Source organism: Phragmites australis, chromosome 15 (genome assembly GCF_958298935.1).
Source record: "Phragmites australis chromosome 15, lpPhrAust1.1, whole genome shotgun sequence".
NCBI classification, from domain to species: Eukaryota; Viridiplantae; Streptophyta; class Magnoliopsida; order Poales; family Poaceae; genus Phragmites; species Phragmites australis.
In genome coordinates this window covers 5100894-5326560 of record NC_084935.1, presented here as the reverse complement: position 1 = coordinate 5326560, position 225667 = coordinate 5100894, and the positions used below count along the sequence as shown (strand labels likewise).

The 225667-nt window shown below is 45.1% G+C and overlaps 19 protein-coding genes, 1 long non-coding RNA gene, 2 other non-coding genes and 2 pseudogenes across 29 annotated transcripts; 9 read left to right on the top strand and 15 right to left on the bottom strand.

The window, feature by feature from the left end:
• Positions 1-5733: 5733 nt before the first annotated feature.
• Positions 5734-14496, bottom strand: LOC133893068 (GDSL esterase/lipase ACHE-like; annotated as a pseudogene).
• LOC133894218 (small nucleolar RNA Z247) lies at positions 8321-8459 on the top strand. The gene has a single exon (XR_009905027.1). It is a non-coding gene; the product is annotated as a small nucleolar RNA Z247 (small nucleolar RNA).
• Positions 14497-17464: 2968 nt separating the features above from the next.
• LOC133892540 (threonine--tRNA ligase, chloroplastic/mitochondrial 2) lies at positions 17465-21610 on the top strand. Its single transcript, XM_062333388.1, has 8 exons — positions 17465-17828; positions 17979-18125; positions 18214-18361; positions 18467-18720; positions 19392-19769; positions 20201-20509; positions 20593-20793; positions 21107-21610. The coding sequence occupies exons 1-8, from the start codon at positions 17523-17525 to the stop codon at positions 21365-21367; spliced, it is 2004 nt and encodes a 667-aa protein (XP_062189372.1). The 5' UTR covers positions 17465-17522; the 3' UTR covers positions 21368-21610.
• A 670-nt stretch (positions 21611-22280) lies between these two features.
• LOC133892747 (peroxidase 70-like) lies at positions 22281-24463 on the top strand. Its single transcript, XM_062333688.1, has 4 exons — positions 22281-23159; positions 23305-23495; positions 23599-23765; positions 23982-24463. Exons 1-4 carry the CDS (start codon positions 22929-22931, stop codon positions 24365-24367), a joined length of 975 nt encoding a protein of 324 aa, XP_062189672.1. The 5' UTR covers positions 22281-22928; the 3' UTR covers positions 24368-24463.
• A 22218-nt stretch (positions 24464-46681) lies between these two features.
• Positions 46682-52969, top strand: LOC133892049 (SUMO-activating enzyme subunit 2-like). 4 transcript variants are annotated; one of them, XM_062332790.1, is made up of 11 exons: positions 46683-46976; positions 47101-47190; positions 48241-48324; positions 48418-48636; positions 49766-49867; positions 50388-50831; positions 50910-51139; positions 51375-51468; positions 51553-51735; positions 51873-51970; positions 52300-52969. In XM_062332790.1, exons 1-11 carry the CDS (start codon positions 46938-46940, stop codon positions 52631-52633), a joined length of 1917 nt encoding a protein of 638 aa, XP_062188774.1. In that variant the 5' UTR covers positions 46683-46937; the 3' UTR covers positions 52634-52969. The 4 variants fall into 4 exon arrangements, with proteins under 4 accessions (XP_062188776.1, XP_062188774.1, XP_062188777.1 ...); XM_062332793.1 differs by lacking the exons at positions 46683-46976; positions 47101-47190 and adding exons at positions 47218-47482; positions 47554-47596; XM_062332792.1 differs by lacking the exon at positions 49766-49867 and having other exon boundaries at positions 46682-46976.
• A 226-nt stretch (positions 52970-53195) lies between these two features.
• LOC133892050 (uncharacterized) lies at positions 53196-54141 on the bottom strand. The gene has a single exon (XM_062332794.1). The coding sequence runs from the start codon at positions 54005-54007 to the stop codon at positions 53471-53473; it is 537 nt and encodes a 178-aa protein (XP_062188778.1). The 5' UTR covers positions 54008-54141; the 3' UTR covers positions 53196-53470.
• Positions 54142-57081: 2940 nt separating this feature from the next.
• On the bottom strand, positions 57082-60212 carry LOC133892864 (protein EFFECTOR OF TRANSCRIPTION 2-like). 2 transcript variants are annotated; one of them, XM_062333847.1, is made up of 4 exons: positions 59993-60212; positions 59399-59761; positions 58043-58595; positions 57082-57931 (listed from the first exon to the last, which is right to left on the bottom strand). In XM_062333847.1, the coding sequence occupies exons 1-4, from the start codon at positions 60077-60079 to the stop codon at positions 57369-57371; spliced, it is 1566 nt and encodes a 521-aa protein (XP_062189831.1). In that variant the 5' UTR covers positions 60080-60212; the 3' UTR covers positions 57082-57368. The 2 variants fall into 2 exon arrangements, with proteins under 2 accessions (XP_062189831.1, XP_062189830.1); XM_062333846.1 differs by having other exon boundaries at positions 57082-58595.
• Positions 60213-63427: 3215 nt separating this feature from the next.
• Positions 63428-64610, bottom strand: LOC133893167 (GDSL esterase/lipase At4g10955-like). Its single transcript, XM_062334139.1, has 2 exons — positions 64440-64610; positions 63428-64312 (listed from the first exon to the last, which is right to left on the bottom strand). The coding sequence occupies exons 1-2, from the start codon at positions 64505-64507 to the stop codon at positions 63616-63618; spliced, it is 765 nt and encodes a 254-aa protein (XP_062190123.1). The 5' UTR covers positions 64508-64610; the 3' UTR covers positions 63428-63615.
• An 18689-nt stretch (positions 64611-83299) lies between these two features.
• LOC133894221 (small nucleolar RNA Z247) lies at positions 83300-83439 on the bottom strand. Its single transcript, XR_009905030.1, has one exon. It is a non-coding gene; the product is annotated as a small nucleolar RNA Z247 (small nucleolar RNA).
• A 5805-nt stretch (positions 83440-89244) lies between these two features.
• Positions 89245-91901, top strand: LOC133893508 (protein SHORT-ROOT 1). Its single transcript, XM_062334535.1, has one exon. It carries the CDS (start codon positions 89666-89668, stop codon positions 91424-91426), a length of 1761 nt encoding a protein of 586 aa, XP_062190519.1. The 5' UTR covers positions 89245-89665; the 3' UTR covers positions 91427-91901.
• Positions 91902-102348: 10447 nt separating this feature from the next.
• On the bottom strand, positions 102349-103549 carry LOC133892863 (large ribosomal subunit protein eL30-like). Its single transcript, XM_062333845.1, has 3 exons — positions 103427-103549; positions 102980-103048; positions 102349-102840 (listed from the first exon to the last, which is right to left on the bottom strand). The coding sequence occupies exons 1-3, from the start codon at positions 103458-103460 to the stop codon at positions 102800-102802; spliced, it is 144 nt and encodes a 47-aa protein (XP_062189829.1). The 5' UTR covers positions 103461-103549; the 3' UTR covers positions 102349-102799.
• Positions 103550-104916: 1367 nt separating this feature from the next.
• LOC133894203 (small nucleolar RNA Z103) lies at positions 104917-104976 on the bottom strand (annotated as a pseudogene).
• A 2942-nt stretch (positions 104977-107918) lies between these two features.
• On the bottom strand, positions 107919-111152 carry LOC133893373 (arabinosyltransferase RRA3-like). The gene is made up of 2 exons (XM_062334375.1): positions 110818-111152; positions 107919-109136 (listed from the first exon to the last, which is right to left on the bottom strand). Exons 1-2 carry the CDS (start codon positions 110992-110994, stop codon positions 108048-108050), a joined length of 1266 nt encoding a protein of 421 aa, XP_062190359.1. The 5' UTR covers positions 110995-111152; the 3' UTR covers positions 107919-108047.
• A 10334-nt stretch (positions 111153-121486) lies between these two features.
• On the bottom strand, positions 121487-126289 carry LOC133893261 (BTB/POZ domain-containing protein At3g49900-like). The gene is made up of 4 exons (XM_062334243.1): positions 125940-126289; positions 125716-125788; positions 123384-123902; positions 121487-122584 (listed from the first exon to the last, which is right to left on the bottom strand). Exons 1-4 carry the CDS (start codon positions 126161-126163, stop codon positions 121796-121798), a joined length of 1605 nt encoding a protein of 534 aa, XP_062190227.1. The 5' UTR covers positions 126164-126289; the 3' UTR covers positions 121487-121795.
• A 12863-nt stretch (positions 126290-139152) lies between these two features.
• LOC133891955 (uncharacterized) lies at positions 139153-139845 on the bottom strand. Its single transcript, XM_062332677.1, has one exon. The coding sequence runs from the start codon at positions 139704-139706 to the stop codon at positions 139428-139430; it is 279 nt and encodes a 92-aa protein (XP_062188661.1). The 5' UTR covers positions 139707-139845; the 3' UTR covers positions 139153-139427.
• A 749-nt stretch (positions 139846-140594) lies between these two features.
• On the bottom strand, positions 140595-144588 carry LOC133891954 (eukaryotic peptide chain release factor subunit 1-2-like). 2 transcript variants are annotated; one of them, XM_062332674.1, is made up of 3 exons: positions 144433-144588; positions 141062-142485; positions 140595-140979 (listed from the first exon to the last, which is right to left on the bottom strand). In XM_062332674.1, the coding sequence occupies exon 2, from the start codon at positions 142473-142475 to the stop codon at positions 141162-141164; it is 1314 nt and encodes a 437-aa protein (XP_062188658.1). In that variant the 5' UTR covers positions 142476-142485; positions 144433-144588; the 3' UTR covers positions 140595-140979; positions 141062-141161. The 2 variants fall into 2 exon arrangements, with proteins under 2 accessions (XP_062188658.1, XP_062188659.1); XM_062332675.1 differs by having other exon boundaries at positions 140595-140973.
• Positions 144589-146977: 2389 nt separating this feature from the next.
• LOC133892765 (U-box domain-containing protein 4-like) lies at positions 146978-150089 on the top strand. The gene is made up of 2 exons (XM_062333715.1): positions 146978-148211; positions 148320-150089. Exons 1-2 carry the CDS (start codon positions 147144-147146, stop codon positions 148401-148403), a joined length of 1152 nt encoding a protein of 383 aa, XP_062189699.1. The 5' UTR covers positions 146978-147143; the 3' UTR covers positions 148404-150089.
• Positions 150090-162274: 12185 nt separating this feature from the next.
• Positions 162275-167278, top strand: LOC133892581 (uncharacterized). 2 transcript variants are annotated; one of them, XM_062333437.1, is made up of 13 exons: positions 162275-162748; positions 162823-163015; positions 163912-163992; positions 164267-164349; positions 164444-164559; positions 164642-164752; positions 164858-164970; positions 165070-165376; positions 165466-165549; positions 165632-165682; positions 165766-165837; positions 166590-166658; positions 167016-167278. In XM_062333437.1, the coding sequence occupies exons 1-13, from the start codon at positions 162739-162741 to the stop codon at positions 167046-167048; spliced, it is 1323 nt and encodes a 440-aa protein (XP_062189421.1). In that variant the 5' UTR covers positions 162275-162738; the 3' UTR covers positions 167049-167278. The 2 variants fall into 2 exon arrangements, with proteins under 2 accessions (XP_062189421.1, XP_062189422.1); XM_062333438.1 differs by having other exon boundaries at positions 162276-162748; positions 162841-163015.
• Positions 167279-178920: 11642 nt separating this feature from the next.
• On the top strand, positions 178921-180423 carry LOC133892950 (uncharacterized). Of its 2 annotated transcripts, XR_009904420.1 has the most exons (3): positions 178921-179025; positions 179609-179819; positions 179917-180423. XR_009904420.1 is itself a non-coding variant. In XM_062333938.1 (2 exons), exons 1-2 carry the CDS (start codon positions 179651-179653, stop codon positions 180060-180062), a joined length of 315 nt encoding a protein of 104 aa, XP_062189922.1. In that variant the 5' UTR covers positions 179034-179650; the 3' UTR covers positions 180063-180423. The 2 variants fall into 2 exon arrangements, 1 of the variants encoding a protein (XP_062189922.1); XM_062333938.1 differs by lacking the exon at positions 178921-179025 and having other exon boundaries at positions 179034-179819.
• A 5965-nt stretch (positions 180424-186388) lies between these two features.
• LOC133893686 (uncharacterized) lies at positions 186389-187173 on the bottom strand. The gene is made up of 2 exons (XR_009904549.1): positions 187093-187173; positions 186389-186915 (listed from the first exon to the last, which is right to left on the bottom strand). It is a non-coding gene; the product is annotated as an uncharacterized LOC133893686 (long non-coding RNA).
• Position 187174: 1 nt separating this feature from the next.
• Positions 187175-190375, bottom strand: LOC133893685 (pentatricopeptide repeat-containing protein At1g25360-like). The gene is made up of 2 exons (XM_062334778.1): positions 187434-190375; positions 187175-187294 (listed from the first exon to the last, which is right to left on the bottom strand). Exon 1 carries the CDS (start codon positions 190137-190139, stop codon positions 187734-187736), a length of 2406 nt encoding a protein of 801 aa, XP_062190762.1. The 5' UTR covers positions 190140-190375; the 3' UTR covers positions 187175-187294; positions 187434-187733.
• A 941-nt stretch (positions 190376-191316) lies between these two features.
• On the top strand, positions 191317-200173 carry LOC133892468 (aspartic proteinase 36-like). Its single transcript, XM_062333275.1, has 12 exons — positions 191317-191618; positions 191722-191842; positions 193809-194236; positions 194324-194480; positions 195834-195916; positions 196019-196115; positions 196204-196276; positions 197421-197606; positions 198211-198332; positions 198518-198619; positions 198701-198798; positions 199650-200173. Exons 1-12 carry the CDS (start codon positions 191374-191376, stop codon positions 199819-199821), a joined length of 1884 nt encoding a protein of 627 aa, XP_062189259.1. The 5' UTR covers positions 191317-191373; the 3' UTR covers positions 199822-200173.
• A 563-nt stretch (positions 200174-200736) lies between these two features.
• Positions 200737-202038, bottom strand: LOC133892469 (short-chain dehydrogenase reductase 3b-like). Its single transcript, XM_062333276.1, has 2 exons — positions 201935-202038; positions 200737-201767 (listed from the first exon to the last, which is right to left on the bottom strand). The coding sequence occupies exons 1-2, from the start codon at positions 201961-201963 to the stop codon at positions 200906-200908; spliced, it is 891 nt and encodes a 296-aa protein (XP_062189260.1). The 5' UTR covers positions 201964-202038; the 3' UTR covers positions 200737-200905.
• An 8369-nt stretch (positions 202039-210407) lies between these two features.
• On the bottom strand, positions 210408-212432 carry LOC133893208 (peamaclein-like). The gene is made up of 2 exons (XM_062334181.1): positions 211987-212432; positions 210408-211837 (listed from the first exon to the last, which is right to left on the bottom strand). The coding sequence occupies exons 1-2, from the start codon at positions 212063-212065 to the stop codon at positions 211629-211631; spliced, it is 288 nt and encodes a 95-aa protein (XP_062190165.1). The 5' UTR covers positions 212066-212432; the 3' UTR covers positions 210408-211628.
• Positions 212433-225667: the final 13235 nt, after the last annotated feature.

Below are 225667 nucleotides of genomic sequence, written 5' to 3'. Positions count from 1 at the left end.
TGGCGCTCGCCACCGCGACACCGGTGAGCCACCTGCTCTCTCCCCCATGCCACCATCCTCTCCGATTTTTCTCTCCCTCTCTGCTCCCCCCCCCCCCGCAGCCCAAGGGTCTAGCGCCGCGCGACTTTCGTGCCCCGCCCGCGCGTGGACGGCGAAGAGCGCCCACGCTGTGGGAAAAATGGTGGGCGCCGCTCCGCCACCTCACCGTCGTGCTGCCCGCCGACGTTCGTCCGACGTCGCGCGCGCACCGCTCCTCTGTGCTCCCTTTCCCGCTATAAATAGCGCCGCCCTAGCCTCTCTTCTCCTCCTTTCCCCACATTCCACCACCGCCGTCGCCAATTCACGCCATCACATCTCGCTGTCATCGATCCTCCGACCACGTGCTGCCAAGGAGCTTCAGGACCTTGCCACTGTCCCTGGACCACCATCCATTCGCTAGAACCCCGACGGAAGCCCACTCGCGCCAGTAGCCAAATAGCGTCACCACCACCTCTTCGATGAATCACCGACCGCCGTCCTGCTTCTCGTCATCCTTGAGCCCGGTGAGCACCCCAAGCCCCTAGCGCCCCCTCCTAGATAGCGTGTAGACATCCCCATGTTCTCTCTTGGACGGTTGCTTGACTTCCGCCGCCGTGCTTTGGCTCAACGCCGTCGTGTGCTTGACTTCCGCCGTCGTGCTTTGGCTCAACACCGGTGTGTTGGTACTCCGTGTGCGTAGCCGACCGTCGTGTCATGATGCCTAGAGACCTTAGGCCCCTCTTCCTGTGCGGATTGGCACCTCCCAGTACAGGAGAGCGCTGCCCGATTTTTTGCCACACTAGTGCCCCTCTTCGGCTGCCGGCTGGTATCGATCTCATCGCCAGCCGTCGTCAACGTGCTCCTCACTGCATTCACCGTTCCGCGAAGAAGCCCGGCGTCAACTTACCGTCGTAAAACCCCGTCAGAATTCCATGCCGGCGAGCTTCCCCGTGCGCCGCCGTGGATTTCTCACTACCGACCACTCTTTCCCCTCCCCTCCACCGCTCGCGTTGCACCAGTAATCGTCGCGCGCCCACACGCTCGCGTGGGCCGACCAAAGGCCATAACTCAGCCTGGCCAAGTGGGCCATAGCTTGACCCGAGCACCATTAGCCTACCAGGCCGGCCCAGCCATTCAAAGGTCGCGCCCCAATGGGCCGGCCCAGCTCTCACAACCCGTTAAGCTATTCAGCCCGACACTGTACAGCCCGAGCCCGGCCTGGACCCGACCCAATCTGGGCCCATCTCAGCCCAACTAGTACTGTTCATGTGGGTCCCACCGATCACTGTTCATGTGGGCCCGGGTTACTGTTTAGTGGGTCCCACTCATGAATAGTATCATTTGGTATTTTTTAGATTTAATTTAGATTAAACTTTCGGTAGCCATAACTTCTCCGTTTGGCTCCGATTTCGGTGATTCTTTCACCGAAATTCATCTAAAATCAAGATCTACTCAGCTGTCATATTGTGATATCCATTAGGGCTTATTTGATTTTCCATTTGGTATTATTTTATTCTTTTCTAGTATAGCCATTATTGATCGTAGATGCAATTGCAAAGCAATCAGAGTTATGCGAGTGCTACGCAGGAAGCATTAGGAGCGAGGAGGATCCTGACTACAACCAAGACTCTAAAGAGAACTTCGGAGAAGGCAAGTCCTATCTCCTTGATCATACTAAACCTATGATTTTCAAATAATATACATGATCAACTAAAACCGAACTTATTATCGCTTGTACAATATATTGCGTTTTTTTCAAACTACTTGTAGTAGTTAATCCTATCAACACTGTCATGCCTTACATGTCATTATCCAGAATACATATCACCCTAGGAATACCTGTTGTTAAATATATTAACGATGGGTGACGTCTTGATATCTAGCATGCTTAGAATGGAATACGTCTCCTCGGAGACATCGCTTTTTAGAACACCTCTCCTCGGAGATAAGATTTACTGTTATCAATAATAACTCATATACCATGAATCATTGATGGTTGTAAATTCCGTGATGGTTGGAAAATCCTTGAAGTTGTGTGGGCTACGGTGGGAGATGTGTAAAAATAGGTGAAAACTATTTTGGCGATGGCAGGTGGAGTAGTACTTTGGACGAGGATGCTCCTGGGGGCTTGAGTCACCTTTGTGGTGTTCATTGCCAGAAGATACCTACTCTGGCCGGTTAAGGACCGAGTCATTGCGTCATCATGCTTAGCCACCCTTATGCAACCATGCGTCCTGAATGGATAGGACTTGACTTTTCTTTCACCGGACTAAGTTGGGCATCATACTAGGCGACTGGGGAGCAGCGAGAAACCAAGTGTCCATCTAGCCCTCTGTTGAATATTTCGAGAGACGGCATAGCCAATCTGGTATTCTGAACATGGTATCTGGTACTTGGGGTGTCTTGTAGAAAAGTCCGGCAGGAAAGGTGTTTGGAGGATCTCGGTATGATTCGCTCCTCCGCTTGCAACGGTTAGAGGCTGAGCATATCGCATGGGTAAAGTTGTACAACCTCTGCAGAGTGTAAATCTATTCGAATAGCCGTGTCCACGGTCATGGACATGCGAAAGCAGTAACCCTGATGACTAGACTTAGAATGCGTGTATCTTGATGAGTGAGCGTGTGGATTAGATATTCGTGTGATGAGGTTCCTGGCTCAATCCGTTGAAAGCTGTGTGGTACTAGAGGTACACCAAATGTGATAATAGGGACTGTGGAGTGAAGTGTAGCCCTCCCAGGACCAAAAACCCCCCGATAAAGCTTGTTACCCGGTTTTAAACTATTTAAAACGGCTTTAAAGTCAATAATAAATGATACAATAGAATACCTGTATAAACCGCTTTACGCATAAAACTAAATCGTAAAGTCTTATCCTTGAATTACCCATTTATGCATCTATCAACATCTTGATATAGTATAGGGCTTGCTGAGTGCCTTCCGTACTCACTCTTGCTGTCATTCAGATAAAGAGGCAGACCTTGCCAATGCCGGAGGTGAAGATGGGGTTGAAGAGTAGTCTTTAGAGTCGCGTTCGCACCCTAGTTGCCTGTAGTTTGGGTTCTGTTTTTCGCTGTGCTTTTGTTGGCCGTTCGGCCAGGTTTGTAATATACGCTATGATTTGTAACATTTTGTACTCTATAATCTTAATACTTATGTTCAAAGTTTGACTGTGATACTACAATTATTATATTATGCGTATCAGCTACTTAATCCAGGGACTGATACAGAAGGCACAGGAGATCCAGAGAATAGGGTCTTATAGAAACTCGGTCTCCAAGTTCTTGATCCCATACACCATAAAGATAGCTGACGCTGGACTGGGAGAGGTCCCTAGGTACAGTTGCACTTCGGCTGTGCTAGCCATGACATACAAGGTTCTATGCAAGGCTTGCACGAAGGTGAATTCGGGTACCATCTTCTTCAACTGCCCGCTTCTTCTCCAACTGTGGTCAGACGAGTGGTTTGCCATTGGCCAACCGATATTGGACCACACCCCATATGACACGACGTCAGACAGGCCAACTATGGGTTCTTTGTGGTGCAGACGATGAGTAAGATCTCTGTAGATCTCACATCTTCCTTATGTTGAATTTATTGATTTGTTTATCTAACGAGCCTTCTTCACGCGGTCGACACGAGGCAGCGCCCAGACGCACAGGGCATACCCAAACTTCATAGCCTAGTTCGATGACCTCATGGCCAGCGACATGAGGTGGATCCCGTACACCTACAAGGACATAGTCAGACGTGCCCCTATGGACTGTCTTCATTGTACACACGGGATAACGAATACTAGCTGACGAGGAAGGCCATCATCTTTGAAATCTTTGTCGAGGACTACGCGACACATCGAGTGGTGCTTCAATTTGGTTGGTACTAGCAGTTCCCCCTACCCCCATCCATATCGTGCCTACTCATGTGAACAGGTAATTTTATGATCCATTGTCTTCAATCTTTAGTTACACACTTATCTCGTGTATTTACTCATCTTGTAGGATGTCACAGAAGGGTACATCGTCTATTACCTTATGGGTACCACGTATTCAATCGTGGATAGTGCACCAGGACCAGGTGATGTACGCACTATCCAAGGTGCTAACTCACATGGTGCACGTGTGGGACATTTACCTGATGCACAGGGACTAGGCTCGGTCGTTGGCGCCTTAGGGGTATGTTTTTTCAACACAAATATTTTGGTGTCTCGACTGCTGTCATGCATATGGGTGTGGGACTGCAGAAGACCTGCTGGATTAAGGGGTTCAATCTTGACATTGGCATCATTAACTGCTACCGTGATGCAAAGGTGACTCATGTGTATTTCAGCATTGGTGTAGCAATGATATCATGGCGAATAAAAGTAGCATGTACTATCTTACTTTTGAACGACAAAAATCAAATTTGTTGGTATAATTTTCTACTACAGTACTGATGGGCTTCATTCCAGTAAAGAGAGAGGGTGGAGATGGGAGGGATATGTCTCCCTCTTAACCTCTTGGATGTTTATATATGTGAAGGGGAGAGGTGAAACTTTCTCTCTAATCCTTGGTAGGGTATAAATATTATAAGGAAGTTCTTGGATCTTTATATGGGCTGCTTTGTTATATGAGCTCCTTTCCCCCAACAGTAGCCCCTCAGCTGTAAGCTCGAATAGGATAGCGGGGTGAACAACTACAACTAGAAAAAGGCTTAGATCATGATCGCTATGTACGTCTCGCTACAAACTCCATCCCAAAAACCCAGTGGGAAAAAAGGCTTGGAGAAAAGAGCACGTACATGGCACTGGTTTTTCTTTACATGACTGTTAGAACTAGATATATTCTTATATCTACGCTTCGTCTCGCTCAACGAATGGGGTCTTCAGCGGAGGTAGATCTTTCTCCAGAGCCGAAGTTGAAGGTACATCTTCGTCATGTTCGGCGAAGGGGTCTTCAATGAAGACTGAAAATTTTAGTGCTTGACGAAGGCTATTGCCGAGGCCTAAGCAGGCATGGCTTCAACGTAGCCGATGAAGTGAAGGCCAAAGGCTGCTACCGTAGCTCAGAGGTCGAAGGCTGTTGTTGTGGTTCGTCATAGTTAATGATGTTCACGTGTCTCTGCTCATGTGCATCGGCCAAACTTTTGGGACCCAAGACGAGATTTTAACTCAGGTACCCCTCGTAGCCCCTCTTGACCGGTGTTCTTGAGTGGTGAAAGATGCCACATGGTCGACGTAGTCGAAGTCGGCATAGGCAAAGTTGTTGCGTCGTAGTCGTACTTGTCAAGGCCGAAGCCCCTCTGGTCGACATAGTAGAAGTCGACGGAGTCAAAGTAGTCATGGTCGAAGCTCCTCAAGTCGACGTAGTTGGAGTCAATGGAGGCGTAGTCGATGTGGCCAAAACTTCTCTGGTCGATGTAGTCATAGTCGACGGAGGTGTAGATAACGTGGCTGAAGCCGTTCTGACCGACGTAGTCATAGTCGACGGAGTCGAAGTAGTCACGGTTGAAACCTCTCACGTTGACGTAGTTGGAGTCGACAGAGAGGTCAATGTGGCTGAAGCCCCTCTAGTCAGACATAGCTAGCTGAAAAAATGGCACTAGCAAGGTAGCAATCCAACTACGTACTCAACTGAAGCCACAGCAAAGCTAAGTCATGCACACAAGACGCGGCAGCTGCACATCCATCGTCCGATCGTCTCATTACGGAGCCATGGCGCCTGTATTGCGATCGATATATCGACAAGATCCTTCACAATGCATTCTAATATTTCCTGAGCATTGATTCTCTAATGAGGGACAGCATTGCTCTTCGATGTGATTTCCATTTCCCTTATTACAAAATGAAGCAGTATACATCAGCCTCGAGCATGCGCGCTCCTCCAATGTACACTTACACAGCAAGAAGCAGCAGCTGCTGCAGCACAGCCAATCCGACGAGTGACACACTACCGCTTCATTGCCCTCTGCTATGGCACGCCTGCCTCAACGCCACGGGCGGGTCCGACAGCGCGCCGGCGACGATCTGTTCGAACACGAACTTGTTCGCGGCCTCGGTGAAGTGCGCGCCGTCCCAGCTCACCCTCTTGGACGGGTGGTCGCACGACTTCCCCACCACCACCCACGTCCCGTTCACCTGCGCCTTCCCGCCGCAGCCGATGTTCAAGTCGAAGTTGTACCGCCCGCCGTGCCCGCAGCAGGTCAGCAGAGGGTTGTCGAAGCCTGCGTTACAAAGAACACCAACATGAGCTCCCCAAGAGGCAATGTTCAGACTTCAGAGGCTATGAACTCGTTCTGTTCATCGTCCGGGACGATGGCGCCTTACCGAGCTTCTCGTCCTCGCTGATCAGCTTGTACTTGGCGGTGTAGACGTCGACGTAAGTGAACACAGCGTCAGGATACGTCTTCCGGAGACGCGCCACGGTCTCCTTCAGCCTGAGGTCGAAGAGCTGCGCGACCTTGTTGTGGGCGATGGAGCAACCGGCGCCGTCGGTGGGAGAAGCGAGATCGGGGCGGTGCGCCAGCGCATACGGCAGGCAACCGAGAGGCCCCGTGCTGTGGATCCAGAAGTACCTTCCCCCGAGACCGTACACGCTCTGCAGAATGCCAACAATGTAACATTGGGTGCTACCAGCTACCTCTGTAAAGGTGTGGTGTACCTGGATTCTATGAGCTGTGGTGTACCTGGATTCTATGGGCTGTGGTGTACCTGGATTACAGATGTGAACCTCTCCATTAGATCAGGGATGATGGCTTCGACTTCTTCAGTGGTCTTATTGACGAAGTAGCCGGTGGTGATGCCGTTTTGCCCGATGTCGAAGGTGTAAAGCGCCTGGGAGAAGTACTCTGTCTTTGGTAGGAGCACCCTGTAGATACCACCTGTATGGAAAAACAGAATAGCAACTTCTATGTTAACGAAATGTAACAGATATGTTATACAAGCAACAAAAATCTACATGATACTAATAAAGATGGTTTTTGGTTTTAGTTGTCATCTTTGTTGTTGTAGAGGAATTGGCTTCTGGTGATGAATTGATCAAATTCCCAGGACTGCACATCCAAGGAAATGGGGCTGAAACCAGAGAGGAACAGAGATGTATTTTGTCGTCTGACCGACGAACCGGCTGTCGCAAAATTGGCTCCCTGTGAAAAGTTGCTTCCTATTGAGTTGAGGTACGCACTGAGATAAGGTATTCCCAGGCTCTTAGCTGCAGTGTCAAAAACAGTATATTAAGCCGTGTCATTTTGCAGTTTTGATAGCTGATAGAGTAATTGCCTCGGTATTATAGTTCAAGGATATATGGCAGAAAGCCTGAAGGCATGATATTGCCATTCAGTAGTTACAAATTGTGGGGTGCGTCACTCTGTCAAAACAGTGAACTCGATTCAAGATTGAGCTGAAACACACTAGACAGTTTCATACTAATTTCAGCCTAAAATTATTTTGCAGTTTTCTTGCTGAATTCTTGCATTTCAATCAGGACCGCATGTATTTTGTATGGCTTCCTACTGTGTGCTCAGGTTCTAGTATTATTTTCCCAAAAGATAGGACTACTTAATGTTAGATAAACAAATGTAATTCAGAGTTTGTAATATGTGTATGCATGACATGCAAGGTTGATCAGCTGTTGGTAGTTAGATTTGTTGTATTCTAGATATAGTTAGTTGTGATCACCGCAAGACATGCAACACCAATTGTAATCCATGCGAGGGGAGTTTCCTCGCCTATATTAACACGTACACGCCCGCCAGGAGAAGGCACGACGTTTCCATCCAATCTTCCGCACCTCTGATTATTTCACATGGTTATCAGAGCCAATTCCACAAACTGAAATCCATCTACCACCACCATGGCTTCCTCCTCCGCCATTGTCAATCCTCTGGTGGGAGTCGCCATCACCGAAAAACTCAGCAAATCCAACCACGCAATGTGGAAGGCGCAGATACTCGCTGCCGTCCGAGGATCGCGCTTGGAGGGACACCTTACCGGGGCAACACCAATTCCTGCTGAAGAGATTAATGGCAAGGATGCCGCCGGCAAGGAAATTCTCGTCCCCAACCCAGCATACGACGAATGGTATGCCAAGGATCAACAAGTCCTGAGTTTCGTCCTCGGCTCCCTAGGACAAGACGTTCTCTCCCAAGTCGCCGCTCAAGAAACGGCAGCGAATCTCTGGTCTGCGATCGGGGCAATGTACTCGTCGCAGAATAGAGCTCGGGTTGTGAACACACGGCTCGCATTGGCCACGGCGCAGAAGGGAAACCAGACCATCACGGAGTACGTCGGCAAGATGCGTACCCTTGGAGAAGAGATGGCGGCTGCCGGCAGGCCAATTGAAGATGAAGAGCTCTTGACATACATCCTCACCGGGCTTGACTTAGATTTCAATCCCATAGTCTCTGCCCTTCTTGCAAGCAAGGAATCTGTATCGGTAAGAGATGCCTATACTCAACTTCTTGCTTTTGAGACTCGCATGGAGATTTTAGGCAATGGTCACTCTGCATCTTCGGTCAATATGGCCAACCGAGGTGGTCGTGGAGGAGGCTTTGGCCGTGGCCGCAGTACCAACCGTGGCCGTGGCTCTGGTGGACGCGGACGAATCAACACCAACAGCGTCAACACCAATCAACGACAAGGCAACAGTGCAGGTACTGGCCACGGTAATTCCAACCGTGGTGGCTCCAACAGTGGCAACTCCAGGCCACAGTGTCAAGTTTGCTTCAAAACCGGCCACACTGCAGATCGGTGTTGGCACTGGTTTGATGAAAGCTACGTTCCAGAAGAGAGACATGTGGCGGCTGCAATGAACTCCTACACCATCGACAACAGTTGGTACACCGATACAGGTGCTACCGACCACATCACAGGAGAGCTTGAGAAGCCGGCTGTCCGTGACAGATACAATGGTGCTGATCAGATCCACACCGCTAGTGGTGCAGGTATGAACATTAAACATATTGGTCAATCTACAATTCTTACCCCAGATCGTAATCTACATCTTCATGACATCTTACATGTTCCTTCTACCAAAAAGAACCTTATTTCTGTTCATCGCCTTGCATCCGACAATAATGTCTTCTTTGAATTTCACCCCAATTTCTTTCTTATAAAGGATCGGGACACGAGGAGCACTCTTCTTAAGGGACCCTGTCGAAAGGGGTTGTATCCCCTTCCTCCTGCACCTACGCCCAAGCAAGCCTTTGGAATCAATAAAGTGCCACTTGATAGATGGCATAGTCACTTAGGACATCCTGCATTTCCTATTGTTGAAAGGATTCTTAAAACATATAAATTTCCATATTCTTTTGATTCAAGTAAAAGTTCTGTGTGTGATGCTTGTCAACAAGCAAAAAGTCATCAGCTTCCGTATCCTACATCTACGAGTATTTCCACCCATCCTCTTGAGCTCATATTCTCTGATGTTTGGGGTGCTGCGCCAGATTCTGTGGGCAAGTACAAATACTACGTGAGTTTTATTGACGATTATAGCAAATTTACCTGGATTTATCTTTTAAGATTCAAATCTGAGGTGTTTGAAAAATTTAAAGATTTCCAAAATCTTGTTGAAAGGCTTTTTGATCGAAAAATTATTGCTGTTCAAACCGACTGGGGAGGCGAATATGAGAAACTGAACTCCTTTTTTACAAAAATTGGGGTCTCTCACCTAGTCTCCTGTCCTCATGCTCATCAACAAAATGGCACCGCTGAGCGAAAACACCGACACATTGTGGAAGTAGGGTTGTCTCTTTTAGCTCATGCACATATGCCTCTCAAATTTTGGGATGAAGCCTTCCTTGCAGCTACATTCCTCATCAATCGAACACCCAGCAAAGTCATCAATTTTGAGACCCCTCTCGAGCGCCTGTTCCATACCCAACCTGACTACTCAGCTTTGCGCGTCTTTGGATGTGCTTGTTGGCCGAATTTGCGCCCATATAACAAGCATAAACTTGCCTTTTCGGTCTAAGGAATGTGCCTTCCTTGGCTACAGCAATCTCCACAAGGGTTTTAAGTGTCTGGATATAACTTCAGGACGTATTTATATTTCTCGCGATGTAATATTCGATGAGAATATTTTTCCTTTCGCTAAACTACATGTCAATGCAGGCGCTCGAATTCGCTCTGAAATTCTTCTTCTTCCTCCTTCCTTGCTTAATCCATCAACAGGGGGAGAATTTGTAGTTGATCATATTTTTAATGGTGAAAACTCTAATGATTTTTGTGGAGAAACAGATGCTACACAGGGCACAACATCCGGAGATGGCACAGGCACGAGTCCGTCCTTCTTTCCGCGCCAAGCAGCTCCGGGATCGGCGCCTGCCGTTTCTCCTGTCCCCAGGACAGGCACACCAGCCGCTGCAGGCACCTCTTCAGGCGACACATGGGCCAATCCGGGCTCGTCTCCACGTGCGGCTGCCACCGACCTCTCCGTGGACGCTACGCGGAGTCTGGCGCCAGGGGGGACCGTGCTACTCCGAGAGAATCCCACTCGGGATCTGCCCGATCTGCCCCGCCTGCTTCTGGAGTCTCTGCGCCGCCTGAAGCCGGATCTTCTACGCCGGAGGCCTCGGATCCTATATCGGATGCAGCTCCAGAACCGGTACAAGCTTCACAAGGACGGCCACGAACCAGACTCCAGGATGGCATCACGAAGCCTAAGGTATTTACTGATGGTCGTATTCGCTATGGTCTTGCTGCTATTAGTGGTGAACCACATAGTGTAGAAGAAGCTCTAATTAGCAAACATTGGAAAGAAGCTATGGATATAGAGTACAATGCATTAATGAAAAATAAAACTTGGCACTTGGTTCCACCTAAGAAAGGCAGCAATGTCATAGATTGCAAATGGGTATACAAAACGAAACTTAAAGCTGATGGGAGTCTAGACAGATATAAGGCTCGGTTGGTAGCTAAAGGCTTCAAACAAAGATATGGCATAGATTACGAAGATACGTTTAGTCCAGTTGTGAAAATGACTACAATTCGGACTATTTTATCTATTGCTGTTTCAAAAGGATGGAGTTTGAGGCAACTAGATGTGGAAAATGCTTTTCTCCATGGGATACTAGAAGAAGAAGTATACATGAAACAGCCTCCTAGTTATGTAGACATCACAATGCCCAACTTTGTATGCAAATTAGACAAGGCTCTTTATGGCTTGAAGCAAGCACCACGAGCATGGTATGCTAGACTCAGTTCTAAATTGATTAAACTTGGCTTTAGTGCATCAAAGGCAGATACTTCTTTGTTTTATTTTAACAAAGGAGGAGTAACAATATTTGTGTTGATCTATGTTGATGATATTATAGTAGTCAGTTCAACTACAGAATCCACTACAAGCCTGCTACATGATCTGAGACAGGACTTTGCATTGAAAGATCTAGGAGAGTTGCGTTATTTCCTTGGAATCGAAGTGAGCAAGGTACGTGATGGTATAGTTTTAACACAGGATAAGTATGCATCTGATTTGCTTAAAAGAGTAAATATGTCAGAATGTAAACCTGTTAGCACACCACTTTCTACTAGTGAGAAGTTATCTGCGTTTGAAGGATCTCCTTTGGGTACTAAAGATGCTACAAACTACAGAAGTATAGTTGGTGCTCTGCAATATCTAACTCTCACCAGACCTGATATAGCATTCCCTGTTAACAAAGTATGTCAATTTCTACATGCACCTACTGAGGTTCACTGGTCAGCAGTAAAAAGAATATTAAGGTATTTGAGACAGAATACAAGGGTAGGTCTCAAGATTAGTCGGTCTAACTCAATGATGATCAGTGGTTTTACAGATGTAGATTGGGCAGGTTCTCTAGATGACAGAAGGTATACTGGAGGGTTTGCTATTTTTCTTGGGTCAAATTTGATATCCTGGAGTGCACGCAAACAAGCCACAGTCTCCAGATCAAGCACCGAAGCAGAATATAAAGCCATTGCAAATGCAACAGTAGAGATAATGTGGATTCAGACATTATTAAAAGAAGTTGGTGTTTATACTCCACCGACTGCAAAATTGTGGTGTGATAATCTAGGAGCTAAGTACCTCTCGTCTAATCCAGTGTTTCATGCTAGAACTAAACATATTGAGGTTGATTATCACTTTGTTAGGGAAAGAGTTTCTAGAAATCTTTTGCAGATAGACTTTGTTCCCTCAGGTGATCAGGTGGCAGATGGATTCACCAAAGCAATGACTGTTCGACAGCTGGAGAACTTCAAGCACAATCTCAACCTCTCACACGGTTGTGATTGAGGAGGAGTGTTAGATAAACAAATGTAATTCAGAGTTTGTAATATGTGTATGCATGACATGCAAGGTTGATCAGCTGTTGGTAGTTAGATTTGTTGTATTCTAGATATAGTTAGTTGTGATCACCGCAAGACATGCAACACCAATTGTAATCCATGCGAGGGGAGTTTCCTCGCCTATATTAACACGTACACACCCGCCAGGAGAAGGCACGACGTTTCCATCCAATCTTCCGCACCTCTGATTATTTCACACTTAAAGCATCCGAGTCTTAGCTCGGTTGGCTGTGACGGAGGAAGCAAGTAGTTCCCGTCCCCACGGTACTCGCGCGGTATGCACGTCCCGTCAATTAGGCTTCAAAGAAGCCTCTAGAAGGGACCTGACGTTAAAAAACACCCTTTATCCTTCAACTCCGATCATAATCTATAAAGCGAGACATCCATCCGTATTTGATATCTATCCACTTCAACCCAAATCTTTTCCCTGATCATTTCGTGATGAATATGATCAGCCTAACTCTGTTCATGTCTCTTTGCCCCACTATAATGAATCTCCCCGTACCCACCAGCATAAGCTAACATTTCTTTCTGTCCATCCCAAAGGCTAGAAGAATATCAACATTCTCCGAGCGCGAACCAGCATAAAATATGCATTGTATCTCCCGGCGAGATCGCATGCCAACGGAATGTGACCGTACCGAAAGATGCTTTACGCAAGTTACTGAACTTTCTGTCAGATCGCGAGGAATAATTCAAGATCGTGTCGGCACGCGGCTAAGAATGATCGAACGCGTGGTGGGATTTGGATGGAGACGGTCATCATGGCCATGGAGGCACGGCCGCTCCAACGGGGCCGGTCCAGCGGACACGCAGTAAGATTGAACCCAACGGCTTCCCTTCGCAGGGGAGATTTCCGTCGTAAAGGGATTTTCGTTTCTTTCAGCGCTCTAACGATTTCCCTTCACGACAGGATTTCTAGAGTCATTCCCTTTAGATCGAGGTTCTCTCTCATTTCCTTTCGCAATTTCCCTCGAAGGGAAGTTGTTGAAGATGAGAGAAAATAAAAGTAATAGGAACGGGAAAGGGAATCGGGAAGGAAACGAAATGAAGGGAATATGGTTGTGGATAGTCTAACGCTCGCTCGTCCGGTACATGGCTGAGGCAAGCGTCTCGGGTCGTGGACTGGACCGTGTCAGGGTTCGTTTGGCTGCTTATGTCAGGACTCCGGAGTTCGGGACTGACATGGGTTGGCGTTTCAGGGTCTTTCTGCTTGCTTGCTTCCTTCCTCGGAGCTCCCCCGCCCTTGGTCCGACGGAGATGAACACAAAGTTACTGTTACTCCACTTCTATGGACTTTTCCTAACCTTTTCTTCGCCACCGCACCGAAGGCAGGACAAATTAAGGCTACATTTATTGGTCCAGCAAGTGAAGGCGGGAGAAATTTGGATTTTTGTCAAGAGTGGGCTTCGCAAATTTGCCATGTCAAAGATTTTTGTCATTATGTCAATTCATGATAGGTAGAATGACACTTAAAATATTGTTTTAAAATTGCATAATGACAAAAAAAAATCACAGAGGCGATATTTTAAGAGATAATTTTGTGAAGGCAATCTTTGGAGTGGCCACCGGCAAAAATCCAAATTTCTCGTGAAGGCGGTAGGTTTCGGCTCTACCAAACCATGGTAGAGGAAGCGAACAGTCGCATGTGAAAAAAGTAAGAAATGAACCGTAAAATCCACGCATACACAGAGGCATGACCATGGGTCATGGCAGCAGGTTGAGCTCCTGTCAGTCAGTAGTAGACCGAGTGGTACGGGGGCCGGGTGAACGTGTACATACCGATGAAGTCAATGATGAGGCGGTCGTCGCAGTAGCGGCCAGCGGGCATGCCGAAGAAGGTCCTGCCGTTGGGCGGCGACACAGCCGTGAAGAGCGACGACAGCTCGCCCGTGTCCTAGTTGGAGTCGCCGAAGTTGAACACGGACGGGAAGTGGCAGTCGGCGCCCGCGCCCGCGCCCGCGGAGACCCACAGCTCTAGCACGAGCAAGAGCACCAGCATGGCTCTAGCCACCGCGGCGGCGGTGGTGACCGTGGCCATTTTCGCCGTGCTCTCATGGAGTCGTGGGTGGCCGCAGTCGTGTCGCGAGACAGTGCTGGGAGTGAGAGCGAGGCCGCGGGTGTTGCGGTCGGGGTGGCGTTTCGGCTTCGAGGCGGATGGGTGGATAGAGATATGGGCCGCGGGGCACACGGACGCGGTGTCGTGGCCGATAGCGATAGGCGCTGAGGCAAGATGGGGTGACGGTGCGGTGCATGCCTGGTTGGAGTGTGGGGAGCGCGGTGGCGTGCGGCCCGTTACGTGCCAGATTGCTGCCTGCTGCACACGGCGTGTGTGGCCCCGGTTCGAGTAGTAGTCAGTAGTCACGCTATTTGGTTCGTGACACAGGAAGCAGACTAAATTTTGGTTATGCTCAGGTTGCTCCAGTGATTTAGCCAACGTTTGTTTCAAAACTAAAATTTAGTTACATCTGAATTTTGTTTGTCGTGCGTGTCCATATTCAACTAGCAGCGGATGTAAGTTTTAGACGGCCGATTTGACCTTCTATGTTTTGATCGGGCTACCAAATTTTAATTTAGTCATGAAACAATTGGCTATTTTTTAACCAATTTTTTTGACATTATCCTGACTTTAACCATACCTAATATTTAGCTGCGCACTCAAGTCCTACAACCAAACAGCCGGGGCAGCTAGGTACGCCTAGACGTTTGAGCGTGCCGGCTCTGGTGCACGGTTCCATTTATTGACCGGAGCTCGGTTACCGAGCTCCGGCGGTAACCGAAAATGCGCGATAACCGCGGTTACCTGTCAAAAATTCGGAGAAAATTCATTCGATAAATTTTAAATTTTTGCGAAAAAAAATCATGTTTTTGCCCTCTCGGTAACCGAGCGGTTTGGGTCGGTTACCGAGCGATTTTCTCGCATTTTTGATTCGGTCGGTTACCGAGCGGTTTGGGTCGGTAACAGCTCGGTTTTCTCGATTTATCGAGCGGTTTTATCAAATTTCAGCGCAGTTCAACAAAAAACCTAAAAAAGGGTTCAATCTTGTAAAATCAATAACTAATTCATCCGAGCTTCAAATCAAGTGAAACAAATTTTGTTGGCTTCCTTGTAACATGATCTACATGATAAAAGTATTTATACTCATAAAAAAGTTCAAAATTTTCTGTGAGAAATTTTATTTGTTAAACCAAGGTAAATGCATAGTTTACTCTTTGCTAATCCAAAAATCATGAAACTAATTTTGTTAGTCTTCTTACATGATCCTATATCTTTTAAAAATATATGAACTCATGAATTAGTTATTGTAACATGCATGATTGTGTAAATGTGTTGCGACTAGATTAATTCATAACTGACCTATCACACCTTAAAAATTAGTGAAACCACTTTCATTAGCTTATTTATATTATTATTTACGTAGAAAAAATAATAGTAGACATGAAAAAATTAATCACATGATGTTTCTTAACATATTCACTTTATGTTTGTGAACTTTGTAAAAATCATAGAGAATTTAATAAAACTCTAAATAAAGTGAAATCAATTTTAAAGATTCTCTTAAAATACGTTTTATACCAGAAAAATATGTGTTTGCATGTTACACTTTTCCTTAACGTGAGTTAATAATTGAGCCGCGCGCTTCAATTTTTTTCATTTTTTTCAAATTTTCTCCCTATAGAATATGATGTAAACGACATTATTTTTGAAATTTTTTTCAATTAAGTTCTTAGAATTATGTCTAGTTTTTTTAAAGATTTTTTTGAATTTTTTTGAATTTTTTGAATTTTTTCGAATTCAAATTTCGGTTACCGAGCGGTTTTTGAAATCGGACCGGACCGGGAAGGTCGGTAACCGCGATTTTTGAGCGGTTACTGACGGTTTTTTGAACCCTGCTCTGGTGGAGGCTGAGGCTGAGCTACTAGCATCCGGGGTGGAAGGGACCGTGAGCTCAAGGAATGAGAAGGGCAAACCAAATGCTGCCATTTATGAACTTGGATTTGAAGTGCGAACCGAATGTTGTTCGTTGGTTTGTCGTCCCCGTTGTCGTCACTCGCAGCCTCATCGTTGCTAGCTTGACGCACGCAACTGCGGAGCCCCATCACAGTTCCCATATTTGTTGTCATTGAGTCTCCTTGTGCACCGTCCCCTGAATACACTATGGCCCACAACCAACAACAGTGACAAAAAAAACTTGCACTGCTACATAACTCCATGACTGTGGTTGGATCTCCGCTCCTTTGAGCGGAGATGTGGATCAAAACAGTTGCTTAAGAAGATTTGGGATACGGTAAAGCTAAAACGTATTTGAGTAATTCTCTCCTCTCCACGCTTGTCCTTTCTTCTACCTGATCTAAACTGAGATCCGGGCCGGGGAAGGTCTTCTCCATATTCGTTTAGTCTTCGACGAGGCTCCACCGTGACTAGGTTAGAGTTCAGGGGTTTAGGGTTATGATTCAAGTGTTACGTTTTAGGGTACTCCTGACAATGTTAGAGAAAAGCTCGGAGTCGACGGTTGGATTGGCGGTGGGTGGTGGCACAATGGTGTGACAAAGCGGCACTGATGTCACCAGAGCCGTGAGTGGTAGGAGAATGGTGGATAGGGTTGGCAGTGGGGGCAACTCAATCGACGGGTTAGTGCGACGCGTGGGGTGAGCGTGGCTAACAAGTTCGTTGGCGAGAGAGAAGAGTTTGGGAGGAAGAAGACTTATACAAGAAGAAAGGCATCTGCTCAAGGAAGGAGAACACACATTCAACGTCAAATCGAGACCTAATGATTGAAAAAATCGAGTGGTAAGGGCTCACGAAATGCTCAAATGTCCTATAGCCTATCCGAACCTATGAGACAAGAATGAATTGTTCACAATAATTTGGATCAATCTTCTTACTCTTTTCTTTTTTGCTTTCCTTCCTGTCTCTTGGCGGAATGGAGAAGTCTTTTATACTCTTTTTATTAAAATTTTGAAAATAAATCTCATATTGTTTCTATAAATTTGAATCTTTTTTTCATGCCACGGGCCTTGACGAGTAAACCATGGAGTGGTAGCCCTTTTAGCCACGGTTGTGGTATGACCAAAAATTCAAATTTGAAAGAAAAAAAGTTTGATAAGGTTTATTTTTGAAATTAATTAAAAAGGTTTTAAAAATTTCCACACGCTATATCCAACGGGTAAAGCTGAGAGGAGTGGAACGCCCGCCACACGCTCCCCGAGCTCGGCGCCGTCCGGGCCAAATGGCGACTCCCTCCGCCCCCTTGCTCCGTTCCCACCCCCACCGCCGCGTGCTCTTCCCCTCCTCACCGCGCCACTGTCCCGCCTCCCTGATTGGGCTCCCTCCCCGCAAATCCCCCTCCTCCCGCAGGCTCCCGTACACCGCGGTGCGGTCCTCCTCAACCACCTCACCCTCGGCACCGAAAGCGGCCGAGGCCACAGTTGAAGAGGCGGCCGCGGCCCAGGCCGTAGCCGCCGACGGTGGGGGGGAGCGGGTGGTGCTCCCCACCAACGAATCCTCCGGCCGCCTGCTGCGCATCCGGCACACCGTACTGCTGCTCCCCTTCTCTCCCTCCATTACATTGCTTGAACTTGCATAGTTGTGTGCTTAATTTAGTCTCAGTTCTCACGAAACCCTGTCAATCGTTTTCCTGTACGATTCATGGACATAATATTGTCTTGCACAATTGTTGCTGTAGTGTGCCCATGTGATGGCCATGGCTGTACAGAAGCTGTTCCCCAACTCCAAGGTGACAATAGGTCCCTGGATAGACAACGGTTTCTACTACGACTTTGACATGGAGCCCTTGACGGACAAGGACCTCAAGAAAATCAAGAAGGAGATGGTGAGCTTGCATTTCAGCCCTGAGCTTGAGTAGATTGAACTGAAGTGTTAAGTAATGGTTTTGATTTGTCATTGTGGTATGTTGATAGGATCGGATCATCCGACGGAACCTCCCATTGGTGAGGGAGGAGGTGTCCAGGGAGGAGGCCCAAAAGAGGATTGAAACACTCAACGAGCCGTATAAGTTGGAGATTCTGGAGAGCATTAAGGAAGAACCTATCACAATTTACCACATTGGTTAGTGTGCTACTATTCGATTTATGTATTACTTGTCTGATGCTTAATCCCTGTTGCGATTGGTTTATTCTAACGTGTATTGATGTTGTCTGTCGTGTGGTGTAGGAGAAGAGTGGTGGGATCTCTGTGCTGGGCCTCATGTGGAGTCCACTGGACAAATAAACAGAAAGGCTGTTGAGCTTGAGTCTGTTGCTGGTGCTTATTGGAGAGGTGATGAGAATAACCAAATGCTGCAACGAATATATGGGACTGCATGGGAGAATGAAGATCAAATGAAGGCTTACATCCACTTTAAGGAGGAGGCCAAGCGCCGAGATCATCGGCGACTGGGTCAGGACCTTGATCTGTTCTCTATACAGGTATGATCTTATACTTCTGAAATCTCTGAGAAAGCATATGATTGTAAATACTGAATAGTGATTCAGTAGTAATGGCATACCTCGACCTTTCTAGCAATGTACAATCGAGCTATACCAGATTTATGGTCCTGCTGGTTTTTACCCCTTAAAGGTCTGATGGTATCATTCTAGCATTCTTGCACTGGGTAATCTTTACAGTCTGCCATGTCATCTATATCTAAATAGAACATGCAGAAAGTGAGCAAGAACGAGTCCACAGTATTGGAATGACTCATTATGCTAGGGGTTTGAAGACTAGGTGGTCCCTTCACTCTGTCTAGCCTTTTTTTTCCTTCCCGAACATGTAGGAGAACCGTGTGTCATTGTATTAAGTAGTAGAAAAGACGCCCAAATACAACAGTAGAAACTCTCTGGCTAGCCTTACCATGTTTAAACTCAAAGAGTTGTAGCACAACTATATTTGATTGCATTTCTGTAACTGCCATTATCTATTGATGTTTCATGCATATCGTTTGCTATAACTGCCAAATCCAACACAATACTGTTCATGTCCATGTTTCACTTTACCACTCTATGACATAGGTATCCACATCTAACTTCTAGATATGACTTGCATGTGCATTAATGATCTTCTTTTCATTAATAGTGACTGTAGCCTATATGTTTATCAGGAAGATGCTGGTGGTGGTTTAGTATTCTGGCATCCAAAAGGTGCTATTATCAGGCACATTTTAGAAGACTCATGGAAACAGATTCACCTGCAACATGGTTATGATCTACTATACACTCCACATGTAGCAAAGGCTGATCTTTGGAAAATCAGCGGGCACATAGATTTCTACAAAGAGAACATGTACAATCAAATGGATGTTGAAGATGAGCTGTATCAACTGCGGCCCATGAATTGCCCTTACCACATTTTGGTATACAAGAGAAAACTACATTCATACAGGGAGTTTCCTATCAGAGTGGCAGAGCTTGGGACTGTCTACAGATATGAGCTATCTGGTAGTCTGCACGGGCTATTCCGTGTACGAGGGTTTACGCAGGTGTTTCCCTTCTTCTAATTCCACTAATTTCTTTCTGATGCAATCATGATTTTTTTCTTTTTTAGGTATTTTTTTATTGCAATCACTAGATAAAAGGAACAATAGGCGGTGTCTTTCTTTTTGAATGGCATATGCTTTTTAGTACCGCTATGCATCTGAACTATTTTCGACATTATTTATTAATATGTGTGTGCTTAAGTAATGCCATTAGCCAGCAACCAACAGTTCATAGGGTGACCTCTTTCTGTTTCCAAGAAAATAAGGCAGAGGTCCCGGCACCCAGTTCTTTCTGTTCCTTTTATGAACATAAGAATCTTCAGTTATGGAACATGGATACTCCACTCTGTGACATTTTGCTATCTGGTCCATAGCACTAGATGGCTGGTACTAGTTTTACTTCGCCCACTACTTAATCAGGTTCCTTTATGCAGGATGATGCCCACATATTTTGTCTAGAGGACCAGATAAAAGATGAAATTAGAGGTGTTCTTGATTTAACTGAGCAAATACTGGGACAATTTGGTTTTCGGTATTATGAGATAAACCTTTCAACCAAGCCAGAAAAATCTGTTGGCAGTGATGATATATGGGAAAAAGCAACAATTGCTCTGAAGGATGCCTTAGATGATAAAGGTTGGGAATACAAGGTTGATGAAGGTGGAGGTGCTTTTTATGGTCCAAAAATTGATCTAAAAATTGAGGATGCTCTTGGAAGGAAATGGCAATGTTCCACTGTACAGGTAAGTTATATATTTTTCTTGGGATAACAAGTACTCAAATCATTTGAAGGAAAAATAACACTATGTTTTCATATATGTTATAGGTCGATTTTAATTTGCCTGAACGGTTTGACATTACATATGTCGATTCAAATACTGAGAAAAAACGACCTATCATGATTCATAGAGCTGTCCTTGGGTCTTTGGAACGCTTCTTTGGTGTCCTGATTGAACACTACGCTGGTGATTTTCCACTTTGGCTTGCACCAACCCAAGTCCGTATTCTACCTGTGACAGATAATGAGGTTTGATTTGTTTACTTTGCATACCATTTACCATATGTTGTTAAATTGAAGCATTAGCTGTTCACTGATATTCTGGCTTATATAAAACATTGAGTAAAAAAAGTTATCATATCTAAACAACCCAACACGAGCAGATCCGTTCTTGGCTGATTTCATGCATGATCGTAGATTAATTTACTTAAACCGCTACCCTTTATTGCAATAAGTTCTCACTTTTTTTTCTTCTCATGTATAGTAATATATCTCTTCTTTTGCTGGTTCCCTTCCTTAGCATAATTTATGAAACCATGACATCTTGGTTTCATATTTTCAGTTGCAATACTGTAACGAGGTGGCCTCTGAACTGAAATCAAGAGGGTTCCGTGCTGATGTTTGTCATGGAGAGCGCCTACCTAAGCTAATAAGGAACGCCGAAACACAGAAGGTGCCACTCATGGCAGTAGTTGGTCCTAAAGAAGTTCAAGCCAGGACCCTGACCATCAGGTCCAGGCATAATGGGGAGATTGGTACAATGCCCGTGGATGAATTCATGAGCAGACTTCAACTTGCTGTTGCGAACAGATCTTCGTTATAGATCCTTTGATCCGCTAAATTTCAGTCGATACTGTAGAGCACTAGATCCTCTGCACATAGACCTGTGCCCTGAAAGAACAATAGCAGCTGAGGTCTGCAAGAGCAGATCCAACAAATTTGTGCATAGTTGTCTCCACAGTATTTCACTCTTACAAAAATCCAACATCCTTCTCTGTATATTTTTTTGCGGAAAGGGAGTCTCAATTAACACAGTCAGGCTTGCTATAAATAATCCATTTTCAGACTTGTCTGACCAGTTAGAAACCAACAAATTTTCAGGCTACTCTCAGACTTCACTTTTTGCTAGGCAGAGTCTAGAACACAGAAGACACAACTTTTGGTGAAGTGGCTCTCAGGGGATAAATCAGTAGCACTGTGGTATATGGGTCTTGTCTCTTCGATGCTTGGATCGTGCTAGTCTTTCTAATCAGCCAGACGTACGTTTAGTGTTTGGGGGCATTTCGACCCTTTTTTAGGCCCGTGAAAATGATGCTCGTTTTGTGCTTACATTTCTGTAGCCTAACCTACTGTAGCTAAGCTTGCCGCTACTATTGCATTGCATAGTTTAATCGGTTGTACTTGCTAGACTATTTTACAGGCTTTCAAAATAGAAACTGGGCTCTTGATCCACAACGGCTCATGGATATTGGGCCTAGACGAGGATAGGACATATACCGCTAAAAGCCTAAAACAAAAGGGGAACAAAGATGGGCCTGCAGATTGCACCCAGAGTTTTGGATTTTTGCTAAACAGATCCTGCAGATTGCCGCTCGCATATCAATTCCTAATCATACTAAAGTTGTCAATTGAGATCGGTACTCGAACCAATCGATCTTTGTGGGTGGGCATCTGTGGTCCAGCATAAAAGCAAGAGAACAAATAAAGCTTGTGTTCAGATAGCGTTACGAAACCTAAATCCACGTCACCAGTTGAGCATATCTCGTAACCTAAATCCATGTCACCAGTTGAGCATATCTTGTACCTGAAGCCAACTACTAATTTAGATGAGATTCCTGAAAAAACTTAATTTAGATGCCCTTATTGAGCTCAAGTCACGCTCATCACTACTCTTTCAGTGAGCAGGAATATGATTCTTCAGGTTGGTTAACGATAGTTAATTGGTCGCATTGCATTGCTTCGATCGTTTTCTTTTTGTCGCAGGCTGAGAACAAAAGGGGGAAATGTTCAGAGTTGATGCATGTGCAGCATGCAACGAGCGGCACTCGGCACTCGGCAGAGTGTGGCGGTGGGGCACGGTCTATCGAGAAGTTCTTGTGTACCGACGTGAATGTGATGATTACCCAAAAATAATTTTACATAAAATAGTTCAGCTGATTGGATCTTCGATTTCTCTGATTGAACCAAAAGTCCAAAAGCATGGACAGGTCCAACGAAGCCCAGCTATTAAAGGCAAAGCTGCGCGATCAAACTGGCCGGATCCAGCCTACAAATTCGCTTCCAGCAATGCAGCTAGCGCCTGAACACAAGAGAAATCTAGCATTTCAGACATATTTTTATTCAGGAGCAAGCGTTCAGGCAGGGATTAGCTAGTTTGTTTGGCGATGGCTGCTGCGTACAGCAGCCACCGCTCTGTTCACTCCGTGCTCTCACTGTTCCTGGCACTGGCCGCGCTAGTGGCCTTCGCTCGGGCTCAGCTGTCGCCGACGTTCTACGCCTCGTCGTGCCCGGCTGCGGTTCTCACCATCAGGACCGCCGTGAGGGCGGCCGTGGCGCTGGACGCGCGCTCGGGCGGCTCCTTGCTCCGGCTCCACTTCCACGACTGCTTCGTGCAAGCAAGTCTACCTCCCAGCTTTTCACCCTTCATCTTGCTGCTGCAGCGTTCAGTGCAATGCTCGGCTTGTGCCATGCATGTGTCGAGGAGTACGAATCTTGTGAACAAGTCGATTGATGATTTATGTGTGTATGCATGTGCGCCAGGGTTGCGACGCGTCTGTTCTGCTCGACGACACGGCCAACTTCACCGGGGAGAAGGGCGCGGGCCCGAACGCGGGGTCGCTGAGGGGGTTCGGCGTGATCGACGCCATCAAGGTTCTGCTGGAGGTGCTGTGCCCGCGGACCGTGTCGTGCGCCGACATCCTCGCCGTCGCCGCCCGTGAATCTGTCGTCGCGGGACGAATGACCATCCAATAATGCATCTCGTATTCACCACAAACTACAGTCCGGCCAGTGCGTGAACGTTCAACAATGTCGCGTTGGAACATTGCACGTCCAGCTCGGAGGACCATCGTGGAAGGTGCAGCTCGGCAGGAGGGACTCCACCACGGCGAGCCTCTCCACCGCAAACACTGACCTCCCCTCGCCGGCGTCCAGCCTGAGCACCCTGCTCGCCGCCTTCGCCAGGAAAGGCCTGAGCAGCACCGACATGGTTGCTCTGTCAGGTGCGTCACTTTCCAACATTCACCAATCCATCACCGTTCACCAGTCATCACCAATTCACCGCACCGCATGTGCTGTCTTGGTGACCATGCAACTAACTATTCCCTGTGCCTCCAAAAGCGACGGCTCCAGTACGACGTACTGAGACGCGAGACAGCCCGTCCATGGACAGATTGATTGGTCTCTGAGCCTGCATTGCGTTATATACATGCATGCAGGAGCCCACACGGTGGGACAGACGCAATGCCAGAACTTCCGGGCCAAGATCTACAACGAGACCAACATCGACGGGCCCTTCGCGGCGTCGCGGAGGGCCAGCTGCCCGGCGACTGGAGGCGGGGGAGCGCTCGCGCCGCTGGACGCGTCCACGCCGAACGCGTTCGACAATGCGTACTACGGAGACCTGATCGCGCAGCGGGGGCTGCTGCACTCCGACCAGCAGCTGTTCAGCGGCAGCTCGACGGACGGCCTGGTCAGGAGCTACGCGGCCAGCCCGGCGCAGTTCAGGAGCGACTTCGCTGCAGCCATGGTGAGGATGGGCGACATTGGTGTCCTGACGGGGAGCAGCGGGCAGGTCCGGCGCAACTGCCGGAGGGTGAACTAGCCAGCAGAAAACGTTTGCATGATACTGCATGCATGCATGCTAGTATCATGTCTTCGACTGCAGGATTTGAGCCAACATGTTGATGGGCGCCATGTTGCCATGGCTATATAAGTGTCTGTTTGGTTCGTTGCCAAACATAGGCATGCTACACTGTCTTAGCCGAGTGTTTGTTTCTATGTCACAATTATGACTTGTCACACATTTTTAGTTCTATGTCCCTTCTATCGTAGTTTGGCAAAGAGGTGTGGCAATATGTGGAAGTGAGTGAATCAAACATGCCATGTATAAACCATGCTTAGTGGAAAGCATGGAATATATTCATCATCTGCAAGGGGGCCGGGCATGTGTGAAATTTTGTTCTTTTGCATTGTATGATAAGAAAAGCAGTGTAAAAAGTGCCTTTTAAGTGCCTAAAAAGAAACAGTAATAGGTTGGAGGGACCAGGTGTCTTTTTGTATGGTACTTTTTCTCTCCCAAGCATAAGTTAATTTTGTGATCCCTTTGGCCAATAGAACAATTTCCTCACGGAAAAAACTCCACTAAACTTGACTTGCTCGTATTAAAACAGATCAGGTAACTTACATATATTTGTAGGCCTAAGTTTTGGGTGCTATAATTAATGCATGCTCACTATGTTTTGGGTGCTATATAAACTTTTTCTTGCCCAAATTTGGTGAGCTGTTTAGAGGAATAAATGTCACGGCAAAAAGTTACTGATGCTAAGGTTTTACAAAACAAAAAAGTTATGATTATTTGGTTATCTATATATTCAGGTGCTTTTGAAACCTTTTTTTTGTCTCCAAACTCACCATCATATACCCTTGGATCAAGACCCAACCACTTATGAGGTTGTTGGATTTTAATATGAGGACCTAGAATGATGATTAGAATTACATGTACTTGAAAAATAGTCAGACCCAAATTGCTAATTATGTAAGATAAAAATTTGAGACTGCATAGCGAATGGAGGAATCCACGTAAAGAAGCCCATGAGAAAAGACTGAGACGATAAGTTACTGACGATCGTGCCGCTTGACCAATCTCTACTACTTAAAAAACACGTAGTGCTTTCTTCCTGTAGTCTGCCCTCCCCTCCCACACCCTCCTGTGTGGGTCCCATAGCCTCCCACGTGCTCTGTGCTCCTGCACTAGCCAACTGGATCTTGACGCTCACACAGGCCCGCACGTGCCCTGCAGGCGCGCTCCCTGGGCCACGACGTCACAGTCGTCCTCCTGGCCCATCTGGTCCCCCCCATACACACACCTGCGCACAAAAACCGCCACCGCCCTCCCTCCCATTCCCTTGCCATCTCTCGTGCTCTTGCTCTCGGACTCCCTCGCCCGCCACTGCCCTCCCTCCCCTTCGCCCTCTGCTCGGACTCCTTGCGCCGACATCGTCCATGGCGCCACCGCCTCTGCCTCCCCTGCACCGCAACTGTCGCCGCCACATGTCCACCTCCCCTGCACCTGTGTGGCGCCCGCCTATCCTCCCATCGCCTCCCTTGTGCCCCCTTCCAGTGCATCGCTCATGACGCCCATGGCACCGTCGCCTTCACCTCCCCTGTGCCCATGCGTTGCCGCCCCTTCACAATGCACCGTCGCCCTCTCAAATGTCGCTGCCACCCTCTCAATCCTGCAAAATCCACCACACATCTCGCCCTCCACTGTTGCTAAATTTGTTGCTACGGGCACCGGACATGGCGCTTCCACTACCGCGCACGTCCCGTTGTCGTTGTCACCACGGCGGGCGCTAACTTTGGCGGCGCTGGTCTCACGGCCGGCCTAACCCACTCGGCAATGGCCGCTCACATGACCATCGAGGGCCTCTACCTCGGCGGCACTGCGTCAACAGGCATCATCGGCTTCGCGGCGATGTCGCCAACTTTGAGCGAAGGGTCGTCTGGCCGAGCTGCGCGCAACTACATGCCACGTGCTCTGGATCTCGAAGACGATGGGGGAGGCGAGGAGGATCCCTTTGACGAGCTTCGCTACTAGGAGGCACAGCGTTAGATGCAAGCGGCAGTGTACCTGGTCTGCTTGAGGAGGCGAGTTGAGGTGGCCTTGGACTTGGTACGTTGCCCTACCCCTCCCCCCTGCCTTGTTCTTTAGAAATCCTTCATTTTTTTCAGAGGGATTTGGAAATCCGTAGATAATTAGTTGCATTGAATTATGTACTCACGGATTTGTGATCGTGCGAATTGGGTATGTACATTCTGAAATCTTATTTGTTTTGCTTGTCTATGTATGTGTTAGCTGCTTTGGTTAATTTGGTGCTCTGTTTGGAAGACCTGGACCAGCCAGGATTGAGCCCATATGATAAGGATTTTACCTCAGCATGAACCTAGACTTTGGAGAGCTCATCGCCATCAAGCAGGTCAGGCGGCTTCTGCCACAAACCTACAATTTAGGGTTTCGAGCGAGGGGCGATTTGATGTGATTTGATGGATTCGATGTCCGTTTTTTATTGTAGGTTTTGATCGGTTAACACTTCACTTTTGCATGCTTTAAGGATTAAAGTTGGTTCTAATAAACAGTTTCCAGCTATATACATAATTTTGTTGTTTATAATGTTGGTTCAGGTGTGCAAATTTTCCAGCTATATACGCTTCACTTTTGCATGCTTTAAGGATTAAAGTTGGATATTTTTTAAGTTTTTTTAGTATAGTTTAGGTGAATATTAACATAACATCTTTGTGAATCGGTTTTGATGTTCATCAGTGATGGACCTAAGCTTGTTCAAGACACTTTTCAGCTGGCAAAGGAAAAAGCCCCCCTGCATCATCTTTATTGATAAAATTGATGCCATTGAAACTAAGCGTTTTGACAAGTAAATATGTTTCGTTGTTTACTATTGACTAATATAAGTAATGTCCTTGGAATTACATACAACTAGATATACTATTTTTTGCAGTAATTTGTAACTTCTTTTGTTTTATTCAACTATAGTGAAGTTAGTGGTGATAGAGAAGTGTAAAGGACAATGTTGGATTGTTGAATGAGCTTGATGGATTTAGCAGTGATGAGAGGGTAAAGGCCAGCATTCAACCTGCAGATTAATAAAACTATCTCGATGGTTTGACTTAAAATGTTGTTTTGAACTTATTAATTTGATAAAATAGGAAAATGTGTTCAGTTGCAAAATGAGAAGGCAACAAAATGCTTCTCTTGATCATAATTTGAGAAATGAGCCAATTCTTCTATGTTTCATTTAGTATCTTACATACTTAATGTTGTATTCTTATGTGACTTGCAGGTGATAGCTGCAACAAATGCGTGTGGATATTCTTGATCCCGCTTTGATGTGATCTGATCGTTTGGATCAGAAGATTGAGCTCCCTTATCCATCAGAAGAAGCAAGAGCTAGAATCTTGCAGATATAGCCGCTGAAATTTGTTTACTTGTTGCAAAGTTGTCGATGTTTCACTTTTTCATTGCCTATAGTAGGATTGAAAATCCTGATCATTCATATTCTTATTTGCAATATCTATGCATATACAATATCTATGCATATATTTGATGTCATCTTATACAAATTTTATTCTCGTTGCAACACATAGACACTCAACTAATGATAGTAAAAATATTTACTACACGTAGTGGTTCATAGATGTCCTGCCTTCCACTCCCTGCCCTTGCACCCCCAAAAAAACAAAGTACCCATCGGTTTTCATAGCAAATTACCCGCCCCTACCCCCACCTTACCCCCTCGCACCCCCGACGCCCCTCACTCTCTCCCATCTATCCCGTGCAGGAACCCTAGCAGCAGCCGCTGCCGAAGACTAGCCTCTGACAGCTGTCTCCTCCCTCCCCGGCGCGAATCCAGCGCTGCTACCCTCACAGGCATGGCTCCCAGCACGGCTACCCTCCCAGGCGGCGGTCACCGTCAGCGCCGAGGACGCGGACGGCGCGCGGCGCATGCTCCTATCCGGGCGCAGTGCGGGAGCCGGAACGGTGGCTCTCCACCAAGCGAGATACCGTGGCACGGCGAAGGAGCCCCCCCCACCCCCGTCGACGCTTGCCATCGCCCATCCCCGACGCTCCTGCTCTCGAGTGCTCCACAGCCTATCCGTTTACCTCCCTCTTTGAAGCTGCCCCTCCTTCCACCAACCACCAGTGATCGGACCTCTCCGCCACTGGCACTGCCTACTCTCTCATGTCCGTGTTCCTCACCTCCCTGAGGAGCTTTTTGGCATCTGTTGCCATGGAGGGGTGCGGTCACCGGTGGCAACAGCGGTGTCCGGGAGAAGAAGTCTCCCAGCGCTACGACCTCATCTTTCACACCACGACGTCCGCCCATTGCCATCACGATGGTCGTTTGATCTCCTCCCACAACCCCATCCCCAGCCCAAGCCCAAGCCCAAGAAGAGTAAACAATAGTGCTAGTACGATGGACGTTCTCCATGGTCAGATATGGTTAGTGGCGAATTATACTGTTCTCCACACCATGAATTGAGCAATTTCTAACTCTAGTGTGCTTGATAACCATAGCCAAGGTTATATTTTATTGATGCATCTGGTCTATTTTGAGGAGACTTCAGAGGGGGGGGGGGTGGATATATGAATGATTTTTTTGGGGGGCAACTAAAGTTGTGGTGCTGACATTACAAAATGTATTCAGCAAATTCTACAAAAGTATTTGGATTTGTTGTGCATTTTGTATACAAGGGGCACTTATAGTATACTTGTGACTTATAGCATTGTCCTCCTGTGGCGCCGATGCACCAATATGACTACACCTATGCCGAGGCGCAGTCATCCTACGAAGGCGAGCGATTGGGGTTTGACCCTGTGCAGCTGTTCTACCTGGAGAGTGAGAGCAACATCTCTCCCTTCCCATTTCTCATGCTCCATGCTCTTTCCCAATTGGAAAGCTTCAGAACCACCAGTAAGGTCTGCTATTTCCCACTTCCCCCAAAATTCTTTGTTTGATCTTAATATTTATGTGTTGCACAATTTAATTTGTGTGCATGTTAAATTATAACCTCATGCTACTCTTAAACAATTTTACAAAGCTCGAACGGCAGCAAAGATACTAAGCTTTGAGATTTTGCCCTGCCCACATAATTATTTATTGATCTAAATCTTTATGTGTTACATGTGTAGGTATATCATGTGACACCTTCATCTTTGGCCGATCTATACCATATCTTTGCACCCAGATAACACCAAGGTAACATGTGCTGGCTACATGCTCAATGAAATGCTTCAGTATCTTACATGGTCCTTCTATTCCCAATTATATATTGTTCTTTCCCAAATTTTATCATTCAGAGTTCTTGTATGCCTTTCTCTGCTGCTAATTGGGTCTCATAGGATTATTTTCCTACCATTGTTCTTCAAATTTGCTGGTACAATTGAATTGTAATTTTTAACTAACATTACTCTAATGATATGTAAACTCCGCGCTAAAAAATGGTACCATTGAAGTCGTATTTTAATAGTTATGAATTTATTGTTACGAACAGCTAGATTAAAGGTCTAATCTCACGTAGCATGGACACACGCTCTAATCATTGAATGTATCCACATATATATGTATTGTTTCAGCTCGAGATTTAATCCCGAGGAAATGTGAGCACTAGTTTGGAACTCGAAGCCAGTGGACAAGTTGTACCACAAGGACCCTAACCAACTGAGTTGCAAATAAGTTGTCATTACACTACTACAAAAAGGGTTATTTCTGCCTCCCTTTCATTGCCAGTTTGGTAATAACCGGTAGTGATAATTTATCACTTCTGATTCATAAGCTCAAGGCGTATATTAAAAGTCAAACGAGTAAGAACCGGCAGTGATAGCGATTATCAATGTCAGTTTCTTGTTACGAACTGGTGTAACAAACGTCAGTGATATGAAGGTGATATGCTATAGAGGCAATCATAGAGATGATTGTATCACACGTTTATATTCATGTACTTTCGAATAATATGTTATTCTTTGGATGACTATCATTTATATTGATTAGTAACTATGTGATTTGCTCATAGAACTCTTTGTTTAATCATGATGTAATTCTGATGGATCCCTGGTCACATATTATAGAGATGATTCATAAGACCAACACATGTATTGATTGATGATCATATTTTACGAATCATAGGTATAGAGAATATGAGCACATGTATATGAGCATTCATGTTAGAGAATATGATGTTGGATAGACATATTGTTAAATACCGTTAGGATTGTTAATTATGATGTGACATCAGTTGTTATCTCAGATGGTGTACCTGTAGGATTCTCAGACCTAAGATCGTTATTGATTCCTAAAATGTGTAGTGATATACTTTAAGGCTACCAAACACTATTCCGTATTTGGATAGTCATAAAGTTAGTTTTCGAGTTTGTCATAAAACATGTCATGGAGTGTGAGCGATCAAGATGTAATTTGCCTCTTCTTGATAATAGGAGAGATATCTCTGGGTCCCTCGAAGTATTTAGATTGAGAAAGTGCATTTCCATGCCAATATAATTAAAAAGTTAATCATGATGAATCCACTATTTAATTGAGTGAATGATCAGCTATCACAAGGGTGACATGTATCTCGCCTTGAGTTTGACTGATATCGTGAGGCGAAGGGATCGGTGCATGTGTATATCAAGGTTTAACCAATATTATCTTTGTGTATAATCGGGAGTCAATATATCCTGCTAAGGTCTGCTATTGACTTCGGTCTGGAAAGGATTTTCGAGTCGTAGCTGTTTGTATATGAACCTAACCGGTCACACACTTAATAGATTGGAACAAAATATACGAATTAGATTTCTATATGGGTTTGATAGGATTATGATCCATAAAGTGTTAAAGTCCTAAAGGGTTTTTAATATGAGAGCATGTTAGCGAGCTCTATATAAGGAGAGGTGTGAAGTGAGTCATGTGAAAAGAAAAAAAGCCACTCTAAAATTCTAACCGTAATCTTTCACATGATCTCTAAAATCCTAGCCGCACATGTATGCTAGCACATGGTGTTTGGTGATTTCATCCAATATGTATGGGCCATAATCAGAAGCATAAAGTCTTTGGTATTTGACGAAGAATGTGTTATCATCAATAAAAAAAAGGGGTGATTTGATCCAATATTGTGTTATCATCCCTTGTACTTTGCATGTCGTGCAAGGATTTGGTACTTTGCATGTCGTGCAAGGATTTGGTATTTGACACGGATTGTGTATGGGCCATAATCAGAAGCACTACCAGAGAGGCTGAAACAGCAAAGCGATGATGCAGCGCAAGGCATGACTGCTAGTCTGCTACTACTTGTAGATACATTTCTGAAGTAATGATATGGTGTGCTGCTACCATCTAAACTGTCTCAAGTCACTGACCAGTATGAACTCTTAGTCAAAAATTGCATCAACAAGTACTGTAACAGATGTTTCTAGAAGGAAGAGGGCAAGAAACTCAAGCCAGGTCAGCATAGATCATTTCTCTTGAGCATGACGTCATGGGGATGGGTAAGGAGAGTTTTCTTTACCCACAAAATCTCACCCATTGAAGACAAGTTTGGTGGTTTCGTGATTCCTAATTTTACCACCAAGATTTTTTTTACGGTTAATAAACTGGTAATATATGCTAAGGATGACCATGTGATGATGTGATCGCCTGTAGTTAAATTCAAGTACCAGCTGCTACTAGGTTTAGTGAAGGGAAAAAAAGGAACTACTAAATCTCACTTGCGTGTTTTAGAAGGCTTCGACACCTGAATTTTTTGCGCTAAGATTTGTGTTTTAGGGATGGTAGGTATATGAGATAAGAAAACTTCATGTGTTTTAAGGCCTTCTAACACTTTTTGTTTAGAGAAATTGAGATATATGCCATTATAAATATCTCGGTTTTGAGATATGCAATTATAAAATCTGAATTTAGAAACATGTAATTGCAAAGTTCACATTCTTAGATATATGCCATTACGAATAATTTTAGCTCAAATTGCCCTGCCTCCTTCCACCTCCCTTGCCTCACTATTTTTTCTCTGTCAGCCAGAGCTTCTCTCCCCCGCGAAGGCTCGATCCAGGCTAGATCCAGGCCGTCGAGCTCCTCTAGGCAGCTGCCAAGCACTTCTAGCACTGAATCCAGGCCGTTGATCTCCTCCAGTTCACCGCCATCGTTGTTGTTGAGCTCCACCAAGCATCCCTGTTCTCTTCCAACGTCGGATTCAGACACCGCCGAGCTCTTCCACCACCAGATCCAGGCCGCCGAGCTCCTCCAGGCTGTCACCGTCACCATCGTTGAGGTCCACCAGGCGTCATCAAGCTCTTCCAATGTCGGATCTAGGCGTCACCAAGCTCTTCCAACGCCGGATGCATGCCTGATCTAGGCCGCTGTCGAGCAGGTTCTTCTACCACTCTAGCGAAACTCCGCCGCGGCCAACTCCGGTGATTTCTTTGTGACCAACACCGATGGTGGCACAGCTTCCTCCCTTTCCCACGCTTCCCGGTGGTAGAAGCACAGATCTAGCACAACTTCAGCGGCGTGGGTGCGCAACATCCATGGGAGGTGGCAGCCATCACTCCATCAGACTGGAGTTAGGGATGAGATGGCTAGAGAAGGAAGAAGGGACAGTTTGGTTCAAATTTTTTTAATGATATGGTTACCATTATCACTAGAGTAGTGGCGCGATTCCAAATTTGCAATTTATAATGGCATATTTTAAAACTAAGGTACTTATAATGGCATATATCTAAATGACTCTTTTGTTTATACTTAATCACAATTAGTTTATATTGGAATTATAATTACTTTATACAGGAGTTACATTCACTTTTTATATATTTTTTTAGAAATGATGGCGTAATAAAAATTCAGATGTTAGAAGCCCCAATAACACCTGGTTTTTGGTTAGTTAAAACTGAGGTCTAATCTGAGTAGTAGATGCCAAAATTGGATGGCCGGGGCGTGGGGGTTCTTGGGCGTGACGGACAGCGCGCCGTGCCACCACCTCCTCGGGTGCTAGCGCCGCGGCGTCCCCACCCGCCTTGCGGGCGGCCTCCAGGACCTCGAGCAGGCCCAGCTCGATGGCATTCTTGAGCGTCATGGGCAGGATGGAGGACGACGCCAGCCGCAGTGTGTACACGCACGCCTCCTCGTCCGCGACCTCGGCCGTGTCGGCGGTGGTGGACCCCATGGCTGGCCGGCTGGATGGCTGTCTGCTGCCGGCAAAGATATGAGGGCTGAGCGGCTAGGAGCGAGGCGTTGATGGCGTGATCGAAAAAAATGGAGTGTTTTGGGAAGAGGGCGGAGGATAGAGATGGCTAAATAGGCTAGTCGGATCGGTTCGGTAACGGATACGTGTCGTGCTGGTCCGTATGTTACGATCTCGGTCCATCGTCCACGGCACGATCCGTTATGTATTATGCCGTGTCGAATCGGTTCGGGCACGATTGTGGTTCGACAGTATAGTCGGTCTGGTGAGCACGACGGGCACGGTGTCGCGGACGATAAAAAATAAAAATAAAAAATAGATACAAAATTTAAAAATATATAGAAAATAGATAAAATGAGATAAAAAATATAAAAAATAGATAAAACAATAGCTGCAAAATTAAGAATATATAGAAAATATAAAATAATCGAGTCCAGACGTGTCAGACCGGGTCGTGCTGGCCCGCACTGAATCGTGCCCGTGCCAGCCCCACTTAGCCGGAACGTGTCGTGCCGCGCGCTCGGTCCAGACACAATCTAACTCCGCTCGGTCCGTAATGTGTCTGAACCATACCTACAGTGCTGAACCTTAAATCGACCTATTAGACATGACCTATTTGTCATCTCTAGAGGAGGGAAGGGTTAATATGGGCCTTCCGTCTATATGCAAACTAATATGCATTTGACCACTTCTCCTATGATGTTTGTTTTGCTCCATATCCTAAATTGGTCACCGAGAGTACATAAATCATAGAGTGAGGATAGGGCAGGGGAGGCAGAAGCAACTTGGTTTTGGGGTTTATAACAGGGTTTAATTTATCGATGGTTACTATTCAAAAATCATGGTAACCAAACCTATCGCTCCACACCGATAATAGAAACTGATCGGTTTTCGAATTTAATTTATTTTAAAAAAAACACGGTAAAGTGTGCAGCTTATTTATCAACTTATGTTAAGGAAAAGTTTAACATATAAACACATATTTTTCTTGTGTAGAAAGTATCTTAAGAGAATCTTAAAAATTGGTTTCACTTTATTTAGAGTTTTATTAATTTTTCCATGATTTTTACAAATTTTACAAGCATAAAGTAAATATGTTATGAAACAACACTGTAATTAACCTTTTCATGTATTATTTTTCCTACATAGAGTATAGTATAAGTAAACTAATAAAAATAATTTTACTAATTTTAGAGGTGTGATGGATTAGTTATGAATTAATCTAATTACAACATATCTACACAATTCTGCTTGTAATAATAACTATTTCATGAGTTCATGTATTTTTTAAAAGATATAGAATCATGTAAGAAGACTAACAAAATCGGTTTCATGATTTTTTATTAGCAAAGAGTAAACTATGCATTTAACTAGGTTTAGCAAATACATTTTCTCACAAAACTTATTCAACTTTATTATGAGTATAAATACTTTCATCATGTAGATCATGTTACAAGGAAAACAACAAAATTTGTTTCACTTGATTTTGAAGCTCAGATGAATTAGTTATTGATTTTACAAGATTGAGCCATTTTTTGGTTGAACTTCACTAAAATTTGAGAAAACCGCTCGATAAATTGCTAAAACCGAACGGTTACCAACGAATTCAAATGGTTACCGATAATTTGAAAAATATGGAAAAACCACTCGATAAATCGCTAAATGCGATCGATAACCGTAGCAAAGTGACCTGTTACCGTTCGATTGATTTGATTCGAATTCTTGTTGAATTTTAAATTTAACTGAGTGAATTTTTAGCGAATTTTTGCTGAATTTTACTCGGTTATCATGATAAACACGATTTTCCGGTAACCGCCGACAAGCGATTTTCAAGGTCCAAACGGTTTTATGAACCTTGGTTTATATAGGGGAAAGTGATGAGCTAGGTATTGCCGCTAGAGCTCAGTGACGACGCAATGGGGATAGGAGGAAATGGGTTGTGTGATGATTTTTCGCGATCGAAAGGAGCCTGAGCTTGTAAGACATGGGACATACTATGTAACGAGTTTATTCAAGTCATAAGAAAATATATAAGTCGTAGGGCTGTTATCCTACAGAAGGTCTGAACCTGGATAACTCTTTGTGTTCTTGAGTTTCATCACACACATACACTCACCAGAAGCCTTGATCACCCTGGTTTAATAATTTTAGTAATGATTTTATGCAATGAGATAAAAATTATGTTTTTAGCAACATAGGCTAGAGAATTGTTGGGAGCTAAAAACACATCAAACAACTCAAATTATGATTTTTATTATTTTTTGTGAATTATTGGTGAAAGAAATGATCATATCGGAGTTGCAATGATGGAGATATGGCTTTGTAAGGGTGAAAGAACAGTGTAGGAATTTTCTTGTGATTTTTTGGAGGCTCATGGTATTTTTTTTGGGAATTTTCTAGTTTTTTAAAGAATTTTCAAGAATGAAAAGGATTTTTAGGAATTAAAGAAACACTAAAAGTATTAAAAACAGATTATTCTAAATTATTTTACTAAATAAAACTCATTTTTTAAATTTATCATAATTATTTTTCCTGATTTTTCTAACTTTCCCTAATTTTTTCTATTTTTCTAATTTTTTAAATATATATTTTTCTATTTTCCCGGATTTTTTAGAATTTTTTTATTTTTATTTTATTTTTATAATTTTCCTGATTTTTCTAATTTTTATTGTCTTTTCCACCTAGGCACCACGTGGCATGTCATATCAGTCGCCTTTGCCATGCTGAGATGGTATGTACCTGATTGATATTGTTTGACAATATTAATAGTTTAAAAATGCAATTTCAGACTTTAGGAACCTAAATGATACGACAGAACAAGTTTGAGGACCGTCAGCATATTTTACTCTAATCAAAGATATAGTTGATGTTATGCAAATGTAACCGCTCTAATTATATGACAATTATATTATAGCACTATCAAAATAACTATAAGTAGTTCTCGCTTCTAGAATCATTTTTCTTAGATTTTTTTAACTAAGGACTTTTCTAGGTGCTCAATAGCAAATGCAATTTCATATTTAGTTTTCATAATTTTTATTTGTCTAATAATTGTTTTTCTCTCCGATGGTAGATGGTGTCTTAAACTTTGGATTTAGGGGTTTTTCTAGCTATTTGGCCTGCTCAACTAACCTTTCATACATTTATACATCATATTACTTTTTAAATATGTTTTCTCTATCTTTAAGTGAAAAATATTTTTCCTATAATTTTATTGAGTTACTACATGTTCTTTACTTTTTTCTTTACTCTTACACTAAAGTTTGCATGGTATAATTCATATGTTATTTGTTTATATTTTTGCAAATCTAAAACATGACTCGTGCTAAGTGAACTGATTTGTGGCCCTTAAGTTGGTTATTGGTAAAAGTGTGTTAGGTCACTCACAATGTTTAGAAACAAGCCTCAAATGCATAGTATCTATAGGTTATTTCTTGAAGTTCTCCAAGACAATCAATTGTCGTATGAATTGTGACCAAACCTTTCATTTGAATCATGTGGCCACTAGTGTTACTTTCTTTTACCAAGTACTAGACAACTGATATATGTAGAAGCAAGTTGAATTTGCATTGTTCCATACCGGTGCATCTCTTTCCATTCAAACAACACATTGATAAAAGGTATGATAAAACTAAAAATAGATCAATTAACTTTAAGGTTCGTACCAAATGAAATGTATTACATAAAAGGAATAGATATCATTGAAATCTTATGGTGTTTGCAGTGGTGAGAATGTTGCAAAGGTCCGAGGAACTCCAACGAAATGGTATTTTCCGTTGCATTAGCTCCTCCAGTGAATGAAGGAAACTATGATTGTTATAAGTAATTCATGAAATCACCAGGTGGATGAAGCCTGCAATAAAATTTGGTAATTTGCACCAAATTAACACTGAGTGTACATGTACTAGAAAATCTAATCTGCAGCAACGCTAGTTGCCTAAATTGTATAATTTATACACAAATACAAAAATTGAAATGTTCAATATCTCAACAACAGTACAAGGAAACACGCAATGCTCGTTGCACTCATAGGCAAATTTTGGGGCACATGTTTACTATTAATTTGGAGATTGGTTGTTGTTAGAGAAATCAGGAGCGCCAGAGCTACTGCTTGACATGGTAGCCCACCAACTAGCGGCGACGGTGGCGGCGCCCGAGCAGGTGGTAGAGGAGATGTGTTCTTGCGGTGACCCATTCAAACCAACGAGTAGAGGGGCAATGGATCGAGCAACTTCGGTGGCTGCTTGAGGAGCCGAGAAGGGAGGGTCGTCACAAGCTCATAGCGGATGCAAGACAAGCAGAGAAAGGGAGGTCCTATGGTGGCTTATGAGGAGAGGGGTGGGGGTGGGGTTGACGGCTACTTCCCAAGGAGCGATGCTAGCCTGTAGTTGGATTTGAGCTCAAGGGACTGAGGATTTGAGCTCTAGTTTTGCTTGGGTTAAAGGGAGAGGGCGATGAGAGGGCACTGGTTGACCTTGGCTCTGTGATCCGACACCGGACCGAAAAGCCAGCGGTCGTGGTCGGCCATGGGGTGGAGGCGGATGAGGCGAAATGCAAGCGAGGTAAAGCAGAGATGAAGGCGATGATGCAACACCTGGTGCCGCACAAAGTTTCGCTGGTGAGGCAAAAACAAGCCATATGTTCCTTGTCATCGAACTCTCTTGCAGAAGACAATGGATGAACGCCGGTTGACATTCATGCAGCGGCCAGATCGAAGCCAGACCCTTTACTCGGCCAAAGGCCGATTGGCTCTGGATCACGATTATGTTGTTCACTGAAAAAGAAGTTAAAGATGCAATTTTCCAAATAGAACTTAATAAAGCACCTGGCCCTGATGGATTTCCTGCATAATTTTATCAACATTTCTGGGAAGTAATTAAGGATGACCTTTTGCTTTTATTTAAAGAGTTTCATTCTGGTGTGATGCCTCTTTTTAGCTTAAATTTTGAGGTAATAACCTTGTTGCCCAAACGTAGTGAAACAATGCAAATTTAGCAGTATAGACCGATCTGCTTATTAAATGTTAGCTTCAAGATTTTTACTAAAGTTTTAACAAATAGAATTAGTTTAGTAGCTCAAAAAATCATTAGACCAATGCAAACCGACTTTTTATCCGGGAGGTATATTATGGAAGGTGTAGTAATCTTACATGAAACTATCTATGAGATGCATAGAAAAAACTGGATAGTGTTATTCTTAAATTGGATTTTGAGAAAGCCTATGACAAGGTAAAATGGACTTTTTTACATCAAACCCTGCTAATGAAAGGCTTCTCCACTAGATGGTGTACATGGGTAGAACATGTGGTTTATAGAGGAAGTGTAGGGATAAAAGTTAATAATGACATAGGAAGCTACTTTCAAACTAAAAAGGGTCTGCGACAGGGGACTCTCTATCTCCAATCTTGTTCAATGTGATTATGGATATGTTGGCCATTGAAAAGATTGAATGGCCCAAGAAGAGGGGTGTGAATTGGGCAAATAAAACTTCTACCGAAATCTAGAACAAACAACAACCTTAGCCTAGATGAAAGGAATATACGACTACACGAACAAGTTAGGAGAGGGTAATAAAACAAGCAAGCAAAAACACTAAGAAAATATGGAATTTAAAGCTTACAAGAATGTAAATACTCAAATTAAATTATAAAATAGTAGAGAGATGGATAAGAGAACACTGGATTTTTTCCCTGAGGTATCGAGGAGTTGGCACTCCCCCTAGTTCTCGTTGTAGCATTCAACAAGGATATCGCTCACCCTTGAGTCACCAAGACTAAAGTACTCTATCATGATTGTCACTTCTCCATCTCCAGATTGGCGAGCATCAAATCAAGTACATAACTCTTTTTGGAGCTCCCACAAGAACTCTAAGAGCTCATCGAGGCACCTCCAATCACCAAATACCAGTTAGGTATTGCCAACCACAAAAAGTAACAAGCCAATAGCTTCACTTGACCAAGATCAAACCTAGACTACAACAAGATGCACACTTACTACTCTCCAAGCACCATTGATGTCCTTAATCTTCAATTAGGGACTTAGAAAATAACTCAAGTGCTCTCTCTTACTTCTTGAGGACACACGGTATATGAACTCCTCTGGGTCGCTTGAGAGCCAAATGAAACAAAGTGAAGGGGTATTCATAGGCTAGAGATCCAAATTTTAGTCATTACCTAACCACCTATTTTTTCTGTTAACACCGGATGATACGGTAAGTACCTTCTTATTCACACCGGATAATCCAGTGAGTATAAACTTCCACTGTCACTGTGCAAGCTGTCATTAGCCGTTACTGCTGAGAAATCATCCGGTGAATACCAACCTAACACCGGACCATCCTATGTGTACAAACTAGCTAAACTGCCAGCTGCAATCATCTCTGGAAAATATGATCCAGTGATAATTTCAATGTCACTACTGGACTATCCGGTGCGTTAAACTTCTTCTGGCCTCAAAATCTTCTCTGGTAGAAAAGCTCTAGTATAAAAACTTGTCCATCACTGGAATATCGGTGAGTGGAACTCCTTCAAACCAACCAAAACAACCCTCTCTAGAAATATTACTCCATTGATCCTTTCTTGCCTTGACTGGACCATCCGGTGATTGAACTTTCTCCCTCCACCAGAAACTGTTCTGTGCAAGAATTGATCCGGTGTACATACTATGATCAATGGACCATCCAGTGAACTGAGCTTCAAATTTCTTAACTTCGAATCACCTCTGGAATAAATAGTCCGATGCTGTCATCGTTGCATCACTGGATAATCCGGTGAGTTGACCTTCATTTTTTCCTGGCAATTCCCCTTCTGCTGAAATTAGTCCAGTGCTCTCACCACACTAACGCAGGACTATCCGGTGTAACACTTCTAATAATTTTAGCCATGTGTCACCCAGAAAATCATCCGGTGATTCCATCACTTTGTTCATCGGAGCATCCAGTGCATCTAGAGTGTTTTCTATCTTGAGATAACCATATGCTCCGTTGAGATCACTTCACATAGACCGGATCATCCGGCGAGGTAAATTTTCTCTGAGCTCGTCCATTCAAACTTTCTTGAGCTCTAACTTCTTGACATCCTAACCATGGGCTTCTATGAGCTACCTTATGCTAGAATTTTACAAGTGTGCGTCAAACTAAATCTAGACTCACTAGGTCAAGCTACTACTTTTAACTTCTATTTATAGTACGATCAAAAGACTAAAGAAAAACAACATATGCTACTCTAAGTGTCCTTCATCTCCTTTGTGACACTTAGAACTAGAAAAATCTTAATCTTGATGTACAAGTCCTTTGATCGTCCACATAATTGCCTTAGGGACCAAGAATATTCAATTATCATTGTGAACTAAAATTTTATTCCCTTCAAAATAAATTGTTAGTCACAATAATACAGTTGATATTAATCACTGAAACACTTACCACTTACCTAGGGACTTGGATGCTACAACCATTCTCATTGAACGAGCTAAAGAGGAGGGGCAAATTGCAGGTGTCATCCCTAACTTTGTTGAAAATGGTCTCTCTATTTTACAATATACTGACAATGCAGTTCTCTTTATGGATCACAGTTTAGATCCGGCCAAAAATATGAAACTATTGCTATGTGCTTTCGAATAGCTTTCAGGCTTGAAAATAAATTTCCATAAAAATGAATTGTTTTGTTTTGGCAAAGCCAAAGATTATGAGGCTGAGTATTCATAAATTTTCGGTTGTAAATCAGGATTCTTCCCTTTTAAATACTTAGGCATTCCGATGCATCATAAAAGACTTTTGAACAAGGGTTGGAAAGAAATTGAAGAGAGATTTCAGAGAATATTAAGTTGTTGGAAAGGAAAGTATTTATCTTATAGGGGTCATCTTGTTCTTATAAATTCTGTTTCAAGTATCCTACCTATGTTTATGCTTTCTTTCTTTCAAGTGCCTAAAGGGATTCTAAAGAAACTATATTATTATCATTCTCGTTTCTTTTGGCAATGTGATGGGCATAAGAAAAAATATAGACTTGCAAATAGAGCATTCTTTGCACGCCAAAGGATCAAGACGGATTAGGTATTCTCAACTTAGAACTGCAAATAAATGACTCTTTAAGCTGATAAATGAAGAGGGGGTGTGACAAGATTTATTAAGAAAAAAATCTAAGAACTAAAACAATTGCTCAAGTGGAGCATAGGCATGAAGATTCTCAGTTTTGGACTAGCCTTATGGCAGTCAAATATGATTTCCTCAGACTTGGCTCCTTTAACTTGAATAGTGATTCTCACATAAGATTTTGGAATGATGTTTGGCTCAGCCAAACACCTCTCAAGCAACAATATCCTTCCTTATTTCAAATTACATACTGGAAGCATGCCACGGTTACGGATGTGTTTAGGATAAGACCCCTAAATATTGCCTTCAGAAGAACACTGATTCAAAATAACTTGATGCTTGGAATGACTTGCTTCTTAAGTTGGCTTTTATATAGCTTATGATAATCATGATATGTTTCAACGGTCTTTACATCAGCATGAAAGATTCACGGTCCAATCTATGTATAGAGCTTTGGTTAGTGAATTTGTCATTCCAAATAACTTATATCTTTAGGAGCTAAAACTATCACTAAAGATTAAATATGGTTTTTTTAATGGAAAAACTCTAACCAAAGATAATTTAGCAAAATGGCGTTGGGAAGGTAGTACCAAATGTTGTTACTGTCATCATGAGGAAATAATACAACATATATTTTTTGAATATCGGTCTGCTAAATTTATTTAGCGTGTGGTTCAAGTTATGTTTGGCTTAAATCCACTAATAAGTGTCTCTAATATGTTTGGTAGCTGGCTAATAGGGTGAGTCAAAAACGTATAAACCATGTTTTAGTTGGGGCTAGTGCTCTTTTGTCACGTCCCAACACGCTAATTACGTACTTAAGTATGTATAATCATTATGACATTATGTTTATACGTATTTGGTTGTTAAATTGAGTTAAACATATTTCAAAAGTACTTGGAGATAGTTTAAAGCTCTGTAGGAAAACCCTAAATGCCTTGGAGATGAAGAAGAATAGAAGTTGAGGAATAGAATCAAGTTTTCAGCACAAGATTACTCTTGCGGTCATGCGGTCTGATCGCCAGAAGCGCAGAGGCTCACTTAAGAGGATTGATCGGTCTCTCTCTCTCGCTCTCTCTCTCTCTCTCTCTCTCTCTCTCTCTCTCTCTCTCTCTCTCTCTCTCTCTCTCATTTTCCCTCTCTCACTCCCCCTTCTCCCCAAACCATAGAGAGAGAGAAGGTGAGGTTCGTCCGTCGCGTCTAAAGGTGGAAGATCGTCGGTGAATACTTGTCTGAGCTTCTAGAAGGATTCCTTAACTTCTTCACCCTCTTTTCCCCGCCAGAATTGTCTCTTCGGGCTTTCTCCCACCGCGAGCTCCAACATCGCTACGGGAGCTCGATCTGGAAATCGAAGCTCTCCCGGAGGATTCCAATCCGCTAGGAAGTTTCTCTACGCTAAGGTAAATGTCTCCCTACCATTTTCCTGTCGTTTCTTAGCCCTAGGCAATCGTCGTTGTCTGTTAAGTTGTCGTACGCTCGAGATCTAGGTGGCCTCCACATTACTCGATATGGGAACAAAGGTTCAGGGTGTGTACGTGAACGGTTGGTATGTGAATCATCACTTGCAACTGATGGGTTGTGTCGGCGGTAGTCTCGTGTCGTGTGGGTCCAGGAGTACCCCATCCAGGATGTAAAAACAATTTGAATTGTCACGCTCTCGATCATGAATATGCTTTTTGTCTATTTGCAATAGTCTTAGAGTTCCGACTTTGGAAATGTAAGGTATGTTGGGTTGTGGTTGAGATGATTATGTTCACAGCTATGACTATTATGTTTCTAATTACCTTTATGTTCCTGTTATTAGTTACAAGGTAGAAAGATATATGTTGTTAAGTCTAGATACTCACGCATAGGTGTTAAGGTTGCTTACTTATATAAATTTACTTAACTTTGTGGCATACTTCTTGCTAATGGCTCAATTGCATAATCCTTGGAGTTGGGTTATTATATATATCTAATATAGATTAAGTCTTGCGATTGCCTTCGTACTCACGCTGTTCTTTCAGGTTTGCATACGAGGAAAGGTTAGTTATCAGCTACTTCATGTTCGTTGATGCTGGCAGCAGGCAAGAGTAGTGCTATCTACTCAAGTGACGTGATTTTAGATGAAGTCTAAGGGCATATGGCTTCACCTAGTTGTTGTTGTTCATAAATAAAATGTTACTTTTTTGTTGCGTAGTATCTCTGTAAATTGTAATAACTCTTATGCTTGTAATATAATTTAATTATTCGCTCTTCCTTAAGCTTTGTTGTGATATCATATGTTGGAAAGACATGTGTTTCAATCTTGAGCACAAAACATATGCCGTGACTACCGGAATTGTATTATGGAATCATTGTAGTCATGATTATTTAAATGATTGACTTAATAATTAATTAGAATATTATTTGGATGGTTCCTCACATCTTTGTTAGGCTATTCGGTTAAGTTAAAATGATGTAGTATTTGACCAGACAAAAGTACATTCTTTCATACAGGTTCTTTTCAGGGCATCCATTGGATTCGGTATTAGTCTTTGCTACAGAAGACGGAAGATCGGCCTTTTAGAAAGGATGCATATCGAAGATTGGAAACAACAGTGATGGAGATTTATATCCAATTTGATTAGCGGTTTAGTAATAGACTTCGATCTTGACCTGGACCGGCCAGTAAGCATACTCTTGTTTTTCCATAATTTCTCCGGAATGCCAGGTGTTATATCAAACTTTATAATAATAAATGGTTACGCGCATAACTCAGTGCAGATGCTAAAATACGTTTTATTCCTTCATTAAAAAGCCTGATGTTGGATCAAGAGAAGGGAATGGGCGGCTGTGCGGCGAAATCGACGCCATGGTGGTGAGTGCATTGACTTGGTTTGTGCTAAGGGAGGAGAGGGGTGACCAGACCATGTGCCATGGAGGAGAAAGGAGGAGAGCGCAACAGATCAGCATGGGGTAGAGAGCACGTGAAGAAGACACTACAGTGCTCTAACACTATACATTGCGATGTCTTCCGTCTTTGATTTATCAAAACACTAGTTTCTTTCATAGGATATAAGCTCATTCTCTCTTCCTTTTAAGTTACTTGTCACATCACATGTTTTTCTAGCTAGACACATAATTAATACCTAAAACATCGGTCCGAGTGGAATATTAGGAGATGCCTTAGTCCACTATATCTTTTGTCCTTTTAGCTAAGCTAATGCTTATCAATAGGCCGGATTCGGCCACCTGCATCCCTATCGTGCCTTGGTTAAGCCGGCTGGTTGTAAACGGAACTTAGTTGACCATGCCCATCCTAATATTTAAATTACCCAAGTATACATGGACCCATTGGTTATGATTCAGTCTTAACCATGTCACTGAATGAAGGGCTATGTCTCCTGGGCAAGTGTAAAACCACTCTTTGAGCCTCCTATTCACGTGAGGCGCCATTCAAAGTGATTTTATTATTCATATAACAACACAAAAATATATTCGATTGTCTAATTCAAAGAGTCCGCGTAAGACTATCAGACAATTAGCGTTTTAGCCCTGAAGATAATTCCTCCTATTCTAAATGTAAGTAGTTGTGGGAGCTATGTTGGTCAGACTTTTTTTATGTTGACCATCAAAAATAAAAACAAATACGTATAGTGAGATCATAAACTTGATGTTACATGTTTCAATATTAGAAATATTTGTACACTATATATTTTTTATATTTAAAATAACATATTTCTATAGAAATCGCTAGCCAAAGTGTCACCATAGATACCATATAATATCATAAACGACTTATATTTGGATATGGAATAAACTAAGATAAACTAAAGGCTAAATTTTAGATTTATCAAGCCGCCCCTTATATTCTAATTTTTTTGAACCAAGTGAGTATATATCACTGAACTAGCAATTTTGTTCTAGAATGAAAAATGGACGAGCAAGAAAAAAGTCAGCTAGGGTAGCATCTAGAATAGAACCTAAGGGTCGCAGTGTGTCGGGTCATAGCCCTGCGGGTTTCAGTCTTAACGGGGGTGGATTCGGCTGTAGAAACCGTTCCGCGGGGTTATCGGGTCGGGTTCTCGATCTGAATCAGATTCAGATCCTAATTTGCACCCACGGGTGCCCCACGAGCTCCAAATATAGCCCATTCGCGCGTCTCGGCCCTTATCTCCTCGGCGGCTCCACCACTTGTCTGTGGCCCCTCCTTTGCAAGGTAGCCATGGATCAAAGCGGCACGAACAAGCTTCTCCCCTATTGGCTGGAGCGGCATGTGAGGAAGGTGACACAAACGAGCTCCTCGCATGCCGACTGCAGCATTTGAGTGGAGAGAGGGGATCAACGCCGCGTGGTTGGGGAAGTGGTCGACCGGAGAAGGAGTAGATGGCGGCACAGCCGATCGAGCTCCTAAAGCGTCGGTTCCGAGCAGGGCGGGAGGACAACTACGCCGCAGAGCTTCTCGCACGCACATTGGAGCTAGATGGGAGGAAGGCGTCGCGGTGGTGGAGCTGCACACATGCAACGTGCGGAGAAAATCAAACTAAACTCGTGACGGCGAACGAGTAGAGTGGGGAATAGATAGCTCGGGTTTTGAGTCCCCACCGGGGTAGGGGCAATGATAGATTTGCACCTGATTTGATTTTCGAGATTAGATCAGATTTCACATTTTGAATTTTCAATCAGATATGTTCTTACTCCACTTAATTCTGATCCGATCCATTACCACCCCTAATAGAACCGGTTCATGCGAGCCAGCAGAATTACCTGGCGCAGGATAGAAGCCCAGAAATTAGGCACCATTTGTTTCCTACTTCTGGTTTTGCTTCTGCTGCTGCAAGAAGCCAGAAGTCATAACAAATGGGATTCTGGAGAAGTGACTTCTGGTTTCTGAGGAAAATAAACTAAAGCTGAGAAACTCGTTGAGAGACGTTTTTCTAAGAAGCTATATGCTGAGAAGTCAAAAATTTATTGTAGAAGCTAACAAACTATTTTCAAAAATAACTTTTAAATAAACCAAAAATACAATTTTTAAAAAAACTTAAAAACAGAAGCTCAAATAAATAGTCCGTCAAGCAGCCAGCGCAACGCGTCGAGTCGTCCAACCATCCCCATCTGGCCGTCGTCTGATCGTCTCCCAGCGAGCAAGGCTGCGCTGGAGAGAACCGGCGCATACGCGTTCCATCCCTCCCTCCCTCCCAAATCCAGAGGTCGCAGGCGAGGGGAACCGGCAGCCACCCCCTGAATTTCCAGGACGCTTCGTTTCCCTTTCCGGAGCCCGCCGCCCCTTCCTCGTTTTGCTCGGTTCCTCCCCCCCCCGAAACCGCTCTCCCCCCAAATCCCCCCCCCCCCCCCAACTCACTCAAAACCCTCGCGGCCCGATGGCCGCCGCCGCCGCCGCTTCGGAGGAGGCCGTCAAGGTGAGCTAGGGCGCGCCCCACCCCATGCTCGCTGTCGAATTTCGGTGCGCCTGCGGGCGGGGCTGATTCGGTATCGGTTTTTGTGTGTGTGTGTGTGTCGGTTCTCTCTCGTGCGGCGCTGCAGGCGGCGAAGGTCCTGATGGTCGGGGCGGGAGGCATAGGATGCGAGCTGCTCAAGACGCTCGCGCTCTCCGGATTCCGCGACATACACATCGTGAGTCTCTGCCGATTTGCTTCCACCTGGCTCGCTGCTGTTACTCGGCGCTGTTCCTAGGATTACATCTTCGCTGCTCGAGTCGAGCTTTTGCGCTAGCTCTGTAGATGGCGGCGCAGCGGATGGCTGGTGTGGTCCGAGCTGTTAGTGGGATCTGTGATAGGGATAGCGTTGACCAAGGGCCGAGAAGTGGACAAGTACTGTTGAACCCATGAGCGGGCTCTCCGCTACTGAGCCGGCGTACTTACTGTAGTGCTGGAAACTTCAGTGCGCTTACTTGCAACTGCCCTCGGTGGGTATTGTATTGCATTTTAGATTGCTCCATGCTAGAATTGTGCTTATGGCCGTGCTCCTAATCAGCAGGTCTATTGTTGTGCTGGTGGTGCTCATGTTTCTTTCTCTGTTGGTAAGAAAGTATTCCTTTTTTGACCTAGTCCCTTAAGGTTGATGTATTTTGTCAATAGGCACATTCTAGTCGTTGTACAGGTAATGGAAGCTACACAATATGTGCTTGAGATACCTTTGATGATCTGCTTCCCTTAGTTGATATATTCGTGGTTAGCTGGCTAGGTTATTATCTCCCTCTTTATCATATTTTTCTTGGTTGGGCCAAATTTGTGGTTCGACTAATAAATGAAAACTATTTCACAAGCAACGAACCGCTGTCTTACATCATTAGACATAACACAGGGTGACATAGTGATACATTCATTCTTCTGCATCTGTTCTTTTTCCTCATTTATTTACCATCTATCATTTGCCTCCCATTAGACTTTTCACAGGAAATAAACCTTTGTCTTACTGCATTTTAGTGTAACACAAGGAGATAAAATGGTTACTCGTTTATCCTTCTGCATCTGTTATTTTTCCTCATTTCTTTGCCATCTGTCATCTGGCTCCCATTATGGACTTACCTCCCTCTTACCTCTAATGTATTGGTAAGTATGCTTTTGTGAAGGTCATGCTCCCTTATTGCCAATGGAACTAATAAAAATCTGTCCATTTCCTCTCAAATGGTGCACCCAAGGAATTTGATCTTTTTCTCTGCAGATTGATTTGGACACCATAGAGGTTAGCAATCTGAATAGGCAATTTTTATTTCGGCAGAGTCATGTTGGGCAGTCAAAAGCTAAAGTAAGTTGCATATATGATTAGCATAATCTTCCAGGGCTTTCTGTAATATTTTTTGTTGTCTTCACTTGATAATCATTTTTTGGGTCTTGCCAGGTTGCTCGGGATGCTATTTTGAAATTTAGGCCAAATATCAATATAACACCTTATCATGCAAATGTGAAGGATGGTCAATTCAATGTTGAATTCTTCAAGCAATTTAATGTGGTTCTGAATGGTCTTGATAACCTGGATGCTAGACGGCATGTTAATCGCCTTTGCCTTGCTGCTGAAGTTCCTTTGGTTGAAAGTGGTACCACTGGTTTCTTGGGACAGGTGAGGTGACCCAATACCACAGTTGTGCTCTCAGAAACTCTTGTGCTGTTATGCCTGATTCTGTATTTCATATTGTTATCTTATCTTAATGTTTTTAATTTGTACATATGTCTTTAGTTTTTTTTGCTTTTTGTATGTATCAAGTATGCGAGGTATCTAGTTACATCTGCACTATACCGGAGCGCACATCTATTTTTGTCAGCTACACACAGAACATATTTATCTTTAGAGAAACTCTGGATCACATCTTTTCTTTGTTCAGAAGCACTGCAGTAATGTTTATTATAGGAGTCCAGCTTTCTGGTTAAGTGTCTGCTATGCATTTGGTACGGAAGAAGTACTGATACCAGGGCTAAATTTTTGGGCTGGGCCTTTAGATAATTTTTTGAAGGGTTCACAGAGGGATATGTATGGTTATTTCTTAGAAGTACACTGTTTGCAGTGAATTTTCTGGGGAATAAATTAAGTGGCCTGAGGAACGAGCTGAAACTCAGTAGCGTGAGATATTCCCTTGTTTTATCTCCTGAATTCTTGTTTATGCTTGCAATGCAAGTTAAGAATCATTTGGTCTAAAGAGAGGACACTGAAGCTGGGCCATTGGTGTCTAGAGGCTAACCTGAATTAAAGAAAGTTGGCATTTTCTCTTTCTTCCATGTAATTTGACCGTGCATCCTTTATAAGGTAGTGTATTTAGAAATCACCCAGAGTATGACTTAAAATCTAATACAACTGTGATAAATCCTGATGGTAGCTACCCATTTTTCGTATGTCTTATTTTTTTTGGTGAGTGGTAAATTAGGTATGGTGCTTATGTTCCATTTTGGTACTGTGTAGATTGTAAAATGCTCATAAATTTCTTAGCTTGAGACATTGCACAATATATGCACCAGCTAGCGTGTCATCATGTGCACACTGATTTTGGGACGTGCCATTTAACCATTGCATCTTAGGATACATATAAATCTGTTTCATGGTGTATTCTGGGTGGACTTAACAACATTTGTGTTATAAACAGGCTTAACTGTGCCAAAGATAAGTGATCAATGCTGACTAAATTAATCAACGAACCCTTGCTAATTACTTCAAGTTATTGCTTTGCTCAAAATACTTGTCATTCTATATACCACAGGTTACTGTTCACGTCAAGGGTAAAACAGAGTGCTATGAATGTCAACCAAAGCCTGTCCCTAAATCATATCCTGTCTGCACAATTACAAGCACGCCATCGAAGGTTTCTTTTGTTACTTTTCTGGGTCCATTTTTTTTTCTTTTGTTGGACTGTTTAGTGGAGTATGCTGCACATCTATCCATTTTCTCTTTGGTTTCTGTTCCTGTATTTCTACAAGACAAGTTTCAAACCCTGTAATTTTTAGCTGGTTTGGACATCTTCTAGGATCCATTTTTCAGTAAAATAATAAATATGGGAAGGTGTATTAATTCAATTGTGTAGTTCACTTAGTATTCTTAAGCATTCTAGCTATCTATTGTGTAGTTGCAATGGAAGCTGGCAAGAGAATTTTAATCTAATGATGCTATTGGACTTGGTTGCACATGCCTGCCAAGGTATCTTTTATGTATGTTGCATGTCATGAATAAAAAAGCACGACCTGTATGCATGAAATATTCTTCTTACAATTTAAAAATATAGGCATGCTAGCTTCTTAGTGTTGGTTATACATCTGTGTAGTATTGTAGTACCTGATTAGTTTTTAATTTTAGCATTAATGTCTGATTTCATCTCTTCTTTGCAGTTTGTTCACTGCATTGTTTGGGCAAAAGACCTGCTTTTTGCAAAGTTGTTTGGTGATAAAAAGCAGGATAATGATCTTAATGTGCACTCAAAAGATGATAACAGTTCAAAAGCTGATGTTTTTGAAAGGAATATAGATGAAAATCTTGAGCAATATGCCCAGAGAATATATGATCATGTATTTGGTTACAACATTGAAGTTGCCTTGGCTAACGAGGAAACTTGGAAAAATCGGAAAAGGCCATACCCAATATACGTCAGAGATGCATTGCCTGAAGAAGCTGTTCAGCAAAATGGTGGCTCTCGGGACTGCAAGAACGAGGAGCAGGAGCCATCTGCTATGGGGTCTCTAGGTCTTAGAAATCCACAAGAGATATGGAGTCTTGCTGACAATTCAAGAGTGTTCTTGGAGGCTTTAAAATTATTTTTTGAAAAAAGAGAGAAGGTTCATATCGTTCTGTTCTGAGTTCTTTAACCTTTTAAAGTTCAAATTGATTCAGATTTGCTTATTTTTGTCTATCAGGAAATAGGGAACCTTATTTTTGACAAGGATGACCAATTGGCTGTCGAGTTTGTTACTGCTGCTGCTAATATTAGAGCTTCCTCTTTTGGAATACCACCGCATAGCCTTTTTGAAGCTAAAGGTGTTGCTGGAAACATAGTCCATGCTGTGGCAACTACCAATGCTATAATAGCTGGTCTGATTGTTATAGAAGCAATTAAAGTGCTCAAGGGTGATTATCAGGATTATAGGTGACTACATTCTTAATTTGCTACATTGCATGTTTTGCACCGACAATTTCTACCTAAGATATAGCTGTTCATTCCAAGTGCCTGCTTTCTGTATATCCTAGTTTCCAAAGAGTCTCGAATTGCAAACTTTCTAGACTATATGGGAACACCATTGTATATGATTTGTCTGGTTGCTTATTTCTTATTTGTTGTGTAAAATAAAATCCTTGTAACTTCACTGTTTCGTACTTTACAGAATGACATATTGTCTTGAACATCCTGCAAGGAAGATGCTCTTGATGCCTGTACAGCCATTTCAGCCTAATAAATCATGCTATGTCTGCTCTGAGGTATTTTGCACCTTTCTAGGTATGTAATTATTATATTCTATCAGTTTCTTTGGTCCTGACATAAACTAAATATGAATGCAACAGACCCCTGTTCTTCTGGAGATTAACACTAAGACAACAAAGCTCAGGGAGGTCATTGACAAGGTTATAAAACCCAAACTTGGAATGAACCTCCCTTCGGTAATGATTGGCTCAACTATTGTTTTTGAGGATGGTGATGATTTAGATAAAGCTGAGGCTGCAAATTATGCTTTAAACCTTGAGAAGGTGCTGCCTTCCTAGTTCCTATACTCTCTAGTTGTTTTTCTGTTCAAGACAAGTAATTCATTTTTTCTTTTTCTTTTTCTAGCTTGCAACCCTTAGTTGTATTTACAACCATCTTATTTTGTTATCCATTATTGTAGGTCCTGGCTGAACTTCCAGCTCCAGTTGTTAATGGTACAAAGCTTACTGTCGAGGATTTCCTGCAGGAGTTATCATGCAACATCAACATCAAGCACAGGTGCATATCCTTTTTTTACTGAACAGCCTATCTTTCCATGATTCTGATTAAACCTTGCTTGTTGGCATCTTTGCACATCTAACGTTTCAAAGAAACTTTAGCTGCATCTGTATATCATGTAACTTGTTGGCTTATTTGCGTATTTTTTTAAGAAACATTGCTTCATTCTATGCTAGATACATAATGTGACATGCTATAATTGCTCGATGTCAAATTTGTTTGTGTTCTTAAGATACAAAATGGGATCTATATGCTTTAGTTTTGCACTGGTTGACACGTAGATCTGTATGTTTTTGAGGGTAGACCTTCATTTTGAGTGCCCAATGCAGGGATGAGTTTGACGAGGAGAAAGAGCCTGATGGAATGGTTCTAGCTGGGTGGTCTGGTCCAGTGGATACGCAGGCTACCAGTAATGGTGAGAAAAAACTGGTTCCATCTTCATCCAGTGCAGATGATGATGGTACTGCCAAGGATATATCTGCGAAACCTGGAATGAAACGCAAGCTGAATGAAATATTAGAATCAGAGGAAAACTGTGATGTTGTCCAGAATCCTTCAGATGTTGGTTCCAGTAGCGCTCAAGTTGTTGAAGACGACGATGACGACGATGTTGTTATGTTTGATGAGGACCCGAAGCTAGGCAAGAGAAAGAGATTGCAATAGCAGCTCGTTCCAGAGATAAAAGCTCTTGACTCCTGCTGTCATGGCTAACACATTGTTCCAACATAACATCGTTTTTGTAACTTATCTAAGCGGGCAGCTGATGTTGAGCTGTCAGTAACTGTACTCGGGACATCTTTTTGGCGTTAGATGCCGCTCTCTAGTAATATAATTTGTAGTTAGGCGCATGAGCAACTAATGCGGTGATGCCGTGCTGAATTGCTGATAGTAATATAATTTGTAGTCACGTTCCGGGTGATGTGATAATTTTTTGTTCACTTGTGAAGGATGTATCGCCAAGCTATTTTGCATATTAAGAATCATTTTCAGGGTCTGAAATATCTGTACTCTTCCAGTTGCTGCCTACGATAATTTAATGGGTTCAAAAAGAGCAGGCATGAATTGTGGGATCTTTGGAATAGCAGGACAGCCCAGTACACCAGACACCATAACGAAATGATCATGCCTAGACTATTGCCCTCTTCTTTTGGTTGAGCATATCCACAGAACGGATCATATTGGCATCTTCGTACGAATAGCAATTTCATTGCAATTTTATTTCCATCTGTCATTTCGTCATTCAGCAGCTAGCTCTGTCGCAAGAAGAAGCAGCTACAAACCACCTGTAGTAAACTCCAACCAGCAACTCAGGAACCGAGAAGATAACAAGAACCGCAACAAGTCGAATCGACGAATAGGAACGATCAAATCGTAGCTACAATTCTACATCTCATACCGACACCCCAAGAACACGATCCATCCGCATGAAGGAAACCTAAAACTCTGATGCTCGATTCTAATTTGTGGAAATGCATCTCAAGAAGACGAACAAGAAACCAATCAACGCAGCAGAATCCGCACTAGTTTCCGGCCGCCGCCGGTCTTCTGGAGCCCTTCCAAGAACGCCGCGCCCCTCAGACGGCAGACGAGCGCGCAGAACGCGACCCCGAGCAGGAACGCCGCGAGCCGCCGGAGCCCGCCTCCTCGCCTGCTCCGCCCTCTCCTCCACACCGCCGCCCAGACGCCGAGCGCCTGGCCCAGGCCCGACGCGTTCCAGGCCTCCGCGAGCCCCGCGAGCCTGTCGCCACCGAGCGCCAAGGAGAGCGCGAGCGCGGCGAGCTCCTCGGCCGGTATATTCCTCCTCCTACCCAGCCTGAACCATCCGCCGCCGCCGCCGCCGAGGAGGAGAGTGAGGGGGCGCGGCCGAGGCAGGAGGCGGCGCAGGGAGGAGGAGACGAGGCGGCGGAGGGGCGGCGGAGGGAATGCGATGGGCTTGGGCTTCGCGCGGCGGCGGCGGCCGTGAGCGGCGGTAATGACGGTGGAGAAGGGGTGGGGGAGGGAGAAGCGTGGGGATCCCCGGAGTTGGGGATCGAGCATCGTGCGAGCGCGGGGCTGCGGACAGCCCGCCCACCACCGCTCTGGCCGGTGGCCGCTAAGCAAATTTGTGGGCTTTGCGGATGCTCGCTCGCTAAGCTTTCGCTGCTCACCGCAAGGCCCGTCGGTTTGCTAGCAGCTTTGCGGGCAAGGCAAAAGCGCTTGTACGTAAGTTTGGATGCATGAATAGAGCAAGCACATGCTAGGTCTGGGAAAATTTCAAAAAAATATTCCCAAAATATGAAGAAAAATAAATAACACAAAAGGGAAATAGCATCCAGAATAGTATTTATCCGTACGTTAATGTATTAATAAACTATTACAAATGTATTACATCACACTTATTTCTGCAATGACTAAGACCTGACAATTGGTAAAAGAGGTAGTATATCAGGGATTTTTATTTTTTATATTTTCTAACATAAATAATTAAATAAATATAATTTGAATAAAAATATTTACAGAATTAGACGTCTGGTGCCTACCACCCTCTTAGGCTGCAGTAGGTTTCAGAATTAGAATTATTATTATTAAGGTGCTACTTACAGCTCCTGTTACTCGGACCAACAGTACTCATCTTTTTCCATTTCTTTTTCTTTTTCTCTTTCTCTATTCGAGAAGTAGGGTTACCATGCTCTAAAATTCATGAATTTTTTTAGGGCCTATAATTCATGATGAATCTATTTTAAAAGGATTTATCTCAATACCCTATGTAGGTTTCAAAATAAAAAAACCTCCAAAGAGGACTACTTTTAGAACTTCTAGCAATTTTTAAGACCTTAAAAAATTCCCAAAAATCTGAAAAAAAAATCACTAATATTCCTCTTATGTGTCTTAATAATATATAAAATTATTTTCAACCCTAGTTTACTTGGTAAAAAAATTAGTTCCTTTGCAATGCTCCATTTATATGCATTTTTATCATTTCATGTGATATTCTCTTTTTAATTCAATTTAAATTCAAACATGCACAAATTCATACGAACTCTTATGGAATACATATACAAAGTACATAAGTCCACTTGGGTAACCATACGGTTATTTATCGTAAGCTCGACCACTATCAGGAAGCAGTCTGATCGTACGAAGTTATCAGCGCAATCTTCTTGGTCAAAGTATATTTTGGTGTCCGACCACCTCACAGTCTGATGAATGTGCATAGAATTACATAAGAGTTTGGATGATTTTGTGCAGGTATTTGTCCGATTGTTGACATTTCTTTTTTTGTTTGATGTCACACCCCAAATTGTGCACATTCATATTTATATGTATTCTATAATAGTTTGGATGAATTTGTACATATTTGAATTTGTTTGAATTCAAATTGAATTAAAAAGAGAATATCACATGAAATGATAAAAATGCATATAAATGAAGCATTGCAAAGGAGCTTACTTTTTCACTAAGTAACCTAGGGTTGAAAATAATTTTAGATATTATTAAGACACATGATAGGAATATTAGTGATTTTTTCCAGTTTTTTAGAAAATTATTTGAGGCCTTAAAAATTACTAGAAGTTCTAAAAGTAGCCCTCTTTGGAGTTTTTTATTTTGAAACCTACACGGGGTATTAAGGTGAATCCTTTTAAACTGGATTCATCATGAATTATAGGCTCTACAAAAAAATTCGTGATTTTTGGAGCATGACAACCCCACTGCCCAAATAGAGAAAGAGAAAAGGAGAAAAATTGAAAAAAGGACAGGTACTGTTTATCCGAGCCTAACCGGATAAGAGGGCGGTAAGGGCAGAGGAGAGGGCGGTAAGGGCAAAGTGCGGTAAGTATGAGAGGGTGGTATGCGCCTAATTCTTTAAATATTTTCATCCGGAGTATATTTATTTAATTATTTATGTTAGAAAATATAGAAATAAAAAAACTTGTATATTAGGATGTCATTCTTGATTGGCAAGCATCAGAACTGGAAGAGAAAAGAAGCATAATAAAGTGACCATTCATCAATTTATTGTGCAGTTCCAAGTGATTTCTCAGTTTCTCCTGCATTACGAATTCGAGAGTATAGTTAGTAATTGATCAGAACTGGCAATTGATGCATTAGTAATTAATTGAACTTAGATCAGCATCAACTTAGATGAGCAATCAATTGTGGACTAAGGGAGCTAAGGATCAAGAATGTAGCACAAATCTACAAGCAACCAAATATATAATGCTCCTGTTACTAATACCTTGGAATGCATTACTCATTTCACTATCTCAGTTATATTACTAGTCCAGAATACATACATCTTGAGTTAGTGGTCACTAGCTACCTGCGAACAATTTAATCAAAGATACTAGTCCAGCAGTATTACAGATTTTGCTGAGCCATTTTTGCAACAGCTACAGATTACATCATAAGTTGCATTATTGAATGTCAGGCAACAGCATATGCATATCCGGGGTGCTCCAGCAGTTTCACAAATTTGACCAGCTCAAGCAGAAGAAAAGCAACTGCCAAAACTTTTAGGTAAGGTTTAAGGCTCCGAAATAACTGTGCAATGCAATAAGATCGGCCCAGATTACATAAACTTTATTCACTGCATATTCGTAGCAGTTCAACCAAAAAAACAGGCCTTGTGCTACAAGAACACGAAGTTAATTGTTCTTTGAACTTGCTTGTGCATGCATATACCAATGGAATACCTGTAAGGTGGCGTTTGGATGGTGAGTGGGAAAGGGAAAAGGATATGAGGTGGAGGAGGTTGTAAAATCCTCGTGTTTTCGGAGGCAAATGTGGACGCTCCAAACGGGCAGAGGTAGACAGAGTGGATGCTTTCAAATTTGCATCCATAGGAATACGATAATTTTTGTAGGGGACAGTTTAATTTTCTGCAAAAATCGAGATTTTTCCTGCTTTCCAGACGGGATTACAGGAGCCTACGTGACTGCATCTGGCATTGGTCATCGAGACCACCAAATAGACGATTCCTACTTGGGAGGAATTTAGGTAGGTCAAAATTCTGTATACACCTTTGTATGGATGGGTGACACTGCTCCATGGCTCAAAATTCAGAATGAAACCTTGACTGAAGTACAAGCATCGAAATTCGGCATGAAAATGCATTGGAGACACTGTAGGAATTATGATGCTCCACAAGTACCTCCAAAGCCCATTAGATGAAAAATGTTCAGGGTAAGAGATCCATATTTAGTTTTCTACAAATCCATCAAATACAGTTACAAAATCTGTAGTGTTTTGCTCGCAAAAAAAAAAAAAAATGGTTGACAAGAAGTATGAATGACGAATCAACACTGGCACAAAAAAAAAATCAGCTCAACATAGGAAAAAACTTCAGTTTTCTTTGTTTTGAATCTTCTGACTTAAGGTGCGAAAACAACAACTGAATGAAAGAAACCGTTTTGTCCATTCAACCGATGGTGTAAGGGGAGCATGACGCTCTTTGCCCTATGTGCAATGCACACCTCTTCCTCCCTTCAACTGGCTGATTCATACAAGGTGAACCATCTGATGTACGGGCGCCACAGGTACACGGCCATCCTGAGCTTCTGGAAAACGAAGCACCGGTGACCTTCATTCCTGTGTGCTCCTCACATGTTTTTCTTTCTGCAATCGGCACCATTTTGTAGGATCCATTATCTATCATTGCTCCACAGATAGGCGCTACGTCATCTGCTACTCTTGCATGACATCCTGGTCCTCTTGATGAGTGTAAGCTGGCCGATTTCTTCTGTGCTTTGATAAGTTCAAACCACATTCTCCCAGAAGGCTGCTGCACCTGGGACTCAGATTCAGCATGAAAAGTCTTGTCTTCACAGATACCAGCATCCCTAGAGGTTTCATCTGCTCCATCTTCTGTAGTAGCCTCTCCAGTTTTCACCTCTTTTGCTTCGAAGCTACTGCTTTGCCTTAACTGTTCCTTCATAGTTGTATCCAAATTTTTGGACATGAGTTCACTTTCCTGCGCTTGATCTGAGTTTTTCAAATTTTCAATTAGTCGAGGTATGGATTCAGTATTTGGAGTCTCAACTTGGCAAGGATAGCTAGAAAAGGAGCATTTAGGGTAGCCTTTGATTCTTCTACCTTTGTGTAAGGTGCACCTCTTCCTTCCTTGAACTGGGAGCTCCAGACAAGAAGAACCATCTTCCAGCACAACTCCACAAACAGAGTTAGAATCTTGTATTGGCACAGTTCTCCGTTTTGCAACATCGATATTCTTTACTTTGTATCCTTCAGACCTCCTTCTATGTGCTTGTCTATTACCACAGGTGTTAGCCTCAGATGTTTTCTTCCAGGGAATATGAATTGCCTCGCCTCCACTTTCGTCAGAATTAACTAGTCGAGGTCTGAAGGGAACAAACGTACGAACTCTTGGGACCATACTTCTCATAATACCAGACGAAGTGTCAACGGACCGACTTCCCTTTATCTTTATACCTGCTTTCTCTCCAAATACTTTTTGCTTCATGTGACGTACTCTGCTAAGTAGAGATGGTCTATGGCTGAATGCTCCCTGTTCTAACTTGAGCAGTATTTCTTCACGGCGACAAGCACCATTCTGAAGCTTGTTCCATGCATAGTCAAATACTCTCAGCAGCTGAGCCTCAGTCTTCTCAGCTTCTTGTTTATTATCCATCTGTTTGTTTCCAACAGAAAGGACTCATAAAAAATAACAAGTACATTCAATAGAATAACTAAATTATGATGTTTACTGCTAAACATAAAAATGACAACAGAAGATTAACAATTGACCACTTCTGTTTCTGTAAAAGCTATTAAAGAAATACTGAAGGATTTCACTGAATCTATTGCCAATGATGGAAAAGGCGACATCTTGACCTTAAATCTTGAACCATTAGTTATGGTATGCGGCAATGCAAATATTTAAGTCCAAACATCTTTCATGACAATCGCAAAAGAAAACATCTTTTCATGACTAATATGCATTAGAATTAGATAGTCATTCATGTGCAACGGCATATTGATAGTGTCAACTGTAGTTCAGCACCATTCTGAAGGTAATATTGAGATACCATCCAAGATTTCAATTGTAGAACTAGAGTGATTTGTAAAAACTCAAGCAAAGTGTACATTCAGTAAGAATCAATCTCCAATAAATGAAGTGACCAAACATGACCTTTGTCACTACGAAACATGTGAATGTTGCAAGCATTAACAAAGGAAATTATTTATACATTTCTAGACACAATATCATTTTATCAACAGGACATAATGCTGACTATGCATTGGAAGCTATTTAATTATTGTGGACAGATTAATCATAGGCATACTTGCATTTCAGCAAACTTCAGACTCGATAGAAACTCATTCAGATGTGTGACAACATTGGCATGTTAATATGCGCTTGCACAATACTACAGTTCGTTAGTTCAACCACCCCAAACCGAAGAAAGGAAAAGGATCACGAAGAACACTTACCAGCGTACATCGAAACACCACGGAGTAACCTCTGGAGAACACTTCTCTGAACAATCCAGGCCCAGCCGCAAGCGCAATCGTCTCAGATTTACCAGCAGAAGCCAACGAATTCCCGGTGTCCAAATGCGAACCCGTGCGGCCATACTGCTGGAGCCTCGCCCTGACATTATCTGCCTGCCCGAGGTACACCACGACGACGCCTCCCGAATCATGCCGCCGAGCCCTGACGCCCTCGTCGGACGCTCTGGAAACGCCCAGCTCGTAGAGACCGGGGAAGTTGTCGGGGAGGTTACGGATGCGGTATCGTTGGACCCCCTCCTTGCCGGCGGAGTGGTCGTCCCAGTCCAACGGCCCGACAAGAACCTGGAAATGGGAGAGTTAGGAGCTTGAAGCGCCGATCGGGCTCGAATCAAGAACCCAAGATCTCCCAATTGGGCGCCAGAATTCGAGGAAAGATGCCAAAATTGGCGTTCGATCGGGCGCTGCGAGCCAGATCACGTGGACTGTTTCGTCCCATCAGCCAGCTCGTGGTGGGCGTGGCGACAGGAGCAGATGGCGAGGAGGAGAAAGGGAGCGAGAAGAAGAAGGGCGCACCTTCCATGGGGAGAAGAGGGAGTCGTGCTTGGTGCGGGGGCAGTCCTCCCGCTTCAATCTGGTGACGGGGGCGGCGGCCGCGAGCATGGCTCGACCGGCCACTGCCGATTCCACTCTGCGCAGTGGCTGGCTGGCAGGCAGGCTCAGAGCCGCCGCTGCCGGATCGCCGGCATCGCCGCCGGGAGCGGGCTCGGGTTCGTTGGACTGGGCGGGCTGTGTCCGTCTGCGCACGGTTGGGTACTTGGGTTCGAACCCGAGCTGGGCTTTGTATGGCTCCGGCGGGCCATAGGCCAAGCTAGCCGTTGGATGGAGGATACGCTGTCAGGATTGAATGTAGTGGAAAGCAGGGGCATTTTCTTTTCCGTTTTGAACGGCCAAATCATATGATATTTTTTTATGCTCCTACATGAGAACTTTTGCATTTTTTTTCGGTTTTGAACGGCCAGATCACATGAGATATTTTTTATGCTCCTACATGTGTACTTTTGCATTTCTTTTCCTTTTTGAACGGCCAGATCACATGAGATATTTTTTATGCTCCTACATGAGAACTTTTGCATTTCTTTTCCGTTTTGAAAGGTCACATCACATGAGATATTTTTTATGCTCCTACATGAGAACTTTTGCATTTCTTTTCCGTTTTGAACGGCTAGATCACATGAGATATTTTTTTTATGCTCCTACATGAGAACTTTTGCACTCTCAAATGATCATAGCGTTTCATGCTTGAGGATGGAACGGTCAGCATTTTTTGTGAATGTCTTCGGCATTTACAATCATAGTTTATCAGATCCGATCATCTATTTCGTGTTGGATGGTGGGGCTGTTGAGTAGCAGGAGGTGATCGAGGTGATGCAGTGGACGACAATGAGCCACAAGAGAAAGTGGAAGGCAACTATTAGGGATCTAAGTTTTATATTTTTTTAATTATTGGATCGACCAAAAACTAAAAAATGAATTAAAAATTCACTTCTATCTAATTAAGTTTAGAGAAAAATAAACTAAGTAACGATGTGCCCACTTATATCTCTAGAAACTATATAGGAGATGGTAAAAACATCAAAAAGCAAGAGAATGTGCGACACAGTGACAAGCGAGGGTTAATTTGTTAAAGACGGTTACACGCTTGTAACATTTTTCATATGAAATCAATACCACTAATGCAGATAATCAATTCGTGGCATTTGTTATCTTTTTGTCGTTTACGTGTTAGACATTTTCTGTAAAATACATGTTTCCATACCAACATGATTTTTTACCGTTGTCATGGTAAAATTGTACTCTCTCCGGTCAGTTTTACTTGTCATTTCAGATAATTTATTTAGATTAAGGTAAGCGATCCTTAACGCTTTTGCCCTGTACTCCTTTCTCGCGGTCCTCAAGCACCAATCCTTCCTTCCTCAGTTCCGTTGTCACGGTAAAAGTGTACCATGCATGCCGCAACAATTGCCTCTCACACCATATGGCGTAGGAACATGTTCAGGTTCTGAGAACACATTCCATATTTGTAGTTTAGTATGCAACAATGTTGCTGAGATGGGAATGAGGCTCGATTCTGGGAATAATATAATAGCTATAATTATAATATCACGGTGCTAACGGTTAGTCGAGCACGATCTTACTGAACCAATCCGAATTCAAGATCTGACATTCTCTTAATAAAATCTAGTGGAACGTCCTTCCCTCTATACTCATTCATAATACACAAACTATATAAGGCACTCACGTGTCGCATAAGCATTTCGTCGACTAGGCAGCAACAGCATAGCGTCATGAAACTGCGCCATACAAGAAACAGTGTCATGAGAATGAAGGTCCCCTATTTCTTTGCAACAGTAAATTACTCGTGGCAATGCTGTGCCTTACTGGGAACTAAAGCCGAAATGGTTACCTTGTGCTCCATCGTGGTGAGAAGTATTCCGATGCTGCATGTTGCGTACGTCGTCAGTTGGCGATTGGGAGCCCGAGTGGTTTCGGCGAATGGAAGGAGAGAGCAGAGGGGAATTTCAGAAGAGATCGATCGAGAAGATTTTCTAGACGGAGAGACCTCCTGTGAGTTTCTCTACTTGTTCGATGCAGCAACCTCAAAAAAGATGAAAGTTTCAGCTGGAGTTACTGCATTTTTTGACAGTTCTTAGCTGCTGGCCACTCCAAAATCAGCACCTTTTTTACCTTCGCCGGTGCAATCTAATTCGGGGCAGAAGCGTGAAGGAAGCGGTGGCGCCTGTGCCCCTGAAATGAGCTTGCGGCAGCGGCACGCACCCAACATGGGCAGCCCTCGTGGTGGCGTTGCCGTGCTGCCGTCCTGATTTGCACTTCCACCGCGGAAACGTGGGTGCCGCGTGCGTGCGCGTTCGTCGTCGTTGCCAGCGTGAGCCTGTGCGTTTCGGAGAGCTTCAAGAACGTTCCCGGACATGTCTCAGAGTGTCGGTGAAAACTCATGTTTCAAAGAAGTTTCAAATCGAGTATCAAAAGTTTCGAACCGAGTTTCCGAAAAGGAAATTACACCCAAGTTAAAATCTAATTTTTCAATGTTCGTAGTGTTGCGGCAAGTTCGTTCCAGAAAGCTTAGATACTCAATCTAGTTTTAAGAAAAATTCAGTTAAGTTTCACGATGAAAGTAACAGAAAAATCATCAGGAAGAAAAGGAGTGAGTACACGTTCATCAGCATATCTTTGATGGGAGACAAGTGCTAGTGCGTTATAACGAAAATACAAACATTAAATATAATAACATCAAGCGTAAACTCAAGTTATAGAAATATGAATACATCATGAAAGTACCATCGAACTAATACGTCAGGAGCTATACCGTAGTTTGATTTAATGAGATCCGAAATAGGAGAATGAGATTATCCGCTAATTTGTCATATAATATCTTCATTTATTTTTATTAGTAAAACCGGTCACATATATCTATAGACCCTAACAAGATGGAGAGGCTGGAGGAACAGGATAGTTAAAAAAATGAATAAATTATTTAAATTTTAATTTTTTTTAAATAAAAGGATAATAAAAAAGAATATAATATAGGAACTCGTGTTTTATATAACACGTACGTAAAACTCACAAACGGTTATAAAGCTGCCGAGCCGCACGGACATGGCAACTGGACGCCGCCGCCGCCGCACGGCAGTCTTTCACCCGGTTCCTCACGCTACTGCTCCGGTCACCTCGTCCTCCTCGCCGAGCCCCGCAACCCGTCGTGCCCAATGATTGGACTCAAGCCGATCAGGTGGTGAGCAGCTGAGATGTGATGGGATTGGGGACCGGAGCGGCCGAGCGGCCAAGTTGTGCGTAGCGTGCAGCCCTGCTTTAGGAATTGTGCAACAAGGATGGACCGAACTATCTATACGAACCTTCCTTTTTCTGATTACAATTTCCCGTGATTTCTTCCGACTTTTGATATGTGCTTTAATTGGACAAACCATGAACGATAGCTTCTTTAATTCACAATTTAGAGTACAAAGTAAGCATGCAGGCGAAGCCGTGCATCCTCCGGTCAGATGCTTATTTGTTTCCTACATTCTACGGATGAATTCTACAAGGTGTCCATACATATACGACTCGCATAAGTACAGTTCTGTTCAACGCCTCACGTTATCGATCATCGCATCGGATTCTCACAACCTCCTGCAGCTCTCGAGCCTGGTGTACCCGAGTATGCAGTTGGCGTAAGCCACGTTCCGGAGCGCCTTGCCGTGCCACCTGCCGACGCCGGAGCGGAGCGCCTTGAGCAGGCAGCCCGCCGTCTTCACCACGCTGCTCACGCCCATGGGCAGCGACAGGTAGGGCGCATTGAAGAGGTGGAACTCCAGCGCCGCCTGCTGCTGCGGCTGCCTCCGCGGCGACGCCATGAGCATCCTGCCGACCTGCCGCGCGAAGCCGGCGCCCAGGGAGTGGCCGCAGACGCACACGTTCTCGGACCCGAACTGGTCGATGGTCGCCCTGAGCGCCTGCATCGCGCGGGCCAGCCGCGCCGAGCCGCGGAGGCTGTTCCAGGCCACCAGGCGGAGTTCGTCCTCGACATCGCGGCGGATGGTCGGCGCGCGCAGCAGCGTGCCCCGGAACGCGATCACCGCGCTCGGGGCGCCGCTCGGCCTGTCGCCATCGAGCAGGTGGTGGTCCCGCTCGAAGATGGCGCCGAACACGGAGCCGTCGCGGTCGTCCACGAGCTCGTGCGCCAGGCGGTACTGGAACGGCTTCCACCACTGCTGCGCCACCGCCGCCGCGTCCCGGCGCTCCTGCCGCTCCAGCTCCAGCAGGTAAACCGCCTCGATCAGGCACGCCATCACCATCCTCCTGTAGTCATTGTCCCTCCTGCAACCAACAACGAAACCCAATGCACACGTCAGCACAAACATATTTTGGTACAAGAAACAGTCCAGACTCCAGAGCTGCAAGAATCTAACAACTAACAAGAGATCAAACGCATTAGGACACTCACCAGCTCGTGCTCGTGAGCTCCCGCCAAGTAGTAGAGCAGGACAAGCTCGCATGCTGCGCCATTGCCATGGCCACCAAGCTAAGCACTAGTGTTCAGTAGCCACTCGCTCGCTTAATGATCTGTGTGCTGTAGGTGCGGTCGGTAGCCGGCGTAGGGAAGGCGGGGAAGGGGAGACGGCCAATATATACTCCCGGGGGGGGGGGTGCGTTGCAGGATTACGCCGAATTTGCTTAGCTAGTGCGGCAAAGCTTTAACCCTTTTTTTTTTCAGTGGCAGGAATAAAGGCGACGCGCCCGAACAAAGCTTGATCGATCAGAGGCAGGCCGTTCCCTCCTTTCCACTTTCAAGGACTTAGACTGAATCAACCGGATTGGACAGGGCGGTCTCGATCGGTCTCCAGATCGACTCGTCCCGACCGGCGGATGGCAACGTGCTGCCTGCGAATAGTTACCGCCAGATCTCTGCCTATTTCTCTTTCTCTTCTCTCTTCTTCCTCCTCTCCCTCATCCATAATAAAAAAATATTCCTTTTTTTTCTTCCTCTTCTTCTCCTTTCCTTTTCTTCTTCAGGACGGGCCACGGCGATCGCAGGCCTGGTGCGCTTTAGGGAGCATATATTCGTCGCGGCTAGACGTGGACCATGCACGCACGCAGCACGGCAGCAGATCGATGTGCCGGCTCCGAGGCGTAGCTGGTAGCTCGCCCTCGGACGAAGTTGACGTGACTAAGGATCGAATCTTTCGTGCCTGTCCTGTGAGAGTGAGGCTGTGAGCGTATGACAGGTTGGGCTACGGGTTAGGCGGTCCTGTCCAGCCCTCGGGGGCGTTGGTGCGGAACAGCCAGAAAGCAATAGTGGGTGCGTTTGGATCTTTAGGACATCTCCAGTGCTACAGTACATCACAAAATACGACAGCACTTCAAATTGTTGGGTTACTGTAGCAGCCGTAATATTGTAGGAGTTCTGTTCACAGAGGCTGACAGTGCGTCGGATGAGAGAAGAGTAATAGAAGGTAAGAAATATAGAAGCTGTTGGAGATGAAAAAAATAAAAAATATTGTAATTATATATTTTTAAAGATAAAAATTTAAAATAGCTGCTGAAAAGGATCTTAGCTGAGTCTAGCTTAGCTTGGCTGGGCAAACTAGCTCGTTTGAGGTAACCCGGGCTTGCTGTGTTGTGGCGTTTGGTTCCGTCAAGCTATGGAGGCAGTTATGCATCGATCCCTCCACCAGCCGTGGCTCTTGCGGATGAGAGCGAGCTGTTTTGGCTCTCCTCGCTGGGCAAGATTTTTTCTAGCCTATGCACGCTACCTTGCCCCTAAAAGCTAAGAATTTTTAGCAGTTCTAAATGCAAAATCTTGCCAAACAAGACAAGATCTTTTCCTAGCCAGAGATCCAAACACACCTATTATATCTGCTCACCGGTAACGATTCTTTTAACGTAACGTCATTGTAACCGGTCACTAACACGTAAAATCTGTTGAGAGTTGATTCATATATCAACGATCATGTCACGTAAAATCTTTAATGTGTAGTCGCTTTCCTTTCCTACCCATCGGCTGTTTCCTATGTGCTTGGTTCCGGTCTTTGGTTCTGCGTGCTGATTCGTTCACATTGATGCCGCGCTTTTCTCTCTTTGCTCACGGTGGATGTTGACGTGCGAGAACCATGCCTGGGGTCCGTTTGTGCGAGAGAGCTTTGGGATTGAGCCGGACCCGGGGGGAGGTTGGCTTGCGGTTCGGACTTGGGAGTTGGGATCATCACGTTTGTTTAACAGAGTTCTAACAGTTTTTTTTAAGCTCATCAAGTGAAGTTTATGGGAGTTATTCTTTAAAATAAATTAGATAGTGAGAGCTAAAAAAATAGCTTCCTCTAGTTCACTTTTCATACATAATTATTTACTCATAAAATTTACCTTAAAGAATCACTTTTAAACACATAATTACTTTTATCCAAGAATCACTTCCTCAAAAAAATTAGGTAAAAAAAAGCTCTACCAAACATACTAAGATTTGTTAATGGATGACCCGGCCCGGGCCGGCCCGGTTGTTACAGGCTTGGCCCTAGGATTCTTGTCGAGTCCGAGCTGGTGGCCAGACTAAAATATAATGTTTTCCAGACATTTGCATTGTCCGCATGTATGAAAATTGTGTCCATATTAGAATATTCCCTGTGAACTATTTGCCGGAAACCCAATGGAATAAACGGTAAGAACAAATTCCATAGCTCGAGTGTGTTGCCATTGCACATATCGCTTCACCAAAAACCATGTGTCGAGAAAAATAAAACTCAAGCAAGGGAAAAAATTTACAACATATAAAATTCAGCCAGTGATGAACCTGCTGATAGAGATCATCATGTCCCCTTGACGAGAGCAATTTTTTAATGCTTCCCCGTGTCAGTACCTCATATATGCTTCTCGAATGTAAAAGAGGTAAGACTTTAGTGGAGATCTGCAAGATCTCTACTTGGCTTGATTTTTTTCTACTTCTACCATATTTTCTTACTGCTAGTCGAATTTATATAAATACTAGTTATATGTTGTGCGTTGCAACGGACGTTAAAAATTTATTAAACAAAAGTGACATAATACACGTACAACTATGTAAAGATTATTATTCTAATCCCTTATTCAATAAGTGTCGTTTCAGATTCTTTTTAGAGAATCCTAGAAAATGGTTGAAGTCAGTGCAATGGATTTTACTCATTTTAGATATGATATGAGTATGAACTTGCGCAAATGAAAGTAAACATTAGATGTGTAACATAGAGATAAGCAAAATATAACTAACAATCACTAATTGAAAAATAAGCACAAGATAACGTCAAGCGCATCGATGGCGCTGATGCTAGCTAGTAATATCAAGGACATGGTCAAATATTCATAACTGTAATTATGTGCACACTACTTGATTTAATATAGATAGTCAAACAACAATATTCAGTGTATCAGCAATTCTCTGTTCATGCACTGATAAATTTATAGAACACCTTAGAACTATGGTAACTAAGCAAACCATCTACATGCATCTTGAATTGACTGACAACAAACCATTTGCATGCATCTTGAATTGACTGACAGCAAACCCTCTGCATGCGTCTTGAGTTCACTGACAGACATGCCTTAAGAAGTAGAGTCAATGGGCCAACAAAATTTCAGGAAAAAAAGAGAGTGGCACATGCCAATCTAAATCTTTTAAAAAAACTTTATGCAAAGCACAACTTGTTTCGCATGGCTGAAAGATTGCCAGCATGCACGAATTTTGGGGATGGGGATGGGGATGGGGATCGAAAGCAAAATTTGGTACTATAAAAGATTTTTTTATTATAATATGTGTTTATTCTTTTTTTCAACTCAATCATTAAATTATGAAATATATGATATAGATAAGTATATCAGAGAATCTTTCTGGATATGAATTTTTATAGAGATCTAAAGAGGAGAGACTGGTGGAAAATCTAGGAAAGTCGTGGGAAGAAAAAAATCAGGCGTAGAGCGTACTATATATGGATTATGGATTAGAGATTCTCTAACGGAGGATCCGACACCGTGCATGCTCGATCGGCTCAGAGCAGATGCGTACGTTATCGAACGCCGTCAGCAAGGCAGCGTGGGCCCTGCAATCATCCATGCATATAATTGCGTGGGTCCCGACTTGCGTGGCGCTGCTGACGCGAGCAGTGGTGATCGACGGGCACTTCATTTGCCCTGCCACAAGCACTGGACGCTGTCGATCACTGTGCTCGTGCGACAAAGAAGCTCTGCTTCCGTCCAGTGCGGGGGCAGGGATAGGATATCAGCCGACGTGCAAGGTTGGTTTTATCTATCTTTTGTACTTCTTTGGTTCAAAATTTATAAGGAAAACTTAAGGAATTAAGGTGTTGTTATAGTTTAGATGTCTGAAAATAAGGTAAATACCAGTCAATTATTCTGAACCTTAGAATGAAGATTATATGGCATCCGTGTCGTCTTCCTCCTTGATCAGTTTTCTAAATGTAGGACTCACCTTGCTCCTGTGCGTCGCCCTCCTCCATTCGTCTCCAGCGACGCTCCCACCGCTAGATCTACTGGTGCCACCCACCGTCGGGCCGTCTCTGCTCACCCTGTCCCAGCATAGCCTATCCGATCATCATTTGCTGCCCACAGCACCCCTATCACCTCGCTGCTCCGACTCCGCGCCCGCCTCCTCCACCAACCCAACCTTTCTCCCTAGGACTTCTTTCAAGTACGACAATGACCCCCAAATCAACCCCTCCCCTAACCCCTATCGGCAACCGCCGTTCTTCGTCGCCTGATCAATCAATCTCGTTTTCAGATGCCTAACCATTAGGTGTGAAGAAATTAATGGACTTACAGAAGATTCTAGTGTGTAAGTTGGCCATGATCAATCAAGCTAACGAACTCGAGACTAGGCAAACCGGGGAAAACGTTGGTGCAAACTAGTAGATTGGTGTAAACGTGTAAACAGTGAATGTCATCTGTCAATCCCTATCTGAAAGTTATGGTTGATCCTATATCTTACCAGTAGATGAGTCATTTCCCGATATTTCATGACCTCACACGACTTTTTGCAAATCAATCGCTCTACTGATGGGATCAATCGTAGTCTTCGAATAAAGATCGGACGAGTGTCATTCGCTATTTGCATGTTTACACCAATTCACTTGTTTGCACCAAAGGTTTTCCAGGGCAAACCGGGGCGTTCGTTGTGGTTGCTACAAGCTCTTGAGAAGGATTTGGCGCACCAAGGCAAAAGTCCGAACCAGCCAGAACTCAACCCGATTTAGGTCCAACTTCATAGGCCCGGTAGCTATTCGGGTTGGATTTGGTTAACAGAACAACTGCCTGAAATGTGCCTATCCCAGGCTGAAAATTGCTTTTCGTTAGTTGCAGCGTGAACGTGACTGGGCAGCCCAAGAGCGGGCTGGGTTTGGGCAGCACATTTTCAGCCCGAAACAAACCGGGCTTTTCCTTTCATGTGATTGTAAACATCACTAGTTGGTCTTGGACATTAAATAATAGCATGATCCTGATCCAGTGATTGCGATTTGAACCGAAGATAAACTTGTTCATTATAGTAGGCTCGACTCCACTGTTCGGCTAGTGGAAGAGTGCTCGTTGGAGTCAGTTTTTTTGACGTGATAATTGATAAACTATTTTACCATCTGGTGCTTTTTGTGATGAAGTGCTAAGGAAGAATCAGTCTGAACGTATGACATGGTTGGACGTGATGTTTGTGATATGGAGTTGGTAGTCCATGGAATGCTTATTCCATTCCATCATATCTATGGCAGAAGAAAATCAGCAGAAGTTAATAGCAGACAAATAAGCATGGTACAAAGCGGGACTAGCTAGAAACTAGAAACTGGTAGGAAGGATCGGGTAGGTGTGTAAGCTACGATAGAGAGGAGGAATAGAATCAGCCGGTAGGCAGCTACGAAGTGCTGTAAAGATAGAGCGTACAAAAAGTGACATCAATGCCTAGTAATTGTTCCTGTTTATCGTCAGATGTGTAGTGATAATATTATTTTCTTGCGAGGAATATGTGCAGGAGAATATTGACGATACTCGATATAGTATGACATGGCTTCAATTTAGTAAGGAGACCCGAGTCGATGAGAGTCATTCTCAGGTGGGTTTTGGTGAAATTGTGCAGCCATGTCATCCTAACAATCGTGGTCGTTCGGTGTTGCCCTGAGCAAATGCCAGAAGGTCACTTATTTCTCCAAAGGGAAAACCAACAAGACATCGTAAATTAGCCCTCAGGATTTGGGAAGCTTACCTTTTTTTTTTCTTCCCCAAAAGTTAGCTTCTCAACGAAGCTGGCGGAAATCAATTTGCATAAGTAGAGGTCCACCTTTAGTTGTGTAAGCTGCATCACCAGAAAGCGAAATTCTTGTGCAACTGAGATATTAGTATAGCCACCGCAATTCTCATGACATCACATGAAAGAAACAGTGAGGAAAACCGAGTAAGGCAATATGTCCAGAGTAAACCCGATCTCTTCGGATTGACTGGGAAATTAATTTATTTTCCATACTAATCCGTGCAGATTATCAACATTTTTTTCTTCTTTTCTAGCAGGTATAGATAGTCTAGAGTAAAATAGCAGGTATATCATTTTTTTAAACAGTCACCTAATTTTGTTACATTAATATAAAAAATCCTCCAATTCCAAAAGGACCAAAGCCCATTTTGAGGAAACAAAGCCACCCAAATAAGAGCAAAGGAGCTGGGCATACGGCTGAGCTGGGCCTTTTTCTCGGCCCGCACCACAATTCTCAGCGAAACGCGGCTGAAAACGTAATTGCGATCTCTCGGTTCTCAGTTCTCACGGCCCGCTTAAACGCGCACCCTCACGATCATAAGCTGCAGGCCGAAACGACACAACAAGGGCTGGACATTGGCACAGGTGATACCATTGCCAATTTTACGCCTAGCCTTTCCAGAGAGCTCTCGAGCGGAGCCGAACCGGAGGCGACCGAGAGGAACGGTGGTCGGTTGGCCCCCTCGTCTCGACAGCCGACCGGCCTCGGCTGAGGAGGGTGATCTGATAATTAGTACTAGTTAGTAGTTAGTTTACTTTCTTATCTAGTTGTTAGGTTACTTAGTAGTTTTCTTTGATGGTTTTTGTTATAGATCTATTGGTGTTTTTGTCCTTCCGTGATTTCTCTTATGAGGAAGATTCGATGAGGTTTGTTGGTTTGCCATGTTGATTTCTGGTAGTATCGTTGCCTCTGCTTCTTTCAAAAGGAGAAAGTGTAACCTATCCTGTTTGATGGGGTCGTCTGATTCGTTCAACGCTCTAATAGCGTTTTGCGCTGCTGCTGATGACTAAAAAAAACTTGATTGATCTTTTTTGTCCTATCTCGTCGGTGGTGGATGTATCGACGCTGGCGCATCCGATCCAGTTTGGCAGTGGCAATCGGGGAAGCTGCAGGGTGATGCGGACCGGGACTTGTGTACATATTGCTATATAATCTTTAGGTTTTTGGTTATACCGATAATGATCAACTAAAATCGTCTGGTTTCTTAAAAAAAAAAAGGTGATGCCATTGCATGCCGAACCCTCTTGCTCTATTCTAATTTCGGCGTTGCCTCGCCCAAACGGAGCGGTTGCAGACATGCCGTTCATCGAGCTCAAAGTAAACGGCTTTCTGAAAGTTTTTCACGCCACCAGCTCACGAATTTCTGAAAGTTTTCACGCAACCCTTTCGTATCATTCAAACGTGCTTACCCTAGCATCCAGATGCTGTTATCTTACATGGACGACCAGCGTTTCAGAGACAGCCATGCGGCGCAGCAGTTTCAGAGCACATGCCATCCAGAACAGACCTAGCGACAGCAGAAAAGTTTGTGGCGCTGAAGAACCTTGCGCAGAAAGACTTGACGCTAGAGCGGCTCAGAACAACAGGCCAATCAGAAGATTCTTCCGTCTTCTAGCATCAGTGACAAGACTCCCACTCGGCTCAACGAGTTGTGATACCTGCCCAGCATCATGCACTATGTTAGATATCTGCCAAGAATTCTTGTGCACATAGATGTTACGTAGGAATGGACAAGATTTGTGGCCAAGTAACTGAATCCACTGAAGAAAGTCCTGCAAACAGCTCCATATGTCGTAGCAAAGTGCAGTTATCGGTTCTTTCCATACAACTGTTGCCGTTGTAAGAGTACAAACTACATTACTTTTCCAGGTAATACATAGATTGTAGAATTCACTTAAAAGCGTGACAGCTTATCACTGGCGGAGCCCAGTGGAGGCCAAACTGGGCTCCGGCACCCCCTTGGCCCAGTAAATTTTTTCAGAGTAGAGCGTTGCGCACTGACGACCATTTGGCGGCGAGGCGAAGACCGGAGCTCGTGCGGTGGCATCTTTCAGCGTCCGTCCGCATGCGACACGCGTAGTCAGCTGCGGACCTGCGGTGCTCGTCAAGTCGTTAGGTGCCGCAGCCCGCAGTCCTCCCCGTCGGGACAGCAGGCAGCACGCTGCAAGCCCCTCAGCCCTCAGGTAGTCAGGTTATTTTTTCCTTTCATCTTTAAATCTCTAATCTCTCAAAGATTGCCTATTTATGATTTATCCAAGAAGAATAGCTCATGGTATTTGGTAAAAATTTCGAAATCAGGTAGGAATCAAGTAATGGGTCGTCTGAAAACCATCGATTCATTTTACAGAAGGAAACGAGATGAATCAGTTGTTGTGGAAGATCTATGGATTCCCCCTTGCTTACTTGAATTGGAACAACAAGAAGAACACCTCTTGATTCCCCTTCTCATACTTGAACTGGAACATCAAAGGCAAGAAGAACACTTGGAACAGCAAGAATCAGAACACTTAGAATGGCCAGAAGGACACTTGAAACAGCAAGAAGAAGAAGAGCACCTAGAACAGCAAACAAGTGAACCTATCATATTTCGAGGCATTGAATTCTTGGAGCGAGATCCTGCATTGCGCCCACAAATTTGGCATTACCCAAACAATCAGAGAGATCTAGTGCAGCGAGCATACTTACAGTTAGGCCCTATGCAACCATTATTGAAGAAGTATAAGCCTTCAGGACCACAAGAGCATCAACACCGTTTCTAGTACAGTTGGTTTGGTCAGTTTCCATCTTGGTTGGAATACTCACATAGCAGCGAATGTGCATATTGTCTTTTTTTGCTTCCTTTGCAGCAAGAATATAAAGACACGAGGTGATTTTGATGCCTTCACAACACAAGGTTTTGATAACTGGAAGAAAGTTAATGATGGGAAAAAGTGTGCTTTTTTAGTTCATGTAGGATCTGTTCCTTGCTCACATCACAACAATGCAGTGAAAGAATGTCAAATTTTACTGAATCAACCAAATCATATAGACAATATTATAGAGGCAACAAGCAATCGGGATAAAGAAAGAAACCGTCTTGCGGTTGAAAACATCAATTGCAGCTGTTAAGTGGCTAACATTTCAATCTTGTGCTTTTAGAGGTTATGATGAAACACCACTGTCAAGAAATAGAGGAAACTTTCTTGAAATGCTAAAACTTCTTGCGGAATTTAATCCTAAAATTGCAAGTGTGGTTTTAGAGAATGCCCCACAATTTTGCAAGTACACATCACCTGATATTCAGAAGGAGATCTTGAGCATCTTTGCAATGAAAGTTAGGAGACATATCCGTGATGAAATTGGGGATGCAAAGTTCTCTATTCTTGTGGATGAAACATGTGATGTGGCAAAAAGAGAGCAAATGGCACTTGTTTTCAGATTTGTTAATAAAGATGGTGTTTTACAAGAATGATTCTTTGATTTGGTACATGTAACGAACACTAAAGCATTGACACTGAAAGAAGAATTGTCTTCCATATTGTCCAACCATGCCCTTATGTCCAAAACCTTCGTGGCTAAGGGTATGATGGTGCCAGCAACATGAAGGGAGAGTTTAATGGGTTGCAGGCTTTTTTTCTCAAAGAATGTCCCTATGCATATTATGTTCATTGCTATGCTCATCGTTTGCAACTTGCTCTTGTTACTGTATCAAAGGAGGTGATTCCTGTTTGCCAATTTTTTCAGAAACTTCTCTTTATTGTAAACACAGTTGACTCCTCATCTAAGCGGCATGATGCCCAAATGGTTGAACTTGCACGCTTGCTAGCTATTGATGAGCTTGAGACAGGTCAAGGAGAAAATCAGATCCGCTCACTGAAACATCCAGGTGATACTAGGTGGGTTTCTTCTATTTCCAGCCTTATGGATATGTTCAATGCAGTAAGTTCAGTTCTACAAAATTTAGCTGCTGATTCGTCAGCTGGTTCAAACCGTGCCGATGAAGATACTTCTTTCAACCATTTGATGTCTTTTGAGTTTGTATTTATCCTATGTATGATGAGAGAAATATTGGAAATCACAGAACAACTTGGTCAAGCTTTGCAGAAGAAATCACAAGACATAATAAATGCTATTCGTCTTGTGCAATCCACAAAAGTTCTTCTTGAGCAAATTGTAGGAAACTACACCTACGAAGATATAATTACTGACTTCAAGAATATGAAGAAAAGAAGAGCGGACTTTTAGCTAGTGTTAGTCTGTGTGGTCTACTTGTATTTTGGTATCTACAGTCACTTGTATTTGGTGAAATGTGACCAAATTACATATATAGCTAGTGTTAATCCATATGGCTTACTTGTATATTGAAATGGCCATTCTAGTAGTCTATATTCTCCATGGCTTGTATTTGATGAAATGTGACCAATGAGCCATATATATAATGTCATTTTTACTGTCAATCGTCACTTCGTTAGTCACTTTTACATTTTTGTGAAGTTAGCCCCCCTTAAATTTGCTTCACGCTCCGCCACTGCAGCTTATAGACAGCACACTGAAAGTGGAGCACCCTTCCTCACGGACTGAACCCTGTTGTCGGATGGACTAGTGCCTGCTGCTCAAATTTCAGCACAGTGTAGGTTGTAGGGGTATTCTCCACATCAATGTCTCAAGCAACAAGCATGGCTGCGAGCCTGCGAATATATGGATTAGTCACTGGTAATCTTGTTTTGTTATCCATAGACAAAATGGAGTATACTGCTGCGAACGGAACAAAACATGTACTGTTCCTTTTGCACCTCTTCTTTCTCTTTCTAGTTCACTGTTCTCGGATCTTGTCTGCCTACAATTGTGATGCATATAAAACTCATCCTGCATTTGGGATGGCAATGAATAAATATATTGAAAAGCAGCTGAATCCAATATTTTCCTTTCTGCTCTCTCATTATTTTGTTTGGGTTGGTGATGGGGTCTTCATGCATGTGACATCCAGTGGGGACGAGATTTCAGTTGCAAATAGCAAGCACATGGATTTCATTATCTTAAAAAAAGCAAGCACATAGATTGTCTGTCCTACCTTATCACAAACCATACTAAGCATGACACTTTCTTGATATCCGAATCTGTGTTCTTCCCTGTCCTCGTATGAGGCATGTATCGTCGACCCAAAGCTCTACTACCTTATCGATCACATGTTTGGAACACATGAACTTTACAAAAAAAAAAAAAAAAAAAAAAATCATAGGAGACACTCCGATTTTCAGTGGAAATCTGGAAAATCACGCGTTCCAAGCGAGGCCTTGATTTCGGTCCTTTTGAACGGAACAGCGGTGGATATGCCGGTCCAACATAGCTAGCTATGACGCCGGTTCCGACAAGAGGAATGGCCAATGCGATGAGCTCTGCAACTGTGACACCCCACAGAATAATAGGGGCAGAGCAGGGCATGATCGACCGATGGGACGAGAGAAGCTCGGCAAAGCAACCAATTGCCGTGATCCCATGGATCGCATCATGGGAGGCAGGGGTGGTTGGAGAGGGGGGCATGGTCAGGTCAGGGCGTTGTAGCAGCATGCCTGCAGCTTTGAGCTGGATCTCACTCACTACGTGTGTGCCTAGCTTGACATGGCCCGTCTCCTTGATCTTGGACCATGGCACGACGGAGAAGATTGGCAGCAGAAAATCGAGTGGATACCTTCCCATTTCGCAAAGACAACTGGGATCATCTTTTCCCAACCAATCTACACTGCTGATTACACCGTAATTCTGTTCACAAAAGTTGGAAAGGAGAAGCATTTTTCGCTTAGCAGCGTACACCAACCCTAGATGCGTTTGATTGCTCCCATGTTTGAGCCTAGCTTGTATATCTGAGTCAGCCTCATCTCAGTTAAACTGAGGGTATGTAATAGGTCGAGTGCATGCGATAGCAATTTGTTTGATTGTCTGTATCTGTCCAACCTAACTGAGAAGAGGTTGTGTTTGTTAGCTCGTACGAAGACATATTGCATGAGATGAAAATATATAAACAAGTGTTACCGTGATATTTATTTTATGTCACTATGTTATTATTGTCCTTAGCTTATCTTATTAAACATTAATATTCTTTGAAATACATTAATATCACTTAATACACACTAATCACATACTAATAGTATTATTAGCTAGGCACTAGGCTGCATCCAGCAAGACTGACTCTGTAGAAATATCCAAATTTTACGTATCTATAGAACTAGACGGAGTGTATGTATTTGCATTCTAAGAGCCAGGATCAAGCATGGGCGGACCCAGCATGTAGTCAGTCAGGACACATGCCTGCACATATTCTTGTTTTTCAGTGAACTTTAGTGAATTTAGTGTTTTTTTCCATGAAGTTATAAAGTCACAGTTATTTGTTTGCCCTTGCTCAACTTTTAGGCTAGATCCATCCTAACTCCGAGTGGTATACAAACAAACAAAGACCCGCTGTCTACATCCTAAGGTTAGATTGAGCCGTATGTAGGCAACCAACTACGGTGATGGTGCACTAGTGAACCGTGCGGTTCTTTTGCCCGCACTGCCGCGGGTCTCCGGCCGGCTTGAGGAAAAGGGGATAGATGATGTCGTTGAACATCGGAGAACGTGGGAGAAGACAACAGGGGGAAAAGACGCGCGGCCGAGCTGCAGTGTTATTAGTATATGGGCAGGCGTGATTGCTTTGGGCGCCGGGACAAGCGCGCGATGATGATGGTGTCGCCGTACTTTGGGTTGGCCTCGGTCGCCTTGGGTTGATTCAAAATAAAAGCTCCCGGCGTGCATGGCCATGGCGGCCAAAGCTACTGCGCGGGCTGCATTCAGAAAAGTTTCTGGACGCCCTGACGGGTCCACTTTGTGAGATTCTCGCCATGATTAGGTCGCAAAGCTGGGCTAGTCTTCTCCAAAGGTGACGCATTTTGTTCCAAAAATGCTGTTACGCTAGCTAGTGGCCATGTTCTGAACTTTGCTAGCTTGGTGATTGGCGTTGCGTTGTACTCCTTGATCAGGTATTCAGGTGCAGTAGGACGAGCACGAGTGTGGATTACACGGGGGAGAACAGAGGATTCAGATAAGGGAACGCATTGTTGCTGAAACAGTCGCAACACTGGAATAATTGCTGACCTTTTCCGTCCTCCTCTTGATCTTGCTAGGATTTTTTCTCAATCTTGTTTGTTGGCATGGAGATTTTTCTCCCAATCCAAACTGGACATGGAAGCTACCCGGGGCACGCGGATAATTATTGAGCTGAAAATTCTGTCCGCTGAGCATCAGGATACACTGAAAATACATGGCATGCATGTGCAGTAGGATTTTTATGCCATACCGGGTGCAATGCAAACCATATAAATTCAGGCTAAATCCATTCACACGGCATAGTCCATGATATGGGTGTGCACGCTACGGAAGAGCACAGAGTATGAGAAGTTTGTCGCTTTTGCAGCTTCATCTACGAGACAGTACACTGCCCCATGTCGACTCCATGATCATGAGCTGAAGACATACAGAGACAGGTACACTTGCAGTATGGATACAGTTTACTGTTGCTTTTCTTGCGGAGCTATACGAAAGGCCATTTGCTATGCAACGATCAGAACCTTGCGCATCCCAAAATAGAAAAGAAGACAGGGGCGATCATGCGTTGTAGTTTCTGTATGATACGACCTCTCTGTATGATTGTACGTGCTAGGGCAGACAGGCAGACACGGACTGCAGACTGGTAGACGTGAAAGGTTTTTAGCTCAGGATGTGTTCAACATGGACACAAAATCTGCTTATGTTCGAACATATTTTGATCTTAGCCAGCGTGCAAGTATCGAGCTGTTTCACTATCTTCTGCGCGGTCCTGCTCACGCTGTACATATGGGAGTGAAGCCATCAACCCTGATCACTGAAATAACAGTTCCTCAATGATCAAAGCTATGGCCTATGATAGGCAGGGCAAGTTTTACCGTTCAACAAAAACCCTAGGATGAACGTGAGAGAGAGAAAGGGGGAGACTGATTTGGAGTTATTTCTTGCAAGAACGTGCCAAATGGTCAGGTCTGATCACTCTCGCACTCCTGCATGCAGCGAAGTTGTGTATGATAGAATTGTAGATAGCGTATGAAAGCGTGACAAACCTCCTGAGAGGCCACATATTGCATATTTATATGGACCAAAAACATGATAGAGAATACAACTCGGAGATGGAGTCCGAAACGGTTCAAACCAACTCAACCGAACCTAGACTCTATCGTTTACATGATTCAAATTTTATCTCTAACACTATCGTAATTTGTCTAAGTTAAGATTGTGTCTAAATGCTTCTAAGTTCCATACTGCCAAAGGTTTAATGAAGCCATATGCAATTGGATCCCCTGTAGACACAAATTGAATATCCAACAGTTTTTAAGCAACTCGTCCTCTCACAAAATGATAGTATAATTTAATATGCTTTGTTAGAGCATGAAAAACAACATTAGCTGAAAAGATATATAGCTCCTATATTGTCACACCGCAAGCGAGCTGCATTGGAACAATTAACCCCTAATTCATCTAGTAAAGTATGCACCACATCACTTCAGCTGTTGCATTAGCCAATGACTTGTACTCAGCTTCTGTGCTAGATCTAGATACAATGGCTTATTTTCTTGCACTCCATGATATAAAATTAGTGCCAAGAAACATAACAAAACCTTCAGTAGACATTCTATCGTTCAAGCATTTGGCTCAATCAGTATCAGAAAATGCACTAACCAATATAGAGGCTGACTGATTAATTCGTAAACATGTTCCTAGCGTATACCTCAAATATCATAGAATTCTTTTGACTGTTGTCCAGTATTAAGTAGGAATAGCATGAAGATACTAACAAACCTTATTAACAGAAAAAAGCAATGTTAGGATGCGTCAATGTCAAATATTGCAAAGCTCCAACAATACTCCTATATCGTGTTGCATCCTTAGGTCCCAAGGGTTCTACAATATGAGCTGGCAGCTTTTCTGAAGTAGAAAGAGGTGTAGCTACTGGCTTGCAGTTCATCATCCCGACAAGTTTCAATACATTCACAGTATATTTTTCTTCGGTCAATAGGATACCTGTACATACCTTCTTCACTTCAGTTCCCAAGAAATAATGTAGATCACCTAGATCTTTTAGTGCAAACTCAGTATTGAGATCTCGAAGAACGCTGTTATTGCTTCCTGAGAAAACTTGCAACAATTATATCATCAACATATATAAGACAAATATTGCGATATTGCCTTTGTTATAGAAAAATGATGTGTCAGCTTCAGACGGACTGAACCCAAGCGATTGTAACTTCACATCGAGACGAGAATACCAAGCTCTAGGAGCCTATTTCAAACCATGTACACTACCATAAAAGGGTGATCACTGTCAGTTCTAAAACCCTATCACTACCGGTTTTGGAACCAACGGTCCTTACTCGACATTGATGATCGGTACCTATCATTGCCGAGTTAGAACCAGCAGTGATGTGTTCTGGGAAGCAAAAAAATAAAATGAGCCGACTCAATCAGATGCTACTCCCGTCGCCGCTCTCATCACTACTGACGCCAGGCACCGCTGGCATCGTAGAGGAAGCCGACATCGTGCATCGGATGGCACGCAAGACAGTGGCGAACACCTACACAACAAGATAACTGAAGGGATCGAGATGTCGCCTAGAGGGGGGGGGGGTGAATAGGCATTTCTGAAAAATTAAAACTTCGCAGCAGATCAAATAGAATCCAGAATCTTCAGGTTCAATCTGTAACTTTCGGCCTTATCCGGAAGTTCCGGGCTTAACTCGGATATTCCAGTCGCAGAGCTTGAAAATGAAATTAAACTACGCCTAATGAGTTCTAGCTCAAACCAAATAAAGTCGTGTGTTATAAATAATTATTCCAAGAAAATCCACGAAGCAACTATAGTCAATTTCACATGAGTAAGTAGATTGAGCAAATAAGCACAAATAGTAAGCAAGAACTCAAGAACAATCAAACCAAGAGAGCAGACACGTGATTTGTTTCTCAAAGTTCAGAAATCTCCATTTGAGATTCCTACATCTCCGTTGAAGATCTCCCAAAGGAGTCGGGTCTTTTTCAAACCCAAATCCTCACCAAGGAACCACTAAGATCGACCTTGGCCTTCACTACTTGATTTCTTCCCTTGCGGAGGCAAAATCGATACCTTCACAAACTTTCAGTAGCACACCACAAACTTGGGTGCTCATCAGTGATTCCTAGCCTCCTAGGGGATTGAATCCTCAAGAGTAACAAACACCTCGAGGAACTTCTTGGCGAAGAACTCGAGTGCTCGAGAATGGAGTTAAGCTCACTTGCATCCAATTTTTCAATCTCTCAATCTAACTCATTTTTCTTCTCAAATCTCACACTAAATTAGAGAGTGGAAAGCTCAAATGGCTTTGGCTTTGAGTATATTCGTGGGGAGCACTAGCTTCAGCACCAGCACCTCTTAAAGGAGGGGTGAGGGGTACATATAGTCAACCCCAAAAACTGGTCGTTAGAGCCAACAGTTATTACAATCCAGAACTTTTGAATTTATCCCGAACTTTCAGATTACTCGAGTTAGACCCACCCGAGGACCCCTATCTGGATCAAGGTTCAGAACCTCCGAACGGACCACACAAAATTTGAAACTTTCAGACCAGTCTGGAACTTCTGGATTGAAACTTCAAACCACGACAGAGAACCCCAAATCAGAATAAATCTGAAACTTTCGGTCCTACTCAGACAGTTAGCACTACCCGGTGTTCATGGGTGTTTTGTGTCTCTCACTTTTGGGTTTGTTAAATACTCTTGAGCACCGAGACACGTCAAATTGTTCTATGTTTTATCATTCTTAATAGTACGGCATACCTATACTAAAATTCAAATATAAAACTAGTTTGAACCAATTTGAGCATGTGAATATCTTCAAGTCTCGCTTCTCTCTTTCAAACCTTAAGGCTTGCCAACTTTCATATAATCTTCACTTCATGTCTTCTTGATTCTTCATGTGATTGATGTGAATCATCCATAGTTTCTCATGGCCTTGCATGGTCCATTGGCGCAAAGCCTTCATTCACCCTTCACCATCGTATTAGTCCTTCGGCGCCAAGCTCTTTGCTTGCCCTTCACCACCGGATAGTCTATCGCAGCCGAGTATTGCTTGCTCTTCATCATCTTATCATAGAAAGCCACTTTGTATCTGACATCTTCAATATCTTCACTTTGTCATTTTAATCAATAATTTGATAATTCTATTCCATATTCTTCTATGTCATCAATTGTCTTCACAAACATCCAACGAGACTATCAATTCTTTATATGTTCCTTGAACTCATTTGTCCCTTGATTTTGTTTGCCATCAATCACTCAAGTATTCTCTAGATGGGATTATCCTTTGTTCATATACCCACATTAGTCATTTGCTTCTTGGCCATTAATAATCCAAGTATTCTTCCATGGGACTATCACCCACTCATAAACTCATTGAATACATTAGTCCCTTAATCGTTTGTCATTAATCATCTAAAACTCACATAGGAGGCCTACATGCACTTTCAATCTTCCCATTTTTAGTGATTGATGACAACACGATTAAAGCTTACAAATGATTTTATAAATAAAGGTTTTGAATCCTAAGATATATAGTGAGCTCCCCCTAAATAAGTGCATTGGATAAAATTTGATTTCGAAATCAAATGCACATACTTAAAGAAAGTTTTGTGAGAACCTCCCTAGATCTTAGCATCCGTGGGGTGCAATAAGTGTGAGAGTGAACAAATGAAAATGTGATGCATATGACATGTATTTCGCTCAAGAAAAAATAAAGAATTGTTCTGTCCACTTCGGAACTTCCAAAAAAACTGGAACTTTCGGAACAAATTGAAACTTTCGATTTACACTGCACGGAACACAAAAACATTGCATCACACAAGTCTCACACTAATCATAAAACAAACTTAATTTCTTACAAGAATTTAACCAAGCTCTAGCACACCACATGACACTCATTACATAAAGTTCTCAAGTCCAACATCACAAAGATAGATAGATACATGATGAGGTCCTCCCTGTTGTACCTCATCTTTTGTTGTGGTGGCGAGTCAGCGGGCGTGGTAGTGGCTCGGGCCAGCTCCGAGGAGCCCACCACGCTTGACGGGTGGACCCGACCAGCGGAGAAGGCGGGGGTGAAGAATGAGGATGTGGGCAACGGATAGGAGAGAGTGAACGAGCGCGAGGAGATAAGGTAGAGACAGAGACAGAGAGAGTGGACTAGCGCGAAGAGATAAGACCGAGCCGATCGGACATCGCGAGAGAGCAAAAATTCCATTGAATGGAAATTTCATGTCTAGGCTACGCTTTACTGCTAGTTTGGACTACAACTGGCACTGATGGTTGGTATTAGTGTCGGCACTGATGGTTTGTAATACAAACCGGCATAGATATCGACTATCAGTGCCGGTTCTTAGCGGTTCCATCATAGTTCAGATATGAGAGATTAAGAACCGACAGTGATACATTTTCACTATTGGTTTTTGCATAACCGGCAGCGATGAACCACTATTTATGACCGGTTCTGTAGTAGTGGTAGAGCTCTATCCAATTTGCAAATATGATGAGGTAAAGTTTTATCTTCATATCTTGGTCTTTATCAGTATCACTCGCAGTCTTTATCTAGTCTTTGCCAGTGTACTTATCATAAATAGTCAACTTATCAAGTTCACTAGTAATATGATATGTGGCACAGATATCTGTGTACCAGTTTGTATCCACTCCATATGAATTAGTGGCTACCACAACACTTCTCTCATTTGGAACGAAGTCTGGATCCAACAATTTACCGATGCATGCTCGTTCTTGTTACATAGTTGACACTTAGGTCGACGGGAGCTGTTGTTGTTACACGGAGATGGATTTGAATAGTTCCCTTGACCACGATCTTGACCGCGTCTATGCCTGTCGTGGCCTCTAAAATTGGGATTGACACGACCACCCCGTGAGGCAACATTAGCTAACAATCGGGACTGCAAGCTTCCTTGTAGCAAATTCATCTGAATCTCAAAGCTTAATACTTGCGCATATAGCTCAGTTACCATGACAGGCTCCACTCTTGCAACAATAGCTAAGGCGATTGAATTAAACTCCATGTCGAGTCAGGTAAAAATATATGAAACCATCTCCTCATCATTTGATGGTTTGCCAATGGATGTCATCTCATCAACTAGCGTCCTCATCTTCCCGACGTATTTGGCAATAGACATGTTGCCCTTCTGCATAGTAGCCAGTGCTATGTGGGTGTTGTCTAACCTCGCACGCGTCTGAGACAAAAATATGTCTTTGATTGCTTTCCAAGCTTGTCTGGCAGTCCTCATTGCAACGACTTGCATGAGAACTTATCGAGAGAGAGATGACAAAGGATAGCAAAAAACTTGTTGATCTCGAGCTATCCAATGCGCATAGGCTGGGTTAAGCACCATAGCCGATTGATCTCCAACGGTGGCTTCAATCTCCTCGGGCGGAGCTGGCTCGGTGTCATCAAGATATCCTTCTAGAAGTGTGCCACAGATTGCAGGAAATACTTGAGCCTTCCACAACTGATAGTTACTTTTGTTCAATTTCTCGGTGATCGGATGACCTAGTCCCGAGGTTAGGATCGGACCGCCTGCAACACCAGCAGAGCTAGGCATGACAGTAGTCGAAGCAGACCTCGTCGTCGACATGGCTTTGTTGGAGATGAGGGCGGCATCAGGGCATCAGAAGACGTTTAGGCACCGCCGACGATATGTCACGCGTGATGGGAAAATGCATAGTAGTAGATGCAAATTTGTGCACCACAGGAATGAGCGTAAGCACGCGCGCGCCGCCGAACCAGATGCAAACAAGCCACCGATGTAATCTGGGAGCCGCAGAGACAAATGCGAACACGCGTGTCGCTGAACCAGTTGTTGACACGCACAAGGGGCGGATAAGGTCGAGCGCCGCTAAACCAGATGCAAGCAAGCACCGAAAAGGGCGGATGCAGATGAACATTGTGTAAACAAGCGCCGCAGGAGCAGATGCAACCAAGCGCAACACAACAGACGGAGTCGATGAAATAACAAATGAACTCAACGTGAATTTTATAGGAGAGGCTCTGATAACATGATAGAATTGTAGCTAGCGTATAAAATCATGTCAACCTATAAGAGGCCATATATTGCATATTTATATGGGTTAAGAATATGACAGAGAATACAACTTGGAGATAAAGTCCAAAACGGTTCAAACCGACTCAACCGAACCTAAGATTCTATCGTTTGCATGATTCGTGTTTTTATCTCTGGCAGTGTCGTCAAAGTCTCTTCAGGAAATTTACGCCTCGCTGCTCCTTAGGAAAGTTCAGGGAAACGAAACTAACCAGCAAGGTGAATCGATCATCGACTCTCCCTTTCAAAACCGTCATCAAAGGAAACGATCATGACGCGCTGCCTGGCTACAATACACCGCACAGTCAACAGTGCCCAGCCTGATCGCTTGGCAGACTCACTCACTCCACATGACCACATCTCAGTCTGCGCACGCCCTCCTCAAACCTGACCTACCTAACCAACCAGCCCTGCACTTCCATGGCCACACCCAGCCGCCCATCACTGCACAAGCTGATGAAAATTAGGTAAACAGATGGGAGATAATGATAGGGGGCCGGGGGAGCAGCAGTAGCAACAGCTGCAGTAGGAGCAGCTGTGGCCTGTGGGCAGCGCCAGGCAAACGAGACAGCAAACATATACTACGTATCTTTTAGCAGCCGAGCGGCTAATGAGCAAGCAAAGCAAAGCTAGCGATCGAGCGCCGGCCGGCAGCGCGAGCGCGGGCGCACTACGAGCGTACGTGCGTGCTCAGCGATGCAGACAAGCCTAAAGAATTCCAAAAGGATTCCTAAATATTTTTTGGGAAAATTAATCCTAAAGAATTCCATGTGCACTGCTAGCTCGTTTACAATTATACCACTATGAATCAATAAACCTTCTCCAAAATCTCAAAAGAAGATCGAAAAGATGCGTGCATATGGCCGGGCTGGCCTTTGACGCTGATCATGATGATGATGGCCGCCGCATGCACGCTGTGCTCCAGGCCGTCGCTTTTGCCTCTTCTTTCTTTATTTGCCATTCGCTGGTGCCTCGTGCTTGTGCGCACTCATCGACCGGCACAGCAGCGTCTGCGTGGAGGATGAGCAGGAGAAGGCATAATTTCCTTCGCGTCCTGAAGGCGACGCATGCGATTCGAGAGGGAGAGGGAATATTTATCACCTGTCTGCCAAAACCTCCAAGGCTGTGTTGCGTCATTCTCGAACGGTCATTTCAGGCGCGCGCTGCCTAGCCAATGGTAGCCAATGGTAGCACCTTCATCCGTACCCTGATATTATTATCCTGAATCTGCGACGGCCAAATGCATAGTGAAATAGTGATGCTATCTTTGAGATATTGGTTGTTTGTCAACTTAGCAAACATACGATTTGCTAAACTAAGTTCCTGTAACTTAGCAAAATCGTGATCCATTACATCGCCTTTGGATCAATGTGCAGATCCGTGCTCCTGCAGTGCTATCGTGCTCCTCTTGGACAACGTCATTCACCATAACCACCCACAACCAATGGCGAATTTAGGAAAAAAAATTTGGATATCTCATTTGTTAGGTTAGAGATCTGAATATCTTATTTGTTAGATTAAATATGTTTATATCACTGAAAAATATAAAATTATCTGTGTTCTATACATCCTCCACCTTCAATATGGGTTCGCCCACGCTCGCAACCTGGTTCGAGCTTAGGTTGCCATTGAGGTTTATCAGATCTCGAAAACTTCGAAGGAGAGGAGGTGAAGGAACGGTGGTGGGCGGTGGCTACGGTGGCACTACGTACCATCTGTGGATTGAAGAGGATCGGGTCATCTGACTTCACCTATAAAATTAGATGCAAACAGTAACACAGGAGCACAATATAGTAAATTTGCAGTGTCACTGTTCACACAATGATGGGTTTAACTATTCATAGAAGTACTATATCAGTTCTATTATTGGTGAGAGTACAGTAGCATCAAATTTTATCCATCCATTGAAGATCAAACAACTCAAAATATTTTAAAGTCACTGTGACTTCCATTCCTCTAAAATCATATGATCTCGATTTGATCGAAGGAGAGTAGTGGCTAGGTGGCACTGGTAGGTGAGAGCAAGACGACGATCAGTTTGACGATCGATAGAGGTAACAAGCACGACAAATACGGTGTGGAGAGCCGCTATAGATGGGGAAGAAAGCTTGTATGTAGGGAGGGTGTGGAGGAGGGGTGAGGTGGAGGTGGTAGGGTAACCAGAGATGCTTGCCGACTGACCCTACTAGCATAAGGAAATTGACCAAAAAATATGATAAAATATGTTGAAATGTGTCTTAGTTTATATATGATAAGTGATTGATAAGTTAGTTATTTTGGTTTGTTAATTTGTAGGATTGCATAAGTATGTATATGTGTTGCAATTATGATCATGACTAACCAAAGTTAAAAAAATTGGATTTGGTGGTTTTGTCTCTGAGTCTAGGAAAATTGCATACGTCAAATGGTCCAACGCTGGGCAATTTATACACGTCGGATGATCCGGCACTCAGGAAGACTTCACACCAGAGTATTTCAACTCAGAAGCAAAAGTTAAAGTACACACCAGATGGTCCGATGATAGGCAACAGTACACGCTAGACTATTTTTTGCAGAGAGGTTGCAAAGCTGGTCTGGTAAAGATGTACATGTCGGATGGTCCAGCATTGGTGTGAAGTGAACGTTGGACTAAATTTTCCGAAGAGGATGTAAAATAGTTGTCTGGTGGATATACGCACGTCGGATGGTTCAGCGATGAGATGATTTGCATGCTGGACTAATTTGTCCAGAGAGGTTGCATACAACTTGGTTGAGAACATAACACATGTCGGGTGGTCCGGCTCTTAAAGGTGTGAACGTCGAATCATCCGGCGTACACTATTTTTTATGTTGTACTTTCAATTAAGGATTTTGATTTTGGCTATCTATAATGGTGTTGGAGTGCATGTTTGCTTGTCCTATGTTGTTTATGTGATGGATGTAACTTGGTGACCGACGACGGGATGATCGGGGCTAAGCGAGATGCTTGGTGCCAAACGATCGATGAGGTCGAGCGGAGTTGAGGGTGATCCTAACTATACATGTGGAAGTTAAGCAAAGTATGTGAAGGTGGATAGAGACGGTGTGTTGACAAAGTCAAACAAAGAGAATGTTGGTGCAAGTTACAAGACGGCTTGAGGGATCAAGAGCAGGAGAGACTTATCGGTGGTAAAGATCATAAGACAGAGTACATGCGTCGATATCGAGATGCTTGCTTAAGGTTTAAGCAAGTGGCAGTAAGTCATATTTTGAGAAGCATGCAAAACGGTTTCGTGGTTTGGCCTCAAAACGGTGGATAGATGGAGTGCACGTGGTATCATCGTGAAGGTTGCGTCGAGGTGAAACTAAGATATGAAGAAGTCACGACCGTTCGATGGACGAAGTAAAAAATAGACCAAAATATCTCGGTGGTAGGTAGAAGACTATTGGAAGATAGGTGTATTTTAGGAACAATGAAACTTAAGGGATAAGTTACCTCCTTGAGCCTTAAATAGAGGGGTAGAACTATGTGAGATGGTTGAGCTAACTACTTGAGTTTGTATGCTAGGATTTTACAGGAAATGAGAGAGAAGAGTTTAGCCTTTATAATATATGAGAGTTTTTTTATGAGGAAAATATACTGTTATTTGCCGAAAAGAGGGTTGACCTTTGAAAATTGAAGTATGTGTTTCCTCCTATGTTTGTGTTAATCTCCTTTTAGTTTTCATCTTTTGGCTCCCTTGCGTTTTGGTTGATAAGCTGAAATTTTTTGTTGTGATTTTTGTTTTGGTTGATGAGCTAAAATTTTCTTATCTTGAGAAATTATTTTTTCTGTTGCTATAGGCATAAAATTCATATACAAACGTATACAAGTGAGTCTTGAATTCTGTTACCTCTAAAGTATCAACTTGGAGAATCTCTTCTTCCAGTGATATTTTTGTTGGATCAAAATATTCTTCCTACAAATTTCTATCTTTTGTAGCGATGACCTGTAGAATAAGTATCAGTAGAATCTAGAGTTCGTGTACATCCATGAGAGATATGTTCTTCTTTGAAAATTTTCATAGCAACTTGTTTCTCTTTGATTTTTACTTCTGCTCTAGTTTTGAGGTGCGTTAGATGACCAAAATAGGAGAAAGCCATCAGTTTAAAAAAATTGTGAGGCGTCTATTCACCCCCCTCTAGTCGTCATTCCCGGACCTACAAAATAATACATTTTCGGTCAGCTAAATGTTGGACAAACACTTAAACATTTGCATTGCTATTTCTTCAAAATTCATGTACTACCTCTGTTCTAAAAAAGATATCGTACTAAAATACGTGCAGTCAAACTTTAAAAAAAATTTGATCACTAATATACACAAAACTATTCGAATTTAGCATATAAAAATAATAGTAGTGAATTTATCATGAAAAATATTTTAACACCATCTAATTTTTATTTACTAAGAGGTAATTATCATAAATAATAGTTAAACATATTTATTACAGACTGTATCGATATTCTAAATGATAAGTAAATTAAAATATAAGCAGTAACAAATAGGCCACAAACCATCGGTATGGTGCACACACTTAGACCTTTAAAATCATTAATTAGTTGCAATATTCTATTCTTGCTGTACACACAACTAACCAACAAATGGTAAAACACAACTAACCAACAAATGGTAAAAGTTGACCAATATTTGTAGAGTCACAATTGCGCTAATCTTGTACACTGTTGCAAATGTAAACAATCTTCAGTTCGTTAGCAAAGCCAACCAAAAAAAAAAATGCAAGCAGGGCTGTAAGATCAGATAGAAAACGAAAGCAAAGCAAAGGCAAACGGCGCCCACATCCACAAAGCCACCCCGAGTAAAGAACCCGTCCACTCCAACCCCCCATTCCTTCCTCACCAATCCGGCCAAAAGCGAAGCAAAGCAGAGCATATTGCTCCATCGATCTCGCCAAAAAAAAAGCAGTGGAACTGGGGGATTGAGGGGGCACAAGCGCAGCACAAAGAAAGCGAGAGAGCGGCAGAGCGCATCACGCATGGCTCCCTTTTTCTCGCTCAAAAGAATAGATCGCTCTCGTTCTCGTAACCACACATGGAATTAATTGGATCACCACTACTCACAAATTCACATAGCGTGGCAGAGTAGCTAGCTGACTAGCCTAACTCCTACAGCTATCCTTCTCGGTTCTCACTGCGCTGCCATTAAAACCCCCGTTCTTGTTACCACGGTGACCTTGAGCACGCACACTCCTTATGTTGCCTCCTCGCCGTAGCAGCTTACATGGATACGTTGTTTAGGTTGGTTAGCCTCCAAGCCTCAGAGCAGCAGCAGCAGCAGTCGGCGTCATACAACTCGAGGAGCACCACGTCGAGCGGGTCGAGGTCGTCGTCGCACCAGACCAACGCCTCCTACAACTACTACTACCACAGCAACAGCGGCGGCGGCGGCGGGCAGTACTACTACGGCCAGCAGCAGCAGCAGCAGTACTACCTGGAGCCGTACCAAGAAGAATGCGGCAACGCCCACCACCTTTACATGGATGAAGACTTCTCCTCCTCGTCCTCGTCGAGGCAGCACTTCCACTCGCACGGCGCGACGGTGCAGCCGCCGACGTCGTCCACGCCCACGCCGACGGCGCCGACGCCCCCGCTGTCCACGTCGTCCACCGCAGCGGGAGCGGCGCACGCGCTGTTCGAGGCGGCTGACCTGTCGTTCCCGCCGGACCTCAACCTCGACTTCTCGTCCCCGGCGTCGTCGTCCGGCGGGGGCGCGGCGTCGTCGGCGGCAGTCGGGGGAGGAGGCGGGGGCAGGTGGGCGAGCCAGCTGTTGCTGGAGTGCGCGCGAGCGGTAGCCGCGCGCGACAGCCAGCGCGTGCAGCAGCTGATGTGGATGCTCAACGAGCTGGCGTCGCCGTACGGCGACGTGGAGCAGAAGCTCGCGTCCTACTTCCTGCAGGGGCTCTTCGCGCGGCTCACGGCGTCCGGGCCGCGGACGCTGCGCACGCTCGCGGCGGCGTCCGACCGGAACACGTCGTTCGACTCGACGCGACGCACGGCGCTGCGGTTCCAGGAGCTCAGCCCGTGGTCGTCGTTCGGGCACGTGGCAGCCAACGGGGCCATCCTGGAGTCATTCCTGGAGGCTGCCGCGGCGTCGTCGGAGCCGCAGAGGTTCCACATCCTCGACCTGAGCAACACGTTCTGCACGCAGTGGCCCACGCTGCTCGAGGCGCTCGCCACGCGGTCCGCCGACGACACGCCGCACCTCTCGATCACCACCGTGGTGTCCGCCGCGCCGTCCGCACCGACGGCCGCCGTGCAGCGCGTGATGCGGGAGATTGGGCAGAGGATGGAGAAGTTCGCGCGGCTGATGGGCGTGCCCTTCAGCTTCCGCGCCGTGCACCACGCTGGGGACCTGGCGGAGCTCGATCTCGACACGCTCGACCTACGCGACGGCGGCGCCACCACGGCGCTCGCCGTCAACTGTGTCAACTCTCTGCGAGGCGTCGTGCCGGGCGGCGCCCGCCGGAGAGACGCGTTTGCCGCGTCCCTCCGCCGTCTCGATCCGCGGGTCGTCACCGTCGTCGAGGAGGAGGCCGATCTGGTGGCCTCGGACCCCGACACATCCGATCAAGGCAGCGAAACGGAGGCGGCATTCTTGAAGGTGTTCGGTGAGGGCTTGCGGTTCTTTTCGGCTTACATGGATTCGCTTGAAGAGAGCTTCCCGAAGACAAGCAACGAGAGGCTGGCACTAGAGAGGGGAGCAGGACGTGCCATTGTCGACTTGGTATCGTGCCCGGCGTCAGAGTCCATGGAGCGGCGGGAGACGGCGGCGTCATGGGCGCGCCGCATGCGGTCGGCCGGGTTCTCCCCGGTGGCATTCAGCGAGGACGTTGCCGACGACGTGCGGTCACTGCTGCGCCGGTACCGGGAGGGCTGGTCGATGCGCGAGGCAGCGTTAGACGACTCGGCGGCGCCTGGAGCAGGCGTGTTCCTCGCGTGGAAGGAGCAGCCTCTCGTGTGGGCAAGCGCGTGGAGGCCATGACAGAGATCGATCCAACTCACCGACGCAAATGCAAGATCGGTGAGTGCGTGTGGAACCACAGGAGCCAAGGAGAAGCAAGGGCGCCATGCCCAGCCACGCTGATGCATCCACGCATTGGATCATCGCAGGCACGTGCATGTGTATGGCTAGCTCTGATCTCCTTGCTCGTCTTGAAAATTGATGCATGGCTCACGCATGTAGGGTTTTGAAGCAGCGTAAACGTAGGGATCGGAGCTAAAGGAATTGTTCATGTACGTACCTACACATTGGTTGCAGCGAGAAGTGTGATCGAGGATCAGGAGGTGTAATAGTTTTAGGTTTTTAGACTTGCGTCTATTTTAAATCATCGATCGTCACAAGTTCTTGGCGTGATGATTTTGATTAGCATTGCTTGCTTCTTTTCCCTCTATGTTCCTTCTTGTAAGGTTAACTTAATTTCTCCCTTTTGGAGGATTTTACGTGCATGGTTTTGTCATACGGCGTCTGCTATAGCCTATAGCTGGGTAGCTTCGTGCAAAGATTGATGCTTGCATGGTTGTTGAGTTGTTGCGCGTTGTCTTGTTGATGGGATCAGATGTTAGGACAGATACTTGCACGGCCTACTACTTTTGGTTACTAGTACTAGCATGAAATTAAACCTGGAGCACTAAGCCTATACCATGTGAGATACTAGCTTGAGTACACTTTCTCCGGTGCATTGTGGTTAACTAACCCATTTACCCTCTTATAGTTACTTTTTCCCTTTTTTTTCGTAGGATCTGTATCCGACATCTCTCAGCCCGGATGCACTTTGCTTTTTCAACTTTCGTCCTCCCTATTCTCTCCCTCGATCGCCTCCTGGCTGTCATGCTAACCTCTTCATTTTGAAGCTCTTCACCTCGGCATCTACCCACCCGGCAGTGGTTTACCACCCTTGGCCGGCAGCGGCCTTGCCGCTCCGCCCTTGTGGCTGCCTCCTCCACCAGACCAATCTCCCTTCCCAGGAGCTCTTCTAAGCCTAGCAATCAAGGAAGGCCTCCCACTCCCTAACCCCATTGACAACTGCCATTCTTCGTCGCATGAGACATTGATTTCGTTTAAAGGCGCCTGATAATTAGGATGCGTGTCAAAGAAATGTCAAGGCCGTTTTAGTCTTGTCAAGGAAGTTTATGTCATTCATTTTACCTGATCCACAAGAGTATGATTAAGTCGACATTCACATGATCTGCACGAGATCAGGTATATGTATAGTTAAGTTTGGGATATTCTAAATGAAATTATAGCCAAATACCCATCATCCAAACAGGCCTGAGTTTATATATGCGGCTTGTATACTAGCTAGCTTAAGTTATCTGTTATCGAAAAAATAGACCAGTATAGTTTTGAAGTTGAGTGTGACAAACGGCCTTAGTTATGTGTGACACACACACATATTTATAGCAGCTATAATTTGGTTTCCATATCATTAAGTACTACAAGCAGCCGGATCAAATTCGTTGTGTCTATTGCAAGCTAGGACCATTTGAAATCTAATTGGAAACGACCGGCCTGTCGTTGACAGATTAACCTCTCCCCATTACTTAATGGCTTATTTAGCTCAACTTTGATTCTATGTATAAAACAAAGATCTGGAGTTGTTAGGAACTTGCAACGTAGTGGGGAGTGACATCAGTCAGTATATATAATGGCATCATCAAACTCATAACAGGCTGATGAATAGGATAAGTTAGAAGGAGAAGCGTGGAGAGAGGATGCTCCAATCCGCTAGAGGTTAGGTGATGGGGTGATATCATTAGCTCAGGGGCGCCGTTTCTAGAAAAAACCATACTTTGTACCCTTCCCTGGCCTGTCCTTTTCATGCAGAAGCAACCGTCCCATTGCCACGACATTTCAATCTTTAGTTCTTGACATCCACATCTCCTTGCCGTTCACGATTTGCGCTGATTTTATGTCGTGGTCTTTTTCACGAACAATCGGTCAGGTTATTAATGGTTAAAACAAAACGTAGCAAACACATGCCGAAAAGAAAAGCTCCAATTTCGTCGACCCAATCGGCGGTGCATGCCAGCTACTCACCATGCAGTGAGATTTCATGTGCAGCGTACGTGACAAATTAAAGCCAGTCGTAGCTTACAACTGAACGCCGGCCAGGGCATGGGAGCACATACACTCGTATCAAGCAAGTCGGCTAGGAAAATCGGCCGGTAGTGCGGGCGAGCCGCGACGGAGGCATGGAAGAATGATGGGTGAGAGGCCGCAGGGTCGTTATCGCGTGGGCGGGCAGGCGGCGCCGGGCGAGCCAGCTCGCGCACTGGCTATCAGCTGGGGTCTCGCGCGCGGTGGGGGGGGGGGGGGGGAAGCGAATCTGGTGGAGGGGGGGCTGGCGGAATCTAACAAAAGAAGGTGGTGGGCTTGGACCGATCGCCTGGCCGGCCGGCTAGTGGACTGCGCCTACGCACGTACGGGGGCCCCGGCCCCCACGATCTACACCCCCTTTCCCACCCGTTTCTCCCGAGAAATCATTACGTACGCCGACGCCGTTCACCCGATCCGATCCACGCGCTCGTCTCCATCCTCCTCCCATCTCGCGGCGCCGTCGGCCTCCGTTCGCCGGAAACACGTGCGCTCCGCAGCTGCACGTGTGGTATATGCGTGTCTCCAGGTTTGCGAGATGCTAGCGAGATAGAGCAGAAGTTGCCTACAACCACCAACGATCATCGATTGTGTTGTCCATTGTGCGATTTGCGTTACTACTTATATATATATGTTCTTGTTCAGCTCAGACGCACAACTAGGGAGTCATGCGCCCTTATGATTGAAGGGATGTTTGGCGTTTGTGTAGACCGGATTAATCAGCTGTCCGAGGTCTTTGCGAATCATGTTCAAGTTTTTTTATAACTCAACGGACGGGGAGTGTGATGGATGGGGACCCTGACATAGAGATATGCGCAGGGCACTGTCAGCTTGACACATCAGAAAGTTCTCGCTTTCTTGAATGTGGGTCAAACCGGGCCGGCCACGAGCTGCGCCAACTTTCAATCCAATTCTGAGCAAATCATGATACTACCGGCGGTCCCGTTGCAGCCTTTGTCAATTGCAATAGTCGGGCGTGCATGCCTTTGGTTTTATCCGAGAAGAAAAATGCGAAGGCTTCCTTCATGGCCGATGGCTGCTCTTTATTCAAAAGAGTTCAGCAAGCACGAATAGAGAGTACTCTTCTATATATACAGAGATCTTTGATCTGAACGTCTCTGCGCTGCAGGGCATGCGTGGCTGGTGGCTACTAGCTCTTTTCAGCAACAACTAATTATAGAGATGGCTCCACAAACTAGGAGCAGTTTTTCCTATAAGATTAAAGTGTTAAAAATGAACTGAAAATACTCTCCTGTTGATCTATGGTGGATATATCTATGCTTCCTGGCGAAAGTTACATTCCATCAACTTCACCTGAACTTAGCAGAGTTGTGGTACTTATCGCTAACAGTATTCATTTGCAGTCTGCTCAAGGCTCAAGCAATAATAGAGGGACAAAAAAGGGATTGCTTTAGCAAAATAAAGGACTAGGACTATGAGCTGGCAGGCCGGTTAGCTCCATGGTGGTGTGTCGAGGTGGACTGCCAGGCCCTCATGTCGTGGTCTCGGACCAAAAGGGGAAGCGAGGCGAAGGAACAAGTAGTGGGAGCTCCTTTTTAGGGGGTGGGGAAGGTGTGGGCATAGAGAGACTGTCAGTGACACGACCGCCCTCTTTCCCTGCCCCAACTGGCAACAGGCCCTTTGCACAGGCCTTTTTTTAGGGCATGGAGTTAATACTAATTTCTCTTGTGAAGAATCTAGCTACCGAAGCGTTTGTACCAGCTCCCAGGGAGGTCGCAGGCTGCATGTTTATATGGAGCCGAGAACGGCAGAGATTACAGCCGGAGATTACAAATACGTCTACGTGAGAGTTTCGGTCACGCTTGAATACAGGCTTTATCTCTAGAACTTATCTCTAAGACATGCAAGACCGAAACTCTCTCAGACTCCAACTCTCCGAAGATACAACATCATCTTTATCTCTAACATTCTTCCTCAATCATAATTTATCTAAGTTAAGATTGTGTTTAAATTCTTCCAGACTTCGAGCTGGCAGTGCCTTGGTAAAACCTTCTACTACTTGATCTCCTGTTGGAACAAATTGTATATCTAGCAATTTTTGAGCAATTTGTTCTATGATAAAATGATAATCTACTTCAATGTGTTTTGTTCTTACATGAAACACATAATTTGCAGAAAGATAAGTTGCACCAATATTATCACACTATAGTTCTTGACGAGACTTAACAATTAACTCATCAAGTAACATCTGCACCCACATAATTTCAGTTGTTGCATTAGCCAATGCTTTATATTCAGCTTTTGTACTTGATCATGGAAATGTTGCCTGTTTTTGTGCATTTCATGATATAAGATTTGTCCCAAAAAATATAACAAAACCTCCAGTAGACCTTCTATTATCAGAACAACCAGTCCAATCTGCATAGAAAAAGCACTGACCAACATAGAAGATGACTGATTGATTCTTAATCTGATACCCATTGTATGTCTCAAATATCTCAGAAATCTTTTAACCGTTGTCCAATGCTGAGTAGTAGGAGAATGTAAATATTAACAAATCGTATTCACCGGAAACGTAATATCTAGTTGTGTCATTGTTAAATATTGAAGAGCTCCGACAATACTTCTATATTTCGTGATATCCTCATATCCTAATGGTTCTCCTTCACGACCTGATAATTTCTCTATAACAGAAATGGGTGTAGCTACTGGTTTGCAATTCATCATTTCTACATGTTTCAATAGATCCATAGCATATTTTTCATGGGTCAGCAAAATACCATCACATACCTTCTTGACTTCAATTCTCAGAAAATAATGTAAATCACCTAGATCCTTAAGAGCAAACTCAGCTTGAAGATCTCTAAGCAGTGCAACGGTTGCTTCTTGTGATGAGCTTATAACAATTATATTGTCAACATAGATTAATAAGATATCATGACATTGCCTTTATTATAAAAGAACAGGGAAGTGACAGTCTTATATGCACGAAAACCGAGACCTTGCAACTTTTCACTCAACCGCAAACATCATGCCCTGGGAGCTTGCTTTAGTCCATATAAAGATTTATCCAACTTACAAACAATATGTAGAAAATATTTATCTTTATAACTTGGTGGTTATCTCATGAACATATCCTCCTCTAAAATATCATAAAGGAACACGTTCTGCATATATAGCTGATGGAGACTATCATCAAGACATTGCAATGGAAAGCACTAATATGCCTCCTCTAGAATATCATAAAGAAACATAAAGAAACATGTTCTGCATATATAGCTGATGGAGACTATCATCAAGACATTGCAATGAAAAGCACTAATATGACAGTAGCAACTTTAACCATAGAGCTAAACCCTCATAGTTAATACTATATCATTGCTTAAACCCTTTGCAACCACTCTAGCCTTGTGTGCATGTGTGAATCTATCCTGCTCTATATTATGCTGATTCTAAGTTTGTAACAGTGCATGCCTACTGGCGTGCAGGTCATGCACATTCCTTTTTTTGGGAACTGTAATGTCATGCACATTCTATATTTCTATAGTATAGCTTTCCCCACAGTTTCACAACTAGTGTTAGTATAATCCTACGAGGTCCATGAGGAGGTATGTCTATTTCCTTTCACCGTTCCATTGTGTCGAAGGCTGTGCGTGCCCTAGCCGCTCCACGGAGCGCGCGCGTGAGGAAGACAATCACCCTCTGCATGCATGCTCATTGGGAGTAACGTTCTCTGCCGATCACAAGCATGGGGCATGTACTTATCATTCTTCTTTGGCAACTTCTAAGCGACGAGCTCGAGATAATGTAGTTATAGCGCTTCTTCATCTTGCCATTGTCTGCATGCGAACTCGTGTGACCATGTGGGCACATATATATATACTAGTAGTACTCAGCAGACGCCACGTGGATTCAGATATCATGCATGCCTTTGTTGCGTGATACATTTTCGCTCACGAATCATTACCGACGCGAAAAACACTGATTTAGGTCGACGACGCAAGTAGCTTATAGCCTGTGCTTGATAAAGTAAAGCAAGCTTTTTTATGCGGCCATGGTGGTCATGGCGTGGCCCATGAAGTGATATGATCGCCTTCAAAAGCTGCGTGCGGTGGCGCTGCATGCATGCGATGCGATGCGATGCGAGGCCTTTTTTGTCAGGCCACTAGCCCCCCCATAAATACCGACATCCATGCAGGCACGAAAATACATGCGGCGCACGACACTGGCAGCGTGTCCCCAGCACTGCTGCCCATCATGCACGCCATGACTTCCCTAGGAAACGCAACTAAACATCCAGTACTACGTCGTCCGACTAGTGCCAGTATTAAGGGTTACCTGATAGCGATACATGCATGCAGCTGCTTGCCCTGTGCGAGACCTGATGGCTCGTTTCACTCCACGGCCGGGGAAAAGGGGAGGATGTCACGTCCACGTTCCGATCGATAGGAGGTGGTGGAATAGCACCTGTGGTCGGATGATGGTTACGGGCTTGCGGCCTGAGCAGGAAAGCAAGTAGCAAGCAAGCGTGAAAAGGGGGCACTGTGCGGAAGTAGCACATGCATAGTTGCCGCGTGGGGCCGGAGTTTTGGAAAAAAACTTTATAGGGTTTGATCTTACAAAAAATCTTCTTTTGTATATATCACGTATATTTATCTTTTTTTTAAGTTGTACGTACCAGCCGTTCGATAAAAAAGAACGACATATATCAAAATATCGTAGGAATCTTCTAGTAAAAATTCTCATAAAATTTCCTTCCGCAATGATTCCATGCAAATGCGGCTAACTGCAGCTTGGGCCAGACACATGTCCTGCTCTTTCCCTTTCAAATTCCAACTAAGAATTTCGACTGTTAAGGACGCAGAGGACTACGACGTCACGTCTGAAGGTGATAGCTCCCGGTTTCTATTCAGCACATGGATGCCACTCCGGTTCAGAAGTTCAGACTGATCGAGACGTTCGGTTCCGGGGCATTATTGATTGCTCTAGATTTTTCTCTCGATAAACTTAGCCCAAACTTGGGCAAATATTTGAAGGTTCGGATCCGAATCCCCCTACCAAAACAAGACCCTAAATCTTCTTTTCACTACAAGGTTTCCAAGATTTTTCTCAAAATAACGGAGGGTTTTTTCTAGTCTATCTGGATAATTTCTAAGCGTTATTTGGTAAATGGCCGATGATGATCTTTTGTCGAAAATTATTGATCAGTAATTTTGTTTATTGCTAATTCGTTCTCACCCTAGGGAAATATCCAAAATAAGCTAGAAAACCCTTGTCCACTTGAGAAAATTTTTATACAGGCACAATAACCATCGGCCATTCGTAAAAAACACTTAGGAAAATTTGAAGACCTTGTAGTGATTATCTATTTAATTGGTCAACAAAATAAGTATCCTCCCTCGCTCTGAAGCCTATAAATTACAACATTAATCAGAGAGAAAAAAACAAAGTGTATCTATACCTATATATAAATTACCCATCATTGCCATTAAAAAATAACCTAAAATACCCCTATATACGCTTCTCTATTACCAACAGCTGTCATTATGGAAAAAATTAATCTAAAATACCCTTATACTTGCTTCTATGTTACCCACCACTACTATTATTGAAAATAAAGCCAAGTGACTGCAAAAAAAGGACAATATAGTTTAATTAATGTATAAGTTCATTGCAGCATGCATGCTTTTAGGAATTCAAATGATCTTTTGATGTAAATTGTAATAGGAAAAAGAAGAAGATAGAAACATAGCTCAATACGAGAAGTGTAAAACAAAAAGAAAAGGAGGTAAGACCCGATACAAGAGGATGTCCTATCTATCCAATCGATACAATAGCATGAACGATCTATTCAGATCATGAAAATAAACAAGCATCCGCTCACATAAAAAATATAACATATTCTCTCTCTCCCTCTAGAACATCGTAGACAAGCTGGCGGTTCGATTGGCCAACGGTGTTGCCCACTCTGTAGCAATGGAAAGGGATGAGTGCGTTGATGCTAAGGATGTCACAAAACGTAATGGTGTCTAAGCGTGAGATGAGCTCGGGTTGCATATCCAATGGTGAATGGCCGAGGCAGATGCAATGAAAAGGAGAAGCCCATCAGCCCGTATGGTCATCAACATCATCATTAGGGAGAATATAGGCGTAGTTGCATCGGGCTTGGACCACGTAGTTCATGTCAGCCAGGCGGCCTAGCAAGATGTAGCCTACAGATCACTGATGGTGGATGGAGGCTTCCCCCTCATGCTTCATGTACACCATTATGTACACATGTATTTGCTATGAAAATAAGATAGCAAGTTCATATTTATCATTTACATTGAAATATGTTACCAGTTAGCCCCTTTATGTGAACCGTATGTATAAAAAGTTATTTTTAGAGATAATTTCTTATATGAACTGTATTTGAAAATGAGATGATTACCACATGTGGATCACATAAGAAGTCGCATGTGTAAAAGGATATTTTCAGATACGGTTCCTTATGTGAACCGACTCTAGTGATGATGATGATTTCCAGAAATGGTTCATTATATGAACCGCTTCTAGTAATAGGTTACAAAAATTCATAATTTTTTTATATGAAATTGGGTAAGGACAAAATTTATATTAAGATTGTAGTCCTTGACGAGATCTACAACTTTGTAGTAAAAACTTTTTTATTTAAAGTCATTATCAGATGATAAAATGTCAACCCCCATCAATAGTTTGAGCCATATTCAAATAGGTATATCCAGAACCTTAAAACTTGGGAGGAGCAGACTGAGAATAATCATGCACACGCCTCAAAGAGAAAGCACTTTTGAGATAGATTTTGCCACAACTAGTAAAGACAGAAGTGAAAATAGCTCCATTTTTTGCATCAATTTTGACCTTCTTATGATCCTCTCACTAAAATCAGACCCATATGCATGTTTTGCTTTGTCATTATTTTGATATCTAATAATAACTTCAAATGAAAAAAAAATTAACTATAAAGTTGTGGATCTCGTCGAGAGTTACAATTTTTATATAAAGTTTGTCCCTATCCGACTTCATATGAAAAAATTATAAATTTTTGCAACATATTTTCAGAGGTGATTTCTTATATGAACCGTCTCTGGTAATAGGGATGATTTCTAAAGGCGGTTCATTATGTGAATCACCTCTGATAATGAGTTGTAAAAAATTCATAATTTTTCGTACTAAGTCGGATGAGGACAAACTTTATATAAAAATTATAGCCCTCAATGACATCTACAACTTTATAGTTGAAAATATTTTCATTTGAAGTCATCTAGATGTCCAAATAATTGTTTGAAGTTTCAGACAAAAGAGGTAAAAAGTATTGCTTATGCTATTAGTATCACTAGTAATTTTGTGGTGGAATATTAAGGATATATCGAATGAGTTAAGAGGTCTCGTATTTGAGTGCTACGAATCGGAACTGCACACGTGCGTATTTTGCGTGAAAAATTGTGTGACTTATGACTCACGCAGGGTTCCTCAGGTGCTTTTTTTTTTCATTTTTTGACAAAAAATATTAATTCTGAAAATTGATTACCAGAAGTGATTTACTTAAGGAACCGTTTGTGAAAATCGAATTCCTAGAGACGATCTGCTTAAGGAACTATCTGTGAAAATATATTACCATACGCGGTTACAGATGGTTACTTAAGTAAGTTATCTCTGGTAATAGATTTTCACACATGATCTTTTTTTATGTGAAAATCGTCTATTTTTATAGCTCTTTTACTTGAGATGGATGGCTAAACAACTGTACAAATAAGTTATCATACATTTCTGAAAATAATTTTGTAGTGGTGATTTACATCACGTATAACGAGAAAGATACTGGAATCAAGGTTCATCGACACTGAAATCTTCATGCAACTGATAACAGATTTCTTCCTGTTGGCTTTCAGAGAAAACAGTGTCGATACTGTGAGTTAGTTTGTCGCCTCACTTGAGCGTAGTGCCTGCGAGTTCGAATGACTGCTGCTTACTGGCAGTGCACCGACTTTTGCTCACAGCTCACTTGCCAGTGCTTGCTGCACGGGCACGTACGAAACGGTGCACCGTCTGCTGCAAGGTCTGCTCCAAAACGACTAAACGAGGCAGATCGACGAGCAATTTTGCGCACGTACGAACCGGAGGCCGTACGCGTGACCCCATGCCGTTGTCATTTTTCCTTGGTAAAACCTGCGTCTAGCACCCCCTAATCACGTGAAGCCATGCATCCTTCCGCTCGGTCGAGCTAGCTGCAGCGTTAGGCATGCGTCCGTGGCCCCGTGGTTGAGCTGAGACACACGTATAAATAACTTGTCTAAGAGCCGACTAATCGACGAAGCCAGCGAGAGATCTTGGACGTTTTCCGAGTCCCATGCGAAGCCGGCAGCGGAAGGGGTCCCGCTGGTGAGGTCACAGCCACGGCCCACGATGCCTCGTCAAATGCTATCTCTTGTGGGGCTGACTACCCACTTTGCTCATACCCCTGCAGCTTGCTTTGGGCCCAAAAGGATCCGACCATTCACCGCCCAGATTTTTTAAATAATATTATTTTATTAGAAAGATACTAAAATATTATTTAAAATAAGAAAATTTCAGAAATAGTTACCAGTCAGCACTCCAATTGCTGACTAGAGTGTTATTGATAATTATCCTATTTGACACACATATGGAGATAAGACGAGCTCCTGTCGACGCCAACAAGAGCCCACCGACATACCAACTGTTGATAGATCCCACCGACAGGATGTGAGAAGACCAAGAAGTGCTATGCACACTACGACAGCCTGAGTGACGCTGATGTGGCCTCCTACCCCATTCCTTGTCGACACACCGACTGCCAATAGGCTCTCCGGTTACCGACAAAGGGACTAATCGGTGCTTCAATTGCCACAATCAGAACTACATTACATGGGACTAATTAGGACTAAGCAAAATCGGTCAGCCGAGCCGACACCTAACTCAGGATCACAACCGGCTTTGCAGCCACAATCAGAACTCCATTAGAAGATAGAACAGACGCCGAGTCAAATTTACTCTGTCGCAATAGCCCAGATCGGACTTGTGGAAAGGAGAAACCCTAATGCGCAAGGAAATATGAAACATCACACGCTGCTCGTTTCAGTAAGAATAATCATTTCATCCAAAGGGGATTTCAGCGAACAAAGTTCAGCTGAAATAGAGTGATCAATGCCAGGAGCAAAAATTGAATTTTCAATCCAAAACAATGCTTCCACGGTACTTGGTTGACGGGCAAATGATGTATTCAACAAGCGAGGCCAAAAAGGCAAGAGCAAAAGCTGCTCCTTACTGCTCACCTGGCGCGGTCTTGATGATATCAGAATCACCTGAAACCAAACACAAATCAGCACGATGTGATAACAAGCACTGAAGTTTCACGTTCAAAAGGATAACGAACCCTGAAGCGTGTATTCAAAGATGATATAGTATTGTAATCATTTTCTGAATTGTGACAAAGGAAATTACCAGGATCAATAATGCTGAGGCAGCAGACACGGAAGTATTTGCCACAGGCCGTTCCCAAGTCAACATTATCTGGAAACAAACAACATATTGCAATCACTGACGGAAGTCATAAAACCAATGAAATAACTTAACAACACTGCTTACACACCTATTGCAGTTTACATGATATAAACCTAGTTATTTCTCTTGACAAAAAGCATAGCCACACAATTATTACAAAAGAACTAGTAAACATTTTTTTTCTTTTTTTTTTCATTTCAAACAAAAATTCCCAAAATAACCCATGTTAATCGAGACTAGTTCATAAACAGGATTATGTCTTCACAAATTAGACCTTTTGAAATGGTATAAACATATCAGTGGACACAAGGACTAGATCTTTGCAGTAAAGAATTAATCAACTGTAATGTGACTCAACCAAAATGTAAAGTAGGAATGCCAACTTACTTCCATGGAAGTGGTGGACGACCTTAGCCAGCATAGCATAGTACTCTGTTTCAGACTTACGAAGAGGAGGGCAGTTATTACCAACGATCACTAGCTTTGCAGTAAATGAACAAACATATGGAGATTTTATAAATCAAACTGCTATAGCAAAAATGAATCAGACAAAAACAGGAGATCATAATGTGACAACTCTGGTAGAACAGGCCGAGAGATATTGCAAAAATATATATACGGCAATACGGCATCACAAGCTTCAAACAAGGAATGTGTTATATACGAATGATACAGCAAAACACAAGGAAAGAGGGTGAGACAGTTAAAACTTTAGCACATAACAATTAGCAAATAAAAATTCAAGACCAAATATATAAAAAAGATAGCAAAAGACACTGCACAATGAATTGGCTCCAATTGCATTCAAATGTAAAAACCATAAGACACCATCCATATAAATGGATGAAAACCACATAAGCCCAAGCCAGGAGCTATCAATCACATCATATCCCCAATTCTGTTAATAAACAGTGATATCACACAAATATTATATGCAGGATATGGGGAGAATTATTATGGCATTTGTTAGGAATAACAACTTGTATTCAATGGTAGCCTACGAGGGCAATATATAGAGTACATGAGGGAAACCCTAGAACTAGGAAATTACCATAATACCTTTAACACCCCCTCAAACGCAAGACGTGTGCAATAGCGTTGTATTTGAAAGAGGTGATACCAAATAATAAACTTAGACTAATACATCCAAAAATTATCTCTTCAAAGCCATTGTAGAGTGGAGCTTTAGTAATCCTATCGAATCAAGACGAAGAAGTGCAAAGCGAACCACATGAGTAGAGTTGTGATGATGACATCAAAAGAATGCTCTTAGTTAAGAATCGCAACAAAGCGATAACAAGTAGCAAGATGACAAACAAAAAATTACCACTAAAGCTACATAAATACCAAGATAACAAAAGAACACCCTAGATCAAGAATTGCAAACACAACAATGACGAGTAGCAAGACAACAAATGAAATTGTCAATAAAGCTACCGAAAGATCTAGATGACTAAGTTACATCAATAACGACGGTAAGAAATTGACTAAATGAAGGAATATTTGGACTCGCATGAGGCACGGCATAGAGGAACTCAAAGTAAGCCTGAGACTTAGATGTGGGCACAGTGAAAAACAAAAAACTAAAGCTAGACCTAGATGCATAGCCTAGCAGCAGCACTAGCAAAAAGCCTTGGGTACAACCAACATGCAACACCTAGATCAACTTCTGTAGCAACAAAATCTATCCACTGCTAAATATGGGCTTGTTCAGTCGGAGAAGACCCAAGAAGAGGGTTGCCATCCTTCAAGCGAGCAACATAGCGTGCAATAGCATTGCTCTGAAAAACAGCACCATCGAGAGTCTCCAGAAAAGGCAACTTCCCAAGGGGGTTCATCTGTTGGACTGATCGGAAACTCAGAGTTGAGCAGAGGTCGAGGAAGCAGCAGCAGTATGTTCACTATCGATCATCTGGGGAAAGGATCATCATATCCTCAGTAACAAGCCCAAGTAAATTGCAGAATTAGAAGGGTGATAAACCAATAATATCTTAACTAAGCATCTCTAATAAAAAGGACAAATACCGGTAAAAAATGGTAGTAAACACAAAGAGAAAACAATAACATCTTAATTGATCATTTCTAATAAAAGGATAAGGAGCAGTAAATTATAGGAAGTAAACACGATTCAATATAAGTTAGCTAAAGGAAAGTATTAATGGATAAAGTTTGGAAAATAAGAGTTTCGACTTGGTACTCCAAAGGGAAAAGGTACAAGTCACATAATGTTCACTGTCGATGATCTAGGGAGAAGATGATTATGACCTCTACTCATAACATTATATTAAAAAAACAAAATAGGTTCTTCAGAGAACGACATGTCCGAGAATATGTTGTCCAGAGAATAAATTGGGGACATCCATGTAGCCACGAGCATAAGGTTGATGCAGCTGGCATGGATTCAAACCCCTATTTTCCTCCTTTCAAATGTGTATTCTCATTGCGACATGCGAAAGGTTCTATTGGTTCAGAAAATAGAATGGAAAAGGTATGACTACAGCCTACATAACAAATATTGAATGTAAAAAATTGAATGAGGACAAGAAATTAAATACAATCGCCTCACTAGAATATAGAAGTGGAACGAAAACAGGAAATGGAAAGGCTAAAGTTAAATATTGCTTCACCTCTAAAAGCATGCCAGTATGCCACTGAAATGTTCAAGCCTATGTAAGCAAATCTATAATAAAGAAGTTAAAATAGCACTGGACCATATAGGCAAGGCCACCACCAGGCACCAGCACCTGACTGACAACAGTGAGCCCATATGAATGAACAGCGACCGTGAAGCTAGTTGCTATCGCATTGATTCATACACATCAGCCATGAGACCCACGACAATCAGTTTCTCCAATCCGCAAGAACACACCACGGCATTCCAGCATCCATCATTTAATAGCAGTATATACATGACCTTTAATTCCTACAACAGACTTTTAAACTATTATAGACACACACAGGCAACCTATTGCTGACAGCACACGTGAGCATCACGTAAACAGCTTGCTTACACTTGGAATTCCTGAGGGTCCTGAGGACGGTCTTGTAGCCGAGCGTGTACTTGCCGCTCTTCATCACAAGCTGCAGCTTGTTGTTGATGTTGTCCGTGGACTTCTTCTGCATAACCAACAAACAGCCAAGAATTAGCCCCTAGAAGCCAGACGAGCAACCGGTGAAAGGTAACCGAGCGAAATGCAGGATCCTGCTCGTCCACGCGAGAAACCGCGGCGGATCGGCAGAAGGACCCGGGCGTCGGGGAGACATGGAAAGAGGAGGGGGGAGGGAGGTGGGAGATGGGTCCGTACCGTCTTCTTCGCGGCCACCATGGTTGCGCGTGCGCCCCGAGGAGAAGTGCCGGGGCAGAGGCCTGCTTGGGTTCTTGGCGGCGGCGATGCCTCGGGGATGGGATGGCAATAAGCTCCCCCCTGTAACCCACGGGAATTCCATTCGAGGATTAATATGAAAAAATTTTGATCTTCGCGAATTTATATGTGGATGGAGATGATCCTCGCGAATTTATATGTGGATGGAGATGAGAATGTACTCTCATTACTGCTCTCGTTATATCCATATATATATATATATATATATATATATATATTTAGTCTATAAATATACAAACATTACGTTATGTAAAAAAAAAAATTACTCATATATTTTTTTAATTTACGATATCTAATTCATCTTATATTAATTACCCTTATATGTATTAATAAATTATTTATTTATACTACAGATATATTGTTAATATATAAAAATAATCAGTTATAATTCAATTTTACATACTTATTGAGAACCTGATTCTATAAAATTCCCTACAAAAATAAAAATAAAAAAACTTTTCTCGGATAACTAAATAAGATTGCCATCCCTACTTAGGATGACTACTAGGTGGAACGATAGCGACGCCAGGGCTTGAGCGTTTATACAAACTCGGGGAGCAAGATGGGCTTGTCCGCCATGGGCTTCGAAGAGTTGGGCTTTCTTCATTGGACTTTTTTAGGCTGAATTGCAGTGAGTTTGTGGGCCCACTCTCCGCACAATCGACTCGGACTCATGGGCCCAAAGACCAACATTTTTATCGGTGTCCCATCCATTTTAGGAGATTCTACGATTTACCACCGAATAATTTATCATGTTTCTTATATGTTATTGTTGTGTCGATGACGTATAGGTTCAGGTTTTATATGTCATACTTACAATAGGTAGCATATTAGGGATTATACAGTTATTCGATGGTTATTCATTTCTTTTCTTCCTCTAAAAAACGAATCTATTTGATCACTTATAAGCAGTCGGAAGCAATCATCGCTTACCCCAGGCCTTCGCTTTAGACACGAAAGCAGGAGCAACAACGGAGAAGCTCACAATTTGGCGAAAGCGGCGTCATCATCGCCTAGCCCAAGTCGTTATTTGTGGTTTATAAACTAACCTGATATTTCGGTTGTACCAATGAACATCTTGATCAATGAATAAAATGCCTGCTTTCCTTAAAAAACGAATCTATTTCTTTTCTGAACTTTCGACGTTAGTTTGAAAGGTCTTTCCATAAACAAGCATGGAACGTTGGGAACTTCCTTAGACCCTTACGAAAACTTATTATAAATTGCTGAAATCCACTCATAACCTCTCAAAAACTCCTTGAACATTTTGACTGCTACATGATACTTTGTTTGAAACTAGTCTGAACTCACTTCAAACTTCAACCTTGAAACTAAAACATTGAAATTTTTTCTGATACTGAAACTTGAATGAAACGTCACTTACTAGCTCTTGTACCACGGGCTACCACAGAACTATACAAGTTGGATTCATCGCCACGCAAAAGCACAGGCACATGCGCGAACACAATATACGAGTTAGATGCTAAGTGACAGTCGACATTTCAACCATACTGGATTCAGAATGAAAATGCATTCTGTATGGACAACATGTGCTTTCATCCAGAGTTTCAAGGCGACTAGATACAAAAAATGGTCATTTTCTGTTCCAGAAAAGATGCTGTTTATCATCCTGATCCATCAGGGAAACGGTCTAGGGCATTTTGTTTCCCGTTAACATAAAACTCAATAACTGCCTTCATGCGCTCCGTCTTATCAGGATGGTAGTTCAAATGCACAATCACTGGCTTCAACTTCCGCAGTTGGGTGTCTTTCCTTACAGTCTTGAAGAGAACTTTGCTGTTCATAAAGAGGTATATATCCATGGTTCTTTTGGATGCATGAAGACCTTCATAACCAGGATGTGAGGGAAAAAACAGCTCCTCATTGAAAACTGCTTGGTCCCACGATTTGGGTTCACGAGAAAGGCGACCAGCTACCCTATCCAAAAGCTCAATTGAAGGAATTGTTGGCCTTATGAAAAAGAATCCAGAATTATAAACCCATATACGCATTGTATGCGCATATCTTGCCCAGCCCATTGAAGGCTCATCAAACACATCATTGAATCCATAAGCTGTCATATTGTTGTGGCCATCACTCATAGACTCTACATCAGAATCTCTGTAAAGATGATCAAAGGGATTTTGGAAGAAAATGATATCAATATCAGAGAGTAGAACACTGTATCCAAGCTGCAAGAATTCCCTCAATATGCGAAACTTCAGTCCAGAAACAGCATGGTTTCCACCAGTCTTCCCAATACTGTCAATGCCTTCATCAGGATCCGGCCGGTAAACTGGGATATCCTTGGACTTGCAGAAGTTCTCTATGCTGTCATCCAAAGCAATGACTAAATAATTTGAAATCCCAACTCGTTTGATGTTAGTAAACCACATGTCAAGGCTCTCTTTGACGTTAGAGTTTGCCAATGCGACTATTAGTTCTTTCTTTACAGCAACCTGTTCCAATATCTTGGCCAATCTGGGATTGAGGGACTCATCAGGAGTAACTGTTGGGTTTGTTCTCAGAGCCTTCACTGTACCAAAAAGACCAGCCTTATACAGAACCTTGTCCTTCCCTTGTCCAGCCAACTGAAGCTTCATTGATAGTTCATTGATCTTCTTCCTAAATTCAGCATTTTTTCTTTGTAATGAGATTAGCTGTGACTTTAGCTTGGCAACTTCCCCAGATGTATCACAAGCAACTGAATCAATCTGAGAATATAATTGTAAAAAACATATGAGAACAATACAATGGTCTCAAAATGGATGTAAAGTTCTGATCAATTTCTTACACAATCAACACTCAACACACCAATAGGGAAATTTAAATATATAAACTACAAAGGAAAATAAACATTTTTTTCTGACATACAGCAGGATTCTAAACAAAATGGCTCAATCATATCCTGTAACACCATAGGACAGACAAACAATGATGCACACTGTCAGTCTCTATGGCAATGAAATGATTATGCGACTATACCCGGTGCCAAAGGTTTCTGGATTCCTTGGTTACTTTCATGGCATTCACTTAAAGAGGCTACCTCAATGCTAAAGTTGGTCTCATTACCCAGTTGCTTGTACTTCGATGACATTTTACATTTGCCACAACAAGAGAACAGTATACAACTCTCTTGATGAAAAAAACCAATAGTTTGAAAGTTGAAAGAAAATGGCTAATATAATGTACAAACAAAAATTTCATTAAAGCAAGATTGACAAGGGGGTATTCCTTCTAGACCCTGATGGCATTACAAGAATGACAAAGATCAATATTAAGATTCATTGATCGACAATACCTTACAATAAGGTAAATGTGAAGGCACAAGACAAATACTCTTAAAATATTATTCTATGCTATCTCTCAGTTAGTCAATGTAACGATTACGACTACATGGGAATGGTCATGTGTAGTATGAAAATGATGTGAGGACCTTGGAAGCACCTAGAGATTGAAGCTCGCACTTTTTATCTCTATCCTCCCAGTCAGTTGCAATTAGAACTTCACGATTGCCAACAAATCATGTGCCTTTTCTGTTTCAATCTGATTCTTTTTTAATATATTACTCCTACTTGATAAAGCCCATCGTTAGCACCTTGACTGTACGTCATATCTGTATGCACCATAAAATGAATACAAATGCTTGAAATACTGTTTGTTCACAAATGGATGCAGGCATAGTCAAACATAGTACTGATAGTAGCGATTGGGCAGAGGTTCACATGCATCGCTCATTTCTTGCAACGCAATGCAGCAACATGTGCTACCAACGTTGTTAACAAGCATACAAGGGATCAATTATTGCAAGAACAACTTTATTCTGTGTAGTAACTGGCCAGACCACATCCGTGAGCAGTCACAGAGCATAGCAGCAACCAGAGAAAGTGAACAAAAATGCACATTATTGTCAACAAATAACATTTGCAGCTGCTGAACCATATAACCACAATGGTTCCTTCACATGAATAATCATCTTTTAGGATGTGGTAGCTACAGCCAAATCACTTCCTTTCTCTGGTCAGCTTATAATACCCTGTAACACTGAGCGTGTTTTTGCTTAATCTAGTTTAGTGTGTGTTTTTCAAACAAGCAATTACCTCCGACTGCTGCATATTTGTAGCATTCTTCATAGTTTGTTCTCAGCTGATCCAAATAAGGAAAATACATATCGTACAGACTCCCAAAAAGTTGACTGACTTAGGATTTATATGATTTGTCCATTGTTACTGTTGCGTTCGTCCAAACGGTATCAGGCAATGTCGATCAACACTAGAAATTTTCCAACCAAAGAGACACCTAAAAAACAAACCGGTACCGACCCAGCTCAATCCTGTAGATCCCCGGCCCTCCGCTCCCACGAACTGAACAAGCGACGAGAGGAGGCGTACGTACCCGGTGAGGCCAACGGAGGGCGGCGTCGGGGGAGCGGGAGAGGAGGCCGTCGGGGTAGAGGAACGCGCAGAGGCAGCCGAGCGCGACGCCCACCGCGACCGCCGCGGCGATCCGGGACCCGCGCGACAGCGGCTGCCCGCTGCCACGCATTAGGGGGGTCTCCCGCCGGCCGGCCATCTGCCTCGGCGCGGCGGTGCCGCCGCCGCCACCGAGATGAGATCGGGACGAGGGGGGGGGGGGGAGGTGGATGGGAATGGGTGGGTGGAGGCCGCGATTCCTTTCTCGTCGCCTTTCCGGAGAAGTTTGGGCGAGGCGTGACGCTCGGTTTTGTTCTGTTTGGTGGAGCGGCCTAGGGATCCGGATCGATTGATGATACAGTGATTTTATTATTGACGTGTAGTTGTAGGTTTATATTGGATGTTATAGTGACTTTATTATTGACGTGTAGTTTTATACTCACGTTAGCAAAGATGCGTGATGTCAAACGATCCTCATCGGGGCCAAAGGGGACGATGACGATCTGTTGGGTGTGGGATTCGTTGAGGGAGGAGGCGGTGGGATCCGCTCCTGTCGAGCCAAATCGAGTTGATTTTAGGGTCAAAGCGTACGTTTGGGTTGGCAAGATACGTGTGCTTTTGTTTTTTTAAAAAACTAGAAGTACCTGTACTAAGAGATAAAGATAACATACACATATACGTGCAAGAGCCAGCACCTCATAGAGAGGTAAAGAAGGACCGGCTGTCCCAACCAAATCGCAAAGAGGTGCCTAGAAAGAAGGAAAATTAAAAAAAACCCCTGGACACCACTATGCATCTTAAAAACACCGAGCTCTACCGGAGTCCACTGCCAAAGACGACGTTGGAACAGGAGGAAGATGGCCAACACACCAAATGGACCTAGAAGACCATCACACCGTGAAGCCTCCCACCGTGAAGAATGGGAAGAAATGCCTGTTGTCGTCCATCGACTGGGGACACACCCCTTGTGTTCTAGGCCCCGGACCTAGCCATGCCATCGGGAAGCAGCATAGGAGAAGAACAGATCCGCCCACCACAACACCACAGCACCCACAGTCAGTAATCTGACCCCTAAAATACAGATCCCTCGCTTACAGCTCCCATGGCCAAGACGACGAGCGGAGCCAAGCTCCAATACAAGGCCGCACCGGCGCCACCAACCACAGGGTCATCGGAGTTGGAGGCCCAACAAACTAGACTGACGCCGTCAACCAAAGAACCGGCGGCCCGAAAACACAAAAGGAGCAAGGGGATCCGAGGAAACCCCTCCAAATGCATATGCACCAAAGCAACAAACTACCACATACCCGTTTAGCCCGTCGCCGGAATGCACGTCAACAACGACGAACCCACCATGGACGACCTTGATGGCCAAAAGCTAGATCGACGTAACCGCAACGGAAAGCACCATCCAGAAGACGTAACACTACCCTACCAAACTACATCTATTTCTACTGAACTACCTAGACTGGACGCCGATCCGCCCATTCCCCTCCCCCTCCAAGGCTTAGGAGCCCATTAGAGGAAGGGGACCGGCCAAATCGATGCTAGAAATACAAAATCGCCTTGAGTTCTCCTCGGGCTACTGTAGTTGGGGAACTACTCGTGAGTGCTAGAGTGAAGGGAGGGGAGAGAGTGAGAGTTGTTGCTACTTGAAATTCTTTTACGGGTGCTTTTGTTGGAGAATAAGGCACATTTGGAACGCTTGTTGCGGCTTGCCTTGCCAGGCTATGCAAGGTTTCGCGTGTTTGGATCGTGCACTTGCTATCTTGGTGCCTGTGCTTGTCTTGCCAGTGTGAGAGATCCAAAACCGCTCTCCGGCATTGGCAAAGATAGTCTTGCTGAGCGAGGCAAGTGGGAAAGCGAACCAAACTGACTCTAAGGTCGGATGGGATACGATCATTCATGTTTTGTTGGATTAGTGATTCACTCTCTTGTTTGATAGCATGGATAAGGCAATTCAAATTCTTATTTGGTTGGACAGATAAAACTTGATAGGATTAGTTAATTTTTTGCGAGGTTTGCTTGTCATATATTTAGTTTTTATTAAAATATAATAATGCGAGATCTTATTTTGTTGATTTAATTGAAATGAATATAATGGTACAATCGGATCGCAAATCAGATAAACAGTTTATGAGATACTATTATTTAAAGCGTGCTAACAAAAAAATGTATTTACTTTAACCAAACAGAATATGCCACATCAGCAGGAATAAAGCTCATCCAGAACATGGATGGCTCTGTCCAGCATTTCTACATAGATGGGCTCATCTAACATCTAAAAAATATTCCTAGAAGGTGGTCACCCATTCATGCATGCCCTTAAACCAATCTTCTTAAAAAATTGGATGGTCATGTCCCATCTAGAGATTAGTGTCGAATATCTAACTATAGAGTATATGCACATAAAAAGTACATCATACACACATATGGTATATCGTACACCTGATGGACAACTCCGAATATTGCAGATTCGAATATGTGGGAACTGATATACTTGGAGATTATGAAAATCTATACTAGGAAGGTCTTGATCGGGTTAATCGGCTCGAGTACAACCAATATCCAAGCTGGATTCGAATGCCTTGCCTTGAGCGACAAGATGAAAGACTCTCTATCAATTACGGAGTATAACCAATATAAGCTTCCTTTAGACTTCTTCAAATGACTGAGTGGAGAGTTCTTTATAGCCTCAAACCAGTGTACTAGCTGTTAACCTAACGGCTCAGAAAAGTTGTTAACACCGGATGATCCGGTGAGAACACTAATACTAACACCGGATCATCCGGTGAGTACACTCTCACAAACTAGCCGTTGGAGCTCCACTCAAGCCTCTGTGAACACCGGACACACCAATGAATACTTCATCTTCATCACTGGACTATCCGGTGAGTATATACTTAGCATCCGAACCAACTACATCATCTCTGTGTAAATTGCTCCATTGTAAGCATCCGGTGCACATCACTTCATCACTGGACTATCCGGTGAGTTGACTTCAGGCAACCAAGCCAATGCAACCCTCTCTGGAAATAATACTCCGGTGTGTACAGTCTTCATTACTGGACCATCCGATGCGTTAAACTTCGTTCTGCCTCTTTGCACTTTTCATTGTCCGCTGTGTGCAACATATTGATCACTGGATCATCCAGTGCTTTGATCTTCAACTTCAATGATTGCAACCTTCTCTGAATAAAATGCTCCGGTGTGTATCTTCTCTGATTACCGGACCTTCCGTGAGATCTTCAGGCCTCTCTCCCCTTTGTCAAATATGCTCTGGTGAGTTCAACACTCAGAGCACCAAACTTTCCGTTGAAGCAAATCTTTTTGGGATTTCTCCAATTCAGTCCAACTTTGTCCCGGCAATGGTGACTTCTTAATGTATTGCATCCATAAGACCTACTAACATATATTCTTGACAAACATATTAGTCACATTGATTATGTTGTCATTAATCATTAAAATCACAATCATGACCTAATAGGGCTATTTTCGCTACATCCACCAAGGTATAAATCACAAGCATCAAACATATAAGTTATCCACTAAGCTTGTCTTGATCTTGCTCTTTCAATATAGAATATTGAATATCTCAATTCAACTTATGTCTTCTTATGTAACCTAACCCCAACTTATTCTCAAGCACAAAAGCACATGGGTTAGTCCATAAAACCTAATTTGACGATTTTATACCTTAAGTCACTTGATCTTCATAAGTAACTTAGTCTTCACTCTTATTATCAATCTTCTTTAGCTTCTCCTTTATCTCATGAGCATTACCTAGATCTTATTCATCTTGATGCATATCTTTTGATCTTCATGGCATTCCTCAATGAATCCATTCTCGTATCAATCATGCATCACCTATAAAACATATTACAAACAATTTTTAACATGATTGTTAGTCTATATGTATTGTTATTAATTACCAAAATCACACTTAGGAGCTAGATAAACCTTCACAAATACGCAAGTCAGCTAAAAATTTGCAAACGACCATCATGTTTTCTATTTTTCTTAGTTTTGGACTAGTTTATCTTTTCCTTATTCAATCGGTTCCTTTGAGTGATTGCTCGAGGGTCGATACATCTAATGTTATGTCTAGTTGAGTTTTCAGGTGTCAATAGATATACAATTAGCTAGTTTCGAGGATGGTTATAACATGTACTGGTCGTTTTTTTGCATCTACTTATGCTAACTCTACTTCATAAATAAGGGAATAGTGGCAAAAACATACTGGACAAGCAAAATAAAATTAATGTTTACAAACATCCCCAAACCAGAATCAAGTTTCAAATGTTTCACGCCGGAAACCACGTAAAACTAGCTAGAAGGACTACTCTTGTTCTTGTTGTCAGGTAGCTCAAGTGCCGGAGATTCGATGAAGCCGAGAACCAAGGGCTTAACATCTTCAATAATTTTTGCTGACTGTTCTGCTGAATATCTGAACCCTTGCATCACCACCGATGTGTCAAGGTTGGGGTCGTAGCTCTTGAGGAGACCGAGTAGTGTATCAGCGTTGATGGAGGCTGCCTGGTTCATGCTGTCGAGGGCCTGATCCCTCAGCTTTTGAAGATTGCGATGTCCCGTTTAGCGGCCATAGTGTCCCGACTGGCAGCCATGGCCCATGGCATCCCGACCAGCTTTCGCTTTCTTCAAAACTTCTCTGAGTTTTCCCAGATATTTATCCTTTTCATTAATGGTTTTCATTACATCATTAAGGAGGACATCTTTGTTCTTTACGAAGGATTCAAGATCTGGGAAAGCAATCAAAAATAATTCGTATTAGTTGCCTAAAATTCGAATCACATGTTGGTGATATGTGGGTAAACTAACCATCTATTCTTTCTTGGCTAGCAGCAAGCAAGGCATCTTTCTCCTCCAAGGCCTTCTGATGAACAACATGGTCGATTGCCATATATTGAGCTTTTGCAGCTGCTATGTGAGCCTCTATTACCACCCAAGGATCAACGATTGTTCCAGGGGTTGTGGTTGCGGTAGGCTCTGAGCTTGCCTTGGGCGTGTCTGTTGAAGTTTGCTCTACGCGATGAAGTGAAAGCGGCACAACAAAGGAAGCTGGAACCAATTGACTAGCTGAACCACTTGCCATTTGCTCTTTTGGCCTTTCTGGACATGACGATCTGCGATCGACAAGATTAAGAAAGGAAAGGAAGACTGCAAGCCAAGACAAATATTCAGGTCAAACGTTTGGGTGATAGTAATGTGCGATATGATGTTTGACTTCTGCCTCCTTATTGCTATTTGCTTCTTCATCGTATTGGTAGTCGGTACCAGTTGGGTCGAAGGGTTGATCTGGGGGGCCAAATGAATCCAATGAAGCCATTGCCCGCAAAAAAACCTGTCCAGAATGACTCATCATCATTCTAGACTTATCGAGTGAATCCTCAGAAGAATGACCAACGTAAGGGGAACGACTTGTTGAGAGTTACCTCTCTTACCGAGTCATCAAGTGCTTTGGCTACTCGAGGAGGTGATCGAGGGGGAGTTATAGTTATTCCCTGTTGAAAGGCCACCCATACAAACAGGGCGTCAGTTGGCATACGCTTGATAATCAGAATGACGACTAAACAAGTGGATATTTAAGGACTCAATTTCAGTACCAATTGACATCTTCGCGTTTGCTTGAGAGGTTGCAGATCATAGAGTAAAGACGGTCTCTTGGATATAAGAGACCCTTCAGCCTATTGATCGGTTAGTGTTTTTCCTTGGCCTTGTCATTAGTGTTGGAGCAGGAGGAATCCTTAGGAACAGGAACTCCAATCATGGGGATGTTGTCCTCTTGGTGGAGGGTTGGAACCTAGAACTTTCTTGATTCAAGCAAATTTCTACCGATGATCGAGGATTCATGAGAGAGTAGGACTGAACAGGACATGGTTGTGCCTCTTTAACAAATAGCTTGCCCAATCGAGCAGCAGTATCCAGTAGGGACAAAGCTAAAAGAGAGAAGTCACTCGAAAGAGTTCGACTGCAATAACAGGGGTAGCAAAATGCTAACTAAATCTTACATCCCACCGTGTCCCGAGAGTTATTGTTATCTCTAGCATAGTCTCAGGCAAAGTGATCCCATGTTTTCAAGGGGCTTGACCTTTGACTAATGAAGTCTTTAGTCACATGCCACCCGGTTAAGCCACTCTGCCTAAGTTTGTCAATCTTCTTAACATAGTAGGCAGTGCGGTTAGACTCGCAGTGCTTCTTTGACCAGGACAGATTTTGGCGGGGGTGAAGGCCCTTATAGATTAAAGTAAAACTGACTGGTCAGGGTTAGAGACATAAAACCAATTATTTTTCCAATCTTTTTGCCAGGAAGAGGTTAGCGCAACTAGGATATAGAAATTCTTCATCCCATTCCATAGTTGGAAACCACAACCTTCAATGCACTTGTTCACCATATTTCTTTTCAAATGATAGAAATACTGAAACAGATTCAGGCTCGATGCAATACCAAGGACAGCTTCGCATAGATGGACAAACGCACTGAGCATGGTTATTGAGTTCGGGTTTACATGGTGGAGTTCAATTTGGTAGCACTCAAGTACGGCAAGAAGAAATTTGGAAGGGGGAACGTTGAAATAGCAGTGGAAAATGATTCAAATATCACAGTTTCATGATCAAACTGGCAGGATGGGAATTCCTCACCCGATGCGGCCTCCAGTTGTCCAACTCATGAGGAGGAACGATTCCTTCGCCTTCAAGTTCTTGAAGCTTCGATTTTTGCGTTGCCGAGATCGCCCAAATGTAGGTCAGAAGCCTCATCTCGTCTAGCTGCTCAGAGGAGGCATCAACGGCCTTCGCGTTGGATTTCTTCTCAGACAAGGAGGGAGTGGTGGCGTTCGCAGAAAGGCTGGAGGCCATGGAGTCAGATTTTTGTGCGATTGCACGTGCTTGGGCGAAAAAAGGTGAGAGTTTGAAGCAGAAGACTGGTGGCGAGAGGATGAAGAATAGCTATAGTCCAAGTTCGTATGAATATTAAGCCTGGTACTTAATGTTTCTTTGGGAATCACTCCCGTTACTGTGGTGCCTCGTTCGGCATGAAAGACAGGATGATGGCGTCGTGTAAATTTTTGCACGCCCATTCAAGTGCATTAAATGCACCTATACCCAACGGTTTAAATTTTGAACATTTCATTTTAACTATATCTAGAGACGGATGTCGAGAAGTTGAGTTTCAAGCTTTCCTTGAGTCTCCAGTGCGGACAATGGTAGGGCACTCAACCCAATAGCATTTCCACTCGATACTCAGAACAATATTTTCTTTGCTCGATTCTTTATACTGCAAGCTTGATCTACCTTGCTCGACCAGACTTAGACTTAGCAGTACTCGAGTAGGCGCTTGTGAAAATCCTCCCTATTGCGTAGAGTTAGGGGGCTATTATTAAATATCTAACTATAGAGTATATACGCAGATAGGGAGCATCATACACATGATGGATAACTTCGGATATTGCAGATCCGAATATACGGGAACTGATTAATCGACTCAAGTAGGACTAGTATCCAAGCTGGATTCGACTGTTTTGCCTTGACCGACAAGATGAATGACTCCCTATCGATTACGACTGAGACTAAGATGACTCCAGGACCCCTTTATAAGCCGGGGACCCTGACCCCCAGAAGGGACAATAGATCAACGCCTAACAACTTGACGCAAGCACTAAGACTCTAGCTTTCGAGATATCCAGTGTCTTCAACTCTAGATTAGTTCAGATCCGATCTACTCCGTTGTAATAGGTTTAGCCACATTGCTTGTACTCGAGACAATCTATATACAACATCATCTACATATGACGTAGGGTATTACTCTACATTGGGAGCCTAAACTTGTATAAATCGCTCGTCTTGTTTCTTGCTCGATTCCTAATTTTGAAGGTACCCCAGTTCAATTATGAATATATTGTTATGAACTAATCTTCTACAATTAGCAATTGTACACATGACGTGGAATCAGTCCAAGATATAGCAATCCGAAGAAATAAAATAATAGGAGATTGAATATATTAAAGCTGGACAACTAGTCGAGCCTGGCCGACACCGCGTCACACCGTGCCGTGCCGATCTGGGCTGTCGGAGGGTTAACTCCTATCGCAGGGATTCTGAGGGACCCTTTTTTGAGATTCGACTGGGGGATGATTCTGAATATGTTTGCTGGAGAAATAAATGGATATGAATGCAATGGTAGGTGGTGTGGAATGATCTAATGCAGAACACAGTAAATGCACTGGAGGGATTTTTAGACAGGTTCGGGCCGCACTGAGCGTAATACCCTACTCCTGTATGGATGCTATAAATACCCTGAGAATGTCTCTCAGGAATGTACTGGTTACAAGAATGTCTGTCTATCCTAGAACGTTGGGCTCCTTGTTCTTCGGCTTCTATGCTTGTACGAAATGTTCTTCGGTTTCTGAGCAAGAGTCTAAGAGTTCGAGCGCCCTCTGTTCTTCTCTTTCAACTCAGATTCGACTGTCTTTGTCTGTGCCCGCCGGCTTCCTTAAATACCCGCCGGCGGTAGCGTGCCCCGAAAGGGAGGGCACGAGTTCCAAGGCACCATAAATGGAAAGACGGTCATCATGGCCTCTGCGCGAAGTGACGGGGGGTTGAAAACGCGCCCCCGCCCGGTCTTCGATCGTCATCATGGCGCTGGCAACGGGCGCCGTGGAGAGGGCCCACCGGGCAGCCGCAGTGCGGCTCGGCGTGCCCGTTCGGTCTTGTACGCCTGCCACAGCAGGGCGGCAGACGGGGCGCGTCGGGCCTCGCGATGCTATCCTAAGGCGCCAGATGATGCGGGATGGGACTCGTGCATTAAATGTCCCCATGCCCTTCTGCCAGAATGTGGCAGGGACTGACACCGAGCGTAGCAGGAGCAGTTGGAGGTGACAGGCCACGCACGCTCTTAAATGCGGCATCGGGCCTTTCACAGGCTGACACCTCACCGCTAGACCCCTGTGAGGGCCACCGACGAAGGACTTCTTGGGCCGTCGGGGAACCGAGTGCTCGGGGGTCACCGTTCACCTTCCCGAGCACTCTCTCCTGGAAACGCCCTCTCTTGGTCCTCCGGGAACCGAGTGCTCGGGGGCCACTGTTCACGTTCACGAGCACTCTCTCTCAGAATTGACTGTTCGGATCCTCGGGGAACCGAGTGCTCGGGGGCCACTGTTCGCAGCCCCGAGCACTCTCTCCCGGAACTACCTTCCTTGGGTCCTCGGGGTACTCGGGTGCTCAGGGGCCACTGTTCACAGCCCCGAGCACACCCTTCCCGGTACTCGGCTTTCCTGATCGTCGGGGGACTTAGGTGCTCGGGGGTCACTGTCGGTGACCCCGATCACTCTCTTCCCGGTCACTTGGTCTTCGTAGATCATCGGGGAACCCGGGTACTCGGGGACCATTGCTTGTGGTCCCGAGCGCCCTCTCCCGGGATTTAGTCTTTTCGTACCTTGCGGAGGTGACCCCCGCGGGAAGGTGCCACGTGGCGGACTGCTGGCATAGCCTTGGGATTCGGGGACCCCTGGTTCCTGATTCACCGACATGGGCCGACATCGCGACATGTCGTGCCGGCATGGCCTGGCCCGGCTATCTCCCACTGGCTGGCGTCATCGCGCCCTAGCTGTTGTGCTGCCGCCACGCCCCCGCCGTCATGCCCCCGCACTCGGCACGGCACAGCGTGTTGTGGGTGTGCTCGAGCTGGCCTGGCACGTCACTGTGCTTCACGGACCGTGTTGTGGGCCGCGCCTCCAGCACGTGGGTCGACACGGCATGGCTCGGTTAGTTAGCCGGGCCAACCGGGTCGTGCCTTGCCGTGCCGGGTGGCTCATTTGGCCGAGTCTGGAATATATGGAAGGCACATATTAGACGTTTAGATATAAAAGATAAATAATAGGAGATTAAATTTTTTTAATCTACGAAAGTCAAATATTGGACGTCTAGGTATAAAAATCAAATAATAAGAGATTAAATATACTTTTAAAATGAGTAACGATGTCCAATTTTACAAAATAACTATTTGATCAACTTGAATAGACAGTAAAGATCGATCAAATCTGCCACGACTCTTGTATTATATAGGAGTATAGATATCCCTCGAATCAAACACACTCTATGTAATTTTGCTAGTATTTACTAACACTTTGGATTGGTACTTATTTGGCAGGGAATCAATGCATAACTAGAGATGAAGCGTGGAGGTAAGTTTTGTTTTGAATTTCAAGATGGGTGACAGTTGAAAGTATGAACAGAACAAACTAATCTTTTTGGCCGAATAATTCTCGAGACTCATCAATCAACATGGAATCAAAGCCAAAGATCCTGACTTTGTTGAGTATTTGGTTGGTGCAATTAAAACAAGAATGCATACATGGAACTCGACATGCACCATGGAAGTTCGAATTTGGGTGAGTTTTGCCCAACAAGTACCCTGAACAAAATTGCCGGTGGGTCATTGTGATCGTCAAGCACCCAAAAGCACTCCATGGAAAATGTTCTAATACGGGCCTTGGTGTTCACAAACGCCGATGCATGCAGAGCAACATCTGTGATTCAGGTCTCCCAGTCCCACAGCCCACCCCCCCTCCCCGAAGGGGCGGAACGGCGGATCCACATGAAGCCTGAGTAGCTCAAGCCCCTTCTACTGGCTGGGACGCCATTGGAAGAAAGAGGCGGAGGAGGAAGAAAACGACAAAGAGGAGGAGAAAGAAAATGAAAACCCCTCCAATATTTCGCCCCTGCCTCCAACGGATCGCATCTAAGCATCGATCAAAAGGGAGAAAAGACAATGTACGTACATGCAGAGTAACAAAGCATCGACGATATCATATGGCCGTGTGAAAAATAGTGACGATTCGATACCAGTCTCCACTCTCCGCCCAACAAACGTGCATGCATGTATGTATTGCCGTTTGCCGTGCACGCGACGCACTGATCGACGCTGGTCGCTGTGTATCCGGCGGTCACACAATGTAGTGATTTTTCCGGTGAGGCCGCCACCTCTCCTCCATGCATACCACCTCGTCGGCGTCGATCTCCAGCTCCGGCGCATTGTTAGCGGCGCCTTTCTCGCCCACGCCGCGGGTACGGGCGTCCTTGCCGCACGCGGACGGCGCGCCCGCGGTCCCTGGCCTCCGGCCGAACAGGTTCTTGAACCCGTGCACCAGCCGTGACTTGAAGCTCCTCGCGTTGTCGTCCTTGACAGTGCTGCGCCCTGAGGGGGCGACGGGCGCGAGGTCCTCGCCGTCCCAGAGCCGGCTGCGTGGGATCCGGAAGCTGGCGGACTTGCCTGAGGCGCGGTCGATCGCGGCCGCGGTTTGCTGCTGCTGCTCGGAGCGGCGCAAGTGGGTACGGAGGCCGGCGAGCTCGCGCTCGAGGGTCTCGATGCGGTGGCTGGTGGCCTGCATGGACGCGCGGATGTGCGCGGACTGGCGCACCACGGCGTCGCGCTGGAGGATGTCGCCGAGCGTCAAGCTGGCGGCGTCCGCAACCCCTGCAACGCCGCCGAAGGCGCCGGAGAGGGAGCTCTTGAGGATCGTGGGCGGCGGAGGCGGCCCGGTGGCGTCGTGGTGGTGGAGAAGCATGGAGTGATGGGAGTGGAGCTGCTCGACGAGCATGGCCTGCACGACGAAGCGGAGCGGGAGGCGCGGGTTCTGGACGAGGTGCAAGAAGAGGTTCTGCGACAGCTTGGTGCAGTTCACATTGTAGCACAGCCGGCTCTTCTCCTCCTCTGTCAGCTTCCCCTTGTGGTTCTGCATACACACCCGTGCATTTTGCAACGTCAATCACAGACAAATTAGTAACTCAGTGTGAAATCAACTTCTTAGTTATGTGAGGGTGCAAAATAATCAAAGATTCAGACACAAAATTCAGCATTGTAGAGCGAAATCTACAGTGAAAATTCAATGCATTTCCCATTTACTATCTCGCCGCTACATTTTGGACCATTACCATCCAAGTCAAAGGTGATTGCTTGCAATGGCAGTCTAAATACTCTGAACTAAACTGCTTGGTACCGAGTAGTATATCAGACTGGTGCTAAATTCAAGGCAGCCAAACTCTGCTCTGTGATGTGTAAACTTCAAAGCACAAGCGCATTTCTTAAAGCTGAACTTCCATGACTTTTCTTAACAGATACTCAACGCGAAGCATCTGAGATTTGCTTCGGCATAAAGTTTTCTGGCTTTCTGCTGTAGTAAACTGCTTCTACTGTAAGCAAGGGGACTAGATTCTACATTGCGCTCTACGAGGGTTCATGATGTGTCATACTTAGCAGTCATCAATGGCATCCCATCACCAGATTGTGCTTCCCAAACCAACCAGCTCAATAGCTCTGCCATTGCAGTGTATTCCACTCATTTAGCTCCTCGGACCAGGCAATCGGCGAATGTAACAGGACAGCGGTAGATCCGGGTCCAACCAAAATTTTGGCATCAGAATAAGCGATGGCTTAATTTGATCGAAATTTGCCAAATTTTGGTAAAGGCGAGCTCGACTCTCGTGGGCATCAAACCAAACAGACCCGAAAGCAAGCTCGGCTTACGTACGTACCTGCAGGTATTGATCCACGACGCTGTACATGATGTCGTGGTCGTGCGGGAACCGCGCGTGCATGGCCTCCACGGCCACCAGGAACTCCTCCACGGGCAGCGCGGCCACGTCCTCGAGCCACCCGCCGCCTGCACCTCCGGCGCCGCAGCCGGACGCAGCGAGCACCTCCAGGCACCGGACGAGCAGCGCCGCGGCCGGCTCGGCCGCCTCGCCGCCCAGGAACGCCGTGCACGACCGCAGCACCTCCGCGGCGCGGCCGTGGTCCGTGGCCACCTCCTGGAAGAAGTAGTCCTCGGCATCGCGGGCAAGCCCCTCGTCCTCGGACCCCAGCTCCAGCCAGCCCGCTGCCGCCCACGCTGCCGCGACGCTCGCCGGTGACAGCGTCACGTCGGCGCCGTAGCAGTACGCGATGGCGTGGACGAACGCGTCGAACGTGAGGCCCGCCGGTAGCGCGACCGCGACGTCGCTGGACTCCGACAGCTGCCGCCTCAGGTAGCTGCTCTGCGTCGTGATCACGTCCTGTGAACAAAGAGTAGTTAAAAATTTGCAAAACTGGACGGTAAAAGATTCACTTCACAAAGCAAGAACGTATCGATTGCTTTTGCTGCATAATTCGTGATTCCTATGTGAATTGAGCTGTTTCCTGCATAATTCCAGCGCTCGAAACATGCTCTTGTCACGTCAATCTTTCGACACTGGCAGGAAAGACACAAACAATGAGTGTACGACCGTACGTCAGGTACCGTCAGATTTTAACTTGGTCTGAGCTAAAGTCTTTGCATTCAGGATGGAGCTAGACCATCTGATCTGGCGAATGATTAAAGGTTCCAGGGCCAGGAGCTGGATCTTGATTATTTAGCACTGCACATGACAAAACAGTTTCAGTAGCGTCTGTCAAGGTTGTGATAGCACGCAACTTGCAAGTTGCTCTGTCCAAACTACTGCGATTCTGCAAATTGCTGAAGAAGAACAAGAAAGCAATGGGTTTCTGTGTCGTACTATTTGCGTTAATTGTTCACTAAACTGGATTGCAGACGCATTCCAGTCTTCTGAATTAAGGAGCGCTTCAGACTACAAGTACTCCTACTTAACAGCATTTTCGGTTTTGTTCAGAGAAGAAAAGAAGAGGGGACGATGCCCATCCCGGCTGCAGAAAAGCCACTACGTTCAGAGCTTCAGACCCAGCGAGTGGCTCCAATTCGAAATGTGATATGTCCATCTATGAATGCAATGGCCAACACTTAAGTAGGAGTACGTCGACACCACGATCTGGTCCCAATCCATACGCCCGTATTCGAATCCCGGCAAGATCACCTGTACATCTACCTAGAATTCAAGAGCCAAACTGACTAGCACATGCCACGGAGGGACCAAAAACCGAATCGTTAGATCTCAATCTACTATTCTACTCTACTACTCCCATCTTAAATTCCAGTTCGAATCATCGACGCTGCAGGTAAAAACGACGCAGGAATGCAGGAGCAGCACTACTAGAACAGTATCAATGGCCATGCGTGATTAACTTGCCGAGACCGTAAGTCCTGTGACAGTTACTAAAAGAGTCGTCCGAAAGTTCCGATTCCTCCGTGCCGGTACGCGAACCAAGGCGGAGACGTAGTAGTAAATGTGCTACAGACACGTCAACAATTATTGCCTCTTCGGACGCCATTGTTGGGAGCTGTTCCTCGTGAGGCAGAACAGAGAAAAGGGAAAGAAGTACTTGGCCTTCGATGGGGCACTCCCGTTCTTGGCTCAAATTTAAGCTCAACCAAACTCAACTACTACAGTACACTACAGCTTCCAACATCTGCAGGCCATTCTCTGGGTTTACGCGGAGGTCTTGCTGCTCCGTGCGTCACCACAGAGATGAAATTGGCAAGCAGAGCCAATGCATTTTAGCAGGCAGTGGCTGCAATGAATATATGGGGCGCTGTCTCCTGGTGCAGGGAAGACGCACAGCAACTGATGCGAGTTACTCGTTTCTTGGTGTCACAGGAGACGTGTGCCGAGATGGTTGAATTTTCACGAGTTAATTCGCCATGAATATAAAATTTTGTTCTTCTAACGGAAGACATGCAGCTGCAGCACCATCTATCATAAAGAAGGGCGGAAGAACCGGCAGGAATTACGAACGCAGCGCGGAACAGAAAAGTTGGTGCCGTTGCCATGTTGGTGAGTTTTTATCAAGATGCCTCTCAAAAGAGAAGAAAAATTGATCAAGATGGCACCACACCAGAGAAAACTTTGAGCTAAATTATCACCACGGATGTTAAGAGAAGACTGGGTTTTCATCTGTAGTCAGTGGGGTCCTTCGAGAAGGAAAGGATCTTACCCTGTGCAGGGGGAGGCGATGCTCCTGGACACGAACGATCACGTCCGGCTTGCGCGATCCGTTCGCCCGCCACCTGCACGGATCCATGCATTCCAAGGACACGATCAGTCAGTTCTCTATAACTCAGACGCCGAATTTCACCGCCCCAACCCCAATCCATCGATCGCCCGGAATCCGAGCACCCGGCGCACGCGAAAACCGCCCCCATACGCACTGGCACGTACCACGCTTGCACGGCGCGCCTGAGCGCCGGCGGCAGGGACGAGTGCGCCGCCGCCGCCGATGCCTCCAACTCCGTCGGCGAGCACGAGCGCGACGTGGCCGACGACGACATGGTGGGCGAGTCGAAGCGCTCCTCCTCCTCCTCCTCCTCACCATCATCCTCGTGGTCGTCCTCGTAGATGGTGTCCACGACGCCGAGCTCTTGCCACCCTCTGCTCATCTCCATGCCTGCTCCTCCTCCTCTCTCTCTCTCTCTTCCCCTGTCTGCTCCTCTGGAGCGGCTGCTGCTGCGCTTGTGGTAGGGTAGTACCCGGCGATGCCATCAGGGGGGTGTTAAATTGGAGCGGCATTGAATGCATGCATGTGGAGGACAAATGTGGTGGCACCCCCATCTCCTTTCTCCTCCCTGTCCTGCGACCTCCAAGGGCGGAGGCTGCCAGCCTGCTACTGTGCTGCCAGTGCTGTCAACAAGCTGAGCCCGAGCGAACATGTTGTTTTAAGCTTGGATTTGAATTTCGGATCAAATCTATAACTCAACTTGAGCTTTGCTTGTTAGTATCTGAAACCGAGCTCGAATCAAGACTACAGTGATTAGTTCGATCTGAATTAACATCTGATCGAGCATATAACTAGACTTAAGTTTGGCTTGTTAAGTATCGGGAGCCGAGCTCGAATCGAGACTAGAGCGAATCGAGTAGCTCGTGAGTCTTGAACTTTTTTTATAATTTTATTTATGAGTCATATGTATATGTAGTTATATAGCTTTAAGGTTAGGTGGTTGAACTTTGGATTAAATGATGGGGTTAAAAAAACTTAGTTAAAGTGAATGAGTACTGATTTTGTCTTAACGGAAAATAGTTGAAGTTAGCTGAACTTTTGATGAACTATTCGAGCTCGAGTTCAACAGACTCGTGAGCTTGTGACTAGATTTAAACTTGGTTTGTTAGAGTCTCGAACCAAGCTCAAGCTTATAACAAGTCGAGTTAAGTAGCTCTTAGGTGCTGCTGGTATGTTTTGAACTTCGGAGGGGACAGGATTGGCTGGTATCAATGGTTCGGATTCTGAACTAGTCCAAAATGCAAGAATTTCATAGGAATGGTTTCTTCCAAAATTCTCTTGGATCTTTTAGGACTGTAAACGTTAGTTTCCATCTAGACAAGCGTGAAGCGATCATAAATCTATTCTAATTCAACTTAATTAATTAATTAATTATTTTGACTTAGTTCGTTCTTGTGCGAATCCTTCCTTGCAGACGGGAAATAACGTCTAATCCGTCCACTGGAAATGCCAATCCATCAAAGTATTTTGTGCTAGATTGATTTGAAGGATGCAATTAGCTCATCTTCGAATTTCGCTTCTAGGTAGAAGCTTCCGTTTACTTTGAGGCTGTAAGGTTAGGGGGTTTAATTTTGTCTCATGGGCCTTCGTTTTACACATAAACCGGGCACTATAGATAGCCAAATGTACTGTCCGATCCGGCACGATACGGTTCTACTGAGGTAGATCCATTTAGGCACAACCTATTTAGATTCGTTAGCTAAACAGATTATACCATGCCGGTCCTCGTGTCTCGATTCTAGCCTAGGCATGATCCATTTAAGATCGAGCCGTGCCGTGCCGGTCCGTGGCAAGATAGATCTGATGACTTTTTTTTATCTGTCAGTCCATCAACCCGCGAAAAATTGAAAAATTCATAAAAATTTGCTTTCACTCGGAATCAAACATCCAACCTTCTACTTGAGAGTCAAACACACTACCATTGTACCTCATATCCTATATGATATTAAATCTAAATAAATTATATAAAATACTAAAAAATATAAACAGTTAAACAGACCGTACCGTGCCGGCCCGTCATGCCGCGGCTCCGGCCTAGGCACGATTCAAGTCGTCGTGTCGTGTCGGCTTAGCCCGTTAGCCATCGTGCCGTACCATGCTTAGACCATATCAACAGTGTCGTACCTCGAATTAACCCATGCATGCTCCATTTAAACATTTTACTGAGCACGTGGCTTGTCAGCACCAGGAAATTAACGTGAAGAACGAAAAGGGTTGCTGCAAAACTACGTACGGCGAGTGCTTAGCAAGCAAAGTTTGGCATGCATCTACGGTAATTTTTGTTCAAACAACGCCTCTTCGTCCAGCAATGCCAGTAAAGGGTGTTTTGACTTTTCACGGTTCGTGCTCATCAATTTTCTAATTTAGTTTCTGCAGAAATTCCCGGTTTCCTTCTTGCAGCTTTTATACTTCGAGAAACTGCCAAAAGAAACAAGAGAAAACGAACTTTTTTTAAACGTCTGTCACGACTTCGTTACGAGCATTGTAGCCTTGTCAGGCTGGGAAGAACATGAACATTGTACTGTTGTGGGGTCTTTCGAGAAGAAATTTAGCTGCAGCAAATCCCTAACACGAATAAGCATGTACATATAACTCAGTTGGTTACGGTTTTTTATGAGACTCATTTATTTAAGTTCTAGATTTGGCATAGGGACTTATATTTTTTTAATTAAATCATGAGAGAAATAATATATGTACATGTGAGTATGTTAAGTAATTAAAATATGGTTAAAATATGTGTCCGCAGTTTATACTCAAATCTTCTTTAGACATGTGCTAAGATGTAACCACTTAAGATGTGTATAGGGTTCTTGTGATGGAACTTGTTCACTCGAGTTTGAGTTTTAGACTCGACACATATACTGTTATTTTTAGATTAAATTTTAAAAGAAATAATATATATATATATATATGGGTGTATTAAATGATTAAAGTATGTGCTCACGTTATACACTACATAAGTGTGTCGACGATAGTGTGGTGTTCATACGTGAGTTCGTGTGCGTGTGCCACGTGTACTTAAAAAAGAAACATGTACATCCTCTGCAGCAATGAAGTCGATCGCCCTGTCACGCTACAACCAAGGGCACGCAGAGGAGTAAATAGCAACAGAGAGCATAAACCATAGGAGAGTTGACGCGGGAACAGTGCGCATAGTGCATGGAACATGTTCTTCAGTAAAAATAGGATCCTGGCATCAGCGATTCCGTTTGCATTTTACTTGCATGGAGTCGGTACCTTCGGTGATCAGATAACTTTTTGAATTTTTTTGATGACAATGGTTGGTTGATGCGAGAGCTGACCTTGCATGCATGCGACGAAACTGTTGAAAACATGCGTACTTTCAAATTTACTTTAAGAGTCTATTCTACATATATATATCTTAATAATATAATCCAGTACGAAAGCAGCAGAATATGTATGATGAACATGAACGGTCATAGTGAATGTGACCTAACGGCTTCGTGAGATGCATAAGTCCCTGTGATAGCGATACATCAGACTAACGAAAGAGGATGTAGATGAAGCACATCATAATGATGTAGAGGAAGTAGATATGAGCAATCACGCTGAGCACTTCGTAAAAATCATATTCATCCTCTCCTGGTACAGGATTTTAAGAGTGACGGGTTCCAGAGACCTGTTCATCAGTGCACTTCGGCATATTAGGATGGAGTAAACTACTTATGGTGACACAGCAGAGAGAAAATAGGTAAAACCCTAATTGTGTGTATTGTGTTGGCGACCGATAGATATATAGAGAGAGAATTACGTGATTAAGACGTGCCATAATCGGATTCTTAACCGACACGATTTCCATATATATTTGTTTGCCAACATAGCAAAAGAATAAAACTGTAAAAGTAGGTCGCACCTGTGCAAGCTACTGGACCCGATTTCGACAGACCATTCACGCATGTGTCGTGCACTTGTGTACTTCGCCCCTGGCCCCGCCACGGCCACGGTCCGACGAGGCGAGCAAGCGCGCGCACATGTTCTTCTAGTCCTCTCATCTACACATGCTAAGTGGATGTAGGAGATAATTCATTTTAAGTTAATCTCGCTTCATCTCCACTAGTAATATATGACTAAAAGATACACCTCACCTCTATTTAGTTGGGCCTTTAAGATTAATTTGTAACTCTTCTTAAATATATTGGGCTAGGCCCATATATCTAACAGATACACGAGTTGCAAAGCAGTAAGAATTGGAGGCAACTTGTGTGTGTCATCCCCTTTCTAGCATTCTTGTTGATGCCACGTTGATACCTAGTTTTTTTTTTTTAAAAAAAAATAGAAACTTGTTTAGGCCTCTACATCGAAGGTACACATAGTATGGTTCATTAGTATATCATATCAGCACGAAGCTAAAAATTCAAATAAAGCAAATAATAGACCAAATGATATATGACATATCGTCTAACATAAAGTTTATTGCTAAATATCCACCCATTGTTGGGGAAACGTCCATAGCGACCACCTCCTATGCTTGTCATGCTTTGTTGGCATCTTCCACCTTTTGTAGCAATCTCCAATATCTCAACCAGTAAGTACCATTGAAGTTTGCTAGTATAAAAGATGTTATAGTCTTTTGTCAAACGTAATATCATTACGACATAGCTATATAACTCATAGATTGGCCACCCTAATTAAGATCTTTTTTCTTATTTGAAAGACGAACATACTCAAGACAACTCTCGCTCATATGAGAGATTGCCTTAAGAAGATTGGTGCAGCACGTAATCTAACACGTAATCCACGAGACCCGACAACACAACCCTGAGCAAGATCCAAAATACGGAAGAATGCTGAGTAACCTAGGAATAGATCTAGAACCCCCCCCCCCCCAATTGTAATATGTGGTTTCTGAGATAATAAAAGGCAAAAGCAACAACATGCATACATAAGGCTATTGCCCAAATGAGTGCATGAACTATGATACGAGTAGTTGGAGGCCAGGTATCCCCACTTCTTATAAATATTTTCTTAGATAGATTTACTAATCTTTGATAGTTGGCACTGTCTATGGGGATTGTAATTGTATCATCATCGACTACTCGCATCATGCCTCCACGATCTGTTTTTTCATATGGCGGGTTCTTCAGCAACTTTGGTTCCACCATCTATGCAAAGCTCGACAAGACGGCCGAGCATCGACATAATCAAGTTGTGAATTCCAACAACCAAGTCTCAAAACTCGAGAGTCAAGGCGATTGTTTTAACAATAGTATTCCTTCAGTTTCATCTTCTTGCCCAACTGCCATCGGCTCTGCATAGCAAAACTAAACTCCATCATCCACCCATTGTGCTTCACACTTTCATGCTCTGCGCCTCATCTTCACCATCTTCTTCATCTTCGTGGACTATCCCATCGATGGCCTTGTCGATGTTGAGGTTGTTGTCAGCCTCAACATCATACTCTTCTTGCAAGGCACTAGCTATGGTATCATCATTCGAGTTATCTTTCGAGTTATCTTCATTCCCCTCTCTGGATGATGAAATTTCTATCATTGAGTGAGCTATTTCAAGAGGCACTAGCAATAAGGGTTGAGAGTTTGAAGATGGAGGCGATATGTTCGCCATCACTACGTAAGAAACCATCATTAGTGATGGCCGACCAAAGCACGTCACTAATGTACTATTAGTGATGGTTCCAGTGACAATGCGTCACTAATGTATGGTCTGGGTTGGAACTCGACCAAGACCCATCACTAATAGGGGTCATTAGTGACGATTTGAGAACAACCTATCACTAAAGATAGTAGTAACGGGTAGAGAGAGCACACGTCACTAAATATAGCCTTGGGCGGCTCAACTCATTAGTGACAAGTTATGAGGAAACCCATCACTAATGTCTCACTCATTAGTGGTAGGTGTCCTTATCAGCCGTCACTAATGAGTGATGTTTAGGGCTATTTCTGCGCCGAGCCGCACCATCAAACAGTGTCCCATCGACTGCTCAGATTCAAAGAGAGGTATCACATTTGGAACAAACACGATGAGGAAGGCCATAACGAAGGGGAAATGGATCAGGTCCTCCTGGACGGCAGTATGGATCAAGTACTCCCTCCAGCTGGTGATATGGATCATTATCTCAAGGACACAAATATATTGTGATTCAATGATGACTACGTAGATTTGGTGGAGAATGTGGGCCAAATAGTACGCGATGCTAAGGGGCACGACGAATATAGTGATGGTGAGTTTGTCAAATTTTAGAAACTATTGCGAGACTCGAAGACACCATTTTATCCTGGCTATAAGGAGAAATACACGTTGCTATTTGCGGTGCTTATGCTTCTGCAATTGAAGGCAACCCATAGTTGGTCTAATAGGAGTTTCAAAGCATTGTTGCATCTACTAAAGGACATACTGCCAGAGGGGAACAAAATGCCAAGACCGTCTATGACACGAAGAAGATAATTTGTTATTTAGGATTGGAAATTGAAGAAAATACATGCATGTAAGGAGGATTGTGTCATGTTTTGTGAAGAGTATGCGGACCTAGATCAATGTCTTATTTGTGGAACCCATCGATACAAGTGTAGAAATAACGGTAGCGACGTGGAGGAAGACAGCAAGAGAAAAGAGCCTCCTATGAAGGTGGTGTGGTATTTCCCTGTAATTCCACATTTGAAGTGTTTGTTCACAAATGCAAAGGAGTCTCAATTGCTGCGGTGACACAAGGAGGGTCGTAAGAACGATATAATGATATGTCACCCCGCAGATTCCGCTCAATGGCGAACCATTAATTTCATATTTGGTTGGTTCACTGAAGAATTAAGAAATATTATATTTGCTATGAGTACAGGTGGTATGAATCCATTCAGCAATATGAGTAGCTCACATAGCACCTAGCATGTTTTACTGTTTGTCTACAACATTCCACCTTGGCGGAAATACATTATGTTGTCTACCTTAATTCCTAATCCAAGGTAACTTGGCAACGACATCGATTTGTACCTCAGGCCTTTGGTGGATGATCTTAAAAGACTCCGATCTAAAGGTATTGAGGTTTGGGATCAGTACAAGTGATAATACTTCACCCGACATGCCATATTATTTGTCACCATCAATGATCTACCAGCACTTCATAACTTATCAGGGAAAAGCAAAAGAAAAGGTTAAGCTTGCCCTCAATGCTTAGATGCCACTAAGAGTCTATGGTTGAACGAGTCAAAAAAAACAGTATACATGCGGTATCGATGTTTCCTTCCCACGAACCACTCATATCGAAAAATAAAGTCTCAATTTGACAGCACAAGCGAGAATGCATCACCACAAAGGCATTTTAGCAGACAAGATATCTATGATAAGATTAAGAATATCAATGTTGTCCTTGGCAAGCAAAAATGATCCTCCATGAGTGATGAAAATGGAATGTGGAACAAGAAATAAATTCTCTAGGAGTTTGATTACTGGAAATACTTAGACATTCACCACTCTATTGACCTCATGCACGTAGAGAAGAATATCTGCGACAGTCTCCTTGGTACAATGCTCAGCATGAAGGAGGAAACAAAAGATCATGAAAATGCACGAGCTAACCTTGATGAAATGGGCTTAAGGCCAGAGCTTCATACCAAGGATCACCCTATCTAAGAAGGAGAAAAAAATTACGAATTCTTGCATGGTGTGAAAGTTCCCTCCGGTTACTCGTCCAACATTAGAAGACTTGTTTCAGTGAAAGAGCTGAAAATTGTTGGCAGCATGAAGACTCATGATTGTCAAGTGATGTTGACATAGATGATTGCGATTGTAATTAGAAACATATTGCCAATTGGTGTTCGAGAGGCTATCAAGAGCTTGTGCTTTTTGTTCAATGCTATTGGTCATAAGGTACTTGATTCGGAAGCGCTAGCCGAGCTAGAAAAAAGACACTTCAAGACTCTATGTCTTCTCGAGATGTATTTCCTACCATTCTTTTCGATATCATGGTCTATCGCACTGCTCACCTTGTGAAGGAGATTTATTTTCTTGGCCCCATGTTCTTGTATCAGATGTATCCATATGAGAGATTCATGGGCGTTCTCAATTCATACGTAAGGAATCGAGCTTTGTCTGAGGGTTGCATCGCGCAGGGTTACTTTACAGAGGAGGTAGTGGAGTGTTAAGTGGTGTGTTAATTACACGAACCCAAATAACATAATTGGTGCGCCTCATTCTCGCCACGAGGGCAAGCTCGCAGGTTAAGGCATTCTGAAACATGCAATTATTCCTGAGCCAAAGGCATACGACCAAGCTCATTTCCTCATATTGTAACAAATGAGCGAAATGTCCCCATATATCAATGACCACAAGCAGTTGCCTCTTCAAGAGAATCCATGGCGGACCGAAGCTTGACTTGCGAAGCAACATATGCAAATGTTCAACACTTGGTTTCAAGATCGAATCAATCAATTGAGTACTCCTACAAGTGATTTGATTACAAAATTAGCAGCGGGCCCTATATACACAATTACAACATATCAAGGGTACGATAAAAACGGTTACATATTTTACACAATTGTCCAAGATCAGAAAAGCACATACCAAAACAGCGGTGCTTGTCTAGATGCTTATGATAACAACATGGACAAGAGCACATACTATGGTCAGATAGAGGAGATCTGGGAATTGGATTACTTGGGATTCAAGATACCCCTGCTCCGGTGCTATTGGGTACATAGGATATAGAGCGTTACGAAAGACAAGTACGGATTCACTAGCATTAATCTCAAACCTATCGGATATAATGACAAATCATGCCACATGTTGCTAAACAGGTTGCCTATGTGTTTTATGTGACTAACACGACAAATAAGAAACTACATGTGGTTCTCGCTGGGAAAAGACGGATCATCATAGTTGAAAACGTGGTTGATGAGCATGAGTACAATTAATTTGATGAAATCCCCCCCCCCTTTTGCTAATGCAATCATGCCACATGTTGCACAGAAAGAGAAGACTTCGTACCTGTGTTCTGACCATAACGAAAGGATCTATGTCAAGAAAGCACGAAAACAACGAGTACATGCCAAATGATGCATGAATCAATGTAACCTCAAATTTGTAATATTTGTAATATTAAGTTAAGTCCATATTTTATGTGTATTGAAACCCTAAGTTTGAATATATGAATTTTTATTAATTTTGATGATTTTTTAGAATTTAAATGATTTTTTATGAATTTTGATTATTTTTCTTGAATTTTGCTAAATTTAGATGAATTTTCATGAATATTGCAATTAAATAGTGCATAGTAATAATTTTGCAATTCTAAATAAATTCATAAAGGAAATAATTAAATTAGAAAGAAAAAAAATAAAAATTCTATTCTTAAAAAAATATCCTAAAATCCCTCTGAAAGAAGTCATTAGTGACGGGTAATAAACGCAGTAGTGACGGGTGACAACTATAACCCGTCATTAATGTGAAAGTCATTAGTGATGGGTCATAGCTATAACCCGTCACTAATGTGTGGTTCTTGGACTAGTTGAGATAACCTCTCGATCAGCAGACGACCTCAGACTAGTCATTACTTCTTCCGACCAGTTATCCTCATAGAAATATTTGAAATTTGACTAATGTGAAGTCATTAGTGACAGATCATAACTATAACCCATCACTAATGATCTGTGTATATATAACAGGCCCGGGAACCCTAGCTCTCGATTTTTCCTAAGTCCCTCGATGCTCGCTGCCCTCCTCCTCGATACCCATCGCCCTCTTCATCGACGCTTTTGACACTTGCCGCCCCTTCTCCTCCACGTTGTCTGCCCCCTCCTCCTCGATGCCCGATGACCCTCCTCCTCGCCGTCGCCTCCTCCTCCTTCTCAACACCTCCACGCTGAGGCCCCATGTGCCCTCGTCGCCGAGGCCACCCCCTCCTTCTCCCGGCCATCCCCAAGGTCGATGTCATCTCCTTGTCATCCATTCCCCTTCCCCGAGGCCATCGTCCCATGCGCCCTCGTCCACCACGACACCCCGATGCTGCGGAGCCCACCGCCTCCTCCCCTACACTGAGGAACATGCACTGCCATCGCTGATGACACTACCCTGACACTGAGGAGCCCACTGCCTCCTCCCCGATGAGCACCCCGACACCGAGAAGCCCCCGCCGTCGTCGTTGAAGACCACCACCCCGATGCAGAGGATCCCATGCCGTCGTGCTCTGTGCTGCCATCGTCCTCATCCATCGAGGTAGGCCCCATGGCTCCTCCTTCATCTCCTCCTCCCCTCATGTGGTCGGCTTCCTATGGTCGTGTGTTAACTTTCAGTCCTGGTAGTAGCTCAATGATGATCTGGTAAACTAAAATTGGGCATATCCCAAGTACAACAGCTGTGAAACATGTGGTGGCATATCTCGATGATGATCTGATGAACTAAAATTTGGCATATCTCTACTTTATTTGTTGAGCACTTTGGTCTTTGAATTGTGGTGGCATTAGCTCTCGGTTTGCATGTGTAGACCGAGAGCTCTCAGATTTGGTAGTGGCTCTATTCTGAAATTGAATTAAACTAGATAAAAATTTTAGGTTTTAAGCTAGTTGAGAACTTGGGATTTGCCCAATTAATGATGTGTCATAACGTGCAACTAGGGGGCATGATGACTTTCGTCCTGGGACCAACTGCAAGCTACATTCTGAGAGCACTTGGATTTATATTTCATACCTGATATTCAGTTCTTCGTGTTATTAAATCATTGTAAGGGCCTACTTATCCGCTGCGTTATCCATTTTTACTTTGATGATGAGATTTAGAAAATTAAAACTAAATATGTAAGAAAATCTAACAAGTGAATTTAGTTTGTGTCACCTATGTCTCCTGTTTGGAAGTGATTGATTGTAAATATGACTTGACAACTCGTCATATTTATAAGAAGATGTCCTGAATTGTCTATGAACTTTGGATAGTTCGAGAATATATGGTCCGAGTAGTAGGTTTTTGTACTCTTGTATAGTTTTAGAGAGAATTTCGGTGGTATCTTCATATTGTTCTTCGGATACACGCCCTCTTGACTTGTTGTCAAGACGTGTATTTGGAGAACAGCGGGGAGATACTGCCAAAAATTTTCCTAGAACTGTACAAGTGCATAGAAACCTACTCGGGCCACATATCCTCAAATAGGATTAGGACATATCTTTTCCTATGTATTCACCATAGGTAACATGTATCATAGATAACCTCTATCGTTTCTATTAGATGTTTACCAACTGGTCTTCATCAGGATCCTCTGATGAAGGATAAGATCTCAGTCAAACGTTAGTGCAACTAGTTCTGAATAGAGCAACACTACGAAGGCCAGGGGCATAAGCAAAGTGGCCAACGGACAAGATTACCATTACAGAAATCGACAATGACAGCATGCCTACAGAGAAGAAGGTCCTGCAGAGGTTGTGGGAGCTCACATGCCTTAATGCTTGGGAGAGAGTGCTATTGATCCTTCCGAAATTCGATGACCTCACTGTGGCTCAAGAGAATGCCTTCTTCAATGATGGCGTCAATATGTTTCTAGAGTTTCCCGGAGAACATGAAGGCGAAGGGTTTTAGGGTTGTTATGAAAATGATCGCCAAACTTCATGCCAAAAGAGTTGGAGCCCTTCAGCAAGTACCCATATATGAAAACAGAGGATTGAAAAGCTTTTGTAGCATTGAAGAGCTTAGAGGCATTCCAAAATGAGAGTTCAGCAAAGATGCAGCTTCGGGCAAAGAACAAGTACCACAACCTGGGCACAACCGGATATGTGGGGAAAAGGAAAAAATGGCAGGCGGAGGATGAAAATCTAGTCAATGAAGGCCACGAGATTATTTGGTTATGATTCTCGGGACGATCACAATCATAGTTGCGAGCGATGGGTAAGCTAACAAATACTGTAGAAACCACCTTCAAATCTAGCGAAACTCAGGCATTCGCTAAAAAGGTGAAAGAAATAGCAGCCCAATCCTCTTTGCATGTAGGAATTTTGACAAGTGTAATCACTCTGATCCAAAGTATGTTCCGAAGGTGTCCCGCACACTGACACATAAGACTACATTCGTGGTAAATGCTAGCAGAGACATTTGCAAATAATCTACTGCCACCATTTTTCTTCTTTCAAACTGGCGGTTTTTTCTCTCCAGTGCCATCGACAACCACTGTGTAACGCCTGCGGCTTCTACGTTGCGTATCACATGCTGCTAACCATGGCAGCAAATGATATGAAATCCTCAGATGTAAGATAATTACATAGTTTTTTTATAATTGCTTTCATTCATTACTAGTATCCAACAACAAGGAGTATTTTCATTCATTAGGAATTCAACTTACTAGACAGCAACATCGAGGAGTCTGCACTCTTCAATATTCAAGAATGGATCACCTTGTTCATAATAACCAAAGTCGTCTCTTCGAAAGGCGGGTTCCATTATAGGAAGACGGTATTCTGACTTATGTATTTTGTGGTTGCACTTTGGACTTATGTAATTTCTAGTTATCTCAATGTACATGTTCGACTTATGTACGTTATTATTTAAACTTGAGTGATATGGTGGATGTTTACTTGTGAATATAGTGGGTGTTGCCTGTTGTCAATATGGTGGATGTTTGCTAGTGGATATATATATTTGTTGTTGTGATATGTTTGCAGAGAAGACGACTGCCAAATCATGACTTTGCTTCAGGACGTAGCCAGGAAACAGGGAAAACTAGGGAGAGGGGTTCATGCGTTAGTGGCGGGTGAAACTATCACACGTCACTTATGTTAGTCATTAGTGACGGGTGTCCTTCAGAACGCCTTCACTGATTTCTATCAAAACCCCATCACTAATGATGGTCTTTAGTGACTGACGTCTATACACAATCGTCACTAGTGATGACACATTAGTGACGTGTGTTATGTCTACCCATCACTAATGATAGTCTTAAGTGATATATGTTGTGTCTACCAGTCACTAATAATAGTCTTTAGTGATGAGTGTCTTTCTAAACCCATCACTAATGACGGCATTTAGTGACACACGTCTGTACACTATCATCACTAATGATAACACATTAGTAACATGTGTTGTGGCTATCAGTCACTAAAGACCATCATTAGTGACACGCAACATACCTTCACATGCCATAGAAAACGCACGTTAGTGACGGGTCTCAACTGTAATCCATCACTAATGACCATCATTACTGATGGGTCGGCCCCCGTCACTAATGTGTCATAATTAATGATATGTTCAGAATGACGGGTATAGAACCCATCACTAATAACGGTTATCACACATTAATATGCTGATTTGACGTAGCGCATGAGGGATTGTGGAAGAAGATTGAGGAAGAAGGAATCAACGGAAAGCTTGGATTCTTTACAGAAAAATTACCTTTAATCGAGTCGATTCTCAGCATACATATTCACATCTATATACTTAAATTTATAATTAATATTGTTATATCTAATATTTATATTTTTTTTAACGTACAGACTTTTAGTTAGTATATACATACTCAACTTATGACAGAACGACTATGCGAGCCGTGAGCGCCTTGTTACGCTCATAAGCCCCGCAGCCTTTCTAATTACATGGCTAAGAACGAATTGAACGTAACAAATCCGATAGTTAACTAAGCAGAGCAGTGCAACAGCCAGCATCCCACACCATGACACCCTGCATCCTCCAGACTTCAGAGGAGCCTCCCCTCACTTCCGGCGATAAGCTGACCCGGCAGCAACGCCGGCGGCCCGGCCGTGCTCCTCGGCGCGACGGACGCCCGCCGTCGTCTGCACGAAGTCCGACCGCGCGCGGCGGTGGCGCGCGGCGGATGGCCCGTCCTCCGCTGCCTCGGGCGGCTCGGAGTGGTTGATGAGGCTCCGCCTCCTGCCGCCGCGGGAGATGCCGTCCGACGAGAGGCTGCGGTAGGTGCTCCGCTCGTGGCTCCTCCTGAAGACGTCGATCACGAAGGGGATCAGCCCTTCCATCGCTCGTCCTCTTTCTCGCCGCTGTTCTCGCGCGCGCCTGCTTCCTCTGCGCGAAGTGACTCGTGTTGTTGCTTGCGTGCGCTTCCGCGGTCGCCGGTCGGCTTGGTGCCGTGGCAACGTGGGCGGTTCGTGTGCATTTATAGCAGCGCGCTCGCGCCTTCCCGGCCGGCGTGGGCGCGCGTTTGACTGTTTGGGGCTTGGAAATTTCGTCGGCCGGCCTCCTGCTGGAATCCATTTCGTCACATGGTCAGCAAGCAACCTGGTATCCCGGTCCCGGATAAGGTTCCCCGATTGGTATGATGGCGATGGCGATGTTGTCGTCTAGAACTGTGGACGATTGAAAGGAGAGGGATCTTGTTCTCCGGCGGCGCATATACACACGCAGCCGAAGCTGGAAGCACCACTATTTTGACCTTGCCTTCTCTTGGAAGGTCGACATCTGAAGTAGAGGTTATTTGTCTATCTTGGACCGTATAAGCTCGTGTTACCGCTAACAATACGAACTAATAAAGTGGATGAAGTGCTAGTATATTGCTCGCCTCTTCTCACCGCCTTAAGCTTTTACGTGACTGGCTGATGCATGCAACTCAACAGTTATGCTCGTCTGGTCAGCAGCATGATCGTTGACATCCGTGAGAAGAGTCAAACATGTTCGTCTACCGAGCTTCTGTTTGAGTTCGATCATCCCGTGCCCATTTTGCTCTGATGATGATTTCAGCTTCGCTGATCCGTGGTCGAGAAATTAAATCGTTGACATCCACAGAAGAGAACATACCTCATCCAAAAAAAAGATCAAACTGTGTAAAGGACTGCAGAAATTTACAGCGAAACTGTTGGACACAGGGCCAGAAGGCCAAGCAATTGCGACCGTGAATCATGCACGAGGGGTAGAATAGCACATAATGTTTCCATTGCAAAAACTGCAATAGCAGCAGCATGCAAGTACTTTCACAAAGCATTCAAGCAACCACTAGAATCCTGAACTTGGGACACATTCAGACTCACAGAAGTCGATAAAATAGCATAGAAGCACGAAGGAAAGCTATAACTAGCGTTAGCCTTCAAGTGCGGTTACTTCTTGACACATTTCTAAATAGCACTTTAAGTAGGGTAACTTCTTCACATTACTGAGATGATGGTTTGCTCGAAATCAAATAGCCTTTTAAGTACGGTAACTTCTTGCCACTTCAGTGCCATGATGGTAACTCATAATCATTTGGTTTCAAGCTCCTCCAGGAGGACGATGCTGGCCCATGCCCATCAATCTCTGGATCTAAAAAAAAGGAAGTTACAGTCAAACAAAATATTATGGCATAAGGTAACAAACAAATATTAGCAAGACAAAATATGCTTACAGCTGCTTCTCGATTATTCCTGCGTAAGTGTAGCAAAACCGAGCTGCTGCAGCAGTGGCGTCCTTCCATGGGCCAGCACAGGCATGAGGTTGGCTGATTGCTAGTCAGAATCTTCGTACAAACCCTCATCGTCGGAAAGCTCATCAAAAGACCGGATATCCAGCTGGTAGCGCAACATACCACCAATGCCACCAAATCCTCTACAGAACTGTGATCCCTCTTGAGATTTGTTAGTGACAAATTCGAGAGAGCAACCAAACTTCTTGTACTCATTAGCAAACCATTCCAACAGAGACAGCTTTTCCTGAACTTCCAGCTCAGCGTTAGTGGATGGATCACGGAAATTACTCTGATCAGCTTCCTGCTCCTTGTTCAGATGTTTTATAACAGTTTCCCCGGAGACACTGTTCTTGAGCAGATACCTGTTGATATCCAGATTCTCCCACACAATCAGGGTCTCCACAGCACCCATTTCAAGAGCCTTCAGGGTGTCATCAACACCAAAGACATATTTCCCAGTATCTTGACTGATCTCTTCGAAATACTTGCCAATCAACTTCTTCTCTTGTATGAACTTCACATTTGCTAGGATCTCAGCTGACAACTCAATAGCTTGGTTAAAACCATTCTCACCTCCATAAGAAACATCAACCACATTAAGTATCTTGGCTTGAAGTCGCTGATCAAACATGTCAGATTGGCTCAACTCTGTCTTAAAATCAGCAGAACCAGCAAGAATCAGCCCTGCAACATTAGGCTGACTCGTAGCCGGATTAATGAAGAACTGAGTGGCAAGCTCAGCTGTTTTGCGGACATAGTTATGGCGTTTCTCCATCCGAAGCCGAGCAAAACGCAGAGCAGACTGTCCTCCTCTACCATGCTTCTTTGGGAGATCAACAGTGAATTTGTGAAGCACTTCTCGAGTGTTGCCACTTAGTGTGCCAAAAAGAGTACCATTACCATCCATGACAATGAATCCAAACTTGTCATCGGATTCCAAGAGCTCATTCAAAGCCTCAGTGTGGAACTTGTTGTCACAAAGGTACAGTGACACATTAATAGGCTTGAAGGGCTCAAAATCAATAGTTACCTTCTTTTCCTTTCCATCATCAGTAACAATGGTTCCAGTGTAGAGAACCAAACCATTTGAAGGGACTTTGTTATAGAGCTTCAGCCTCTGCTGAGCTGAGGTGATGGCAGCCAACACAGATTGACGATTGACCCTACTCTTGATGTTTGAAGCAGTACCGTATTCATCACCTAACATCTTCGCCACTCGAGCAACCTGGTCACGTGGTGGCATAATAAGAGAGATCATGCTCGTGCCATTGCCTCTAGCTGACTCCAGAGCCTTGATTAGCTTCTTAATCTTCCAAATCTCAATGTTCCTATCGGTCTCATGGCTGTCAGACATTTTAGCTGACCTATAGAACACCAAGCACACAAACAGAATATGAGATATCTCAAGAAAAACACCAGGTGCCCAGCTCCCCAAAAGAAATATTATGAACAAACAGAATTAAAAGAGAACATGCATCAACATTTTACATGACACAACAGAACCAGCATCAAGGTCTAAATTACAGTATTAAATAAAATATTATGCCATAACATCACGTTTGGCAACAATCGGGAAGGGTAATGGGAGTTTAGAAGCGGAAGTTTGTGGTGCAATCAGGCATGGGAATTTTCTTTCAGTCCAATTGGTTTGGCAAGAAGGATGGGAATTTGCAAGGAATGTACTTGTACCATGTATGTAATGATGAATGGCTGAGATGTATGCATCTTTCACTAAACAACAATACCCAATCCCTGCCCACCTAAATTCACATGCACATTATTCAAACAACAGACTTTAAAACCATTTGGTGTCAAAGAACTAGAAAATATCCTAAACCGTGCACAACTTTTCTAAATACCAGACCATCACGATATTCAATGATACTGCTTCTGGAGTGGTACTAGTGAACTATACAAGGCTAGAAATTACGAAGGTTAAAAACTGTGTGTAGTACGCAGATATCTCAAATGATATTGCAGAAGAAATAAGCCAAGCAGGGTACAGCAAGCCACCCCATACAGAAGTCATTTTTCTGTTCCGAAAATGATAAAATTGGAGCAGCCATCTAACCCCGCAGCATGAGCGAACAACCTACTTAACTATATTAACTGCATATACATTATACATGTCCTCCAGTAAACCTGTACTACCAAGGTAGACACACACTCGTGAAAAAAGAAGGGTACTAGCCTGCAAATTTGACTTCACAAATAACAAAACAATCAACAGAGCTAAAAAGGCACCAAACATGCATCAGTGGACAGAATTACTAAGTAAATCTTGATGTAACAGTTAGATATAAGTCATACGAAATTGCAACTCCACTGGCCCACAAACTACCTCATTGCTATAGACCATGGTAGGGCTTAGGTCAGCTCATTATAAAAGAATCCTAACCGGTAGGATCTAACATTCACAAAGTAGATAGCCAATCTTGAGAACCCCTCTAGCTCATGTCCTACACTCACCGCTTCTGATTCTCTTCCCACTGTAGTGCAAGACACTTACTGCATAACTACCAGGTTTTACTTTGTTTAAGGATTATAAAAGAGGCTCAGGAGAAATACTATTAGAATAAGAATAAGTATTTTCCACTGTCCATAGTATGACCAGGCATCACGAAATAAAATATCAGGCAATGAAACACTAAAGGAGATAATTGCAAGAAAGAAGGGCGACAACGCAAATAATTTCAAAGTGCTCGTCAATCTAGACAAACAGCTCTTACTCATTGCTTGATAATGTAAATCTATGGGACTCTAACGGGAACACACAGCTCAATGACCTCAACTAAGCACCAGGGAATTAAAAGCAACATCAATTCATATTTATTCAAAGAAAAGAAGAACATCTCCTCGCTCAATTCCCGAACTAACATGCCCATGCTCTTTTTCGTCCATACCCAACAAATCAAAAAAAAAAAACCAACGAAGTATGGATCGACCAATCCGCAACCAAAAGCTCGCGACCTAATTGGGGAACAGCACAAGCCCTATACCTAGTGCACTCCCTTACAGATCCAAAATCGCGGCGGCGGCGGCATCACAAGATGAACTAAAAAATCCCGCACATAGAACCCCAGATCGTCTCAGAACTAGACCCGATCAGACCAATCCACAGTCCACTACAAGTACTCGGATCCGAATCCGACGAGTGCATGACCTAACGAACAAGCAAACACGCGATGCGACGCGATCCGATCGGATCCGAGCTACTTCCAACCACCAGAGCACTACACACCTCCAGAGGGCCGAGAAGAATTGACACGCGATCGATTCAAGGAAGAGCGGATCGGCCTGGGGTTCCTTACCGAGGAGGGAGGCGGCGGCGAGGGGGAGGGGGCAGCCGGGGGCGCCAACGTCTCGCGTGTGGGGGATTGGGGACCTTCGCGTCTGGATGTCGGCTGCTCTGGACCGATAAGGCCGTGGCAGATATGAATACCGCGTCGCGGGGCGGGGGCCGTATCGTACGGGGAGCGGTTAGCTTACCGCCCGGCCCCTCTTGCAGTGGAAGCGCGTGGGTGGATTTGGCAGCCAGATCTAGGGCTGCTGTATTGTACGAGCAGCCGGGCTCGACGAGGTTGTGTGATGGGCGGTGCAGATGAAAACTGAAGGTAAAATTTTGAATAGATGTTGTTTTTTGGTTTTTTCGGATCCCTTTTGATTTCTCTAGAATTTATATAAAATTGGACTGATTCTGAACTGATGAATATGAAAACAAAATAAAAAACAATCTAGCCTGAGTTTTCGATCATATTTTCAAAATATCATATTTCACCGAAAATTTCCGAGGAAACTCAGAATAATTTTCGTTTTTACAGACTTAAACCATTCTAATTTTTGTAGGCTTTGACTCCATATCAGACTAGAGGCCTTAAAATAGTAAGATGGTTGGGTGCACCCCAGTCATTTTATTTTTTTTATATAATAAATAGGTTCTTTGTAATTTTTATATTGTAGTATATTTTGTGGTACTTATGAAATAATTTGGAATTGTAATATCAATATATTGAATAGATTATAAATTATCTAATATGAATATATTGTATCTTATATGGTCGAGTTAAGACTTATTCGACTACTCAAGTTAATACTAGAATCATTGTATGGACAGGTTATGAGTTATGTCGTTGTATTATCAAGTTAAGACTTAAATGTATCTCGACGATTGTATGGACACTTGTCGTTTGAGTTATGTTCTGTAGGGTGGTGTTTTCAATCTAAACTATCTGTTTTTATCGTAATCTACATGTTTTCGTTCTGATGGCTTTATTTTTGAAGTTTCTGATATCTCCGATATCGTAATCGTTTCCTACGACATTTTCATTTTCGATTTCGACTTCGAGAAAAAATATGAAAGTGAGAGTGGTTTAGGACATTTTTCGATCATTTTTTGCCGTTTTCATCCCTAGTGGGCGGCCGCAGGCGGGAGGGCCTGGAATTTTAATTTTTATATTTCATTTTTTCAAATTTAGTAATTTTAGGTGATTTTTTTTAAAATAGAAATTTTAGGTCGCCTGTTGTAAATAATTTCTAACGGGTGACATATCTTTTTCCCCTCATTGTACAAGTAAATTTTGAGTTGAAATTTTTGTTAGAGTTAGATGGTAGCATATTCTACTCTATAATTTTTTTTCTAGATTTTTTTATGATCATTTATATATTATTTTGAATTTTAAGAATAATAGAATACTGTAATTTTTAATGGCTGCCGAAAATTGCTAAATTTGAAAGAAAAAAATCGCTAGACTGAGACCGAGCGGCGGCAGCTCGGCGGCTGGAGCTATAGTTGCGTGCCTGCGTGCGGGCTGCGGAGAGATCCCTACGATGGCAGCACAGGCAAGCAGCCCAGCCAAGCGCGGCCCAATCATTGGAGTCTGATTCCAACAGGCATGATTTCGGCCCCAGGTAGTAACGAGCCCAAATGTGGTAGGACCCTGCTAATTTTTCCCAAAAAGATAGGAGATAGGACTCTGATAAGCTACAGATATCAGCAGCAGACTTTACCGGTGTATACACACCCATCGCAGTTGGATCGCATCAGTAGTACACTTACTACTTGACTAAAATACATCGAACTTGTGATAACTTATGAGCTACATTGAAATCGTAATTGTTGGAATTTGGTCACACACCGCACAGCTCGAATTAGTAAATATTTTAACCAAGTATCTCTACACTATAGTACAAGAACCACAAATAGCCCTACATTTGGTGTTTCAAACTAGCAATTGAGAGACTGATTCTGCCCGTGTGACCGTAGCACACAGTACTACTCCGTCAAGTGTTTTTTCATTCAGATAACTCAATCAGGTGGTTTGAAATCTGTCGATATTGCCTCCAAATGCTGCCATTGCTCGCACTTTCATACAGAACTCATCCAAAACCATCAGCTCAGCGGAAAGGGAAAGAGGCCTCGCTCAGCCGCGCTGACGACCGGCCCCAACCCAAGTACCCAACCCGCGCGATTCCTGCTCCCCGATCCTTCGAGTCAGCCGGCTGCAAAAAATAAAAAATAAATAAAAAAAAATCCTTCGAGTCGGCCCCGTCCACGCGCCTCCGGCTATCCACCACGCGTCACTGATTCGAGGGCCCCGCGGCGCCAGGTATGCCTGCCCGCCACGCGAGACAGCCCAGCGTGGTGCCCGCAAAGGTGGACCAACCCCGCACGCGCATGCGCCCTGCCGCCCTCACGTGCGCCACCCCGTACGTACGCGCCTCCTCCCCCGTCGCGTCCCGATCCGACGGCTGGAGCCTCACGCAGCTCGCGCCATTCGTCCGTCGCTCGCCACGCTTCGATACGGCGGGCACACGGACGCCGTAGGATATGATCTGACGGCGGTGGTTGTGGGAAAGCTGAAGGGGAAAATTTTGTGGAGGGTGGATTGGAAAATAATCCCATGAGACCCTTCCCTATTTCATTCGCTCCTCGCGTCGCAGCCGCTGTCCAAACGCAAGGCACCCAATTCCATTCCCCACCGGGCTCCCGCGGTCTCCTTCGCTCTCCTCGCCTCCCGGCATAATGGCATTTGCTTTGCCCCGAGCCGAGCCGCGCGATACGAAGCTGACGACCGGGATGGAGTCGGACGCGTCCACCTCCCCGCGGCGGCGGAGCACCAGCTGCTACAGCGACAGCGGCGACTCCTCCTGCTCCGAGCCCTTCAGCGAGTGCGGCAGCGACGACCTCTCCTTCACGCCCGCCGCCGCCGCTGCCGCCGCGGGTATCCACCGCCTTCTGCTGTCCTGCGCGGCCGAGGCGTCGGAGGACGCCATCTCGTCGCTCGTCGGGGAGCTGGAGTCGCCGTCGCCGTCGCTGGACTCGCTCCGGCGCGCGGCGATGGAGCTCCGGCTTCTGGCCAAGCACAACCCGGACAACCGGGTCCGCATCGCTGCGGCGGGGGGCGTGCGGCCGCTCGTCGCGCTGCTGTCGCACGCGGACCAGCTGCTGCAGGAGCACGGGGTCACGGCGCTGCTCAACCTCTCGCTCTGCGACGAGAACAAGGCGATCATCATCGAGGCCGGCGCGATAAGGCCGCTGGTGCACGCCCTCAAGTCCGCCGCGTCGCCCGCCGCGCGGGAGAACGCCGCGTGCGCACTGCTCCGCCTGTCCCAGCTCGACGGCGCCGCCGCGGCAGCCATCGGCCGCGCGGGCGCCATCCCGCTGCTGGTCTCCCTACTCGAGACCGGCGGCGCGCGCGGGAAGAAGGACGCCGCCACGGCGCTCTACGCGCTCTGCAGCGGTGCGCGCGAGAACCGGCTCCGCGCTGTGGAGGCTGGCGCCGTGCGCCCCCTGCTCGACCTCATGGCCGACCCGGAGTCTGGCATGGTGGACAAGGCCGCCTACGTCCTCCACTCCCTGGTGAGTTCCACTGAGGGCCGCTCCGCCGCCGTCGAGGAGGGCGGCATCCCCGTCCTCGTCGAGATGGTTGAGGTCGGCACCTCGCGGCAGAAGGAGATCGCTACCCTCTCCCTCCTGCAGATCTGCGAGGACAAAGCCGTCTACCGCACCATGGTCGCCCGTGAGGGCGCCATCCCTCCCCTCGTCGCCCTCTCTCAGTCCACCTCCGCCCGCCCCAAGCTCAAAACCAAGGTACAGTCCCACCACATCACATTCCCTCACCAACAAAAATAAAATCTTTTCGCCCATTTCAGCTTAACCCAATACGGTTCGCAAATTAATCCATTCCGGAATCCGCAGGCGGAGGCGCTGATCGAGATGCTGCGGCAGCCGCGTAGCCCGAGCCTCCGCGCGAGGTCAGCGGCGGTCGTTGCGGCGGAGTGACCCTATTCCAATCCCACCCCACCTTAGTCGTGCGTGGCAACTTTCTTCACTTCTTCGGCGAGACGAGCCGGCGCCGGTCGGCCGGTCGGCCGGCCGGCCGGCGCGTGCGTGTAAATAGCAAGCAGCGCGTTTGCGTCCGCGAGCGAGTGTACAGTTTCCTCAAGCGAGATGTCGTCCGAAGAACCGAAGAGCAGTCTGGTCTCCCTGTAATTTCCTCCTTCTCATCCTTCTCTCTGTTTCATTCCCTTTCCTCCTCCAGTTTGGTTGCTTCCTCGCCGGCCGTGGCGAGGCAAAGGTGTGTGCGTGTGCTGGGTCAGGAATCAATTTGGTTTCTGATGTTCAGTGGACACGAGAAAAAGCCTCCGGTCTCTGAAGGCACCGGTTGGTTGGAATTTGAAACATGCAATCGGGATTGGATGATGCGGTTGAATTCTGTTTTTAACGTCTTCGTAACATTTTCACGCGTGTTCTCCTGCGACGGTGAGTGGCGGTTGCCGTCACCCACCACCGTCGCCCGGCCCGCCGGCCCCCGCTCCGTGGCAGGAACGGCGTGCGCTCGCTCGTTGAGTCGTTGGCCGTGACTTGGTAAATCGGCAACCTTTACCGGCTCAACTAATCGCGATAGCTCAGGTTTTTCTAGTGCCATCTCTGTCACGTTGAGCCACGGACAGGGAAAACCAGCCTTTTCTGCCGCTTCTTTGTGGTCTAGAAGAGTCATCCGTGCTGTCGTATCGGTAAAGCTGGGTATCTTGCCTGGCCTGGTGGCAGGTTCATCGTTCGTTCGCCTCCCCTGCAATGCTGAAAACGACGTTGATCTCTCTCTCTCGCAGATGACCATCTGACAGATGAATCTAGCCAGGCTCTGCTGGCACGTAGTTCCCGGATCCGGATATCTCGTTTTCCGAGGCGTGGAGCGCATGCACGCCGCCTGTTTCTTTCCTCGCTTCTTTCATCGACTCTTTTTGTCGTTGCTGGATTGGGTTTTGGTCTCTTGTGGATTCTGGTGTGGGAATGGAGATGATCAAGAGCACATCAGTCACTTTGTCGTTTTGGGACTTGGCGCTGCCAATCCGCTGAACGTGTACGCTGGGTGGACTCTACTCGTTTCGGAATGACGTCGATGCATGGCAAGTAGTAGCGACCTGTGACTGAGATATTTTGTTTTGCTCCACGTGTGGTTTCATCGCCTATCACACGAGTTCATTTGTGCAGACGCAACACTTGCCAGAAAACTCTTCCTGGAATGCTTAGTCATTATGGTTTCAGAAAAAAGTGCTCAGTCATTTGGGGGAGGTGGGTACTACAAAAATAGTAGAATTCCAATGCAAGCTGCCACTGACAATCTGATGTGATTATGGAGTACTAATTGAACTAAGTGTGATGTATTATCACCACTGGTACATTGAACTTAAGTACCTAATCTTCAGGACTCTTTCCATATTAGTTAATTCTACCCGTGTGTCGTTGACAGTCCCCACTAGTTGTGCTCTATTGGAAAATCCTGCGAAATCCTTGCGTTGCAGCCATGGTCCTGACACTGAGAACGCAGCTCGGTGATTTCCTAATGTACAGACACCACACTTCAGATAGCAGCAGCTTTGCATAATTGCACTTCATTTCATTATCCCTCGAGTTCTTTTACTGAAACAACCGAAGCCACTTCGTTCCAACAGAAAAAAAAATAAATTTGACGCAACGGGAGCCACCAACCAGCAGATCGACCTCAACAGTGGACAGCGGTAGCCGCCTCCGCAGCACCCGCACACACATGCCCTGCCGGCTGCCGCACGAACGGTCATGTGAGTCGCGAGCCGCGAGCTCACCCCGCCCCCACCGGATCAAAACGAGATCCCACGGAGAGCCCGAGCTCGGCCCCGGCGCCGGCAGGCGCGCGCCAGGTGTTGAGTCCGGCCGGCTCGGTGGGGAAGGAGGCCAGAAAGCCGAAGTATTCCTGTCCCTCCCAGATTCGCTCGAGCGCGCTGCCTTTTCTCCACTAGAGCTGGAGTGCTGAATATTGCTGCTGGCTTGCTGCTGAATAACACCGGCCACAACCACAAGGAGCGAATGGCAATGATGTGGGGCGGCATCGTGATGGCGCCCACGCCGACACGCCGTCCCGAGCTGCTGCTGTGCTACACATGTACGATGGAACGCCAATCTTGTGGCGGCACATGAGTGTTCTTCTCTTCTTCTTAAGGTTTTGGTTTGCTTCCAGGCGTTGTAATGTGTTCTGTTACAGCATATGCTTCCGTTTTGGTTAAAGAGTTTACTCTGGCGGTCGTGTCTTCCTGTAAGGCGTGCTGGTGCATGTGTACACTTTCTTTTTATGTGCGCAATATATGATACTGTCTTCGTAGTCAACGGAGATGTCACCACGTGTAGTTTACAATGGCCACCAGGAAACGTGGAGAAAGAAGAGCATGGTTAGCCATGATAAGATGCAAAACATTAGACAGTTCTCTGCTTTCATCTGTGCGGCTTGCCGTCTCCCCAACTATATGTTCCCCTGCACGTTCTCCTCAACGGCATCACACATTCGGTTCCCCGAACGACGAAGAGATCTGCATGTGATGGAAACGAGGGTATATACGCACGCACGGACGCAAACAAAACATGTGAGAGGGAACAAGCAGCCATGGGGCGCAGGGAAGGGCGATCGTGACGGTAGCGACGGTGGGGGACTTCTCTAACTGGTAGGTCGTCTCCGGAGTGGAATCCAGACACGTGGCGGCCGGGTTCGGCCCATGTTGGATGTGGACGCTCCACGTGCATACACCCAGCTGGGTTTCGGACCACTGGCGAATCAAGGCGCCGCGGCGAGGTGCTAGGACTGCTAGCTAGCTTGGACCATGGGCACGCCCAATGACGAGCGCGGGGGCGCACGCACGCACGGCACCAGGCACCAACTGGCGGAACAGAAACTGGGGCCACCCAAACCGACCCAAGGGCGGAGTAACGCGCCGAGCGGGCGTCCGGCCGTGCGCGCGGCGCGCCATCGCTCGTTGCGAGGCTGGAGCCACGCCACCGCAGGCGAACGCCACGCTAGCGCGCGCGGCGACGGGGGCGGCTCAGCCTTTTGTGCGCTGGTGCGCTGCCGGCCGGCTCGTACGTGTTCGCACCGGAATATGCCCGTGGCTCGCTAGCTCGGCGGCAGGGAGGCTTCTTTTACACGTGACACCCAGGTGTTCCCTGGCCGTGATTGCTCCGGTGCAGCAACCGCGGCGCCGGTCGGCGTGCGTTTCCGGTGTTTCTTTACGTTGTTTAGTGTCCGGAGATCTGCCGTGCCGTTTTGTTGCGTCGGTTTGGTACAGCTACAGTGTGCTCCCGCCGGTTTAGTGTACGGGTTTGGGCCTGTCGGGTCCGATGAAACTTGGGGCGGTTGGGTCGCTAAGATCGATCGAGCCAGGCAGGCAAGACCGCGACCACGGGCGCCACGCGCATGAGCTCGATCGCTTTGATGATTGACCTGATGACGCAAATAATTGCCGTCGCCGTCGCCCAAATATGCATGCCAATCTCCAATCCTGATCTATCTAACTAAGCCGCTCGCTTTCCAGTACCGGTCGATAGTCCGGGGAACGAGCTGAGCAGCCTTTTTGAAAACCCGATGGAGTCATCTCGTGTATTAGCACGAGTTAGGCGTACGGCCACTGCTGATAATCTCGAGTCACATCAGCTCATCATTTGCCTGTGGAAATGTATTAGCACGAGATCAGAGCTTACGAGCGTGCTCAGGCAGAGGCAGGCCAGGAAGCGTGCGCGTGGCTGCTTGCTTGCTCCGTCTAACGACAGAGAGCAGAGGAGAGCAACAAGTTGTGGCAATGTCTGCGTCGGCACCGTCGGTTTTGCACATACATGCGGCGTCGTAGCGTCAATACTATTTCACTTCTTAGAAACGGAGTACTAAATCACTTAACATGCATATTTTATTTGCTGACAATGTTTTGCGTTTTCCAATTTGCTTCAGCAATGCAAAAGGGGGTTTTTTTTCTGTCTTATTTGTTGAACATCTCTTCTTCTTTCCGGCCGGAAACTAGGAAAGGCGCCACCTGTTTCTCCGAAGCCAGGTAAGAGGTATCAATGATGCACGCACGGTGTAAAATTCAACTGGGCACCAATGATTGAGCTTAGTTATTTAGAGGCCGTAGTTACACATCTGAACATTTCTTTTGGTGACAATTTAATCTCTTTTGTATGCGTACAACTTGATTGACTGCAGGCATTACGATTTGCGACGTTTGACCTCAGTCCTCAGAACTCTTCCAAGAAGACCTCTTCTCTTTCGTGTGTTAGATACTTTGAACTTTGAATTCATATATGCATTACCTTGTCTAGAATCTAGACGACGACGACAGTAATAGACATCACTAGCACTATATTATAGGCAAGTTGCATTTATGTTGGCCATTCAAATCATGCACCGTCCTTTAATTTTTTTCTTCTCTCTTTTAGGTGCTCAATGATGCAAACACTTACCAAGATATATAACGAGTTTCCTTCGCAAAAAAAGAGATATATAACGAGTTTATGCTAAAGCACATGGAGTAGTTTTTTTTCCCAAAACAAATTTAGATACGATTCCACGATGCACAAAAATTCATAATGATGAATTCTCATGTGCAATAATTTACTACGATTAAAAAATGGTTGATCGATGAGATCTGAAGCATATAACTACAGATAGTGTAGATTCAGTACAAGCTCTGAACTGTAGTCAGAAACGACAACTGTTCCTGCACAGTTCAGAGTCACAGCGTGTAATGTTTCTGAACTTTGTCAGCCACGAAGAGCCAGTGCGCATTTTGAGTTTCTGACAATGTCGCCCGGCAACCCGAATCTACTTACTCCAGCTTACAGCTTGAAATTTCCCCCCAAAAAAAGGGTTCTTCAGTTCAATTGTTTATCTTTCCCAGGTGTTATATTTGCTGGCATGTAAGAAAAGGTGTACCGGCTGTACTGTTGTTGTTCATTATCTAAAAAAGCTGTACTTGTGTTGTGATTTTTATGTAGATACACTAGGGAGCTGCTACAAAAAAGAATCAAATCCAAGAAGATTCTTGCTCCTTCATATTCCTACCCACAAATTTTCTTTGATATTTTTAAAATTCGGAGCTGTCACTGATGTGCATGTCCCTGAGCAGACCTACAGAAGTAGCTGTCATGGCAGCATAAGAAACTAGCGCGAGAAAAAGAGATCCGGACAGGATCGTCAGGACCTCACATCATTTGGGCTTTGGCCGCGACACGGCACTGTTAAACAATTGGTGACATGTCTCTGTGGTTTTCTGCGAAGCTATTGCATGAGAACACTGAGATCTCCTGGCATTTTTGGGCTGAAAGTCTGAAACAAATCGGTCGCGTCAGATGAGTCTTTGCAGTAGTTGCGATGACAAGGAAATCCCTCGAGATAGTTGTCTTTTGTGTCAAAATACGATGCGCCATTTTTGTGATGAGCTTGTGTACCAAGTTTGGCCGTACATTTCGATTTCGTTAGTAACAAGATCGGTTTAATTATCTGATAAGCTTTGTTTTGTCGGTGTCAGACATAAACTGGGACAACTATGCATAGATCTAATGTAGTATTCTGCCATGAATGGTGGTCAGCTTGCAATGGTGTATCGAATCTGAGGCACCGCTCGGAACTTGAGATTTTTGCAGGACAACCTCCTACTAGAAGCAACTTTCAGCACAAAATGCTTGGAAAAATTATTGTATCCCAATGAAGGGTTTAAAATATGACAGATAAAGTGATCAGACTAATATATAGACTATCGGAGATAAAGTGATCCTCGCTGAACTATACATATACTATATACAAGAGACCAAAACGATCAGAAAAAAAAGAAAGAGAAAAGGCAGGATTCCTTTCTATATGAACCGAAACGAGCCTTTCAGGTGATGAAATTGTTGGCACCTAACCAAGTGCGCCCTGATACACTCATATTCCAAAGCCAAATTCGCACACCTCTTTGTGGCTAAAATAACACACACACAAAAGGACATGTACTACGCAATCCCGAAAGGAACATAAAACAAACACTTCTGGAAGCTGACCACCGCATACAACATAACATATTTGCATCATTGCCGTGTTATTCTATGTCCAATACATGGCATTGTATCAGAGTCTGGGATTGGGGGTCATGAACAGCGCGTGTGATGGGGAATGAGCAGGCGATCTTTGTTTACCAGCTCCAGAAAAAGAAGCAAAAAGGCGAGCAGATACGGCAACTCGTGTGACGTACTTTGGTTGTTAGGGAAGCAACGTCTCTGCTTCTCTCCTCTATCTCGCGGTTGTTGGCCAGTAGGTGATGCAAGTGTAATCAAGAAGACACTTCAAAGCTTCAAACAAATGCTAAGGAGATAGAGAGGTGAGTGGCATGAATTTTTTCTATTTGTGAAAGCTCGTCGGCAACAAAAGCGAGAGGTCACGCTCCGCAGGCAGCAGGCCTGCTGCATGAACCGTGTGGTTTGACTGCAGCCACAGAGAGTGGCCATGGCTGTTTCACTTTCAGTCGGTCTTTGAGGTTGAGGGCTTTGCGTTGAGACTGAACATGCTTGCATGGGAGATGTGATGGTCTGTTGGTTGGTGCCTAACCTAACCTCGTGGTAGTGGCCGTCGTCGTCCCCATCCGATTCACCTTTGTAGGATTCCGAATTCTGAACCAGTTAATTGTGTAAACTGTAAACAAGTGTTCATCTGGAGAGAACACAGAGACTGCTCCTTCTGGCGACTCGACGGTGACCTCGTCGCCCCTCACCTCCTCCCCCTAGAGATTTCAGCGTGGCCGTCGCCGCGACCACCGGTCGGCGGTGGCAGCGCTAAGCGGCGATCGGCGAGGTTCTCTCGCTCCCCTCTCCTCCTCTAATTTCCCTCCCCTTTTCCTCTGCTTCGGTGCGGTGGCATCCGGTGACTTTCGTCGGGGCCTGATTCTGCTCTCTGTAGTCAGATCCATGCGCCATTAGGCCTCTGAAGCTGGTCTTCACGTCGGCGGCGCGAAGCAGCTCCCGACGGTCGGTGCCCGGAGGTGGGTCTTCGTGCTCGTTGCGTCCAGCGGCAGGATCCGAGCGATGGGTTTGTGTGGCGGCAGCTGGCGTTCGGTGGCCGGTCCACGTGTCGGCTCGACGTCGTGGGAGCCTTATTCGCGTCTCCTCCGACTTGCTCCTCTCAGCATCTCCAGCTTCAGGTGCTAGCACGCGGACCTGCTTGTTGCCGGTAGGCTCGCTGGTGACTGGACCTGCTTGTCGACAGTCAAGCTGGTGCGCCGGTCTTCCCACTCGGTTCTAGATTCGCGCGTGGTTTCCCAAGTCAGTTGTTGGGCTTGTCATGCGGCTGTCGTGTGGCTGCGTGTGGTCTTGAGCGTCGCCGAGCTCCCTGGTGTCTTGGCCTTATGGAGCGCGGTGCTCACTTTTTGGCATTGAGTCGCTGCATGCTTGGGACGGTGCTTGAGAGTCGGCAGCGGTGGCGCTCGTTGTGGCCGGGCTGGGGGCGATCCCTGCTGTTGTGGCTGGGGTCGGTGGTGCCCGGCTACTTGACCGGGGTCTAGGCTGTGGCCTTGTCCGGCGGGCTAGCGTCTCTGTGCGGGGGTGCTGCGCTACCGTGCGCTATGCTCCCTAGCCATGCGGCCTGCCGCCGTGTGCTACTGTCCTGACAACGGCACTCGTCGTGTGCCTTGTTGTCGTGGTGCCTCTGCTACTGCTCGTGCGCTCCTCTTGGCTTTTCTTCCGTGCCGGTCCTGGCCTTGGCACTTTGCGTTGCTCCTCCCCTTTCCCAACCTCCTCTTCTTCTGCAGGTTGGGCCCGTGGGGAGTTTTGTGGGACAATGCGGCTGTGCAGGCCGCCCGTCCCTCCTTTTGTGCAGGATTTCGGGGTGGAGAGCTGCGAGTGAAAGCTCTGCCCAACTTGCTGGTGCTAATGTCGTTGACGCTCTCATGCGTCATTCCCTCCCTAGAGGCGACATGGCTCCTCCGCCCTAGAAGCTTCTCCGGGTGAAAACCCTATCCGGATGTTTGGATGGGTGACGGTGGCATCGATATCATTACAGTTTTGAAGGTGTCGCTTCGAGAAGCCCCAGTTTTCTTATGCAGGTCTACCCCTACGTCTTTGATTCGCGGCGGCTCTCCATTTTGATTTGCGCTTCTTGACAGCAATTGGTTCCAATGCGTTCTGAAGTGTCGCGCTGCTAACGTGTGGTGTCTGAGAGGTGTGGCATGAGAGCTGAGCTCCACCTATCGAGTTTTGTTGTGGCGGCATGGGAGTAGTGCTCCGCCAGCCGAGTAGTGACGGCATGTGAGTAGAGCTCCACCGACTGTGTTGTGGGAGAGGCAGTCGTTAGGTTGGTTAGTGTGCGAGTTGAGTTGGGGTTGGAGTTGTCTGCTGTCTGATGGTGTCTTTGTTGTGGGTGTCTTTCTGTTTTTTTGAGGTTGTGTTGTTGTATCGGTGTTGTCTGTCGTTTCCTTTTAACCATACTTTTGTGATATTTTCGGACCCGATTTCTTTTATAAACTGGTTAATTCTCTTCTTCTTTAAGAAAATCGATAATATTCTCATCGTCCTTTTAAAAAAATTGTGTAAACTGTAGAGTGAAGCATGGATCACTTCTGCCTACTTCCTTTACATCTTTCTGAAGTTTTCAGGTACACAGGTAGTATGAGGGTGCAGTAGACAGATCCTACTGTCGGCTGGATGCTTCTGAATTCCCCATCTTGGATTGCAAGCAAACTGTATGGTGCCGTGTTAACTCCACTGTTGAGCCTATCTATTCTTCCATGTCATCCAGAAGTCACATTTTTCGATTATCACTGCGGGAAAAGTACGGAGCTCCACGCTAGACTAAGATGGCAGCAGATCGTGTGACCGCGTCAGACAGCAACCCTCGCCCCTGTTCCTTCGGATAACTCAAACCAAGGGACTAACGATGGGGATAGGCAGAGGGCAGTCCAGAATTTAAACCAGGGTAGCGTACGTACAGCAGGCAATGATTTCGCAGAGAATTTTTATCAGTTTTTTTGTTTCAGTTCAAAGTGATTGCATTCAATGAAACCTACTCATCTTGAAAAGACATGAAAACAGCTGCGATCTGTTTTCCAGGGCAAAAAATCCAAAATTAGACAATATACGTGACCGTATTTACCGAAATAGACAATATGTTAGCGTATTTACAATTTTAGCATCCGTATTCGGCACACCGTGTGTCGAATATGGCACTGTAGCTCATATTCGGCACACGGTGTGCCGAAAATGACACTGTAGCACAATTTTCGGCACACCGTGTGCCGAAAATGGACTGTAGCACAGTATTTCGGCACACGGTGTGCCGAAAATGGACTGTAGCACCGTATTTCGGCACACCGTGTGCCGAAATACGGTGCTACAGTCCATTTTCGGCACAACACACTCCGAAAATGAACAGTACCGCGCGTGAACAGTAACATCAGTGTGTTTGAATTTCGTTTTTTCCTCTTTTTCAAAACGGTGGTCTTCTGTTACTCCAAAAATGTTAAAACTTTTTTTACATATTCCATAATCCATGTGCAACCCATTTTAATTGGATTCACCGAAAAATCCTTTGTATATTTAAAACTAAAATTATTCAAAAAAGACTACTTTTATAACTTGTAATAATTTTTAGTGTCTCAAATAAATTCCCAAAAATTTAGAAAAATTCACTAATATTCTTATTATGTTATGGACTAATTTCCAAAATTATTTTCAGCCCTATTTTATATGATGAAAAAGTGAGTTCTTTTGTAATACTTCATTTATATGTATTTTTATCATTTCATGTAAATGAAGCATTACAAAGTAACTCATTTTTTTATCATATAAACTAGAGCTGAAAATAATTTTAGAAATTAGTTCATCATATAATAAGAATATTAGTGATTTTTTCTAGATTTTTGGGAGTTTATTTGAGACACTAAAAATTATTACAAGTTATAAAAGTAGTCTTTTTTGAATAATTTTAGTTTTAAATATACAAAGTATTTTTCGGTGAATCCAATTAAAATGGATTGCACATGGATTATGGAATATGTAAAAAAAGTTTTAACATTTTTAGAGTAACAGAAGACCACCGTTTTGAAAAAGAGGAAAAAACGAAATTCAAACACACTGCTGTTACTGTTCACGCGCGGTACTGTTCATTTTCGGAGTGTGGTGTGCCGAAATACTGTGCTACAGTCCATTTTCGGTATACGGTGTGCCGAAAATTATGCTACAGTGTCATTTTCGGCACACCGTGTGCCGAATATGAGCTACAGTGCCATATTCGACACACGGTGTGCCGAATACGGATGCTAAAATTGTAAATACGCTAACATGTTATCTATTTCGGTAAATACGGTCGCGTATATTGTCTAATTTTGGATTTTTGCCGTTTTCCAGGCTTCCATCTCTGCCAGGAATGCAAGGATCGGGGACCTCTTCGCTCTCGAGCGCGACGTGTTTGCTGGCGCCCGTGTGGTCACAGCACGGGCCAATTCGAGCGCGCTGGCCCATGCGGCATCTAGCTGGCCCATGTGGTCACAGCATGGGCAGGTCGGCTATACAGTAGCAGAGTACAGAGAAACTTATCCAGTAGCGACTACAGAGGTCGTGCCCGCCGTACGGGAGAGCCTTCCGCAGTTCCGCGCCTTGCACGCGCGAAGTCGATAAAAACTGCCGAAATCCTAGGCCGGGCGAGGCGACCACAGATGGCGGCCTAGTCGCCTAGGTTACCGAAAGGCCCACACCGGCAGATAATGGGAATTTTTATTTTTATATTTCGAAAATAAAAAAATTGTAAAACTAAATGTCCGTTGGAAAAAATTACAACACAAGTTAAAAAAAAATTATGTTCTATTACTCTTAAAATTCAAAACACTATCGAAATTGTCATGAAAAATTCTGAAACAAATTTATGTTACAGAGGATACTATGATCTAGCTCTTAAAAAAATTAGACGAAATATTATTTGTATAACGAGAAAAAATATAAATTTTATTATACACAGTCCATCTGTAAAAGTAATTGTTTGAGTTGATTTTTTGGAGAGCTAGATTATAGAATCTCTACAACATATATTTTTTTAGAATTTTTCATTACTATTTAGATTTTTTTTAATTTTGAGAGTAATAGAACATAATATTTTTTTGATTTTTTAATCACTTGTTCGTTGAAAGAGCGACATATTTATTTTTTTAAATCTCTCACATGTTGAAAGAGCAACATCATAATATTTTTACAATTTTTCTAACGAACATCTAGTTTTGCAATTTTTGATTTTCGAGATATAAAAATAAAAAAGCTCCAGATAATGGTGCTACCATTATGGGTGGAGAATATGCCCAAAGATAGCTAAATTGTTGATGGGCTTGACTGTACTGGAAAACTTGTCGGAGTCATAGACCCAAAGCCCAGCGTCACATTTTTCGGAGTCAAAATCGGGCCCAAGGTTGGACTGAGGTAAGACACGGACTAGACAAATAGTGTAGGCGTCAGTCAGACGTGCCCACGTAGAAGTGAACAACTATAGTCAAAATCCTCAATGAGAGACTATAGTCAATATAATTCCCTAAAAATAGTTAAAATAATTCCTCTAATGGGAACTATAGTCAAAACAATCCTCTAGGCACGTTAATTAATAAAATAATCCTCTGGAAAAACTATAGATATGTACACACCCTCACGGAGCTGTTCCGTGCAAATAGGGTTAATTATCCGAGTACATCGCGTAAGAATACTGAACACTGCTGGCTACTCTTACGTCTTACCACTGCCCGATCAGTTCTATCCTTACAGCAATCAAAAAGGACTATGGGCGCATTTTGCTTGGGATCCTGTTTCAGAGAAGCTTTAAGCAGTTGCAGATATAGAGGGGCAAGGCTTATTCATCTTTCTATCTTTTTTTCTCTTCATGCTTTTTTTCTTCCTTTCCTTTTCTTCTTTCTTTCATACGTGAAAAAAAAAATTATTGAAGAGACTTAGGAGGGTTTCTATTGATGGCAAAAAAGTAAGGTGGCTGGAGTAGGGATGATAATTTATCTCGATTATCTTTACTCAGAGTAGTACCTACGGGTACGTTTGTGGGTAGAAAATATTACCTGATAGATAGACAGATATAGGTATAAATAACGTATATCTATACACGTGAAGCCAGACAGATATAGGTATAAATAACGTATATCTATACACGTGAAGCCGTATATTTGTATGAGTCTATGACAAGTGAACTATTTCTTTAAACCATGATATTTTCATCGTATAAATACCCCACTCCTCAGCTCTCTACTGCTCAACCCCGCTGCTACCAGTTGCTCTGCGCCTCCCCTAGCTCCTATATCTCTGCTTGACTGCTCCCCCACGTCACCCCGTCCATCCCTGTCGTGCCGACCAGCTCTGTCCTGCCTCCCTGCACCAGTCAGTCCCGCCACCCCAGGTCGTCGCCCCGCGCCTTATCACCCCGCGGATAAATAAGTATATTTGTGGACGATAGGTTTGGGACCGATCTTTCACTCGTAAGTGTTTACAGGTATATCTACGGATAAATAAAAAAACGACATATATATATATATATATATATATATATATATATATATATATATATATATATAGACACACACTACCAATTGCCATACTAGGCTGGAGCCCCTGACGCCCGGACCCACCCCTGGCTGTAAGGAACAAAACTAGTCAAGTAGCTTCTTATTTGTGCACGAATGGCTTCTACGTTTTCTACTGGTTAAAGGTTGGTGATTGGTATGGGCTGTACGCGTGGCTTCACAGCCCATATTCGACACGCACGCGATGGCGCATGTGGAGAAGACGTCTCGAGTGACGTTCGTCGCGAGCGTGGTGGAAGGGGAACCCCATTTCCGCTTTGCCACCGCGACCCGCGACCGGCACGGCGGGACCCGCTTCTGCCAGCCACCGCGCCACGCGCTGAGCGCACGCACTCGCGGCCGAGCGTCACCGCACGTCCGCACCCATCGGGCGCCTCCTGCCGCGGCGCCATGCAGGTAGGGCGGGCGCACCGAGCCGTCCCGGCCTTCCAGAGCGTTGGGCGCCGTGGAGCAGCCCGGGTGGCCAAACCGCGGGCCCTGCCTGCGCACAGCCGAGCCGGTTTGCAGAGCGAGGCTCGCGCCTGAGGAGAATATCCGGCGAACGATTCGGACCAAAGGGTATCTTGTGCGTCGAAGCCTCTGATCAGATGCCGATGTGCGGTTCAAGTTTCTTCCAAGGTAGCATGTCTGCAATCTACGAAGTGATGTTGCCTACTATTTAATTAATCGTTCCAGAGTATATTGGACGGCTGTAGATATGCGGGTAGCACATGCCAAGTCAATGCTTTTCTTCTTTTTCTATTGAACTAAAAATTGGATGTTTTTCTAAATCCATCGAAACAGCATAGCGTCATGTGCAATCCAGGTTTGGAAAACAGAAAGGGTATCGATATCGGCTCACAGGTCTTCTTTTCCACGGAAAAAAAGAAGAAAAAAGACGTACCCTCAACCACGCGCAGTGAATACAGGGTGTGCATATTTGGTAGCCCTCATGAGCTCTGAGGCCAGACTCCGCTCATGCAACCATACTGCTAGAGTCAGGTCCAAAGGAAATGTACATAAGTTCACTCTCCTCAAACTATATGATGTATGCATGTTGGGAAGTAAATTTTATATAATTTTTTAATAAAAAGTTATGTAAAATTTTGATCTAATCACACATCGTCTAATCTAATAGCTAGGTAAAAAAAAGAACACATATTATTATAAGAAAAGAGATCTTTTATAGGATACAGTGCTATACTGAGCGGTCTCAACGAGCAAAACGTGAAAGAAAAGAAAAACACGAGAAAGGAAAAATAGAAATTGCCAGCGTGCCCTGCTTCCATTTCGGACCTACCCCTCCCACCAGCCGTCGTCTCTTCGAGCGCCGCTTCCTTCAAATCCTCCACCGCCGCTCGTTTCCTCTCGTTACATTTCCCCCCTCCCACCGCAACCGGACGCCGCCCCCTCGTCCTCAAGCAAAGGCGAGAAGAGATTGGAAGGAAGCCACTCTCCCCCTCCCGCTCGCCCCTCTCTCGCGTCTTCTTCACATGGCAGCGCTGCGCCTCCGCGAGCCACTCAAGAAGAACGACCCCCGCTTCTGTTTCTCCGACCCCTGCGCCGACCCGCGCCCCCGTCCCGATCTCGCCGCCCCCTCCCCCTCCTACGCCTCCCTTCGCGTCCATCGCACCTGCTCCTGATCCCAGCCGCCCTCCCTCTTCTCGCGCGGTTCTGCTTTTTCTCGCGCGGTTGTCTCTCGGTCTTTGGACGGCCTTGCGAGTTGTGAGTTCTGATTCGTGCGCGGTCTCGCCATGGGGAAGAGTAAGTTTCTCTTGAAGCCGGTTGATTGGAGTTGGTTTCTTCATGGGCTTGGTCCTGAGTGGTGATTGATTTAGGGGCGTGGGGTTCTGCAGGCAAGAAGAGCAAGGCCCGCGGCGGTGGGGACGACCTGCTCGACAGCAGCGACGCCGACAGCGTGGGTTCTTCGTCCACCGCGCTGTCGGATCTCTCGATCTCGTACGCCACCGAGCACGTCAACTCGCAGGAGTTCGTCCTCGACAAGTACACGGACGCTCTCTACGAGAAGAGGTGGGGTTGCCGCTTCTCTAGCATTTCCTTATGGTTGCTGGTATTTCGGATGCTGATGGTGTCATGTACATTTCTGTAGGCTTTACTTGGATTATTTAGATTGTGCTTATGTATAGGTATATCCGTTTCATGATGTGCCGATCATATTCTAACTGATTGACCCTCTTGTAGCTGGCTGAGAAAATTTGTTTTGTTGATAGTTTGCATAATGCTCATAACTTGACACATGGCTCCACGTGGGATTAGTCTTGCTCTAGTTAATTTTAGTCGCCTACTTTGCAAGTTTCCTTTGTCGGGAAATTATGATAGTATGATGACTGTTAAGCGGCAGTAGCACTATGCTGTATCTACCTGTTATGGGGTCATCCAGTAGTGGATAGTGATGTTGCCGTTGATGTAGTTGCTTTTCCTCCTTGATTCTTTGTGGCACTGTCGTACTGGTTGGAAAATAATAGGAATCAATTTGACAGTAGAGAACTTTAGAAATTCCGGTTTTCATGTTTTTTTTTAACTAAACTGTTAGGGTTCCTTTCCTTTTTGCTGTACTGTTACGGCAACTATAGCTTGTTTAGGAAAATATGCACTCAATAATCTGAAGTGGAGAAGTTTGGCTTTTCAATTTGTGTCGAGCTGTTCAAATTGATGCCAGAGTTTTGGTGGAGATTGCAAAGTTACTTCGTATGGTGAAGGTTATACGCAGCTGATCATTATTGTTCATGTAACATGCCTTGTATGGTTGCTTCATTGTGTTAGTATGGGGGACACCATTGCTGAATTGCTATATATCTTTTGACAATAATGGATGATGGCAATTAATGCTCTTCCTGCTTTGATTAACTGCACAATGTACTGCACTTAGTATGCTACTAGTATGTTACAGTTTGCATTTTTTTCAGGGGGTCTACAAGAGAGGTGGCATTGGCTAAACTTGTTGATGCCTTTGAAAGTTTTATGCTTCATGGTCTTGTGGAGAACAAGTATGTTATACCTTCTATTAGTCAACCTTTAATTCTGAATTGTTGCATGTGAAGTTGGTCAATATCTGACTGACAGTCATATGCAAAGTCATTATCTGTCTGACAGTCATATGCAGATTGCATATTTTAAATTGTTGTGAATACAACAAACCTCCCAAGTCTATCCTGATTATTTTCGATGTTTATCAGGCTCACTCTCTTTCAACTAAGATGCATTTTTTTCTGAATCCACCCTGTTGAATACATTATCAGTTTTTCCTTTTCTCTTATGAAGGTATGCCACTCTACTGAGTCTATTCAACAATTCCGTGAAAAAGGGATCTACTAAGGAAGGTTGCCTGGCAGCCCGTGCCATTGGTTTGTATCCTGTTCTTGTTCGTATCTTGCAATTCAAACAAAAAATGTTATTTTATGACACTGTATTTGGCCTTGTTCTTTATGGGACTTTCAGGGTTATTGGCCATCACACTCGGTGCTGGGAGTAGTTCACATGAAATAATGGAGGAGTCACATCCACAACTTTCGAGAGTACTTCAAGCTTGGTCCGATGCGTCTAAGATGATTTCTGTACGTAGTCTTTTGTTGTTCATTTGGCTTCCTTTTTTTTACTTTCAGTAAAGTGAATCTAATGTGACGTTATTTTCTGTAGGCACTTGATTGTTTAGCTGTCATCACATTTGTCGGTGCCACTGATCTGGCTGAAACAGAGTTATCTTTGAAAGCCATGTGGGTTGTGATTCATCCAAAGTCAGGCTCAAATGCAAGTTTCCCCCCCCCCCCCCACTTGTTATCATATTTCACAACTAATATTCGATGAAACTGCATCCAATTTTCTGGGATGATTAAATATTTGGAACCTCTGCAGGTGGGAATTGTCCGGAAACCAAGACCGCCTGTGTTAGCAGCTGCTATATCTGCATGGACGTTTCTCCTAACAACTATTGGCTCATGGAGGATAAATACTGATAGTTGGAAAGAGTCAGCACCCCCTCCCTCTCCTCTGTTTCTGTCTCGGTGCATTTGTGCGCCATAACCTATTGATGGAATTACAGACTTTACCTTTCTTCCACTTGCTAGTCCCATTGCGTTTCTCTCTACTCTTCTTGAAGCGGAGGATCGTGCTGTTCGAATGGCTGCTGGTGAAGCATTAGCTGTATGCTTCGAGTTAAATCTGCTTGATGTTTCCTCTTGTGAAGATGCTGATGTTAACACTAGAGGAACTGGTGGTTCTAAGAACAAGCTTTTCTTGGATATGCAAGCATTGAAAGCCAAAATATCAGGTCTAGCCTCTAACCTCTCTGCAGAGGCAGGGGGGAAGGGTGCAGACAAGAAAAACCTTACTGACCAAAGAGAACTGTTTCAACGAATCTTGGATTTTGTCAAGGTCTGGTTTATCTCCAATTCTCCATCCTAGTTAGATGTTTGAATGTTTTGGTTCTGTTTCTTTTATCATTGATAATGATGTTTTTGCAGTCTGGTAAGTGCCCTGAAGAATCTTTAAAGATTGCAGGAAAGCGTGATGTCTTAAGGGTTTCGTCATGGTCTGAATTAATTCAGGTGCTTATTTTTTTTCTTGTTGTCTTGTGAAATGCTACGTTTCTTTTTTCTTTTCGTCTGCTAATTTTTCCTTTATATTCAGTTGAATTTCTTAAAGCGGTTCCTTGGGAGAGGCTTTCTGAAGCACGTGCAGGTAACTATTTTCAGAATTATTATTTTTTTGCTGTTCAAATTTACTTGATGATATGACAAACGTTTGCATTGTTTTGTATGCAGGACAATGGACTTATTCAAGATATATTTGACATTAAGACTGACACTACCGAAACACTTTCATCCACTAATAAGGTAGGAGACTGATGCCAGAGATGACCTAAGTTGCAATGATAGTTATAGGGGTGTGAATGTGAAACAAATATAATTTAATTGGTTCTGTGGGAATGTTATCAAAATGAACAGTGCAAAACAATGGATGTGGGCCCACAGCCCATACCCTTTTTTTTGGGGGGGTGGGGGGGGGGGGGGTGGGGGCATTCTGCCTCAGGTGGCCTTTAACTGCTGACCTGCTACATGATTCCCTATAGTTCATACCTGGAGTAAAAAAGAGTAATTGCCATAATAGAAAGGCGAGCAAGATCGGGCATAATTGCTTATCTGCGTCTGGGTTTAGGCTGCAGGGTTCTACTCAGATTTGAGGATATGAGGATGACAATGCAGAAATGGGAGGCAGAAGGTCGAGTGTCCTCGAATACTTTGTTTAAACTGGTTGTCCTGAGGAAATGAAAAGGCTCTGGTGCCTTTTATGTGCTACCCCAAATCCCCAATCATAGACTAAGCCAGAAAATCGTTCTTGGCTTTATTGGTTACCACCCATGTAAGAATAAGAACTCACTTTCCTGTAAATGCTAGCAAGGACCAGGGTGATTTTGGATCTGTCTGTTTGCATGAACTGTTCAGTTAGTCCTTACAACCTTCCATATGTTTAATTATTTGGTTAAGTTTCTCCTGTTGATCTGTCTTTTCTTGGTTTGCTATTGTTTTTCTGCGCATTCGTTTATATATATGGGTTTCTAATCACAAACAACCCAAATTTCTTGCAGAAAATATTTCGGTCTGAAGAAGAAAAAGGAAGAGCTCTAAAGTTAAACAAGGATCGTCGTCTAGCTCAGGTAAGAATCTCCTGTTTACCCCCTCTGTGTCCATGCGTTGTTTTTGTAGTATCGCTTGACATGGAGTAATCTTTTAGCAGAATCGTGGGTTGACCATTGTATTTAAAATTATTCTTATGGGTATGCGGTACCCTGATGACATTAGGAGTCCTAACTGAAACTCTAGTACTTTTTGATGTATTTTTCCCCACGTAGCCGTGGGTATTCTTGTGGGCGGTGTTTGATAACATTTTGTTCTCTCATGAATAGTATTTTTCTTCTGTGCTCACTAATGCCAGCAATCTAAAAAGACAGCAATGAAATCGACCTATTCTTTGCTACATCTGTTGACTGTGACCAATACTTTGATGGTTGCAGGCGAGGAAGAACTCTGCTATGTTGGACGATTAACAGGGATGGGAATACAACACACGCTCTGCTCTGCGTTCTCATTTTATCTGAACCATTATCTGTGTAAACTGCTACAAGCCATTGAAGGTTGTGCCTTCATGATAGTGTACTTTGCGATGCTGGAGTAGTGTTACATCCAAATGATTTTATACTGTTCACTCCTCTGTGCTGTCTTTACATGTGAAACAAGGTTCAGCTGAAATGCCTACATTATGCCTCATTTCAAACTAGCTTTAGCATGTTTCGTCTGGGAATCGTCAAGGAATCTATTTGAACTTCTTGTATGTCCTTCCACGAGGTGTTTGGTTTTGTTCGAGGGCCTATCTCATTCTAGGATGGGTTCCAATCGAATAACGGCTTTTCCATGACTTGGCCATTCAATCTTGTGAACTAATCGAGACCGAAATTGGATAAAGAGATACAAAAGGAGAGGAATACCCAATCGATGGTGATGGACAATGCTATTTCATTTCTGAGTTCAGACGAGTTAGGTTCAGAGGCAGGGAATCGGATAGTCCGCTCCCGTAAGACCATTCACAATCACATATCTTTTATTTCGTCCACTTCTTGATTTTCTTTCCTATTTTTGATCTTTTTATTTTATCTTATCTATAACAGTTTCTTCGAATATATAAAGAGAAAGTAGATAGAATTTCGTTTCGGAGGGAATGATCTAAATTTTTTTTGACAGAAAATATGAAGGGAAACTGTTAAAGTGTTAAAGTGAACGAAAATTTCTTCACGAAGAGATTTTTTGTCCGTGAAGAGACTCCATTGGAGATGGTCTAACTTGAACAAAACACCGTACCTAAAGCTGGTTGCTCAAACCAAACAGAAGATGTAAGGTCGGATTCTGGTAGTAGTAGATTGGTCCAACGATAGATGAGTTTTATCGGTATCCGGGGTACCATATGTAAAGGCATTATAGGGATCAAGCACCATCGCTCTGGTCTATCTCTAATAGCAAATTTGTGTAAGAAAATTAAGCCCATAATCAACCACATCGTCTGTCCGTCATCAACCGTTCGAACAAGCCATAAAGGAAATACCATTGTTGGATTGTGGCATGTGAGCCCCGGTGCCCGATTCTTCGTGAGTCTTCTACCCCCGCTACTTTGTTCCTTCCTCCTCTCCTTCCCTACCCTCCGCGCTCTCCCTTCCTCTATCCTCAGATCCTGCTACTTCCCTTCCGCTCGTCGTGAGAATCAAAGTCTCTGGTGATCCAGATTGCTCGAGGCGAATCCGAACGAGCGCAGCTCCCCTCTTGCTGGTCAAATCTCGTGGGATGCATCGTCGATTGCCTCTACCTTTTGCCATCATCTCTGCACGAGCTCACCCTAACCTGGGCGGATCTCACCAGGTCCATCGGCAGTGGTGAATTAGGACTTCACTTCCTCCTCCTCCTTCGGCTACCCCTACCGTCGCTGCTAACCTGAGCCACTGCCACCGCATAAACCAAAAGCTAGAGCTGTGAGACCATCTGTGAGGAGATTTGGCCATGCAACGCCCCCATCACTGCCCCTATCATTGGCGGCCTGTGACTATGACACGTGGGGCACACCCGCCCACCAACGGGTAAGCGTAGGTGCGCATGCCCTGAGGCCATGACATGACCCCCATGAAAGCCAATGGCGGCCCTCGAGACGTCCGCCCTGGAGGAGGAGGAGGAGGAGGAGGAGGAGGCAACGGATGAGGGAGGGAGGAAGAAAGCGCGACGGTAAAGGACAGGGAGAGGGTGGTGGTGAGGAGCTGAACGATGCCTCTTTCATGGAGTCAGGCACCTAACTTTGATTGACCCTGTCGCATCCTCTGGTGAAGGGATCGATGATGTCTTAAGAGGAGGGAGGGTGAATTATGATACTTAGAACTATTTTGGCTCTAAAAATAATACAAGATAAATCTTTATCAATTGCTATCTAAATATGCTCTAGGTTTATATAGTGTGTCTATTCTACCAATCAAAGTATTCGCAACCTATCTAAGAAGGTAAATTGCAAAAACTTAAATAAGATAGAGAAAGAAAACTCGGCACAAAGATTTTTTCCCGTGGTATCGATGTATGAATGCCACCCCTAGTCCACGTTGGAGCTCAACAACGGATATGCTCCCGGTCGGCACTCGGTCATGGCTCTTAAGCCACAAAATCACAAAGACAAGACCTCCATCTGGATGAGCTACTAAGCCACCAAGGCAAGGTCTCACCACTAGCATCTTTTCCGGTTTCTTACCGCCGTGATCACTTCGAAGCTTGAGCCACTAAGGCAAGAGTCTCCGTATCTCTGCACAATTGTCTTGCTACCGCTCCACACTAAGTTGGTGGGTCAACAAGCTTGTCAGCGAGTCACCAAGACTCTAAGGTGCCGACGTACCACTTGGTACAAGGTTGGATCACTCACTAATCCACTCTCTAGGTAGCAATCACCTGGTAACACTCTCTCTAGACCTATAAGCACTAAACACTCTTTAATCTTGTGCTTAATCGCCTTGGATAATCACTTTTGTGGCTTGGATGTCTTCTTATGTGTACATGAATTTCTTTGGACACCAGCCGCACGCCACACCTTCAAATAACTAAGTGAAGGGGTATTTATAGCCTCAAACATGCGCACTAGCTGTTAACCCTACGGCTCTGAAAAGCTGTTAACACTGGATAATTCGGTGAGAACACTAGTATTAGCACTAGATCATTCGGTGAGTACACTCTCACAAACTAGCCGTTGGAGCCCCACTCTAACCTCTGTGAATACCGGATACATCGGTGTATACTTCATCTCCATCACCGAACTATCTAGTGAGTTATCTTGAGCCATTCGAGTCTTTCCTTCTTCTCTGTGTAAATTGCTCCGGTGTATGCATCTGGTGCACATCACTTCATCACCGGACTATCTAGTGAGTTAACTTCAGCCAACCGAGCCAATGCAACCCTCTGGAAATAATGCTCCGGTGTTACACAACCTTCATCACCGGACCTTCCGATGCCTTGAACTTCATTATGCTTCTTTATACTGTTTATTGTCTGATGTATTGTCTGGTGTTCATTCCATTCACACTAGACCATTCGATGGGTTGAACCTTCGATCTTAAGCAATTGCATCCTTCTCTGGTAATAATGCTTTGGTGTAACTCTCATTGATCACCGGACTATCCGGTGAGGCTTAACCTTCATTCTTCAGCACTTTGGTAATAATTGCTCCGGTGAGCACTCTGCTCAAACATCGAACCTTCCAGTGAGGTCTTCAGGACTCTCTCCCATTTGATAAATATACTCCGGTGAGTTCAATACCCAGAGCATCGGACCATCCGGTGAGACAAATCTTCCTGTGACTTCTCCAATTCGACTGTGATGGCTTTCTTCATGTATTGCATCTATGAGATCTACTAACATATATTCTTGATAAACATGTTCGTCCCATTAACCATGTTATCATTAATAACCAAAATCACAATCTTAGTCTAATGGGGCTATTTTCGCTACATCTGGCTTAACCCGAGGCCGAGCTTGCCTCTACTTTGTCGAGTTGCCCACGCTCCCTGATGGCGGTCGCTTCTCCTCCTCGTACTCGACCTCCACCACGACGGTCTCATCCTTGAGCATGTCATCGGCATCCACGGTGCTCTCGGGGCCGAGCCCCTCGGTATAGAGCAGCATGGATGCAGAGCTCTTCTTCATGGAGAAGCTCGTGCTCCTATTCACGGACCCCATGCCGCTTGCGGGTTTAGACCTCAGTAGCGCGTGCAGCGATGAGTAGACATATATATAGAGCAGGTGTGGTCTCTTTAGAACTTTCTTCTTTTCATATGTTTCTAATGAAACAAAAAGATGATTGTGTTATCTCACATTGATGGTTGTGCCGCATCTTCAATGGATTGAATTCCAGAGGCTTCCAATGTGAGTTGAGCTTACAGCTCAAGCTGCACACTAATAGGTATTGCTTTAACTTTATTGGACATGTGCACCATTTGGAGAGTGAAATGTCACTTTGTGACAATTTGGAGAGCGAAATAGTCATAAATCTGGTTCTTGCAGAGGTGCTTGATGGGTGGCCATCCGGAGACGGGGCGCCGGAGCTGGAAGGGAGCACTGTCAGCATCACCATCGTGGGCGTCTCCGATGACCTCACCAAGAAGAACTTCCCTGCGCTCTTTACATTGTTCTACGAGGGCTACCTCCCAGAGGTCTGTGGCCACCCAGAGACGGGGCGCCGTAGCTAGGAGGGAGCACCGTCAGTATCACCATCGTGGGCGCCGCCGGAGACCTTGCCAAGATCTTCCCTGTGCTCTTCACATTGTTCGAAGAGGGCTGCCTCCCGGAGGTCTGTGCACTTAGTTCTTGCTTGGTCACAGATGATGCAATCCGGTTCTTCAGTTTGGGGTTTGGAGTGTGGTATTTTTAAGTTTTAGTTAATTAACCTCTGTTAATATATGCAATATTTTACAGTGTTTGGTTATGCCTGTAGCAAGATGAGTGATGAAGAGCTCAGGAACATGATTAGCAGGCCATCACAAAACTTATAGTTTAGCTCTTTATCAACTACAATAACAAATTGGTTGTGCTTCGGTCCTTTGGGAGCTCAGCCTCCTTAAGAAACATTATGATATCTCTATTTCCTCAATGGCTTAAAATATATTGAGTATGGCAAAATTGAATCCCACATAGAACTAGTTCCAATTTTGAATGTGAACCCCCCTGAAGCATAGAGACATGTCAATTGAACGAGAATTATCAAAATCGGGCAGCAAAAAAATGTAAAAAGAAGCGACGTGGTCAGGAGTTCGTTGCTCTAAGCCCAAATGTGCTTTAGAAGGCAGAATGCTTAGTGGATAAAGATGAGCTCAAAGAGAAGTTGCAGAGCCATTTCACAAAATTGTCCTAGCTTACTTACATATTGTCCTCCTACATACTATAATAATATTAGTAAAACAAAGTTTATTACCGATTTTTGGGAATCCAACTAATCTAGGCCATGCATTATCTGCTTTGTGCTATTTAATCTTTATAGAGAGCTACAAACCTGTTGAAATGCCAGATACACTCTCATTTACCATGATATCTACAAAAACTCCCATGTAATTACCAATTTGTTATTCTGCATTAGAAACATTAATAAGCTATTAAATCTTTCTTACATGTCCACATTCACTATTAAACATAATACACCCTATTTAAGATATGATATTTCTCTTCTACTACCTCCGTTCTCAAATAGATGTCGTCCTAGAATGCGTGTAGTAAAACTTTAGAAATTTTGACCACTAATATACACAAAACTATTAGGATTTGACACATTAAAAATGATAGTAGTGAATTTATTATGAAAATACTTTGACATCATCTAATATTTATCAACTTTTACCAAAAGGTAATTGTCAAAAGTAATGGTTAAACATGTTTGTTGGAGACCATGTCAATATCCTAAATGACAAGTAAAAGAGAACGGAGGTAGTATAACAATCTATGCTAATACAATTATGTATTTACTGCTCCAATAAATATTTCAACCTTTCGTCATTTTTTTACAAAGGTACATGATATAACCCAATATTAAATTTTGCAATCAAAGCTTCCTTTCTCTTAAAATTTAACATAATCAATATTTATTTTACAGCTGAATTCAAGAACACTAGAAAATCTTCATTCAAGATACCCAATTATTGGTTTTGTTGTACAATCCTATTGTTTTACGCTTGTGGATTGGCTTTTAACATTCACTAATATGTATACCAAAGCTAGGATGCTAGAGTTGATTTGCATCTGCTATCTCGCTTTCAATCATACATCAAGAGAGTAAATGTTAACTAGCTCAAGCATTTTACCCATTACAAATTCTTTACCACATATAGGTAATCTGAATGTCAAAAGATGATTCAAAAAGCGTCAAACAATTATTTATAGCAATATTATTTCCCTTAGATATATATATATATATATATATATATATATATATATATATATATTAGAATGCAATATAATTATCATCTTTACATAGGTACAAATTCAAATATGAATAGGACTCAAATCACTCAAGGATAAAATAATGAATTCTCATTTGGATGATCATAGATATCACCAAGATAAGTCTTTCTTTAGAATTTTAATGGGGTATTTTAGAAACAAATTGGTGAGTAGAATCTAGATGATAAACAAATCATCATACTCTAAAATACATATGATTTTATCCCACTGCAATTTCTTCCCTGCAGACTATACCACATAAATTTACCTAGTATTTCAATGGGAAAGTACCATACCTACATGGCCATGTTTAAATTTCTGTGTACTATGAAACAAGGCATTGTTATTATTTGTGTCCACTTAAGTACCTACTTATATATGCAAATTACGTACAACTATATATGCTTGTGTGTTATACTACTGATACGACATGACCAACTGCTTTATCTATCTTTCAATTAATATCCCTGTTACTCTATAAGTTTGATGTGTCGAGCTAGAGGCTGATATTGCTTGTTGAGGATACTGCAGCGGCTCGACACTCACACAGAGAGGATTGGCCCTCGGTGAGGTTGCCCTCAGCAACCTTTTGGCTCATTTGTATACAACCTAGGTTATTATGTTATTCTTTTGTAATTTTCTTATGTCAAGTAGTTAGATTATTTTACTATGTTCATGGTATTTTATCCGCATTATCTTGTAGCTGTTCTATAGTGTTTAAGAATCTTGTTGTCTTGTTTACCAATTGTCCTGTTTATTAAATTTGGGGAATTCACTTGGTAAAAAAAAAAATGATCGCTGGTACATAAATATTCTGCACAACTAAAATCATAACACCACTCTACTCTCTCAAATAATTCAGAATACCAAGTGTGCTTGTGTTGCTGTTGTAATCTGTTTTCGCTCATGGGTGCAGCGGTACAGTCTACACTTTACACCAATGATGTCGATGGAAAAAAAAAAATCTCTATCAAATGACTCGTGTGTATCCATCAGCCTGTGTACGAGTTGTTACAGTCTGTGCCGTCCCAAATCAAAGTGAGCACATGGTTGTAAAGCTACCTCACCGGGCAGTTTGAGACAGATTTCAGGCTCTCTGCATGCCCATCGATCATCTCCGTGTGACAGGACAGTCCATTTGCACAGGAAACAAAAATGCAGTGCTGCTGTCCCTATTCCTGTGAGGAACATAAGCAATCCAGATATAAGCTACCAGAGCGCGCCACGTCTCGCGCAGCCACGCCCACGTGCCCGCTCGCCCTGGCGCGTCCGGACCCACGCCAACCGCGTGTCCCCGCCCTGTGTGTAAACATGGCCAAATGGACCATTCGTGCCGCCCCGGCACGGGCCCGACTCGACACGGCCCGGTTACGGCACGGCCAAAACGGCCCATCTACAGTAACGGGCCGTGCCGTGCCGACCCGCGTGCCTTCCTCTCGGCCCACGGCACGGCCCGTCGGTGATCGTGCCGTGCCGGGCCGGCCCGGGCACGATTTCGGCCCGACGGCCCGGTCGGCCCGACGGGCTGAAATAGATAAAAAAATATTAAAAAATAAAAAAATATATAGAAAATAGATAAAAATATAAAAAATAGATAAAAAAATATTAAAAAATAGCTAAAAAATTAAAAATATATATAAAAATAGAAAATACGTGCCAGGCCGTGCCGGCTCGGGCTGGGCCGTGCCCGTGCCAGCCCGACTCTGCTGGGCCGTGCCGTGCCGGCCCGTCGTGCCGCACGCTCGGCCCAGGCACGACCCGTGGCCTCGTGCCGTGCCGGCCCGACCCGGCCCGTCGGTGATCGGGCCGTGCCGTGCCTGGGCGGCCCATTTGGATGTCTTTACCTGTGTGCAAGGCCTCGCGCGCCCAAACCTGCGCCTGCCGCGTTTCCCCACCCCCGTGCACCGGACCCGCCTGCCACATGTATCCGCCCCGCGCGCCTGGACCCGTGGCCGCCATATGTCCCTGCCACGCGCCACGCGCGCCCTCGCCCCTCTCAGGTAACTAGGGACCACTAGCGTATGAAACACCTACTGATAACTAAGAAATAAAACTATTAAACAAATTATTAATACCATTAGTAACTACTGGCACTACTTAATACAAATTACTGAACATTTTTACTATAATTTTAAATTACTAATAAAAAATTACAAACATTAAAACTATGTAATACTGAACTACTGACACTATTGAATAATTTTTCTACTAAACAATTATTGATATAGCTATTGATAACTACTGAAGCATATGAATCATACAAAAATTACTAAAAAGAATTATTAGATGATAACTACTAACAATTACTAAATAAAAATTATTAAACAACTATTGTACTAGATGGACGTCGCAAAGGCACGTGTGGACACCTGGGCTGTTTTGTTGAGCCGACTGTGTTAGGGTTGGTTGGTGTCGGACCCCTCCCTTGAGGTCACCTCGTGTAGCTCATACCAGTCCCTAGATCAGTAGCTGGTACGCACGAACTCCAACAGAAGTAGACATCACAGTCATACATCGAATAAATACGATAATAGAGTACAACACAGAGTTCATTACAACAGAAGCCCGTAGGCATAAATTAATCAAACCCTCGAAGCACAGCGGAAACACACAAAAGCGACCCAAGCCCTACAGGCAGCTTGAGTGCAGACGAAACTGGCTTCTCTAATCTTCATCTTCTCTTTCGACGAAGTCAGTCTCTGGATCATCTGGATCCACAATTAGCAAATGTGAGTACATAAGGTACTCAACAAGTCCTACCTCAAGGGGAAAAATTAGATGCTTAAGGGTAGATCAAGGATAAGGTTGTAGAGTCTTTTAGGTTTTGCGGAAAGCTAGTTTTGTTGATGCAAGGTTCATTTTGCAAAGACTAACTTTAATAAAAATATTTCCGAAGAGAACACATAAGTTGAGCTTATGGGGATTGACGGCCCTGGGGGAGATACATCCGTCCCGCCAGTTCCCACAAGTCTTTTGCCAACGGACACACAGTCCAGGAGGCTTAGGGCACAAAGCCAAAATCCTTCTTTTCAAAAACACGGGCACACAGCCTACTCACACACCAAGGAGATACTCACGTCGAAAAGCTAATCATTGTGACCAAACCATAGCATGCCCTTGACCGAGGACACGGCTATCCGGATAGGTTTAACACTCTGCAGAGGTTGTACACTTTACCCACAAGATATGCACAGGCTCCCACCTTAGCAACTGGTGAAACTGTCATAACGAGACGCAACGACCTCACAATGAAGCCACAATATCCACCCATGGGGCACTAAGATACTAGGGGCTTTAGAAGATTCACGGGAATGACCACTTAGCAATCCCAAGGTTTTGACATAGCCTCAACAATATCACCAGCCGAACCTTGGGCTACGCACTACCCAAGTCTTCTCCTGGTCCCCATTGCCACTACCGGCCTCCGGGTGGGTACCGCACTAAGTCAGAGGGGTTAGGTCAAGTCCTGCCCATACATGCTATGTGGTTGTACGAGTGGATACTAGGTGAGATGTCACAGCGAACCGGTCCTTATACGATCGAGGCAAGAGTCTCCCAGCAAAAACACCACAAATGCGAACCTTGCTCCAAGGTAGTTCCCACCTTCGTGGGGCACCTTACTCACCCTCGTCAATACTACTCTAGAGTTTTCATAAGAACACAAGTTTTACACGCACACGCACCAAGCACACATCACTTCACATTGTAAAGCATGATTATCACATGTAAATAATCTAGTTCTTTCTTTTGAGCAAAGCAATCCTAAGCATACTAGTAAACAAGCATTCATCCAAACAATCATTATAGTTGATGTTGGGATTCTTCTAAGGTTTCAGCGGAATAAAGGTAACAATGATAAGGCATGGGATAAACAAGCTAGGTCATAACTATTTTAGCATTTCTTAAAAATCACAACTATTAATCTAATCATGCATACTCCTATTGTTTGAAACAACGACTCTACGGGTTGTATTTAAAAACATAGGATCAACATGATCAACGGTTGTAGGACTTGCCTTCGTTGAAGTCCTTGTCTGCTCCTTCTTCAAACTCCGGGTCCTTAGGGTCTTCCTCGAATGCTCATTCCTCTAATAATCGCAACAACGACATAGGCACAATCAATCAAATAATTAAAACAATGTCCAAACAATTTACAAAAATTATGAAATTGATATGATTGGATAGATCTCGAATTTAGATGAATATCGGTGGAAGAATTGATGAAAACGGAGTTAGGACGGAGGAGAAACGGGCTTCGGAAGTTTTGCCGGGAGAAAATTCAGAAAAAGAAAAAGGGGAGAATATTCCAGGAATATTCTGCTGAGTCGGCTCGGGATTGGACTCGGCTCTCGGCTCACGGCTCACGGCTCGGTTTCTCGGCTCGGCTCAGACTGTCGGTGGGCTCGGCTCGGCTTCGAACTGTCGGTGGGCTCGGCTCGGCTTCGGACGGGTGGCTCGGCTCAGCAAACAGGGGGCCCACACGTCAGCTACACAGAGGGGAGAGAGAGATATAAGAGAGAGAGAGAGTAGAGAGGGGTGGAGAGCCGGCTCGGGCAGTAGAGAGAGATCGGGAGGGAGAGAGAGGAGGTGGGGCGCGGGTGGCGGCGGCGCTAGCGCGGCGACGGGCCGACGGCGGAGGGCGGCGACGGGGCGCCGGCAGCAGAGGACGGCGGCAGGCCTCGCCGGTCGGGTCTGGCTGGCGGGCGGCCGGCGGTGGGGAGCGGCTTCGGCTCGGGGACGGGAAAGCGGCGGGAAGCGACGGCCGGCGACCGGAGTTCCAGGTACGCCCAAGGGGAGGGAAAGTGGGAGAGGAAGAGGGAGGAAGGGGGTCGGGGAGCTCACTGGCGGCGACTCGCTCAGGGAGAGAGGCGGCGGGGTGCTCGGAGGGGCTCGGGGAGAGAGAGAGAATGAGTAGGAGTGAGGTGGGTGAAGGGACTGTTCACCCTTATATAGCCCGGCGATGGAGCGGCGCGCGGGACGAGGCAGCTCGGGGCGCGAGGCGAGGCGCTGGGCGCGAGGTCTGCTGGCGCAGCGCGCGGCAACGGGACGGCAGGCGCGGCGCGGCAGGCGGCGGGACAGGCGAGTCACGGGGAGGGGATGGAGGAGAGAGGAGGAGAGAGGAAGAGGGAGAGAGAGGAATAAATCTAGGGATTTGACTGTTGGTCCCTGCTAAAGCTATGAAGCTAGTTAAGAGATGTTTCTGAAAAACTATATATTAAGAGTAAAATTTATTATAAAAACTAATAATCTATTAAAAAATAATTTTTTAAATAAACTAAAAACTTAGTTTATAAAAAAAACCAAAAACAAAAAGTCAAACAAACAGACCTTATATTCATGCCAAAAAAGTTCCAACAGCTGTGATTCGCGCAGTTTGGCTGGGCATGCACAGTGAGAAGGGACATGTGTCAATCTGTGGTTACACGGTGGAATTTGGTTTGCACCACAAATTTAAAATACATTTTTCTCTCAAACCGTTTTCGAATCTATTTGAGCCACTGTGTTGTTTATAATTAATTAAAAAATGAGATCCAATATGAATTTTTTTTTTGAATTTTTGTTTTTTTAAATCCAACATTTTGCATGAGGAGTTCAATCGTTTGAATGCGCCAGTTCAACATTCTACGTGTATTAGTTCAATATTTTGTGTGAAAATATTGAAACAGTTTTCCCAAAATGTTGAACCAAATCTCTTAAGACGTTTAAAGGTATTGAATCGTAAAAGTACATGACAATTAATCACCTGGATTTGTAGAAAAAATAAAAATGAAAAATGAAAAAGAAAAAAAAAAACAAACCTGGGCTGACCTCTTTGCTCCATGGGTCGACTTAGGCTTATTTCATTGGGCTGGTGGGCCGATCTACACGTAAGCTATTTTTTTGGGGTCGGCCTAATAGGTGTGGCAGCGCTCGTTCTCTCTTCTTCTACTCCGCTGCTGCTTCCGACCGGTCGGTGAGCGCGCGCGAGCGAGCGAGCGAGGTGGGGATGGAGGCTGGAAGGAAGGGCAGCAAGCGCATGCCACGGTAAGGCCACAACTGCTACTACCACCTCCACGTATCTCCCCTTCCCCTTCGATTTCCCTGCGCCTCCTGTTTGATGATCTCTTCGCGGTCTGCTCCGAATTGGGGTTTATCCACGGTCGATGCTTGATTTCTGAGTTTGGAGTTGGTATTTCGAATCATTTCGAGTCTCTGTCTGATTCCAACACTTTTGGATCCTGGATTGGAGGTCAGGGGTTGCGTATTATGCTTGCGGTTTGATCGAGTAGTAGGGGGCTCGCGTACTGGCTGTGCGATTTAGTTTCCGGTTCGTGTGTATGGGTTTTGAACTTTTGACTCGTCCGGAATTTTGAATTTTAAATCTGTACCCACCATTTGTGGATGTATGATCGCCTTTGAGTTGGTTGCTTTAATTGGGGTTCGAAATTACATGGCGTGACCACTCGATTTGGAGTTGTGAGCGCTGGGGATTTGGACTCCCAATTCGAAATGTCGGGTTTGCAATTTGAGTTTTAGCGTGAGATCTCAGCCTTTTTGTGTTGGCAACCGAAAATTTGATGCGTTGCAAGCTGCATCCTGGCTGCATTGCAAGTGCCGTGCGGTGCAGACCAACGAGGACACGACGACCCTGGGGAGCGCAGGAGGGGCCATGGCTGGGTCCTCCGGTGTCGCCATGACCGCGGCTGCGACGGAGACGGAGGATGACGAGATGGCCGTGGCGGCGGCGGCGGAGGAGGAGCAGGTGGGGCCGGCGGAGACGAAGGAGCACGCCCAGCGCATCCTCTTCCTATTGACAACTTCACCCGCCAGGTGGCTAGGTGAGGACCGGCCCTCACCTTCGAACACCGAAGTGATTCGACATGAATGGTGCTGACTGTTGAGCACGCCGTGCTCACGCGTGCGTGATGCGCGCAGGTGTCGGAGATGCTAGAGACAGGGCGCGCGCTGTTCAGGGACCTCGCGCCGACTTCGAGGACCGCCTCTGCTCTTATGAGTCCTCATCGCCGTCTCTTCTTCTTCCCTTGCTCGTGGGGGAATCGGCAGCCAATCGGGGAATATGATGGTGGTTTGTGCAGGATCCACAAGTAGCGGGTGGAGCGGTGAGAGGAGGCGACCCGGGAGGGAGCTGCGCACCTCCTCCACACCGTCCGCGACTAGCCGAGGCCCGAGAGGTCTCCAATCCCTCCAATCCATCGCTCCCATTTCACCTCCTGCCTCAGCTGTGCCGTCCCGTCTTCAACTAGGCCATGTCCTGTGATGAACTGTGTGGTTTCGGTTCATGTCACTCTGCAGTAGCAACCCTCAACTGAGTAGCTGCACAAGTTAACAACCTGTTTGCAGTAGCAGCAGCAACTGCCTGCACACATATATTGCCATGTCTAGTTTGATGTATTTGCATCATGAGTGATGGGTACCTAACGAGTAGTCTGTTAGTCGCTGAATTCTTACTCTTGGTAGTAGCTGAATTCTTACTCTCATTGAGAGAGGATGACACTAGGAGTTGGGGCAATTTTTCTGGTTTATTTCTCACACAAATGCCATGCCAACCTGAGGGGTTGGGGATACATATTTATAAGCTGCTAGCCAGCTAAGCATATGCTAAGATGCTATCCTAGATGCTGTCCTAGATGCTAAGATGCTGTCCTAGATGCTAAGATGTTGTCCTAGATGCTGTCCTAGCTGTCCTAGATGCTAAGATGCTGTCCTAGATGCTGTAGCCCTAGAAAGGACCACAAAGACCAGCCAAGGACCATCTGAAGCAGCCCCATAAAGACCATATGCAGCACAGAGACTTATCCCATCATTCTCCCCCTAAGTCTTGTGCGTCGTCTTGTGGGAAAGTTGAACCATCCCGGTCCTGGAGCATAGCTCAAGTAACTTGATCCTCCCAAGAGGCTTGGTAAGCAGGTCCGCGAGCTGGTCCTTGGTGTTGATGTAGCTCGCCTTGATGCTCCCTTCCTCCAAACAGCCTCGGATGAAGTGGTACCTCACCCGAATGTGCTTACTCCGTTCATGGAAAACGGGGTTCTTTGCCAGGGCTAGAGCGGACTTGCTGTCCATCCTGAGCTCCACCGCTCTAGTGTCTCTGCCGAGGAGATCACCAAGCAGTCAAGCGAGCCAGAGCGCCTGAGTTGAAGCGGTGGAGGCCGCTATGTACTCGGCCTCGCAGCTGAACAGGGCCACCACCTGCTGCTTGACCGACTGCCAGCTAACGAGGCACTTGCCGAGGAGGAAGAGGATCCCGCTCGTGCTCTTGCTGGTGTCGATGTCGCCGGCGTGGTCACTGTCGCTGTACCCGACGAAGTGTGCCGCCCCAGGGCACCTAGGGTAGTAGAGGCCGTGGTCGAGAGTCCCCGCAACGTAGCGGATGATTCTCTTCACAGCCTGCTGGTGCTCCGTCGTCGGTCGCTGCATGAACCGACTGACGTAGCCGACGGAGAATGCCAAGTCCGACCGTGTGTGGGCGAGGTAGCGAAGGCTCCCCACAAGACGCCGGTACTGCGTAGCGTCCACCTCCTCTGTCGTGCTGTCGTGGCTCAGCTTCAGCCTCTCCTCCATCGGAGTGAGAGCTGGGTTGCAGTCGGTGAGCCCAGCTAGCTCAACGACGCGCTTGGCGTAGGCGGTCTGTCGAAGCGTGATCCCGGAGTCATCCTGGTGCACCTCGATTCCCAGGTAGAAGGAGAGAGGCCCCAGGTCACTCATCTGGAAAGTGGCCTTCATCTCTTCCTTGAATGCCGCCACCTCCGCATCCTTGGTGCCGGTGATCACCAAGTCGTCGACGTAGACACCCACCAGCAGAGAATTTCCTCCAGTGCCCCGTCGGTAGATGGCCGCCTCGTGCGGGCTTTGCTCGAAGCCCATCCCCTTTAGCGTGGAATCCAACTTGGCATTCCACGCCCTCGGCGCCTGCCGCAAGCCGTAGAGGGCCTTGCGCAGGCGGAGCACCTTGCCCTCCTTGCCGGGGATCGCAAATCCCAGCGGCTGGTGCGCGTAGACCTCCTCCTTCAAGTCACCGTTAAGGAACGCCGACTTGACGTCCATGTGATGAACACGCCAGCCCTCCTGGGCAGCTAGCGCAAGAAGGAGTCTCACGGACTCCATCCGTGCCACGGGAGCGAAGGCGTCGTCGAAGTCGACCCCCTCCTGTTGCACGAAGTCTCGTGCCACCAAGCGAGCCTTGTGCTTGACGATGGCGCCGGCTTCATCCCTCTTCAGCTTGTACACCCACTTAAGGGTGATCGCGCGGTGACCACGAGGAAGGTCAGCAAGCTCCCAGGTGCGGTTCTTCTCAACCGCATCCATCTCCAACTGCATCACGGCGCGCCATGCCGCGTGTCTCTCGGCCTCTGCAAACGACCGAGGCTCGCCGTCGTCACACGCAAGGTGAAACTGCGCCTCCAGGTCGTGAGGCACCAGTCCCGGCACCGGCTGGTCGCCGAGAAGGTTCTCTATCGTACGGTACCGCAACGGCTCGCCGTCGTGGTACGCGTCGATGCGCTCCTCGTCGTGAGAGAGCGGAGTAGCGAGCTCAACCGGGCTGTGCTTGACACGAGCTGGTGTTGGAGTAGACATGCCCGGAGAGGTGCCTGTCGGTGCTGGTGCCAGCTGTGGTGGAGCCAGCGAAGAACTCATCGCAGCCGAGGTCCTGGCTGGAGAGTGTGGTGCTGTCGGGGTAGCAGGCGCCGGGGTCGGTGAAGGCTCGGGGACTGGGGTAGACGTGCTCGTCGAAGAAGAGCTGCCTACTCCCCCAGCTTCCTCGAAGTGGACGTACTCGACAGTGAAGTCGTCGTACGTTGGAGCCGAGCCGTCGTCCACCGCCTTGTCCCACGCCCATCCTCGCCCTTCGTTGAACACAACGTCGCGCGCCGTGCGCACACGCTGTGTCTTCGGGTCGAGGATGCGGTAGGCCTTCGAGCCCTCCGCGTAGCCGATGAACACTCCCGGAGTGCTCCTGTCGTCGAGCTTGCTGATGTGGCCAAGCTCCTTGGCGAACGCGAGGCAGCCGAAAACTCGCAAGTGGGAGACCGCCGGCTTGCGCCCATGCCAAGCCTCGTACGGCGTCCTGCCGTCGAGCGCCTTGGTAGGCGAGCGGTTGAGGATGTAGACGGCCGACACCACCGCCTCTCCCCAGAAGACAGCCGGCATCCCCCTCTGTTTGAGAAGGGCCCGAGCCATCCCCACAACCGTCTGGTTGCGTCGCTCGACGACGCCGTTCTGCTGCGGGCTGTACGGCGCGGAGTAGTGGCGCTGAATGCCCTTATCAGCGCAGTACGACGCGAATTCAGCCGCCGTGAATTCGCCGCCGTTGTCGGTGCGCAGCATGCGCAGCTTGCGGCCGCACTCCGCCTCCGCAGCAGCTTGCGCACGCCTGATGGCGTCCGCAGCCTCTCCCTTGCTGCCGAGGACCATCACCCACATGTAGCGGGAGAGGTCGTCGACGAGCAGCAGGAAGTAGCGTCGTCCTCCCGGTGTGGCCGGTGTCACCGGACCACACAAGTCCCCGTGCACAAGCTCGAGCCTCTCCTTGGCTCGAAAGCTCGCCCGCTGGGGAAAGGGGAGTCGCCTCTGCTTCGTCAATACGCAGACGTCGCAGAGCTGCTCCACATGGTCGAGGCACGGCAGGCCTCGCACCATCTCCGTGGCACTGAGCCGCTTCAGGGCCTCGAAGTGAAGGTGCCCGAAGCGCTCGTGCCACTGCCACGCCTCGTCATCCCGACGAGTAGCGAGACAGAGGGGTTGTGCCACCTGCACGTTAAGGACGTAGAGTCGATTTGCGCTTCTGGTTACCTTGGCAAGAAGGCGACGACGGCGATCCCAAATCCTCATGACTCCATCCTTAACCACCACGCGCAAACCGTTCTCATCCAGCTGTCCCAAGCTGATGATAGAGTTCCTCAACGCGGGGATGTAGTAGACTCCGGTGAGCAGCCTGTGCTCACCAGACGCGGCGGTGAAGATGATGGAGCCGACGCCCTTGATCTCCACGCCGGAGGCATCCCCAAACTTGACGGAGCCTCGGACGCTAGAGTCAAGCTCGGTGAAGAACTCCCGTCGACCGGTCATGTGATGGGTGGCGCCGGTGTCGAGGCACCACCCGTCAGTCTTGTCGTTGCCGGAGCCGTCGCCGAGGAGGGTGTGTGCTTTTGGCTCGTCAAGGTGGAGGAGAGCCGCTGCGGCCGGTGCCGCTGGAGGTAGCTCGATGCTTGCATGTGCCATGAACAGAGCCGGCTCCTCCTCCTCCGCCTGTGCGACATGGGCCTGGCCGCGTCGTGGCTGTCGACAGTCCTTGGCCCAATGGCCAAGCTGGCCGCAGTTGCGGCAGGTGTCGTCTCGTGCTGGCTTGTACTTGCCAGCGGCGCCGCCCTGGGCGCCTCCGCGGGCATCACCCTCGGCACGTCCTCGCGCCCCGGCCTGGGCGTCTCTGCGCGCCTTGCGCGGCTTTCCACGCTTGCGGCCGCCTGTCGCGGAAGAAGGCTCCCCCTTCTTCCGGTCACCTTGGCAGGCAACCCACTGCTCCCGAGTGAGAAGGAGCTTCCCGCCAGTGGTGATGGGCCCCGAGAGAGACTGTGGCTCATCGCTGTCGACGACCTTGAGGCGACCTATCGCCTCCTCGATCGACATCGTGGAGAGATCCAGCAGGGACTCGATCGAGCGAGCCATCTGCTTGTACTTCTCGGGGACGCAACGGAAGAGCTTTTCGACAGCTCTCTCCTCGCCGTAGGTGTCATCGCCGAACTGCACCATCTTCTGCAACAGAGTGTTGAGACGGAGAGCAAAGTCATCAACGTCCTCACCTGGCTTGAAGGCCAGGTTCTCCCACTCCTTGCGAAGTGCCTGCAGTGTGGACTTGCGGGCGCGGTCGCTGCCGATGCGTGCCGCAGCGATGGCGTCCCAAGCCTCCTTGGCAGTCCGCTTATTGGTAAGCGAGAACTGCATCTCGGACGGGACTGCAGCGATGAGGGCATCCAGCGCCCGTCGATCCTGGTCGTAGTCGACGTCGCCGTACCGGACTGCCTCCCACATGTGCCGCACCTGGAGCTTTACCCTCATCACCGCAGCCCACTCGACATAGTTGGTCTTAGTGAGGGTAGGCCACCCACCGCCGGGGCCGACGTCCCTGACAACAGCCTGGAGCCCGTGGTAACCACGGTACCGATCCGGGGAGAGAGAGCCACGCTGCATGTGAAGGCCGCGCTCTCCATCGACCCGTCCGCCACCGTTGCCGTGCTCGCCCCCTCCAGGAGCGCCACCGCCGAGCTCGCCTCCTCCAGGAGCGCCGCCGGCTCGTCCGCGTCTGTCTGGGCTGCCGCCGCGCTCGTGGGCGTGCGCGGCTGCCCACTGCGCCGCCCGCGCTCGCGCTGCCTCCCTCCCCAGCAACTCGAGGTCCGCGTTGGCGCTGTCGTCAGCAGAAACGGAGCTGCTGATGCTGCCGCGCAGAGCCTCGACCTCTGCTGCCGCCGCACGCGCTGCATCCGCCGCCGCCGCTGCTTCTGCCTCCGCTCTGGCTGCTGCCAGCTCCGCCGCTGCCAGCCTCGACGCCCTTGCCGCCGCCGCAGCGGTCTCTGCCGCCGCTCGCTCGCGTTCCTCTGCCGCGGCAAGTTCGGCCTCCTGCCGACGCCGCGTGCTCGAGGCGACCGAGCGCTGAGACTGCCCTGCGGACATGACGCGCTACCCGGGGGCTGCTGCGTGGGGAGAGGGCTGCTTCAGACGAGCTGCTGCTCGTCTGCGCAGAGGGAGAGAAGTGAGCAGGAGCGGCCGGAGCTGCTGCTGCTCCCAGCTGGGGCTGTTGCGCGGCTGGGAAAGGAGGTGAGCAGGAGATGCTCAGGCTACAGGATACTACGGCTCTGATACCACTTGTTAGTCGCTGAATTCTTACTCTTGGTAGTAGCTGAATTCTTACTCTCATCGAGAGAGGATGACACTAAGAGTTGGGGCAATTTTTCTGGTTTATTTCTCACACAAATGCCATGCCAACTTGAGGGGTTGGGGATACATATTTATAGGCTGCTAGCCAGCCAAGCATATGCTAAGATGCTGTCCTAGATGCTGTCCTAGCTGTCCTAGATGCTAAGATGCTGTCCTAGATGCTAAGATGCTGTCCTAGATGCTAAGATGCTGTCCTAGCTGTCTTAGATGCTAAGATGCTGTCCTAGATGCTGTAGCCCTAGAAAGGACCACAAAGACCAACCAAGGACCATCTGAAGCAGCCCCACAAAGACCATATGCAGCACAGAGACTTATCCCATCATAGTCCTGGCTTAGCGCTTAATTTATTTTTTTCTTAACTTAATTAGGTGAGATGAATCTTTCATTTTTTTTAGTTTTGAAACGATCCAATAACTCAAAAAATACAAAACTTATATCCGTCACTATAAGTAACCACCACTTAAACAACTGAATGCTAGTATTCAAATGATCGTGATGAGGCAGCAATAGCACACATCAAAATTCGTTCTACAGATCCGAGATGTCAGTCACACTGCTGTAATATACATCACCAACTATTATAATTTCTAGAGGTACAAAACGCTCAGGTTCAAGGATTCAGGAACGAACTTTCTTCAGATCCCTCTGCTTAGACGACCTTTGACGAACTGACGATTATCCTCACTCGCACGTTCTGTACAAGAAGTAATGGACTTCACACCAACGATATTGACGTAAACATCTTTCCCCGTAAAAACTGTATCAAGTGACTTCTGTGTATCAGCCCGTGTATGAGTTGCTGCTGTCTGTGCCGTCCCAAAATTACGCTGGAAATTATATTGGAAAATTTCAAGTAACTATGAAAGAGAGCACGGTTGTAAATCTACCACGGGCAGTTTCAGACAGATTCCAGGCTCCCAGCATGCCCATCATCTCCGTGTGGACAGTCCATTTGCCCGAAAAGATGCAGTGCTGCTGTCCCCGTTCCTGCGAGGAACATGAGCAATCCAGATATAATGTGAGATATACAGGATTGTTCTGCACATAAGCGTGCTTCTTTAAGAAAGATGACCTTGCTTAAGTGGCAGTTCTAGTGACAAGCAAAAACCCCCGGTTAACGAAGGACATAACAACAGCTTACCATTGATTTTGCAAGATTCATACCTGTGCGGATGAGTTCAATGCAGGGGTTCTCCAACCATGCCACCATTGTGAAAAATACTGAAAACCATTGCCCCCTCCCCCCCCCCCCACACACACAGTTACTCATGCATTTGAGTCAATCTGTCCACGCGACTACGCTGAAGAATTAGCTCCTTGATCATCATTATGCCGTTCAATAGATCATCCGATGGCATTATGGCACCTGAAATTGCAAGGACATAAGATCTTTAGTTCTCATTGTTAACCAAAGAGAAAAATACTAACCTAGATTTACAAACTTATCTGACTAATCTGGTCTAAACTGGTCGTGGAATATGCATGAACCACATGTTGATGCTTACCGAGAAGGATTTGTGGCAGATGAAAATTGACAGTACATTGGTCCCAGCATCCAGGGTAGCATGTATCACACCAGTCTGAACCCATTAATGAAACAGACTAATAGATTAACAGTTTAACAGTAAGACCTCAGTTGACAGAGAGCATGAAAAGCCAGGTCTCTTTGATCCGAGTTGGTCCAGTCTATTCCTATTCAAGGCTCTTTGTTTGATTACAACCAAGATGGCTGATAAATAACGTTGAGACAAGGACCTAGAGGATATATGTTAGCAGGTGTGCTGCTTATAACAGCAAAAGTATATTCACCAATAGTTACCGCATGAACATTCTCCATCGTTGAAATGGTGAAACCGCCTAGCATCCCTAACAACAATCTCCCTTCCGACTGCCTTCGACATGAACATCATAGCAGTATGACAATCACCACATATTCTCAAGTTCTTAAGAACTGTAACCGTGGCTCCAGGTGGCAACTTTAGAAGTCCAAAACCAACTGCCAACCTCTCGCTATGTGCAAATAGTATATGTTCCTTCTGATGAGGCCCCATATCATGCAACACAACCTTTGTATCAGGAATGTATCCCAACTTTCTCATCTTAGCGCCAATCATTTCAAGGAATTGGTAAACTTCATGCGCCTCTGGATGTTTTGTATCACCAACAAGAAACACATGAACTTTGTTTCCAACTTCTATCCAGCTGCACCCAGGCTCCTTCTTGACCCCTCGATCACGCATTAGCTTCCTTACTCTTGCAGCATCTACCCAACGTCCTGCAGCTGAGTAAGTGTTGGACAGAAGGATGTATGTGCCATCATGCTGTGGTGTCATCTTAAAGAGCTGGTCTGCAGCATATGCACCAAACTCCATATCTCCATTGATCCGGCAACCAGAGAGAATTGCCTCCCAAATGGATGGGGTAGGCTCAAAAGGCATTGTCTTGATCAAATCTCTAGCTTCTCCAATTTGTCCAGCTCGACCAAGCAAATCAATCAGCCACGCGTAGTGATCTTCTCCAGGGATAATGCCGAAGTCCCTCTTCATGGACTCGAAATATTGAAAGCCTTCATCCACCAAACCAGCATGATTGCAAGCTGTCAATACTGTGAGAAAGGAAATCCTTTCTGGATATATGCCTTCAGCAACCATCTGATCAAAGAGCTCAAGTGCCTCTCTTCCATGTCCATGCTGCCCAAGGGCTGAAATCATAGCATTCCACGAAATAGAGTCAACATTGGGCATCACAAAGAACACAAGATGAGCTTCTTTCACAGCACCACATTTAGCATACATGGTAATGAGTGCATTTCCTGCAGAGTTGCTCCCCATGAAACCAAGCTGCACAAGATGCCCATGGAGCTGTTTTCCATGCTTCAGTGCCCCAAGTTCACCGCATGCAGCTATAGCACCAGCATAGGTGTAATCACACGGCTTGACATTCTCAGCCCTCATCCAGTTAAACAGTTTAAGTGCATCTTCAGCAAGCCCTGCATGGACATATCCTGATACCATCACCATCCATGACAAATCATTTTTATACGGCATCTCCTTAAATACCTCAACTGCCTTGTCCAAACAGCTGCTCTCAACATACCCTGACAAAATGGTGTTCCAAGAAACAACATCCTTCACTTCCATACTTTCAAATATCCTTTTTGCAACAGCAATCTTCCCACACTTCGAGTACAAGGTCATCAATGCATTGTTAACAGGCAAAACTGCCTCAGGTACAAAATCTGGCTGCAATCGAATGATCTGACCGTGGACAGACTTCCCATGCACAAAGAACCCAACATTTGCACAAGCACTCAGGACGCTAGTAAATGTGAACTCATCAAGCGGCACCCTTTCTAGCACCATCCTCCTGAACAGCTCAAACGCCTCTGTAAACATTCCTGATTGCACATACCCTGAAATCATCGCATTCCACACAACATCGAATTTACCATCAACCTCCTCAAAAACTGAACTAGCAGCATTGACATCACCTCTCCTAACATACCCGACGACCATAGTAGTCCACGTGAGCTCATCCTTAGCCGGCATTTCGTCGAGCACCTTCCGTGCGTCCCGCGTCGCCTCAGGAGCATCGCATTTCATGTACAGCGCAATGAGCGCGTTAGACACCGACAAGGCAGCCCCGGCGCCAGACTTGAGCACCGCGCAGTGCAGCTGCGCGCAGTGCAGGACAGAGAGGTTGTGCAGGTGGCACACGGCGCTGAGGAGCGCGGTGAATGAGTAGTCGTCGGGGCGAAGGGAACCGGGGCCGAGCAGGGAGTGGAACACGGCAACCGCGGGCGCGGCGTGGGACGCGCGTGCGTAAGCGGAGATCATGGCGTTGTGGAGGACGGTGTCGCGGCGCGCGGGCGGGACGGCGTCGAAGAAGGAGGCGGCGGCGGGGAGGCGGCCGGCGGCGGCGTGCGCGGTGACGAGGGAGGTGGCGGCGACGGGGGACGGGTCGCAGCCGAAGATAAGCGCGGCGGCGGGGAGGTCGGGGGAGAGGGTGTAGAGGTGGAGCAGGCGGAGGGTGAGGTGGGGGTGGGACGGCTCGTGAAGCAGCGCAGAGGTGACGAGGCGCGCGTGGAGGCAGCGGAGCGCGCGGAGGAAGGAGGAGGAGGATGAGGCCGGGTAGTGATGCTCGGCGATGCGCCGCAGGAAGACAGAGCATTGGTGGTGCAGGGAGGTGACGGCGGGCGGCGGCGGCGGCATTGCGTCTTGACGTGGTTGGGCGAAATGCAACTCCAGTTACTCGTGCGCCGGTTGATTCTCTTGTCTATCTCATAATTTTTTTATCACCTACTACTTCAGCATAAATCTCCACGATGAATTATATCCATGTGTGAAAATTTCCCTTCCGGCGAGCTGGGTGTGCGCCGCGCCGCCGAGGGTACACCGGCGCCGCGCCGCCGAGGGTTCAATTGGGCACACGGGCCAGCGGGGTTTTGTTGGGTTCAGCTGATGCATGGTTTCTGAACTTCCACGGCTACCCTCTCGCCCTCGGTGAATGTCATCAAGCCGCCGCACACCCTCTACCTTTCTCCCACGGCGACGGCAAAGGGGCCACCGGTGGCGGCATCGTTCGGTAAATTGTCGCCGACAGCGATCCTTCTAAAGTGATCTGTGCTTATAGATGTGTAACACAAATGTTACTAGTCTGCTATATCCTTAACCGGCAACGATAAATTACATAGCCGATGAAAATTTGAACACACCTGCACTTTCCTGGTGCATTTGAAGAACACAGTGAACATACAAGAAGGTATTTTTTAAAAAAAATTCGACAAAAATTCTATCATTAGTTAGTTGTAGTAGAAGGGATTTAAAAAACACACAAACTAACACACGGACTAGGCAAGCGAAAGGTAAAGAGCATTCGAGCAACAAACAAGAAGATATACAGTATACATTTTTTCCGTAAACAATACAAACCCGTTTGAAACTGAGAATTTTTCTGATCTGTATAATTTTTTCGCAAATTCTTATATTCAAGTAGTTTCGCTGAAATATGCAGAAGGTAAATCAATGTGGTGGACCCACTCCTCTTCCAGGGTCTCTTGCGTGTGATTCGTGCCCATATCGTCAACGCCTCTCCTTCCATTCCAATCTAGACTCCAACAACGACTAAAAAAGAGAAGACTCACTTAACACACAGAACATGCAGTTACCCGCCCTATCCAGACCCACGCTTGAGTCTCCGACTCGTGGGTCCCATAAGTAGTGACCCCCTCTGTCAGTGGGTAACTTCAACCACGAGGTTTTCTCCACCAGTAGCAAAATATATCCGACCTGCGGGGACGGCACGGCCCGGCGATGGCGCCGTAAATTACCGAATTACCCCTCCGCCCTCTAACAGGTCGTCGCCTCGGCCTCGGTCTCGGTCCCCCACGGCGGGACGACCTCCCCCACCCTCCCCCTCCCATTCCCCGCGCGACGAGGCCACTCCATGGCGAGTCGCGGCCGGCGTCTCCTCGGCTCGCGGCAGGTCCTCGCCGCCATCCTCCTCCTGGTAGCCGCCTACGCGGCTGCCGAATCCCCCGATCGGCCCGCGCCGGCGCTGCCGCTGGTGCTCCCGCTCACGCTCTCCTACCCCAACGCCAGCAGGCTCGTCGCCTCGTCGCGGCGCGGGCTCGGCGACGGCGCCCGCTCCAACGCGCGCATGCGCCTCCACGATGATCTCCTCACCAACGGGTCGGTACAGCTCGTTTTTTTAGATGTTATTTCCCCCCAATTTTTTGGACGCTCTATTGGATCTGAGGTGGGGAGAGTGGTGCGCGTTGTCTTGTTGGTTCAGATACTACACGACGAGGCTGTTCATCGGGACGCCCCCGCAGGAGTTCGCGCTGATCGTTGACTCCGGGAGCACCGTCACCTACGTGCCCTGCGCCTCCTGCGAGCAGTGCGGCAACCACCAGGTGGGGCTGGATTCCTTTTCTTATCTGTTCAGCTACCAGTTCGAAACTGTGTGAGATGATATGATTGATTAGGATGATAGCACGCGTGGATATGCGATGCCCACTTTGTGAACTGCAGCTGGACTATTCAAGTTAGTTAATTGATGATTATGCGAATTATACGGGTTTGTGACACTACTTGTGCATAAATATATAGGAAGTCTAATTCTCAGAAGATTCACATTTCCATTTGCAGATAGATTAGGGAGTTCCAGTTTAGTCATAGGTGTTGATAAATTGTAATATGGACTGAGGAGTGAGGACGTGGCTTCAACCTGCAGTCCTGCAGGCAAAGTGAGGTGCCTTAATTTATCTACTTTCTAAATGGTGAATTCCTGAAACACGATAGTCTATGGTCAACACTTGCCAGCAAGTACCATGCCAATCTTGGCCACAACCAATAAAATTTGGCAGTTGTTTTTTTTTTCCGGGAACATGAAAATACCTTGATTTTTTCCGCAAGGAACACGGAAAAGACGTGTGTATCTTCATTAGATGAGAAAAATCAACACAAGAGTTAAGATAGAGGTTCCACACCCATAACAGAGGAGCTGGGCATTTGTTTGATAGGGCATTAACTTAACCTATTCCATTGGATTGCCAGCCATTGGCCTTGTTGTTGTCGTCGACAATTGTTTGCCAACTTCTTAACTTGCTCTCCATGTCAAGTGGGTCCCATGTCTTTGCCAACAAATGACAGGTGTTTTGTTTGGTCGTACCTATGTGTTAGTAGTGCCAATAATTTGGTTTTATAATGTGCCTTTTTCGATACTGAACACTCTTTCTCGGCTCAAGATATAGTATTACTCCACCATTTTGGAATTTAATAAACATTATCATTATCCAAATATATAGCCTTAAGATTCACTAGAAAATACATCTCTGCACAAAGAAAAATATTTTACATCTTATTTTCTAGTACATGTTTGGGCTTCTTTTGCACTGTCATTTGCATGGTTAGCCATGAGATAGTGCTGTATTGTATTACCTGAGTGCTTTGGAAGCCTTCCATTGGTATGTGATGTCATCCAACAAACTGTTTTATTGTCGTAAGCGAAATGAAAATAAAAACTGAAGACAAAATATACTTGGTCTTTGAACAAACTGGTTTGCCCTTTATGCCTATGTTTGCTAGTAGTATAACTTCAACTGAATTGAAAGCCCTTATGAGATGCTAGATTTTCTTCTGTGCCCTGCCGAAATCCTATTGATGCAACTGCATCCGTATATTGATAGCTTGTCATTTATCTAGATGTCGTCAGTTTAACCATCACCTTTGCTTGGCCTTACATAGGTATGTGATGTCAGCAACATATATTATCGTAAGTGAGATGTAAATAAACACTGAAATGATACATTCTTAGCCTTTGAACAAATTGGGGTGCCCAACACTGAAGACGATACATTCTTAGCCTCCCCCCCCCCTACTGGCCTGCCCTTTATGACTGTTGCTGGTAATCAGGATAGCTTGAACTGAAGGCCTTTCTCAGGTGTTAGATTATTCTGTTGTGGTTTGCTGAAATATTCTTGATGCAACTGTGTAAATGTATTGATGGCTTGTGATTTATCTAGATGTCATCATTGTTTTACCACCACCTTTACTTACTTGATCTTGTGTTTTCTGAATGAATCACTCGCATCATTGAGGAGACGTGTAAAGTATCAGAGTTGAAATGATCTTATTTCTTTTGTTGTAATATCCAAAAAGTTGAAGATCCTGTGAACACGATTTTTTCTACCAGGATGTATTTAATAATTTGAAATACATAAATATGTGCATGCTACCATACAAGTCATGCCATGGAGTAAGAAGCAGTCATATTTATCTTGGAGATCACTGTTATTTTCTAGTCTCTATTTGCATTTGTCTTTTTAATTACCTAGAATTCGCCTCCGGTAACATAAACTGAAGTTTGGTTTGATGTAGGATCCAAGATTTCAACCTGATCTCTCCAGTACATATTCACCAGTAAAATGCAACGTCGATTGTACCTGTGACAATGACAAAAATCAATGCACTTACGAGAGGCAGTATGCTGAAATGAGCTCCAGCAGTGGGGTGCTTGGTGAGGACATTGTGTCTTTTGGCAAAGAAAGTGAACTTAAGCCACAACATGCTGTTTTTGGCTGTGAAAATTCTGAAACTGGAGATTTGTTCAGCCAGCGAGCTGATGGTATTATGGGGCTGGGTCGCGGTCAACTTAGCATAATGGATCAGCTTGTTGATAAGGGTGTCATAAGCGATTCATTCTCTTTGTGCTATGGTGGAATGGATATTGGTGGTGGTGCTATGGTACTTGGTGGAATGCCTGTTCCTTCCGACATGGTTTTCTCACGATCAGACCCCGTCCGTAGGTAATATATCTAGTTCTGCATACGGCAAGTGATCCTTGTTCCTTTTGTGGGACATACTTTTACTAACCAACTGTGAAATGACAACAGCCCGTATTACAACATTGAATTGAAGGAAATACATGTTGCTGGAAAGGCACTGCGGTTAGACCCAAGGATCTTTGACAGCAAACATGGTACAGTTTTGGATAGTGGAACCACATATGCTTACTTTCCAGAGCAAGCTTTTGTGGCTTTTAAAGATGCTGTAAGCTATACTGTTCACCCCATTCCTTTCCTGAATTACTTTTACGTTTGGTTGGATCTTTGTTCTTTTTAGTTATGTTTCCTTCATGTGGAATCTATTTTCTTGAATTTCTGCTTTTGCAATTTACCATGTATAAAAGATAGGACATATTTAGCTTCAGATGCTATAATAGTATTTGAGGACTAAAATCGCACTCCTGCCATCCTTTTAACTTTTCTGCCTCACATAAAGGAAGTTAAACATCTTAATGACTCCTAAGTGAGTTTCTAGTGCCTCGGACAAAGGGTGTCCTACTACAACTTTAGCATCAGCATGCTTTTGCATGTGCATTAGCCAACCAGTATATCCCTTTTTCTCTTATTCTCTTGGTTGTTGCTTTACAAACTTAGTTCTAGCTTATAAGCATAGTTTTCATGGCGTCGCTATGGCGACGCTATATTGCCATGGCGGTAATCCGCCTCTCGCCACGCCGACGTCACGGCTCCAGGGTGTATAGCGTCCGCCATAGCGCCATGGCATCCCTGTGGCGCCTCTTTGGTGTCCTGTGGCGACCAATTCGGTTGTGGCGGGTGCAATAGGCGGAGGCCAAGTGAGCGATTGAGCGTACCTTCACCGTTGCCGGGACAGTTCAGTTTTCTTTCAGAAGAAGCGGGAGCCATTTTGCATTGAAACTCGGGCGCTCAACCAACACAAGTATTCATCCTTTCCAATCTGAAAAGGGTGTTGCATGTTGGGGAGTGGGAGGGGCAGCGTGCTGGGAAGCTGGAGGGGCGGTGCGCGCTGGGACGCTTGGAGTGGAGGTAGCTGTGAAAGTGGTGGGAGGGGCGGCTATGAGGGAAGAGGTGGAGGTGCTTGTGGGCTAAAACCCTAGGGGATAGATCTGCTATGGGCTTTTGGGCCGGGCCTAATATGCCGTGGCTAATGCCAAGCCTTGATAAATAATTCTGAATTGTTTGAAAAAATAAATTATGTTGATTAATGACCGATTCTTCATGGTATTACAAAGTACAAAAGCACATCAGCAAGGTTTCTTCTTGACCTATGATGTACTATCCTAGACTATGATGTGTGTATTCGCCACGCCGATGTGTGTATGGCGTCGCCACGCCGCGCGCCATAAGCGTTGTAAAGGTGTGAAGGTAGTGAGTTGCCGCGCATTGCCGCTTCACCGTAACAATTATGCTTATAAGGACACTAGTGCACTTACAGATCATTTCTTTTTATTTGTTTTTATATGTCATGGTAGCTAAATGTTTTTATTTTTGTCCTACATCAACTTTTTTTTTAAATGAACATGTGGTGATTATGCTGCTGAAAAGTATGTTGTAATGATTCTATGTTCTCAATTGATAGGTGACAAGCAAAGTGCATTCTCTCAAGAAAATCCGTGGCCCGGATCCAAATTTCAAGGATATCTGCTTTGCAGGCGCTGGAAGGTGTTGCATCATGATTAAAAATTCGTTTTTCATTCTCAACATTCTTATAATATTCTCCATAACGTTTGTGTACAACTTAAATATTTATCTTCTCGCTTTCAGGAACGTCTCACAACTATCAGAGGTATTTCCAGATGTTGACATGGTATTTGGAAATGGACAGAAGCTCTCACTTACACCTGAAAATTATTTATTCCGGGTATGAAAAATTGCAAACTTAGATCTGTTTAAATGAATTGAGATTACATATTGACATATTGTGTCTTCCCTCCAATTCTGAAATGAAGCACTCTAAAGTTGGTGGGGCTTATTGTCTGGGTGTATTCCAAAATGGGAAAGATCCAACAACATTATTAGGAGGTTAGTCGCTCAACTTCAAGAGGAATGCGAAGCAAATTTGCATCATGATCTCTTTACATTTCTTATTGATGCTGTTTGCATTACATCTCACAATTTTCTATGCTATTGGCCATCTTCAAGTTTGTATCTATTCTACCACTCTCCATATTGTCTTTCCTCATACACTCTGGACTCTTTTTCTTTGTGTGTGTATTGACTTACAAGCTTACTTTGTTCTGTAGCATTACAATTGAAAAATATTTGATGACATCCATATATAATATTAGATGCCCTCTTTGTACAGCACTTTCTGATCTTATTGACTTTCTACTCGTAAAAAGTATGATTGGTACAGGCTTGCATTCTTATCTATATGCAGCTGTATTCTGACCAGCTTTTACGCATTTGCTGAAAATTTTATTAGAAAACTAAATGACTGGCTTGGAAGAAATGTTTAACATATTCTCTCCTTATCTCTGAGTTATTTGTGTTCAAACATAAGGAGATATCTGATTAATTAAAATCTGAGGTCTGTGTTTCATTGTTATGCTTATTTCTTCAGAGTAGCAGCTCTTGGCCTCACTCATTCAATCCAGCAATGTACAATGTACTTATGCAAGCATGAATTTTCATAAAACCTGAGAACCACAGATGCACTAGCTTACCCTTCTTTATGAAAGGTGTAAACATCAATTTTTTGTTAAAGGAAACAAACATGCCATTATTCTCTTTTTATTTGTTCAGGTTTCAACCATCCTGGAGTCATATGTTTATGGAGTTATAAGGCAAAACTTGAGCCTAGAGATGTAGCTTTCTCTGTATTGGTAGCTGCTGGTTGAAAACTAAAACAAAGTAGGACATAGAACTCTCCTTTTTTTTTCTTCCATAATGTCAAAGAAGAGCGCTAGCCTTGTTTTTGCAAAAGGGCTATGAGCTCTAAAATTTCTTTTGTTACCTATATAATACAGCTTAACTGTTTTTTATCAATGCATTGTATATCATTTATTCTCTTGGCTATCACAATTGTCTAAAACGATAAGGATTCTTGATTCATTCAAAGGCTGAAGTAAAGCAATCTCTGATTATAACAGGATCATGACAACATTGCTTACGCATTTCGAAACTTTGCCATTGTGAGTAGCTAAAGTAGTGATCTTAATGGCAGGTATCATTGTACGTAACACACTTGTGACCTATGACCGTCACAATGAAAAAATTGGCTTTTGGAAAACTAATTGTTCGCAGTTGTGGGAGAGTCTCCATATCGGTGGCGCTCCTTCACCAGCACCTTCAAGTGATACGGGTTCACAAGCTGATATGTCACCTGCTCCTGCCCCTAGTGGTTTGCCAGGTTTGTGCCTACTTATTATATTTTTCTGTTCATTCTGGGTGTCTTATATGATGAATGATGAAGCATGAATATTAATTATTTTGCAATTCTAACCATTATGTGAGCATCAGTTTGTTTTTGGCTGCTTTGTTCGGAAGATGTTCAATGCTTTTGAATCTGAAGCTTGATAGTGCTTTTAGTTTTTTTTGGGTGAATTGAGGCAGGCAATCAATCCGCCTCTCTGAAAGGTCTTCAAGCCAGAATTTGATCCACATTTTACTCATTTGTTTACCTACTTAATTCAATTGCCTATGAAGTACTTAGTTATTTGACTTTGATGGCATACTTTTGCACAATAATAACATTCTCATTCCATTTGCTTACCAATTACCACATTGTTGATAACCAGCCAATTGTTGTGAGCTAAATCAAGAAGTAAATGTTTTTTTTTTCTGAAGTAAATAGTGGACTTAATTTTTATTGGACTTTACGTAGTTCAAGAAATAAATGTCATTGTTTTGAAGAGGAGTGATGGACTGTGCCAAAGCCTATTATTTTTCATTAGTGAACTCTATTTCTATCTGATAGACATGATTTATTATACTTGTTAATCTTCTGCTTGCAGAATTTGATGTTGGTCTCATCACCGTTGATATGTCCATAAATGTTACTTACCCAAACCTGAAACCTCATCTCCACGAGTTGGCTGAGCTGATAGCTAAAGAGCTGGAGATTGATTCCCATCAGGTAATGGTGGAGCATAGTATGCGACTATTTTGGTTGTGCTAGTTATGTAAGTGATGCCTTTTCAGTTAGGAGTAAGAACATTTCTTGGTATCATACTATCATTTAATTCAGTTTGCACTAATATCATAGCTGTTTCAGAGCATGCTTCATTGTGATTTGGCTGAAGTTGCTCATTAATTTGACAGGTTCGAGTTATAAATGTTACAAGCCATGGAAACTCTACTCTGATAAGATGGGGTATTTTCCCGGCTGGACCTGATAATGCTATGTCTAACGCAACTGCAATGGTAGCATCTACTCTTGTACCTATGAGAACTGTTTCCGCGTCCCATTTTTTCATTGATTAATTTCTTGTAATGCTATGACAGGGTATCATTTATCGATTAACTCAGCATCATGTTCAGTTGCCTGAAAATCTTGGCAGTTATCAGTTACTCGAGTGGAATGTGCAACCTTTATCCAGAAGGTGAGGGAATGCTTATTATGAGTTTGCATTGTTCCTGTTGTGTCTGATATCATCCACATTTTCTTTTGGGGGCATCTGTTCCTCTAGAAAATGTTATTTCTTTTATAACGAGTCTAGGCTCAACTCTAGTTACTGTTGCGTCACCCTTAGTTATAATCCAAAAAATAGTAGAGTTACAATCCGCGAGATAGGGAGTTACAACTGGACGTAAATAAAAAAAATTTAAGTTGCAATTACGTTAAGGATGAACGTAACTCCTAACGAATTTCTTGTCTAATGATGTATAACCTAAGGAACACGATTGTAATCGTTGTACAATCTAAAGCGTAACTCCAGTCCTTATATATATATATATATATATATATATATATATATATATATATATATATATATTAATTGTAACTGATCATAACTCGTTAGCTTCTCGTGTTGCAATTATGTACTTCTTGACGCGCGGTTGTAACTGGTCTACCTAGCGGATTGTAACTGACAGTTTTTTGAGTTGTAACTGAGAGTGCGTGCAGTGGTAAACTATAGGGCGTTTAGGCGCAGAATAGACTCGCCATGTGTGTGTATAAATAATTGGCTAGGGTAATATCTTTTAAACATGTACTTTCAAAAGATTAAAAGGTCACAATGAAACACACCATATTCTATTTTACTTCTCACGTTTTGTTATATTTACATGCCTCCAGCACCAAAAGAAAAGTTCAATGAGATAACTTCATGACAATGCATTAATGGATAGTCCTCTAAATAACTTCTGAAGTAGCCATCCATCTTATTCGCTTGAATGGTATTTCAATGCTGCTAGAGAACTTACATTTAACTTCTGTTTTATTTTGGTACAGGTCATGGTTTCAAGAACATGTAGTCTCTATACTGGTTGGGATTTTACTAGTTATTTTGCTTGCTTTGTCGGCCTTTTTAGTACTACTTGTCTGGAGAAAGAAATTTAGAGGCCAAACTGCGTATAGACCTGTTGATTCAGTGGTTCCTGAGCAAGAACTCCAACCACTATGATCTGAAGTTGTTTGGCGGAGCAACATATAGATGATTCTTTGGTAGAGATACCCTCGTGTGGGTTACCATATTGCTCTGGAGTACGTCTGCTGCTGGAGTAGCCTTTTTTTTTTCTTTGTATGTAACACAAGCTTACAGAAGAAGCACAAGATTACATGACTTCTCGATTCAAAACTTAGAGCCTTTGTTCATAAACTATCTAGTGATTCAGATCAAGAGCTTCCTCTTGTGGCTTACAGTAGAAGGTTTTGTTCATGTAATGTAGATCAAGTAGAATAGAGCAGACACAAAGCAGACTCGTGGACCGAATGATGTAATATCTATTTGATAAGTGCTTAGGGTGTTTGGCTTTTTCAAAGATTCAGGGCATGTTTGGTTCTGGTGCTCACCCTTGCTGGTGAGGAAGAAAATCCTTGTTAGTGAGTCTTGGGTGAGCAAATGAATCATACTTGCCTCCCTGGGACCTTGGCCCCAGCCTTGCTAGGATCGGTTTGGCAAGAGTAATAAACATGCCCGGGATGTGTCGCTGTTGCTGTTTCATTTCTGTAGCTCTTGTTGAGGTTATTCTCCGTCATTTTACTGTCTCTTTCACTTCTGCCTGCTTCAGAACCGAGACGAGGTATGTTTCCTTTTCTTGCTAGTAGTTTGAGTATGACGTGCTGTATTAAATCCGTCTAGTACAACTGGTATATATGTAGTTTCCTTAGTTTTGTGCTGTGTTTAGTCTCCAAATGCACTTTCTATGTCTCAAATTTTAGGAGGGATTTCATGTCTATTCAGTGTAAATTTTTCGGCAAATTTTACCATCCTTTTGACATACAACGTTGCAGAAGTGCTAATCAACTAAGTCAATCGATCCAGGAGAAATTATACGATGCAACAAGCACAGGCTCTTCTCGATTCAACAGGAGGTACCAGACAAATTCTTCCGTTGATCAACTAAAAGTCGCAATTGATCAACGAAGTGTAGCGTCCTTGATGATAGTAGATACATCAGTTCATATAGAACTAGCAACCAACCAGCTAGTCCGGTCAACGGAGTACATTGACTTATTCCCAGGAGGGAGTCAGCTAGCGCATCTAGTCAATTCGCCGACGGCATGCTGATCCGCTTGCCGACCGTGAACCCGCCGTCGACTACGAGGTTATGCCCGGTCACGTACTTGGCCTCGTCGGAAGCCAGGTAGACGGCCGCCCTCGCCACGTCCTCGGGCTCCAGCACCGCGCCTCGGATCTCGCTCATGCCTATCTGCACCAGCCGCTTCAGCTGCTCCTCGCTGACACCAGGGAGCATCTTCGCGAGCGAGCCGATCAGAATCGGCGTCGCGATGGCGTGCGGCGAGATGGCGTTCACCCGCACACCGGAACGCGCCAGCTCCTCCGCCGCCGCCCGCACCACGCTGATGGTCGTAGCCTTGGAGACGCTGTAGGGCAGCGCCGCGACCCCGCCCAGCATGCCCGTGGTGCTCCCCGTGCAGAGGACGCACCCGCGGCCCCGCGGCACCATGACGCGCGCGGCGTGCTTGACGCAGGCCACCGTGGACCGCGCGTTGGTCGCCATGACGCGGTCGAAGTCCGCGAGGTCCAGCGACGCGAGCGGCTCCGGCGCTGATGACCCGGACACGCCCGCGTTGCTGTAGAGGATGTCCAAGTGCCCGTGGCGCGCCACGGCGAGGTCGACCGCCGCGGCGATCTCGGCCTCGTCGGTGACGTCGCAGCGGGTGTAGGCCGCGTCCGCGCCGAGCCCCGCCGCGACGGCGCGGCCGACGTCGTCCTGCACGTCGGCGAGTATGACCTTGGCGCCGTTCCGGACGAACTCGGTGGCCGTCGACTTGCCGATGCCGCTGGCGGCGCCTGTGATGACGGCGACCTTGCCGGCTAACCTCTGGACGTTCGACGCTGTTGAGAAACCACTAGAGGCTCCCGCAGCTTTGCTCTTCTCCCTCCTGCATTCACAAGACACAGTATGCCATCAGCAAAGCTCAAGTGTTTCTTCTTACAAGAAACAAACATATCATATCATCACTAGCAGAATCAAATGCAAAATATTTCAACAACTGATTGCTCTGAACGCAACAAAAAAAAAAAAAAAAGAGAGGCTCGAAGGGGAGACCTGAAAACGAGGTGCGTTGTTCGAAGCATCCTTGCAGATTGAGTTGTATGCTGTGAGCTTCTCCTTGAGCAAAGATGACTCGTTGTGAGTTGTGACTAGTGACTTGGGAGCTGAACGGAGCGGCTGAAGGCAGGTTATAAAACCGTGGCAACTTTGCGTGATCGCACGCCTCGATCACGGCGTTGGCTCTGTTGCATATAGAAAGTAGAGATTGGAATGAACTCTTGTTAGATCATCCCTAACCATATTTTCTTCATTTCGTTCCCTTCCCGATTCCCTTCTTCGTTCTCATTCCTTTTATTTTCTCTCATCTCTAACAGCTTCCTTTCGAGGGTAATCGCGAAGGGAAAGGAGAGAGAATCCTGTCATAAAAGGAATGACCCTGGGAATCCCGTCGTGAAGGGAACCGTGAAGGGAAATCGTTTGAGCGCTGAAGGGAACGAAAATCCATTCACGACGGAATTTTGGTCTGCGAAGGGAAACAGTCGGACATGGCCTTATTGATTTATGATGTGATTATGTATTTATATATGATAAGGATATAACGAAAGGACATGTTTATTGGGAAAATATTATTTCTCAATAGACACAATTCTTGATGAATTGATCACTAAAGGTAGTTATTCAATATTCCCTCTTGATCAATTTGGTCATCCGTATACATCACATAAAAACTCCTCCAAAAACCCTATGGTAAAAACTTAAGAAGAAAATAATATATTGATATGCCATTAAAAATTACTTTAAAACCTAATGAGAAAATATAAGGAAAAAATGATATGTCGTATATCGGATATTATCTCATTGTAAGCTCATATGAGAAACCTAGGAAGAAAACTCATTTGGTGAGCTTAAAGAATAATAATTATAACCTATAGATATTAAAAAAACCTCTTAGAAAAATAGGAGGAATAATAGTGATATATTGTTTAAAACTCTTTTAAAACCTAGTAAAAAATAAGGAGAAAATAGTACAGCATATATTGATTATTTTCTCTTTGTAAACTCATATGAGAAAATCTTTAAAAGGAAAAACTCATAAGCGAGTTTAGAGAACAATAGATATGTCGTTGATACCTCCTTTAAAAACCTCAAAAGGAAAAATAAGATATATGACATATGATCTTGTGTAGATATTGCCTCATTAAAAACCTTATATGAGAAACTATATAGGAAAAATTAATAAAGAAAAAGAGTGCAATATGATTATGAACAGATTATTATTTAGGGATAAACTTCCCTTGAACCTTGCAAATCTCGTAGTCGTTATGTACCCTTTCCATGAAAATTGAAATGTAGAAGTTGGTAAGGACTTAATGAGAAAATCAGTGAGATTATCACATGATTTAGTTTCCAAGATTTCTATCTCTCCATTATAAGGATAAAACAATTTAGGAGCAATATGTTTAGTTATATTGCTCTTTATGTAACCTATTTGCATTTGAACAATACATACCTAAATATCATCATAGATAATGGCTGATAATTCAATGAAACCAATACCACATGATAGTTGTACGTGGATTATCATTCTACGAAAGCATACACATGTATGTGATGTTTTAGAATGATAGATGGAAGTAGCCACTGGAATTTGTTTTGATGACTCCTATAAAAAAGCTATATCACCATGAAATCAGTCTATGATCTGTTAGTTACGAGGATCAGTTATATAGCCAGTATCTAGATATCCTACTATGGTTATATCTTGATTTTTTTGATAGAAAAATCTGATCTTTGGTGCCATAAAGATATTTGTGGATATCATCTTTGACTCCCACCTAATGGCATTGTTAGAGTTGTGCTATTTAAGCTAGAAAGTTATCTGCAAATGCAATATCAGACCCGTTGCGATTTGCAAGATACATGAGTACTTTGATGGCGCTAAGATATATAATTTTAGGTTTAATTTCTTTTCATTGTCAACCCAATATATGAATGGATCTTGATTCATATTTAGGGATTGAATGGTCATAAGTATTTTGATGGATGTGATTGTCCAATATTATTTGGATATTGGTGGACTGATAGATAAATATTTCTGAAGGAATATAGTCAAGTTGTAGACTTAAGCAAAATTATGTAGCTAACACATTGAAGATAATCATCAAATGTGGTGTAGAACTCACAATAGTAGAAGGTATAATATGATATTTGTCAGTAGATGCTTATGTTCCTATTACCTTGTATTATGCTAAATAGAATATTTGGAAGAGCAGTTTGAAGGTAGTCATTAAGTCAAGATGACAAAATGTAGACCTCACAATAATGGTGGATAATCTGCAAATATGTAGTTGATCCATATCTCCATTACCTTGTGTTTCACAAATATTAAATCGAGGTAATCACATAATATGATTTTGTATTTTAATTCTGCTTGAATTAAGCACATTGGGCGTAAGAGCTCCTGGGGCTTAATTAAGGTGAATTAATATGTAATTATGCAAGAAAATAATCTCAATTGCAAAAATAACACGGTTGTAAACATAACTGCATGTTATAGTGAATACATGAAGCAAACACATTGAACATTACAGATTTTTCAGGAAAACTAGGTTTGAAATGTTAAAGTACAATAGACAAGAATGACGGTTAACTTTAACAAATAACTTGACTGTTATTTTGATGAAACCCGTGGGTTTTATTGAAAAATAGCCAATATCAGTGAATCTTGGACTTTGGACCGAGACAACTTGGGTGAAAGAAATAATAATCTTGAAATACAAGTGCATGTTATTTGGAATGCGGGGACGCATATGCATAGGATATGACTCAGATCCAGTACTCATAGAGTCTTAGAATTGATTATTTACAAAGTACTCAAATAGTACAATTATAAATAACATGCATGGGCTTTTATAGAAATAATACTAAGCAGTACTATTTTTTGGACTATTATGCAAATTTATTAAAAACCCAGTGGGTTTAATTCAAAATAGTCAGCCTCATGTGATGAAATCATGCAAAAAAACAATTTGGACCGAAGCCCTTTTTGCCATTTTCCGGCCCAACTCAATAGGTGGGGTGCATGGGCCAAGAAAACCTAGGCCTTAGCCCAGGCGCCATTTAGGTCCAAGCCCAGGCGGGTGCGCCCCCTCCACCCCCGCGCCGTATACAAAGAGGTGGGACGATGGTTAGGGATAGGGCTTCCTCTACCCCGGCCGCCGCACCCAAGCCTCTATGGTGGTGCCGCATTTTTGGGCCAGCTCCGTGTCTTGCCATCGTTCATCACACTGCAGCGCCGCCGTGTCAGGCCGTCGGTTCACTATGCTGCCGCGCTGCCAAACTGATGTGTGGTTGTGATGTGGTGCCTAGGCGGGTAGCCGCTGGGCCACGCTGCATGACCGCGCTGTTGCGGGCGTGGCCGGACTACCGCTGTCCGTTCGGGCGGTCACCGCGGTTGGCCGCATCGGTCGCCGTGTGCCGGAGCTGACGAGTCGGAGGCGGAGGCCGCCAAAGGAGTGTAGAAGACGCTGGGCGCCGCTGGATCTGCGCCAAAGTGGCCTTAACTCGACTGGATTCACCTTCAGCCGCAACGAAGGAGGTAACCACGCCACCGTTAGGGAGGCGTGGGTTGGCACCTCGGCCTAAACCCACTTCGATGGCAGTGTCGTAGGGTTGAGGTCGGCCGCATCGCGCAGGAGGATCCGACACGGAGGAGGTGTGGCCGACCATGTCATTGGTACCACCGGAGGATAAAAAAGGATCCCCGCTGTTGAGGTCGACATCCATGGAACTCGACGAGTGGGGGGGGGGGGCATAGATTGGAGATAGGAGAGCGAAGAACACCGGTGAGTTCTTACCGTGCTCCATTGCTCATACCGTGGGGTTTGCCACCGCAACGAGGATGATGATACATCGGTGCAACGAGTGGTGAAGGCGTCGGTGTTTGCCTTCTGTTCTCGTTGTGTTTTGGGCATCGCCTTCGTGCGGTTTGTCAATCTATCGATGACCACCGTGATCAGATTCATCAGGTGGTCTTCTTTGTTCTTCCATCTGCGCAGAGGCATGTGTACCTCTATTCTTCGTTTTCGACAGAATGTATTGGTCGATTAACAGTAGATGGAGAGCTCGTGTGTGGTAACGTGTTGCAAATAGAAAGTAAAGATAAAAAGTAGAGAGTAGAATGAACTCTTGATATTAATTTATGATGTGATTACATATTTATATATGATAAAAAAATGTAATAAAAATATATCTATTGAGAAGACATTATTTTTTAATAGATATAATTTTTAATGAATTGATCGCTAGAGCTAATTATTCAACAGGCCCGTTCCGGGATGTCTGTCTCGCATCTGCTGCCGAGTCCATCTTACAAAAACGGGCACTTCCAGGTCTCCGGTGGCTGGCCGCATCGCTGTCAGCTTTCGTACGAGGTGACGCATGTTCATGGTTCTGTTCACCAGGAAAGGCCATTGGGGATGCCACTTTGGTTAGTCCAAATCTGCAACTGCTAATTGTATCCCATCATGCACAGCCAGTCTGCCGGTTCTTAGCAGCCTCCACGATTACGACTTTTCGCTTTGCCTCATCCCTTTTCTGTTGTCTGGCTGGGTTTCTGACACGCTACCGATCCGATCGGTTTCACAGAATAGTCAGGGCTGCTAGTAGGAACTAGAAACTGCGTCTGTACCGGCCTACAGGGTACCGGACCAGTAGGAGAAGGAAAACAAGTTCATGTTCGTTCTTCCCTAGAAAACTGCTGCGTGTGTACCTGAGAATTCCGTGCAGAAATCGAATCTGCATTTCGAGAGTACGATCAGTTAGAAGTTAGAACGTGTCATTCGTGAAGGACTGTAGAGAGAAAATGAGAAACTATATTAAAATATGCCTTATTTTATATACGATAAAGGATTAATAAAGTTATTGATTTGATTAAATGGTTTTTAGATTGTAGAACACATATATGTATTATAATTATGATTATGACTAATCAAATATGTAGAAAAATAGAGTTGATATTTTGTCTAGAAAAATTTATCTTACCGGATGATCCAACACCTAATGAAATAAACACGCCGAATGGTCCAATGCTTAAGGAGATTTCACGTTGGACGGTTTTAACTCGGTAGAGAAAATCCATTAAAACACCGGATGGTCCGACGATAGGCAACACAACACGTCGGACTAATTTTTCCAGAGAGGTTGCAAAACGTGTCTGGTGTGATTCTATATATCGGATGTTCTGGCGATAGAGGATGTGTACGCAGGACTAATTTTTTCAGAGAGGATGCAAAACATGTCTGCTGAATATGTACACGTCGGATGGAACGACGATTGAAGGTGTGCACACCGGAGGGTTTTTCAAGAGTGTGCCAGTGAAAAAATATTACACACACCAGATGGTCCGGTGATCAGAGGGCAATACACGTCGGATCATCCGGTGTTCCAGATTTTTCTGTGATGTGCTTTCAACTGAGGATTTTAATTTTGACTAACCTATAATAGAGTTGGAGATATGTGTTTGCTTGTCTTATGATGTGTAGGTGATGGATGCAATTTGATGGTTGACGATATGATGATCAGAGCTAAGCGGGGTGCTTGGTGCCGGATGATCTAAGAGGTCGAGCAGAGTTAAAGGTGATCGTTGTACACGTGGAGAGCAACCAAAGCGTGTGAAGCCGGATGAAAATGACGTGTTGACAAAATCAAGCGAAAGTGATGTCAGTACAAGTGACAAGGCGCCACGAGAGATTGGAAGCGGGAGAGACTTGCCGACGGTCGAGATTGCAAGATAGAGTACACGCGTCGATATCGGGTGGCTTGATTAAGGTATAAACAAATGACGGTGAGTCACACTTTGAGAAGCGTACGAGACAGTTTTGCAGTTTAACCTCAAAACCATGAAAAAGTTTGAAGTGCATGTGGCATTATTACGAAGCTTGCATCAAGATGAAGCTATGTCATGAAGGCGTCACGGCCGTTCGATGGACGAGAAAAAGATGGATAAAAATACTCTCGATGATAGATAGGAGTGTATTAGAAGAGAGAAGCATTTTAGGAATAATCTAGGAAACTTATGTGTAAAGGAACTTAGACTATAAATATAGGGGGGCTGGTTGAGCTATTTGGGCTAGCTATTTGGGAGTCTTGTGCTAGGGTTTTAGAGCAGAGTGAGAGGATAGATTAGTCTATGTTTAGCGAGAGCTTTTTTTAAGCAAAATATATTGTAATATGCAGAAAATAGAGTTGTCATTTACAAATAATGAAGTTCATATTGCCTCGTATACTTGTGTTCATCTCCTTGTAGTTTTTCTCTATTGCTTTTTTTGTTTGTTGCAAGTTTTTCAACTTTATTGTGATTTTCGTTTTGATGAGAGCTCAAAATTTTCACTAGATTGAAGTAGTCCTTCTTGTTGATATATTCATAAAATTTATATTCAAAATTGGTCTTGAATTCATTTACTTTTAAATCATCAACCTGAAGAGTTTTTTCGTTTGGTGCCTAGATCTAAGTACTTCCTATTTCAAATTGCAAGTTTTATGCCTACAACTCTAGGTATGATGTTCTATGAAACCTAGAGTTTAATTCCATCCATAAGAGCCATGTTTTCTTTGAAGATTTTCATTATGACTTATTTCTCTCCTTTATGTTGCTTTTGTTTTTAGTTTTGAGATACATTAGATGAGAATATAAAAAATATATCATCTATTTCAGTAAAAAATAATTAGGACACTTATTCACCGCTCTAACCTTCATTCTCGATTCTACATAAAAATATTGAAGCACAGCCTAGTCACATCACGAATACACCGGAGTAAGAGTCGGCAAGAATTTATGGGAAGCAATAGGACCGCATGAAGCGTAGGCATATGTTCTTACTCCAATGGTTCGATGAACACTGGTATCGAAACTCGGGATCAAATACTAGTGGGCCGAGTGCAACACCCGCATAGCCTGCTGGTCAGTTTTAGCACATCCCTGTAGAGTCAAACTGGAGATTAGGCAGAAACACTTCAACAGTGACTATCAAGGGGTGATAAGATCAATTACAATTGCGCAAAGCTGTGCAGTTTGAAGAGGTGCGCAAATGCTGCCGACCTGGAGATGTTCAAGCTTTAGCCTGCAGAAACAGGGTTTAGAGAGAACTTCAGGCTGGAGGCTATCTAAAACTTGTCTGTACTACTCAGTTTAATTTCTGAGCTTAACATTTTGTAATGAAACCAGTTTCATTTTAATGGAGCTGTGACATCAATGTTGATGTCCTGTTCTTCTAAAAAAAAAGGCGTTCAGCACCGTTGAGCCCATCAACCTCTATCGGCCGGCCCATAAAGCCTCACGGCGTTTTTTATTTATATATTTTTTCTTTAATATATGTAAAATTACACATCCGTTTCAATAAATTATAAGAATAGACTGTCGTCTACCGTTTATGGGACGAGAACAAGATATCAACAGATAAATAAGCGACACCTTGTGGGCCCATATGAAAAATACTATCAAGCAACTTCTCGCCTGTTCAACGGGGAGACTTTGCTGTTATCCGTTGCGGGTGAGATCTTGCGTAGATTTAAATGCCAAAACTTATCGCCGGCTGTTCGGGATAGCTTATATAAATCGGCATAGTTCACTCCCTGTCCTATACTTGCATGTACGTGCTCGTGTGTATAGACTTCCATTTTTTCATTTAACAATCAATTTTATCTGAAAGTATAAAAGTGGTCTAAAAATTTCAAATGTTTTTATAAACAAACTAGAGCTTATTAGCAACCCATTTAAATTGGGTTGATCAAAAAGCCTAAGCCAATATTTAATTGAAATTTTCTAAAGAAGCATACTTTTAAAATTGGGTTGATTTTTTTCCTGATTTTTGAGAATTTATTTGAGGCATTAAAAATTAGGAACACACTAGGAATTTATTTTCAGTGTGTTCTGTTTCTGAATACCGGATAATTTGGTGAGTGTAATACTATCTATTTCAGAAATTTTTTGCTCTCTGCAAGAAAAAAGTCCGATGAAAGCTCCCGGTGAACTCATATCATAACTGGATAATCCAGCGTGTGCCAATCCACCGAATCACACTTATACAACCTCTCTGTAACAAAAAGTTTGGTGCGTTCTCCGGTGTTCACAAATTCAGTAACGAACTATCCGGCGTATATAATCAAACTTGCGCCAAAAATCTCCTCTCTGCAGAAAATACTCTAACACTCTCTAAGTTCATCACCGTACCATCCGGTGTTTATTTTTATTTCTGTTTCAGCACTAAAAATACTTTAGTGCTCACTTCACCGTAACAACAGACTATCGGGTGTGGTAAAAAACCCACACTGGATGTTCTATTAAGGCATAATTTTCTGAATTCTGAAACAGTCTGCTCTAATTCAAAGTTTAATTAGCTATAAATAAAATCACACATAACCAAGCTCATACCAACTCAAATCATTTCTAACGTTATTAATAACTCATCACATACAAACTAACTCATATTTTATCTTGATTTTTCATCATCTTTAACAAACAGTGCAACTCAAGAGACCGCGCGTACTGCTGGCTACAGATGTGAAACTGCAACACTACACTTGACTACACTGCTACTCTAGTTCAGTGAAGGAGTGAGGAGGCTGGGTGTGATATATAACCACTGCAGGACGGTCCACTGCAGGACGGTTCTGTTTTCTTTCCATAAAAAACATAGGATGGTTAGCTTGCTGTTTCAAGCTTTCATGCCTCCAAGCCCTTTTGGTGTGAGTCGCCTTAAAATAGTGGGAAAATCTTGCAGGGACGGCCATGAACGCCAAAACGCATGCTCCTGTGCCGTTGCGAGGAGAGAGACAGATATGTGTCTTTGTCGGTATGCCCAGGCTTCATGTGCCACGCCACCTTACCATTCTTTAAAAGATTCGGCCGGGATGATCCTGAACGAGCTCGTCGGGAAAATAAATGGGAACAAAAATAAATGCAGCGGCTGGTGGAGGAGGATGATCGACCTAGTGCAAAAAAGATGGATGCACCAGGGTTTAGACAGATTCGGACCGCACGGGGGCGTAACACCCTACTCCTGTGTGAGCGCTATATCTTTCCTTGAAGGGAATTCTTCAAGGATGTATCTGGTTACAAGGGTGTGCTGTCTACAGAGAGCTTGAGGCTCTCGTGTTCTAGCTCTGCTCGAGCTTGTTTGCGATGTTCTTGTTCTATCGTGCTCGTCGCACTTCTTCTATATCTCCTGTTTATGCTGTCTCGTCTGATCTGGACTGGCTTCTAATCTTGAATCATCGATTGGGGCTCTCCCGAGCGTCGGACAGCACTTCGTCACTGGAAGTGGAGCCAGAACGCTGGAGACGGTGCCCACCAGCCATCTTTTCCTGTGGAAAAAGACAAACAAACAAATCCAGGGATATTCCCCCCTACCTGGCGCGCCAATGAGCATGGAATACTCAGCCCCTAGCAGCAGCAAGCACCAATAACAAGCTTACACCAAATCTTCTATGTTCTTGTTCTATCGTGCTCGTCGCACTTCTTCTATGTCTCTTGTTTATGCTGTCTCGTCTGATCTGGACTGGCTTTCTGAACTGCGATGCACAATCTGCTGCTATACTGCATGCAGAGCATTGTTTATTCCAGGACGTCTCCGAGGACGAAAACAAAGCTCTCAGAAAGCCGAATCCAACGTGCCACACGCAGGCAAGCCTAGCGCTCGCACGACATGCATGAACACCTCAGGATCGTGAGGAACGAAGCTACAATTTCCTATGGGCATTTGGGGCGGCCGTCCTTGTGGAACTTCATGTCCCTGTAGCACGGGCACTCGTCCTTGCTCGCGTACGGCCCCGACGGCACGCAGCCTTGGCACTTGCCGCAGCACATCGTGCAGAGGCCGAAGCACCGCCCGGCCTTCTTCAGCGAGCAGCGGCTCCGGCACTTGGCGTCGCAGGCGCCGTCCGGAACGGCGGCATTATCTGCGTCCGTCAAATCACATATGTACACAGGTTAAAAATACATGAGCTAGGTCGATCATATAAGCCCTGCAATTTTGCTATCTAGCTAGACAGCTAGGCTTTTAGGTTTGTAGTAGTAGTGAGTAAGTGGCTGGGATTGGGATGTTTACCTGCAACCACGGTGTCATCCTGGAATGAAGCGACCAGGACGAAGAGCAGGAGAACCAGAGTGACAGAGATCGCCTTCATCTTCTCCTCTTGGGTCTTGTTTGAGATCTTTGGCACTACTCAAGACTGTGCTGCCGGCAACCGAGGTGAGGTGAAACTGCAACACCCCAACACTACACTACACTACACTGCAACACTCTAGTGAGTGAAGTGGCGGTCGAGAAGGCTGGGCCTGGATGTGATATGTAATATAACCACGAATGAAACGGCAACACGGCACGGTGCTGCTACAGTTGCGAGTGAAGTGGTGAGGACGAAGCTCTGGGTTGGCTTGCGGCTTCAATGCACCCACCAACCTCGTAGCCCTTTTTGTGACTCACCTTAAATTAGAGTCGCTGGAATCCTGCAGGGACGGCCATGAATGCCATAGCGCATGGGCATGTGCCCCGTAGAGGACGGACATGTGTCTTTGTCGGCATGCCCTATTTTTCTTTCAGGGTGGTATGCCCCAGCTCCTGTGCTGTAACAGTAATTTTCGTACCTGCACATATGATTTATCAGACTATGAGACTATTTATTTAGTATTAGAGAAGTAGATGAAAAAATTGTAGGATCGAAGAGAAGAATTAACATATGTATCAGTATCGGGTAGAATAGATTGATGATTAGGATAAATCATACGTCTATAAATCCATGTAAACTTGTATGTGCCACACCACCTTAGCTTTGTTTCTTTAGTCTGGTGCTTCCTCTATGGCCATATGTTAGGACTAAAACGGGTCTAATTTACATAATTGCTAGCCCTTAGATTGAACACATACATGAGAGCATAAGCGTAACACACTTGAGTTTGGGGACGCCATTAGTGAGCGATGAGATGATGTGGTGCAAAGGGTTGACGTAGGTGTACACGTTGGTGTAGACGATTGTTGGCTCGATGAAGGAGTTGATGCAAAGGACACCAGTGTGGTAAAGATGGTTAGTGCAGTCATGGTGGCGGCTTTCGCTCCACTTCAGTGCTCCCTTAGATTGGTCTAGGTCCTGGAAGTGTAGGGGTGTGCATTGGACTCAAGATAACGATCAATCCCGAGACCCAAGACTAATCCCCCCCCCCCTCATATAGCGTTGGTGGAATGGGACAGCAACCAATCAGCTGGCTGTGCCACCGATCAGGGCGCGAGAGGTGAGAACGAGCTCCCACTGGACTCTTGGTCAATTAGGATGCACGTTAGGAGATAAGGTCAAGATCAATTCCAACATTGTCCCCATTGATCGTAAAGCTAACATCATAAGCGCATTCTTAATAAAATAGTGTACTAAGGCAAAGCGTTACAACGGCTAATAAAATACCATTGAAACTCAAATACCTATAGTATACCACTCTATCTAGAAATAAAAAATATTATGCTTAATGAGAGTTGGTTTGCTTTACGGTCCTCTTAATCCAGAATCATATGCTTTTCTATAACCCTATGCTGGCAACATTATCACGAAAAATATGAGGTGGTAAACCTTTAATAAGTAGATCCGCAAGCATTGCCTTAGGTTTTATATGCTTGACACTAATTGTTTGATTCTGGATTCTGGATTCTGGATTCTGGATTCTATCTTTCATAACATGATACTTAATGTCGATATGTTCGGTAGTATCACTCGACTTGTTGTTACTCGTATAGAAAACTACATGTTGATTATTGCAGTAAAACGTAAGTGGTTTTGAAATGATGTCTATATCGGAGGATGAACTCCACAACCGGGGATCCGGAGGGACCTCCTTTGAGATTCGGCCGGAGGGATGATTCTGAATCTACCTCGTACGTGAAATAAATGGGAGTAAATGAGATGCAGGTGGAATGGATGATCAGATGCAGGAGGAAATAAATGCTCCGGGGATTTTAGACAAGTTTAGGCCGCACGGAGCGTAATACCCTACTTCTGTGTGTATGTTATAAATGCTCAGGGAATGCCTCTCTGAGTATCTCTTGTGTTACAAGGATGTTTGTCTAAAACTAGAGCTTCGTGAGCTTGTCACGGTCTTGAAGAAGCCGTTATCTTCTGTGTGTCTCGATCTTCTCAGTTCGGTCTAGCAATCCAGCCTCTTCCGATCTAAGTCCCTCTTCTCCGGGGAGCCCGCCCCTCTTTTATACCCCATCGGGGCGAGTGGCGTACCCAGAAAGGATGGCACGAGTTCCAAGGCGCCATAAATGAAAAGCAATCATCATGGGCTGCAGCTTGATGTTACGGGGAGGGTTGAAAACGCGCCCCCATCCGGTCTTGTTGTCATCATCCTACTTTTCGGCGGGTGCTGCAGGGAGGGCCCACCGGGCAGCCACCGAGCACCCCGCGTGCCCGCCCGGTCAGAGCAAACCTGACACAGCAGAGCGGCAGACGATATGCCTCGAGCCTTGCGACGATATCCCGAGGCGTGCCGGATGACGCGCGATGGAGCTTGCCGCATTAAATATCCCCATGCCTCCCTGCCAGGCTGTGGCAGGGACTGACAGCAGGCGTAGGGGGAGTGGTTGGAAGTTACAGGCCACGCGCCCTCTTAAATGCAGCATCGGGTCTCTCACTAATTGATTCCTCACCGCTGAGCCCCTGTGGGGACCACCGGCGATGGACTTCTCAGGTCCTCAGGGAACTGTGAGTGCTCGGGGACTACTGTTTATAGTCCCGAGCACTCTCTCCCGGATTGCCCTTTCTTGGTCCTCGAGGTACTCGGGTACTCGGGGACCACTGTTCATGGCCCCGAGCTCCCTCTCCCGGAACTTGACTGCTCGGGTCCTCGGGGAACTCGGGTGCTCGGGGACCACTGTTCATGGTTCCGAGCACCCTCTCCTGGAACTTGGTCTTCTCGGGTCATCGGGGAACTCGGGTGCTCGGGGGCCACTGCTAATGGCCCCGAGCACCCTCTCCCGGAACTTGGTCTTCTCGGGTCATCGGGGAACTCGGGTGCTCGGGGGCCACTGTTCATGGCCCCGAGCACCCTCTCCCGGAACTTGGTCTTCTCGGACCTCAGGGAGATAATCCCCGAAGGAGGGCACCACGTGGCACTCTGCTATCTTGGTCTCGGAACTCGGGGACCCCTGGTTCCCATGTCACTGACAGTCTATCACTCTTAATCCCGGGATAAAGTTCTCTAGCCATATAGCATGCCTGCTAACCTCATAACATGCTACATACTTTTTTGCATAGTTGATGATGACGTAAGTGTCTGTTTAGAGATTTTCCACGAGATAGCTCATCCAGCGAAGGTGAAGATATAACCCGATGTGGATTTCTTGGTATCCACACACCCCGTAAAGTCTGCATCTGAATAGCAAACAACTTTAAGGTTCTTAGATTTTCTAAATATGAGCATGTAGTACTAAGTGCCTTGTAAATAGCGAAGGGATTTCTTAATGGCTTTTTAGTGGTTCGGTCCTGGATTTGACTGATATCTGCCAAACATTCCGATCACAAAAGCTAAATCAAGGCGAGTAGATACTTGAGTATACATAATGCTTCTGACAGCTGAAGTATAAGGAACCGACTTCATTTGATCAATGCATAAATAGAAAATGCATTAAAATCACTAAGAAAACTCATGAAGATGGAAAAGGCCCAAAAGCCTGATCTTCTGGTCCAGAAATATGCACGTAGCCTAAAACCGTGCGCTAGCCTAACTCCTTGCGCACAAGTGCGCGCGTCTGCATGGCTGAGGGCGCGACCCAGCTACCCCTTGCGCACGCTCACGTGGCCTACTAACGCGGACCCAGCCTAGCTGATCGGCGCCGCCCTCCGGATGCATCTCAACCGTCCATCCTCATCCGACGGCTTGCCGCATGCATTGTCGGGACAAAACGGCCCGAACAATACTGCGCAAAGCGCTGCCCCCAAACCCTAATGCCATTTCTCCCCTTCCTTCCCAATTTCTCTACGCGACTCGAGAGAGAGTGGTGGCTCTGAGTACTCTGGCGATGGCAAGCCACTGGCCAAATGAAAGAGTGCATGAGGAGATAAGGCCAGGACCGCAACTACTCGGTTGACTGTACCTGATCAGGACATGAGAGGTGGAGGGAGCTTCCCTGTACTTTCGGTCAGTTAGGATGCATGTCAAGAGATAAAGTCGAGATCAATTCAACACATAATCATATGCAAAATCAGGAGGAGCTGGCTACGATTCGGAATCGTTTAGCAGGGGCGCGGGAGACGAACGTAAACTGCAGAAGCGAGGGCGTTACATGTGAAGTGCAAGTGGGCTAACAATTTTGTGGCCGTATAAGAAAGCGCACCCCAGAATGCCAGTGCTCCATTATTGTTGGGCCTACAAAACGCACCAAGCAACTAACTTGGCCCATGAAGAAGTGTCCGGCAGATACCCAGCCTTCGCATTGCACCTATTCATACTTCCTCTGCCCATTCCTTGAGACCCAGCCAAGGTTATGCCCCGAACAGAGTAGCAGCAGCAGGCCATTAAACGAAGACAAGAAGCTAGCACCAGAAAATTCTGCCAAGAACAAGACGTGAAACATGCCAAGAACAAGAGATTAAACACAACAAGTGAGGATCGGAGGCCAAGTTCTCCTTCAACAAATTGTTCGTCAAAAAGAGTCAGTCGAACACGATCCAATATTCGTTTAGACAGTGATCTCTTTCAGGTTCCATGGTAACAGTAGATAAAAGAACAATTCGCCTCCCCACCTCCCCTCCTCAACTTGCCACAGACGGATGTGGAGGCCTGACGGCGGCGGCCATGGAAAGAGGAGCCGGAGAGAGAAAAGAGAGGATGAAGAAGATGAGGTTGCTGACGGGTGGGCCCTGAGGGTGATGTGGCACAAAACCAGGGTGAAAAGAGGGCAAGAGGGGGGGGGGTAATTTGGATGGTTTTAAGAGATGAGGGGTGTAAGATTTCTGGTTTTTGAGTTTATAGGGGGAAATGAGACCCTGTGGCAAGTTGATGAGGGCAAATTGGACTTGTTTGTGGATAAAACCCATACAGCACCCACGATCCATCGAACGGTTGCAGCATTAAGGTAAAGATAACACACTACGGCCATAAACCAGGCCAGTTCTACGACCAAGTAGTTTTTAACACCAGGAAAAGAGTAAGAAATGACACATAAACTCTGTTTTCCCGGCGAAGATAACACAGTAGGGTCATAAACTGTATTTGCCCGGCAAAGCAGGTCCTCCTCAAGCCAAGTAACGCTACGAAAGAAAATGTGAAAATATATTAGGGGCGGTGTGGCACGCCAGAAAATCAATTAGACCCAAGTTTAACAGGAGCAAACGGATTACACGAGGCAAGCAGACTCACCGTGACGGTGCGCACGGCCATGGCAACGTTCACCGCGGACGCGACGCCGGCCAACATCCACTCGCCGTAGCCCTCCAGGTCGTCGTCGCAAAAGTAGTGTAGGAGCTGTTTGGTTCTACACCCATGCCTGCCTGACTAATTTTTTAATCATTGACTGTGAGCGCTCGATGTGTTTGGATGTGCGCCAAAAATTGGCCAGCCCACGCCCACGTGCAGTGTTTTATAAGCCTATGCGAGGGTGAATCAGGGATGGACGATTTCTCCACTAAATAATTGGCAAGCCAATAATTTGACATGCCGTGTGAGCGCTAACCAAACAACCTAATGTGTTGTTGCCGCCACAGCAGTAGTCAGTACTACTGGTTATAGTACTGATTACTGCGCTGGATTTTTTGATAAACTCTTATCTATTAAACATTAGACACAGAGTACATAAGACAGGGATAAAAATCCCAGATTACAAGTTTGTAGCCTTCTTGCTACATAGTGAAGTTCTTGAACTCCGTCTAGAAGTCGAAATCGAACAGTAGAGCAAAGCAATAACGATTTGAGTAAGATGACTGGTTTGAAGCTCCTGCAAAGTGGCAGATGACCTCATCGATTCCTTACCGTAGTGAACACGGTCACCGCACTGAGGGGAGAGCCATCCAAGGGCCTCCTTCGTGCTCTGTGGCGCTGGAGGTTTATTCTTGAGCCGTAGACTTGGAGATTGTGCCACCGCACTCAAGCAAGAACCATTACTACAGAAACTACATCTCAGCCTTGCGTTGAAATCGACATATTGTTCTACCGTTTGATGTTCGATTCCAGAAGTCGAAGTGCAAGGTACCATGATGTAGACTCAGTGCAGAACCAACTGCTTGAGCTGCATCTGTGGAACCTCCAAGTGGGATCTGTAGGGATATGTCGGTATATTGAGTAAATTCTCCTCCTCCTGCTATATAAAGGGATGATGACTCCATTTGTAGAAAGAGCGGATCAAGTCGGGCAATCAGCTAAAACATCATCTGTAATCAATTATCCTCCATAACATACAGAACGTAGGGCTATAATCTTCTGAAAGGTTCGAAACTGTATAACTCTATGTGTCCCCAAGTTCACCGTCTACACACACATCCAGTTCCTGAAATACCGTTCACACACCCACTGTGCAGCATATCTTGGAATGATTGTTAGGGATTAACCATCGATATTTAGCATGCTAGGTAGAGGGTAGCGTTTCTTCGTTTCAGTAGGTTTGAAAAAACTTGAACAGGTGACCCATGGCCGAATCCACGGCAACCGTTGAGTCACATGCCGAGGACCTCGGCCACCGCAAGGTGTTCATCATGGGGTACCACCGGATGAACCCGGTGTGCTCTATGCATGGGATACCGAGCTGGAGTTCGGGAGCTCCAAGACCCAATATGAAGTCTGCATGGTGGACCATGCAGCAGGGAGGCCCTCGCGCCTCAAACACCGGTGACGAATCCCTGGCTTTACGCCCAGAGGGAAACTATCCTGGTGCCAGGCAAGAAGGTGCTTCAAGATAGCCCCCACATCCCCAGCGCCATCCTGAGAAGCCCCTACATAGGGCGTAGTCTACAGTGGCGTCGTCGCCTAAGCCATCACACCGCCCAAATGCTGGGGCTCCCCACTTCGTGATTTATCGCTGCTCCATGCCCAGCGTCTCGACTATGAGACCATGATGCCGGCGCAGAACATACACACCCTGTGGGTCCTCCTCAGCCACCCATCGGTACCTGTACTGGAGGGCTTGCCTGTGGCACCATGGCTGCATGATCTCGCCCTCCTGGTCGAGGCTGCCCGACGCCAGACCACGTCAACATGCACCACGGCCATCGCAAGGTCCGGTGAGGGTCACGGTCGCCAAGGGTCACGATAGGGCCCACGATAGAATAGGTCTCGTGCTCCCCCAACCATAGGGAGTACCCGTGGACCACTACCACGTTAGGACAGCTAACCCTCCGACCTGCGCAATTCTCTGTGCCAATGTAACCTCCGTGGTATGATCCATAGTCAGGTGACCACTAGAGAGCAGGAGGGCAGGGCTCGGCGGGAGCAGGAAAGGGGCAAGCAGCCCTATCACACGCCTTCCCCCTGCAAGGAGGCATCAGACGGCTTCACCCCATAGTTGGGGCCCCTAGACCGTCATCTCTCCCCTTGGGCATGCGCCACAGCCCAGCAACGAGTGGCTCCTCATTACAAGACAGGATGTAACACCCTATCCGCCAGGTTACAGGAAGTGCGCTGGCCAGACAAGTTCCGACCGGTCCTAGCTGAGAAGTATGATGGCTCAACCAACCAGAAAGAGTTTCTGCAGATTTACACCACCATGGTGCATGCTAAGGGAGGCCATGGGAAGGTCATGGCCAACTACTTCCCTATTTTTCTGATCAGTTCCATCCGGTCTTGGTTGACGAACCTCCCCCACGGGCCAGTTCACTCCTGGGAGGACTGCGACCAGTTCATCGCCAACTTCCAAGGGACCTACGCCCAACCAGGGGTACAGGACGACCTATATTAGGTCCAACAGTGACAAGATGAGTCGTTGCGAGACTTCATCCGATGTTTCACTGAACACCGGAACACCATTCCAAGGATCAGGGAAAATTCGTGATCAATGCGTTCAAGCAGGGGGTCAAAGACCAGAAAATGGTCGAGAAGTTGGCCACCCGGGTAATCCGAAGCACAACCGAGCTCTTCAAGCTCGCGGACAAGTGCGCATAGGCCGCCAATCCCGGAGTCCCTAGGGACGTCAGTTCGCGGCCAACCGAAAGGAAGCACTTCGTCAGGAAATCGACAAGCTCCTGGAAGCAGGCTTCATCCGGGAGGTGTAGTACCTAGAATGGCTGGCTAACCCAGTCATGGTCCGAAAGTACAATGGTAAGTGGAGAATGTGCGTCGACTTCACTGACCTCAACAAGACATGCCCAAAAGATCTTTTCCCACTTCCTCAAATCAATTAGCTAGTTGACCCAACTGCAGGCAGCGATATGTTATGTTTCTTAGATGCTCGATCGGGGTACTATCAGATTAAAATGTATAGGGAAGATGAGGAAAAAACAGCTTTTGTTACACCCTTTGGGATCTTTTGCTATGTAAAAATGCCTTTTGGCTTAAAAAGCGTCGGCGCCACTTGCCAACGGTGTATTCAACTCGTTCTCCGATCACAACTTGGAAGACACATCGAGGCATAAGTAGACGATGTGATCGTCAAGAGCAAGACCAAGATAGACCTGGTCGTATATCTCTAAGAAACATTTGACAATCTCCAGAAGTATCGCATGAAGTTGAACCTAGAGAAGTGTATGTTCGAGGTTCCGTCAGAGAAATTTCTTGGATTCCTCGTGTCTCATCGAGGGATAGAGGTGAACCCTAATAAGATCAGGGCCATCGACCAGATGTGATCCCTGACCAGGTTAAGGGAGGTTCAGAAGCTAACATGATGCATTGCTACTCTGAGCAGATTCATCTCAAGGCTAGCAGAGAAGGGACTACCCCTCTTCAAACTCCTGAAGAAAAACGACCGTTTCCAGTGGAAGCCAGAGCCAGAAGCAGCATTCCAAGAGCTCAAAAGGTACCTCTCCTCCCCTCTCGTACTAAGCACGTCCGACCCAACGAGGAGCTCTTGCTCTATGTTGCCTTAACACCATAGGTCGCGAGCGCGGTCCTGGTCGTCAAGGGGGAGGGCCTCTAGCGACCAGTATATTACGTCAGTGAGGTCCTGCATAACACGAATGCTCGGTACCCATAGGCTCAAAAACTACTATACACCATCCTGATAGCCTCTCGTAAGCTCGGACACTACTTTCAGGCTTACCAAATCAAGGTGATTTTCTCGCTCCCAATTAGGGAAACTCTCCATAATAGAGATGCGATAGGAAGAACAGTAAAGTGGGCAGTAGAGCTCGGGGGACTTGATCTCCAGTTCATCCCCCGAACTTCTATCAAGTCACAAGCGCTGGCCGATTTTGTAGCCGAGTGGTCTTCCTTCGAGCCTGAGCAGGTACAACGACCAGAGGCAGACGAGCACTGGACCATGCACTTCGACGGGTCATTCACACTAAAGGGAGCCAAGGCAGGAGTTGTTCTAACCTCACCTACCGGTGACATCCTCAGGTATGTAGTTTAATTATATTTTCCAGCCACTAATAACACTGCTGAATATGAGGACCTCTTGTCCGGAATGCGAGCTGCGAGCAGCCTCCACACTTGGGATTAAACGATTGTTAGCGATAGGGGACTCGCTACTAGTCTTGAACCAAGTGCAAAAGGAGTTTTAGTGCTCTGACTCGACAATGACAGCATACCTCGCTGAAGTAAGAAGACTAGAGCGATGTTTCATCAGCTTTGAGGTCAAGCACGTCCCTCGCAAGGACAACTTCCCAGCCGATGAGCTAGCCCGTCTAGCTTCTTCTCGTGAACCTCTCCCGGTCGGAGTCTTTGAAGAAAGACTCTCACAACCATCCACCATGGTCTCGGGCCAAGGTGAAGGGGATGCTCAGCTCAGAAATAGAGCACCAGAGGCAACACCTCCTTCGGTGCTGTCAACCTCGGGCGACCATCATGTGGTCGCCATGCTCGATTCAGGTACGACCTGGATGGATCAGATCTCGGAGTACCTTCAGAATCGAGCAGTCCCTGACGAGGATGCATCAGAAAAAAAGTCTCGTGGCAAGCTCGTAGATACTCCTTGGTAGAGGGACACCTCTACCAGGGAGGTTGAAACGGCTTTTTACTGAAATACATCACTCAAAAAAGAGGCGAGCACAGTGCTCTCTGGTATCCATGGAGGCATATATCGTAGCCACGCTTCATATCGCAACCTGGTCGAAAAAGCGTTCTAGCAAGGATTCTATTGTCCCACTGCCCTCCAGGATGCCTGCAAGCTGGTGAAACGGTGAGTTGTGACAGTACCATGGTCAAAATACCAACATACCAGCCCAGACACTGCAAACCATACTATTCTCTTGGCCATTCGCTGTTTAGGGGCTCGATATCGTGGGACTATTCCCCAAAGCCCTAGGCGGTTTTGAATTCCTGTTCGTGGCCATCGACAAGTTCACTAAGTGGATCGAGGTTGAACCCGTCAGGAAGATCGCCGCCACGGCAGCGATTCAGTTAATACGAGGGTTGGTAGTGCGGTTTGGCAGTCCAAACCACATAATCACGGACAACAAAACTCAGTTCACCAGTAGTGCTTACCAAGACTACTGCGAAGAAATCAGAACCAAGGTTTGCTATGCGTCTGTGGCTCACCCCCAAAGCAACGGACAGGTCGAAAGGGCGAATGGGATGATACTACAAGGGATCAAAATTTGGGTCTTTGATCGGCTTAAAAGCTATTCAAGATGTTGGGTGAATGAACTCCCCATAATACTCTGATCGCTGTGAATGACCCCAAGCTGGGCCACAGCCAAAAACCATTTCTTCTTGGTTTTAGGAGCTGAAGCAATGCTCCCCTCAGAAATCACCCTCCAGTCGTCTCGAGTCAGCAACTACTCGGACAACAACCTAGTGGCGCGACGAGAGGATGACATAAACCTAATTGAAGAGTTCTGCCATCGTGCTATGATTCAAGCCACCCGATATTAGCAGAGCCTCAGACGCTACCACGACCGAAAGGTGTGAGAACGAACACTGGTCATAGGCGACCTCGTCCTTAGGCAAATTCAGAATAAGGCAGGTCGGAATAAACTCTCCCCCAAGTGAGAGGAGCCCTACAAAGTGGTCGATGTTACCTGACCTGGCGCGGTCAAGTTAGCCATGAAGGACGGCAGTGAATTACACAACTCCTGGAACATCGCTCTATTACGTAAGTTCTATGTGTAGGGTCGTTCGAAAATGACCATGATTCTCTATTTTGTAGGACCTTCCGAACGAGCGTGGAATACGACATATAAGTTCTCAAATTCAAAAAAACTAGACTCCTTATTTTGCAAGACTTCCCGACCAACGACAGGCTCCTGATAGATTGGTTCTCCGACCACAGCACGTGACCACACTTGACAGCCACTACGGAACCTGGCGACCAGGGCGCCAAACAACAAGGCGGCCAAAGACGCTAGAATAGTGCAAGGCCCCATCCTGTATGCATGCGCAATGACTGGGGTACGAGCGGCCAAAAATAACGACCACAAGGCCACAAGTCCTCACTTAGGCCGAGCGCTGGTTGCCACCGATGGACTTGTCGAGCTATGATCCGTTCTACGCCCCAAGAACATGACTAGCGAGCAGGATGAGACAATCAGAGCCAACTCGTTGGATCAACATTGGGAAGGTTTTCCGAAAACTCCAAACAGTAGTCCGAGCCAATTGGTCTAAAAAACCGCGAGACAACTCCTATTTGGTCCTCCGGCCATCGATGAGGCCCAAGGAGGGGGCCAAAACAAAGACGGACGTCGTAAAGCCCCAACATTTTTCATTCATAAATAGGATAGGTTACAAGCCGACTAGTTACACCCCGATCGGGCTAACTATCCTGGTACATGCTTGCCCTATCCTTCCTGACTCAAGTGACTAGTGTGAAGTTGACAGAAAGTGTCTGTCGAACTCTCACCTCTATCTGCCTCTGAACGAGTCAAGGAACCTCTTATACTCCTCCCTAGAACGACAACTCACAACTTCGGGGATCGAACGATGACCTGCATAAGGGCCAGTGAAGGTGGCCGACGCAAAAGCCCTGCTGGAGCTGTTGATGGCCCGATGCACTCGAAAGACCTCCCTTATGCTTCATCTCCGACTCTTTCTCTTCATCGATCTCCTTCTCCAGAAGGTCCCAATCAATCCCCTTCTCGTCATTGGAAATATCGATGATCTCGGCCAAGAGATCCACCCGGGCTGGAGAGCGAGACGGACCAACAGAAGGCAGCCTTCTTTGGAAAGGTGTAAGCTTGATGGTCTTTGACTCTAATCTTGCGAGCACCGGCTTTGACCTCGCAAGCGCAACCGCGACAAATGCCGCCTCCGGAAGCACAACGGTAAGCGGATCCGGATGAAGGAGGGGAGTACGCCAGTGATGAAGGAGGGGAGTACGCCATGACCTCAGGGCCTGCCTACGCTATGGAGCAGAATGCGAGACGGGATAGAGATGAATGGACTCTAGGCACTAAAGGCTTGAAGGTAAGAAGGAAGGCGAGTGGGTGGATCGAAAGGCCATCAAACACTCGTCCTTTCAAAAAACCACAGCGGGGCCCCAACCAGTGTGGCATTCAAACCGCTCGAAACCCGAGGGGGCACACAGAAGGAACCATGAGTTCTTTAGGTCCAGCGGTAATCTCTCTCTCTCTCTCTCTCTCTCTCTCTCTCTCTCTCTCTCTCTCTCTCTCTCTCTCTCTCTCTCTCGTACCCTCCTTTTCTCTCAGGACACTTAAACCTCCCCACGTGACGCGAAGTTTAGAATTGAATTTTGAGGACTGACGATGTCAATGACCACTCCCTGGGTGAACTACGTTTGCCTGGGACCCAAGTGACTTCAGGCCGAACCACGGTCATGGGGAGGCTTGGGGGCTATTGTTGGTGTATTGAGTAAAGGGATATCTTGTCTAACAGGCCCCACCGAGGACTTAACGACTAGAGGTGTCTATTTCCCAAAAACTGGTCGATCGTGCAGCAAGGATATGGCTCCAGTGACCAATATAACGCCTACATGACTAGTCTCCCTACGCCATCATATAAACTCGCAACCAACTCCACTGATCGCAGGGCCAGATTTGACACAACCTGTCCAAAGTGCATTAATTTATATCCACTCAAGTGTTTTCCTTCCCCAGGCGTTAGCTCCAGTAGACGAAGTCATAGACGGCACAGAGGGGCATTGTCTCATCTTGTAGCATTTGAACGTTGCAAACTAGCACGGTGGCACACGACGGATGGGACATCATCAATAGCCTAACCAGGCAACTGGAGGGGGATGACGCAGAAGGGCATTATCTCATCCTGTAGCATTGAATGCTGCAAAGTGGGACTTTGCATATTAGCATGGTGGCGCACGACGAAAGGATATACGGAGCGGCCTTGTCCTCCGTAATGATGGTTTGGGTTAGATATTAGGATGAGCAGAGATTTTCTGTTTGAACCCACATGTAAGTTCTCGTCTCCCTACTATATAAAGGGATTAGGATCCCATTTTTAGAATGGGCAGATCAAGTTGAGCAACCAGCTAAAACATCATCTATAATCAACAAAGATCCTCTATAACACACAGGACATAGGGCTATTATCCTCCGAGAGGCCCGAACCTCTATAACACTCTGTGTCCCCGAGTTCACCATCTACACACACATCTAGTTCCTGAAACACCATTCACACACCCATTGTCTAATATACCCCAGAATCATTGTTAGGGATTAACCCTCAACAGGACTGAATTTGGACATCAG

Bases quoted from the DNA above. Each gene is read 5' to 3' on its own strand.
- LOC133892540 (XM_062333388.1), top strand. From the start codon at position 17,523: ATGGCGACTCCCTCCGCCCCCTTGCTCCGTTCCCACCCCCACCGCCGC. The intron at 17,829-17,978 runs GTACTGCTGCTC...TTGTTGCTGTAG, and splicing joins TGCTGCGCATCCGGCACACC to TGTGCCCATGTGATGGCCAT. The intron at 18,362-18,466 runs GTTAGTGTGCTA...CGTGTGGTGTAG, and splicing joins TATCACAATTTACCACATTG to GAGAAGAGTGGTGGGATCTC.
- LOC133892747 (XM_062333688.1), top strand. From the start codon at position 22,929: ATGGCTGCTGCGTACAGCAGCCACCGCTCTGTTCACTCCGTGCTCTCA. The intron at 23,160-23,304 runs GCAAGTCTACCT...CATGTGCGCCAG, and splicing joins TCCACGACTGCTTCGTGCAA to GGTTGCGACGCGTCTGTTCT. The intron at 23,496-23,598 runs GGGACGAATGAC...ATTGCACGTCCA, and splicing joins GCCCGTGAATCTGTCGTCGC to GCTCGGAGGACCATCGTGGA.
- LOC133892049 (XM_062332790.1), top strand. From the start codon at position 46,938: ATGGCCGCCGCCGCCGCCGCTTCGGAGGAGGCCGTCAAG. The intron at 47,191-48,240 runs GTGAGTCTCTGC...TTTTCTCTGCAG, and splicing joins GATTCCGCGACATACACATC to ATTGATTTGGACACCATAGA. The intron at 51,140-51,374 runs GTGACTACATTC...CGTACTTTACAG, and splicing joins GGTGATTATCAGGATTATAG to AATGACATATTGTCTTGAAC.
- LOC133892050 (XM_062332794.1), bottom strand. From the start codon at position 54,007: ATGCTCGATCCCCAACTCCGGGGATCCCCACGCTTCTCCCTCCCCCAC.
- LOC133892864 (XM_062333846.1), bottom strand. From the start codon at position 60,079: ATGCTCGCGGCCGCCGCCCCCGTCACCAGATTGAAGCGGGAGGACTGC. The intron at 59,762-59,992 runs GTGCGCCCTTCT...TCCCATTTCCAG, and splicing joins CCCTCTTCTCCCCATGGAAG to GTTCTTGTCGGGCCGTTGGA. The intron at 58,596-59,398 runs GTAAGTGTTCTT...GGAAACAAACAG, and splicing joins TGGTGTTTCGATGTACGCTG to ATGGATAATAAACAAGAAGC.
- LOC133893167 (XM_062334139.1), bottom strand. From the start codon at position 64,507: ATGGCAATGGCGCAGCATGCGAGCTTGTCCTGCTCTACTACTTGGCGG. The intron at 64,313-64,439 runs GTGAGTGTCCTA...TGTTGGTTGCAG, and splicing joins GAGCTCACGAGCACGAGCTG to GAGGGACAATGACTACAGGA.
- LOC133893508 (XM_062334535.1), top strand. From the start codon at position 89,666: ATGGATACGTTGTTTAGGTTGGTTAGCCTCCAAGCCTCAGAGCAGCAG.
- LOC133892863 (XM_062333845.1), bottom strand. From the start codon at position 103,460: ATGCTGGCTAAGGTCGTCCACCACTTCCATGGAA. The intron at 103,049-103,426 runs GTAAGTTGGCAT...GTTTGTTTCCAG, and splicing joins CGTCCACCACTTCCATGGAA to ATAATGTTGACTTGGGAACG. The intron at 102,841-102,979 runs GTAATTTCCTTT...GTTTGGTTTCAG, and splicing joins CCTCAGCATTATTGATCCTG to GTGATTCTGATATCATCAAG.
- LOC133893373 (XM_062334375.1), bottom strand. From the start codon at position 110,994: ATGGCCGGCCGGCGGGAGACCCCCCTAATGCGTGGCAGCGGGCAGCCG. The intron at 109,137-110,817 runs GTACGTACGCCT...TTATATTCTCAG, and splicing joins CCCTCCGTTGGCCTCACCGG to ATTGATTCAGTTGCTTGTGA.
- LOC133893261 (XM_062334243.1), bottom strand. From the start codon at position 126,163: ATGGAGATGAGCAGAGGGTGGCAAGAGCTCGGCGTCGTGGACACCATC. The intron at 123,903-125,715 runs GTAAGATCCTTT...CTTTGTTCACAG, and splicing joins ATCGCCTCCCCCTGCACAGG to GACGTGATCACGACGCAGAG. The intron at 122,585-123,383 runs GTACGTACGTAA...GTGTGTATGCAG, and splicing joins TCGTGGATCAATACCTGCAG to AACCACAAGGGGAAGCTGAC.
- LOC133891955 (XM_062332677.1), bottom strand. From the start codon at position 139,706: ATGGAAGGGCTGATCCCCTTCGTGATCGACGTCTTCAGGAGGAGCCAC.
- LOC133891954 (XM_062332674.1), bottom strand. From the start codon at position 142,475: ATGTCTGACAGCCATGAGACCGATAGGAACATTGAGATTTGGAAGATT.
- LOC133892765 (XM_062333715.1), top strand. From the start codon at position 147,144: ATGGCATTTGCTTTGCCCCGAGCCGAGCCGCGCGATACGAAGCTGACG. The intron at 148,212-148,319 runs GTACAGTCCCAC...CGGAATCCGCAG, and splicing joins GCCCCAAGCTCAAAACCAAG to GCGGAGGCGCTGATCGAGAT.
- LOC133892581 (XM_062333437.1), top strand. The intron at 164,753-164,857 runs GCAAGTTTCCCC...GAACCTCTGCAG, and splicing joins ATCCAAAGTCAGGCTCAAAT to GTGGGAATTGTCCGGAAACC. The intron at 164,971-165,069 runs GTCAGCACCCCC...TCCACTTGCTAG, and splicing joins AATACTGATAGTTGGAAAGA to TCCCATTGCGTTTCTCTCTA.
- LOC133892950 (XM_062333938.1), top strand. From the start codon at position 179,651: ATGGCTGGGTCCTCCGGTGTCGCCATGACCGCGGCTGCGACGGAGACG. The intron at 179,820-179,916 runs GTGAGGACCGGC...TGATGCGCGCAG, and splicing joins TTCACCCGCCAGGTGGCTAG to GTGTCGGAGATGCTAGAGAC.
- LOC133893685 (XM_062334778.1), bottom strand. From the start codon at position 190,139: ATGCCGCCGCCGCCGCCCGCCGTCACCTCCCTGCACCACCAATGCTCT.
- LOC133892468 (XM_062333275.1), top strand. From the start codon at position 191,374: ATGGCGAGTCGCGGCCGGCGTCTCCTCGGCTCGCGGCAGGTCCTCGCC. The intron at 194,237-194,323 runs GTAATATATCTA...AAATGACAACAG, and splicing joins CGATCAGACCCCGTCCGTAG to CCCGTATTACAACATTGAAT. The intron at 197,607-198,210 runs GTTTGTGCCTAC...TTCTGCTTGCAG, and splicing joins TGCCCCTAGTGGTTTGCCAG to AATTTGATGTTGGTCTCATC.
- LOC133892469 (XM_062333276.1), bottom strand. From the start codon at position 201,963: ATGCTTCGAACAACGCACCTCGTTTTCAG. The intron at 201,768-201,934 runs GTCTCCCCTTCG...TTGTGAATGCAG, and splicing joins ACAACGCACCTCGTTTTCAG to GAGGGAGAAGAGCAAAGCTG.
- LOC133893208 (XM_062334181.1), bottom strand. From the start codon at position 212,065: ATGAAGGCGATCTCTGTCACTCTGGTTCTCCTGCTCTTCGTCCTGGTC. The intron at 211,838-211,986 runs GTAAACATCCCA...TGACGGACGCAG, and splicing joins GGATGACACCGTGGTTGCAG to ATAATGCCGCCGTTCCGGAC.